At 38.5% G+C, this 249,413-nt stretch overlaps 5 protein-coding genes across 7 annotated transcripts; 3 read left to right on the top strand and 2 right to left on the bottom strand.

Moving 5' to 3' along the window:
- Positions 1 to 5,721: 5,721 nt before the first annotated feature.
- zgc:77151 (uncharacterized protein LOC337153 homolog) lies at positions 5,722 to 33,125 on the top strand. The gene is made up of 12 exons (XM_054625915.1): positions 5,722 to 5,850; positions 17,720 to 17,872; positions 20,292 to 20,399; positions 25,116 to 25,323; positions 25,761 to 25,988; positions 26,662 to 26,768; positions 27,459 to 27,606; positions 29,400 to 29,452; positions 30,503 to 30,600; positions 30,737 to 30,920; positions 31,942 to 32,145; positions 32,753 to 33,125. The coding sequence occupies exons 1-12, from the start codon at positions 5,830 to 5,832 to the stop codon at positions 33,026 to 33,028; spliced, it is 1,788 nt and encodes a 595-aa protein (XP_054481890.1). The 5' UTR covers positions 5,722 to 5,829; the 3' UTR covers positions 33,029 to 33,125.
- A 15,384-nt stretch (positions 33,126 to 48,509) lies between these two features.
- dbn1 (drebrin 1) lies at positions 48,510 to 149,691 on the top strand. Of its 3 annotated transcripts, none has more exons than XM_054625621.1 (15): positions 48,510 to 48,607; positions 50,371 to 50,481; positions 124,534 to 124,589; positions 127,568 to 127,680; positions 131,213 to 131,302; positions 133,256 to 133,396; positions 134,651 to 134,728; positions 135,697 to 135,848; positions 136,924 to 136,981; positions 137,816 to 137,872; positions 138,256 to 138,370; positions 145,644 to 145,778; positions 145,930 to 146,408; positions 146,516 to 146,615; positions 147,306 to 149,691. In XM_054625621.1, the coding sequence occupies exons 1-15, from the start codon at positions 48,558 to 48,560 to the stop codon at positions 147,359 to 147,361; spliced, it is 1,791 nt and encodes a 596-aa protein (XP_054481596.1). In that variant the 5' UTR covers positions 48,510 to 48,557; the 3' UTR covers positions 147,362 to 149,691. The 3 variants fall into 3 exon arrangements, with proteins under 3 accessions (XP_054481596.1, XP_054481597.1, XP_054481595.1); XM_054625622.1 differs by having other exon boundaries at positions 50,368 to 50,481; positions 131,213 to 131,287; XM_054625620.1 differs by having other exon boundaries at positions 50,368 to 50,481.
- Positions 149,692 to 160,740: 11,049 nt separating this feature from the next.
- On the bottom strand, positions 160,741 to 170,447 carry LOC129114081 (proline-rich protein 7). Its single transcript, XM_054626597.1, has 3 exons — positions 170,099 to 170,447; positions 160,992 to 161,414; positions 160,741 to 160,886 (listed from the first exon to the last, which is right to left on the bottom strand). The coding sequence occupies exons 1-3, from the start codon at positions 170,445 to 170,447 to the stop codon at positions 160,741 to 160,743; spliced, it is 918 nt and encodes a 305-aa protein (XP_054482572.1).
- Positions 170,448 to 193,092: 22,645 nt separating this feature from the next.
- Positions 193,093 to 239,201, bottom strand: grk6 (G protein-coupled receptor kinase 6). The gene is made up of 16 exons (XM_054625398.1): positions 238,999 to 239,201; positions 229,983 to 230,078; positions 216,650 to 216,762; positions 213,478 to 213,555; positions 212,419 to 212,519; positions 209,560 to 209,652; positions 205,348 to 205,411; positions 203,412 to 203,552; positions 201,737 to 201,927; positions 201,614 to 201,651; positions 200,216 to 200,305; positions 199,866 to 200,074; positions 198,779 to 198,916; positions 197,832 to 197,969; positions 197,208 to 197,342; positions 193,093 to 196,770 (listed from the first exon to the last, which is right to left on the bottom strand). The coding sequence occupies exons 1-16, from the start codon at positions 239,048 to 239,050 to the stop codon at positions 196,720 to 196,722; spliced, it is 1,728 nt and encodes a 575-aa protein (XP_054481373.1). The 5' UTR covers positions 239,051 to 239,201; the 3' UTR covers positions 193,093 to 196,719.
- Positions 239,202 to 243,083: 3,882 nt separating this feature from the next.
- Positions 243,084 to 248,889, top strand: nop16 (NOP16 nucleolar protein homolog (yeast)). Its single transcript, XM_054625981.1, has 5 exons — positions 243,084 to 243,324; positions 245,038 to 245,146; positions 246,057 to 246,123; positions 246,748 to 246,854; positions 248,448 to 248,889. Exons 1-5 carry the CDS (start codon positions 243,218 to 243,220, stop codon positions 248,589 to 248,591), a joined length of 534 nt encoding a protein of 177 aa, XP_054481956.1. The 5' UTR covers positions 243,084 to 243,217; the 3' UTR covers positions 248,592 to 248,889.
- Positions 248,890 to 249,413: the final 524 nt, after the last annotated feature.

Raw genomic sequence — 249,413 nt, 5'->3', positions numbered from 1 at the left:
TTGTGTTTCTGAATGTACTTTAACAGCAGCTTCAATATTTAAAAAACTCAAACGGAAATGTTTTTTTTTTTTGTACGTTTCTGAGCATGTTGTGCTTTGGCTTCGCAAACTATCCGACAGTGTTTTTGAAGGTAGTGGCAGATATCTGTCCACAACACTCTACTATACTATCAATGTCACTACCAGAAAATAAATGACAAAAAACAGGAACCGTCCCTTTAACACTTCTACCACTGTTCTAACTGTTTTTGTTTGTTCTTGCACAGCAGCAAATTGTACAATAGAGGATGATTAAGATTCGTATTAATAAAGTCTGATTCCACTGAACAAAGGTTTGAACAATACTATTTGATGACTTCAAAGACTTTTTTGGACATACGCTAAGACGTTTTTTGACATTATATGTACTATGACTTTTTTATTGCTTTTTTCCAAAATACTATGATTTTTTTTTTTACATACTATACTATGAAATTGTATTACTTTTTACAACATTATATGCTATTCTTACTTCACTATAATTTGTTCATTATTTACTTTATTACTTACTTATTTACTTACCGCTTTACTTACTTACTTACGTTGCTTATTACTTGTATTTACTTACTTACATTTATCCCTGGGGGGATATTTGCATGTCTTGCAGCAGCAGTACATGAACAAACCAAACAAATAATACTGCAAAAACAAATATTAAGCATTAAAGTAAAACAATATGCCCTTTAAAGCATGTGCATTGAATTGTGCAAATTGCAGTATATTTTGTGAAATGAATGCAATCATAATTTTCAAGTGAAAAAGATGTATGGCACTGTGCCCGTAGTTGGCATATGAAATCCACTGATTCCAGTGAGGCTTCTCAGTCCTCTGATGTCTGAATCAACTTTGTTATGTTTTGTCCCACCAGCAACTACATTATTAAATACCAAGAGCATGATTAAATAATAGGCTTTGAATCCATTTTCATCACTAAAACCCAGTAAAATATGTAAATATACAAGAAGCAATCCATTTATATTAATCTGAACTAAAGAAGATAAAGAATATTCATCAGACTGACATTTTACAACATCTACAGGGTTTCACGGTGCTTCCCAGCCTGATAATAATACTTTATTTTATTTCTGCGGGGGAAATTTCATCAGCATGCTTCACTGCAGAATAACTCATTTCATCAGCAGTGAAGCCTCCAGTACTGTGTTGCTGCAGCTCTTGCTGACATGCAGAGGACAAAGTGCTGCTGCATCCTGATGTGTTGATGCAGCAGCCTGTTCCTGCCACACGGGTGGTGATATGCGGATGAAATTAAAGGGTCACTCCAGCTGCTCGCCTCACTACTGCAGCTCCTTAGTCAAAGCTGCGGCATAGTATTAATTTATGCACACAAAACGTGGAATGCAGTAAAAGTTTGAGTCTTTCAACTTAAAATGTCTTCTGCAAACTAGTTTATACATTTAATTCCAGTGGTGGAAAGTAACTAGTTACTGTACCATGAATAATTGTGCATTCCATGTACTTTACTAGCAGTTATCCATTTTGTTCTATTTTCTCTTTGTACTCCATTACATCTCAGAGATACATTTTGTACTTTTTACTCTTACTACTATTTGTCTTCAGCTTTAGGAACTTATACTTATGATTATAGTTTGTCATCCCCTTCATGTCCAGTGAAAACCACGTGTCTCCAGATGTGTTGATGTTAAATGTTTGTGATGAACTGAAGCATTAAGTGGTCCTTTGAGTGTTGAGGAAATCATTCTACTTCTTAAGGTAAAGAAACTATTTAAAAAGCATCTTGGATCAGCTTGAAAATGCATCGTCACAACGCTGAAAACAGGGCTGTTTTTCTTTTTAGACATCCATGGTTCTCACGGACAGCAGCATTGGACAGCAACACTACAAACACATGATGCATTGGTGTAGATTAAACTAGCCAACAGTATATAAATGAGCTAAAATGCAATTTACACATTAATGCAGCCGTAACATTAATCCAGAAACATCATATATAATGGTGAAACACTTACAGAGACACATTTTACTGCACAATATGTACTTGAATACAGGACTTTGTATTGTAGTGGAGTATTTATAAAGTGTGGTTTTCATACTTTTACATGTTAAAGTAGTAAACTCCACACAGAAAATGGCAGGATGGAAAGTAACTAAGTACATTTATCAAGTACTGTACTTAAGTACTTTTACTTTACTTGAGTATTTACCATATAAATGGCAGTAATGGAAAGTAGCTAAATACATTTATCAAGTACTGTACTTAAGTACTTTTACTTTACTTGAGTATTTACCATATACATGGCAGGGATGGAAAGTAACTTAGTACTTTTAGTTTACCTGAGTATTTACCATAGACTGTGGTATTTAGTGTTTATGCTACATTGTGTAAATTACCTGAATACTTCTTCCACCACTGAAAATCAACCTGAAACTATAAAAAAAAAAATCTAATTTTGTTGACTCTATAATTCATACAGAGTGTGAGGGGAAACATAAATAACCAAGCCTGAAATCAACTTTAATAACAGCTCACTCATTATTGTTTCCCCAGGAGCCTCTGTTGAATTCTAACCTCCAGATTAAACACAATCATAAACATATTTAATCCTCTAAAACAAATTACAGCAGAGAGAACATGAGACTGGAATAATTATAGCTGATTTTTTTCCGTGAGCACAAAGCCTGATGTGAGTGTTTTATATGAGGCCTGCCTCTACATGAATATCATGCTGCAGCCTCATGGAGAGGAGGGGGGGGGGAGTTCAAAACAGAACACGTGCTTCCTCCCCCTACTGGAGACAAGGAGGAACTGCAGCTCAAATATGCTCACACCAGGAGAGGCCCTCCATGAGTGTGATCACGTTTCTCTACAAAAAAACATCAGACAACCAAGCTGTTAATCACATCAGCTGGAGAAGCTGCTCTCACATTTCACTCCAGGTCAAATGTCTGCACCGTGAAGGCTTGGTTTAACACATGATCATAGATGTATATTTTTTGTATTTATATAATTTCTCCTGTGGTGTAGTGAGCAAGAATCCTGATATCTTATCTGTTAAAGAAATCCAAGACTCAAGACTTTAGGGAGGAAACCCATGCGGACAGACAGGAGATTATGTAAAAGAGCTCCATCTGCAACATTAAAAATATGTATGCTTTAAAGGTGCTAAACCGGTGATTATGAGCAGTTCTATTGCCGATCAATGGCTGGTTTGCTGCTATATTAATTGCTCTGAATCCCATATATTGCACCTTTAAAGCATCAGTCACAATATTCAAATAATATCATAATACATCTCTGCTTTTTTTCTTAGCGGGTGTTAGAAAAGAAGACTAATATCATTGCGTCCAGGATGTGGTTAGCTTAGCTTAGCGCAAACACTGGAAGCAGGGGGAAACTGCTAGCCTGTGTGTGTCAAAGTTGCCTTCTAACAAAGCTGTAAGCTATATATGTACAATGGTGTTAAAATAAATAAAAAGAGACTTTGTGGTTTAACATTTGAACAGGAAACGTCTCGTGGTTAAAGTCATAGACTATGCAGACTTTCTGAACTGTGAACGAAAACCAAGCTCACTCTGGATTGTTGACTATAGCTATAACAGGATGCAACATATAAATAAAAGGTGTATTTTTCCCAGTTTTGGCTGCCAGATTTCCCCCCCCCTGCCTCCAACTAGGCTAAACCTATCAAAGGATTGGGTTGTTATTTGTTGCCATTTTTTTTTGTGGGATATAATCATGAGTTTGGACTTTTCAAACCTTATTTACTGCAACATTAGAATGCTTTTTACATGCTCAGTGGTGAAAAGTAACCCCACTGAAGTACTGTACTTGACGTACTTTAATGAATATATTTTATTTACACAATAGTTATGATGATTTCAGATATCTTTGAGCTGTTCCACTAAAGAGACACCTCACCATAAACGTCTTAGATGGTTTCATTTAAATAAATATTAGAGGCCCAGAGAGGTAAAATCATCCAATATTTCTCAAAATAATTTACTTGTGGTGGAGTATTTGTATTTTTACTTGAGTTACAGATCTTAATACTTCTCCCACCATTGCAAATAGCATAAATTACAGTATGATCTTCTGATTCATTGATCATTCTGTTGTCATGGTTATAGGTCTGATTATTATTGTTGTTATGAATATTCAAGCTTTATATTACCACAGGGACTTCTACTGTTTGTATACAATAATCTTAATTGTAATCCCACACATACACATATAGAGATATGTTGCGCATATAACCGCTTTCATTAGTGTCTAACAATAACTGTATAAAAAAGACTGCATATTTTTAGACCCAGTGTTTGGATGCTGTCATTACAGGCTGATGTGTATCTCTACAGTATTGTAACCCACGCTGTGCAGCACAAGCCTCAGATAATGATACTTATAATAATAGTACTAACAATAATAAAACACTAAATACATGCTGTGTGGGTAGCCAGCAGAGCAAAAGATCAGTAAGTGTGTGTCTGTGTATGTGTTTGTGTAAATATGAACAACTGCGTCAGAAAATGTCTGGTTCTTTGATAAAAAAAGTAGAAATTTGTGTACGTGACAATTAAAGAGAGGAAGTTAACTGCAACTCCAACAGTCAATTTTGGCAAGAAACATCCAATCAGAGATCTTAAAGCTCTGCCATGAGCGCAGTGATCAGCCTGTTGAGGAAATTTATAACAAAATCTGCAGAATAAATCAGAAAAAGTTTAATTTTGGGTTAAATTTTGGTTGATTTCAGCAACAGGTGCAAAAACAAAGCGTTTTGTAAGCGCTGCCGCTCTGACACACATCTCTGACTGGCTTTTTCTCCCCGGCAACTGCCATTTATTCCAGCACAAAGGATTTAATTGATTAGTAGATTGACAGAATAAATCTGAAACATTTCTTCTTGTAATTCGTATTTTTTTTTTTGTTGTTGCAAAAAACTAAAACAAATTCATCTGTTTTCAGCTTCTCATTTGTGAATATTTGCTGGTTATAAGTATAAATGTAATATCTTTGAAAAGCAGAACTGCCTATTGTTTGACCTCCTTTGTGAATACCAAGAATGAGTTATTTTTACTTTTTAAATGTGCAGTTATTGATAACAAATGCACCCCATAAAAAAAAAAAATGCTGCAGCCTACATATTATCAGCTGACTTAAAGAATTTAAATACAAATTTGCGTATTACTTGAATCTTTTCTTTGCATGTCACTTCCTACTTCTACTCGACTGCATCTCAGTGAGGAAAACCCATTTTTCATTTTATCTGTCTGTTGAAGCAAATTAAAAGTTATTCCAACAATCATTCACACATATTCAAACAGCTCCGTGCATCTCTATGGAAACTCTACACTTACGACCATCTATTTTATCGCACTTTAATGATTATTTTTTTTTTACACAATTTGATTTAAATCCCACCTCACACCTAAGCCCCGCCCACATGTGCGCAGCGTCACTCGGAAATACGTCACAGTGCTAAAGATGCTTCAACTGCCGCTTCACTGTGACTTTAACATTAAGTTGTAATGTACTCTGTGGCAAACTTTGGCCACACCTAGATCCTGTCCCATTTCCACCACCAAAAAAAAAAAAAAAAAAAAAAAAAAAAAAAAAAAAAAAAAAAATATATATATATATATATCACAAAAAAAACAGGCTTCTTTTTTTTTTTTTTTTTTTTTTTTTTTCTGGCTCCCCTTCTCCTCTCTTCTTCTTCTTCTTCTTCTTCTTTCTGGTGCGTTTGTTTGTGTGACGGCGAGTCCCGGCGGTGTAACCGGAGAGGGGCCTCAGAGAGGGAATGCAGGACTGCAATGGAGCACAATGCAATACAGGTAAAGCCGATATATGATTTACTAATAAATGATTTTCTCCCCTTCACACGCAGCCGGCTCTGCGGGGCTTTATTCCCACCGTGCGGGGCTGTGCGGTGAACGCATATTGGGGTGTTTGATTTCATTTAGTTTGAGCATGTCGTATTGATTGTTTTCCCGTATCAGACTAAGCCCAGCCACAGAGAGTTGCTCTGACTGCAATTGCAACTTTTATTCAACCGGGCGCAACTTTTTTTTTTTCTTTTCTCTCCTCTCTGTGTTCCCGCAGCAGATGTAGAGAAGAGAGCTGGTACATTGTATCTGTTTTGCGGTGAAACGGTCGGCTGTGACACCGAGCTGGAGCCTCGTTTTATAGCCGACAGTCCTCCGTTAAATTCCGCTGTAATATTTCTGATATTTCCTCCGTGTTAATGATTAATTTCTTTGTGTGTCGTGTCGACAGGCTCTGCTTCTCCTCTGGCTTCACGTTACCAACCCCCACTCACTAACAACACATTGGCTAAATACAATTTAATTTATATATATATATAAATATAAATATATATATATTATTTTTTTTGTAGTCGACAGGGACTAGGTGGAGCAGCAGCAGTGTTGGTTTATAATAGGAAGCATATTGATATTATTATCAAATCCCTCCCGACATTTTGTCTCCAGTGTAATTACCACAGTTTAAGGAGGAATGTTAATATTGTGTGTGTGTGTGAGTGAGAGGAGGGAAATGTTGAGTTTTTTGTACTTGAAATAGCGAAGATTAGTGTCTGCCTCCAACAAACCCAGGAAACATACAGAGGACACAGCTTGAGCAATGTGGCTTTTTTTTTTTTTTTTTTTTTTTTTTTTTTTTTTTTGTTGTCGAAATTAAAACGAAGTCATTTTCTTTTTTTTTTTTTTTTTTTTTTTGTGTGGACAAGAATCCTTCATGTAGTGACGTTGGTTATATTTCATATTCCAGCGATGGTTGTGTATATTTATTTTTTAAATAATATATTTGTATTTAAATATTAATTTATTGCAGTATTTAGAGTTTCCCTGTGGTGAACTTGTGTGTGTGTGTGTGTTTTTTTTTGTTTTGTTGGAATAACAGGATATAGTCAAGGTCAGTACTGTGTGTTAAGATAACATTTATTTATTTACGAGACATTTTTTTATTAATATTCGTCGGAAGGTTCCCCTCCTCCCTCCCTCCTCCTCCCTCTTCCTTCCCGTACTGAAAACTGTGTATTAAAAAAAAATATATATATATATATCTCACTGCATTATTACAGAAATATCACGAGAACTGACGTATGCAGGGGCAGATTAAGGGTTTCCATCTTAAATTCTTGTGAGTGTGTGTGTGTGTGTGTGTGTGTATTCACATTTTAGACAGAGGGCTGCCTCTCAGCTCAGATTATATTATGTGGTTTTTATTTTCCTGCCTGCTCAGCCCTGCCTCGTTTCCACCACTAGGCTGGAGCACTGTGTCAGCTGGCCCTCCCCAGGGCCACAGAAAAAAAAAGAAAAAAAAAAGATATTCATATAACACGCCTATAGTTCATAATAGTATGTTTATGATACATTATACTCACTTGATGGTGGTACTTATCATATGGTCTCACTATAATTTAAGTTAAATACATGTTTAATATTCATTCTGGGGCTAAAACTGTCTGCAAAGCTAATCTTTGATCTCACTTTGTTGTATTTTTACTTGCTCTTCCTGCTTTTATTTATATATATATATATATATATATATATATATATATATATAGATATATAGCACTGTGAACTTTCCTTGTTTGACGCGCTCGTATAACTACAAATAACCTCAAACTATTGATTATCTATTGAACTTATATATCAGTTCATGGACAGCTGCATTCATTTTTTTTGTCACTTAATTAATCATTTGTCAGGCAAACATTCCCCAAATGATCTGGTTCCAGCTTCTGAAATATTGATATTTGCCAGATATCTAAGTCTTATATGATAGTACATTGAATATTTTTGTGTTTTGGCCTGTTGTGTAGTCAAAACAAGGACATTTGAGATTTTTATATACAGTTACTCAGCCTAGTCAGGAATATAACCACTAGCTTTATCCATCATTAATATACAAAAGTTGCAGCTCTATTAAATAATTGTTTAGCTTTTTTTCTGACTGACTGGTATTCCGTATCTTGAAGTTATACTTTAATTTTATTTAAATATATTCTGTATCTATAATCTGGCATTAGTGGCCAATATTGTATTTTACTTAATTATTTTCTTCTATTTCCTGTTTAGTATTCTTCCATAATACTTAGTCTGTAGTACTCAATAGTCTCTTATCCTTCTTTGTTTTCCATTTCCTGTTCAAATGGAACTTACTTGGAGGGGTTCCCCCTTATCCGTAGAGACTTTGTCTTTATTTTAAGTTTTTCAAAGTATTATATTATGGTCATAATATGATAGTTCTACAGTGGCTGATACTCTGTAGAGCTCACCAGTTCATTTATTATCGTATTTCATTCTTTCCTTTTCTTGTTCCATCTCATATTCTTATAAGTAACTGTTTACTATTCCTTTTAATATTTGTCGTATAGTACTCAATATTGTCCTGATCATACATAACTATGCTTATTTACGTACCATATTGCGTATAATAATCTTAAAAATGAATTTGATTGGTTTGGCGTAGTCAATGAGTTGTTTGAAATTCATATAATACTCATTTATGGAGTATGATTGTGTCTTATCATACACCATAGTGTCTTTATCTTTATCATAATCTCCCTACCACAATTCTATTAAATCCTTTTTATAGTGGCTTACAGGAATCAGTGGTGGCTTTAACTGATTTAATGCTATTCTTAGACCTTGAATTTATCAATAATATAGGTTAGCCCTCATGGCGTATATTGTGTATGTAGAGCTAAGTAGTGATTTTATCTCATTTTATACCACTCATTCACGATTTTTGTCAAAGAAAATGATTTAATGCTCCTTTTTATTATACCTCTAATGTCTAATACGTTGTCCGTCTAATTCTCACTTAATTATATTCCATCTCATATTGAATCCAGTGTGATGGTCCAGAAATAAACCTATAATTCTCTCTAGAGGCTCACAGGAGCCAGTGGACACCTAATCTGACTTCATGGTGACTGAATCCTGTTAGACTATTACTATAATATTACGTAAAATATATTTTAAATACTAATAAGGGCTTATATTCTACCTGTGGAGCTAAATAGTGATTTTACCTTTCTTAATGTTATTCAGTCTCCTTTTGTGTTCCCTTAAATGCCTGTTAAATAATCCTGTAATACTCGTCAAGAGGCTAATACTGTCTATAGTACTCTGTTGTGTCTTGTATTATATTGTCCCTTGTATCATAATAAAAAGCCTTTATTACGATAATATTCCTTGAATACATGGCTACAATATTCATATAGTGGATCATATTAAGTTTGTAGAGATCACTTACTTTTAATCTATTATTTCTCCTTTTTTATTCAGCTCGTATACAAATATAAAATGATGCTGTTATTGTTAATGACACTGTTTAGTCTTTGTTGATTATACTACCTCATGTGACGTCCACAGTATAGTAATCCATAAAAACATTGATTATATTCACCTATGTGCTCGCAACACACAGCAGAGACTTAATGTCTTAATGTATTCAGAGTGACGTCTGCAGGACCCACAGGTGGTCATTTTAGTGGGTCTCCAATCAAATTTGTGTTTTTGACAAATCGTAACTAGTATTTGATGTAATATGGTTATAATTATGTTTCATTCATATATGTTTATTTACAAAACATTACACAAATAAATACAAATAAGCAGTGTGCGTCTTGGACGCGTAGATAATGAGTTTACTGCGGCCGCACACCTAGAAACATCTCTGATTTATATTTTCTATTTGTTTATATCATCGAAAACTGCCTTCAGGGAACTCGGTAGTGTTTTTTATCAAACTTAATGTTCATAATTTGTACATAAAAAGCTATTTGTATCCTAATGACTCAATATAACATTTTTAGAGCCTTACATTGTATCTGTGTTAAGCTGTAGTTTATTTTATTTAATCGCTCTTGTATCACTAAAGCACACATCTGTAACATCTTAATATTGACTTGAAATGTACCTGTGGGACTCAGTGCTGGCTTTACATTGAATATTTAACATTTATTTCATCCTATCGTGTCTTAATGATATTCCTATAGGCTCTTGCAGTTTGTTTAGATACTTTCTCTTCACTGTCTTCTTATATTCTTGCTTTATGGGCTTTGTATAGTATCTAAGACGCCCTGCAGTGATTTTAAATGTGCTCTTGTTGTATCTCTATAATAGTCCACAAGAACTCTGTTTGATTTAATCCTCCTGTGGTTCTTTTCAGTTTCACCTCATATAGCAGGGCATATAGAGTAAGTTTGACATTCAACAGTGACCTTGTCTGTTGCAGTCTTAGTCTCGCTTCGGGTGTAACCGTAATATTTATTTAAATACAAATATCAAGTTCATGTAGAGACTCAAAGTCTCCAAGTGATAGTGAGCTTGTCTCGTTTGACGTTGTTTTTCACAAGTGTTTTTTTTGGTATCTTACAGTTTTACCACAGGGTCCTTTTTTAAAGAGTCTGTTATATGCTATCATGACGTAATTAAACATCATGACTGCATTATGTTATGTGGCGATGTTTTTTTGGTATTAATATCCCTGTGTATGGCTGATGTATATTTTCTGCTGTGACATTTATTCCGTATCTTTCTAAAAATTGATCCTGGGCCTGCTGCAGCTGGTCTGCAGAGCTACAGCGGGTGGGGGAGGAGGTTCTGCCTGTGGTGGGGTATGAGTATTGGGTGGGGGAGGGTGTGCTGGGTAGGGGTGGGGATTGTGGATGATCAACACAGGAGTGAGGATTTGAGAAGATTCTGCATTTAGGCAGCAGGCAGGGAAACTCGATTGACTGGCTGGTTTAGAAACCGATCGAGGAGGAAATACAGTTTGTGCCTTTTTTATATTTTGCGAATCTTCATAATCCATTTATTAAAATAAATGAAAAGCAGCTGCACAGCCGGACACAGCCTGAGCTTATACCGTGTGCTAGGACTTTTATATCGTGTAGATATGGTGAATGTGACCTCTGTCCGCTTAATTTGATTCACTTAATATGAAAAATCTGTCACACATGTTAAATTGTTCAGCGATGCTTCATTCGAACATTAGAGCTGCAACAATTAATCATTTGATACATTTGTTAGAGTGAAAGAAAACCGAAAAGCAACTGTTTTTGATAATCAATTCATTATTCATTTTGAAAGAAAGAAAACTCCAAATATTCTCTGGTTAAAGCTTCTCAAATGTGAGAATGTTCTGCTTTTCTCTGTTTTGTATCATAGTAAGCTGAATATATTTGGGTTTTAGACTTTGTTCAGTCAGTACAAGACATTTAAAGATGTCACTTTGGGCTCTGGGAACTTCAGATGGACATTTTGGAGACATTTTTCAAGACTTGGTGATCAATTTACATTGAAAATAAGCTTTAGTGTCCGCTCTTAACACTCACCGCAAACTTTTGTTAAAAGCTTTCTTTAATTTTGTTAGTTAACTGAAATTCTATGAATTGCGTGTAACATTGAGATAAGACTAGATAGATCTCAAGGAATTAGTCGACTAATTGATTAGATCCACTCAAAATGTAAGCATGTGATGCATCAATTCAAACTTTCAGTTGTTTTGCTTTTTCATTCACAAATGCCAATTGCTTGATTAGTCAATTGATTGTTTTCACTAAAAAAATATGTATTTCACAATTTCAAAATCCATATTTAATGTCTTGTTTTGTCCAACCAACGGTCCAAAACCCAATGAAATGAAGAGTGTACTCTCACAGAGGACGTAAAAGCAAATATTCCCATTTGAGAAGCGAGAACCAGCTACATTTTGGCGTTTTTTTTCTCAAAAAATGTCTTGAAGGACAAATGTTTTATTTAGATAGTTGCCAATTCATTTCTCGCTCGATACATTTTTGACTAATTGCTGCAGCTCTTAACGGAATATCTTTGGGTTTTGGACTGCTCGTTGGAACAAAACAAGACATTTGAAGACGCCACATTGGGCTCTCGGAAATGAAAAGTCGAATAATTAATCAGCAGATCATTAGCTGATCATTCAGTAGTGAAAATAATCAACGGTTGCAGCCTCAAACCGGACAAAGGATAATAACTGCCTAGTGTGTCACTGAGTAATATTTGTTTGATGTTTCGGGTCATTTGCGGCTTGCACGTTGCAGCTGTGGGGTTGTATATTATGTTTCATGTAAAGCTGCTGTAATTCAGTCTTTTCTCGCCTCTAACTCCAAACAGGGGATTACAGAGACGCAGAGGCTGCGAGATGGGTTCAATATCAGAAAAAACAGCAGTATTTTCATGGCAGCGTTGTCTTGTTTTAGGGCTGTAAAAACATCATGTCTGCTGTGTTGTACATAAAACAGCTGGTTTGCTCACGTTTGAGTCGATCATCTTGAATACATTTTGATATTTTCATAAAGAAAGGAGGCATGATACATCTTTAATATCATTAAAGGATAAGTCTGGTGATAATTAATAACAATAATTCCATCTGATCTAAAGGAAAATATACAAAATGTATATGGAATTTATTGGCTTAGGTATTTTTTTTAAGGAAAAATGCCAAATCAACTGGTTCTAGCTTCTCCAATTTACAATATTTGCTGTGTTTTATGATAAACTGTACTCATCTATAGGTTTTAAAACCTAAAGGTGATCAAACAACAAATTCATTAATCAAGAAGGCATTTGGGAGATATTATATATAAATAAAATCTTTATTTGTACTTGTTTATACAAAAACAAAAGCCATGTTTTTGCTAAATCACACTCTAACCTTGACATAAAGTCCCCAAAAAACTGAATTGAAACTTTCGCCAGATGTGACCTTTTTATTTGGAGTCAAAAGTTTTTGAGTGAAACATAACCTGCTGTAATATATAAGCAAAAAAAAACCCTAGATAACTATTATGTTGTATCTCTGTTATTGTTTTCATATTTAAATGGCATTATTAAGAAAAAGAACTACACTCAGTTTCTGTTAAAACAAGTCAGATCGGCCTGTGGATTTACTGGTATGTGAATAAAAACACAGCTGACTGAAGCTTTGGCAAGATCCAAAATGGTAGCTCCCTGGCAGACACAGATAATCATCAAGGAGAAAGTATTTTCTGTTTAAAGGTCTGGTACTGATGTGTGAAACAAAGGCAACCAGTTTAATGACACGCCATCAGACCTCCAAGCCTCGAAACAGCTGTGGAATCAAGACAAACTGCCTCCATGTTTTGAAGGTGTGTTTTGGTTTTATGCTTTTCCACAAACCACTCTGGGTGTCGGAGGCCCGGGGCTCCTCACACTTCCTCTTACCAAACAGTGAAATCAAAACTGCAGGTTTATTCAGCCAGCAGCAGCGTTAAAGACAGTATTGGCTTTCAGATGTATGAACCCGCTCGAGGTGAGCTTGATTTATTGTTTCCAGCCGCGTTAACACCCACAAACAGCAAGCATTATCTGCTTGTGAGGTAAGACGGATCAAGTGCTCCTCATCTCTTACAGAGTGTCAACATACAGGAAGCTCCATGTAAACCGAGCTGTAGATTAAACAAAGACAAACTCCACATGAGATTCATTTTAGCCAAATGGCACATTCGCCATTTAGAGGACAAAAAGGGGAAGCTGCTGTTTATTGTTTGTGTATTATTGGTTTTTTTAACTGGATCCCCATTAGCTGACGCCAGTATGACTGCTGGAAAACATATTTTAGGTTATGAACACTCTATCAATACTTAATAAGTCTGTTTTAATATTAGCATTTTATATTTTTCAACATTTTAGTGCTGCAAAATACAATTATTTTCATCGTCATTAATGTTATTTTCTCTATTAATTCATTATACAGCTAGAAATTCAATGTATTGATTATGAAGTATGAGTCACCTATAGCAGCTTTATGAATACATTTCATTAATAATCAGGTTGAATGCTTCTGTAAGACCTGTTTGAGAAAACATGGTGGACGTGTCAGTGGTAACAACCAGTTCAACATCCAAAGATATTCAGTTTCAAAACAAAGACACAGAAAATATTCAAAGTTGAGAAGATGGAACCTTTTTGTATTTTTGCTTTAAAAAAATGGCTATTTATTATTGATTGAAAATGTTTTGCCAATAAATGATCTGTCTGTAGACTAATCGGCAACACGACTTGTCGTTTCAGCTCTAATATATTTTTGTTTTAAAGAAATATAAACAATGTTTATTTTGGTAAGGCTGCTTCTAATAATTCTTTTCAGTATCAAGTTATTAATCTATGAAAAAATATCTGTCCCAATTTCCCAGAGTCCAAGATGGCGTTCATCATCATCATTTTCAGTTTTTCAGTTTACAACAATATAAAGCAGATAAAAGAAGATGCTCGAACTAGAGAACCTTTGTTGTTTTTAAATTTCTTATGTTTCATATAAGAAAGCTTAACAAAACCTTTTGCAGACAATGTGATTTAAAAAAATTTCCTCATCGACTAATTGTTTTCAGCTCTTGATTGTAATTTATTCCTTCCGAATACATAAAGGGAAATTTCATTCAAAGCAGGTCTAACCCCTGAGAGAAACTGAGATGAATAATGTTCACAGTGCCTCGCCCAATTTGAGATTTAACAATAAGCCTCTGCTGAAGTGAAGCGTAATACAGGCGTTTTCTGAATTAGGTTCATTTAGTGCTTGTTAAAGGACCCATTATAAACCAGCATGCAGCTCAAAGCTTCCAATTTACAACAACGATCTGTTCTGTTGTTTTTTTCCGTTGTACCTCAACGTTAAAATGACAAACGGCGTCAAAACATCCACCTTTTTTGAGCCACATGAAATGAAGGTGTAATGAAAATTGAGGTTTAGTCACAGCAGCTGAACACTCCCACTGACTAGCAGATGAAGGAAGTCAAACTGCTGTGACAGAATCTGTCAAAACACTTCTATACAATAACTGTCAGCTCTGGGGAAAGAAATACGATTTTGTAATTTTTGTCAGATAAGAAAACGTGGAAGAAGAAACAAAAACACACTTCATAATAAAGAAGTAACGCATTTCTATGACGTTTAATTTAAAGCTTGTTGGACTTTAAGTTGCTTTAGTGTTGTGTTGATTTTGTTGATTGAGATTTTATAAAATTAGATTAATATAAGAAAGAAGCTACAATATATTCTTTTTAATTTCTCAAATTGTTAAAATCATTTATTAAGCACCAAATATTTGTTTTGTTATAAATAAAAAATCCATCAGTTTTGGACTTTTGATCCAGACAAAACACTTTGAACTTTTGGAACTTGTGGGGGACATTTCTCAGTATTTTCTCATCTTTTATTGACCAAAAAATTATCTACAGATCAATTTATTCTGAAAATAGTCGATAGGTGAGGCCCGACCTTTGAACCTCATAAATTATGCATAAATAACAACAATGTACAGCAAATACGTGAAACATTTTCTAACTGCCTAAATCTGAGCCCAAAACATCACATGACAAACTGAGCAGCAGAACACATTTGTCATGTTTCCAAAGTTGATGCAAATGCAACACTTCCTGTAGCTGTTTCAAAGTAAAAGCCATCTACCAAAGAGTAGGGCATTATGGCTTTTACTTTGAAGCACTTGCAGGAAAGTGGTTGGTTTGTGTCTCATTGGGTGCACATTAGCTGAAACCTTTATTTATACAAGGTTAACTCACTGAATTCTTGCTCTAATTTGCAGGAGTTCTCTGTTTTACAGGAACACACACACTTTATTTTGACTTACATAATTAAAATATGATAAATAAATGATAACAAGGATAAAGATGGCAATTAAAACAGTTGTTTACAGCTGGTGGTAATGTTTGAATGATTTTAGGTGAAGCGTACAATTTCACTAATAATTAATTCTTGGCAATTTCTAAAATAAGACAGCCCTTACTTTCAGCGTTTAATATCTTTAAAACACACAAAGGATGTGGTTTGATATCCAGTTGGTATTCATGTACGTACAAAGGGCACAGTGATGAGGAGTGGCGCTGCTTCAAGTCATAAAGAAGGAAATTGATGTGTGAAATGAAAGCAGTAGTGAGAGTAGTTACTTTCATTTGTTATGAGGTGATAACGGGGCTGCAGGACCCTCCGATGAGATGTGACCTGAGAAGGTCACATGACTTTATGCCATAGTGTGGACATTACCCAGCATACTCAAGCAATTTAATATTTGCCCTTTGTTAACAACATACACATAACATTTTAATCATTAAAAGGAGAGTTCAGAGAGGCATAATCACTCCAAATTGTTAATAAATTTAAACCTGTGAAAAATCTAAATCCTGTGAGATTTAGTTCTTGACAAAAAAGAAAACAACAAATTTACAAGATGGATCCTCTGCAATACATAACAGACACTGAATGATTAACTACAGCTGATGATTCACTGCTTTCCGGGAATCATGTGGCCTTCATACTTTGCATCAGGGTGAAAGTAAAATTTAAAAGGCTGAAATATTTCTAATAATGTAACCCTTTAACTGTGGATGTTTATTTTTATCCAACACGTGGATGCAAAGGCTTTTCAGATCAGTTAAACGGGTAGTGTGACCACTGTGTTGTAGTGTAGCTAATGATTACAGGAAGTAAGCTATCCTTTTGCAAAGTCAGCTGTTTGATATTTCATTTTTTTTTTTTCTAATGTCAAAAAGTTAAATGGATTTTATCTGGAAAAGAATTGTGACATACAGATGATTAAGATCATACAGGTCTATACATGTCTTAATATTCGTCATGTTTACTTTATTGGCAGTAGAACTGGCAGTAGTTATGTCACTGCAGGCTTCATTACATGTTGAACAAAAGGAAAGTGCATCACTGTCTTCAGCTTCACTGATATCTGAACATAATTTGAGTCACTATCAGGAGTTGCAGATATGTCTCTGGCATTCTCAACAGTCAGAGGAGTTAATTTTTAACATTTCCCCTTCGAGTGTTTTAATAGACTGTAATACAATATCCTGCTCTGAGTTGCTGTTTATACATCTTTAATACGCTGCTTCACTGCAAGCACACCTCTATTGTCAGAGGTGTTGACAGATTTGGATTTTCGTGGCTTGAATTTGTGGCTTGAACGCACCCTAGAAAACGTAGGGGAGACACCTTGGGCTCCATGTAGCACACAGGCATTTAAACTTTATATTCATTGTATTTATCTCTGGTGTTTTCCCCTTGTAATGCATGCAAATATATAATTGTAGAAAAGGCAGAATTTTATAACACTGAGAATGTACCAAGGCTGAGGGTTTCGAATCCTCCCCCTTTCCTGACGATCACTATTAAATAAAGGCAATAAATCATTGTAGAAAGATGTTTGGGGAGAGAATATACCTTTTTTAAAATTTGTTCTACAAAACGGCATTTACGTTAATTGTGAGAGAGACGTAACTGAATGTTGCTGGCTTGATTTGTAATAATTTATGTTTTTACAAATGTGATTTTTAAATAAGATTTTGTTACATATGACTTAACTCTTTAACGTTGACTCTCTGCAGTTTCTTTTCCTTTATTCCTGAACCTCTAGGTTTAGAGAATCTTAGTTTCCTCATCTCTAACGTATTTCCTTTTCTCAGTCTTATGTTGCTTCATCAGGAAGCTGAGATCACATTCAACTACAGATGGTATTTCTGTCTCTGGTGTTTAGTCTGGTCTACGATCGTTATTAAAATGCCAAACTCAAACCGTGAAAATGCCATGGGTGCCACAGCCTGTTGAGCCGCACGTGGGTCTTTAACTCTTCCTCATCAGTGCTGTCTTGTCTGTTACTTTCAGTGGTTGGGTGCCCCCTCCTGCCAGCGAGGCAGCTACGCCTTCTATAAGTCGGTTGGCAGCAGAGCTCAACCCGACGGGCCGGTCCAGGTGTGGAAGCTCGGGGAGTTCTACTTCATCCGCTGTGGCCCGCAGGATCCAGTATGCATCGCAGAGGTGAGATTACCTGCTCATATGTCAGATTAAAGCTGCTATCATCATAATTCTAATAACAACGACGGCTCACATGACTGTATAATGTTAAAGGGGGTCGCTCTTCTTAAGGAACCAAGAGAATTGTCAGCTGACTCTGCAGTTCCCCTCAGATTGACAGGTTACACTACCTGCTCAGCAGTAAACAGAAGACACACACAGTCAGAGAGCAGCTAGTGAACATAGTTGAGCATTAAGCAGATAAAGAGACAGATATTTCCCTCAGGAGATGGTGGAGACCAAAAGCGGCGCTAAAAGAGAGTGAACGTTAGACAGTGAATGTTCGTGTTGCTTCGGATCCACTGGTTGTGAATGATTTGAAGCTATTGTTATGCATTAGTAATATAAACTTTACAAGGTGATAATATTTCAAATGTTTTGCTCACAGCTTGTTTATTAACACATCAAAGGTAATACTATTGAATCATTACTAAAAAAAGCTTGCATTACAACAAATTTAATTGAGGCAGAGATATTCAGAATTCTAGTCCCGAGTAGCTCCATAAACACTGGATACAACAGTTCCCATAATGCAACTTGATATCATTCATTAGACCATCCCTGACTGATAAACAGCAGGTGTGATTTTACAAAGCTCCTGCAGAGCCACAGAAGACATTATTCAACTGTTTTCACCAAAATTGTAAATTTGCTTTGTAGTGCCCCTTTAACTGTTGTTAAACTTGCTGTCTAACCCAAACTAATTGTACTAATTGAATCCTAAATGGGTCACGCTGCTGCACTCCTGCCTGCTCACATGAGCTATAGTAGACTAATAGTATGTTTTATTGAGTCTACATCCCATGGCAAGGCTAAATTTAGTGGATTCAGGTCAGGAGCTGAAGAAGCGTTAATGAGCTTGTATTTAGGTTGACAGTTCTGTATTGACAGTACATGATTGTGATGACGGATGGGACGTCTTTTGTTCAAACACTAAACACTGGAAAGAGAGAAACAATGAGCTAAAACAAATGAGTCAAAGAAACTGAACTAACAAGTTTGTCTTCTTTACTAAATCAATACAAATCAGTAAGAATCAATGGGTCACTAACAAACAACAACAAATGGAGCCCCTTTTCAGACGCGCAGCCCGTTGCATAAATCTGCAATTCAACATGTCGGTCTCGTGTCAGAATAAACACCTCCGGTCACTTTGATGTAAAAGTCTTTCACAGTCAGACCTAAAACGCTTTCACCACTGAGTGTTGTCTGATTAACATACAGACTGCAGCAGCAACACACGGTGCAGTGGTTCCCACAGAGTACATTACATTACATTACAGTACAGTCATTTAGCAGACGCTTTTATCCAAAGCGACATACAGGAAGTGTATTCAACATAGTTATTCAAGATAACTACTAGTCTTAGAGTAAGATTGTATTTGTGGTGGGAGACCCGCTAGGGGGATTCCCTACACTGATTTTGATACAATGGCAAAAAGAATGTTCTTCAACATAAACTTTTACCAATTGCATATTTATTTTTGGATGGAAGTTAAAAAGTTCATAATTCCCTTTTTGATATCCATTTAAACATCTACTACCAACAACTGTATTTATTCAAGTTTAATTACATTTTAATACAGCTTGAAAACGTCTCCTTTTGATTCAGCCAAGAATCACATTTGACCTCCAAACCTGAACAATCTGGTCCACTTCAGTTCAGTTCACATAATGACGTCTTTAACACCCGACTTACCAGCCTGTAGTTGTTGTTTTTTAGGCTCAATATTCATCTTTCTGTCTGACACTCACCTGATTTCCTTTTCCGTATCCTCATCTCTGTATCCCGGTCTACACTTAAACCACAACAACATATTTATTTTAGCTCAAATCCCCACTGTATCTAAGTAAAGCCTTAGACTCTTAATCTGGTTTTATCTTAAATTCTTAAAGCAGTGAATGTCAAACATTGCGTATCTCCCTCTCGTTCAAGGTTACAAGACATTATAATATAACACAATAATATTTTTAAAAAACCATAATATTGCCTGAGGATATCTCTGGGTATCACAAATTATAAAGTACACAACTCTTTCCCAGCATTACCTATTTTTAACAGTGGTATAGGTTAACTAGAGTTTTGGTAACTCTAGAAACGTTCTGTTAAACTCTTTAATCTTTTGACAAATGTTGTCTGTCAAGTGTAACTGGCTGGTTTTCAGTTTGACTACTTTGCATTTCTGAGCTCAGTCAGATGTGTTTAATCAGCCTGAAGGTTGCAGAATGTTCTCAGCTCTCAGAAGAACATGTTCAAACTAAATATTATTATTGTATTTATAGTTAAATACACGAATAAAAAATGCTGTTTGGAAACCCCCAGTAATCAAAGGTTTTCAGACAACTGTGTTGACTTTGTGTTCTTCTTCTTCTTCATGTTTAGGTGACCTTACTGTGGGAGGACCAGACACGACGCCACCTTCTGGCCAGCGCCAGACTCTACTTCCTGCCTGAGGACACACCGAAGGGGCGGACCAGGGAGCACGGAGAGGTGGGTCAAAGGTCACGGGCGCCTTGCTCCAAGCGTTCATCTCCACATGGGAGGATATTTCAGTCACATGTTTATTCTTCCATTTATTTATGTAACTAATTCTGTAGAGCCCTGTTTATGTTTTTATTACACACTCTTGATTCAATTTTCCTTCAACTACACCAAGAAATAAACCACACGCATATAAAAACGTCTATATAAGGCCATATCCTCCACAGGATATGACACACTGGAGACAAAATAAAAGTTCCTAGAAGACCATATGTTTTTACTTTTATTTTGTCCATCACGTTTATATCATGAGGTTGACCTTAATAAGAAAAACACCTCTATTGTTAGCTTTTGAATTAACCCTTGGGGGTCAAATTATTTTGATCATACATCAGAATGTATTTGTGGTTGTAAAATGTTGTATTATTAATCTGACTCTGCCAAGTTATTAAATACATTTAGAGGAGTAAAAAGTACAATATTTGCTTTTGAAGTGGAGTGGAAGTATAAAGTACTTGAGTAAATGTACTGTCCACAATTAAAGCCAGATAAGTAAACATAATTAACCTTAAAAACTAGAGTACCACATACATTATGAGCATTTTTCAATATGAAGCATGAAAAATCAGAGTGATGTCATTCTGCAATTCCTGCAGTCTCTTAACGGGAGTGAACGTCTCCCTAATACAATCTGGGGAATGCATCTATTAATAATCTTGTCACAGGAACTCTCCCTCCTTTTCTTTTTTATCCAAACATCTTTGGCCAACAACCTAAACAGGATAAGTCAAAGATTTCTTGTTGATCAAAAACTGTCTTTACTATCTTTTCCTTTGTCCTCATGCAAAAATCTTAAATTAACCCTTAAGTAAAAAACATTATATACATCTAAACTCTCCGTGGTCTGCTATAATTTAATGATCTGCCTAATATAAATTTAACAAAAAAAGAGTAAAAATACTTTAAACACAACATGAATAGAGTAAGAAGTATCAGATGTGGATATCTTCTGCTGCTGGGTGTTTTTGATTAACACAGTTCACATTCAGGCTGCAGCTCAGCTTTCACATGAAAAGCTCCCTTTGGGAATGAGACTAATGTATTACCCAAATGTAAATCTTTGATAATGGCGTGTCTGAAACCAAATTTTCCACATTTCCAACCTAGATATTTCCACTGTTGATGTCTCTTTATGGATTTTCTGAATTTTCCTGGTTTGAAATTGAGCCTTTTGAAAGTTGTTTTTACAGGAATCATCTGAAAACATTTTCGGACTCAACAAACAAGATACATCGTGTTAATTATTGAGCTTTAGATGTGCTGGTCGCTGTTTTTATTTCAATTTCTGCACAGAGCCGGGCTAGCTGTTTCCCTCCGTTTCCAGTCTTTATGCTAAGCTACGCTAACTGACTTCTGAATAAGTACCATCTTCACCTCTACATTAAAGTCGTGACTGTAATCGTACAAGACTGAACCTGTAACATTTTAGCAGGACTCAAGTCTGAACAAAGGATGTTAGATTCATGTGAAGGTAACCAAAGCAAGTTAAATACACAAACGCACCTCCATTTTGCTGCATTTTTTGCTGTAGTGGTCACAGTAATATGTGTTCTTAATGTGCAAAGAAGTAGCCTATTTCATGACATGGTGAAGCTCTGTTTGAGTATGTCCAGGACTGAACAGGATCACACCTGACAAACTGGAATGGGAGGAGACGTCAGCTGTTACAGCTCCAATTTATACCACAGACGTAAATGAGCTACAATATAGTTGGTTTGTGCAAATATTATCGAAACAGGCTAACATTGTCAGCTCAACAAAAAAGATAAGAGATGGAATCAGTTATGAAAAATCACATGTAAAACATTTGAACTCGCTGGACCAGATATTTGCAGTAAATATTAGAAATTGCTTAACAGGCAGTGGTGGAGGAAGTATTCAGAGCTTTTAAAAGTAAAACCAAATGAGCAATACCACAGAGTATGAATACTCTGTTACAAATACAGTCCTGCATTCAAAATGCTACAAGGCAAAGTACAAAAATGTGGCTAGTTTTAACTACTCAATATCAGTTGTGGATTTTAACTTAGTACATTTACTCAAGTAAGATTTTGAGGTACTTGTCCTTGACTTGAGTATTTCAATTGTTCCCTACTTTTTACTTCTACACCAATACTTCTGAGAGGGAAAAATGATACCTTGTACTTCAGTAGATTTTGAATACAAAATATAATCAACTAAAGATTATGATGTGTTATTATACATTAATCAACCCAGCACTATATAAAGTTATTAAAATAAGCTGCACCTTTTACCAGCTGCAACAATAAAGTGATGCGTCACAGATTGTAATCCAGTGATATTTTTTGAAGCCAACTTATTTTTCATTCATATTAGCTCAGCAAAACCTCTGTGTGGTCTCTTTAGTAAATAAGGACAAATACAGTTTGACTGTTTAGCTTCTAACTACTTTGTAAATATCCCTCACTGGCTTGTTTGGTTTATACTGGAGCTCAGATTTCATTTTGCACAAATAAAAACAAAGACTAAATTCAGATAGAAAGGAGGAAAGAGGAGAAGAGAGGAAACCTGTGTTACAATGGAAAATGATTTACAGATGAATAAATAGTGACCAAGTCCAAAATGCATTTCTGTCTCATAAACTTCCTCTTTTATTTTTAAATGCTGTGTCACATGCAGTGGTGGGAAAGATACTCATACAATTTACTGAAGTATAAGTAGCAATACAACACTATAGAAGTACTCTATTTCAAACAAAGTCCTGTGTTCAAAATGTGACTTGTATATAGAAGTATTGGCACTTCTAAGTAAAAGTACTCAATCGGTGTTATATTATTGGATTATTATTATTATTATTATTATTATTGGTGTATTTCAATATATAAGCAATACTTTAATGTTGTAGTTGGTTGAGTTGGAGCTAATTTTACCTCATATACTGCAGGAGTATCTAATATATAAATAAACTGTATAATGAGATATAATATGATAATATATTTGAGAATAATGAGAAAGAAAATTAACAGAGAATTACATTTATGTACATAGAAATGCAGAGTGCCATTTTGTTAGATTGTCAGTTAATATGTGAACTAGTTTCTAATCATACTTGGAGACAAATTCACCGTATGGCCTTTTAAAAAAGTACTTTAATGGTTCGATATTTGTGTGGTAAGCTGTGAAAAGACGTTAAATCACTTGTTGTTTTTTTAATGGTGGAAAGAATGGAAGGTTTAGTTCAAGCTCATTTTGTGTTTTCAGCCACACAGCTGTTTACTTTTTATTATCAATCCTTATTTGGGAAGTTAAAGCCTGATCTGTCTCTGACTCAGCAGGTTCTTTTTGTGTTCTCACGTTAATGTCAAGACTTCACCAGCAAACCAATCAAGATTTATTTTATTTATTTTTGAGAGTTGGCACATGTTTTGACAGTTCTCCTTCACATGACTGACTATGAACGATCAGGTGAAAGTTGAACAGGTGGAGCTTGGGAGGAGCGGAGTGACAAGAATCTAACAATCTTGTAATAAACTTACAGTAACAGTGTTAAAAATACTTCTGGCCCACATCTAACGCCTGCACATGTGTATGAATCATCTTTTCCTTCTATTTGCTAACCAGCCAAAACCAGATTTTCTTTTCTTCATCGAGTTAAAAGTTAGTCCATTGTTGTCATTTCTCATTGTTTGTTTTCTGGCCTGTTCTCCTTCCTCATGCTTTGTCAAGAGTAGTGATAACAATCAATGCAGCGTTTCAAACTTAATTTAAAGATAAAACTTTATCAAGTGACTAGTGAGATAAATGAATGAATACAAAATGGAAATACTGTTTGAACGCCTGTGTTGTGTAATGCTCTTACAACTTAAATCATGTTTAGTTTCCTCAAGAGAAAAATTGAAGAGTGATCTGCATAGACATCTATTTAAATCAAATAAATATATATGATTTCTGATCTTATTACCCGTATCCAGTGGTTGATTGAGGCTCCCAGTCTGACTTTGAGCTCGGCTGTTTTGAGGTAGAGTCCCGTCACTCGCTAGGGTGGGTGGGGAGATGAAATGAATGAATATATACATATAAACAATGGTGATTTCTTCCCATGGAGCAGACTTGAAAATAATTTTGGCTCAGTCAATTTCAGCTGTCAGTCAGCCAAACTGCGGGAATACTTTGCTTCTCTGTAAATCCATACTTCCTTCGTTTTAATTAAAAAATCCACCTGAAAGTAGAACCTGTGGGAATGATGCCCCTGCCTTTGCCCGTGGTTGTTTAAATACCTACATCTGAAACACTTTCAGGAACCGTTGTTTTCTTGTCCAAACAACAGCTTTAGCATGCTGCAGAAAAAGAGAAGAAGCATTTGGGCGACACCAGAATAAAGAAACAAAGTAAATATGTACGCAGGCATTGCCATTTTACACACTGAGTAGTGTCAATCTGGTGGTGTTGGATTAAAATAATACTATTTACCAGAAGATGACTACTTCCCACAGTGACTAAGTGATTAAAGATGTCAAGTAGATGTTGAAGCCTTTATTTATTAATGTATTCATTTAGTTGGTCACATGGTTTAGTGTTTTTTTTACTATCTTTAGAATTTGATGCATGATATTTTTATTTAATAATCTTTTAAATCTCAAAAGAACAACAGCTCATCCAGAACAGAAGGCTAATAATGGAATGAACCTCTTCCGTGTGTTTCAGGATGAGGTTCTGGCGGTGTCCAGGAAGATGGTGGTGCGGGTGGAGGACCTGGTGCAATGGGCGTGTGCAGAGTCGGCAGGTTGGATCAGCAGCTTGAAGCCGGCGCCCTGCGGTACCAACGGCCTCCACAAGCCTCTACAGAGCAGCGACGGTAACATCAGCAGCGACAACAACAAGAGCAGCGAGCAGCTCCAAGTCAAAACTGAGAGTAAGTAAATCAAACGCACCCTTAGACCCCACAGTGATTGGGGGGGTTTGGTGGAGTTAGTGCATAAAGTAAATAAATGTTGTTCTTAGTCAATTAATAATATTAACAGTTTTTATTTTTCAAATCATGTGTTATGCTACCAACAAATAAATCTAACACTTCTTGTAGACGTTTCACAATAAAAGTCTACCAGAAAAGTCAAGAATTATGTCCTGACGACTTTTATTGTGAAACACCTCTGCAGGAAGTTTTAAGTTTCATTGACCAAAGCTTAACAGCCTTTCAAAGAACAGAGATGAGTACAGTGATGGAAAAATAATGAGTCAAAAATGTAAACTCTGAGCAGCAGAGTGGTGAGTGCTGTAATGATAGTATTAGTGCAGTGGAGATGGACATCATGCGGAATCTGTAACATGACTCATCACTTCTCCTCTCAGGCGACCTGGTGGAGCGTCAGGGCATCAGAGTGCTCAGCTACCCGCAGTACTGCCGCTTCCGCTCCCTGCAGAGACGCATCCAGGACGGAGCGAGGGGCCCGGGGCTGCAGGACCCCCACCTGCTGGCCCTGGGAGGCCTCAAGGCGCTGTCCAACATCCGGCTGATGTTCTGCAGGGACACCTTCAACCACCCGACGCTGGAGAGCGCCAGCTTCTCCTTGCAGTTCAGTGAGTGATACTTGACGATAATACAAATCTTTTTATTAACCTTTTTTCCTAAAATGCTTCTCAATAGGCGACAAAAGAAGGTTATTTGTCTGAAATACTCTGATACTGGATCAAACTGTTTCCAGGTTTTCTGTGTGTCAAGTTTGTAGCTTGGTTTAACACAAATTTATTTATGAATATGAAACAAAACAATCCAAAAGCTAACAAGCTCAGCAAGCATTGTGTTGGTGATTTGCAGATGAAAAGGCATAAAGACATTTGTTTCAAAAGTCTTAAAAGTTTTAAACTTTTAGAGCACATGTAACTACATATATGTCAATGAATATTAATGACCTAAGAAATATAATTGCAGTTCCAGTTTTTCCAAAATGGAAAACTTGTATTGACAAGTTGATATATTATATATAATCATCTTAATTGGTCATTTCTATATTTTGTGTTTCTTTGTTTCAGTGTACCAGAATGATTGTATTCTATAGCTCAGATAATACATGACACATTTTATAATTTATATTTGGTTAATGTGAACATTAACGTTTCAAAATAATACAAAGTGTAGCTGCTGCCTCTGTGTGTCACTCCGAACTCACTTATTAGAAGTCTGGAGCTCTCTGAAATAATTGGCAAGCACTTAAATTCCGTGCCTTTTTTTGTTGTGTTTCTTTTTCTGCAGGATGTCCGTCTCTCAGTCTTCGAGGGCGACCTCGCAAGAGGAGAGGCCGAGACGACAAAGACTCCCCGAACTCCGGCCAATCAGAGTCCTGGATCGAGAGGATGAAGGTTTGTTCTGTATATGTCATTTTCACGCTTCAGGTTTTCTTTTCAATCTCAGTTTTTTCACAGCTGTATCTTCTTTGTTTACTTTGTAATTGTTTTTTATAAAGGCTTAATTAAATGCACAAACTAGCAGGTTTTTACGAGTCTTAGAGCCAGTGTTGTACATTTTAATAGTTGCAATAAAACATGATGAATACCAAAAAAGGTGAGGAAAGCATCTTTCAAGAAGCAAAGAAATGCATAATAACACAATAAAATCAGCCACAGCTGTACTTTGTTTAGCGCTAATTAGAAAATGTTGGCATGCTAAAATGTAAACTTAACAAGGTAAACATTATACCTGCAAAATGCAGCATGTTCGCCTTGTCAATATGCTGATGTTGGCATTTAGCTCCAACCACTGTTGTGTTAAAGTACAGGCGCTATTGTAGATTGTTAGTCTTGTTCATGTAGATATGAAAAGTGGAGGCATATTTAAGATGATGAAGGAAACTGATAATTACTGTATTAACAAGGAGGAACATTCAGTACATATCTTCACTGACATTTTTACGAAACAAACCTCAAAACGACCTCAGCGTTGAATGAAAACGTCTGACAGCTTCTAGTTCCATTATATCTATGACTCTGCTAACTGGTTTGGTTTAAACTAGTTGTTCGTTAGTCTTTGTTGTAACGCTCCTCTCCTCTCAGGAGAACGTGATGGGCAGCGTGGAGGTCGGCTGTGAGGGCAGCTGGCTCCCCGACCCTGAAGAGCAGCTGTTCCTGGATCAGCTCTTCGCCCACATGGAACGCCTCGGCTCGCCCATCCACAAAGTCCCCAACCTCGGCTTCAAGAAGAGTGAGTCTATTCAGTCTTTTTTGTTTTTATTTTGTATTATTCCTTCTTCTGTCCGTCTTTCTTTTCAATCTTTCTTTCAGTCTTTTCCTTTTCTTGCAATTTTTTCTTCTTCTATGTCTTTAATATCTAACCTTGTTTCTTTCCTTAGCTTTTTGTCTCTTTCTTTTCTGTTTTTTCTTTCTGTCTTTTTTTCCTGTCTTCCCTTTCTTTCTATTCTATATGTCTTTACAGGTCTTTCTTTCCTATTTTGTTTCATCTTTCATTTTTGCTTTTCTTGATCATGTTGTCTGTCTTGTCTGTCCTTTCGCGGTTATTGTCTTTCTTTCTTTGTTACCTTTTCTTTCTTTCTTCTTTTCTGTTTCTCTTATGTTCTTTTTTTATTACTTTCTTTCTTTTTGCCTTTACTTGAACTCTGTCCTTTGCTTTCCTTCTGTATTTTGTTCTTTCTTTCTCTAAAAGGTGCTCTTTTGGCATTTGAGAAATTGATAGGTTCAGTTCATCCCCATCATGCTTGTGGCTAAATCTGTCCGAAAACATTTCTTTTCCACCTTTTCATTTAACCAGAATTTAACTCTTTTGAGATTAAAAATGTTTATCAAGAGGCCAAAAGTTACAGACTGGCACCCTAAATCAGAAACACTAAATATATCCCACAAAATAGCAGATTAATAAAATCATTTAAAAAATAAAGTAATTTAGAAAATCACATTCTAGAAACAACAGCAGTCTATAACAGTGCTGCGCCAGAACATGGACGCCCTGCAGCTGAAAACTCCTGCTCGACAGGTTTCACGATCACACTTGTTTCTGTGTGTTCAGGCTTTATTTCTTATCTCTGCTGTCGAACGCCCTTTCACACTTTACCAACTGCAGAAAATCCATTTTACTGCAATAACTGAGTTTTTTAAAGCAACTTGGAGGCAGAGTTTTTTTATTTTGGCTTTTATTTACAGTTCCTTGAGATTGGTCATTTGGAAAACAACATTTTATAACACAATCTGATCATATCACCACAATTCACTTTCACTATGAGTGTACAAATGATAATGTGGCATTATTTATAAGAATATGAACCTCAAAACTCTCTGCTCTCCTAAAAGAAAAGATATTTGACAACATTACATTTATCTCTATCTGCTTTTTAGTTGTATTTAGTCATATTTCAAGTTCAGTTCAAGTTTTTGTATGCCTTCAACATCAACTATTATGTTAGCTGATTGACAAAATATAACAATCCAAAAATACATTCAGCAGAATAATTCCACAACTCAAAATGTAAACACTTTTTCATTAAAAATATACAAATGTATTTATATATTTATATTGTATAAGTAATTAAATATTAATTCTGATAAAATACAATATATATATCAAGTTCAATTAAATATTAACTATAATTTGAATTTAGATAAACTGATTACAAAAGTTTTTAATAGTGTTTGATGTAAATATGTGGCAGCTGAATCCTGATGCGAGTCGGTGCTTCTGCGCTCTGTTTTGGCCTGAGGATCATTAACATTTCCTCGTACCTGATCTGTTACATCACATTGAAGCCGCAGACAAACCCTGATAATATAAAAGCAGGAGGGTTTGTTTCTGTATCTGGATCTTTACAGGCAGAATAGAATACAATTTGCATCGGTTTTTCATTTGTCATTTGTGTAGTGAAATTGAGTGTTTTTATTTCACAGTTACAACTTTTATCTGCAGTGTTTTTATATTTGTATTTCTCCAAAAAATTTCCACTTGCCATGCTGCTGATGTTACAACATGTCCACCTTCTCTCTCCTTAGTTGACCTCTTCCTCATGTACTCTGTGGTCAAGCGGCTTGGAGGCTACAAAAGGGTGAGTCACTTCAAGTTATTTCAGTTTCACTATTTAGCCCATTTAACCTTTTTATTTAAGGGAATAGTTTGATATTAAGGGAAATTCTTATTTGTTTCCTTGTGGAGAGATGTATGAGAAGATTGAAACCACTCTAAGCTACCATCAGCAGCCAGTTAGCTTAGCATAAAGACTGGGAGCAGGGGGAAACAGTTAGCCGTTTTGCTATTTTTTTTTTGTGCACTTGCAAGTAATTCAAATTGCCACCTTTTGAAATATGTATGTGTTTAAAAGAAGAACCTGTGTTTTGTTAAAATGGTGCCACATCTTGATCGTGGTTTTACTTTGTTTTTGGTGGTAAAAGTCAGCAGCAATCTATAGGAAAAGGATATACTTATTCTACATTAAATATGAAAATGTTACTAATCGCATTGTTGACCATTTATGAAATTCATGGCTTGGAGGTATTTTCAGTACAGAAAAATCCACCCTACCTTTTTTAATTCACTAACATTCAAGTCAATATTTGTCTCTGCAAAATGAAACAGTGGAGTTCTGGCTGAGACATTGAGTGACAATCAATCATTCCTCAGCAGTTTACAGTAAATATACACACAACAATCCCAGCTCTACAATCAATGTAAACAGGCAGAACGGGACAGAAACGGGCGGTGTAGTTTCAGCTCAGTGCTGCGCTGTTCACAACAAAAGGCCCGTTCAATCGTTCATCTCATCCTCTGTACTGAGCTGAGCCTTGTACTGAACAATCCTGCATTATACAACATAGTGTTACACCCCTAATGACACACTGTATAATGTATGTAATTGTTTCAACACACACCACTCCACTCACAGGCACAAAAAAAATTCATTTCTCATTCAAATGAATTTGCATTCAACCCACGCAGACTAATCCTAAAATACCTCCCAGCTGTGGGAACACTTGATTAAAAATCCTCATTCGTTTTTCATGATGAAGAAGGTGAACCCAGCAAACACGCGTTTCTTTTCTGCAGAATTTCAAAACTGATCATTTTCACATTTGTGTGCGTGTGTGTGTGTTTGTCACAGGTGACATTGGACCGTCTCTGGAAAATAGTCTATAACGAACTGGGAGGATGCCCCGGCAGCACCAGTGCTGCTACCTGCACCAGGAGACACTACGAGAGGTCAGACAGAAACACCAACCCCACCGACAAAATCCTGAAAATATGAATAAATCATTCAGGCTAAAACAAAAGGTCTAATTGTAAATGTCCATGCACTTAGCCTCCTGTAATGTGTGTGTTTATGTGTGTGTCTCAGGCTGATGCTTCCTTATGAAGAGCACCTCAGAGCAGGAGGAGCAGAATTCAAAATCCCAGAATCCCCCATGCCTCCGAAACCCAGAGGGATAAGAGGAAGGAAACCACTTCAGAGAGGCAGAAAACCAGGACCCAAATCCAAGGACAAGAAGATGACGACAACCCCTGCTGCTGTTTCTCGTACTGTGAGTGACAGACTGTACACAATAGTTTATTTAATATTTTTGATTCATTATGTAATGACTTTGCTGCTTATTCAAGCTCGTTTTGCCTCCTGTTCTGTTCTCTTTTGCTGCCATTTTGCACCGCAAGCATCTTTTAATCAGAAATGTGTTCTTGCCAACTTGGGCTCTTCATCCCAGGTCTTAAAGAAACACTGTGAAGTTTAGAAAACAACATCGGAACGAGTCTTTTTAAAAACCTTTTGGAAATAAGTGGCTCCTAAGTAGCAGAGTTATGAGAAACTCTTAAAATGAAGAGTGTGTCAGCCCTGTCTTTGGCTGTTTTTGAAGTTTTTGGTTAAATGTTTTGGATTAAAGTACATTTTAATGGTGGTGAGTTAACAAAGATCCAGTCGGCCCACGTCAAAACAATCCACAGCGGAGATGATGGTTAGCACAACTCTGCACCACCGTGACTGGAAATTAAAGTCAGTTTGCATCGCTGATTAACTTAGCTGTCCAAAATGCTCTTCAGTGTACAACAACACCGATTCAATTAAATAAATAAAGTTAGTTTCATAACCATTGCTGGATTTCCAGGTAAAATTTCTGCTACACTGTTAAAGTTTAAACATTTGTTATATCAGCTATGAAAAATATCACATGACTGACTTAAAGTTTTTATTCTGCTTCATGTATGAAATCTGTGAAATCGCCTTTTGTTAAAAAGTTGCTCTCAGCAACTTTGTGAAAACACTAAGAGGAAGCTGTTTTTTTAGGAACTTAGTAGAAAGCAAAGATCCTTTAATAGAGATGGCAAACAAGGGAAATGTATTGATATTTGAACATTTCAATGCTGGTAAACTCAATGAACTTTACATTATATGTACAACAGCAATAAGTAATATGTAAAAAAAATACAAGAAAGTGCAACTAGAGTAAAAGACCAAAAACAAAAACCCAACAACATCCTAAAGACATGAACACACCCAGCGGAGGCTTTAGGACCCTAGATGTGAGCGCTGATCTTCGTCTCTCTGAGCAGACCGTGAACCCGATCGGCGCCGTGATGATGAAGAGAGGCCGAGGCCGGCCGCCGGGCACACGCAACAAGGCCACGCTGATCGCTCAGGCCAAGATGATGGCTCAGCAGCAGGCCAAAGCCAAAACGGCGCCCGAGCCTCAGCAGCAGAGTCCTCCGCTTCCAGTCAGAGGGGAAGGTGGACCGACACCCAGCAGCACCCACAGGGTAACGAACTCTACGGTCATATACTAGATCTACAGTCATTGAAATGATGACTCATCCATGCTACATACTACCATTTATGAAATGATCACCACCTGTAGGCTTGATAGGACTTAAATGTAATATCGCAATATTGAAAGTTATTTCTTTTAACTTACTTAAACTATTCAGAGCTGCAATATAAATATGATAATAATAGTGCGAGTGCGATAATATAATTTCAGCTGGTGTAGTCAGATTTATACAGCCAGCTCCAGTATTCAGAGCGAGAGAGTGAAATCCACCAGTGGGATGAGACATTCAAGTTTTAAAGACCTTTTATGAATAAAAGTGATACGGAAGATAAATATCGTCATCATCACTATGTGTGTAATGTATGGAAAAGTCTGCTGGTCCTCACTAGCAACAAGAAGAGAGCTACATCCCATCACTTTTATTCATGAAGGTCTTTCCAAATGAAATGTTTCATCCCACATATACATATATTTAGTATTTCATTATCAATATTAGATGCGTGTTGAAGCCTTTTTAAAGGCTGACAACAGATACAAAATATTAATAAACACTTTCCATGACCTCCTTGTTCTTCTTCTCTCCTCCGTCCCTGCAGCCCATCCAGCCGGCTCTCCTCCCTGTCAACATGCCCCTCACCCCCGACCTCTCCCCCATGTCCGCCCCCTTCCTCCCCTTCCTGCACAAACCAAAGGAGCCGAAGCCGGACCGGGGGACTCTGCGGCTCCTGCTCCGGGCGTGCTCCTCTCCACGCTGCCTCGCCACTTCGTCGGAGGATCTCTGGGCGGCTTCAGCCCCATCAAAGGCGTCTGTCCTCTGGACGTCTTCAGGAAGCGCATCAGCCTCCAGAGAGGCCCGGAGAGCCCGGCGCTGACGCCCCAGGACCCGACCCAGCACCTCCCGACCATCTACACACTCCAGCCCAAAAGTGGGAGCCCGGATACGCCTCATCCGAGCGGGGACCAGCTTCAGCCTCAGCCCCACCCTCCCCACCCGCCCCACCAGCAGCACAACCGCTGCACGGGGTGTAACGTGGACGAGGCAGCCCAGAGAGGAGGCAGTCGGGACCCGAGGAGCCGGCCTGCCCTGCCTCCTCTCCGGGTCCTGCCTCTGAACCTGGACTGCAGCGTTCAGGTGTGCCAGCTGATGAGGACTCGTCTGGGCTCGTCTCAATTCCAGACCTTCACCCGCCGACTCTCTGAGGCCCTGTCCCAGGACCTGACCACCAAGCCCCCCTGCTCTCCCATCACCCCGCCCCCCGAGCAGGCGCTGCCTCTCAACCTCAGCAAACGCTTAACGGTTAAGAGGCCCAGCACGGAGGGATTGGAGGCGAGTCTGGCAACGATCAACGGGAACACGGATCAACCGCCATCCAAGAGACCCAGACCCGGCAGCCTGGAGCAGGGCGAGGGCTTCGGTCTGGGAGGCCGGTCGAGCTCTGGAGGGAGTGACGGAGGAGGAGAGCAGGATGTTGAGATGGAGAACCAGGAGGAACCCGCAGACCTGAGCTCCCCCAGCAGGATCAGGGCCTTCCTGCTGGGGCTGCCACCCTTTCAGGTGAAATTCGATGACGATCTGAACGGGACGAGGTTTGGGAAATTTCTTCCGCCGGTATCTATGGCCGAAACCCCGAGGACCGAGACAGTGACGGGAGAGGGAGGAGTGTCAGTAAAGAAAGAAGTAAAGAAGGAGGAGGAGGAGGAGGAGGTGGTTGAAATAGAGCGATGTGAAATTGAGAGAAGCAACAAACTACAAAAGTCAGAGCAGGAGGAGAAAGATCCCACACACCTCTCTGGTCCGGGTCCAGCAGAGCTGAAGAGAGCCGGGCCCTCAAACGCTGACACACACTGTTTTTAGCATTACTCCCTCTGTCCATATTAGCATTTTGTGATCAGAAAACTGTCGGGTAAATTGGGGATTTGTCGGTTCTGGAGTGTGGGAAGTTGTTTCCACAGCGGGGCTTGGGGTTGGTGTTTGGATGCCGGATGTTTCAGCGGTTGATCCGGCTCAGGTTAAAGCCTGAACATGTGGAGCAAGGATGTTTCTTTGCTTCAGATTTGAGAAAAACGACTGAACTCACGACTTCTCTTTGTTTCCCATTTTTTGTCTCCTTGTTATGTTTTTCCGGTTTTTAGATCACGACGTTGATTGAACTTTGCAGAGGAATGACGACACTGGGACTCATGACAATCACAAATCAGTTTCTCTTTCTTTCTCTGTTGGTTCCTGTCTCTTTTAAGGTAAAAAAAAAAAAAGAAAAAAAGGAGTGAGACTGTGACTCTTAAACAAACACTGCCATAAAGCTCCATAACACTATTAACTCCACTATTCAATGTTACAGTGAAATGTTGAATAAGATCCATATTACTTAAAATAAAGTCTATTCTATCTATGCGTGATGCTATGCATCAAGACTTCATAAATTAGCATCTAGAGTGTACTGTAGTTTGATAGTTTCATTTTTAAATTGCACTCTACTTCTGTAGAGAGATAGTTATTTTCTGATAAAGTGTCTAGATGTTATCTGGAGCTCCTCAGTCTTCACATTATAGCTCGTTAAGTGAAGCCTTTCTGTAATCCTGCTCGTTAGATGAAATTATATAAACTTACACATATGTGCCTTAAAGGGCCGGCGATCTGTTTTCATCGCTGGCTTCAAATACATTCAGTTAAAGAGATACCTTGATGTTGGACCTGCTAAGTTTCCCTTCACTCATCAGTAGGGCGGAGTATCTGTGAAATACTAGTAGAATACCTGAGATTCTGTTCAGCAAACTTTTAACAAAAGAAGCCAAAGTCATCAATTTATAAATGATGTGTTAATATTAGCAGCTGTACTTGTCTGAATAAAACAATGTGGTAAAAATGTAGGTTTTAATTCAAGAAGTGTAAACAATCTGACCAGGTGCTGCTAAAACGTCTCAGACAGAACTAATAAATAATGTAATGGTTCGACACCCAGCCCTGTTTTTTTTTTTTTTTTTGTTGTTAAGACCTCCGTTGTCTCGCCTTCATCACTACCACTTGTTCAGCCGATAACCGGAATCAGCACAGGTGGAAGAATTGTGTGTAGATATCAAACATGTAGCCCGAACATTCAGACTACCTCAGTTTTAGACCTTCTTGTGATTAGATATGAAACTAGAAGGGAGGCAGATGGCGGACTTAATCATTAGACTTATTGATATCAAGAAAAGATGGAAGTAGTTGACCTTTCAATTTGTCAGGGGATTTTTTTTTCTGTTATGTAAATAGTTTGACATTTTTTCCAGGAAGTATACTTATTTGCTTCCTGGCTGATTGTAACCCAGATATCTAAAGCTTCCTCTGTAATACTTTATAAGTTGTTTGTTTAATCTGTACAAAAATGTAAGTGTAAAAATGAAAGCTTGTGGTCGTTTTGGGAGGTTATATACCACAATATTTGTTTGCTGGGAGCAGTGAGTTCCTGGGGTCCCAGTCAAAACATTGTCTGACACATAACCCCTTCCAAATCTCTAAATAGCTTTTATATGAATAAAAAACTAAACAAGATTGACCATTTAAATCGGTGAGCTTTAGAGTTGTTTTTTGTGACTGTTGGACAGAGCCAGGCGAGCTGTTCCCCCCTCTTTCTTGTTTTTGTACTAAGCTAGGCTAATTCTATATTTAGGGTACAAGCATGAGAGTGGTATCCATCTTCTCATCTAAATCTGGGCAAGAAAGCAAAAAAAACAGCCGTTGCTTGAGATCCATCAAACCATAAGCATTCACCAAAGAACGTGTTAACCGTTTCCCACTTTAAACCAATCCACTGCTCCTCCCGACTTCTTCCTCCTCTTCATCTAAAGTGCCAACGAAAAAAACGCCGACACCATATTGTGAGAAAAACCCTGTGTAGCTGAAAAAAAACTGAAAACGTCAAGGTATCACTTTAACTACAGCCTTTCCCTTCCACTTGGTCTGTGTTGGTTTCAGATTTGCACACCTACTGTACCACCGTGCTTCATTTGATTTTCCATATTTATATTTGCCATGTTTTTTCTTTTTTTTTTTCTTTCTGCCAACGTTTTTTTGTTATTTTAGTAGTGGAATCAACTACGACACCGAACTTAACTGGTGCTGTTTATCTTTTAGTTATGTAGCCACAGTGTTGTAGTTTTCTTTTTTTTCTTTTTTTTTTTTTACGGTTAGAGCTGCAAATTCTTTTCATCTCAGCAAGTCATTAGATATTGACTTTGTTCTCAAACAGCTATTTCCCTGCTTTTTGAAACAAGTTTAAAATGTCTCACAGCAGATTTATTTGTCCAGAGAGATTTAAGGAAATATTTTTAAAGAACTAAATTAAAAGATAACATGACTTGCAATGAAAATATTTGCAGTTGTATTCTGATTTGTCGGACTGTTGGCTTTGTGTGAGACGGAGATGAATTGTTTGTGAATGAATGCATGAGTAGAGAAATGTACACTCAGTAGATCATAGCTGGGCCAAAGCACATGTAACTCCATCAGAAATCACCTGACCTCCATGACCTTTCTATATCTTTATCATAACGTTGAAGATAGAGTTCTCATTAATATTTCAGGACATTATTTTATACTACAAGAAGAATATACAATACTTCTTATCTGTGATTATTTCTTGAAAACAATCATCAATGCATAAGAGTTGATATATATATATATATCTCTCAATAAGTCTAATATTCTTACAGCAGGATAAATGAATACTGTGTCTCGCTCTGTTTCATCCCGTCTGTAAACCTTTATTTATTAAGGCGATGTGTCTGTTGTGCAGTGCTGCCCTGCAGTAAAAGGCCTCAGCGTGCTTTAAAGAAATCAGTTTGTACATCCACGGCTAAAGATAAGTGTTTGTATCCGCGCCGAGCTTTCACGCTCGATGGTTGGGTGAAAACGTACCACCAGCAAAGAAGAAGTTTCCTTTTTCTTTTTAGAACTGGATGTCTTTTGTGTGTCTTGGCACTGAATCCGTTAAAATGGGGAGGACGGCACATGCTTTTACTGCACTCGGTTGTATGTTAGAAAAGTGACGGATGAGAAGTGCTTCAGGTCAAACTTCATCTACTTTCACACCTCCGTACAAACCCTTCCTCGGCTGCAAAAAGAGGTTTTTTGACATTTTTCCACCATCAAAATTGTCCCCAAACTCCTTGAGTAACTGTTGCCACGCCTGTCCATTTAGAACTGGCTCCTTCACAATGGACACGCTGTCATAAAAATGAGAAATATTCTAGCTGGCTGATGAAATTCTTCTTGGCCTTGGAAACAACGCTGGGTTAGCTTACTTCTGTAGGTACAGTAGTAAGCTAGTTAGCCAGACATGCTAACGTTTGTAGCTTACAGTAAGCACAATGTTTAATGCATTCCTGACAGAGTTGCTCTTGCAATTATGGTTTTGTAAACGCTTAAACTCTTTAAACCCCAGCTGGCACATAGTCTTTAGTCATTAGATGGCTTTATTAATCCCAAGGAAAGTTTAATAAATATAAAATCTTAAGTCCTGTCAAGGTTTAACTTAATTAATGTCTTTTTGAGCTACAGGGGATTTTTTTTCTCCATTGCAGTGCCTCAAGTGACCACTGGGACAATTTGCCAGCACAGTCCAGCTATCCTAAAACAACCACAGGGCTCTCCCTGACAATATTTGTAACCTTCTGAAAACTGGCTTGAACATATTCTCCATATAATTACTTCTGCCACTTGTTTTGTGTGAATAACCGAGTGCAACACCTTGAATATCTTTTTGACAAACAGTCTGAAAGTGAACTCCGTTCTCCACATTTCAACGTTTCATCTCCACCTCCGCTATGTAGCGGCAGGCCTTTCGCCCTGCGAGTGTGGCGTTTACACCTTTTTCTTTTAGACGACACTTTGTACAAACTCGTTGATTTCATGTTTAACTCTCACATACACTGGGAGCTTCCCAGTGAAACCACAGCTCCACAGGACCAGCTTTTATGTCTCAGTTCGACTCTCTTGAACATTTTGTTGCCTTAGTTAGTTTAAACTTTTGTCCCTTCATGTACATTTTTTATGTTAATGACAACATGCCACCAACGCCTGGTGTCTCATTCAAAGTGGAGATCTTCTAGTTTAGAGTGAAACCAGTATGAGAGTCGATAGTTTTTCTTCTTCTTTGGTTATTTAAGCTTAAGTTTGTAAAGGTTTCTTTAGGTATACTTTCTTTTTTCCCTTTCTTTTGCTAATGTTAAAGATTTAAATGTTTACATTTTGTTATGCATGTTCAAACAGATTTGTTATATCCAGTGTTTTGCACACTACTTCAGCATCGGTCTTGAACGGCACTGCTCATTTATGTCAAAGTACTTAAGAAATGAAGTGCCTGATACTTAAAACGTGAACATTGGCATTGATGTTTGAAAGCAAATGAACGTTACATTTGCTCGTCAGCCTTCATGCCATTGACTTGAACAACGGCTCCTGTTGTCGTGTGATGTTTTCCCTTGTTTTAAAGCACGAGGGTGAGTTTTATCTCGTTAAAACAGCCACAGCAGGACGCTCGCTCGGCTCCGCAGCGTCTGCTGGAGCAAAACTGGACCTACAGGACTCGACACCTAGTGGCCATCAGGGCGCTCAGTGATGTGATGCATCCGGTGAGCAACATTCATGAAGATAAATGATCAAATTAAAGGTGCCACATGTGACATTTTAAACATCTGGGAATGATTACATAACAGGAAGAGGGAACTGTCTGTCTCTACGGGAAACAAGCAGACATTAAAAGAAGAGTAACGTTGTCATAAAAACAAACTGTGGAATGACAAGTAATTTTGTTGATTTAACATTTAATTGTTCAGTCTTTAAAAAGTTTAGTATTGAGAAAGAAGTCAAGATTTCTTCACTCCAAACCAGTGAATTTGACATTTTTGCGCAAAAGAATTACAAAAAGAAATTCATTTTCAATTAATTGTTTAATCTTTAAAACATGATAAAATGGGGAAAATGTCCATCTTACGGATCAAAGTGCTCTCTTTAAATGTCTTGTTTTGTCCGGCAAATGTTCCCAAACCCAAAGATATCCAGTTTATTTTTATAAAGCAAATATCTAATCTTAAAAAAAAAAATTGCTTAAAAATTACTTTTTTTGTGATTAATAAAAATTGGATCTACAAATTGAGTTGAGCTATTTAATCTCAATGAAAACCTGATGGAAATCTCTTACAATATATTAAGTGAGATGTAGAGGCAGCAGAAGGGTTCATGGGAAATGTAGTCTAAATTTGGGAAACCATCAGCGCTAAAATTAAAGTGATAAGTTGATGTTAAAAACGCTGCATGTGGCACCTTTTTTTATAAACTGTTGGATGTTCAGTACCAATGAATGTTTCAGTCACATCTTCTTGTGATCTCAGTTTTATCACTTGACACCATTTCCTCTCATTTTTTTCTGGGTTTTTTTTCTTCCTTGAAACAAAAGATGAACTTTAAAGAGTCAGTGACATGTTTTTTCTTTACAAACTGTGTTGAACTTTTGAAGAGAATGGACGCTTTTTGGGATAATCAGTCACCTGCCCGTGTGCACCTCAACTGTCTGCTGAGGCGTCTGACTTTGACTCCGTCTATTGACGCTCTGTGTTCCTGCTTATGTGTGATTTGATGATTGCAGATCTGCAGCACAAACTCCAGTTCCATATTTTAGTTTCTATAAGCGGTAAACGGCTGGCAGTGTCAGGTACCATTCCATTTTAACACTGTATATTTATAATAAAAGTAATCCGTTAATAAATCCTGAGTGTTTTGTTTTTTTTGTAAGTATCTTGCTAAAAAAAGTTGGGTTCATTACTTTAATTTTCATGGTCTGTTGTCATGGCAGATTTAGAAAATCAAGTAGAAACTTTTTAATTGTATAAAAAAATCTTAAGATTATGAGAAATGTCTTTTTTTAAGAGATAGTAGCACTTTTAAAACGTATTTTTAAAGAAAAAGTATAAATGTCGTAACATTGAGAGAATAAAGTCTTTATTTTAGAAAGAAGTTTTAATTTTAAAGGAAAAGTTTGACTTGAATTTGTAAATAAAAGTCATAAAATGAATATGAGATTAGGATTCTAAAATAAAAGTCAAGAAAACGTAATTTTGAGGCATAATTGTACGAGTAGTTGTAATATGAGAATAAAGGTTTAATTTTAAAAGTTGTAATTTTGTGAGGATTGGTAACGTATCAAGATTTTTTTTTTCATTTAATTGCAAAAGACAAGTCAGAATTTTTACAAAAGTCACAATATTCTGAGACGTTTTTATTTAATGAAAAAGTAATATTACAAGAATTAAGTTATAATATATTTAAAAGTCATTGTTCATTATTAGATAGGTATGAGATTATTGATTATAAATGTATTAAATACCTGAAATAATCTCACAGTTGGACTAAAGCTGTGATTCCTTAAAAGAACACAAGATGGAGGCAGAGATCTGTTCAAAATGAAAAGATGACGATGCACTACTCTCAGCTTTGAGCTTTTATTTTGGAGGGTTTATCCCAGCATCAACCCCAAATACACTTGTGGTCTCCAAAATGCAAGGTTCCCATGTATGAATTGAAATTAAGTTAAAATATTTGGGGCTCCGTTTCAATAAGAGAGTGATGAACTATTGCTAAAAATAATAACAATTTAAAATAGAAAAAGAAAATCTGTTAAACCAAAAAAAAGGCAGCTGAGGTAAACACATTCTTTATCACCAGACGTCTCAAAAACATATCACTGTCAAGCTTTTATGTTTTCTCAAACACACACACACACACACACACACACACACACACACACATACACACATATACACACATACACACTACATTCCTTCCCTCCAGGACTTTTATTCTCAGTGTGTTTTAAAAAAAAGTCCAGTGTGTAAACATTCACACCAAAGAGGAAATGAACACATTCCTCAGTCTGCAGCAGGAACACATTGTTACCTACACTGTGTGCGTGTGCGTGTGTGTTTTTGTGTGGACCCATAATTAGCAGGACTGGATCAATAAGGCGAGTTTATTTGTGTAGCACCCTTCAACAACAAGGCAGAGGCATAAAGACGGGATATAAAAGAAGCACAGATACGTTTTTTAAATAAAATACGAAGGAAACGATGTGTAGAAATAATTAAAGCATCTGTGTTTATTTTTCAATACTAAAACTATAAAATGACAATATGTTAGCTGTCTGCACCTCCAGAGAACGATCAGCTGTAGCTCATCTCTGCTTTACAGGGCTTTATTGTGAGTTTAATTGTTTATTTGTAGATTGTAGATTTGTTCGAAAAGATGCACAAAAATAGCCCCACTGTATTCCTGCTCAGCAACAAACAGCAGACAGACACATTTAGAGACTAGCTGGTGAACATTGCGGAGGATTTAGCTGCTAAAGAGACAGATATTTCCCTCAGGAGTGGGTGGAGACCAAACATGGAGCTAAAAGAAAGAGAATTATTGGACTTACATTCATCAGGGGACACAAACACAACGACTCCTAATGAATCATGATGCTCTGTAGCTGCTGAATGTGTAAACAAGGTTAAAATATCACCTTAAAAGGAGATGAGATGTAAATGTTGTGTTCACAACTGGGTTCTGCTGCAAAATCAGGTATGTATCTTTGTTTATTATATATTATATGATTTTGCATACTAAGACACATCATCTCAGGACTAAACAAAATACCTTGAAACAGATAAAAATATATATTAGTTGAGTTTTCTGGAGTTTGATGAAGGACACGGATGTGGCTACATACTTTTAACCTCGTTTGTTTTAGTTAGGTTCAGTATTTCATGTCATTCGGTGTCTCTCTCCGTCTCTGGTCCGGTTTCTGTTTTGTGGATTACAGAACCAGCACGGGGCTCTGTCTCACTGGTTTGGTATGTGAGTTGTGTTTTTCCTGCACAGCCCGACAGACTTTTAACCCTCTGAGACTCATAAATATTCTCTTTTGAAGCCTCTCTTCTTTGTCTGAGAGCTGAATAAAATACACATATATAGACAGACCTCTAATACTGTGAAGCTTTACAGCAGCAAAGAGACAAAAAAATCTGTAAATCTGTTTTCTAATGCGACAATATTGAGGTAAAGGTTTGGTTACGTTTAAGGAAATGCCGAGTTTGCTTACGAATAAATAATTTGTTAAGGTTAGATGACCTTCATCATCAAAGTAAGGAAAGCTGGTGGTTAAAAGTAGAGCCCACCTTAAATCTTAGTTTAACATCTGGACTCAACTAGTTTTGAGCCAATCAGAGTCAAGTATGAAACCTGCAGAGACGTTTCAGTGAAGTAGAAGACATCTTGCATCCAAACATGCGTCAAACATTTATAATGCATAATATTAGAATATTCTGGATTTTTTTTTTTAAATAATGGAGAAGAATTGGATGCTATTTTAAGCATTTAAGTGATTTTTTTTGTGTTAAACCTTATACAAAAAAAAAGCCGTGTGGAGGCAATCCCTCTGCTCTGATTATCAAATTTAGCACCTTTAAATGTATCATTGTCTTCAATAATATGTTATATTTGTCCATTCATTCGCAAAATATTATATTTCTTAAATGTGGAGGAGAGCTTTAATGTTTTCTATTAGCTTTTTATTATTGTTGGTTATAATAATAAATATCATCATCATTATTTTTTATTATATTGAGGTCATAAAAGCAGCCACTGGTCCAGCAGTTCTTCAGGTTTTAAGACCACAGAGACCTTCACAAACCAAACCAGATCCGCTCTGTCACACGATTCACTGAGAGAGATTTACAGCTCGACATCCACGGCATCAATCCTCGGTTTGTTTCACCCCTACAGAGTTTTTATTTCTCTAATCTGTTTTCCTCTCCACATCCGTCCATAACTCCCACCGCTCTTTGAGGAAACATTCGGAGCATAAAATCTCTAAATTTTCACGATCCGCATCGAGTTATTGTTTCCTTTCACTCAGACAGAATCAGACCGAGCAGTGTGTGTAGATGAGCCTCTTCTGCTAAACCAGGCTTAACTCTGAGACCATCTCTGAGGACATGAGCTTAGAAAGAGAGAATTCAAATGTTGGAGCTTTTATTTGATCTGTCGTCCATCGATTTATTGCTGAGAATGGATCAAGAAGAGAAATCAATCTGAAACAAAAAGAAACTGTGATGGCTATAAGACAGAGGACGATGGCAGATGGTAAATGAGCCTTTTTCTTTTTCCTTGTCTTTGTTTGCTTTCCATCTGTCCACCTGTCTGCCTCCTTATTTAGAAACATCCCAGAATAGAAGCTGATCAATAAAATCAATCAATACCCCTCTGCCACGGAGGAGCAGAATGGGTCTGTAGAACAAAGAGCGAGCAGTAAGAGGCAGTGAAAGCAACACGAGTTTAAAGCCTTTTGTCTGCCTCCCATTGTCCCAACTACAAATAACTCAAATTTAAACAATAAAACACCTCTAGAATTACATATGAAAGTGTTTTTTTCTGATCTGAAGTCACAATCCATCAATAAGATAGATACTTAGATAAATAAATAAAAGGTTGGCTTTCAGTTGGGAACAGGAAACAAACAGCAGTCTCTCAAGTTAAGATTCTGACGTTTAGTTGACCCATCCTTTACGGATTCTGTCACCTTTCTGTATAAAGACGTCACCTGACCTTTGATCCCATCACAAGTAACGCAACCACTAAAGGACTTTATCACCTGAACGTAAACAGATGCCAAAAGACAGTCCTCCCAAATAAACAAGTTGTTCAAATGTAAATAAAATAAAAATGAAAAGCTTGAAGCACAGATGTTTAATTCCTCGACAGTTAAGCTTCTAATGTTCTTCACGCGGAGGAGGAACTGAAAGAGAAACATTTTAGAATGTCTCATTCATTATTTTAAATGTTAATTAAAAGGTATTAATAGTAAAAAAAGAGTTAGAAAGACGTGAGCTTAGGCCTCATCCCTCATCTGAATTGTCTGCAATGGAGTTGCATTGTGGGTAACGTAGGCATCATGTTTTGACAAGAAAGAAGGATGTGTTGAGCTCTCTCGGCCACTATACATATACGTTATTTTTCATTTGGATCCCTGTTAGCTTCCACAGAGTGTTCACTACTATTTCTGTGAGTAACAGAAGAGAAAAACTCAAAACCTAGACGTCTTCAGGTTGGTAATTATAAGTCATTACATTTGAATGGAGCTCTTCCATTTTCTCAGCACACATGTTGGCAGAAAAGTGTCTTTCAAAAGCCTTCAAATTAAAAGTAATTTCTTGTTTCATACTCAGCACAGACTCTGGCCTAATTCTGAAGGACTTATGGCTGCTCTTCGTGGCCATTTGGTGGATTAAAAGTCACAGATTTTCTAAATGTTATTTATTCCTCCCTGGAGCCGGGAGCAGAGTCGCTGTAATCTCCAGCGTTCAGCCCTGACAGACTAATTTGTCCAGCCAGAGGGTCCATTAAGAGGAGGCAGTTTAGTGTCAGCTCACTCTGCAGCGCTGGAGCTCATTAAGGAAGCGTTTCCCCTGCAAGGTACGACACGGCTCCACTCAACTCCACCAACTCCACCCAACTCCACCCGCTCGTTTCTGCTTTTCCATTAGCCAAAAGTTGTGGATAATACCTGGCACTTTTTTTAAGGATTTAAGGACCTGGTACCAAAAGGGAGATTTGAGCAGATCAATAGAGTGAAAATGAAGCTCCGCTCACTTCCATCTGACAGGAGACATCTTCTTGATTATTAATTGGATTTCTGAGGCAACTTTCCAGATTGTGTTGAACGAGAATAATCAGTGCCGGGAAACAGTTATGGTAACTGCAGGCCACCGAACACACACACACACACACACACACACACACACACACACACACACACACACACACACACACACACACACACACACACACACACACACATTCACACTAACAAACAAAACAAACACAGCGTCTGCAGGAAACAACAAGGACCTGCAGGGTGAAGAGAATTAATTAATACTAACCCATTTAACAGGAGGGGGAGGAGCTGGTGTGTGTGTGTGTGTGTGTGTGTGTGTGTGTGTGTGTGTGTGTGTGTGTGTGTGTGTGTGTGTGTGTGTGTGTGTGTGTGTGTGTGTGTGTGTGTGTGTGTGTGTGTGTCTCGTAACTTCCCTTTGAGTTTACATGCGCTTTATTACGCAGTGAAGTCAATCATTTGTATTTATATAGTATATAGAGGGTATTGTATATGTTGTCTTTAGACTCCAGTAGCATTTGATTAGTAGTTTCATATTAAATTATTTTCATCGTCCTCTTGACTTAAACAAATAAATAATGTATTATGAGCGTTGTTGCTAAGGAACAATTATTTCTTTAAAAAAAAAAAAATGTACTTAAAATATCAAAAGTAAAAGTACTTCTTATGAGTGTTATATATTCTTAAGATATTGTTGGAATATTATTATTGATACATTTTTGTAAGTAGCATTTTAATGTTGTCAAGGTAGAGATTAATTTAAATAATTAGATATACTGTTACGTAACTAACTTAATAAAACTTAACAAAAACACTAGTAAAAAGTACAATATTTCTCTCTAAAATGTAGTGAAGCAGATGTATAAAGTATCAGAAAATGGAAATACTCAAGCAAAGTACCTAAATAATGTACAAGTACAGATATGTTTTAGTAACATTATGTTCCTCATCTGATTATCTGTTCATTTATCAGAAAAAAACCTCAACTGAAAAGGATGTTTTGTAAAAGTATAAAAGAGGGCAGAAGTGACCTCACATGTAAATAGATAAAACTGAACATGGATACAAGCAGTGAATACATCATGGTGGATACACTCAGATGAATGACACAAACTGAATGAGTTTCTGCAGGTTCACCTTGTGCTAAGTCTCTGTTTGTGCCAATTAAAGCGCCCACCAGCGTCACCGCCCCTCTGCTCCATTCTCCTCCGGCCTCAGTGTTCCAGCTCTGAGAGCGGAGGGGAAGGTATGTGGGCTCAGTGCCAACCGGGCCTGGGAGAAAAACACTGAGGCTGCCCGTGTGGGGTTCAACCCTGTGAGGCAAGGCAGGTTACCCTGGCAACCGACCACTGCCGCCACCAGACTGGGGGGGGACGGACAACCTCCTAAATGTCAACTTTTCCAGGAAACAAGAAGAAAAGAAGCTCATTTTCAGTCCATCGTCCATGAGGTCTTTTTTTCTTTTAAACACCACAAAGGAGCTTTGAGTGGAATTATTGGACCACCAGGTCACTGAAGTTTTGTTTATTTACTATTTTAACTTTTATTATTATAAAACTTTAACTTAATAAGTACAAATGTCAACCAAGTCACAATCACATTTGTAGAAACACTTAGCATTAAAAGTCCTGTATAAGTTTTACTTAAAAGTACAAAAGTATATCAAAATATAATTGGGCACCAAAATTAAATTATGCAGAATGGTCCATTTCAGAATGATATTATATCATTTGTTTATAATTATTGATGCATTAATGTGTTGGATGGGTGTTTCAGCCTGTAAAAGTGGAGCTCGTCTTAAATACTTTAAATACTTCTGGGTATCTTGTGCATTTCACAAAGGGATCTATAAAGTGTTATCATAATTCATAATAATAGTGTTTATTTTATTCTATATTATTAAGCTGAACCTGCTAAGAAACTAAAGTTATCATATAATGTAGTGGCGTAAAAAGTACAATCTTCGTCACCGAGATGTGAAGTAGAAGTATAAAGCAGCAGAAAATGGAAGTACTCGATTAAAGTACAAGTGTCTCAAAAATATACTTAAATGCATTTATTCTACTGGGGCAGAGAAAATCCAGATTCGACTGATGAAAGTTGATGTAAGTCTACCAAAAAAAGAGCATAGCCTGCTAAACTGAGTCTGAAATGTCCCGAAATGGCCACCATACAGAGGATAATATCTTCTTCTATGTACCAGGCTACCCCACTGAGAATGAACTATTTTTATTCAAGTGACACAATCTTTCCTCTGACTCCACCCTCAGGACAAACTTAACTTTTTTTGCAAGGTAAGGATTGTAAAAATAGCAAATGTCTCTTAGATGTTTCCTACTTTGTGATGATCCCTACAGATTCATGTCATACGCACACATATACAAAGTGTTGTAAACTTAGTATCTGTGACTGTTTGTACTCATTAGTGCTGATGTTCAGCCTCCTGCACAGCACCATCTGTGAATCGCTCGCTGCTTGGACATCATGAGGATCTGAAGCTGCAGCCAGAAGCTACACGCTGTACTGTTCGGCTCAGAGGCTGCAGGGAAACAAACGCAACAGGAGACACACTGATACATTTCTGCATTAAGGGAGAGTCTGTCTGCTGGAGAGAGATTCCTAATTTGTGTGAAAGAGAAGAAACAAGTAACATAAGAGTTTTAATTGTAGCCTGATCCCTGTTCATTCATGGTGTAAAGAAATAATCAAATATAGCATATGAATTTTCTTACTGCATGAGTATGGATCTCTGATAATCGATATCACGTTGCTCAGGGTAGTAGTGGAATATATATATACATTTACTTAAGTACTGTGTTGAAGTACAATTTTTTACACACTTGTACTTTCACTCAACAACATCTCAGAGTGACATAATGTACTTTTTACTCCACCACACACTTATAGTTACTTTATTTTTTAGTTACTAGTTGCTTTTTACACAATAATGAAGTACTATACCAATCATGCAGTACTACACTGATAATACTCCAATATATAAAGGATATGAAATTGACTCCACATCGACGAAACACATTAAAATACTCTTACATGTATTCATTAGTGATGAAAGCAGAATAATATATTTGATAATAATATAACAGTGTGAAAGGAGCCATTATGCAAAATGCATACTTTTACTTTACTGTACTATTATTTTTCATACTTGAAGTTCATTTTGCTGATAATACTTTCACATAACATGCAACATTTTGACTTCAGGACTTTAACTTGTAATTGGGTGTCTTTAGGTATTAATACTTTTACTTAAGTAAACGATCTGAGTACTCAACGTGCTCAGAGTAGAATTTCTTGGTCCAGGAAAACACTTATCTGTACTATTGGACTAAACTCAGTCTGATGATGAGACTAAATTGCTGTTTTCTTTCACTTCATTCATTCACTCATTGTGTTCATGTTGGAGGATTTCCTCCGTTTCTCCGTCCGTCCGTTCTGCCCACTTCCTCCAGGCCTGCATGCATTTCTAAGGAACTCTCCAGGACTTGCCGTTATCCATCCACCAGATGCCCTCAGACTTTCACACCAGTCTAGGTCACCTGACTCACACATCCATGTGCTCACCTGTTTCTCATTCCCCAATTACCCCCCAACAGTATTTATACCAGCCCATCTCCACCTGCTGTTTGTTAAATAAAATGTTTCTTTAGGCCTTTGCTCCCCAACCACCTGAACCCGTGTTTGTATTTGCCTCATGGTTCTTTTTTTCCTCTCCCAGTCTGTTTGGACTTGTGAACCACGCCAGTAAGCTCATATATCTTTATTATTTCAGTACATCACTTAACTGTTATTTTCTGCATTTGGGTCCTATGCCTTGTGGCAAAGGAATGAGCCCTGAAACCCAAAAATGAGTTAGCATTTTTGCACTTTAAGTTCCCTTGTCTCAAAATCAATCACTGCTTTTCAAATTGGATACTTTTCTATACTTTTATACTGCAGCTGCTTACAAAGTATGTACAGTTACATGCGGCATGCGTTTAATTCGCACATAGCACTTTATCATAATAATGGATCTTGAACTTTGACCCTCTTGTACTATATCCAATGGGCAGAGGATTGTGGGTTAGAAAGCCAGAAAAGCATGCCGGCTTGCATCCTGCAAAATGACACCATCCTGATATGTTTAGCATACTGCATTTGACATACTATGTATCTGCACATGCGAACCCACATAATGGGTTTTTAGTTAGATGCCTGAAATAAAGTCTGTGGTTAGCTGTTAGATAGATCAGTATATATAGGCCTACCCCACTTGAGAATGTTGAAGCTGTTACGTTACGATATGAGACTACAGAGGATAACAGTCCCAACAAACATTGAGTTATGAAATCTAGTGGTGCTACTGCTAGAAACTAACTAATGTTAGCTCACACAAAGTAGGCTAAGTATCAGTAAAAGATAAATGTGAATGGTCCATCCATATTTCATGGTTGTTGTAAAATATTAACCTGAAACAGGTCAGTTTGCATTATCTTTAAAACTATTTGGTTAGATAACAGCATCGGCCTTATTCTCTCGTTTTACTGCCACAAAGTCAACATTGGCTTAAAAACATTAGTTTAACAACAGCTATAAGCTAACGTTATAGTAGCTCTGAAAGTGAGCTTGCAATAATTGGAAGATTAATTGGCAACAATTGTTGATAATTGAGTTTTCTTTTTCATCTCAGATGTGAGGATTTGGGATTTTTCTCTGTCTGTTGGATTGTAAACTAAATACAGACCTCACATTTTTTTGACATTATACAGACAAAATAATGAATCCATAATAACCATAATCATTAGGTGCATTCCTGTTGAGTTTCTTTTTCTGTAAATTTAGCTCTAAAATGACATATTTATTTCCATGTTTAGGTAGTTATACCCCTATGTGAAAGCATTATCCACATAAATACTTTAAGATAAGATAAGATAAGATAAGATAATCCTTTATTAGTCCCGCAGCGGGGAAATTTGCAGGCTTACAGCAGCATAGAGTTAAAGTGCACACAAGAGACATAGTAAAGAAAGACAAGATAAAAATAAAAAATGAAAAATAAAAAATAAAAAATAAAAAAAAAAAACAAGTATTATAAATAAGCAATAAAAAACAGTAGAAAAACACAATAACTGAAATATAATATTTACAGACAGAAAAAAAACTATTTTAACTATTATTGCACAGTGTTTTTATTGTCATGTGTCATGTGGTCTGCTGGGAGCAGAGCTGGTTGTGCAATTGAAATTGAATTTATCTGACATAAAATGTATGTTTTTGGGTCTTTTTTTAAATTTTATTTTATTCTGTCAACCTGACATCAGTTTATGTTTTTGTAAAGTCATAAGTAGTTGGACCCACCAGTTTACACCCCGGCGCTAGGACCCCTCGGACACCTTGTGCTCGTCTCTTTGTCTCCACCACTCCTCCTGCTGCTCCTCCTCCTCCTCCTGCTGCTGCTCCTCCTCCTCCTCCTCCTCCTCCTCGCTGTCTTCTCTCCAGTCTCACTCCGTGTCTCTCTCCATCAGCAGCGGTCTGGATGCTTGCAGGGACGGAAACATGGCTGTGAATCTCGGCAAGAACAGACTGGACCTGCTGACCGCCTACCAGGACGTCATCGACGAGACCTCGGACACCGACTGGTGAGTCCTGCAGCCTCTCTCTCTCTCTCTCTCTCTCTCTCTCTCTCTCTCTCTCTCTCTCTCTCTCATCTCTTTAATGCAATGCATTGCTGCGCTCTTGGCTTCCTCTGTTCTTGGTGCACGTTTTTTGGATGCGCATCTCCATCATCTGTCAACTCAGTTTATCTGCAGATGAGATTCTCTGCAGCTTTTTGGTCATGCATCAGCTTTAAAGGAGTGAAAGTGAGAGTTTTTGGGTTTTTTTTTAGGGGGTCATTTAAATGAGGAGAGCTGCAGGTTTGTGTGTGTGAACACTGCAGAGTCGGGCCAATGTGCGCAATGGACACAATCATTGTGCAAGCGCACCGCTTTGTTTCTGCTCTCAGTCGGTACCAGCTTTACGCAAAGCCAGCTGGAAGCGATTTCAGGCTTTTATATATATATGTGTGTGTGTGTGTGTGTGTGTGTGTGTGTGTGTGTGTGTGTGTGTGTGTGTGTGTGTGTGTGTGTGTGAGGCTTCAGCAGGGGTAAACGGGCCTGGTCCAGAGATACTGATGAGCCCCTGCATCCCCATGAGGGGTGGAGAGGAGAGGAAAGGGGCGAGGCCAGGAGGAGGAGGAGGAGGAGGAGGAGGAAGGAGGAAGAGGAGAGAGAGTGTGTGTGGGGGGGGGCTCCATCATCACTCTTTGTGGCCTTTTCCTCACTTCTTGGAAATAGTGCAAGAGGTGGCAAGAAAAAAAAAAAAAAAGCATGCTGGAAACTCTGGAATATGGAAGTGAAATCACTGCTCAAAGCACGTAGTTTTAGGCTTTTTAGTTCTCACTGAGCAACGTTTCGACAAAGGCCAACAAGTAGGAGACGTGTGGAAATGCACATGTGGGAATTTTCGATGAAGTCTTCAAATGTGGAATTCCAACTCACTTTTTTGCATAAATTGGTACAAAACACAAAAAAGCACTTTAGGATTTGTAATAAATCATTATAAGTGATATTTACATTCGGTATATGAATACATTCTGAACCACGAGGTATAGTGTTTTGACCACAGACACAACAACACTTGAATGCAGCGCCAACCAGGAATATTCTGCCCAAATGAAAGACTTTCCCAAAAGCATGTGATGCCATAATAGGAATGGTATTGGTGAGTGCCATTAGCTGAAGGAATGTTACTGGACCATTAACGTGGATTGTTGCTGCTGTCGTCATGTCCCTCTAGTTGCTCTATTAGGAGGTAATGAACCAGTTAAAAGCCATTTGATGAGGTAATATTTGACTTTGAGCGGGACTGTAGGTTTAGAGTTAAACTGTAACATGTTGTCCTTGATCACGATACGCCAGCAGCCCCGACTGTAGCAGGTTAAATACAGAAATGTCAGCAATGCCAAAGTCAGAACATTTGGTAAACACTTTTCCACCTTTAGCGTGCATCCGTTGTTTTTGGCCACCTGGTGGCAGCAGAAACAAGTCGTGAACCAAACGGTGACATATCGTCACCTTTTTTAAGTTGATGTGGTGAACTGCAGAGCAACAGGCGTTGGTCTGGAGTCCTCTTATTGGCCACCTGGTGAATATAAGTCCAATATTCTCTCTCTTTTAGCTCTGTTTTTGGTCTCCACCAGCTCCTGAGGGAAATATATTTCTCTTAAGCTGCTAAATGCTCCACTATGTTCACCAGCTACTGTGTCCGCCCACTGTTTGCTGCTGAGCAGGTTGTGTACAAAGGCTTTCTTTTTCATTTTACAACCTTTTCTCTGAAAGCGGTGAGAGTCAATCAGGACAGTAAGGTTTTGGGCCCGACAGATAAACCATGAGCAGAATTGTTTTCGTACTTTCTCCTATGAAAGCCATCAATACCTGTCAATTTCTGCTTATTACATGCATATGGCCTTTTCAAAATGAATGTCCTGCTTCATAGGAAACGACCATGTCAGTAGGCAACAAATGTACTTGGTTAGGTTTATCAATAGGGTAGGCCCATCAACCTCCCTCTCTGCTGTCTTTATACTTCTTCGTTCATGATTACTTGCATAACAAACCAAATAATTTTTGTGGGATGTCTAAAAATTGCACACCTTTTTTTTTCCCTCATAGGTATAGCTTTAAATGCTGGGTGAGACCAGCATGAGTTCCATAAAGCCGAATGGAGATATAGCTGTTTATTATCTTCTAGGTTCTCTTTCACATTGTGAGTTGATTGCACATTGTCATCTCTCTCATTTATTTTTAAAAGGATGCACTTGCTTTAAGTGGTGTCATTGAATTCACAGTCCGTACACAATAGCAACCACTAATTTCCAAATCACAGCAGGTTGAGCAGTGTTTCAGCTCAGATTACAGATCCTGTTTTGAGTCATCGGGAGGCATCATCTTAACTACGAAATGAGAACCTGTGCCATCTGTTGCCGGCCATTAGTCTAAATGAGGTCAGATTGAAAACGCATGCAGCGGTTCTGCTTTCAGTTTGTAGTTTGTGGTTTTTGGGGAGGTTTTGGTTCCACATTTTGTTCCTGGTTTTGGAACAGTTTTGATGTTCCTGTTTAAATACGTGATAAAGAAAATAATCTTCTGTTGCAACCCTTCAAATACAATGTTTTGACAATACACAATGCTTTTTGAGCTCTGGGGATTTGAACATATAGAATATTATTGCACTCTGCTGTAGTTGGAGATTGGGAGTGTAATATAACACTTTTTTGATACCTCTGTATTGAGGAATATTAACATTGTATTTCATAAAATGGGGCGATTGCTGTTGCAACACTAAGCAGCAAAAATCTTTAAGAAATTTGAGAAAATTGACCAAATATACAATTTTACATGAGGCAAAATCTGATCAAGGAATAAGTAAACTTTTACACTTTTTGCTCAGTACTTGAAGGTGGATTCCTGGCCTTCTGGAGAAACACTTCTATATCACTTTTAAGACTTCTTTTTTTATTTTTTTTTTTTATTGACTAGAGTCAAACATGTGAGAATTAAGTCACACTGACTACTGATGAAGTCTAATTTCTGTCTCTTCCTGAGATTGTTTGTGTCACAACAGTCTGCCACGGAGCTCTCCAGAGACGCCATTGTTAATTGCTTGTCAAGTTGTTGATCCAGACAGGAAATTATACTCTCTGGCCTTCCCTTTTAAGCTCTGGCATCATAATGTTTGCGTGTCACCAGGTCCTGTTAACGTGAGTGACAGCTGCCAACAATCAACCCAAAGGTTAATGTTTTTTCCTCTCAAATCTTTGCGTGTTCTGTCGGATGATCTGGTGGAGCAGAGAGGCGATGCAGAGGGCCTCAGGCCTGCCCCCGTTTTTCACACTTGAGGAGATTTGAACAAAGGCAGAGACTTCCAAACGCCGCTGACCCCAAACAACACGGGACACCCTCCACCCCCCCCTCTGTCCTCATAATGATACACCCATAAGATCCTTTAAAGCTGAATAAGGACAGTAGTAGTCTGGCTCCATGCTCTCTGGTTTGTTCAGCGGTTTAAATAGGTCTGGTGTTGTGCCCATTAACGTAAGAAACAATCAACCAATCAGAGCTTTTTAAGGTTGCATTGAGAATTATCTTCCTGAATAGCCTAGCTTGGTTTATAAAGAATAATGACTGTTAATAGGCAGCAACAAAAACTTCTATAGTCTACGTAAAACACGTTAAAGGCCCCTAGCAGCTTCCATGACTCCTTTTAAAATGACTGTGATGGAAATGGATGGAGGGCAAGAAAAAAACCAAAATACTTTTCACTATTTTATTGACCAAACAATTCATGGCGAAAATAATCGAGGAAGATTAATTGAAAATGAAAATAGACATCCGTTTCAGCCTAAAACAAAATGTAATTTCTATCATCAGGCTACTGCAGTAGTAACTGAAACAATTAGTCGTTTTTTTTTAAAATATGAAAAAAAAATGGCAAATATGTCATAGTTCTAGCTTCAAAATGTTTGAATTTTGCTGATTGCTTTTATCCAATTATAGTAAACCAAATCTTTCTGGGGTTTTGACTATTGTTTGGACAAAACAAGCACTTTGGGAAATTGAAAATGAAGATTTTGCGCTATTTTTATTTAAAGACTATGATGGAACAGAACCTTAAATTGTTGGCCTGAACTGGATTAAAAACAGAGCCTACATGTTTTGGGACAAACAGAGGTCCACAGATAATCGTTATAATACCCCACAAATTTGAGTGGCCTTTTATCTTACACATGTTCTTCGGCGTCCTCTTCGTCTTCATTTCCTGCTACGTCATCTTTATCTTGTAATGTTTGATTTGTTTCTCCTGCTCTCTTTGTGACAGCAGAGGAATCAATCAGGAAGGTGTTTTTTTTCCCACCCCGAAACACAAAGCTGTAGAGTTTTATTCATTAATTACCTCCTCACATAGTGTGTGTCCCTGTGAACGGGCCTTATCTCCGCCTCGCTCACTCACACATCCACAGTCCTGCCGTCCTGCAGCTTCTGTCTCAGCTCCCAGGGGAGGACGATCCAGAGAAGGACTCCATTAAAACAAGCTTGTTCTAAAGGCTGGGAGATAATCCCATATGAAAATGGATCGTCTTTCAATGATATCATATCTTGACGATATCATTTATCACGATATCCTGGTACACAATTACATCGTCTGCAGTGATGATAACAAGCATACTAACTCAAATATCTTAGATAATGTGATTATTTTGCTCTAAAGTTCTTAATTGAATGAGAAAATACTCAGTACTTTTCATTCGTCACTTAAGAGCGCACATAACCATGCCCAACCTGCTCTACTCATGGCAGCGTTGGTTGGTCCAGACTGATATATCTCAACAATTATGGGATGGATTATCATGACATTTTGTAAAGAAATTCATGGTTCCTAGAGAAGTAATCATCTAGCGGTTCATCTAGCGCCATCATCAGAAACTTTGGTTTAAGACCAAATACCTGCAAAAGAAAATACATTTCCAGCCGCTAGCATGGCTGTAGACTCTTGGTCTTCAACGAGGGACAGTCAGTAGATCATTTGCACATCCTCCCCATTTTCCTTTTCCATTCTAAAGTGCATATCATATTGCACATTCCACATCTGCATAGCTGTGAGGGTCTGTGTGGACTGTCCACATGCAGGCCAAAACTCAGTTCAGCATTAACAGAACCACCTTTGCATAATGTAAATTTGAAGAGCTTTTTCCGCGCTTAAGCTATATGCTGTTTGCAAGAGGAGCCTGTTTACCCTTTTTGACCTCATGTCATCTTTTGACAATGTCCTGTAGCAACAAGAAGCATTTGAACATTAGCATTTGGTTGCATAAGGACTTCAAATCAGCATAAAAAAGGACTTTACACAAACCAATTTGCTAAAAACCTGAAAAATAAAAACTATTGTTACTGGACAGTGATGTGCATACAATGGTGTATTGTTGCTAACCTGCTTTGTAATGCTGTTGTATTCAAAGTCAGAATGTCAGCTTGGAGATCTAAGAGCTGTAACAAGATGGGATTGACTTTTACAGTCTCATTATTTCATCCAGTGCCTGAAGGACAAAGAAATGACCCTCTGCTTTCTAACCACAAATGTCAGACTGTAGTGAAGGTGACGTTGTGAAAAAAGGCCAGGGAGCGAATCAGGGTTATCCAATATCAAACAAACCGCAGACGTTCAGGAATGCTGAGCACTCTGTGGCTGCTGATTGCACCCGAGGCTGCTGTCATATGACCCTTTGACCCCCTCCAGCTGTTTGAGGAGGCTATTACCTGACGAGTCACCTCTGGCAGCCTGACAAAAGAAGAAACTGCTGGTAAGAGGAGCCGAGCAGGAGGGTCGGCGAACTCTGAGTCATGTTTCATTAATTGAAGCTCTCAGAGAAAGAACCGTCAGGTCTGTCGCAGTTGTTCGTTTTATGAGATTTTTCTCCTTGCTCACATTTTTCTACTTAGCTAGTCATTAATTCATTTCTTTATTTACCACTGGAAGGCTTTTTATTCACACTGACGGCTGGGTTCAAGGTTGGTCATTCAACAAAGCATCCATCAGCTGTGGGGTCAAATGAAAAACAAAACGCTGCTGGAAAATAACAGCTACAGACCATGTACCTTGACACTCTGTGCTCTTGGTGTACTTTGGTGGTGGATTTACTTAGATGGGTAACAAATGAAAAGGAAAAACCTGAATATGTGAGTGTAGAAATCTTCCAAACAAGCGCTGATGATTTGATGATAAAATATTATTTTAATCATTCAAGTTATGGCCTTGAAGGTCCCCAGATCTCAACCGAAAACCTTCGGGGATAATTTAAGTCAGCACTATCAAAACACCAGTAGAGACTTGGAGAATCAATGACGAGGAAAACTGTAATACATTTGCTGAAGGACATGATTTAATTTGCAGATGTTCTTGATTAATGTCAGAATACATGGAAAACTAGGCCGCACTGGGGAGGTTTGCAGCCGAGTGTGAAGCGATCGAGATTGAGAGTCAGTAGCTCCAAGTCTGAGACCGTGGTTCTCCATTGGAATAAGGTGGATGCGGCCCTTTAATTGGGAGTGAGACACTGCCCCAAGCGAGGGAGTTCAAGTATCTTGGGGTCCTGTTCACGATTGAGGGTAAAATGAAGCAGGAGATGGACGGGCGTTGGCGCGATGCGGGCGTTGTATTGGATCGGATTTTGAAGGGAAAGCTGAGCCAGAAGGCAAAGCTCTGGATTTACAAGTCCACACGTTCCAACTATTACCGATGGTCATGAGCTTTGGGTTGTGACCAATAGAATGAGATCGCAGAACCAAGCAGCTGAAATGAGCTTCCTATGTTGAATGGCTAGGCTCTGACTTGGCCGTAAGGGCTTGAGACATCTGGAGGGAGCTCGAAGTAGAGATGGGGCCAGCTGTGGTGGTTTTGGCATCTGATCAGGATGCCTTCTGGACGCCTCCCCCTAGAGGTTTTCAGGGCATACCCAACTGGTGAGAGACCCGGTGGTGGACCTAGAACACACTTGAGAGATCATACATCTCATCTGGCCTTGGAACAGCTTATGGTCCCCCAGGAAGAGCTGGAAAACGTTGCTGTTGAGAGGGGCGTCTGAAATACCCTGCTAAGCCTGTTGCCAAAGATAAGTGGAAGATAATGGATGGATGAAAATTGGATGTCATAAGCCAAGATAGCGTATTTTATTTCGACCAACAGTACAAAAGCGTACCAATACTCATACAAGTGATGCTCCTTTGAGAACTGAGACTAGGGAATATTTTCTATTAATTTAACATTGATTCATCCGCAAATAGTAACAGCGCTACTATCAAATGATGAGTATATATATCTATATAATATAGATATATATATATATATATATATATGAATGACCCTTTGGCCTCTTGAATGTGTTGCGGACATCAGCCAGAAGCTTCCGACTTATTTAACTTACTTAACTTCTCTTTTCTTTCTGCTCTTAGCAGATATTAAAGCCATATGAAGTATTAAACCGTCTTGGATGCAGCATGTTTTCTGCTCTCTCTGCACAGACTGAACTCTCCTCAGATTAATATAGAACCGGGTCAGTAGTACAACATGCAAAGCAGGCTCTTCATCTGGGCTGCTTTAGTCAAACACAGTTGGACATCATCTCCCTGGACAATTAATCTTCAATCCTTTTTGACATTTATAGCTCCTTCACCTGCTTGAGCAAAAATACATTCAGTCAGGAAATGGCTGGTTTATGGCCTTTATTTCCTTATTTTCTTTTTTACAGTGTAAGTCTAGAAAGAGTTCAGTTTTTTTGTTTAAACAATTGATTGAGAATTCACTCTGTCCAGTCTTGTATAGACTCCTGTCTAAATTCAAGTTAGAGAGCCTACAATAGTGCGTAAAGTAACACACAAAAAACACAACTATCCCTTTATAATTCTGTGATTTGTGAAAAAAGAAAACCACCTTTTTGTTTTGCTCCATGTCTAACTCTTTTTTTCCCCCTGCTTTTTCTTGAAGCCTCCTCTCTTTCTTTTTGTCCCCCTGTACCATTACGTTCCCTCCATCTTATCTTTCTCCATCACCTCCTTCTTCTCTTCTTGCTGGCGACTCGCCACAGCTCCATAATGGGGTCGTAACCTTCCGTAAATGTCTCGGAGAAATGTGAGATTGCGGTTCGGGCGGCGTGTCAGGCCGAGGTCAGCGTCGCGATGAGGAATGAGGAGGGTGAAGTGACGCTGCAGTCCAGACGATGAGGCCAGCAAATCAAAGCCAGACACGCCTCAGGCCTTACATACTTTTAAAGGCTCATTCTTGTATTTCCCTCAGCAGACACTGTTGTATTCCTAGCTTTCAATACTGAAACCAGTGGGCCACACCGAGCTGTAAACTGGCATTGTTTTAAGGATAAATTGAAAAGATAGTGTATTTAGGATGTTCTTTTTTTCATTCTTTTCATTGTAATATAGTCTAAATGTCTCGATACATCCTTTTTTTTATTAATTTAACATGCTCTTGCCACTTGGAGACCTTCAGAACAAACTGGTCCTGGTGTTCGGTCTTCTCCTGGATCTGCAGAATTCTGAAAGTGTCCTCTTGCTGCTGTTTTCAGTACGGAGACACACGCACTTAGCCGAGATGATGAATTCAGTGTCAGGATGACTCGCCCCAGGTGGACTCTGTGGTTACTCCCCATGAGGCAACACGTCATCTGTTTTTATTGTACTATGTGGAGCTCTGTACAGATGCAGCTGCTGGGTGGTGCAGAAAAACTGGAGTGAAGATACATTCTTAAATCCAAAGCTCGTTAATCTTCCAAACTGTTCTGAGTCTCTTATATCAGTTTTACATCTGGAAATAAAAAGGGAGTGTCTCCACTCAGAACAAACTCTGCTCTGATTTAAGGGGAATGGATTTGGATGCTTTTAAAGGGCTGTTGCTCCAAGGAGATAAATTAATTATTCATTGAGTCTGTTTTGGTGGGACTGAAGGTCAGTATCAGTACCTCCCTGCTGAGCTGCTCGTCTCACTGCCTACAAACTCCCTTTTGCTATTTTCCAATGTACCTCCCTTCTCATCGCATTACATTGATATGATCTGTGTATTTCTGAGGCCTTACAAACATACATTTCTTCTGCTTTAAACCTTTTTTCATGGCCATGTTTTTAACTAGCAGTCTTCCTCATTATCTTTGCTGGTTTATTGCTATAATGCTTCTATGTTACTTCACCAGCTGTCTGATATTCACTCAATAGCGCTAATGGTGAAAGAAAACTGCATCTTGTGCTACAAATTATGATTTGTTTCATTAGCAATTAATATATTGGTCTTTCCTTTAATTCATGCATATAGAAAATAAAAAAAAGTTCCCTAGAGCTCAAAATACTGTCTTTTAAATTGTTTGTTTTACCTGACCAACAGTCCAAACCCAAAAGAGATTTAAGAGATACAAAACAAAGGAATGTAGCATATCCACTTATTTTAGAATCTGGAATATGTGAATTTGAGGGCTGAGGGGGTAAAGGTACAACCTTTAGTTGAAGTGATTGTAAGAAAATATCTATAACATCCAGTTGAACCAAAAGCCAAAGTATTTGTTAAATGGACGGTGCACTTAAAGTGCACATTTAGTCAGTGAAAAGGAATGAAACACTGTCAGGCCGAGTGTCAGGCTGTCATTTCGCTGCTGCTGTCCAAGGTTTTGAGGTCAGTTGCAGTTTGAAACCTAGAATCTTTAAAAAAAAAAAATCCCTCTCTGTGTGTGAATCATTTGCACTCTGCCCTCACAGTTTCATAGCAGGAGGGAGAGAAGAAGAAGAGAGAAATTAAATTGGCCATAAAAGAAAAGTCAGGCAGCTCTTATTTTTAGCTTCGCTTTCACTCATGGAACACATTGGAATTTACAACCAGAGTCACAGAACTCATCCCTTTTTGCAGAGAGTAAGCAGTGAGAAAGTGATTTATTCATTTCATTTTTTACATGTTGATGCTCCTCAAAGAACATACAGCAGGTATCCCAAAGACCACATTTAGCCCAGTTTTAAACAAGACTCCTATTCGCAATAATGTAAATGTTACCGAGACTAAATAGAGGCTCAAATTAAACCTCAAATGTGCCCCAATTGCGGTTTAACTGCCCGACAACGCTGTCTGTATGTGGAGTGTTTGAACTATCTCAATGAAGTATAAGAAGCAGCATCCCAAATACTGACGTAATCCTAATCCGAGACCGTTTTCACATCTAAAAAGACAGAGGCTTCAGTCAGTGTTGCTGTGGTTTCTGCCTCCCACGGACAACGAGAGACTCTCTTTTATCGCTGTTCGTGACAAGGAGCCAACAATTTTCCTTAATGTAATAAAATACGTCCACGGGAGGCAGAAACCACAGAGACGACTGTGAAATCATTTCTCCTGTCACAAGAGCTCGAAAATCTTCATTTGAGGTCCAGCGGGCAACTTTGATTGGAATGAATGTGACGCCATCTTGGAACACAGTTCAGCTCTTGTGACAAAACAGCTAAAAGAATGTGTTTTTATACTGGAAAGTTGGCAAATATAAGTGTATGATTGGACACTGTTCTTGTATACTAACTGCAAACACATTGTACTGTGACAATGTGAACGTGGCACCTTTGCACAATATAGTACTGCTTGTAATGTGTAAATGGGACACAGCTACAGACTATTATTACATAGTTTATGTATTTACCTGAGCCTGACATCAACACTACATTTTCTCTGTGAAGATAACCTTTCTGTTTGCAGGATTCATAGTTTAATATTTCCCCATATACACAAGTCATGTATTCAAACTTTACTTAAGTAATAATATAAAAGTGCCTGCTGTGTCGCTTCATCTATAATAATGTATCAAATTTTTATTTCTTAATATTTTGTATAAAGAATCTGTTGATTGTTCCTGATTGCTGTAGTCTGTTCTCAGTGAAAAAATAAATCAGCTCAGTCTGATTTAAATTAACAGATTTTTCAAGTAAGTTGAGACATCTGCCACGTGTAGTACAAATACATGTTCATACACACTGTGTGTACACACTGCAGTCAAACTTGATGCTAGCAAGACTGCAAAATGAATTCTCCCAAACTCAGTTTTAGCTATGAAATTTAAAAACACCTGATGCAGATACTGACTGTGCAGACCAACCAACAAATGTTTATATAATTACCTGACCTTTGTACCTGTTCAACCTCCCAAAACTCATAAGCATTTTGTTATATAACAAAGTGTTGCAGATGATCAAGCCAGATGTGATTCTGCAGCCGTTTCACTGGTTAGAAACAGATTTTAGTGTTCAGTTTTTCAGTTTTGTTTTCCAGTCTGAACATCAGAAGCAGTGTCAATCAAAATATATTGTAGAAACGATGAGCGTCTGATTCATCCACGGCCCCGACGGTCCACAGCGAGAAAAGAGAAAATTGATGGATGACTTTGCGAGGTGAAGGAAAGCAGTAATTTAAAAGGTTGTTTAAATGATTCTGAAGTATTTGACTCTCTTTGATTGTCAGCCTCGCTGTTTGACGAGACTCAAGGCTGTCGGTGATTAAAGCACTGAAACAAGCTGTAAAAGACTAAACGCTTGTGTGTGAGGGGTTCAGTTCTCTGCTGTTGATCTTTTTCAGTTTTCTCAGGTCAAAAGCAAACAAAAGTGTTTGTACTGCCACATGTAGGTGGCTGTGTCCTCTGGTCTCTTTAGGACTGAATGTGGCTGCTTTATGTTCAAATACACACCAACTATGGTCACAATGGGATCAAAGCATTAAGACGGAGCCCATAAAACACAAGTATTTAATACTTACTGTATTCCCATCGAGTTACATAATCAGTGTTCAGACCTTCTACCCAAGTAAAAGTAGTAATACCAAGGTCCTCAGAAGGTAGGGTATCTGACACTGACTGACCCACATTGAAACGTTTCCTTATCAGTGTTTATTCTGTAATGTTGGCTAGCTGACTACAGCAAACTCTGGCCTAAGTGAACTTAAAAAAATGATTTAATTTGCAGTTTTCCTATTCACATATTTTTATGTTCATAAATACAATAACTCAAAATGTGATAGCACCTTCTGGGTTGCAAATTTTTTTTTTGGCCTTCGACAAATAGGAGTAAATGTGCTTAATGGGCTCTGGGAACTCTTGTCAAATATATTCTGACGTAGTGAACATTTAACTCACATGACTGATCAGCTGTTTCTGCTGTCAGCGTCTTCTTCGGCTTTTCCATTTTGTGCTTGTCTTTATCTCCAGACAGCATCAAACACAGACAATACAATCTGACATGAAAGAACAATTAAAACAAATTCCTGAAGATTTTCTCCATTTTTTTGTAATCTTTTAAATGGTTAAGATGGCCAAGCCGACTTGTTTTGCTTCCTTCACAACCTCTACGTCTTGATGGAAATGCGCCTACTTTGCATTTATTTTTATGTGACATTCCAAATGTTCCCGTGAATTTTTCTTAACAATTGAATAGAAACACATCTAATGACATCCAAACAGATTTGAATCATGAATCTTGTATCTGAATTGTGCCATCAGATTTGGGGGGAGAAAATGGCGGATGCCACGCTGTGTGACTGGCATGTGTTGTTCTTGATGTATCTGGTTTCCATTTTTAGTCGACATTGAGGCTGCTAGTCTCTAGCTCAAGGAGACTCAGTTTTGCATTTTGCAGTTAGTGATAAAGCAGGATGACATGGACAAATAGTAAATATTATATGGATAATAATATCCTTTTAGCAAACAGAGCTAACAGGCTAGTGTTTGTAAGCAAAGTTAGCAAAAGTCTTTACTAACTTTACAGTCCCGGGCCTTCCTTCATTTAGCTATTTTCTATCATGTTTCTAGTATATAGTGTATAGAAGTAGGATTGTAACTGAAGCTTAGCTCGTCCTATGTTGAAATACTGGTGGCAGTTTTGACTCTGTGACACTAAATACCACTTTGTCTGTTTTATTGAATAAAAAGTCCATCAGAACTGAAGCGGCCGCTGCCAGTCGGAGCTCTGACTGGATTCCGATTGGAAGTCAATGTAGTCGAGTCTGTTTTGCCTGTGAGCGGGCCTCTTATCTGACCTCTGGACTGGAACGTAATGGCTTTTAAAGCCAGTTAACCTTTGTACAAAGTAGACTTTTGCCATAACTGTATTTAGCGATGTTCACCTCCGTGGTAACTCCTGTTTGATGAGGAAAATGATGTTAAATGACTGCAGCCATCAAAGGTCAATTTATGACTTAATCTTGCACCACAAAGTTTAAGGTAAACAAAACATCTTTCTTGTATACTTGTTGGGGAGAGTAGGCTCTCATTTTGATGCTTGCACTTCTTCCACCTCTTCTTCATCAATCCTCATCATTTCCTCGTCCGTTTTCCCTCGTTCATCTCACAATTTCTACTTTCATTTGACTCAAGATTTTTCTTTTCAAACCCTCCCCTCTCTGTACTTATTTTTTTGTCCACACCCCTCCACCCCTTCCATTTCTGCCTTTTAAGAGAACAAACTATCATTATTTTTGGAAACATTTCTTCTGTTACTCCCTCTCTTTCTCTATCCCTGTCAACGGCAACAAAAAGCCTCTGGAGCTCCCATCATGCAGCTCTGTACCATACAAACAGAACCTTTTTGGTGTTAAAGCAGCGGAGACGCACAGTTCATCCCCCTCTATCTCTTTGTAAACAATGGACAGAGAGACGGAGGTCAGTGTCTGTCCTCTGTGGACCTCTGAGTCACTCTGACACTGCCTGGGATTGTGAGAGGGAGAGAGACATAGAGACAGACAGAGAGAGAGAGAGACAACATCACTCTTATCTCTGTGTTTGATTGTTCAGTTTTTTGTGTGAGAGCTTATGAGTGGGTACGATGAACAAATGTACTTCAGCTCAAGCCGATGGTGTATTTCTATTTGCAGATGAATGTACAATCCAGCAGTGTTGGAATGTAACAAAGTACATTTACTAGAAACTCAATGGCCTTGTACTTAAAGTGAGTTCTACTTCATACTTGTACTCTACTACATCTTAGTGGTAAAAATTATACTTTATAAAGGACTACATGATGATATTATATAACATGATGCATTGCTGTGAATTAAACTATCCAACAGTATAAAAATCTGTTAAAATTAGCACAACTTTAAACATCTACAGCTGTAAAATGAAACGTACTAAATCAGCAGAAATATTAATCCAGAAACAAATAAAATGGTAAAACAATGCATATCACTTTGTAAGCTGATTGAGGTTTTGCTTACTTAGCATCCACTGATATGAAGAATTAAAAAAACCTGATTTTAAAGGTCAAGAATTTAATTCCACGCACAACTTTTTCTGCCCTGTTGCTCTACATTGAAGATAGTGATTGATTCTTGTAATCAATGAAAGTAACAGCCAATAATGCAAAAAAGCTCAAGTTTCTCTAACATCTTGGTTAAACCGGATTAAATTTGGATGAATGGTGAACGAATGGTTCTTTTTAGATGTCTAGATTGACATAGAACCCCTGTTTTAACAGCACATCAATGAGTATGTCTCAGTGTGAAGTGGCTCAAATCAAAGGAGAAAAGAACCGAAAGCAGACAGCGACAGCAGTCAGAGGAGGTGGGGGATGGGTGAGGGGAGATTTAGAGGGAGCTGATGAGGATTTGGAATGGGATAGAAACTGAAACTAGTAGCTAAAGAGGTCAATGAAGGGGGGGGTGGGGGGTGTAAATACTGAAGCACTGCTGACACGAGGCCAAACCAGACTTAGTGTGTGTGTGTGTGTTTGATCCTATTAAGGTCATCTACGTTACAAAAAAAATATTTTGGTTTTAAATGCCAATATTTAACCTAAGACTTAACACTTTGAAATTTTCAGCATTTTATCGTATTAGCTTGTTTCTGAATTCTGCAGCAAAAGCTAGTTTTTCTTTTCATCTGCTATTAGTTCACTGAATGACACATGGACACAATAGCTGCACACACACACACACACACACACACACACACACACACACACACACACACACACACACACACACACACACACACACACACACACACACACACACAACATCATTACATCATTAACTGATGAGCTGAAACATGTTGGATTTGCACGAGCACGGTCGTCTCCACCCAGACGATTACAAAACGTTGGTCAGCCGGAGACAAAAGTCAAACACGTGAAATAAATAGCCGCCTGGAGGCTGGAGGCTCGACACTCCGTGAATGATCCACAGCTGGGACTTGTTCCTCCACTTCCACACGCTGATTTAAGAGTTTCAACAACTCGCCGAGGCCACTTAGCAGCCGGCAGCTGGGATAGCTCGACACTGAAGGTCAGGGCGGGTCATACATCACCACACACACACACACACACACACACACACACACACACACACACACACACACACACACACACACACACACACACACACACACACACACACACACACACACACACACACACACACACACACATACAAGGTCTCCACAGCTGTACAATTTGACCCCAAAAAATTTAAATTAAGTACATTCAGAGTAGAAATACAAAGCCACCATTCAAGCCAACTGTATCACTTTAAATCAGAGGTATAAGGACTCCTTCTGGTTTTAATCCAACTCATGCAGCAGAAGAAGAAGCTGCAGGTTAAATGAAGTCTGCCTGTTCCGTACAGTCAGTAACTATAACAATAGGGCTTTACTGTAAACCCTCAGCCTTCACTCTGAACCCCCAGCGGAGCTGAAGCAGGTCAAATTACTCTAAACTCTTCCAGCTCCATGTGAGACAGACAGCCGGATAACATTTCTCATGTACAGACAATAAATTCCTCTCATCCGTCCTGCAGCTTCCAGACTTTCCAGAGCTGCAGACTGAACGGTTCTCATTGTCTTCCCGTCAAAAGGAAAATTAGTTCAGTCTAAGACTCTCAGAGGACAGAGAAGTGAACATCACCCCAAGATACAGTCCTTGAGCCAGACTAGAAGATCCCAGTCTAATCTTCACAGCCAGGGGTGAAGGGTTTTAGAAGATTTTCAGTGCGAGCCTGGCAGAGATATTTGGCTGTTAAACCCTCCAAACCAAATCAACCAGTCCCCGAACACCTCACCAAAGACTAGTGAGTTGGTAGACTTTCAGTTAGTATCTTATTGGCATTTTAAAGACCCAAAAATACTGGGGATAAGGATCCTTATGGACTCTGCAATAAAAGCTAAACCAAATATTTAACCAGAGATTCGATGAATTTATGTATTTAATGACCCGAAATGGATGGATGGAATTTAAAACCTGTTAAATCTGCTTATATGTGATGCCCTGTGTGCGTTGTATCTACAGTGAAGGTGGTGGTTATTGCTGATTGCTGTAATCAATAGGAACGATGACTCTGTACTTTATGTCAGCAAATGTTCCTTTTTGATAAATGAGGAATGATCAGAATCTGGTTTTCACATACAAATGAATTGATATTTTAATAAGTGCGTAATGGTCACAAACAAACAAACGATAAATAACAAGAGAAACAATTGACATGAGAAAAGAAAAAGAAATACAGAGTACTGCAAAAGTCAAGAATCATAAATATAAAAAAAATATTAGAATATATGTAAAAATATGGTTGTTTTTTTATGAAAAGAGCTGTGCAGTGTTGAATATGAAGAGGATATAATATGCAAATGTTCACACTATAAAGAATATGTGCAAAATAATAATCCAAATATCAATCTGGTCTCTCTCTTCCTCCAATGAGGAGGTTATCTCTCTCTCCCTCAGCTCGTGTTCGCTTGCTTTGAGCACAAATGGCTGCTGCATGTATCATCAGGCAGGAAGAGGAGAAATGGCCTTACATGGACGTAGTTTACTGACACACTCGCACTGTCCACCTGCTGTATCATTGTCTGCTGGGGCTCTTTCCTGGAGGAGCAGTGCGTGTGCAGCAGCCTGCCGAGTGAACGGGCCGGCCTCCCTGTTACCCCGTGTTCACCATCACTACAGAGCTGTTCACTTTCCAGAACCGACTCTCAACATCTGATTCTTCTTTCGCTGCGGCGATAAGAACACATGAGGAGGTCCAGCTCAATGTGAATCAGGAGTACAACCAGTGGTGGAAGAAGTATTGCAATCTGAACCTAATAACACACAATAGAAATATTCCATTACTAGTTTTGGAATGTATTTAATTACATTTATTCATGTACTGTAGGCATACTTAAGTAAATTACAAATACGTCATTTCTTTTATTTTCATGCCACTTTCTACTTCTACTCTACTTTACACGGGAAGATATTGCACTTTTTACTGCACTCAATTTATCAGATTGTTATTTTTGTTTTTTGTTTTTCTAGAAGTCCTTTCACCTTTAAATATGCACTGTGTTAGTGCCAAGAGACTCACATGGCAGCAGGTGTTTGTCAAACTCAATGAAAAGGGGGGCACTCCATCCACACCGTACTGTCACTCCTCAAAACCAGTGGGAATAATCCAGTATGGCACTCTGGGCAGCACTGGGAGCTGGATGGCTGCCGTTCTGCATTTACATCACAGCTCCGGCATCAGGCTGCAGCTGACAGTCCAGAGCCACTTACTGCAAGATATTTACAGCTCACACAGCAGATGGGACAAAATATTTGTCTCTGTCTTTAACATCCTCCCTAACAAGTCATTTCAACTTCTTTCACACCTCCCTTGTTTGGTTCGGTTAAAAGGATCTCTGGTGCGTTTTCCTGTTTGGTTTGTTTGGGCTTGTGTTAAAGCTGTCGATCAAACTGGTTGGGACTAAACAACTGGGCAGACTGGTCGACTGGTCTTTTGTGGTGTGAAAGCAAAACAGAGCAAATTATGATAAAATATATTTTTACTGTAAATTAAAAACGCTAAACTACTGTTAAACCCATTTGCAACGTGAACTGTTAGGTAAACAGTCTGTATAAGAGTACAGAATACATGGACCGCTGTTGTATATTTAGGATATTAAAAAAAAGATAACCTTTTTCTGTTACAGATATAGAAAAAATATTACTTTATGTATCATATTGCTAATACATTTAGTAAAAATGAACATTATTGGCAAGATTACAAATTTTAAAATGCATTTTTCAAATATAGTAAGATATAGAACAATGCACATACATTACTACACAAGTCTCACACAATGGCCTCTAACATTATTGAAAAAATGCTTTAAATAGGCAAAAGTTTCATTATAATTTGTATGTTAAGCAGAAAAAAGGGAACAACATCACAGTACAGTGCAAGTTATCGCAGAACAGGATGGTTTACACACTTTCCAAGTTCAGCAACATTGTTCTCTTTTCAGAGAGGCGTCCCAGTGTGGAGAGTGAGAGTTTGTCGTAAATCACCAATTGTCTTAAACACAGTTGGTTGTACTTAACTCCACCGTCTTGTGATAAATTCTGGTTCCAAAGAAACAAAATGGCGACGGCCAAAATGCCGAATTCAGGGCTTCAGAAACAAAGTCCACAAACGTTGTTATTACTACGGTGACTTCTTATTATCTTATAGTCAATGCCGTCAGGTCTAAGGTCTAGGTTACCTTTCCTTTTCTATAGGTGGTGCAGGTGTAAAACTTCCAAAACGACTGTAAAGCTCCCCCTTTAGGAGAAAAATGTAGCTTGCAAATATTAATTAGTTCCACGAGGTGCCTGGTGTCTAAAAAGCTGCCAGTGGTGTGAAATAACAAACCTATTTTAAAACCCTTTTCTCACACGATGCAGGAACAGTTTCAACACTCCTGGTGATGTGTCGCTGCGTTTCCAGGTCGACTGAAACAGCTGAAACACCAGCTCTGTGGGTGTGAACGCCGTCTGACTCAACGGCAGAGCATGAAAGCAGGCCGTTGCTTTATTTAGAACATTGACGTTTTGATGTAACGCTGAACACAGAGAGCTTTCTTCACGGGAGTCTAAAAATATTCCTCACCTGTCTATCCAATTCTTTAATGTTTTAGTTTAATACCTTTTATCACTCACATTCCATCTTTCTGTATGACATGACAGGGTTTTTATCATACTGTATTGATATTGTACTCAGGAGTGGGGCCACTGTACATAGATGTGAGATGGTTGGTACATTCATAGGTCAAACATTTTGAATTAAATCGGCACAAAATCTTTAGTCTGAAAACATCACTGTGTTTAAAGACCGTAGCGTCACAACAAATTGGATGTAACCACATGTGTGCACAGAAACTCTTACACTTCTGATGATGAAATGTTTGTCACCCACATACTTGCGGTTTCCGAAAGTCTAATTTCAACTCAACGACAAGGAAGAAGAATGTGTGGAATAAAAAAGGCGAAGTCTCTGGTTCTGCAGCATTTGAAGGAGTTGTGTTGGTGTTAAGTGCATAGTTTCAAGTACCGGTGAGGAGAATAAATATGATCCAGTTTGAAACCAACAAAAGTTGTGTTCAAGGCTCGGGGGAGTGGCCAAAATGTTCGGTTACTCATTATTCATGATTATTCATAACGATATTTATCACGATATAGCATGTTTTCTGGTAATTCAATCAATAGTCTATTAAATAACATGTTTTGAATTAAATACATGACGAAAGTGCTGAGTATTTTCTCATTTAATTAAGAACTTTAGTGCAAAATAATCAGATTTTCTAACAAAATTTGATTAGCTAAGTGCATCTTGTCAATTTAGATGAACCCAAACGTGAATCACGATAACTCGATATATGATTTCATCAGGGTATGATTCCATTATTAGACGATAAAATGTCATGTTGAATTATTTACCAACTAATACATTTTGTCTTGTTACGCACATTTTCACAACTAATAGAATAATAAAACCCATCAGACCCAGTGTTCAAGGTTTCTGTGCGTATACATTTTTATCATATGATCGATTTTAAGAAAATGCATACAAAAAATGAGTACTTGGTAAGACCGGTCTTATGCGCTTACTGTTGCTGTGAATACGAACGTGAAACCTGCAGCAGTATAAAGGTGATGATTACAAAGCAAGCCTTCTGCAGGTTACAGGTTGTTTTGTTTGAAAATGAAAACCGTGGTGGATGAAGCGTTTCCATCGACTCTCCTCTCGGCTCCGTCAGATAGGAATCGCTCTCCGTATGATTAAGCGGCGGCTCCATTACGCTCTGGGACTATTGCTTCCCGTTTCTCTGCTCTGCCGTGCGGTGAGCAGCACACAGAAATGTTCTGGTAGCCGAGCTCCTCTTTATTTCCATCCACTTTTCTCCCTCCTCTCTTTTATCATTATCCATCTGTTTCTTCCTCTCGCCTGGCTTAATTTTCACCATAATTAAATTCAGTTTGCTCCATTTCCGTCTCTCCTAGAATATCGTGTTTTAGCAGAGGAAGCCTCCCTCCATTTGACATGTCTATAAATGAACTCCAGGTGGAAAAAATGTGCTATAATCCTCTGAAATAAACCCGTTTTCAAGCTGCCATCCCCCCCCCCACCCCCACCACTGAATAGCTCACTTCTGCTGAGGCCTCTCTCTGTCTCCTATATCATATGTTCGCTGGATGACGGCTGAGTCTCAGGGATTTACACGAGATATCAAGTCATTTATAGAACTAAGCACGACTTACAGCCTCTGCAGAGGCACAGGATGCTTCATAAAGTGCCTGACTTTTTTTCTTTTTTCCTTAAAGAAAAGGCGTTTTAATGAGTTTAACAGGTAATTATTGTGGGGTAAATGAAAGCAGACGCTGAGTTTGTAGGAGGAGAGCCTGTAATTGACAGATTTTTGAGAAGGTTTCAGTGAAGAAACAGACAGGAAGCTATTTTTGAGCAGAATACATTTTATTTCAGCATATTTAAAATGAATATTTTGTGGTAGTTGTAGCAGAGAAGCATTGATTTGGGATTCAGTGGGAAGAGGTGGCAGTGGGCTGTTATTGCAAAGCATGATTCAGTTCAGTGTGCTGTCTGACACACAGCTAGCAGAGTACGGGCCTGGTGAGTGGGAGCGCTGATGGGAAACAGATCTATTTTGTTGTAACCATGTATGAGCTCATACAGTGCTCCCTCTCTCCATTCAAACAAAAGTCCTTGTTTTTCCCCATTTAAATACCCACACGAGTAATTTCTTAACAGTGCTATTGTTAAGGTTCAGTTAAGTTTAGGCACAGAAACTACTTGTTCAACAAACAAAAACGGAGGGTCAGAAAGCCAAAAGAAACAAACTACAATCTCATAAGACTCATAAGCATTTTTTGTTTTAACAAGTCAATAGAACAACCAGTTCCTGCTCCCGACTCTTCAAATACTGCCTCATGGCCAGTGCCCCTCGACGTCGAATACCGACGCACTGGGCTTTCAGCGTACTGTCGAATAACTACGCACTGGGCTTTCAGCGTACTCCAATGTAAACCCATCTGCATCAGTACAGCTGACGTAGTAGTAAAAGAGAGTCTGTTTAGGGCTGGCAGGTCAAACAAACGCATGACCTTCACCCAGGAGACTGCTGTTTGTGTCCCTTTAAAAACCATTTCAACTTATTTTTTGTCACATGACTTACGTACTTTACTAACGCGAGTTACGTAACAAACGTAGGCCAGGATATTTCACCCAAACAACATACTTAATGTAGCAACAATATTTTCCTGAACCTAACCAAATACACAAGTACACCTTAAAATTAAGAAATCCTACGTTGGAAGATTATTTTGAGACTGTATGCAATGTAATAAGTGGAAACTACATTTCCTGTGAAACACGTAAATTATTTTTGACAGCATGTTTTGAGCGGGGAGAGGTTGATAGTTTGAAGCTTAAGGCCACTGATCAAGCGTTTGGTATTTGTCGTGATGGGAATAACAATGTGGTAATGATAAATAAAAGAATGAAAGTGAGTAAGAAAGCCCTCTAGTGGTCGTCAGAGGAAGTCGGGCGACGTTATAGTGCAGAAAGTCTCTTTGGCTTAAAGGCCAAAGTGGATGAATGAATCAACAAAACTACGATCAAATGTTTTTATGTGTCGTTCTAGACAGCTTGGACGATATAACATTTTGTATATTTTATTTGGAGGACTTGTTTGTCTCTCGTGTCAGAGTCACCCACTTTGTTGACGTAACCATCCTCCCTGAATTTCTCCCAAACATAAATGCAAACATATTTCTGTTGAGTCTCTGAGATAACTGAGTATCCACTGCAGCGCCAGAACTCATGGATTATGTCAGACTGACATGTAGAGCGTCTCGGCTCATAATCTTATCAGTAGTTTCTTGCTGTCAAAGTACAGTAGCACCAATTGGCACCACCGACAGGCAGCACCACACTGGGTCCTCATCCACTTTTACCTGAATGATGATTGAGAAAATCTCCTCATCCCAATTTAAAACCCAAATGTATGAAACAATCAGCACAGAGTGATGAACTTAAGGACGAAAATAAACCAAAACAAGCTCCTTTCATCCCCTCGCGCTAAAGATAAAGAGCATGTTTCATCAGCTCGGCTAAATATGGTCGTGAATTCTTATTTATTTCTGCTGCATCATACACTTGGTGGTTGGTGTGTGTGTGTGTGTGTGTGTGTGTGTGTGGGGGGGGGGGGGGCTGAGGCCCACTTACAGTGAGGAGACGGAGGCAGTGGTTTGAAAGCACTCGTTCTCTGCTATCTGCCCTCCTTTCTTTGTGCGTCAAACGTCTCTCTTTCCCATTTTTACTCATACATATTCATCTCTCACTCTCCTCCATCCCTCTCTCTCTCTCTCTCTCTCTCTCTCTCTCTCTCCATGTGTGGTAATACTATTAAAATGTCCGTCAATGATTAATTCATACAGCCTGGATGAGGAGAGTGAGACTCAACAGAGCTGCAATGTTAACTCGGCATCCGTGTTATATTTTATTTCATAAAAAAAGAGAATACACAGCATTTTGAGGAGGTTTGCTGAATGCAGCTATTAAGCTATTGTTGTGCAGTTTTCTTTGGTATCCCTTTAATCATCTTGTGACTCCTCAGATTTATCTAGAGACCTCACAGAGTCCCGATCCCCAGGTTGGGAAACACTTCTGTATGCTAGTGTTAGTCAGTGATTCAAATGAACATCTTTAATTGAGCACATATTTACATTTTATGGAGTCTTTAATATTAACCCATCAACACTGAGTTGACATTTTGGGATAAATGAATTAAGTTTTTCTTATTGTACCATGTCCTGACTCCAGCTTTGTACATACCACAATCAGGTTTACCTGATGTTGCATCGTATGAGATGACAGATAATTATTTACAGAACAACGTGAGCTGCTTTTGGGCCTCTTAAGCAACGCAAACCGCTCTTTTGAGAGACGCTCTCCTGTAGTTTGACTGCACTCAGAGTGAAGCAGCTTTTCAAATGCGTTCACTGTCGATGTAAATGTCCGTGTCATAAACTCTCTCGCTGTCTCCGTCTGTCTCTCTCCATCCAATCCCATAAGCCCCGAGCCGACGGGCCTGCTGGCACACATGCAGCTGAGCACAGCTTGATTTATCAAACTTTGAGTGCTGTCCATAAAGAGTCAGCACTCCTCTGGGTAACGGCTACAGTTCAGTGAGAGCACTGATGTTCTGACTCCACTCAATCAATACATGATATAATTCTGAGGAGATAATCACTTCATTTTTTAATATGGGAAATCCTGCAGAGACACCATTACATCCACCGATTCTTGTGTTTTTACTAAATCAGGCCGCTGAAAATAATCTGCAACTTCATTTTTGTATATTTCACACACATTTTTAACTTGCATATGCTGCAACGTGTTCTTACAGTAGATCCTGGCTGTCTTAAAGATGAGACAATCATGCTAAGGTAAACAAAACACAGAAAAGGGTCTGCATTTGTTTTTGGCGATACCGATCTAGTAAAGAGAGCCTGGATTGGCTTGGGACATCTTTACTAATTTGCACCAGCAAAATATTTGCTGAGAAATGTTATGCTCAATGCAGCTACAGTTTGATTAACATCTGCCAAGTTGGCAAATGCTCTTCCTTATCGTTTCTGCAAAATGTTCCATGAAAACAGATTTAGTTTTCCCAGAACATCTCATTTAGAAATATTATCTGTTCAGAGCAACTAAAGCATTTTCAAAAAAATGTTAATGGTTGTGTTGAGCGCCCGCTGCACTTCGTTAAGGCTTTGAGAAAGATGATGTTTTTTTATGATATTGAACGAGACATGACATGTTTGATTTATTAACATTAAATCAAAACTACAATCTTGCCCTTAACTCAAATTTCCTACAAGCAGGACTCACGATGTTAATCTTTGGTGTTATTGTCCTTCTCTTTGCCCACCATCCAACCCCGACCTCCTTCGTACAGTTTACATGCAGACAATCATAGCACCTCCTTCACTCAACAAAAAAGTGTTGCCAATCCAAGCAGCAATTATATTTTCCACAGAGTAATTGTGGCAAAACAAACAGACGGGAGGTTGTTCAGTTTGCTATGTGGAACACACAAGTGCCAGTTTGCCCTCCAGTTTGTTGACGGACTAAATCTGCATGATTTAGCTTATGCTGTCTCTTGGAGAGGAAACATGGCCCTGATTTGTTTTTGCCTCTATGTGCACCCAGACAGCTGATCCCCTGCCTGTCCTCAGGTCCGTCTCTTTCTGCTGTAAAAACAACAAAAAAAAGATGACCTGAAGGAAGTCAGTGTAGATCAGATTTGGTGATTGATAAGATGGAACTTCATAATATTCAATAAACTGCATTGTCAATATCCTTAAAAAAGGTAAAATGATTCCTTACATGTTGAAATGTTGATTTCTTGCTGAATTCAAGCTACAGCTCATAAAAGCCTGTAAACAGGAGAAAAATCTTTTTTTCCTCGTGACCTGTTATTTTGTGCTTGCAGGGTGATCATTGTCTCTCCCTGTAGATTAAAGAGAATGTTTTCCCGAAGCCTCAGGTGGACAAAATCACACAGGAGGATGGAAAAAAGGGTAATGCTATGCGTTTTAGTTTGAACACGAACATTCACCAGTTGAAATGCACCTGGATGCATGCATGTGCAGCTGTGAGTGTGGTTTTGATTTGCTGTTTGATGGTCGGCTTGATTGCTTCGAGCCTTTGAAGGCCCCCTCTTTCCCTCTCAGTGGATAAAGCTGCAGGCAGGTTGCTCAGACCATCACATTTGTAGTTTCACCGGAAACACAAACTGTGATGCATTTAAGATCATTTTCTAAGATTAATGCAGAGGCAGAAGAACATAAGAGCTTCATTCTAAAATTCATTTGAATTATGTGAACCACCAAATAAACATTTTCCCATAGTTCTAAATATATTCTAAATTCAATTAGTATGGATTAGTAAATGTCATATAGTTAAATGTGACCGGGGAAAACATGTATGTAATAAACATAAAAGCACCTGAGCAGTTTCCCTCAAAAATTATGGCAGAGAAACAAAAGAATGTCATCTGCAAAAAGTTAGACCAAAAAAAGGACAACCCAAAATCCTGAACTATGTAGTTTTAAGATGTGTTCAAAAACAGTTTAGCATTATGGCATTATCTATTTAAATGGTTAAAAAAAACTAGTGCTAGTTAAATTATTCAATTAATAGTTAAGGTGATTGTCAGAAAATGTTTGGAACCAGTTAGGTAGGACATAATGAATAACTAAATACATTGCACATTAATAAAACATTTCTGTAAATGCGCCAGAGTTAGGCAAGAGGCTATTTTTCATCTTCTAAATGTCCATCCATCTACCAATCTATTAGCTACACCGGCTGATGCTTTAGAAGGTTGTGGAACCGATCTGCATGGCACAGACTATACATCTAAAATCATAGACTACAAAATGCCAGAAAGACGTGTTCAACCAATTCCCGAAAGCAGTTTCAGTTTGACTGTTCTACTATAGTAATGGTTAATAGTACACACGTTCACATTTAGGAATCTGAGATTGGCATATCCCACTGGAGAGAGACAGCTATCTCAAAAAGGTACAATGAAAACCATCCGTCACAGCAAGTCTAATAAAATGTAAAATATCATGAAGACTCAAAAATATATTTCTACTTTAAAAATACATCAATAAGGAATTTTCACTAATAGTGTCCTCAAAAAGATGATTTGATGCAGCTGTGATCCTCGTAGCTTTGTCTTTCCCATTTGATGTGATTGTTCAGGTGTCCTGCCAAAGGCTCAGTGTGTTGGGGGGGGGGAAATTGTGCCTCTCCCTCCTCACCCCTCTCCATTAGTCTGTCATGTCCTGGTATTAAACAGGGATTTGGGAAGGCAGGAGTGTGTCTGCAGAGCAAGATTTGGCTGCACATGCTCACTCTCAGCGGGGGTGAAAGCTTCGGCTCTGAGTCCCAGAAGACAGGAACGACAGAGAGGAGCTTTATTTACCAGACTGCTATTCTCTACTAGTCACTCTTCACAGCTAAGAAGACTTATGTTAATTATGATCTCTTTGGTTATTGTCAGATAATTAGCATTTTCAAATAAATGATAAAATAAACAACATTAAAAGTTTGGAAAATTAGCTCGAAACACAAAACTAATCATGTTTTGTTTCAACAAAGCCGAATTTGTCATTAATAACGGGATAATTAGACAACGATACAAGCCTAGAAACAGAGTATGTGTTTTCTTTGTTTAAAGTTTAGTTTATTTGATAAGGACATCACAGTAGCATTAGAATTGTAGCATTTATTTATTCAAAAAGACCAGATGCACTGTGTTTAGTTGTTGGCAAAACACTAATTTACAACACCTGTCCGCAGGAGGCTTGACAGATGCCGCAAAGCTTTGTTCTTAAGTGATATCAAACAGCAGTTTTGGCACCATGTTGACATGTGAATCATTTGCTTTAGTCAAGTATCAGCAGAAAACACATGCAGTTTTTGCAAAAAAGATTAAAACCAGATTTTTAAATGGTTTTGACAGATAAATTGTATTACCCTGTATCAATACAATCAGAACCGGACCTTGCTCCTGTGGTTTCACATAAACAGCTGCATATTTCTGAAATAATGGATTTTTTTCTTTCAATTCTTAGTATTAGCTCGAATAACAACTTCAGATCAAATGAGAAATAGAAAAATGCTGCTATTGTTAATATTGTTTCAGCATATCTCTGGATCTGTTTTTAATAAAGAGGATTACCTCCAGTCCTGCAGTACAAACCAACCACCTCTGGCTGTCTGGATTTTATCTCAGCGTTATTCAGCAGCACATTCAGACATCACCCCACAGTTTGTACTGGAAACTCCAAACCTCCCTCCATTTTCTTCCTCGCTCTGTCTTCCTATTCATACTGTTCTGTATTTTATGAGATGGTTTGCTCCCTGTGGCCCAGTTTTGTTCCGCTGTGGTTTTCAGTCGTGCGGAGCAGAGAACAGTTTGTCTATCTGATAGCAAGGATCATTTTAACTACCTTTTTAAAATCAACATTTTGGTCTGGCAGCAGCATTATCGCTTGGAGCAGCAAAGACAATACAAGCTGACACGATACCACAGGTATCTGACCAACAAATGGGTCTGGAAGAAACGGAAAGTCCCGCCAAGGACAAAACCACAACAGGTGTTCAGCATTAGTAACCACTTTGAGGGTTTGATGCGCTGCATTGGTTATAAGTGTAGCTCACGCAAATAAAAAGCACAGGACATTGAGTCTGAAGTCACCAGTGAATCCAGGTGAACAACCGTGGGTGATACGTAGGTCAGGTAGGTCAATTATCTAACATTTGGTTCATCAAAGTCAGTCACCTAAGCCATTTCTGGGTTGCCAAAGTCAAGTACAAGTTCACAAAGTCATGGCAAGTCATTAATGTTTTGGTCATCAAAGTCATGTGTATGACACCAAAGCCATGTATGAGTCGCCAAAGTGAAGTCTGAGACCGTCATGTGCGAGTTCACAAAGTCCTGTTTGAGTCACTTTTTTTTTCTAGCATTCTAGTCACCAAAGCCTTTTCCGAATCCCCAAAGCCATGTGCGAGTCACCCAAGTCATGGACAAATCATTAAAAATCACGTTAGAAAATTGTGAAGGTATTGCTCAAGTCACTGAGCTAAGCTATGAGTCACCAAATTTAGTCGTGCCAAAGTCATGTTCAAGTCTCTAATCTAATGTTTGGTTCATCAAATTCATGTCCGATTCACTCAAGTTGTGTAAGTTCCAAAAGTCATGAACGAATCACTAAGCTTTGTCTCTAAGACCCAAACTCATGACCTGAGTTACTAAAGTCAAATCTCTTATCTAATGTTCTATTCTACATCACCAAGTCTCAAGATGCTGAAGTCGCGTCAGAGTTAAATGTCAAGTTCTTAGTATTTGATTTAGAGTTTTCATTTTGATCTTTCAAATAATCCAAGCTTAATGGCTTTAAAATTATAAATGAACATGATCATCAGTTGCAGGAAAATCTTGTTATTGCATTCGAATCATGACTCTGGTCATTTCTGTTTCTGTGCCCACCTCTGTCTACATATAGTTCCAAAGGACAACAAACATGGCCTGCAAGAGGGTTTGCTCCATCACCAGAAAGCCCTGACAATATTAACAATGGAAAGCACAGAATACATAGTGTTGATAATATTTATTCAACCTGTGTCTCTAATGCGTGAATCGAACAAAAATCAAAAAGTACAACATAGCCATTTAAAATTGAATGCTCACTATGCTCATAATGTGAAGTTACATAAACAGAAGGAGCAGAAATGTTGATAGGAAGTACTGGATAAAATCAGAGGGCGAGCCAGGAGACTAACATGAGTGATGGGAGCTTGGCCTGCAGTTTGCTGAGATAAGCACTCTGCTTTATTGAGGTGTGTGTGTGTGTGTGTGTGTGTGTGTGTGTGTGTGTGTGTGTGTGTGTGTGTGTGTGTGTGTGTGTGTGTGTGTGTGTGTGTGTGTGTGTGTGTGTGTGTGTGTGTGTGGGGAAAGTGGCGGATTACGCGAGACCACAGGGGCATTGTGGGTAGTTCTCGCACAGGTTTACTCTCTCTGCCTGGATACAAGCAGTGCATCACTTCTTTCTGTTTCATTCTTTTAGTCCAACCCTCTTCTTTCTTCTTGCACACTTTTTTTTTTTTCTCATCTCCATATTTCCATCCAGCTGTGCAAACTCCAAATGTATCAAACTGTTGATGGTCTTTAGTGTCCGCCATATTCGCTGTATTTGTTGGTGTTATCTGAAAACAAAGAAATTGCACTTAAATGCATCAACTACAGACTCTAGTTTACTCATTTATTAATTAGTGGTAAGGGCAGCGGTACAATCAATAATGAGACAAGGTGTAACTGAAATGACCATTTTTAAAGTAGAAAATGGACGTCATGCTAGAGTTCATAACATTAACACTGACCTTGCGGCATTTATATAAGGTACATCTGCTTTTTTAACCCTGACATCTCTGTTTCTTTAAATTCCAATCCTTAAAATCTTAATTTCTACTACTTGTTGGTGTTATTTTATCATTTTTAATCATTCAATGTATGGTAGTTTTCATAATTACCAATCTACTTATGCATCCAATGAATTCAGATAACAAACCAACGCACAAAGGATTACACAAGATGCATGAATTGGATGTGATAAGGAAGACAATGCACAAAATGTTGGTTAGTTTGTCTAATGATTTACATTCAGTCTAGCTTGCAGAAGATGCAGTTTGGTTAAATCTGTAGCTGATGTAATGCAGCCGACAGCACTGCAGCGTGGACTGTGATAATGTGATGGCCCTCCAGTCTGAAGGCCATGAGACGGCATGTCAGCTTTCATAAACACCAGTCAAAGATGTTCATGCACTCAAGCGCAGCTATTATCTGGCCACTGGTGCAGAACTAGTTTAAACACATTAATACTTGACATCAATATGTGTCTGACAAGCCTAATTTCCCCTGATTCATCCCATCATATCTTCAGCAAGAAAGATGTTTCAGCTTCAAGCAAGCTTAATATTTTTTGGGGCAAAAAACTGCATTGATTTCCTTTCGGTGTTTCTGCTACAACAGTTCAATTAATGTGTTTTGCACATTACAATTCAACAAAAAAAACTAGGAAACAGCTGGGTGGAAACCCTGCTCATGTTTCCTCTTCCTTCATACTGTGAAGAGGAAGATGTCATCTGCCTGCAGCTCCTCGCAGTCGGCGGATTTCTCTCTCCGGCTGTTTGCTTCCGATAAATCAGACCCTGACGCTCGATGCCTCGCAGCTATTTGAGCACGATAGCGGCCCAATGTACATCGCTTTGTCCGAGAAATCCTGTCCAAGCCATAGGAGAAAGATCTGCAGCTCTCTGTGCACATCCACAATCTCTCTTATCCCCTTGCTTTTCAATTATTTAAACAGTATCAATCTTTTATTTGAGTTCTGGTAAATTAAGTTGCCTTTCGTGAGCAGAAAAGCATGACAATATTGTATTTTTTGGGGGGGGTATCAAAGGCTTTTTGATGTATTCCGAACAAACACTTACCAGGAAATCAGAGAGAGACGGATATTATTCTCCTACTGTACTTCTTTCATCCTCCTTCCTTCTCTCAGGCCTCACACTTCCTTCTCAGACCATCTGGGTGCTGGTGGGGTACAGCTAACCCTGCTGCCTCTCTACCCTTATGCCTGACAGCATTATACAGCCACAAAACACTTTGCAGTCTTCTAACATTAGAGGCAAACATTGTATGGAAGCTGGAATGCTTCAAGCGAAGCTAACTGGAACAAGACAGCCAGGGAACTTTGCTTTACAGGAGCTCAAACACTTTTCAGAAAATACAAAGAGGGCTATAGGGATGACGCACGCCAACCTGGAAGTTACCACGGCACTGGTGTACTCGAACAAAAAGCCAATGTGTAAGTAAAAAGCTAATATTAGGCTATAAACAATCAACACCACGGTCGTATACCTTCACGACATTACCACAAAGCTTAAGGCAAAGCTTCACAATTCAAGAGGGTTTTTACAAACTCAATTGTGTGCAGTCAAATGAGAGACACAATCTCATTGCATTATGGGAAGTGTAGGATCAAGTGTTTCTTGCTAACATCATGGCTCAACAAATGGCAATGTTGTCCGGTTAGCCGGTCCTTCACTTTGATCCAGACTTAAATATCTCACCAAATATGGAAGGATTGCCACTAAATATTGTACACATGTTCATGTTCGCCAGAGGATGAAACTTGGTGGCTTTGGTGGTCCCATGACTTTTCTTTTAGCGCCACCATTTAGTTGCTATACATGGTTTTGAGTGAACTATCTCAGCAACTATCAGATAAATTGTCATAGCATTATGTTTTTATTAAAGCTGATTTTCTGTCGCTAATCAGAGGTATAAACACACAATTTCTTTTTCTCTGTTTGTTTTTTCTCCCATTAAAAGAGATGCTTAGTTGCTGACAAAAACTGGACATATCCTGAACAATTTGGTTTTCATAGTCGTCCAGCGTTGTGTCAAAACATTGGTTGCCTAATAGCTAGGAAATCAATCCACAAATGTAAGCTCTATGGTGAAATGTCTTGACCAGAAGAACTGTGGTCAAAATTTAGGATTTGTATCAGCATCTTCTCCTGTGTCTCCTAACCCACCATTTACAGTTTCCATTAACCACCATTACCATCCAGCAGAGTAATAAATAATGAATAGTTCAAGTAACATAAAAAAACGAGTGACTCAGGAGTCTGGCTCTCTTCCTGCAGCTTTGTGAAATACTGAATAAAGAATGTAGAGAAAATTAGAGGATAAGGACATAAATAAAAGATCTGTTTCAGTTTCAAATCCATTAGGAGACTCCTCAATGTTCATTTTTAATAGTTTTTTATTGAGATGTGTTTTGTTGCTTTGCCTCTCCCCCTCTCTGTCATTTAAGGTGGTTTCATCTCCTCTGTTTTTTGGAACACAAGCTCCCACTCCACCAAAAAGGATTATGTTTTTTTATTATTTCTATTTTTTTATGGCAAAGCATGGAGCTGGAGCGCAATGCAGGAAAATGCTATTATGTAAAATATAGAGCTTACTCCGCACTCTGGGACAGTTTGTGCCTGATTTCCAGCACACACACACACACACACACACACACACACACACACACACACACACACACACACACACACACACACACACACACACACACACACACACACACACACTGCATGAATGGATATCTGCAGCATTTTAAAGGTCATTCCAAACATTTTGCACATCTACGCTGGAGTAAAACTGTTATCTGACAGCTCATTACGACCTTCAGAATACTTACAAACCCTAAAACTTTCAGATACAAGTCGGGTATCATCAGTGTCATGAGTTTAACCTCATTGTTGAGAGTTGTTCTGGGGAACAAGAGCATCATTCATTTAAAATACATTTAACAGCCATTTCACAATGAAACATTAAATTGGTTTCCATTTAATTTTAGATGAAGGAAAAGTCTGCAAGCTGCCAATTGACTGCAAAACAAAAAGGGAAGATGCACATTTTGGTGTTGGATATCCCACAGAGAGGAGACTAACATAAGCTACAAGTATTGATTCTAAAATCTGATACCACGTCCCGCTGAGTAATGTGAAGGACTTTGCCAAACACAGAGAGATGACAGGTCCCTTATCTGAAATGATCCAAGTTTCTGCTTGTCACTTAAGTAATATTTGTAACTACTAGATGTTCTCATAGAAACCCTTCTGAACAAACAATGAAACACAGTAAAAAGTTCTCTTTAATAGCTTCAGTCATTACTGAAGTAAGAAACAGCCAATCAGAGAGCTCCAGACAGAAAGTATCTGAAGAGCTCATCGGATAAATTGAGATATTTAAATCAGATTTTGGATCAATATTGGATCAGTTAGATAGATGTGGTGCAGTGATTTGTTTGTGATGCTTTATCCCGCGAGGAATTTCTCAAACTCAAGCATCACAATCATGTTTTGTCCTCCTGCCCTCATCTTGAATATTGATTTCCCTCAAATTGAGTTTATATTCACTCGATTCTTTTATCCTTCAAAGGATTTTTGATTGATGGTGCCTCTCGAACACAGTCGCTCTTCAATATAATGTTTGTCAAAACCTGACATTCATGGTTTGCCTCGCTAAAAAAAATTCTGCTTCCACTGTGTTTACAGTTAACCAGCTTTCCACAAGATTTTCGAACATCACTGCAGGGATTTGCTCCCACTCAGTTCCTAGATATTCAGTGAGGCCCAATACTGAATACACTTTTAGCTATATAGTTTAGAAGAAGAATACACCAAACAGGATCACCACTTGTTGAAGGTGATGTTGAGTAAAATGTGTAATATTTTACAAACATCTGAATGTTTTTACCACAATATTTCATAGTTTCCTCACCTTTTTCTTACCTTTTTTATATAACCACTTAACACTCATCTTTTCACAAATTACCTCACCTTTTGCCCACTGATTCCCTCCTACTTCATCTCCCGGCTTTACATGCTGTAATAACCTCCTATCTTGTTGTAAAAGAACTCTCCGCCTGAGCTCTAATTTCTCTCATTTCCCTTACTTCTGCACGGACACCTCTTCACTCCCACGTAGCCACTCAGATATCACAGGAGTGGAGCCGCTTTAGTGCAGCTCTGCTCCTGCTCAAACCATTTAAAATGCCTGCTCTTCATCTACAATCAAAATTGAAGATTATTTTGCCTTGGCAGTGGTGAAATACTCGGCATCACATTGTCCGTGAAATAGCTTGAATTTAAATGTGGGTGTAAATAATAGAAAAGGTGAAAGACCAGCAGCAGCCTCTGTGACAGATGCTTCAGAAACCAGTCTATAGATATCCAGTGCAGACTAAAAATAACCCGGCAGGATTTTAACCTGTAATTGAAAACGGATGTGGTGGAACAGAAAAGAACAGAGGGTTCTTTTTGTGTCTTTTCTTCTTTTCTTTCACTACTCCTGTCTATAGAGGGACAAAGACTGATGAGACGGTTGAAGAGACAAACACAAGTAGTCATACATAACATTTTTTGTATTAATTAGGGTTGTCCCAGGATACCGGTATTGACGATGTTTGAATAACGAAGCGCCTCTTAAATCACACTTTTGTACAGTTAATGTCAAAGTTAAATATTGATTTGACTGATGTTTATTATAACTCTTTTTATTTTTTATAGATATCTCAGCCAATTTGTTATCATGTATTCTTTTGGACACAATAATCATGTAGTGAAAATCTGATATTGTGACAGCCCTAGTCTGAATTTTGAGCTGTGGCTGATCGTGAGAGGCCAAAAATATCGTTCGGTAGGATTTTTGGATCGGTTCCTCTTTCAGACTTTCTTTAATTTTTATACTGAACGATTCGCCTCGCTGAAACATTCTCTGCTTCAACTGTGTTTACATTTAACTAGCTTTCAACAAGATTTTGGGACGTTGCTGCAGAGATTTGCTCCCACTCACTTACCAGATCTTTATGTAAGGCCCAAAACTGAAGATACTTTCAGCCAAATATAATAATATCGTGTTAATAATCCAGCGCCTCTTTAATCACGCTTTTGTACAGTTATGGTCACAGATTCTGTCTCCACCTACCTGCACTCATATTGCACATTAAACAAAGTTAAAAAGGAATTTGAATTACTTATTTTTAAGCAATTTGTTATCAAGAATTATTTTGGCCACAATAATCGTGTAGGGAAGATTTGACATTGATTATATGACAGCCATAGTCTGAATCTTGAGCTGTGGCTGATCGTGAAAGCAAAAAATGCCTTTAGATACAGATCCTCTAATGGCCTCTAGATTGCATTGAGGTCATTTTAAAACCTCTAACTTCTCTCTAGAAGTACACAAAGAATCTGAGTCAACATAAGTCCCTTACTACCCATAAACCCTTGAGTTGTGAAGAAAATGCCCTGCATTTATTCAGTTTTTCCCCTTAGTCATTGGCGTAAATATTTGGGATAGGTAAGGGGGGCACATCACCCTAAATACTATATTTAGAAAATGTTTATTTGTCCCCTCCAATAAAATCACGAAAAAATTAGAGACCTTTTATTGTGAATGACAATGAATCTGGTAACGTAGTGTGCAGTATGCAACCTCAAAAGCAATGGTTGCAGTAAGAAGAAGAAGAAGAAGAAGAAGGAGCAATGTTGAGGCTCCGCTTTGATTGATAGAACGGTGCAGAAAGATGGCTACTGCTAGCGAGATAAATGAGATGCACCATAAGGCAGAATTCTAGTCTGTCAACACATCCCGCTGAGCCTCACAGTTCCTCTGTGTGAAAGGAATGAATAGATTTCCTACATTTGTAAAGGGGGGAGAGAGGAGACGCCGAGCCAGAATCCAGGAAATGAAGAAATTTGAGGCTCAACATCTTTTCGTGGGGAAGATCCCCGTACAACGTCTGACGTAGAGTTGGTGTGGTGTCATCCTCACCTGGACATAAGAACAGTGCAGAGCTCCAATAAATCTGCCACAAACAGGTTCCGGTGTGACCGCCAGGCAGGTAAACAAAGAATCGGGCTGCAGGAGGCTGGCTGCCACGCTTCACTCTTCTATTTCTGTCAGACTCCCACTGAGAGCATAAGGTGCTAAGCCAGGTTATAACAGTGTGTGTGTGTGTGTGTGTGTGTGTGTGTGTGTGAGAGAGTGTGAGACGACATGGAAACACATTCTATTGGAAACGAAAAGGAAATTTATCCTCCATCTGTCTGAAATATAACATTCATAAATAAGTAAATATGTAAAAAAAAAAACATCAAAGAAATGCATTTAAAATCCCATTGGAGATGTAACTTGGAGCCAAAATTTGAATTTGTACGTTTTTAAGGGTGCAAGGCTGATTGTAAAAAAAAAAAAAAAAAAAAAAAAAAAAAAAAAAAAAAAAAAAAAAAAAAAGCACTGTGTTATAAACATTGGGGGTGTGTTGGTTTGGGTTTGTTGCCACAGGTACAGGTGAGAAGATTGCGAACGGTTCAGGACTCTGCTCATTGTAAAGTCATCTGCTAGAAATGTGCAGTTACATGTGTTTGACTGGCCGATGCATTGTGTTGCCTGGATGTCGTTTCATTGTGTAATACGTTGACACAAGCAATGGACTCCCTTTCCCTTTATTGTTCTGCAGAGTCCAGAGCTCCAGCACACCTGTGCAAACACAGAGCTGTGAGGTTTCAATGGAAAATGTGTGAAATCAGCAGTGGTGGAGAAAGTGTTGACACATTTTACTTACTTTTTCCATCCCATATTTCAGTCTTTGTTTTATTTGTTACACGTAATTAAATAGTTCCGTATAACTCCATGGCTGGGGAAAAAAGTATGGAGAGTTTGATAGTGAGAAAGAACTCCTGTACTTAGAATTCATTAGGTTGTTGTTGTTGTTGTTGTTGTTGTAACAGATATGAGATACTTGTCCAGAATTCCTATCCATCCCATACTACCGGCTCTGATGTTGGATCAATCCAGGCATGTCTCTGACCACTGTTGGCCTTTTTTCTTCAAATAGTATAAATTTTGTGTTGTGTGTCCAAATTGCACTAAATATGACTTAGTTAATGACATTACCCAGCTAGCTAAATACGTTTACATAGTTCTGTATTATGTAATAATGCATCATATTTAAAAACATTGTTTTTATATAAAAGACAAATGAAGTTAAGTTGAAGTATAAAGTAGCATACTTGCGTCATTGTATGTAATACTTGTACTGTAATACTTGTACTGTAGTTGCGTTCATCAGGCTGTGGTTGTGTTTCTCTGTCAGTGGTTTCGTTGCTAGCAGCCTGAAGGTGCAGAGCGTCGGCCCATTAATCTAATTATCAGAGTAGTGGAATCACAGATTGGAGGGATTAGCGGACAGGAGCTCTCTGCTGAACCATCTGATGTGAAGATGTCTGTTAATCTCATTGTCGCTCATTACTGTTAGAAATTGACGTTTTGCTTAGTCCCTGTGTTTTATGAGTGAGATAACGTCAGCGGCAAAGCCTGCAGTGAGCGTCTGCCTCGCTCGGGGGCACTTCAGCTGATTCTGTTTTCAAGGACAAACACGAGGTCATCCTGCTCCCCTCCAATGCAGTTTTATCTCCATCCTTTTATTTGATTCTGTAATGGCTCCATTTTCCCCCTCAGGGATTAATAACGTTCAAACTATTCAGTGAAAGTTATTGATTGGATCTGAGAGGACTGGAGGTAGACGAAGAGTGGAAGAGCGAGTGAAGAGGTTAAGTGTTCCACTTTACTGTCGAACAAAAGCTTTTCCGTTCACGTAACACAAATTATTTTGGTCCTACTTGTTGTTTTCAGCAGCAGTGAACATATTTGTGTTTCAACAGTTCATTTTTTAGGGCTGTTATTTACTTATTCTTTGATCAAATTCTTCTTTATTTAAATCAAAGTTTCATTTTATTCAGGGTAAAGTTCTTGTACAGCTGATTTATGTTTAAACCGTTAAAACACAGTGGACAGTTTGAGCAGCAGTAAACACCCAACCTGTTTTAAATGTCTGACCTATTTCCTTATCAATACTTTTTATAATACTTACTCACAATAGAAAGTTTACATAAAAATACATGGTCTGACTCTTATTCTTGTTTACTTATTATTTGAACTGATAGTATCTGATTCAAATGACATTTTCATGAGGATACTTATTTTTTTCCAGCGTCTTTCAACTTTGTCTTGTATTGTTAAATGAAAAAAATTGTTTTGTAGAAAAGCATGGTCTCTGCATAGCACCAAAACACAGCGTAATATTCAAACGCCCTAATATTTAGATGCCATTGTTGGCTGAATTTATGATTTTCAGCCCCTTTAAAAAGGACACTTTTTACAAGAAAGAATTTACAGAATATCCAATAGCTGTATCTGTCATATACCTGTTGGTAGAACTTAAATCGGAGCTTTGGGATGTAATGTGTTTGAATAGGGCCACAGGCTGCAGGGTTTCTCCTGGCCTACTTCTCTGTGCTCTGACCCTTGCTGTTCCACTATAAACTGAGAAGATGATGAGCACATGTCGGAGTTCATGCAGCAGTGAGCATCAAAGGAGCTTCCAGATCGGGGAGATATCTGAGGTCTGGAGCAGAGCGATAAGGCGGCATGAGAGCTTGGTGTCTTCACGCTCCGCTAGCTGACGGAGAATTCAATTTGAGCTGTTTTTGATTTCCTCTGTTGGTCTTTTCTTACATTTTCTTCCCCTCTCTTTTGCCTCTTTCTTTAGCCAAACGCTTTCCCTGCTGGGCGATGTGAAATATACAACATAGTGTAACTAACATGATGGTAGATTGGGTTATAGTTGACAGTGTAATGCGTTTGAGACAGGAGGATATGGATGGATAGATTATTCCGTCGACTGCTCAACTCAGTGACACTAATATCCAGCCTTTTACTCATAAATGTGTCACACTGACTCAATGGAAAAGACATGCATTACACACATGTAAATAACCAAAAGCTCATTCCACTATCATTTTACAACAATAAATTAGCTTGGGAACCAATGCCCACCAATTTGGGAGTAATTATTTATTTTAACCTGAACAAGTACAAGGGGTTTATTCACTGTTATTTTATTCAGAAAGAAAAAAATCTAATCATTTCCGTCTTCTGCTGACTCGGTGAAAGTCATTCATGTCTTCATCTCATCCCGTCTAGATTATTGTAACTCTTTTTATTCAGGACAAAAAAAATCACTAAATCAACTTAAATTGAAATGGAACGTGAACTATGAGAAGAAAACGCATTACCCCAATTTTTAAGAAACTACTAATTTGCTTCCCATTTCTTCCAGAATACCTCTTATGAGGCGTTAAATGGATTGGCTCTGAGGTATATTTCTGACCTACTAAGCCCGTATAAGGACACACATTTCCGCACCATCACATCAAACACATATTTCCTAAACTGGCTTCTGGAAAAATCAAAGTTATGGTTGCAATAAAGGCTGGTCAATAAAAGTACATTATGTTATCACTCTTACAGTAACATACCAGGTCAGTGAAGTCACATCTGTACAGCTGGAAACACATCTGAGGAAATTCAAGATATCCTAAACGAGAAGCAAAAGAGAGTGAGAGTGAGAGGAAGGGAAACTATTTTTGGCCTCCAGACAGACCTGCAAACACAAGAAAAATGCAGTCTTTACAATTCACTTGAGTTTTTATTGAGCTCAAATCCCGCCTATGTTCATAGACCGCTATAAATAGCATTAGTTAAAGACTTGTCTTTATGTCTTCAGGAAAAAATCCACCCAAAAACAGCTGGTGATGTACATTAAATTCTGTGCTGTTTTATCATTTACTGGTGAAAAGTTTTATATTCTCCTATTCTCTATTTCCAGAAGGCTGAATGTTTTTTTATTTGTATCTATAACTGACACTTTGCACCAATATTTGATAATATTCCAACAACAAATTCACTGTAGAAGCGCTTTCGACCTACATACAAACAATTGAAGTTGTGCATGCAGCCAGGGAATAGAGAGAAATACAGATTTATTGTCATGTCAGTTTATAAATGAACACTCTCAGCATTTAGAAATAATCCAAGTTGTTGGAAAAACAAAGGTGAATTTATATCGTATTTGCAGCGTCGATTCAGAAGCGTAGCACCCGACCTTCCGGTTACTCCTTAGTTAAACACTGTTAGCTCTGTTAGCACAGTGAGCTATGATGTTAAGAGCCTTTGCCTTAATGTGCCTTGCTCAAAAACTGAAAATTAAAATTGTGTTTTGATGGATGATACAGGTGTTCCACAAGGTTCAATATTAGGGCCATGGCAATTCACTCCATGCATTAATACTAATACTAATACTAGTATTTCCAAGTGAACATTGTAGTGTCCATTCTTATGCTGATGATACCTTCTTTTACCAGACTTTTTTTAATAATTCAAAGCTCTTTCTAAAGGCCAATCAGTTATATGAAACTCCTGCTGTTTCTTATTAAATTATGGCAGACACTTAATGTAGTCCAGATGACCAAAAATGTAAGATGCTTATTTGATGTTTCATTCATTTTTAAATGTTAACAAAGGATATACTAAGAAAACATGAAAAGCGACTGCATCCTGAATCACTACGTATCTTAACATCTGTTTCTAATTCAAATCATTTTTCCTCTGACAAATCATAATAAAGTGATGGTTTTTTTTTAATCCAAAATCATCAGTCTGCCTCCCTGATTAAACTTGAACAACAACTGCATTGTAAACCTCACCAACACCCACCTCACTGTCATGTCCTGGTTCCTGCAGCATTGCATCACATACTCTGTGCGTCTTAATAGAAAACAGCTGTAATGTAATGTGGCCGGAAAGGTCGGTTAATCCCCTCCGGAGGAAACCAAATCTTCCAGACAACTTTACTTGTATTCTTGAATTACTGCAGCTTCAGAGCTTGTTTTATAGAGGTGTTCACTATCATAAAGCATCTTTAATTTAATCTGTCACAAAATGTTTATTTAGATTGCTCCAAAACTGTGACTCTCAGTGAGGAATGTAATTACTCATCCACTTAAGCCAGACATTATTTCCAATGTGCCTCACACCATGTGACCTCAGCATATTGCTTTTAAACACTGCAGCTCTGGATGCACTTTATTTTATTAAGTGATGCTCTTTATGTGATGTAAATTTGACATGATGATTGCAGTTAGTGTTTTTCCGTTTGTTTTTGTATGGTTTTAAAATGTATTCTCTTACATAAAGTGATATTAGAGTTGATTGAAGGTTTGTCATCGGGTAAACGGTGTCTGAGTAAACTATGGGGCTTGTAGAAAGTGATTAGTCACATACATAAGGACTAATTTTATAATGTCATGGTGACACAGTCTGTTCAACAGAAGACTTAGGCTTTCATTTTGCTGCAACACTTTTACTACCAGAATTACTTTTACTTCTACAATACTACTCAAGTACTACTACAGTGCAAATAATTGCAAAGTGATTAAACTGCAGAAAATTATACTACTGTCATTCTACTACAAAACCACTCCTGCTGTCATTGCTACTGCCACTACTACAATAGTACCCCTGCTACTGCTGCTACTACTACTGTACTTCCACTGCCACTACACAATACCACCACTACTGCTGGTACCAGAGCTTAGACCTGCAGTGAGGTCAGACTAAAGTTACAAAAATGAGAAATTGAGACTTGACTTGGATCTGACTGTCAGAGACATCAGGGTCATTAGAGAAAAGAGAATTTAAATACTAAGTAGGAAAGTAGATTGGTGAACGCCAGTCAGTTTGCAATTTGATCCGTTTATTGTGGCTTTTGTACTGTTACCTTTCCAGACCTGCTGTTTTGAGCTGTGATTGTGTACAGCTGGTTCTAAGCTTATTTAGTCTGGTACATAATGGTAATGCAAGCTTTCACGGATGCCAGTTGACAGATGTTGTCCTACATGAACAAAACATATATTCCTCCTCTGTGGCAGTGATTGCGACACATGCCCACCGACAACTGATGTGTCCTGAGCTTCTCTAGATGTTTCCTGCTGACATAGATGTGCTTCTATTGACTCCTCACTCAGTTGACCTTGTTTTAGTCCATTACTAGCTGCTCATGGCTACGACTACCAGCAATTATGTGAATGCAAATTGCTATCCATGCAATGTGCACTCACTGTCATGTAGTCACAAAACCACAACTCCACTCCTTTGTTGCTTTTTTAAAATGTGCTGGAAGCGAGGGTCCTAGCAGAATGAGAGGGTGTACTTACTGCAGTGTCAGGTTCTGACCTGCTGCATAAAAAATGAATAAGATGGCGACGGGCAGGCCATGTAGAGCCACACAGCTTGAATATTTCATTCTTAGTCCTCTGCAATAAAAGGACTTGGTCTGAGTTATGTAAAAACTCAATAAACCACTTCGAAAGAACAGTGTAATCTTAATAATCAGCCGTCAACACTCAAGTGTGCTAATGGAGACTTGTTGCAAAGTGTTCCTGTCTGTTACCACAGTTTATACTGCTGCCTTGGTTAGTACTCATGCTGCTTAAAGGAACAAGGAGGACAGAAGAAGGTATGTAAACATGAGGAAGAAAAACATGTTGGTGCTCTTAAGTAGCAGCAGCGTGTCCTGATCTTAGCAGTGCCGAAGCAGACCATGCAGGATCTTGTCACATTAGACTCTTGCTAGCAGCTGCCCTTCCTCTTCGTCACTGTCAACAATTACAGACGTAAAGACAGAAAACAAACAGGATCCAGCCCTCTGTCCTCTGCAACGAGCAGAGAGCTCGGCCATCTGTCTGGAGGGAAAACAGCATGTCGGGGACCCCATGTGGCATCCTGGCATGGAGCACCGCAACACTGTCTGATGACAGCCTCTAATCTACGATAAGAAAAAAATACTTATTTTCCCATTAGATGGTGATGCTGAGGGCTGAAATATAAAATAATAATTGATTTTGTGGAGGTTGACATTGAGAGGAAAAACTTAAAGCGGCCCTATCATGCTTTTCCACTTTTTCCCTCTTCTTTAGTGTGTTATATATATATTTGTACATGTAAAAGGTCCGTAGAGTGTAAAACCTGAAGTCCACCCCTAAAAGGAGTTACCCTCCCCCTCAGAAGCTCCTGAGCTGCCTGAAACTGCTCCATTGAATTCTCTCCTTCACTTCTGTAACTTTATGAGGTCATAATGTTACAGAAGTGACGTAAAACTCCTTCCGGTTAGTTTGGCCCTCAAACAACAAAAGAGAGAGACGGAGCTGAAGCTCCGGAGGAAGAGTTTTTTTGAAATGTGAAACGTTGACCAATCACAACAGAGCGGGCTAGCTGACCAATCAGGGCAGACTTTGCTTTCTGGAGGGAGGAGCAAGAGCTACAACGGAGCATTTCAGAGAGAGGGTGAGAAGAGGTGCTGCAGGACAGCCAGGATGAGAAAAACAAGGAGGATTATGAGCATTAACGCATGTAAACATGTTGCAACTGTAACTTGAGATGAAAAATATGCACCCGGAAAATAGCATAATAGGGCCTGTTTAAATCCAAGCTGCAAGAATACTTACAAGCCCTCCATCCAGTAAAAACCGACCTATCCTTCATTCAGCCTCCTCCTTCCATCCCTCTATCCTTGTATCTGTGTCTGCAGACGTAATATCCCAGCAGGCCGAGGTGTGTCTGACTCACTCTTTGTGTTCCAGCTAAAAACATCTCGACACACATTCTCCTTTTCTGGTCACCGACTCTCTCTGCTCTAATCTACTGTGCTCTGCCCTGCTTGGGGAATATCCGGGGTTTTCCATCCCTCGGCAGAGATGAATTATTTCTGCTTACAGTGTAACTGAAGCTAAAGCCGTCTTGTAGAATATTTTGGCTGATTTGATCGGTTATAAGTAGGAGTATCACAGTCTTCTGTCCTTGTATTTTATTTTATTTTACTGAAACTGACATGATGCAGCAATATCTCCGTAGCCATGATCTGAAAACGAATGGTTAAGTGAAGACAGCTGGCCATGAGTCTGTCCGTATTGGCTCATTGGGGCCACATATGGCAGCTCAGAGGTGTGAATGGATGTGGCTGTGAATGTGGAACAGGATGTTGTTGATCCGCTGCCAACGTCACAATCACGGTGTGTATTAGAAGTATTAAGATCAGTGTAGATATACTTGCAACTAAAACTACATTTGAAATATTACTTTAAAATACACATCAACCAAATGTACCTTCAGTCTTAAAAACAGTTCAATTAAAACAAAGTTCACCATGTTAGCAAGCATGCTAGCATTTGCTAATTATCACCTAACTCAAGGTACGTTTGAGGCTCATGGAAAAGTCTTTACTTTCGCTTGTGGTTTTATTACTTTTTCTGTTAAACCAGCTTTCCAAAATCCAAATAAATGTAATGAACAATGACGTAAAACGGAGAAAAGCATTTGAGAAGCTCATCAGAACATTTTTGACATTTTTCACTTCACTAGCGGCTCTTAGGAACTCAGGGGCCAAGACTGAAAGAGCTCAACAACTTCCATTGACATCCACCAAATAAGTTAAGCTTAAAAAGTCATGCAAGCTGTGTGCAGACACATAAATGCCCATGATGAGTTTCTCTAACTCTTAAACAAAGAATAATTTCCAAAGAACAATCCGCTTGAGGGGTTAAACTGGTGTTTATGATACATATGACATTATTTATGTGATTTAACTTCACTTATCTGAGAAAGATGTGACATTATAATGTGGTTTGGGGTCTTTTATGTGTCCACAAAGTAATAAGGTAATATTTTTGAGATGAAGCGGGTTAATACGGGCTTCCAGTAAGTCCCCTATTGTGGATGAATAAGCAGAACAGGCTGATTTAAGACAGATATTGTAATCTTTGAGCGGTTCCTCCCACTCATCAGGCCTCTCTGTTGCTAAATGATCCATCCACATTAACTCTGGGAGTCAGAGCAGCTTGTTTCCAGATTTCCTTTAGGGCCGTGCCAGTGCTGTTGCTGTATTTCTGATGTGCACAATAATGCTTGCTGGCTGCTCGACAAAAGGGGAGGCAGAATGAAACGAGAGTCACCGTGATGACTGTGTTCTTCTCTCTTTTTTTCTGTAGCTGCTGTTTACTCAGGACAAATTCATATACACACTTTTCTCTCGTAAATCTTTCCACTATCATACTGTTTAATCCACAGTTCAGTTTTCTCTGTGTGTGTTCAGCCTGTGCAGCTCTGTAACCCTCAACCCCAATTTAAGTCAATTAAATGCACTGAAATCACTGTTTTGCAATCTTGTGTGTCCACAAACGTTTAAGTAATTTATGCATTCATTTAGATTTGTTATGAGACAAATGTTGACGATACAAAATTTACTGAGCAAATTATCAGGTTAAAAAAAAAAATCTTTCTCGGAATTCAAATCAGTACAATCCATGTTTATTTTAAGATTCTGAAGATTTTTTTTCCCGGTGATAGACATCAAGACTGAACAACCCTGTCTCTAAAAATAAACTTCTAAGTGGCTTTACCAGATTAGGGTTTTTCGTAAACATTAAGAAAATAAACACGTCCTTGTACCTTCACTACAAGACAGGACCACAATCTCTCCCCCGATCTTGACCGGGTGCTTTAGTGTCTAAAGAGACCAATAAAGATAATTAACATATTTTAGTTGCTATGGGTGGATATTGTAGGAATACAAATAAACATTATGTCAGAGAACCTTTTGAAGATGCTTTCAGTATTTGCAGGAGCTTTCCTCTTTATGTTGATAAAACAACTAAATTACTAGTTTAAATGTAGTTTTCTGGAGACAGGTCTGATTGTTAACAGGCAGCCCTAACAGACTTTTACACAATGAGAAGTCCTGCTAACGTTAGCATTAGCTTGCCCGGTGACATCATACAATCCCATTAAAAACATGCCAGTCGCTATGCAGTCCAACACTTCTCATTCATCAACCAGCTCTCAACCTCCTGAATAAATGTGATTGGTCAGAAATGACAGAGGCAACCCTCTCTGAATGATTAGGCTGTTATTTAGCTCTGAGGCAGCCTCTCTGTCAAAAACAAGAGTGACGGAAAAGGAAAGACAGACTGCAGCATCCTCGAGGCCCCGCAGGCTTCAGCCTCTCTAAATGAATTGATAAGATTTATAAAGAAAAACTGCTTGTTCACTGTAAAAGGATGCCAAGTGGACTCAATGCTGACACAACCATACTGAGTCTCTTAATGAGAGTAAAGACCATCCATCACTGCCTCATCAGATAATGTATTTCAAATCTCCGTCATGGGCTTTAATGATACTGCATTTTCTCTTTAAATCCTGAATAAATAAAACTTGCATAAATTAAGACCACACAACCAAATCAGTAAATATGATGGACTTTCAAGCTGTGTTAACAAATATATATGAAATGTCTTTGCAATGGCGGAGCCTTATAATGGTTTTGGTAATGTTTATTCTGGCGTCATGTTGACTAAAATGTTTGGAAAATAAACATATGTAAACACAACTGTTCAATAGCGTGGTCGAAACCCCTTGAATTACTTTAATATCATTAATCAATACACTTTGGGTAGTTATTAACTAAAAGTCAGCTGTGTAATATACACATTTCCTTCTAAAGATAAGTCAAATATTTGTTTGGTAAAAGTACAATATTCTTGTATCATTACATTGACCGATCTTCCTTCTCTTTCTTTTCTTCCATGTCTGCTCTCCTCCTGTGATGCTGTCTGGTCCAATCAGGTAAGACATTTTTTATGATATTGAACAGAAACTCACATAAACATCCACAGTAGGTGCAGATGGGAGAGGCTGACCTTCCTGTTTGTGTTTGGAGTGGAGCCTTATCGCTCTCACAGCTGAAGATTACATCTGAGGGTCTTTTGAAGTTTCACTGAAATCCTGGAAACTACAGGGTGTGGAAGTTGTTTGGAAATGTTTGGACAGACCGATTTCAGTTTGGCGTAATCAGGTTTTTTGCATGAGCTGCTGCTGCAAGAAATATGAAACACACAGGGAATGATTTCACCCTGAGCTAATCAATGAAATATGATTGTAATAAATAATAAGAAGGACGTGTGCAGTACATCCATAGTTCAAGCAAATAAGAGACTGATAAGGGGAGGAAGTACAAAGATGGATTATCTGGGAGCGAAATGGTTGAGATTCACTTTCTTCTGCAGCTCAGGTCTTATTTTTAAGGTTCTTATTACAGGTTGTGAACGGTAATTAAGTTGTCATTCAATCTTATTGTGTCTCGCTTTCTCTGCCCACATGTTGAGAACAGATCTCAAGTTATAACTTTTGTAACTGAAACATTTTTGAAGCTTAACAGTAATGAGGGATTTTAAAGCAGCCACGTTGTAGGGTCCACCAGTGTTGGAGTACTTGAGATTGGTACTGTTGCATGCTGGGATCTTTTCAAGTGACTATGAGCCTTTGACCTTTTTAATTTAAAGTTTCCATCTGCTCCATTTTCTATTATTAGTTTCCTTCACATTAAGTTTAAGCTCCAAACAGGGACTGTAGAAGTATTAGAAATGGTTCTGCTGCTATTCTCTCTGCAGTCTCAGAGTTCCTGCTGTTTTCTGAGCCGTTATATTTACAGACTCTGTGTCCGGCCTGCAGTATCTTTAAGCATCCGTTTCTTCCGCCTTGCTGGTTATTAAACCACAGCACCGTTCGATGGTATCGACCAGAAGACAAACCTCCAGTCGTTTACAGATTCTGTGGCTTTAGAAGCAGCACGGGTGTCCATTATCCCTGCTAGGAGCCGGTACTTAAAGGTCCAGTCTGAAGCCCTGCTGGGAACACTGGGAGACACATTTCTATATAATGGATCAGACGAAGACATCGAGAGGCTGAATGTCACTGCAAAGTTCAGCTGGCGACTCAATGATGTGGAGGAGGAACTGAACAAACGCAACGCATAGTTCAAGGAGGTTGAAATGCTCGAAGTCCAAGCAAATACATACAAACTTAGCTGCAACTCATTGTTTTTATCATCAGTTCATCTGGCGATATATGTATTTTTTTTAATTCATTGCGATATATGTATTTTTTTTAATTCATTGTTTAATAGTCTAGTTCATAAGATCTCAGAAAATGAAAAATGACCTTACAGTCTTCCACAGCTGACAAAAAGCGTCTTTAAATATCTTGTTTTGTCAAAAAATGCAACAGATAATCAGTTTATAATAATATCATAGATCAGAGAAAAGCAGCAAATCCTTACAATCCTTAGTGTTTTTACTTGATGAATGATTTTTAATAGTTAATTGAGGAAAATAAAGTTTACTAGTTTGCCCCATAAAATAATATAATCATAATCGTTTACGATTATTTTCATGGCGGACAAGAATTTGTTGTGTTAAACACATGAGCCACAATTGATGATCTTATGTTTTATATCAATCAATCAAGCATTTATAAATAATCTTTCATACAGGTTAGCACACCTCAAAATGCTTTACAAGTAAATGTAAAAGTAACACAATAAACAACACAATAATAAAATAAGAATTATTTAAATCATAATTTAATATAACAAAATAAAGATCCGGCTTTTCTGTGAACATCTTTAAACAAAAAGGCAATTCAAAGAGCTTTGTGCAAGACATAAAAAGTAATTTTAGACAAACACGGCTAATAAAAGTCTTAAATCGGCTTTTAAAGAAGTAAAATAACATAAGAACAAATGGATAGATAACAGATTAAAGACCAAAATCCAATTCAAGGCTAAAAAGAAAATATTTGCTATAAAAATAGTTAATCTGTTATTTGTATATCTCTATCTATAGAATTTAAATGTATTTTACAGCTCAGCGTTCGTCCAGCAGGCTTTTAAATCAAATGACGGCTTCTGTTCCATAGAACCGAGCGGACACAGATGTCCTCTGTTGTTCTGCTCCTCTCCCCTGCAGCAGCAGTACCAGGCGTTTAAGTCGAGCCATAAACAAAGATAAGTGAGTTAAAAGGGAGGCCTGTATTGACGGAACAATCAATAACCTGCACTCAGCCGTAGAGGGAGGGAACCAGGGAGAGAAACGTTACTGCTGCTTTAATACGAGTGGATTTCAGCTGTTGAGAGAAGAAAATGGAGGACTGGAACGGCTCTTTTAAAATCGGGATCAAACTAGTCAAAACATATTAAACTTGATCTAATTAACATAAATGAAAAGATACAGTAAATCATTGGAAAATAATTATAACCGCTCTGTTTTTTTATTTGTGTGTGTTAATCATCACAATTAAATTTGTGTATCGAAGTGTAATTTTAGAGAAATCCATTGTTGTCCAAAATATTTAAAAACACATCAATGAGCCAGTCTATTGCACTGGCAGTTTCTCCATAATTTCCAACTTTGAGAACCATATTAGTCCCCATTTTCCTTAAAACAACACCGACCTGCTGATTTAGGAAATTATTCAGCCTTTTTCAAAAATGTAACTATATGTTTTATGAGCAGTTTTGAAAGATTGATGTCTTAAGTGGGAACCAATGAGCTTGGGAGTGAGAGTATTCATCTATATCTGTTCAGTGGGATCGCTCTTCAGTTGCTTTTCCTGAGGTTTCTTCCATTTTTCCCCATTTAAGGGATGTTTGAGGAGTTTTTCGTTATCTATATCAAGGGTCTAAGGACATATGCTGTCGTACTGGATGCCAACATGTTCTACAACTCAAATACTGACTCTTGATCATGACCCTTGGCGTCCCTTTCTAATGCACTGGGTAGCTCTGCGTGTCAAATTATGACGCTCCACTACGGTTGCATTAAACAAGTGCTTAACATTTGGAAATCCAAAACAAATGCACTTGCCTAGGTTTAGGTAGTTGGGTTTAAGAAAAACATCATGGTTGAGCTTAAAATGAGTATTAAAACGAAGTAAAACTCAAACAATGTAACATAAGTACGTAACTTAAAAACACCACACTGGTGGACAGTACTGTTTTTGTTTGACCCATCCACTTCCTGTCCCACTCTGTGTGGGTTTTCTTGGTCTAAATACTACGTAATCACTCACGGATCATTTCCTCTGATTGTCTAATAATGACACGGATGGGTGTATGTTGTAATTACTTGGAAGCGTCTCATACAGACTCTAAAGAGTGCATTGTGCATCAGTATTAGGCGGTGAGGGCAGTGTTCTGTATTCGACCTCCTTGGAAGTTGAAAGAAAATTAATAGGAGGAGAAACTGAAAAATGAGCTGGTATTAAGACAAAGGAAACAGAAAAGGTGAAGCAACAAAAACGAATGAAGAGAGAATGAAGGCAAGTATACAGTGATGGAAGAGGGAGTAGGGATAACAGTGGTGATGGAGGAGGAGGAGGAGGAAACAAATGGCAGCTCGTGGATGTAAAAGCTCTCCACCTGTGCAAAAGCTTTTAACTCCAGCTGAATGTGTTGACCGCGGGGGTCTGTGTGTCTCTGTGTTCGGTCCGGTCCACTGTGCTGCTCAGCAGAGGGAATGGACGGCAACACCAGCGGCAGCTTTCACCAAACATAACTACAACAAAAAAAACACCAGCAGCGTCTTTTTCTTCATCTGTCAACCTGCGTCATAGAAACCGGACTGCAGTCCGACAGAGAGGCAAATGGAGCCTCTGTTGGTTAAGTCTGGTCCACACTAAAGGCCCCATGAGGCTGTTTACCCACCAGAAAACAAAACTGGTCTATAAGACACTGCATTAAACCCAGTGGTAATTGGGCTCAACTGTAGCCAGAAGTCTGAAATAGAAGTCTGGTTGTATAGAGGTCTATGAGAAAATGACCATTCTTCTCACTTGATTTATTACCTGAGTAAACTTGAAAACACAAGTTTATGGTGTAAATTCTTGATCAATACAGCATGATTTTTTTTATTTAGAAAACTATGGTCCCATTTAGAATGAAATTGACCGTAAAGCAGGGTATGCTTTAGGGCGTGGCCAGCTTGTGATTGACAGGTTGCTACCACGTGTTGTCCAGCCTGGGATTGTCATTTTTTTTGTGTTGCAACTTCAAATGTTTAACAGTGTGTTAAGTTCGCGAAAGTAAATTTTAACCTTTTTGGTCACGTAAAAAGATCTTATTCAGCGTTCGGTTATACTTACCACCCTCTGGTGTTAGTTTTGTGTGAAAGAACAAGATGGTGATGGCCAAAATAATGAACTCAAGGCTTCCAAACAGCAGTCCACGAACCAGTGATAGAAGTCACAGGGACTACGTCCACTTCTTGTTTAAAAAAAAAAAGCACATATTGCTTAAATATGTAACAGAGAAGAAGAGATACTGCAGAGTAAAGTAGCTTACAAACCAGATACTTCAGTGTTAGATGAGTAAATCAGAAAAAATAGTGTTTAAAATCCTATTTGAAAAGACAGTATACATTAAAGGGCTTCAAATCAAATAAATTCACTTCACGGGTAAATGTGGATGAGCAGGAGAGGGAAGGAATGTGCGTCACCAAGATGTTCTAGTAAATATTCTCAAGCAGAATAAGCTGCCGTCATGTTTTACAGAAAACAGCAGGCGGTCCAGTATCTGCCTGTAAACCTTCTCCCCGACTGTTTACTCCCGAGGTTTTTCATTTCCTTTGTGGAAGTTTACTATCGGAGATATGTTTCTTGATCGTCTGCAGGTAATCCCAAATGCTGCAACCAGACTACTCACCAGGTCAAATATACATTACCCAGCATGCTTAGATCTCTTCACCGGCTCCCTGTAGGGTTTAAGATCCAACTTAAAACTCTCACTCTTACTTTTTACATACATTTTTTCAGTCTGTTCCACACACTCCCTTTAAGACCTGAGTTAATTGAGCTTTTGAAGCCAAAGCACCGGAAATAAACTTTAAGAGTCAGACGTTTTGAGTGTTTAAGCTGTGTCACCACAACCAGGGAGAAATCCTGACTGCTCGTTTAAAGGCACAGTTTCTGAACAGGGTCTGTTTGTATTTCTCACGGCTCTATACTTTCACAATGTTAATGTTGAAATAATCTTAATTTATACACTATGGGACCTTGAAGCACTTTGTGACATATGTCTGTAAAAAATGCTCTATAAATACATTCTACTTACTTATTTCATATGTGAAGATCTATCTGTGACTTTCTGCTTCTGTACCTGTCCGTATTTTAAAAAGAGAAATATGATGCAGCAGGAAACCTTCAATGAATTATTCCGATGCTTATGTAACATAGAATATGTCTTTTTGACGAACTCCATTTTTAGCTCCCGGTGGCTCCATCCCTGTCCTCCTCTCTAACGTTTCTCCTGAGCGATGACTTTCGTGTCAGGTTGAATATTGAAACAGGCTCACCATCCCCCATCATCGTTACCAGGCGGCCAGGAGGGTGTCAGCAGCAGGATGAGTCATCTATTTCAAGTTAGGATCATCCTGAACAAGAAGATGATCTGTCTTGAATTTTTTTAAAGTTTATTTTTTATTTTTTTAGTGATTGCAGTTTTTTGGCCATGCTAGCTGCTTTTAGTAGAAACACTAAAGTGCTGGACTTGCAAAGCAAAACTTCCAGAGCAATGTCAACATGTGTGGTTGTTGTTACATGCTACATTAATCCCTCAATAGAGATTTTAGTTATTTAATATATGTTATCTGCTGGGATCGATCCAGTATATTTCCATTTCATATAATATTTAAGTAATTTAGAGTGGTTTAATAGCTCTGCATGACAGAGATATCGTGCATCGTACCTTTATGATTATTTATAGTTTGTATGACATGTGAGGAAGTGCTTTAGACACAGCCTCCCTTCATCTCCAGAAGGAACAAAATAATAATGCAGCTTTTAAGTGACAGTAGCACTCAGGTGCAGTCAGCTGAGGTAATCACAGATGTAGCACATTGGCGTATATGTCAACTGTAAGTAACAAGAAATGCAGCACAGAAATGCCAAAGATTCAGTTTGCGTTTGGGTTCATTTAGTAACACAAGATTATTTTCCACCTGTGAAAAGTCTTTCTTGGTGCACAGACCTTTTATTTGATTTTTGATTTTATATAACATTACAAATCTGAACCTCTACCAGGTCTCTCTGGAGGAGACACGGCACAAGTTACACGGGTCATTAATTCAGGTCCAGATAACATTTTGAATAAGACGAGCATATGTGGTATCACACCTGAAGGCGGAGTAGCTGAACCCCCTGCTGAGATCAGTAATTGGAGAGTGGGTGAAGCAGGTGGCACTGCGTGTGTGTGTGTGTGTGTGGTGTGTGTGTGTGTGTGGTGTGTGTGTCAGCCTCTCCGGTGGGCAGAATGTCATTCTCCGGCCATTAATTACAGCTCTTTACCGTCTGCGTCACTTCGGGACAACAACCCAGCGAGAACACAGCCTACAGCAGCTCGCTGTAGCAGTCTCTTCCTGCTGTCTGAGAGGTGGAGAAAGTGATCTTTTTTTAAATAGACATAATTGTCTTGTTGCTATCTTACATGGTTTTGCAGTCTTGCTGACATTTCCATAAGAAATAATAGACTGAAGAAAGACGTGTTTTGAAGTCAGGATTTGAGTTCATCACATGCAGGCATTTGGTTAATAACCTGAAGAAAAACAGGTTTAGGATAAGATATTGATCCTTAGAGGGGAAATGCAGGTGTTGCAGCAGCACAAGTACATCTAAGTAACAATGAGTATAGATATATAGAAAATTAAATCGATAACAATAGTTTTTTTAGGTGTTTATAAAATCAAAAGAAGAACAAAAATCGAAATTAAAACTATACTACAAGTATGTAAAAGTGACATATAGTTCTGTGGTTAGTTGCAGTAAAGTATAGTAAAGTATAGCATACAGTTATGTATGTAGTTATATATCATATACAGAATAATAAGATGAATATTAATATAGAAATAATATATAGTATTGTATTACATAGAATAGGATATATAATATAAGGGGAAATATAGTAATAGAGTTTAACATAATACATTATGTAGTACCTCTATATAAAATAAATTGAAAGTGATAAGTGAAAAATAAAAGTGAGTATGATATATAATGAAAAATAATAACCTGAGAATCGTCATTTTCAAAATCAACAAGATGCTTAAGAAGAAGTGAAGGTAGCTCCTGATAGGTGGTTTTGCAGAAACAAACCTTATAGCTGCGTCTTGATATTTGTTGCTTAGCGATATTAGCTTGGTTAGCTTGACTCCTGCTAGCCCAAAAACTCACTGCAGCTCTTGTTGTTTGTTCTAAACCCCAGTTTCCAGCTGTGTTGGGGAATTATTGAACCTTTCCCCTGGTTTTTTGAACCTACCCATTAGTGCACCAAGGCCTAGAATTTCCTCCAAGCTCCCTGCTGGGATCTGTGTTGAGTTTTCAAAACAATGGAACTATCATATTATTATACTATAATATGACAAACACCAAACTGACCTCCATTAACACCACTACATTTGTTCAGATGGATCCAAATATATATATATATATACATTTGTTCATAGCAATGATAATAATGAAAAGAATAAAGCTCATACAAATCTCCAAACCTAGACAGAATAGGAGCACAGAGAATGAAAGAAAAAGGTGTTACAACACCAGAAAACTCTCTTATTCATTCCACCTCCTCTCTTTCCTTATGTAGCTGCCTCCCACACACTCACACAGAAACACATATTCGTCATCCATGCATTAGCAGCCGTATTCATCCTGCAGACACACAAACGTAGGTTCACTTTGGACAGATCTCTGAGCCACTCACACCAGAACATCATTGTTTTATTATAAACCAGCTGCAGGAGGTTTATATTTAGAAAATATCAGATTTATCGGCAGCTCTACAGGCTCTGGACTGATGGTAGCTCATAGAAATGAGGGGAGATTGTCATTAGTGGAAAACAATGCTCATTTGTTTTCATTTAGCAAATTAAGCGATAGTTCTCAAATAATAACTGATAACTTTACCAAAATAAAAAGTTTTAGCTATAGTTGTGTACATCCCAAAGACGGGCCGTAAACAGGCAAGACGTGCGTGTGCTGTGAATATTTTCATATTCTGAATAATAGTGGAATATTAGTGTCCATGTAAACACTGAGTTTATATTTTTTTGCTTTAAGGGTATGGGAAAGGAGACAAGGTTGAAGTCTGTTGGATGAATTTAGAAACTTGCATCACTTTACATTTGTGTTTTGTATCAATTCAGAAACATTAGTGCGTTTGAATGTACTGTGACCTCTTTTATGTGTGCGTTTCAGGCAACTGGGCTCGTGGGTGATGCAGTATTTAATGCCTTTCAGCGCAACAAACTCTTGATTGTTCAGGAGAATTAAACATTTATAACTGATTGCTATAACATTATAAATTATTAGGAGAGTCCTGTGTTGCGGAAAATTTACATTTTCAAACAAGACTAAGAGTCTCCAGCCATGCTATGAGGCACTGTGAGGCTGGGCTTGAGCTAAATACTAACATCGGAAGCTAACATGATGTTCATCAGGTTCACCATCTTATTTGGGTTTGTAAGAATGTTACATTAGCACTAAACACAAAAAAACGGTCGAGGTTGATTTGAATCTATAGAATTTTTATGTGTAGATGGTGCAAAAATGAAAAACCAGGGGATCCTCAGTTCTTGCAATTTGTCTTGAGGGGGAATATTAATATCGGTTCTGAATTTGATGAATATCTATTCAGTAGTTGTAGAGATATTTCAATAAAACCCCAAAATGTCAACCCTCATGGAGGTGCTAGATGAAATGTCATCGCAGTCAGAATGATTCTTCCTCTGGGAACCAGGAATGCCTCTACAAAATGTCATAGTAGTCCAGATAAGAGTTGTTGAGATTTTTCAATGTGGACCAGAGTTTATTGAGCAACGTACAGTCATTGTAATCCCTTAGAGCCATGTCGCTAGCTTACAAAAAAAAAGGAATGGAAGGGGGAAAAAAAGAAATAGAAACCTTTGGTGTGTGAAGTGATGCTTCTGGTTCTGCTTTGCTATAAATAATATCGTCCTCAGTGGAGCATTTTTTGGTGTCACAAGACATAATCATGTTTTTCAGCAGTTTATCCATTAGACCAAGAAATCCATTTTAGGGCGGAAACTCTGGGGAATCAGATGTCCTAAATGTCTTTTTTTTTTTCCCAGCCGCTCGCTCCTGTTAAAGCTTTGTAACATCCATAATATGTTAAATATGTGTATTCAAATGTATTTTAATTTGCCCCTCCTGCAAAAGTGCGTGAATGTGTTCAGCCACATGTCATCTGACCTACTTCACATTCAGCATCAGCGCACTGTGTGTTTGTGTGATGTTGTGATGTGTCGGTCACTTTGGCACGTCGCCCTCCGTCCTTGCATTCACACCGGAAATTAGAAGGAGAGAGAGGAGAGAAGACGAGGGGGAGGTGGAGTGAGCAGGAGATGGTGGCAGGAAAATGGAGTGTGTGTGTGTTTTAAATAGACAGAGAATGAAAGAGAGGCAGAGAGACATAGGGTGTGTATTAAAGAGAGAGGGAGTCAGGATGAAAGGCTTTGCTGGCCGACAGCCCACACCGACTCGCCACCAGAGACTGTTCGATCACAACTCACAAGGTGTGTGTGTGTGTGTGTGTGTGTGTGTGTGTGTGTGTGTGTGTGTGTGTGTGTGTGTGTGTGTGTGTGTGTGTGTGTGTGTGTGTGTGTGTGTGTGTGTGTGTGTGTGTGTGTGTGTGTGTGTAGCCCTTTGAAATGCTCTTGTCCTGTTTTAAGTCCAGCCTCCACCACACAGATGTCTCTGTTCGAGGCTACTGACACACAGCTTTGTGACCCTTCTGCATCTGAATGAACGGAGACACGGTTATAAGATTAGAAATCCTCGAAGTTGAGAAGTTAAACGTGAACAATAAATATTCCTCTGTGCCACAGAGCTCTACCGCTGTTCAAAAACACAGTAATGTGTCATTTTCTTTCATTCCTGTCAACATACACACTAGTTTATTTTGACTCAATCCCTCATACATAGTCCTTCTACCAAATGCATTATTTCTTCATGTTTTTTTATATGAATACTACAGTGACCAGCTGTTTTAGTTAAATACTGAACTTATCAACCTTTAGCTGTCTTTTTTTACCTACTCCATCCATGTCTTTATTAAAAATCAGACCATCAGACCAACTGAGGAAGTATTAAGAGCGAGAATGTCCACTAAGAGCAGGTGGAAGTGGAGGTTGGATGGGTCAAACAAACACAGGCCTTTCCTCCAGGACACCACTGTTTTTGTCCTGTGTGAAACCAAGTCAACACAGACTGATTTTACTGTAGATTTGTTGTGTAACTTCCGTACTTTACTAACAACTGTAACAAAAAAACGTAATACTTTTACGTAAGAAACCTGCATATTATAACCAGTATCTTTAGCCTAATCGAGTCCTGTTGTTGAAACCTAACCTGGTACTTTTGTTGTGTAGGTAAACCTTAAAAACAAAGTAAACCTGAGTCCAAAACTGACGCTAGAGAGGTTCATAGAGCGTTATAGTTTGAAGTGAAGGGTGAATATTTGACGTTGAGAAATGTATAGAATAACACCAGTCTTTACACAGGATAATGTAAGTTTAGGGTAGACATTCAAATGACATTAAGAAATAACATTTTGAATTCTCACAATTAAAAAGTACAGTGAAGTGTAGACTCAAAGTAACTGAAAGATATGAATCCGCATTATGTACATGACAACTCATTGAAGGGGAAATTAGTAGGGCTGTACATAATAGTTTGAAGCTTCACTCATAACGTTGACATTTAAATTGTTGTTATTATAAATGACATAAAGAAACATTGCATGCAATAGTCCACCCTCTGTCTCTCTCACAGACACATACAGCCAGCAAAACAGCAATCAGTCCTCGTCTCCATAAATGGTTGTCTCAGTCAAAATTTGTTGAAAAAAGATAGGTGTTATCTTCCCCAAAAAAATGTATTCAACAAAATATTCTGTGTCTATCCATATTTGCTGGTATGTAGCCTTTGGAAAACAACTTTTTCATCGTTATCAAAAAACATTTCACTCTCAGGCTTTCTACCCGCAAAGGAAGGCAGGTATTAAAGGGGCCGTATATTATATTTGTATAACCACAAGAACACAATTCGAAAACCTCAATAGAAGCTTAAAATGGAAACAAATGGTACATTCAGTGCAGCCCTAAAAATGTGCAGGGTCTCTCACAATAATAATCTTGAGAACAATAGCAACAACAACAACAACAACAACAGTACAATTAATGATAATGATGATAATCACATCCCACGTCCCTAATAAGATGCTAAAAAGTGAGCAGCTATAAACCGCAATCCCCTCTACCTTATGATTTGTAAATTCATTTAAATATTGATAGGTGTTTTGAATACTTTAGCAAGTACTTTCCCCTATTTCATTATTCTTACAGTCTCAACATTAAAACTAAATATGATACTCTTCCTCCATGCCTATGCAATTCTGTCACTGAGCTGTATTTTACAATGGGAGTAGTGTCAGTTTTGTTCGATGTGGAAACTATTTCCATGGCTTATCTGAGTAAACGGGACAGTTTAAATGGCGACGCTGATGGGTGACATCACTGAAACAGAGGGGGAGGTCTGAAAGACATTAACTGACCAGGAAAACTCAGCCGGAATGTCAGGAATGATGTTTGACATTTTGCTGCTGTACTTTGGGTCACGAGCTGTCAGTCTCCTGCCTTAGCACCGTGGGGATCTTATGTCATAGTGGTTGTTTTTCTTCAGGTATTAGAAGTGAAGACAGGTAACAGCAGAGGTCATTGGTCACCTGAAGGAAAGAAAGACATCTTCAATAATTGAAAACGGAAAATGCTCAAAAGTAGCATTTACAATACAAGTATTTAAGTTGTGGTAGAGTCAGGGCAGGAAGAAGTAGGCAAGAGAAAATGTCTTCGAAATGAAAAAGCTTGTGGGTTTGTTTTTCAGAGGCCTGCCCTATCTCTGCAGACCATCGGGTCCGTCCAAACATTCTCTGTTTTCCCCTCCTGTTTACACTTGTCCGCCGCTCACATGGCAACAGCCCAACATTTTGCTGGATGCTGTGTTGTTCAGTGCTGAGATCCAATTGGTTTAGAGTAGACGGCGGCTCCGCAGCCACAGGAAGTCCATTGTAACCCAGTTCAGCACACAAAGCAGGGCTGTGAATGCTGCTGTTGCCTCCATGCAGAGTCCAGACAGGAACGACCTGCCAATGCTAAATAACATAAAAAAAAAACATTCTAGGGATGTAAACGTATGCGTTGTAAATATGAGAAAACACGTTCAAATCTGTCTGAAAATCTTTCCAAAAATACAGAAAGTTCTTATATAAAATGAGCCTGCTGTTAACTGTTCTACACAAAGATTTTAAGGCTTGAACAAATTAATTATAACTCATTATTAACTCATTATTTCATCCTTTAATCTCGAAAGCATGATAGCAGCACACTGTCTTCCAGGATGGGCTGCTTATTTAAAAAAAGTGTTGATCTTTAATAGTTGTGGTGAAGTGAATGTAAGATTTGGCCAGAGGGTTGGTGTCTTTAATAACCTGCATCAGAAGGGATTATCATGTTGTGAGCATCAAAGTGTTATGTGTGTATGTGTGTGGCAGTAGTACATAGTTAATTTGCATGAGGGAGTTTGAGTTCAAAGATCAACATGTGAAGTTATTTGTGAGATATGAGATGGTATGTGGTGTGGGCAGATCAAAGATGTGTAAATGAGCTAGAGAGATGCAAGAAATACAATCTATATTTTTGTCTTTGAAGATTTAAGCATGCATTTTATTACTGTTTATTGTAGTGTTTGTCATGATGTAGAGTTTAAATATTGTAGATGTTGCCATAAGTGCAAAGGGGTGCTACTGCACAGTTGAGGCTGATGTGAAAGCAATTTGTTTTGAAGGTATGTTGATGATGAAGTTAGGATCTCACCAAAGTCAATAGGAGATATCCACCATGGATACCTGCACAAAGCTGCATTGCCATCTTAGCCAAAAGTTATCACGATAATTTAGTCAAACTTTTCCGCGTGAAATCCGTCCTTTCAGCTGTTTTTCATTAGTTCCTCTGCAGCAACTTTGCCTCAAGCATCTTTTCAGCATACCTGCATCCAAACTGCTGCACCAATTACACATATTGAATTACCTTTCTGCACTGTATTTAAAGAGACAGGGCCGAAAGGTCTCAGTAGGATTTTAAAAAACAGAGAATTTGAAGACATCCATCAGGGTATGTTGACTATTTCTGGGATAATGGACTGGTGTCATCACTTCTCCCTGAGGCACTTTTGCATTTGTTCAGTGTAAAGGAGAGAATGAATAGACTGATGAGGGAGGAATACTGAATGCTCAGTGAAACAGTGCAGTAGGGCTGTCACATAGTCAGAGAAAATGTGAGTTTGTGTGTGTCTGTGTTGTATAAGTCTGTCACCACTTTCTCTCTTGCCTAGTCAGTGTTCAACCAAACCTGGAACACACACACACACACACACACACACACACACACACACACACACACACACACACACACACACACACACACACACACACACACACACACACACACAACCCTAAACCATCATTCTGGTCCCTAGAGAGCTGATTAGGGTGAGTCGAGTGTGCAAAGACCTGGGGATGGATGGTGATATGTGTGTATGTGACATGTCTTAAGGGCCCAGAACAAAACAAAAAAATAAAAAAAATCCAATTCTGCTGACTAAGTCACTCTGACAGACTTTGGTCCGCAGCCCACGCTGTCGTCACTGTCCTGTCCTTCTGCAAAACTCACTGCACAAAGGCAGCGTTTTGACTTCTAGGACAAACAAAATGTACTTCTGTCTGGAATAACAGGCACATTTCAGTGAAATCTGGAAAACTAACATTATAGACGTTGTCTGAATATGTCTTTGGCACGTAAATATGAGATTCTAGACCTATTAGAGGTCAAAAACACTCAAAACCTCTTTGGAAGGTAAATATCTCTGGTAGTAAAATCTAGCCTATAGATGTTTGAGGATTAAGGGAATCTAAGGAGTCCTAGGTTGTGGTTCCTGCCTCTGTCATCTGATCCAGTTATTTAATGTTCTACATCACTCTACTTTTAGTTGAATTAGGGTTTTATCATTGATGCCTAAAATCATTTAAGCCCGGGGCCCAAAAGAGAAATGAAACCTATCGTCTAGGGATTAAAGCTAATTTCCTTTTTTGTTGATTTTCAAATATTGTTTGTAAAAGTCACAACTCACTTCTGTTTTATTTGCGAGAGTTTCATTTCAGCTTAGAGTGGAGACCTCTGAACATTTTCACTTGAGGTTAGGTCATGAGAAGTATTTCTCTCCGACTCCGAAACCAAACTTTCAACTTCCTTATGCAGGAAACTCAGTTTTATTTATCCTTAATCTCCTGTTAGTTCACAAAAAGCTGACGTCAAGCTTTTGTCTTGTCTTTCTTGTCATTGCGCTTTCATCACTGTTGCCAAGAAGAAAGCTTACCAGTACTGACGTGTAACTAATTTTGGTTTCAGATAAGTATTTTCAAAAATCCTAATTCTTTTAATGACCAACTTTTTCATTTATGTCCTGTCTCTCAGGCCTTTAGGGAAGTTCTGCTATTGTTCTAGTTCTCTCAGCTTTTCAAACGACACAAAACAATTGCTGATCTCGGCAGTAATCCTTTTTAAAAAAATCAAACGCAAGTCAGCCTTTTCCCTCAATCTCAACACTACAAAGAACCCACAGCCAAACATGGAGACATTTAGGCGAGCGGTGAGCCTGATGGTTTGCTCACCAAATTCTTGAGTACTGATGGAAAATGTTCCCCTCAGTAATTTTGCTGCCTCAGCAGCTTCTGGTTTGGCAAGATAACTACACTTTCCATGTGGCGAATCCATTATTTGCCATTAGCGTGTAGTGATGAAGGCAATGGGAGACATCTGAAACAGAAATTACGTTGATGATGTCAGTAAACTTGTGACTCAAGCAATTGGGGGCCAAGTTTGGAAAATGCTTCACCCTCTTTCCTGACATTGAACAAGAGTTTCAGGCTATTTACTTGTTTTCACATTAGGACAATTGGATAATATATATATATATAGTAGAAGCTTGTGTCAGTTTTTGGACCTTTTACGTTTTCAAAGTAGGAGGCAGATTTGTCTAAAGCTATGTGAACTGCTGCCCTCTGTCTTTTCTGAGGGCCAGCATGTGTGTCAAACTGCTAACGTTGATTCTGTTTGAGATGTGACCGCTGCATAACCTCACAGAGAGTCAGGTCCTCATGTCTGTGTGATGAATGGAAAGAAAGAGTGGAAAGGAATGGTTTTTTTTATGTATTTATATGTCTTGCCCACAGTATTTAAAATTGATTTCCAATTCAGTATTTGTATGAAATGGAATGCGTATCAAAAACTGGAAAGTACCAAAAGCTACCATTAGACCGCATCAGATTCTTACTTGTTCTTTGCTCAGATAATTACAGTTTTAGACTCCATTGGATATGGGTATAGTTTTTGCATTTGCTGCTTGTGTTCAGAAAACAATTAACATTTTAAATGCTTGGCTTCTTTTGTTAAATGACGAATGATATTCTAAATGAATCAAGGTAAATGCTCAATTTTGGTATTTTAAAAGCTTCAAACAAAACCCACCTCTCCTCTACTGTGAAAACCCTGTAAAAATACTTTTTTTGCAATGTTTATGTTCGGTAATGATTAAGTTTAAGATTATCTACAGAATATGAACCGTGACCAAGACTGTGACGAAAATTTCTTATTTTAGGTCCCAAAATAGATAAAAAAAAATTGCCATCTCCATTCACAGTACTGCAAAATACGATACTGCAAAGTCTAAAGTGGATTATTTGAGGCTGCATGCTGAACCGAAAATGGCTGTTGTATCTCGTTCATGTTCGCCCTTCCCTCCACCTCTTCACCTCCCCATGCACCACACACCAGTGCAATCATAATATACTCAAGGGAAGCCATTACTGGAGGCTTGTTCTTCCCCTCATTATAATTTAATGCAGACCCCGACAGATGCTCATGTTCAAGCCATCCTTTTGCCCTTTAGTTTCTCCTCTTCACTTGCTGAGCAGAAATACTCCTCTCGTCTTTATTTCAAGATCTTCCACTGTCTTTCTTTTTTTTCTGTTACTTGTGTTAAAATGTCCATATCTTCTTTGATTCTGAGTATTTATGGTTATTTTTAAGGAGGCATTGTGAGTCTGGCTCTCAACATCTGCCAAATAAAACATGACTTTGGTGATTATATAATCTTTCTTCTGTACCACATGCAGGTGAACATTTCCACAGTCAATTTCCTGTAAACCCTAAGTGGACTTTTATGGTAAATGTTGTCAGCGACTGTGGCTCAAGAGAAAGAGCCGGACGTCCACTAATCATAGAATCGGTAGTTTGATCTCCTGAAGGCTGTGCCATTGTCTGGTGTTATTGAGCATTAGATGAAATCCTGATGAGCAGGCTTGTATGGAAGCCTCTGCCATCTCTCTCTGTCTGTCTGTCTGTCTGTCTGTCTGTCTGTGTGTGTGTGTGTGTGTGTCTGTGTGTGTGTGTGTGTGTGTGTGTGTGTGTGTGTGTGTGTGTGTGTGTGTGTGTGTGTGTGTGTGTGTGTGTGTGTGTGTGTGTGTGTGTGTGTGTGTGTGTGTGCGCTCGAATGAAGTCAATGTTGGCATGGAGGCTAAAGCACTTTAAGTGGTCAGATGACTAGAAAGGCGCTTTGTAAATGCAAGTCCATTTACCAAAATTGCCATGTTAACTTTATGCATGTTGACATGCTGAATGTTAAATAGTTAATGTTAGCATGCGCAAGCTTGCATGTTAACAGAAATTATTTTATTTACAGCATAATGTATCTCATCTTATTTATGTAGTTTTACATTCATAAAGAAACGATAGCAAAAAGCTAAAGCTTGCCAAATTAACATGCCAACATTAGCTTGTTATGACGCAAGTAAGCTAATATGCTAAATGTCAAGAAGTCAGAGTGCTTTTCTCTTGCATTTTTAGACTGTTTTTTTAGGTATGTATCAGTATCTGTGATACCGTTAATTCTTGGAAACTTGACAGATGATATATTTAAAAATATATAATTACGAAAATTCTGACAGAGTGGAAAAGAGCCTGACAAGCTGAGCCTGAGACGTCCTCAAATGACCCCCGTCAGGCTGTTCTCATACATGGGTCGTAGCTATACCTATGAAAATCAATGCACTGTAATTCGTAGATTTTCATGTAATCCACATAAACATGAACCAATAGGTATAAGGTTTTTGCAAAAACCCACAGAGGACTTGTGGGATGGGCAGTGGTGGGGTTCAACAAAAAATGGTCTTTCACCCGAGAGGTCACTGTTCGTTCGTCTTGTAAAATGTGAAGTCAGTGGTTATTTTTGTCACATAACTTCTGTACTTAAGTAACGCCGCTTCCATGGTTATTTTAACCCAAACCCCTACCTTTTTCTAAACCCGTAGTTGTTTTGTAGCCTTAACATAACTGAGTTGTTTCCTGTGAAGACAGTAGTTTATTTTGAAAAGACCGTTTGCATGTAACAAGCAGAAATGGACACATGTTGCTGGACCTCGCTCCAAAAACGAAGAGTATCTTTTTCGTAAGATATCATATGACCTGTCTATTGAGATGTATTTTGAACTGTTGGATTTAGATAACAATCCACAGACATACTTTACATTTTTGCCCCAGTACTAATAAATAATGGTTAAGCTGCTTCTTCGGGTTTTCTCCATCCAACACTCTGTTCCCTGGTCTGTAATGAGCATTGCAGCCTAGCATGGGCACAGCTTATTGGTCTTCCCATCTCTGCCTTTCACACCACTAAAACACGCATGTCTTACTCATCGGATCGGCGTGCAGATTTCCTGCATTCCCAGACCGACAGGAACAGGACTCACGGCTGTTCCTTAATGCCCTCATTTCACTCCCCCTCTGAAACATTACCCATGATTCCCATCCTCGTCTGCCTCATTTCTTTTGCATTAAGTCACCATGTAGGTTTTTCGCTCAATAAATCAGGCTACGATATCCGACCACAGGAATAACAGTCATTGCCAGCATACTTAATCATCCCCCATAGTTCTCTCTGTCCGATCCCACAATGCTCTCTGCCTGCCTGCCTGCTTCTGCCTTCACAGCTCTTTGTCTGTATTTACGGTCTCTCCGTTCTGCGTATCTCCTCAACCGCACATATTTGTTATTTTCCTTCTCGCCATAAAAAAACCCAAGAGAGATCTCCAACCCCGGAGGATAAATATTGGATTTGTTTTGAGGGGAACAAAGGATGCCTCGCTTTTGAAATTGGACAAATACCAGAAAGAAACACTGCACATGCTACTGTTGTGTCTGTATTTGATCATACATTGCCCTTACTCATTTTATGCTATGAGATGAAGCTTCTTTGACTTAATTACACAACATAAATTCAATGCTCGATGTCTCTTTTATACAGAGAATGTTCGGTTTTCTGCAACAACATAAAGGAAAATTATTTTTGCACCACTTTAGCTTCATCTGTTATAATTAAATTGCATGATATAGTTGCAAAACTGACATCTTTACTAACAGCAGTAACCTTCTTCTCTCTTTCATTCACTTTGGTAATGCCTCTTCATTCACTTTGGCAATGTCTCTGTCTCATCGGTAACTGCTGAGTCCGCTTTATCTTTTTCTAAATGAGCCTCTGCAGTCGGCTTCACTGAGTCAGTACAAAAGCTGACAGCAGCTGGTGACGCGTGGCCAAGAGGCCTGAAAGTAGCCTTGGGGGGGTTCAAACCTTTAACGCAGCTTTTATTGCCCTGTTCTCTACTAAGACTGTGGTGCTCTCAATATTACTAATTTCCATCGGGTTTCCATGGCAACTAGTGCTTGTTCATACACGCTTGAAGCTTTTAGGGTGTAAAACTGATTTAATAAACTCAAATGACTGGGTCTTTTAATGTCATTAAGATGGTAAAATCCACGGCACTCCTTGAGCTATCATTTTAAAAAGCCTGCAAGTGTTAATCATGTTATTTTCAAAGATCGACTCAGTGCTCCAAAAAGTCATTCATTTTTGTTATATTTCACTACATTTAGTAACTCTGACCTTACCTTCAAAATTCTCCAAGTCGCTAATATGATGATAAATCCAAAAGCAACTGCATTAAATGTATATAAAATATCCTGTATGTCTTTTTTGTCGTAATAGAAAAGTCACCACAGTGAGTGCACACAGTCAGTCACCACCTGCACTGCTTAAAAAACAAGCCAACTATTGTCGCACAGCAACGACTGAGTTTGTACACCCATTTTGAATCCAGTAAGATTGGTAGCGTATAAATGAAGCAGAGACTCTGTCTTTGTCGCAGATTGCAAGGCTGTGGCTATTTCCTGGAGTCTGCTCAGGTATACTAATCAACTGACAACTGCGAAAGTCTGTATGTGAGTCTGTATTCTACAGCATTAGCAGCGCCATCTGCAGCCTGCTACTCAGGCACATGATCTGCCTAAGACAGGCAGATAAAAACATTTAAATGCACATTTTGGTTCAATTGTTGAGCTAAAATTTGAGTTTCATGAAGACACGTTATGGTTATGGAACATATGGTTTAGTAGATACTGCAATATTTTTTTTTTATTTGTATTACTTGCTGTTTCCTGCACACGGAGCTCCATACATCAGGTCTGCAGATCCTTTTGAAGTTGTGAAGTGAGTCCAGCTGGATCATCATACAACACACACGTACACACTGCATGCTGTGTGCTCACCTGGGGTGGGGGGGGGTGTGTGTGTGTGAGTGTGCGCGTGTGTGCGCGTGTTTTGCCCTTCGCCCTTCAGCTGTCCTACAGCCTCCTCCTTCCCGCAATCACTATCTTTCCACGTCGCTCCCCTCAGGTCACAAACTGCTGTTGCCAGGATAACGATGGGGGATGCTGCCCGGTTGCCATGGCTACGCTCCCTGCGGTGTGTGTTTTGAGGGGCTGGTTATCTTGGCAACCTCTTTTTATTGTTTTTAACAGCTATTGCCAAGCACTGCTGATGCTACATACAGGAGAAGGACAAAATAACTGAAACAGCAGAAATTAGAAAAAGGGAGTTTTTTCCTTCAATGCAGCTGAAGAGAATTATCATACAAAACATGTTGCCACACGGTTTGAGGTCTTTTCTGTCTGCAGACATTGCCTTTTCTCATTAGACCTCTAAGTATTTGACTACTGACTCCAGGTTGGGCATCTTTTTGCCTTTAAAACATTTCTAAAAGGAGGTTCTGTTGTAAAAAATCTGTTTTGTTAATCCTAACAAACATCGTCCTGTGTTTGTTGAGACTGTCGTAGAGGTGTTTATTCAGTCCGTCCTGTTCCTGTAAGTGAGATTCAACATGTCGCCACAGTTCCTCCTCCCCTGCGTCTGTTTATTCATCCTCTGAGATATTCTAAAATCATCTCCATCGGTTGCCTCTCGGTCCTGAGAATTTGTGTCTGACACAGTGCGAATCAGATTTCAGCTTAAAATACACTGAGGCTCTGCAGCCTCTTCCTGTTGAGACTCCACTTGTTTTAATGGAAAAAGATCCAGTCTGCTTCATGTGTTTGTGTGATGCATTGTGTGCAACAGTATTAAATATGATTTATGTTTTGTGAGCGTGTGATAGGAATCATAGAAGGGAGAAAAACTGAGGAGGAAGTGGTGGAAAATAAAAGTACAAAAGATTTGTTCAAACTGTTAGGTTCCATTCAAATATACAATGCAAGTGGTTAATTTGGGTAATTACAGCTGCAATGAGTCGTCAATGAGCTGGATTTAGTCCAGACAGTGAACACATTTAATGACACAAAATTAGCTCTTTTTCTCTGAGTGTTGCAGCGATTATATTATCATTTCCTCTCCAAGCTTTTCTCCGTCACTCTCAGGCTGCATGTGAGTGCTGCTGAACTTTACTTATTACACCATGTACCGTAGGTGAAGGCGTATGTTATCACACTCTGATATATGAAAAAGAAATGTTAACACCACGTTACATCTTTGTGTTTGACACGGCTACACAGAAACTTGGATAATAAAATCAGTTATATGAAAGTCACTGTTCGTTAGGTACAAACACACACAACCACACAACCTCCCACAGTAAAGAGCAGATTAGAGATGCTGTTGTACCGCCTCCAGTTTAAAGCACTACAGTGATTCTACTGCACATCAAAGGCTGCGTGGGCACACACACACACACACACACACACACACACACACACACACACACACACACACACACACACACACACACACACACACACACACACACACACACACACTGTGTATAGTATATTTCCCATAGGTGTTCAGTTGGTTCGACAGCCACGGCTTATGATTCGTATCATTTCCACACTCACTGAGCCATTCAGTGAGACCTTGTGACCTGCATTTATAGATGTATATACTATATGTGTGTATGCTTCAGGGCTGCCTCTTTTTGTTGGAGATTAGAGCTTCTGTTTGAACATGGGAAAATGTATTATTCTATTTGTAATGATCTGTTCAATACAATATTGCCTTAATCGTTGATTCAAAAATAGAGAAAACGTGGCCAAACAAAAGTAATGTGAGGAAGCATTTTGGATTTGATTCCATAGATTTCTCTCTACTGCAGAAGTCCTAGAAGCATTTTCTGATCCGATTCCAAAATTCTGTGTCTTTCAAAACTGTTCTGTGTCTTTCAAAACTGTTTCCTGTTGGAAAATAAATGTAATTAAACACAACAACTTGATTTGGTTCAGGGAAAGATCCTGGGTTTGGGTAAAAATATGTACTTTTTTTATGATCATGGTTTAAATCTTGGTTTGAAACAGGAAATGAACAGTGGCTTCCTTTCTGTTGACCAATCAAACCACCACAACACCCTATGACCGTCTTAGAACTCTAACAGCCTCATAGTGTGTTTTCAGTTCATGAAAGTTATTTGCAACATTTTGGTCAACTTTAAATAAGTATTTGCTCGACCAACTAGTTTTTCTTCTGGTTGCATAAAAACCAAGATGGCGACGGCCTAAATGGCAAACTTAATGCTTTAAAACCGTATAAGCATTACCCTGAATTTGTCGCTCTATATTATTTTTCCCATGGTTTTTTTCTGTTTTTTTTTTTTTATAACCTGAACATACATTTGGAGAACTTGAACAAACCACTAATTCTGTTGTTTTTCTTGCTTCTCTAAAATGCAACCGTCTTGCAGTATCATTAGCTTGTTACGCAAGTGTGTCGAGTAGTTAATGACTGTGTGGGTTGTGTTCAAACTCCAATGAGCTCAAACTTGATCACGACAAAAAAAACATTTGTTCTAGATGTTATAAAATATTTAAGAACAGCCTGATCTCTCACACTTATTTGTTTGAACAGATGAAGCAAATATTGTTGAAGCAAAGGTCGGGGTGATACCCAGAAGAGCTAACTTGACGATGACCTCCACACGTCTGATTATCTGATTAATCGAGTCCTCTTCATTCTTCATTATTGTTCTAATCTTTCATCCTGCTGCTGGCTGTGTTTTTCTTCCTCTCTCCCTCCTCCTCCTCCCCCTCTTACTCATTCTCTCTACTTTTAACCTCCCTGCTTCTTCTCTCCTCCCTTTCCTTCCTCCTCGTATCCTTCTTTCCTTCTCCTTCTCCATCATTTTGCCTTTGTGCCTTTCTCATCTCCATCTACTTCATCATCCTCTTTCTATTCTATTTCCTCTCCTTCTTCTGTTCATATTCTCTCTCCTTTTCCTCCTTTTGTATTTTTTATCTTTTATTCTCCTCGTCTTCCTTCCTCTTACATGCCCAGCTGCATGCACACTCGCACTCTACGGGGCTGTTTCTAGGTCACAGGGCTTTATATGAATAATAAACAGCTGTCTGCTTTAAAGGGAATTATTTATAGAGCACCGAGTGAGTGAGTGAGACTCACATCTTTCTCCCTCTCAGTCTTAAACGCTTGCTCTTTTTCTTTCTCATCCGTCCTTTTTACACCCTGTTGTCTTTGTTATCTGTCAGCTTTTTATTTCCTGACTGATGCTCTCTTTGTGTCTCGTCGATCATTCGTCCTTAAACCTTTCCTTTCCTACCCTGCCACCAGGAATTTGCTTCTCTACTGGTTGGTTGTGATGCTGCTAGTGCTGTAACTGGGACTATAGTAGTAGTAGTAGTAGTAGTAGTAGTAGTAGTAGTAGTAGTAGTACTAGTAGTAGGCACTGTCGACAGGGTAGACTTAGATATTTTTCATTGTGTGATGCTCAAAGCCCAGAATCCTTAAAAGATAAATGCATTTTAGATGATTTAGTAACGTGACATGTCTCAATCCTCATTCTTATCATGCTTTTGTTCTCACTGACTTCATCGTCATCAATCACAGTTCAAATAATCTTCCAATTTAAAATCTATGTAGAAACTAGTATGGTCAAAAATGACCTTTTAGAGCTGACTACGGCCCTGAAAAGACAGAGCGCGTTTTCCTCACCACATTCACCTTTCTGTTACCCAATCCGACAGTGTTTTTCTTTTTTTTTGCGGTTTGCTACATCTTTTTTTTTTATTATTGTTGCGAGGCAACTACCGATTGAGTGCTAACGTTAGCTTAACCCAAACCAGAAACAGTGCGCTGCATAAGAGCTAATAGTACAGGTAAAATTTATGAAAACAATTTACCTGAAATATCAAGTACAACACTGATTTGCCTCCTGCTGTTTTCTGTTCAGATTGTGGTTACTATAGGTAATTAATTCATATAGCTTTCAACACTATATGAGAAGAAATGTTAATTATGTCGGGTGCTTTTCCTCTTTAGGTTGAATTTGTTTTGTGGCTTCTGCAAAAATGTGAGCCGCACAGCAACATAGAAGCAGCTCACAAAACAATTTCACTTGAAAACTTAGAAAAAGCCGCCCTAGGCTGCTAAAACAACTTCTGTGTGATCAGGGCCTTAGACAAATGTCCCAGCATGCCTTTTTTATCAATCAGAGGCGTTCACAGACACCTCATCATTTTCTCATAAAAAAAACTGTGTCAACAATTTTAATTTTTTTTAGATTTCAAATATGTTGGCAATTTATCAAAATACCAACTTGAACATTTTCTCTGACTTTTTAGGAGATGTGAGGGCCGTCTAGAAGGCCAGCTCATGAGATAGTCCATTGTTACACATTGTAATTTTGGACTTTAGCTGCTACATGCTCCACCTTGTTTGCCAGCTAGTCGCTAACTGCCACTTGGTGCTGAGCAGATAGTGGACAGCAGGTTTTTTGCTGATATCAGCTGCATGTGGCTGAAAATGATCTGACATTGAAAAAGAGAATAGATAAATGGAGCCGTTTGGAGAAGATGAGATTTATGTGATGAAATACGCAGGCTGGCATGGACACACAGCGAGAGGGGGAGGGGGGGAGAGGGTTTTGGAAGCAGAGTGTGACTAGGCAGAAACAGACAGGATGGAGGGAGGTGAGGTCAGCAGAAAGTCAGACTGTGGCCAGACTAAAGCTTCGGGCTGAAAGAGCATGAGGTCATCTGGACGGGTAATACCCGCCACACACAGAGGCACAGTTATGTTGGTCGGATGGTTCAAGCATCCCTGAAAAAAAACCATTTAACAAGCAGCGTCCAGTTAAAGGGGGAGCTTATTAAGGGTATCTAAGAAACCAAAATGAAGCCAAAACTCTTCATCCAAACATCATGACCTGATCTAATGTCAGCAGTTATTTTGTTAATGATTATTTTGTAGTTGTTCAGGTCGTGGTTGGTTAGTTTCCGGAGCTTAGTTCCAGGATGTTTTGTTGTTCAGTTAAAGGGAATTTCCAGAGTTTTACAACCTTGTGCATTTCACATATAGATGACCATTGTGACTCCACTGTATGCATCGTGCTGACTTTGCACTCACTTGCTCTTTTGTAGAGATTTGGGGGGAACGAGAACTCAATAATAAAATGCTGCATTTTGTAATAAACAGTCTGAAATAAATGCCCTGAGCCGTAGTTTATCTGATTATCAGATTTTTGTGGAAATATAAAGATCACTCACACTTAAATGTTACGTAGAAACTCTAAACCAATATGCAATCTTTGAGCTTTTGTGCTGATTGAGAGTTTGGTGAAGAGTATATTCCAGTTTTTTATATATAATCTTTAATAATCGACAGTGCAGCGCTCTCCAGTTTATAATCTCCTGTTTAAACCCTGATAGATGAAAGGGTAATTTCTCTAACCTCAATCCCTGCATTCATTTAATATGTTGGTTTTCAGTTCCCATAACTTCTCCTGATTTGATGGTGAGTCAGTCTGCTTTACAGTGAATACCATGAATACCTTTTATTCATCCGGATCCAATATTTAATAGCTGGAAGCGTCGACATGGTCAAATCCTCTTTAACTCCACCTGACCCACCAGATGGTCCATCATTCAAACACATGCTAAGTCAAATTATTGAATCAAACCCACAGAAATGTATCCAAAGACACTTCCAATGGGGGAAAAATACATAATAATTCTTTACTTTCTTTCTTTACTTGAGTGCAATTTTGAGGTACTTCTACTTCTATTTTCCTTCTTTTCACCCTACATTTCAGAGGGAAATATTGTACATTATGCTCCACTACATTAATATGAAAACTGTAGTTTTTTTCAGATGTATAAGGAATTATTCATTGCAACTAGCCTCATGACTATATGTTAACATGCATCATGCATCTTTTATAGTGATCCTGTAATGTCACTATACAAAGAGTTGTTTTTACTTTAACTGTACATTTATTTTTAATGGCATATTTATTGGTGTGGTATTGCTAAAAGCAAATAATGTGACTATTTTTGAACAGTGGCTGTTGGTGTGTGTATAAAATGATGCACAGGACATCTTGGATATGGAGGAAAAGTGAGTGTTTAGAGGGAGATATGGGATAGATGACATTAAAAAAACATACTTTTACATTTTTACCCCACTAGTGGTAAAGATAACAATCCTCAGACAGCTTCACAAGACATACGGCAGATAGTATATTTACAGCCTTATTGTGTTGTTGTAATAAATTAATTCTGACCTGGAGGTTAATGGATTTGACGACGGGGTCATAAGAGGAGGTCAAACTGTATTAATCTGGAGATCTCGGCTAAACTGTAATCCCTGTCACCTTCACTGAACCTCAGCCAAAGAGGTCAGAGGTGTACGAGTGTGTGAATGCATGAGGATATGTGTGGGCATGCTTAAAATTGATTTTATATAATGCAGTGAGTATAGAGTGGTGTGCTTGCATATGTACGGTGGGTGTGAAAGTAATTATGTCTGTTATGCAGGAAAAAAAGACATTTGTGGAGAGGGCAACAAAGGTCAAACTGGGTGTTCGGTTTTGTTCTTTTATATTTGTGCAGACAAAAGTTTTAGACCGGAAGGTGAGGACATTTGTCACAGGGCTGTCTGAGGATGTAGATTTGGTTAATAGGGTTAGAACTTGTATTATGTCAAGGCTAAGGGAGCAACTAGGAAGTGTGTTATGTCGATGAATGTCCTAAGTGAGAAAAATTAAGTGTTTGTTAAGGATGTGTGAACTTTTCTAATCTAGGCAGACAAGAGTTTTCACAGCCATTCATCAAACCAAGTAATCGGCTTTCCACACTCACGCACGCACACACACACGCACACACACACACACACACACACACACACACACACACACACACACACACACACACACACACACACTTGACCGGCTAAAGCAGCTCTGTCCTGGAGAAGCTTGTAACACTTTGGTCTAGTTACAACAGGAATTGTTCCGTCAACCTCGGTTACGTTTCTCAGCCGTCTTCATCAGGAAGCAGCTGGTTTGTTACTCATGTTAATTAGTTGATATGCAATTGCAGCATTGTGTACCAGCACCGCAGGGTTCACACACAACAAACTGAACCAGGATCAGCCTGAAGTAATGTGTGAGCACAGAGAGTTGATGTAGAGAAGATGTTCTCTTTAGAACAGTAGAGCACTATACACTCTTGTTTTGTAGCACTGAGAGGGATGCACTTACAATTTTTGATAACGTCTACCCCTTGTTCATGTACAGAAGTGGTTGAATGCACTTACTGTATGTCAATTTTGGTAAAGCTGTCTGCCAAGTATATAATGCATTGTGAAAACAAGGAGAAGCTACAGTCATGCTAGCACTTCTGTGAGAATATCCTTGGCTAAATGCTAATATCAGCATACAAACATGCTCACAATGACATTGTTAACATGCCAATGTTTACCAGTTTCATCATCTAAGTTAAGAACGTTAGCATGCCAGCATTGAGCTTTTTAGCATGCTAGCATTCTGGCATGGCTATACGGATGGAAAAATGTCTGTGGGTCCACATCTTTGCTTCAGACTGAAATATCTTAACGCCTATTAGACATATTGTCATGATGTTTTGTGCAGACATTTGTGGTTCCTAAAGGATGAATCCTACTGTCTTTGGTGCACCCTTGATTTTTCCTTTAAGGCCACCATCAGGTCAAAGTTTCAATGTGACCAATGCGTTGGTGTATGATCAGATACCTTTGTGCTATGTCCATATTTGTGCTAATTTGCTCAGATTAGCATTCTAACACGCTGCTATGGCTGTCGAATCCAAGTCTTGCTGCTTGAAACATCTCTCAAATTATAAATTCTTTGGCTATTTGTTTCAGGCCTATTTAAAGTACATACAGAATCTGGAACGTTTTGTTGCATAGTCTACAGTCATCAGATGACTTGATTTGAGTCCATTCTGCAAACACAAGCCACATGAATCTGTAACGTTCATAAAGGTGTAACTTTGTCTTATTTCCTCTTCTCTCTTTCTAACAGGGCCTTGTACACATATGACGATGACAGCAATGATTTGAAACTGGCATCATCAGGAGGTAAGTTTGTCCTTTATGTGTTGTCAGCCCTCCAGTGCATGAATTGTAATCTCTCCCAAAATGTGTTGTCATGCTGTTCTCATTCGTTTTTATGTCATAACGAACATGGCTACATGTTCACATTATGTGTGGAGATGGTTGTAATTTGCTGCTGCCGACCAACTTTGATGAGCTCTGCAGGTTTCTGATGTTGCTTTGGGGGGGGGAAATTATAATGTTCTTTGTCTCCTGATTGTTTCTGAGCTGGATTCATTATTACCACAGTTAATGACGCACTGCATGATCATTACAGTTTAATGAGTCTCCTCAGTATTTGATACACACACATGCAGTAGAAAATGGTCGTCCCACTTTACTCCCTTTAATGACATCAATGCACCATGATAAGTGTGAATCTGCAAATACAAATATTGACATTACCCATATACACGTTAAGGACTGTAGATTCCTCTAAATTTCATCCACAAATGTAATTGTTTATCTTGAGTTGGACACATATTCGTATACCTTATGTAGTAACTGAGACTCACATGATGATCATTTCTCTTTGTATTACAAAAATGGCTTTGGTCTGAGTGTTAATTGTTACCCCGGAGCACACACACAGTGGAAGGAAATCTAATAAAGATATTTATCGGAGCAGTTGGAGTGTAAAACTGTGAGCAATATATTTGAAAGGACAATAAACTGACACATATAACCAATGGAGGGGTGTGTAATTGGATACATTCTGAGCAAAGTGTATGATTTATGCACAAACTAGAAACCTAATAGGTAATAATCAACATGTTCCAATAGCTTTTTTAATATACTTTACTTAACCTTACTTTGGGATGAAAATGGTGAAGGAGCTGCTGGTTTTCTGCACCAGTATGTTTCCTCATGTGAGTAGTTTTATTTGAATGATCTCATTAAATAAGCATCCTGGAAAACAGTTGACCAATATTGCTGGCATGGAAAAAACATGGAAGATGAGAAAAAAAGTCAAACGTTTTTTGAAAATCGTTTGATGTCCTTGAAAATGATCCTATTCTCCTATTTTCCAATGAACTACTAATGTTTCTATCAGAGCTCCGCAAAACTGATCATATTGCCATCTGAAGGACCAAGTTATGTTCAGAATCATATTATTTTGCAAAAGGTAGTCTATGGATGAAAGTATTTTGAAAAGGCTGTTGTGATGTTAAAAGCTGTGCCCCAAATCACGTCACATGGTAGCACAGGCAGGTTACAACTGAAAAACACTCAAATGGAAATATTAGTCCCTGCTGGCTGGTAGTTTTTATTATTATATTATTAATGTTTCATAGTTTTTAAGCATTTAAGAGATGATTTAAAGTTATAGCCTGCATGTCTTTCAAATCCGACTTCCACAGAGTGCAAAACAATTGTGAATGGCACCATCCATATCTGTCATATCAGCGAGATCATCACTAAAAATATCCTGTAAAAGTCCTGTTAAAGGATCTCTTGAAAAAAAGCTGGAAATGTTAATGTTTCTCAACATTATTTCCCTGGATAATTGAACCATATTCTAGGTTTGTGTTGGTATAAACATCCTTTGAATTTATTTTCTCTCACTACGACACACATTAGCCTTAGCTGCTGTTGCTATCGAGAAAAAAGCCAGTCAGAGGCGCACATTCTTTTTTAAATTATTGCAGCTAAAAACACAACATGTTGCCATGGTAACTGAGTTCATCCAAAACGCACTAAGCATCTGAAAGTGAGCTGATTTTAAATTGTTTAACATTTTTATCAGCTTTGTAATTTTTCTGTCTTCTCTGACAGTCAGAAAGTACTGAGAGACAAACTAACACATGAGTTAGTTTGAGTTTCCATAGTAACACCGGCCTCAGACATATTCTTCAGAAATGTGTTGTTCAAGACGTGTCTCGCGGTTTTACTTTGATGTACTTTTGATTAGAACCGCGGCTTATTCTGTGAGTCTAATGTAATCATCAGCGCAAAATTCCTGAATATATAAAAATGCTGATCATCACATGAGAGCAGTAAACTGGAGCTACTACAGAGAAGTGTCTACATCACTAATGTTGGAGAGCCGCAGGATAAAGAGCCACTTCTGCCAGCAGTGGTCTTATTTTCCTTCATGTCGACAGCTTGTCCTAAGAGAGACGTGAATATTTCAGCAGCGACGGAGAGGAGACGCAGTTTGTTCATCCGCACTGTAAACCTCGGAGGGATGTCTCTGCCTGCTCAGATCTCAGAACCAGTAGAGCACGGTCATGTTTGTGTGTTTGCATGTGAGGTGTTTACAAATGCGTGCGTAGACATTCTCTGGATACAGAAAGCAGGATCATGATCTGAGGCATGAAAACTAGCAGCCTGGAACAGAACGCTACTGATCCTTTCCTTAAGTATAAGTAATACAAATATGTCAGTCACTCCATTGCAAATAAAGGTCATGCATTCAAAACACTATTCAAAGGTGCTAAATTCAACATTAATATAGCAGAAAACCCCATTATTCATTCTTTAATGTGTAAGGCAACATCAGCTTGACTTAAACTTAACTATGTGAATACAAAATATAAAAAAAACAGTACATAGATATAAATGTATTGAATTGCTATTTATTATTAAATTCATACATTGTACATCAGCAGATTTTCAAAATTAACAGGATTTACAATTCAGGTGTCAACCTTTTTAATGCATCTACAAATTGGTCAAAACTTAAAGAATAATTCAATTCCAAACATGAAATGTTTCAAGCATATACATATAAAATTGCATTGAATCGGCATTATGATTTATCTATCGCTTTTAGATTGTTGTGCATTACTGGCAGAGTTGCAGTATATGATCTCTGATTGCTTCATTTCAATAATTCATTCATTCATTTGTTAATATTCTACCAGTTTGTTTATTTTTCAATAACATCTTCTTCCTGATAGAGGACAGTGTTACAGAAACATTACCGTTGGAGTAATGCAGCCTCTTCTTCTGTGGTGCAGGAGGCGGTCTGGCAGAGATCACGCTGACCTTTGACAATGCCAAAGTGATGTACGGCTTCTGCAGCCTGAAGGAGCCCACCGTCACTCTGCCACGATACATCCTCATCAACTGGGTGAGTCGTCTGGGTCAGCGGGGGGGCATGACGCTACACCAAACACTGAAGGCAACACACACACACAGTGAAATGTCCTCAAAGGAATTAAAAGAGAGTATTGGAGTTATTAAGGGTCAGAGCACATTTTTTATTTAACCGTTTATTTCAAAAGGACACGTCGTGTCACCGATGGGCACGACCTGAATTAAGGTTCTCTCAGTTCTGTGCTGAGGCTGCAGCTCTCTGATTGGATGATATACATTTTTTCACTTGGAGTCGCTGCAGCAGTTTAGAGCTGCATACGTGAAGTACTAGTGTTCACTTTATTAGGTATTAGGATAAATAATCTTGTTCTGCTGTTGAGTCTCTTTTATGATGCCTTTTTTGTTCTTTTTGACCCTGTGATAGAGGCTTTAATAAATGATATGTTTTAGCATTGAGGTCATGTGGTACAATTCTTTGTTAAGGTATAATTTATGACAAAACTTTATTAAATTGCATTAAATTGCACAGGTGTACCTTTTATAGTGGCCACTTAGTGTAAGATGCTGATGTCGCCACAAACTAGCAAAGACAATATTAGCTCCTTCAATTTGGACACTGGCTCCACTTGCAGGCCATGAAGGTTACAACATCCTTTTTTTTTTACTTCCTGTTTTTCAGGTTTGACATTTAACCCGTACAACATCCTTTTGTATGTCCATATTTTTAAAAAGGATCCCTCTGTTGCTTCTTCTTACGTTTATCAAATTTTAGATTTTAAAGTTTTAAATGGACGGATGTTACTGTAAAAAAACAGCAAAGAAAAGTAGAGTCTCACTGTTCATTTTGAGACACATTTTTGAGGCTTTATTTCCTAGTGGTGTTTGTTTTCTTCTTATGGGTGTATGAATCAGACTACCGGATGTGTCTCAGATGATTCAAATGGACTAATAATCATGATGGCTTTAAGTATTCACATAAACCACCCCCACGTACTCTCCCTTTGTAACACACTTTAACCACCAATTCTAAACTATTATCCACTGATCTGTGTTTGCATGTAGTGGCGAGACATTTTGGTGCAGACCTGAATCAACCCTGAAAAATAGATACTGACAGCCTTGATTTGATTTCTTAAGTTTGACAACTTTAAATCTTGTGACGGGAAGTATTTTTTTTCCTAGTAGTATACATATAGAAACAGGAAAGTTTGCAGATTAAACTATATTTTCTAAATGCTTACTTCAACAGTGGAAATATTTATGAATATTTTGCTGCTCGTTGTGTTTAATTTAAATTATCAGCAATGTTGAAGTCAGTTTTAACAAATCAGATTGATATTTGTATGTCAAAGAGAAGATAGCAGCTCCATCTGACACCAATAAGGAGCGTGTTCGCACCAAGACTTCTCATCCAACGACAAAAAGTGTTGGACTTGTTCATAATCTGGCTCAGGTTTATCAGGTGTTCCTGGCAGTCTCGTGGATTTGTGTTTGGAGAGCGAAGATGGCGTCTTTACGGTGTATTATGTGGGGATTTTACTAAGAGAGCAGATGTGGCTGTGAAGAACTTTACAGGGACTGAATTGCCACACATGTAACAGAGCTGGAGAAGTTTTTCCAACAGTGAATTCACATTTTCAAGTAAATGTAACCTGAAGAAACTAATCACTTGTGATGTTGGAGCTCATTTTACCGCACTGAGAGTGTGTTAATAGCATTTAAACACATTCTGAGTTCATCCGCCGTCCGTAAGATGAATGTTTTACTCCCTCAACCTGACAACAGCAGGAGCGCCCTGAGCGAGTTCATCTGCATAATGAGAGAGCGCCGAGAGAAGGAGAAAGAGATGTAGAAAGAGAGAGTGGAGAGAAGTGAAAAGAGAAGGAGAGAGGTGAAATTAAACATCGAGCTCTTCTTGAAAATATGTTTATATGAAACTAGTTTTTGTTTTGCCAGTTATGTTTTGAGGGAAATGTAATTGCTGTGTGGATTATGTTCACAAGGAGGGATATTTCAAGAAAACATATCCTTTAAATCATGTTTATATAGTATACATTTTCAGTAACAAGTACATTTTAAAAGAAATGTAATCAAAATGTTGTTATTAACATATCTGGCAAGTCTCAAAACGATTTGCTGTATTTGCTGATGTTGTTTACTGATTAAATATTTGCTTTCCTTTCCTACACTGTTGTTACGTCTATTGCCTAATTTGTTCTGGATTTATTTCTCTAGAGGGAGGTGGGTGTGAATTACCTCTCGTTTTTAATCAGCTGGAGTGTGAAATTTTACTTTTGTGTGAAAATAGAGGATGTGAAAATGTTTTGGGATTATCTGATTGATGACTGACTGAAAAAACATTAACACCAACAAATAGATCTGTTGGGGAAAGAATACGAAGATAAGAAATGCTTTTTATGTTAAACCTCTTAGCACACGCAGGAGTCAAGATGTGAACCCCGGTTCCTCTGGTGTCGCTTTCTGCTTGTAACATGCATAGTGTATTTTAAAAATAAAGTTCCAATGTAGATTTACCTGGTTTAAGGTTTACTTGCTTAGGTTTTCTTTGAAAAAATGTTGCCTCTGAACATAATCCCAGCAGAAATTACATTTCCCACCCCAAAATATGTCAAAACAAGATTAACAAGAAAATGTCCCTGTGGACATTTTTAAATATTAAATCAAGACCTTGATATGTCCCTTTCCTTAACGATGTGCTACTATATATTGCCTTAGCATAACAAAAAAGGGTGTAGTCATGCAATCATGAAAAATTAAGGAAATATGAAACATTTTTGTCAGATATGTTCACTAAAAACAATTCATCGTGTTGATAAAACAATATGATGAAACTGTTTCAATTACATAGAATACATGTATATAGAATTACCAGGATACAGGGTTGAATAAAAGTGATAGAGAGACCCGGTAATTGCAGTAAATGGAGACAAAAGGAGAAATAAAGAGGCAGAGGAGACCATCATTATGTAACACAGCATCACTAACAGCCCAAAGAGCACCAGACCAAAGTAAACCGGGCTGAAAAGAGCCAGAAATTGACACAAAAATGTATAGAAAATGAACAGAAATACACCATAAAATGCATGCAAAATGTATCTCATCGCTTAAATATACTGCAAAAACATTCTAGTTATCTCTCTTACTTTCTCTTTTTTCAATCAGACACACGGATAAATAAAGTGGATAATTACTGATATTGAGAGATAAATTGCCATGAGTTTCTTTCTGTCTGTAATTGCAGCTTATTGAGTTCGTATTGTGCTGCTTTGAATGAGCCGTGATTACTGAATGACATCCGGCCTGTTGTAGTACTTAAAGCTGTTTTCAATAAGCCAACGTGACCACAGCTGAACAAAAGGCCCTGATGAGACCAGAACGAGGGGAAAACTCTCCTCCTGAATCTGATCTCAGGCAGCGACAAAGAAAGACATGATGTTAATGGTGCTGTTGAGCTTCTTCTGCTGCTTGCTTGAAAGTAATCATCTCTCCTCTCTTTTCTCCTCTCTCCCCTTCTTCCTCCCTCCCTCCTTCTGTCTCCCGCTCAGGTCGGAGAAGACGTGCCGGATGCCAGGAAGTGTGCCTGTGCCAGCCACGTCGCCACAATCGCAGACTTCTTACAGGTCAGACCAACCATGGTATTTAAAACATATTCCTAAATCTCTTGCAACATTTTGTACAAATAATTTTTTATGTGTTTAAATGTGTTTTTTATTTTTCTTGTTTGTTGATTTGGAAATAATGGATTTCAGATTAAGTGACTTGTTGTGTCTGAAAGGGCCTTAAGAGTGCGAAGGGAAAGAAATACTCAAGCATGAACAATAAAAAGAATGACAGATTATGCCAGATATTCACACAAGTTCACGCAAGAGGGGCAAATTATTCTGTCTTGAGAATTAAAAACATAATTCAAAGTATTTATGTCAAAAGCGCTGATGCTGTGCTTATAATTTAGCTATTTTCCTTCTTTAATACTCACCAGAATGTAAGAGCAAAGTCTCTGAAACTCACATTTTTCAGAATCCTCCTTGTTTTTCTGATGTCTCAAGTTTAGCAAGTATGACAGGCTTAACCTCATTTTCATTGAGAGTATAAAATCTCTTTACCAAGAGGTGTTTCAAACGAGATTTGCACAAATGTTTAAAAGACGTAAAACAAACATGCAGTATATTATGAAGGCACCGCTGCCATAAGTGTCACATTCAAACTCCACATGCTCGACTCCAGAAAGAGGATTATTATTATATATGATCTAATGCAGCAGATCAGAAGTAATTCTGTTTGTTTCATAATCTGCTTTGGTTCTGTGTCACATACAGCATGTCTGAATATTAATCTGTTTTCAATCAACTCTCTGTGGGAAAAGAAGCTACTGCACATTAAACCTGTAGGAGGATTGTGTGTGTGTGTGTGTGTGTGTGTGTGTGTGTGTGTGTGTGTGTGTGTGTGTGTGTGTGTGTGTGTGTGTGTGTGTGTGTGTGTGTGTGTGTGTGTGTGTGTGTGTGTGTGTGTGTGTGTGTGTGTGTGTGTGTGCATGACTAATACCATCTTTTTAAGTTAAGCTCTCTGTGCTGAGTTCTGAGCTGAATGACGATCCTCTCACCCTCTGAGTGTTTGAGAGAGAGAGAGAGAGTGTGTGTGTGTGTGTGTGTGTGTGTGTGTGTGTGTGTGTGTGTGTGTGTGTGTGTGTGTGTGTGTGTGTGTGTGTGTGTGTGTGTGTGTGTGTGTGTGTGTCAGACCGTGAATTCACACGTGTACACCTGGCTGAGTGAGTGTGTAGTTTTGACTTTGAAGAGTACACAAAAAGATCTCGATAAAAATAGAGGTGACGCTTTATTTATTTATATGTATTACGTGTATGTGTGTGAGTGTGAGAGAGTGTGAGAGTGTGAGTGTGTGAGAGTGTGAGTGTGTGAGAGTGTGTGTGTGTGTGTGAGAGTGTGTTGAAGTGTCATTATTTTAAGTGGCAGTTCTCGCTCCCACACAGCATTGACTTCATCACACCGACGAGGCTTTCAATGGCCCTTTTTGCGATACACACACACACACACACACACCCAAAAAAGTCTTTACTGAAACTAGTATACACTATTATATTGATTTACAAAATACATGTATATTGTAAATCACTGTACAATACACTAAACAAGACATTCTATCATTTGAGATAAATTGTTAAAAATCCAGTAACACTCTTGTATTGAATAGATTTAGATTTGATTAATCAATGAAATGGATTTATTGTCACGACTATAATCTGATACAGTATTGCCAAAGCACTGTATTAATAAAGATGAATTTGTTAACATACTGTATATTGAAAAAATGTTTAGAAAAACTAAAAAAAGAATGTTCTGTATGATTAATCTAACCATTCAGAAGACTGAAGTGCCAATGAAACATTAATACAGCTGCAGATTTAGCATATTTTTGGGGAAACTTTAGCAAAAAGTTAGATAAGAAAGAATAAATAAACAAAGCAGAAGATCATTGTTTTGATGATTACCAACGAACAATATTGATAATGATAAAGTAATAAGAACAGGAGTCACACTGATAATCATAAATAAAATGTCCCTCTCTTTCTTTAGGGGGTGGAGGTCACCATCAACGCCAGCAGTCTGGAGGACATTGACCCGTCAGCCATCGGGCAGCGGCTGACCAACGGGACGGCGGTGGTGGCGAGTCCGGTCCTGAGCCGCCTGAGAACCCGAGAGGACGACGTAGACGTGGTACGAAGAGAGACGGAGTGGACTCGTAGACATGTGCATTTTAAGTTTAATTTAAAAGGGCTGCCCACTCTTAGTCGACTAAGAGGGGGATCTTATAAGTCAGAATAGAAAGTTTGATCATATACTAAGGTTGTGATGAAGAACTAATAGAGCTAGGTTGATTTGTTTTACTTTATACATCTTTTAATACACGCAAACCTCTCTCTGTCATTGTTTCACCTCTAAAGTTCCCTTTAGGGGCAAACATATATTTAAAAAAAATAGTAATTTGTAAGAGGATGATTTTCCAAAACTGAGAGCAGAATAATTTAGTAAACTGTAAAAATCTGAAAGTGTATTTGACAACTGTCATCTCTTCACCTGTAAAGTCACTTGTTGTCAGCTATCTATATGACTCTGCTTTTGGTGATTGAAAAATGTATACAGTCTAATGTGTCATTACACTCTTCATTATCTGCATAAAAGACAAAGGTGACCGCTTTATGTCATTTCCGACTGTATTTGAATAGTGAACAGTATGTGAGTTAAACTTCTAAACTTCTAATGCCGTTTGTTTTAAGTTTGTCCGGTCAGTCTGTCATTATTACCATAACTGGACTTTAATTTACTTTTTTCCTACTTGTGACTTGTAAACTGACTTTTTATTCCAACCGACTCTTTGGTTTGACATAAACAAAAATTAACACATTTTTACCTGATTTTTTTCTAGAAATAAGTTTATGCTTATACCTGGTGCAAAGTCACTGTAATTTGTTAAATAGAAAATAATTGCAATGTTAATGACAATATCAATGTCGGAATGAGATATGTTTGTTCATTTTACTGCATTATAATATCTCATGTATAATGAGCTTTTTCCCACCATCTTTGTGAAACCAAAGACTCCATTTCTCTATTGCTGCATCATTAAATCAAATGGAAATATCTAAAAACATATTTTAGAGACATTTTATAAAAAATGTAACCTGACATATTAAGTGTATTGAATACTTCCACTAGTTTTCCTCTAGAATATTAAATATAAAGATGATGGGCTGCTGTCACACATGGAGTTTATAGAGAGTTCACACTGAGCGTTTCACAGGTCAGATAGATGACGGTGTGTCTCTGTAGGGAGCAGTGATGGCGCCTCTCACATAAACACAGAAAGTCATTGATATTCAAAAACACACTCTGCTCTGCCGGCTTTTCTTCTGACTAAAGAAATTCACTCATTGCCTCTCTCTCTCTTTTTGTCTCTCTCCCCTGCTGCAGGGAACGGTGTACGAAAAGACCAACGCAGAGGTGGAGATGAAGAAAATCAATAGAGAGGAGTTTTGGGAGCAGGCCAAGGTAGGTGGGAAGGAAAGAGAAGAAGAGGAGGAAATGATGGAGGGAAGGAAAGAAACCGTTTAATCTCGATTCATTAGTACAAAAAAAAGCAAAGCTAAAGGATAATTATAACTGGGGTTTTATCAAAGTATCATTTCTATCAGTGGTGATAACATTGTACTCAGCGGCACTTTATTTGGAGGTCAAACTAAAAGTGACATAAAGTTGATGAGGAAAAACTCTGTGTTTACAACTGCAGTGAAAAACAGTCAACGTTGAACCAGAAGTTGGTCTGTAAACTGTGATTTATTATTCATTTTTTCCTCCAAATCATTTTGAACAACCTGGATGTTTGTTTAACTGGTCAGGTTGGTATTTTGCTGACAGATCTCAGCTACTAACTTGTTGTTTTTACTGAATAAAATATAATATAAATGAAAACCAAAAGCGAAAAAAAAATGGATTCTAGTTGAACTAAGTCCCAGGATACATTCACATAAGTTCATTTCTACAGATGAATATAAATACTACAGTTTATTCTCAATAGCTGAGTTTAAAAAGGAATAGTTTCATTTATGGAGAAAAGCTTATTTGCTTTCTTGCAGAAACTTGTATGAGAAGATTGATATCACTCTCAGACATGAGTCTGTATCAAAATGTCGAAGTACCTGAGTAGTGTTGAATAAATAAAGCTAATGTGAATCCCAGTTGTATTTGGAGGAGCAGAGTGGAAGTAAAGAATAAAGTCAAACATTGCTGCGTCCTCCAGCTGTGCTGCCTTCAGCGTGCTTCAAACTAAACGTATAATGACAGCGTGCTTCATGGAGCTGCAGGCTGTTTACTGGATCTGCCCTTCACAGCTTCAGAGACTGTAGAAAACAAACTGAACGGCAAGGTTGAACTAAAATAATCACTTTGTGGACCGACAGACAATGACGTGACAATACCTTTCTGAATGTCTTTTTTCTTTTTCTGTGTTTGCTCTCCAGCGTGAAGAGGAGGTGAGGAAGGAGGAAGAGAAGAAGAAGGTAGCAGAGGAGCGGCAGCGCTTCGAGGAGGAGCGAATGGAGCTGGAGAGGAAAGAGCAGGAGAGCCGGGAGCAGAGGTACCGCGAGAGGGAGAGGCAGATCGAGGAGCACAGGTGAGGAGCAGTCAGCAGCGAGCTCTAGATTCAAATAAATCTATTTCAGGAAAAACATCTGCAGAGGAGTCCTCTACCAAACTGGGGCCAGCTAGATTGTAATTTGCATATAAATGTGTTGCATGCTCATGCACGCTCTGCAAGTTATGTTTTGTTAATTGAAATCCGTCCAAACGAGCAAGTGAAGAAATGATCACATGGTGCATATTAAGTAAAACAGGACTTTGACTGTTAAACTAAACTTCATTAAATATATAATGGAATAACACTGAATATGTATTATTTTAACAAGGGGCGGATGTTCATTAGTTGTTTTATTTCATAAAATAATAAATATTCTTGGTCGAGTATGGGTTTAGACAGTAAGAAATAATACTTACAAAATGATTTCAACATAAATATAATAGTGGAATAACACTAACACATCATACTAACAACTATGAATGATCTGAATATTTTAATTTTGTAACACATAGTCAATTTTAATTCATTATCAGCTTTACGACCTTTACCATGAAAGGACAATTCCTCTGTTTTGTAGTGCATTTAAAATAAATAAAAGATTAGCCCTTTATTAGACTTTCTTTGTGCCAAGTGTTTGTGTATGTTCAGTAAGGCCACTTAAACTATGATACGTTTAAAATGAGACCAAACTGGATCCTGACAGAGGGATTTTTGTTGTTGCTCACTTCCTGTAAGTAGGCGGAGTGAAAAGAGCTGCTTTTAAAGACTATCTGAAAGTGTTGAGACTGTTCTTCAGGTTGAGTTTAGTTCAACACATTTTTTAATAAGATATAGTGACTAAAAATGTGTTCTACCAAACAGTTAGGAGGTTTGAACCAACAATTACAAGTTTTATTGTTTTTATTTGTTTTAAAATGTTTACTTTTATCGCAAGTACTGAAGTTCAAATGAGTTATCAATTTTATATCACAAAATAAAACTTAATGTCAACGTCATGCTTCTTAATGTCTTATACCTTCATCTCCTCTGGCTAAAAAGACACTTGTCTATCTTGTTTGATAAAGTGTGTAAAGTGTTTTTCTAATCTGAGTGTTTATGTGTGTGAGAACAGGAAGAAGTTGCTGGAGGAGGAAGAGGCCAAAGAGAGGTTGCGGAACCAGACCTCCATGGTAAGTTTCTGTTATTTTAAATCTGAAATGATGTCTCTGCTGCTGATCTTTATTATCAAATCACAAGATTCTACTTCTACTTGAAACGTCTTCCTCCTGGAAAAGCATCACTTTCCTCACCAAAATACAGTGAAGACTTAGTTTGAACGCCTCTGGTTTTTGTCACGCAGTGAGACCAAAATAATATAAATTTGTCTGACAGTGGGGTTTATATGTGAAGGGAGTGATAATACACTGTGTGATTTACAAAAATGTCAAGACTACCAGTGAGTGTATTAATTCTGTCAATGTGTGTGTGTGTGTGTTGGTGTGTGTGGGTGTGAGATTTATTTTTCTCGTCTTGCAATCAGCCGCCTGCCGCGTTGCAGCACAGCTGTGATATTTCAGCTAATCTTCTGAACATCTTGATCTCTGTCCTCATGGCGAGTTCACACATGCAGAGCGGTTCCGTTGCCTTGCTCAAGGAACTTTAGGCATCGTTTGTTAATGATGGAAGTGGTGAAGACATCAGCAGGTTGTCGATGACTGGGCTGTGTCAAACTGATACTGGGCAGTGTTTGATAATATGGAACTGTTTGTCCAAAGATTTAGAATCATAAGCAACTATTTTTTCGGTAAAAGTTTGTGGTCTTGAAAAGTCTAGAAAGCATTGAATTAAGTTTCCTCAACTTTATTTTTAGCAAATGGTAAAAAACAAAAGACTTCAGAACAATCCTGGACAATACGGTTGATTATTATTTTCCCTGCTTTAGGCTTAAATCCTTGAATTACTGTTGAATTACAGCTAGTTTATTTTTTCTTTTGCATCTTCATTTGTATTCTTTCTCTCTGCAGGCAGCAGAGCCGAGCCTCGATGACCTCAACCTGGACAAGAAGGAGACTGAGGTGGAGGTGAGTTTGGTTACTCTTATAGAGCAGAAGTTCTCCATCTTTCTTTCAGCCAATGATCCTTTACAAGATAGAGAATAACCGGGGACACCATCAGATATTAGACATGTATGAAACATATTTGTAGATTTTAAGAGTTATAGATTTGTTGGATTAGAATGTAATCTATGAATTGAAGATTTTATATCATGATAGTTTAATTGTTGAGGATAATATCTACTCTCTTTTGAACGTATTTCTCAGTGAACATATGGAGCTTTCCATGCTGAATTAAGCTCAATTTATCATTTATGAATCTTTCTTTATAAGCTTTATTTGCCAAACATAAACTCTGAACGACAGGATCCAGACTGCTGTACAGTCTATATGTATCTGTCTGTTTCCAGGAGGCGAAGGCCATCATCGCTCAGCGGTCAGAAAACCCCCGAGAGTTTTTCAAGCTGAAGGAGAGAGCCATGACCATCAGCGTCGACACCTCACCCGTCTCCATCCACAGGACCGGTAAACACTTTAAAACTCATCTAACGGTTGTCTTCTACGTGGGTCCACTTTATGCTCATGTGAAGCTGGAACAGCTCTGAACCACAAAGAGCAATAAAAACAACAAAATACACAGCGTTTTAGAGACCAGACAACAAGGGAGAAAGAGTAGAGAGGAGTTATGTAAAATAAGTCTGAAGTCTGAGGCTGTTATCCATTAAAGGGTTTATTCTAAACAAGCACCATTAACTACGCTAAATAACGTAATTTAAATAAATAAGGAAAGCTGTGCTCATCTTTCTATCTATAGTTTTAATCCACAACAGTAAACAAACATGAGTCTTAACATTTTATTCTACCCAAAATATATTTGCTGCAGAGGTTCTACTCCTATATTCAAGTTGTGATACAAACAAGTCTTTTAACAGACTGCATCCAACACTTACATTTAGTCAAGTACTGTGCTTCAGTTAAGTATAGGTATGTCAAAATTGCACTGCAGTATTTCCATTTTACTATATTTTTTATTTTACTTATTTTTAACATAAAAAAGAACATATGATTATACATTATGCAGCACTAAACTCCTCGGCTACACATTGACAAAGTACATTTTAAAGTGAACTCTTACTCATATTCGTTAGTGATAAAAACAGAATAATACAATATTCTAGAATATGAATACTTTTCTTTTTATACATTTTGCTGATAATACGTTGATAGTACTCATAGTAACATTTTGAATCAGGACTTTTACTTGTGAAGGAGTATTTCCAGGCTGTGATAATTCTACTGAGGATCTGAGTACTTCTTCCACCACAGAGTACAACTTCCTTAAAATTGTACTGGTGGGTGTGAGGGTTCGTGGCATCTGAATCATCATGTGTCAAGATCAACTTGTCATTTAACACGTTCGACATTTCCTCTGCTGCTGTTTCCTTCAAACCAGACCTTGAAACCACTGTTTTCAGAGATGCCCATTTATTGCAAAAAAAGGTTTTTGAAGAAGAAAGAGGAAAACGCTTTAAGTTCACATCTTGAACCGCAACACAAAGGAGCCGACACTGTCAAAAAACACCCGACAATCTCTCTCCTATCACTGTTGGATGGCTGCTGTTGAGCCTCGGGGCAGATTTGGACCGTTGAGCTTTTGTTTTTATGTCATTTTAATTTCAATTTGCATTGCTGTATGTTGTTTGTGTGCAGCGTTCGTGTTCTGTCATGACCCTGCTTCAAACACAGAGTCAAAATATCAGTGGCAAGGATGTAATATCCACTGGGGAACATGTCCCCTTCACTTTTCTTATATATTTGATCCCTACTTTTATAGTTTCACGTTGATTTTCTCACTAAAGTCCCTCCGGTGTGTCTTCTAAAAAGAGAGGAGTTACTCAAGTTATTTATACTCATTCATGTCAACTTTATTTAACTGTTCAGTAAGCCCTAACCAGACTTTTAGCGCCCCTCAGGCTTTGATAATCAGGTTGCACATACATTCTATACTCTACAAGTGTTGCTAGACTTTGCTTATTCACGCACCTTTGAAGTAGGTTGTTCCAGAAATCCTTACTCTACCTATAAGCCTCTGGCTGTGTTTGGAACGAGTGAAATGTGTGGAAAAACTGAAACCCTCTCATTCATTTCAATGAGGCCACTGCTTACACAGAGAGCTCTTGAAAGAAATTGCAATAAAAGGTGTACCAGGCTCAAATCTTTATGCAACACAATTTGATTTGGTAGCAAGGCGCTACGCTGGACAATGAAATATGTGCAAAGCTATACTCCTGGTAGATTCCTTTTGAATGTGATCAAAATAAATACTAGTGGTCATAATAACATGTTTTGATAAAAGGTTTGGGTCTGAGAGGAAGGTCTGCTGAGATTACTCAGGGGTGAAATACTTTTTTTGCATGTTTTTTTGGGTAATAAATTAAAGTTTTGTATTTTAATTTGAATATTATTATAATAATGATATTTTTAAAAAAAAGTTAGTATTGAAAGCACAATAACCAAGTTCATCATAATGTTTTATTTTTCAACAAGCAGATATTCAGGATATTCATGTCGTTATTGTTATTCAGTTTTCAGCGACTTAAAGATGAACCTTTTCTTTTCTGGGTTTCATTATTGTGAAACATGAATCAGCACAAATGGAAATTTGACACCTGAGGATAAAAAGCAATAAAGGCCGTCAGCATTTCATTTCTGCCTAACTGCATGCTTGCTACTGCCACTTTGTTTAAAGCAACACTAACTACTTTTCTTTCTTTCTCTCTTTCTTTCTTTTTTTTCCCGACGGTTTTCCTTCTTCCACCTCTGCACTCATTTGACATCACATTTGTGTTCACCATCCTCATTCCTTCTTTCTCATTTCACTCACTTCTTAATTTATTTATCCACCCACTCCATGATTTCTCCATTTTGTGATATTTTGTGGAACGATTCATTTCATCCTTTCGCCCCTTAATCTTTCTTCTTGGGTTTTCATGGGACTCTCTGCCTTTTCCCCCACAATCCTCTCTGCTTCTTCCTTTTTCCTCTGGGGTTGAACTTCTTGTTTCTTGACTCTGACTTCTACTGTCTTCCTTTTACTCTCCCTCCCTCTCCTATTTTTCTGTCTGTCTTGTCTTACTTTCTCGTCCGTCTTCCCCACATCTCTCTGTCCTGGTGCGTCGTTTTCGTGTCCATGTTACATGTTTGTGTGTGTGTGAATCTTCGTGTGTGTGTGGCTTTGTGTCGTCTCGACCGCCAGGCCGCTTGGACAGCCCGTTCTTGAAGCAGCAGCACAGCCCCAGTCCGACTCCCCCACTACGGGGCCCGTCGCCCCTCCGCACCCCGCCACACGCACGGACGCAGCCCGCCGCTGCAGCCGGTAGGTACAGCACATAACCGATAAACAGCAGAAGAAGAAAAAAACCCCTAGATCCCTTTCCCAGACCCAAATCCCCTCAACTAAAGTGAAACTGCATGTGAATTAAAAATGTGAGCCCATTAAGAAGACATATTTACATGCACACTAATGTTCAGTTATTAGTCTTATTGTTGACATCAGAAAAACTCCAAAAACCTGCCCAAATCTGGACACTAGTGTGCAGGTAAACCTCCAAATATTCCACAGTCTGTAACATTTCCATTTTAGATTTGGGAAAGAAAGATTTCCTGAAAAGCCCTTTAGAAGTAAAACCTGTTTTGATTAATGCAGCAGGGTGTTTTCACCCAGAAATGAGTTAAAGGAAACCAAACTAGACGTTATTCTTGAGGTTAGCTGCTAGTAAGGATCAGCTGAGGCTTAATGGTTTATATTATCAAAAGTATTTTTTTCACTTAGTAATAAAAAGACGTCGGTTAGATGATGCCTCTCAGACCAACACAGTTTATCACGTTTTTAAGTCCACATGTATTTTCATCTTTGTACTCCACTTAGCACATACACACTTTCACATCCCACACATCTACACACCAACCCTTAAAACCGCCTAAACCTAAACCCTGCCCTCCGTTCCACAACCCTGAATCAACACTTTCATCTCAAAATAACTTCTTTACGTTACAGTTTAAAGTAGCTAATTCTCATATTTGAATTGAGTACAGTCTGTTGATATTTTATGCTTTCTTCTTGTCAACAAATCCCATAAAAGAGCAGATATATCAGCATCTATAGATTTCACTTTTTGTAAGTAGAATAACAGTCATAAAATTAGTAGCTTATAACTTTATCAAACACAAATAGAGCAAGAATTATGCTTAAAAAAAAGACAGAAAAGCAACTAAAGTGGCTGTTTTGCATGTTTTTTATTTTCAGATGTAATAATTAGCTAATAATAAAACAAGCAATTCACTAACTGCTAGTACATGATAAAATATCCTTTATACTTAAACTTAATCTTTATGGCCGTAACCCATAAAGCTGTTTGTCGGTTTGTGTTATAGATGTTCAGTCTGTCGTCTTCATTCTTCCGATGTCGTCCAGTCAGCTGCTGATGTTAAATTATTTTTGGAAATGTTTCTGTTTTTTTCTAATGTTTTTATGATTCTAAATCCGCAACAAGGTCATTTTCACTTCTCACAGGGAGAAAGTGCTGTTACTTTAACTACAGAATCTCACTGGTTTTCTATCACCTCCCTCCTCTTCTGATCCTCAATCTCATGCCTCTTCTGATCCTGGATCTGCATCACCTCTCTGCACGCACACACTTAAATCCACACTCCTGCTGCGGCTTTAAATCCTGACCGACTGACCAAACTGTGAGTGTTTGTGTGTGAATGTGACGTCGTCCAGCCGCCCGCCGGTCGCCACCGTTGTTTGTTGGCCTTTGACTGAATATGGATCTTTTGCCCTTTGACCTCTGTGGAGTCGATCTAGTTGTCATTCTGTTTAATGACCCTAATGGTGATGTATCTATGATGAAGCCCATTAACTACAAGCACCAAACACCTGCCAATGTATTTAGATGTTTTTCTTTGAGAAACCTTTGACATCGAAGACTTACATTTACAAATGATGCTGTTGAAAGTCAAAGCTACCAGACAATCAAAAAGCTGTTTCTTTCATTAAAGTTTCAGCTGTTTAGCAGCTGTTTAGTGCTAATTAACAATACGTTTTCTAAATTCCCCAAATGCATCAACCAAGAAGAGTTTCCAATCTGTTTCTCACAACTGCCGCACTGAACAAATATACTTTAAGGTTCGGTTCACAAAATAAATGATATATTCTCTCTGACCTTTAATGGTATCCAACTGTGAAAATGGTTTGGGTTTTTTTGTCCAGGTTTTGAGATATCTTCTAAGATTTCTGCCTCCACACTCGTACAATGGAAAGATGTAGCATTTTTCCTGGACAGAAAATAAATAAACTATCTGCATTTTTCTAAAGTTAAGTTGGAAAATGTGGTGTTTTGGGTGAATCAACACTCCAAAATGCTCTGGAACATGAAAAGCAATAATGTAGCTACTGGGCAAAATCATGCAGACCACCTTTGCCATCTGCAGTGTTTGTCATTGCATGTGCGTAAATGCCGTAATGGCAGATATCATGCTGGGTGGGCAAAGAACCGGTTCATCCCTGTCCCTCGTGACAGCTGACAACAAACAAAGTTCTCTGTAATTAATCCTTATTTTAATATGAAAGGGTTTGGCAATCTTTAAGTAAAAGATACATTATTTTCACCAGAACATCCAGCAATTAGACTGGAACCCTCAGAGCCTTCAGAGGCTTTTTAACCATGAGATGAACTGGAGAACCCACCAAGCTGGTCCTCTCTGAGCTGGATGTGTTTTGACATTTTTAACACGACCACACATCTCAGTCAGCCGTTTGTGTCCAGTCAAAGTGACACCGTTGTTTCTCATCTGTGGCTCATTGTGTTCATGTCCTCTGGGAAATCTTGTTCTGGGTTCTGAAGAGGACGTCTGACTCCAACAAGCATGAAATCATCGAGGAAAAAAACCATCTGAGAGAAAGTGACATTTTCATCATGGAAGTGATTCTCTAGGCCCTCGCTGTGTTGATGTTTGTCATAATTGAGTTGTGTATTCCTGGATGTGTCGTCAGCATTGTGACTGTGACTCACCCACAATGTGTCCGTATGAATCCAAGGCTTAACAATGAATGTTAAGATGATAGCTGATGGCTGTTTAATGACTTGCTGGATTGTAATGATTGTGTCTTGGGTTTTGGTGACAACTTACCTGGAATAGGCCACAGTCCTAATTGCTCGTATGGATTTATGATACTTCTGTCTGCATGACATATCCAGTGTGTGCTACAGGCGTCAATTGACAAGTATCACATGGTAATGCACCTGTGGCTGTTGAACTTGTCTTACACGGCAATTCTGCTTAAGACGGGTTTGCCAAGTCTCAAACTGTTGGCATGAGATGTTTGCTTTCTGGCACAAATAAGACAAAACAACAAAGCCATTTCTTGATGAGCAAGACTAAAAGTTTATTTTTTTGTTTGTTGTTTTGTCTTATTTGCGAGACTGTCCCTGGCACAGTGGTACTTTGTGGTAATTATGTTGCTGTATAGCAGGTATAATGTCAGCATTTACTAATGAGAACTACACAGAAAATACAGATGGTAATGTCTTTAGTTTTACAGATATTTTTGTTTTCCAAAACATTGTATTGGAAAAGTTATAATTGTGCTAGATGAAAAGTCAGAGGATCACCAAAGTCATTAGGATATATCCTGAGGGGAACATGCATTTCTGAACCAGAGGTCATCGCAATCCATCCAATGGTTCTCGAGACATTATACTCAAGTCCTTAAATGATGTGCAGCTCATAGTGGCGCTAAAAGAAAAGTCAGGATCACCAAAGTTTTCAGGAAACATCCTCTGAGGACCATGAGTGTCTCTACCAAAATGTGTCCCAATCCATTTTCTAGATTATGAAATATTTAAGTGTTTATTAAAAATAAAACATGTCCTGTTGGTGGCACAATTGAAAAGTCAGTGGGTCAACCAAGTCATTAGGATTCAACCTCTGGTCACCATTCATTTCTGAACCAAGTTTCATGGCATCCCTATTTGACAGTTTCAGATATATTTCAGTCTGGAGCAAAGACTTGAACCAGCCGACTGATCTACAGACTGACCTTGTCATCTCTAGAGCCAAGCTGCTAGAATAAAATGCTGAGAATAAAAATTTGTTCCAGGAGTCCTTCAGACAGCTTGGTAATGTCACCGCCTCGAGTCCCACCGAGTCAGATTAGCTCAGTGACTGTGTCTGTTTGCTGGTCTTGTGATGGAGAAAGTGATGATGATTGATGTCATTGTTGTGCGCTGCTGGATGTGTTGAAGTAACACAGGAAGTTATTAGTGGTCAGATTATCAGATATCTGCCTCTGATCTTATTTTATCTGATTAAAGATAAATAAAAAAGAAACCCCCCTTATCTTAAAGGCAGAATTTGTTGGTTGTGATTTGTAAACACAACTTTCAACCCCAGATTCCCACAGGCAGATGGTGAGGTCAGACACCGCCACACACTTCTAGCAGGTGATAAGTGATGATTTGGAATATGAGTCTATACATTTATGAAAATCCTACTCATTCTGCCTTTAAGTTAACTTTCTAAAAACAGATGGATGTTCATTATTTCTTAAATTCTGCATATTTTGACAAAACAAACAGCAAAAACACCAGTTGTGTCATTCCAGTTAAGCATTCTGTGTTACAGTAAATCAACACATCTTGTTTATGAGTGTAATTATGTTGCGAAAGGACCATTTTGGTGAATATATTTTTGCTATGTGCCTTTTCGATGTTGTTTTGCCATTCTATCCCTCTAGGGGACGATGATGATGACGATGATGAAGCAAGCACAGAGCGCAACATGGCCGCCGTGTCGCCTATTCCTAAAATAGTCACCCCGTCCATCAAAGAGGACTTGTGCAGGGAAGACGAGGACTGCAGAGACGAGTGGGGTAAGTGGCAAAATGTTGAAAGAAAGTTGCATGCATCCTTCAACTAAATTTCCCGTTAAGGTAGATCTTTACACATATATTGATCTGCAAAATCAACTTTTTTTAAGACAAAATATAGAAATTAAATTGGTTCGGCTTCTTTCTCCACCAGATTCGGTGCCAAAACAGGAGCAGAAACCTCCGGTGCAGGAGTCGGTACCCACTAAGCCCGTACAGAGCGTCGCCCCGCAGGCCCGAGACTCCTCCGGCTTCTCCGTGTGGGAGTCCGGGACAGACAGCCTGGTCACCCTGTGGGACAGCAGCTCCGACGCTGACCCCAACCAATCCCAGACCTCCCAGTCCTCCAATCTGGTGGACCTGATGGGTGACGTTGGTGTTCCGCCCGGCACAGCCGCCACCAGCGGCAAGCCCCAGCCCCTCCTCAGCTTCGACGAGATGATGGACGGGACCTTCTGCTCGGCAACCGTCCCCGAGGACGACCCCGCCAGCCTTGTGGACGTGATGGGCCCTGACCAGATGACCCTCAGCTACCAGCATGCACTGCAGCATGCAGCCGGGGAAAAGAAGGAGCTGGAGGATGGACAGCGGCTGATGACCAACGGGGAGACGCTGCTGAAAGAAGGGACTCAGGTCGGAAAGTCTAATAAGGATCATGAGTCTATTTGAAAATATGTTTTCTGTCTTTTTCTTTATTAATAGATTTCTTTCTCCTTTTATTTCTCTGACGGTTCTTATAGGCGAGTGAGGGCTACTTCAGCCAATCACAGGAGGAAGAGTTTGGCCAATCAGAAGAGTCCTCAGCTAAACCTGCGCCTGTCTTTTATAACAAGCCACCAGGTGAGAAAAATAAATATTATTATGTAATAATCAACACTTGAGTTTTTTATTTGGAGCAAATTTATCAGTTTACTTGTAATATACATTTTTCAACAGCACTAATTCCACCAGTACAACAGTCATGTCATATTCACCACTCTGCTGCTCTCACTTTGGATCGATGTTAAGCAACCATCCATACTCAACACTTCCTGCACAGATGTGTCAAATTAAAAGCTTTAGCAGCTCAATTGGCCATAGTCTCTCACTATTGTTGCAGGCTTTTATTGTGGAAAATCTGCAAGAAAAGCCAGAGATTGTCCACGATAAGTGAAATGAAAACAGTATTTGTGTTAAAAAGAGAAAGTGTTGAGTATTTCATGAATCTCTTGTTGTAATGGAAGTAGTGCTGCAGAAATGTATATTAATCTGAATTCGCCAAGATATACAGTAAAGACGTCCTGTGATAAATCCTCGTTTTATGAAAGTTAAAATGTTCAGTTCTTTAAGAAATTGAGAGGTGTTGATTCAACTGTATGATCCTTTTGGATGATCTAGTTTGTGGTGCAGTTAAAATGTATTGTGATATACTGTTGTGGCTTTCCAAATATTGCGTCCACTCCTCTTTTTTCTGTGAGGGTTGGTTAAGTTTAAGAACCTCAGTATAATCTTTTAAGAGAATAAATCAATAAAACCGGTTTGTGTGTTCAGAGATTGACATTACGTGCTGGGACACGGACCCCGTGGGCGACGAGGATGACGACTAACCAGCCAATCAGACACCACCACAGGACCAAGAGGAAGTAGGAAGTGCGCTTCATGAAGAAACAGATTTTTTTTGTAAAAAACAAAAACACAAACAAACAAAAAAAAAGTAACAATAATAACGAATCTTGCATCAAAAGTACTTCTGTATTATCTTTTAGAGGAAAACAAAACAGTAGCCAACAGGAAAATAAAAAAGACGGGGTTTGAGTTATCTTTAAAGATGGTTTGAAGGCTCAGTTATGGGCGTTTTCTTCTGTGTTTGTTATTTTATTTATTTGTTTTTCTTTTTTTCTTTGCTATGCAGACATAATAGCTGGGAGTGGGGGGGATTTCGTTTGTGTAAATGATTTATTACACATTAACGTAGCGCACTGCTGCATATTAGAGACAATGAAGCCCCGTGTGTGGCAGGCAGCGGACACACCTAGTCTGTAGTGCTTTAATAACACCCTATACAACTAATACAGTGGATCATTACAGCCGCCATGTATATCTGCACTCTCTGATTCTTTTCTTACCTCTTTTTCACCTCCCTCCTTCCTTCTGCCTTCCTCCAAAAATATCCAGAAATATTCACATCTGCAAGTCAGTTAATCTTGTAAAGTCAGCCCTCACTTTATTGGAAAAAGGTGAAATATTTTATTTATTCTGATGGGACCCTGAAGAAATCTATTCAGCCAAATTGTGGTTCATTTTTTTTTCTTTTTTTTTTGTTGCTTCTTTTGTATGATTTTAAGACTGAATTCAAGATTAAATGGCTTGTAAATCTGGTTGCTTTTTTCAGTGCACTTTTTATTTCTTCTTCCGCCTCCTTGTAGATCAAACCCTCCCCTCTGGTTCTATAGAATTCATCATTTTTATCCCACTTCTATATTTACACAACAAAATAAAAAAGCTCTTCATCTAATCTAGATGAATATACTGTAGATATTTTTCCAAGTGTTTTGTAGGAAAGTTTGGCTTTAAGATAATGAACATAAAGCCACATTCAGCTTGTGCACAGTAGGAAAAAAAAATCAATGAATTCTTTGTATAATTCCTATTAACTTTCTCCAAAAGCTAAAAATAACACTTTTTCACTAGGCCCATCATAATGTGGGCATTTTTGGACCCCAGAGAGAACGGCTCCGGTTTTAGAGTCGTGGAGGTTTGTGAGGCAGGACGACCTGCTTTTTCCTCATTTAAAAAAAATTAAAATGTTTTGTTTTCTTTTGGCAGTTAGGCCTTATTGTTCCACTCAGACTGAGGCTGAGGTAGATCCTGGATGACAGAGGGAGGGAGGGATGAGCCTGCTGGAAGCAAACTTGGGCCACACGGTGTTTGCAAATATTATTTTTACCACTTTGTTTTAATCTGCATGGAGAACCAGATGTTCATAATTTATCACAACACTACTGTACGGATTTGATCGTGTCAAAAAAGCTGTCAAATCAAGCCAATCGTATTTATAGATAGCAGTTTATCTAGGGATCTGTTCACAGCCAGAATCGACAGGAGGAACAATTACAGCAGTCAATTTAAATCTGCATAAGGGCATGTAAGTAATGTATGACAATATAAAAGGGTCTGAACCTTCCTCGGGACTAAAGTTAACATAACTCAGCCTCTTCTGCTTCCTCAATTTTATCGAAAGTGCAATACGTAATCACCTGAACACCCTTTAAGGCTTCGGTAAAGTTGGTAGGAATGTCACCATCAAAGGGTGACTTTATCGTTTTTACATGACATGTAGCACCTAAACAGGCTGAAGTGTTCAGTGAAAGTATTTCTGCAGAGTGAAGTTACGTTAGGTAGATATGCAGAGATCCAGAGGGCAGAGAGGACCGAACTGATAAACAGAAACTGAAGTATAAGAAGGCAATACATTTGGAAAAAAGTCATCAAATGGGACAAGAAAACAGGAATATTTCTAGTTATTGTGCGACAATAATTGAAGATTTGAAAACTTTTCGGACATCTGTTACTCCAAGCAGCTTAATAGTGATTCTTAATTCCTCTCTGACCCACTTCTGCTGCCTAACTGCTTTTGTTCTGTGCCATGCAATACAAAAAGTACCATATGTATTTTATTTTTATTTTTTATTGATGCAATATTTAGTTGCCCTGGAAACTGGAGTGAGAGGCTGGGCGGGCTGAGACGGGAGGAGGTGTGTGTGTTTTTAATACCTGTCAAAAAGTGTGCTAGAATTGATTTTCAGGACCTTTTTGAATATTAGCAACAACAGTGTTAGTCTTTTTTTGCTGTAAATTCCTGTAGAAAATAAAAAACTCCTAGGCAATAATAACACGTGTGTGTGTATGTATGTATGTGTGTGTGTGTGTGTGTGTGTGTGTGTGTGTGTGTGTGTGTGTGTGTGTGTGTAGAGCACCCTGGATACTGTGTGTGTGTGTATGTGTGTGTTTACTAGACAGGAAGAGTTCATCTGCAGATTATTTGGGTCGTTCGCTCGGGTGTTAAGATACGTTTGGTGACCTGGTTTGATTTATACCTCTGAATCCCAAATGATAAGGTGACAGCAGGACGACATGCTCACAGCCAACATCTGCTTCCTTTGATGAAATCCTGTAATATTAAACTCAATTAGTAAATAAATACGCAACTCTTGAATTAATTTCTATACCGTCATTTATACCTGTGTTGCCCAGTAAGCATTTATTTGTTTGTTTGCAGATTAAAAGAAATCTAGAAATAGTAAAAAAAAAAAACAGCCTGCACTCTATATAGACAATAGGCCATTATTGTAGCATATAATGAAATATCCAAGAAATAAATAATAAAATAAAATATTATCAAAAATAGGAGAAATAATGACAATACAAATCGTATCACATAGGATGATGCAGTCCCATACATAGGTACAAGGTTGGAAGGTTGTTTCTATTAACAGCAAGTATTTTAACTAATTAATGAATACTTTTTTCCCAGATTTAACCTAGACTTCTAAATGGACTTAATGGACTCATGAATGTGGAGAGACAGAAAAGGTCAAATAAAAACAGGAAGCATGGACAGAGCTTGAGCTCCTTGAAATTGACAATTGTGAGAGTTGCATTTGTGTTCCAATTAGAAAAGGAGAGACAGCTGAACAAAGGAACCCAAATTGTTGTTTAATTAATAAGATGAGCGAAAAAATCCACTTCTGAGACATTTCATTAAAAGTAAATATGCTGCAAAACACGTAAAACAATACTTGTTTTGCTCAATATTCACTTCAATGCAATTAGTCCTCCTCTTTTTTCGGGCTGCTGGGAAGTGACAGAGAGGAGCAAGCAGCAGTCTACTGGTGTGAGCTCTGGATGTTTGTGGCCACCTGGTGGCTGTTACAGACTGTGAACCAAAGCGTTATCCAAATATCTGCCTGTATAGCATGGAACTCTGCAGTCATATGAATATTGATCAATACTAATTGTGTATTATAACTATCTCAAAGTTTTTGGGGCGCTTTGTGTTATTTGTAATGGCTATATGGAAATAAATCCCAGTTAACAGTCGATATGTAAACTATAGACGTGGTCAAAACAGGGAAACTGCTTCTATCCTATAATAGTAATATTGCTTTTGAAATTTAGATTAGAATGGAATGGTAATATGAATAGGTTTACCTGCAATGTATTTATATTGCCAAGCTTCTTACCTTCAAAAGAAGACCAGACATATAAATATAAGCCTTTTGGTTCATGATTCACTTTTGGGATAAGACTTAACAGGTTTAGGGTTTTGTCACAAGAAAAGGAGCAGCATGAGATGTCAGTAAATGCACCACGTTTACTTTAAAGTGACAAAGCCCTCTACTGGATGTAGGAAGTATGACTCTTGTCCATCAGGAACAGAGGAAGGAAGTCAGGTCATGTTGTTATAGAGCCAAAAAAGCCTTCTTTGAACATGAGGGTCTCTTAACCTTAACAAAGTAGTCATTTATAACCACAATTCCCCCTAATCATGTTTTTTGTGTGTCTAATTCTGATCAAACCTTATCCATAGTCGTCAAAGATGAGAAAACTGTTTATTTTTGCAGCTGACATTTGTAACCATTGTCCTTTCGATGAGTACTTCAGATGAGAAAATACTTGTGTGTGTCATTCTGAAGGGCAAATACTAATGATGAGTTTTGTCGTTTCCTTTGGAGGACTTGTTTTGGAGGACACTCTTTTTGGAAACATCACGACTCCATGAAGAATTCTGGCTGCACTGCCGGAACAGATTTCCAGTTCGGATCCAAAAACGTGTTCTCATTACATCACATTACATTACAGTCATTTAGCAGACGCTTTTATCCAAAGCGACTTACAATAAGTGTATTCAACATAGGTATTCAAGAGAACTACTAGTCACCAGAAGTCATAAGTGCATCTCCTTTCTTAAACAAGCATCTAAAAGCATAAACCAGAGCAAAAGTATAGTGCAGAGGCAAATTACTACGAAAACAATAAGTGCAACAAACTGATATGAATACAATAAGTGCAACGAACTGATACGAATACAATAAGTGCAACAAACTGATGCGAATACAATAAGTGCATTAAAGGGTATCATTACTCAAAGAAGAGTGAGCTCATTTAAAGTCACACATGTTCACTGCAACCAAAATGCAGCAGTTTGGATCAGAGGTATAAGTCAAACTACAGTGACATGCACAGCAACACTTCCTCGCTAAAATTACAGTAGAAATACATTAAAAGTTAAATATTTTGAATTGTTCTTGTAGTTCATATGTCCACCACTCGATGTCCCCATTGTATTTCCTTTCCACTGCTGGACTACCTCTGTGCTATAGCTCTCTGAGAGGATGTTTGTCCGTTTCCTGTCCTACTTTTCTGCTGTTTCATTCTTGTCTTCATAAACAATTAACAGTTTTGTCATGATCTATAATCTCTGTAGCACTTTTCCTTCTGTTGATGTTCGGAATAGATTTTTTCTGGGTGCAATTCTCCCAAACATGACTTCAGACAGTCAGTTTTTTTCTGTCTTACCTGCCAGGTAGGTGAAAATCCGAGCAGATGGAGGGGAAATAACTTTTTAAGTAGGATCATTTCCTGAAGAATATAGCTACAGCACTTATGTTTCCCAATTTTTGCATGAGGACAGTAGTCTTTAAATAACTTTAGTTAGCCAAACTCTCCCTCCGTTCACCAAGGCACCATGACAACGGCCGTGAGGTCTATTAAATATGAACATTTTTATTTGTCATTCATCATTATGAAACGATTAACAGGTTTAGGAGCAGCCTGATTCACAGATACAGCTTTAAGGACCTACATTATCCATTTTTCATGATTGTGTTTTTAAACCACCACAGCTCAGAACGTATTTCTTAAATTTAATGACTTAACTCATTATAGCTGCTGACGTCTTATCCCTTTTTGTGCAGAAAGGTTGTATTTTTTGAGGCAAACTAATTATTTTAGATAGATATTGTGTGAATCTTGCAGAGCCAGTGTACAGCAGCATGTTGCTGTCACCATGACAACATAAATATGTGTTCAATTCTTGTCAGGAAAAGAACATGATCTCGTTTTAAGATAATGATATAAAAAATATGTTTTTATTATGACGTATTTTACCTGTTTTTGCATGCTTTATTGCTCTGGACAAGAAAAACAAGAAATGTTAGTGTTGTCTGTTGTGTTGTATTGACAAACAAAAAATATGTATTTTTATCATGGTGTCAGCAGTAACCATGGAGTCCTGAAAGATCAAAAATCCTCTTTGGGGACTTGTAAGAAGGTAAACCTGCTGATTGGAGGTTTTCTAGGACAGACGCTCTAAACTGGGCTGATTGGAGGTAATAAGGAACCAGTAGATCTTTGTCACAGAAGACATTTTGACTCGTCATAGTAGAAAAAGCACATGTGTTACTAGTAACACATAGTGTTCCAGTGAGTGTGACAGTGACCCCGCATGCACAAATCAACCCTGGATGCAAAGCAGCTGGATAGAATTCAGCCAACATTCATTTGATTATTAACGCCTGTGCTTTTCCAACTGTGACAAATTGAAATGTCTTCTGTGAAAAAGGCCTGCAACGGCTGCAGTTTATCTGAAAACACCTGCACTGATTTAACAAATCTGATCAGGAATTAGCACTTGGTTTCAACATTTCTTTCTCACGTGTCTGCTTGGAGCAAAATACAGGAGCAATGAAGGTCAAAATCTGTGTAGTATTTTCTTGTAAAAAGCGTATTCTGTTCATCCTTGTACTGAGCTAAAGGGCTTTTGTCCCTGTGTATTTTGCATTTGAATCAGGCAGTTTAACAGTGATGCAGTGATGTGGTGGTTGAGAGGGAAGACAGGTTGGATTAACTGTAATTTGGCTGATGGATGGGAATACTCCAGAGGAAGTCTAATCAATTGGTTCAGCCACTTGGTGAGCAGCCTCGATCACTTATTAATCAGTGGAAATGAGCTATGATTACACTCTGTGACGGCGTCTCTCAACCAAGCTGCATCGAGGCTGCAAGTTTTCTTCTGCCTCACTTACCTCGGTACGTCTTCAGAAAAAACAAGCTGCTGTGGGGTTGGACAGGAAAACCAGGACTGTGGAAAAACATGGATGTGGGTTCTGACCTGCAGGTTCCTGAGCAGACTACCATTTAATTCCACATTAAATGTTTGTTTCAAGGAAGGATAAGCCTGAACATGCGGCTCGCTGATAACGGTGCTAGCAGCGATAACAGCGCTTACACTGTTTACCTGAGGGGGAATCTGAGACTGGGTGCTACGCTTATATCCCGAGCATGAGTGTAGTGCAGATTTGCAGCCAGGAGCTAGTCAGTGGGGCATGTTCACAAGACAAACAAATTAAATCTAAAAAGATCATTTGCACCAGAATTGAATCAGGTATCTAGATTATTTTCAGTTCTCTAGTGGACCTGCTGCATGTTTGCATCAGACTCGGCTGTGATGAGATTTGTGATGCAGCTGGCATGAGAAAAGACCCCCACTTCAGCTCACTTCCTGCTGTGAAGCTGTGATGTAACAGTGTCAGAGGGACGTGGTCATGGTCGCCAGCCAACGCTCACGATGTGACAGAGAGGGGTGGGCTGATGTTCTCCCTTTACTACGTGTAAACATGGCTGAGCTGGTTGCCAGGCAACACGTCCTCTCACATTGCCGTCCTCTCACAGATGCGGTCCCAGGCCTCGATATTTGACGAATGAGTCGGGAGAAAATCTCAGCGGGCTGTCGTTTTTGTTTTGATTTTTTTCTGATAAAATATTATTCAGTGCCAACAGAAAGGGAGTCACGCTGGGTGTCAACGTCTCGGATTGTTGCCAAGGAAACTTCATCAGTGTTTGTCATCAATGTCGTGACCTTTTTGAATCAATAAATTACCCTCTGTCAGCTATGAGGACAAGACTTCACACCTCAGACTTCATATTTCTTTAACTCCCACAGGCATGAGTATACACTTTTGCTAAAAAACAAAACACTGCATGTGATTTACTGTTTTCATGTCACGTTCATAAGACTGCTGCTCAGTAGAAAAGGTAACATATATAAATGCACTTCTGCAGGACAAACTCTTGTGACAAATAGGACAGATTTAACAGTAAAATATATTACTCTGCATAACAAATGAATAGATAAAGTAAATGTAAGCATCAAAACTCTGCCTACAAACCAGTTTACCTCCTGCTGGAAAAGGTCAAATTCAAACCCAACCTGTCAGTGTGGGCAGTCCAGGTGTAGACAGATGGACAACCTCTATATATCAGTTGAGTTAGAGGTGATGTTGCAAGTAATTTTGTTTCCAGCATGTGTTTACATGAGAGTTGTTTGGTATACGCAAACTGTGTGCTTGCTGCTTGTTAAAACCACAATTTATTTTTCTACACATTAAATACAGAAGATGTGACGTCTGAGCTTTCGTAGGCTTTCGAGTTGTTTAAAGGCATAATTGACACACGTGGACAGAAATTAACAATTATAAGTTACTGAAAAAGTAACTTTTTGCAAAACTGTGGGTTTCATTTAGGCTAAATTCATGCCCTGCAGCAGTAATAGGCAGACATTTCACAGCAGCCATTTTGACATGTCATAGCAGAGTAAACATATAATTGAAAACATTGATTATGGTCTGTTGTGTTCAGTCAGAGCCGTTCCAGTGAGTCACCATGCACTACACCAGGGCCATAATTAATGTGATTGATTACACCTGTGTTTACCCCGCAACGACATGTCAAAATGGCTGCTGTGAAAAGAGATCTATTAATCTATTTATTTGACATCTTTCATCAGAATTTTGAGTCCTTTTAACAGCATGAAAATGGAATCATGTTAGAAACAAGCCTCATTTGGATACTATTTTTGTTAATCTGAGTTGTAGAATAAATAACAAATGTGACACCCAGGCTCGACTAGGGAAGTTTTTTTTATCAATCATGGTTTTGTAAGAATCCAGGGATCCAGGGACAAAAATGTCACCCACAAAATGAACGACAAGATGAAGACGTCACTCTGTGTTACTGAAAAGCGTCGAGGAGTTTGTCTCTTTCTCTCTGCACGGATCTTTTATTACTGGAGAGCACATCTGTAGCTGTGGAAATAGTATTGGATGGCCTCTCTCTCTCTTTCTCTCTTCATATAACCTTGCAGGCTGAATTATCATCATCATCATCAAGCTGTTTGTCTCGGTGATGGAATGCACGTCTTAAAGATGAGACGCTCATCTTCAGTTGCGCAATCCGTTTCTCAGTTTTCTCAAGGCCAAGAAATATTTAGTCTGAAGTTGTGAAGATGTAATTCTTGGTCATCTGTGAATCATCAGCCTGGAGGGAACAGGTTTGATGACGGAGATTATTGACAGCTTCGTGCAGCTCCTGTCATGTATATTATATATTTTTATACATCAGGCAGATCTGAGTACACAACTCATTCTAGACTCTGGGTCTCTGTTATTCCATATAAATGGGAGTGAACTAAACAGGACACAGAACAGGACAGAATTGTCTGACATTGTGACCCTAAATAACAGAGGCGTGAGTTTGCAGCCCAGTATCTATAGGATTTATGTTCGCATTGGACGCCAAATGCAAAAAAATAGCACCTCCATTTTGCACTATTACCTTGATTCTGCTCTTTTAATTGTTGTGTTTTTATGTTCATATACGTACTTTTGTGTATATATATTTATACTTATACTTGTATATATAAGTGAAATGTTTATGCCTCCCTTTCCTACTTTGCTGTCCTTGTTTTCTGTTTTTTATTAGTCTATTTCTATGTATGATTCTGAAACATTCATTGCCAGTGCAAGAAGTGGTGTGGCCTCTTTGCAGCAAAGTGAAAAATAAAACCTTACTTTTTGCTTTGCTGCAAAAGGGCCTAAACTAGAGGGAGGTTGTGGTGTTGGACAAGAGTTTGTCTCCATCACAAAGCTGCAACATTCATCTTTTTATTAACAGTAACCCTTACAATCTCTCTCAAATCCTGGTTGCCATTTAGAGAATGTGAATTTCTTAAAAGGTGATATTCAATAAACGGATACATCAAAACAAACATAATACCAGAGAAAATATGTGCCTCCGAAAGGTAATTGAGAATGCAGTTTTCAAAATTTCTTTGAGACCAGGCTGCTTTTCTCTGTTTTTTCGGAGGTAAAAATAATCATTCGTATATGCTTTAAATTACCATGAACCAAATACTAAAGCAAATAAACACACAAAATAGAAGCTAGATGGATAAAAATGCTAAAAAAGAACAACAAATGCTTTAGAAAATGTCATTCTTTGAGCTAAAGTATATTATACTTTAACCTACTGCCATCCTGACCCCATTTCACTTTTTATTTTATAATGATAATGGGCTGCAGCATTATTATTGCTGCTCTCCAACATGATGGAAGCCAGAGTTGGAAATGATTAAGATCATTTAAAAACCATTATTGACATTATTTTGTGGCAGCAGGGAATGAGAATGTCTGAGAGGATGTAGACATTCAAACAAAGTGCTGCATTTGTCTCTCTCTGACTCTCGCTCTCTGTCAAACATGGCTTTGGATTTGAAAAATGTGTTGATCGTAATTGGAGATCTGTTGAAAGGGTGAATCAACACTGATTAAACCTAGTGTATATGTTTAAAAAAAAGGCTGCTGCACCACTCGTTGCTTCACCTCAGACCACAGGATTAATGATGTGAAGCAGGTGTTTAACTTTGCACAGCTGATGCGACATCACTGATTCAGTCCTCTGAAGTGCATGTGTGAAATTTTCAAACAACTTTGCTCTTTAAACAAGGCGATAGGAAGAAGTCACAGCCACATGATCAGCTTTTAAGCCAAGAAAGTTCTGTACTTTGAAGGTGAGCCAGAAGGAGGCATTGACGGGCTTAACGGATTTGACTAATTAACTGATTCATATCTGATAGAGATTGTGAGAGCCAAGCACAAAAACCTACAACTCCACAATGTTAGATGCAAAACTAGCATGGTGCCTGATATTATGGCATGGTAAAAATGTAGAACTGTAAATACAAAAATCTGACCAGAGTGACTTCAAACAGCAGGGAGATGTTAGTATTTGATTTTCCACTAAACATTAACTGCATGGTTCCTTTGTGAGGCATTACTGCAGGAATCCCCCACTGTGAAGTACTTTTGAGAGGTTTAATGAATGTGTTAATAGGATTTATTTGAAATAATGTTCTGAGAACTTAAATCTTCTGGAACCAAATACACTTTTTCTGTGTTATGCATAGCTGTTTTGCTTCCTAGTGCTAATATTCATTGCCACCTGACGCATTGTAATACTTCAAAACGTCTGATCTCGATTCGTCTTCACTTCTATCACGTCAAGTGTTTCTGGAAAGTCTGTTTTAAGTTTGATTTGTTTTGCGCACAGAAAGAGGAAGAGAAACTGTGAAAACATGGAAGAGATGAGTGGCAGCGATGACGACTTTGCCATTACTTTGTCACCCAGTTATGCGTCTTGCATCACTGTAGCAGCAGCATTAGAACAAATGAGGTAAACACCACAGACGACGATAAAGGGGGAATAAAAAAGAAAAGGAATGAGCACAACAGAACTGCATTCAAAAAACGAAAATGAGGATGTAAAGGAGATAATCTCAGGAGGTGAAGGAGGGTAAGAGTGGCCCACAGGTTAACTGAGGAAGCCAGAGAGATACTAAAATTCACAGTTCCCATTAAAAACCTTCCTGATTGGCAAATGCAGACGTTCTGAATCAATTAATAGCTGAGAGAAGCATCGGAAAAAGAACAGATACATCTGATGAATAATGTAAGTGTAATGTTCAGAGGTCAGAGGAGGCGGTCCACAGTAGCAGAAGGCTGCAGAACATCTCCTCTGTCTTGTTTGATAAAAAAAAAAAGAAGCAAATTACAATATGAAGAGAAAGGCTTCAGATGAAGATGCAGAGATTGCTTTTGCAACCCAGTCGCAAATACATTTAATTTAAATATCTCAACATTTTATATCAACATTTCAACATTTATGTACATCAACGTTAATTGTTTTAACCACTCATGGTGCTTCTGCCGTATCCTATCAATTAAGTTTAGGTTGAGACAATAAGTCTACTTGGTTAGCTTTAGTAAAACATCATCTTTGGGTTAAAATAAGTATTTTTCATTTCACACAAACACAAGTGTCTTTGTCACATGTTTGACCAATCCATTCAGCCCGCCCTTCTCCCTATGTGGAATACTGCAGACTTTGATTAAACGTATTTGTGAAACATCAGATATAAACGTCATCCGGTAGAAAATACGTTCTCTCCAACTTTTATTGACAATACAGTTTCGTTGAGACCAGGCTAGGTTTTTGTTTGGTGATAATTGCAACCCTGTTGATTGTCACAAGCTTCTAAACTCTAAAGCAAACCAATGTCTTTATTTTCAGTTTTTTTGTACTGTTAGGAATAATGGTTAAAGACAAAGAGTCATAAAACAAACACCAAATATCCCTCCTGGCGATCAATAAAGTGATAATCTATCTTGTATGTGCAGGGGAGCAAGGATGCCTCCTGTACACTACATCACTTGTACCTAACTTTATTGACTTCATCTCTGAACTTAGACCTGCAGGAATATTTATTGTCTTTCCAATCCAAGAGTTATGGTTTCTGTGTTTCTGCACACCTGGTCCATGAATTTGTGCAGAACCATCATGGTGCTAGGATCATCCCTCAAAAGAAAAAATGTGAGGTTAAAATATGTATGGTATTATTCAACACAATAAAGTATGATGTTACTGCAAATAAATCCAGAACACATGTAGTGATGTTAATGGCTTTAATTTCAATTTAAAAATGATCCAGAGAGGGGGATCCAATATTTAATGGCATTTTGCGGTGAACATTTTTTCTTTTTTGTACTCCATAAATTATTGGAAGAAGCTGATGAAGATTTTTTTTTTCACAAGAGAAAAGGCATTTGTCAGAAAGCTTCAAAGAATGATGATAAAGTTGTACATGAAAAAATGTTTTTCTGCGCCATTGACCCAGCTGAGACCATCCTGTGAACTCCAAAACCCGAACTTCCATGTTGAAAACAAACTGCAACAGTTTGTAGTAAAGACATTGCAAACAACGAAGCAGCATGTTCCGAAATGCGATCCGAGTACACTTTGTTCTCTGGAGAGCTGCTTGTACTCTACCTTTTTGTATTTGCTGTCAAGTGTGAAAAAAAACTGGCCACTAACATCACAAACACGCTGGCCGAGTCCAACCGAAGAGTCACCACGTGGTCTTTTGTAAGTGTAAATACTCAGACAGACAAGCTGTGAGCAGAGCCTCCGAAAAAAATCAGAGCAGATAAAAGAGGATAGGTCGTCGTGGGCAACAGACAGTTCCCGGGAGCCATGGCAACGGCAGACTGGTACAATAGGTTGCTCAGGCACAGAGAGAGAGACGAGAGGGATGAACAGAATGAGAGGGCGACAGGAGAGAGAGAGGGGGGGTAGAGATGGAAATGAACGGAGTCTGGATGAAAGGTAGAGAAGCAGCTGTGCCTGTTGATTGTCATTTTACCACGTTACAGGTCCTTTTCTCTTCTCCTTGACTCAATTAGTGTCAATATGACACCGGGATGCCTCTGTTACTCAACAACAACAGCGTTGAGCGGTGTGTCATTCCCTCCTTTTACTCACACAGCTGAAAGCCACGATCCCAGGAGAGTATAGTGGCGCCCTTCGCCTACAGAGCTTGAACTCCTGACGATGATTTAGCAGCTCTTTAACCCTCCTTAGCCCTTTATAGGGAATTCAATCTCTACTACTAGCGTTGTTAGTGCTGTAAACACGGAGCCGCAAAAGGAGGCATTCAGACAGGAAGTCTGTCTTTGTAGATATCCTCCTTGAAGGCTCCTAAGAGATGGACCAACTTATTAGTTAGTTAGACTCCTCCAGTAAGGGTCCAGGTCTAGACAGCGGTGCTACGACCCAGCAGGGGGAAGGCTGTTGGCAGGCCACAGCTGGGCTCCAATCCCCTCAGACCATGGACCCCCTGAAGCTCCTGTAACCCTCCTTGGAACCCCTGGATCCCCCCTTGGAGTCCTTGTATCCCTCCTCGAAGTCCTTGTATGCCTCCTTGGAGTCCTTGTATGCCTCCTTGCAGTCCTTGTATGCTTCCTTGGAGTCCTTGTATGCTTCCTTGGAGTCCTTGTATTCCACCTCTTAGCCCCAGTCCATCACGGTGAGTCCTGGGCTCTCGGCGGGGCATGGTGGCCATGGCGGCGGCAGCCTGGATGGAGCGGGCCCCCGGCGGCGTGAGGTTGTTGTGGTTCAGGTCCATGTTGGACAGAAGATGACCCAGGGAGTCCCAGCGCTGTGACGACGGCAGGCGTATCAGGGAGGAGTAGGCTCGCTCGGGGAACATGGCCGCCACGGGAGGCTTGCTGATCTCGGACGTGAACACCGGACAAGGATCCTGGTGTTCCCTCGGAAGCGGAGGCTGAGGTGGTGGGGCTCGGAGCGGGGCAGGTTTCAGGTAGGTGCCTCCCCGCGGGTCAGCCAAGACCTCGCTGTAGGGCGGAGGAGGATCTTCCATCAGAACTGCCTCCTCATAGCAGGGGGGTTTCCCAAATAGTTCTGTGTCTGGAAAAAAAAAAGAAGACCGGGATTAATCACAACGGTTTGGGACACAAAACCACTTAGTTTGATTTAGGTGCGATGCATGTGACAGCGTGTTCAGCTTAGGAAAAGGCTTAAAATAACCATGAAAGTGCCTTAACTACATTATGCAAGTTACGTGAGAAATAAATCAAAGTAGCCTTTCTTGTTACACATGGGGGACGGACACCAGCAATAAATATATAAATTCATAAATATACTTGTGTGTCAATTTGCAACACAAACGCACTTCAATTTTAGGTCACAAACAGAATGCTTGTAATAGACAATGTCCTGCTGCGATGCATGTGACAGCGTGTTCAGCTGTGGGAACAAAACCCATTACAGCACATTTGGTCTGAACTCTGTCTCTCTCTCTCGCACATATTTTACTTCATCACTCGCTCCTATTTCAGGCGCACTTGTTTCCCATCTTTATTCCTCTCGCTGAAGACTGAAGCATCGTTTCTAATGGAGGAACTGCAATGCAGCACAATGTGCAAAAAAGATACATAATCACATTATGAACAGGTTGCCATTCTCCGTTTTTAGTGAGCCTTGTTCCCAAACATTAAAAGAGGGGTTGTGTCTGCTTAATTGATCAGTCAATTCGATAGATTATCAATTGAGGGGTATAAGCTTGTTTAGTTTGTTTGTATTATGGGTTAATAGGATTTTATATTGTCTTTGTGCCTGGAATGTTGTGGTAGATGAGCAGCTCAATCAAGGAGAGTGTGAACAGGTTACCCTAAGTATGTCCTTTTAGCAGGGAGGGGCTGGGATCTGATAAAATGAAGGAAGATAGGGGACATAGTTCTGCACTTATTGACTTTCTGTTATATTTTGTTGAAGTCAGCCATGAAGTAACCATGAAGTCAGCAGTTGTTTTGAGACCTTGTCTTAATGGTGATTTAATTATTTTTGCATGATTAGGATTCCTGCTCGATTTCCCTCACCCTGTGCTACCTGGGAAGGTGGTACGTTCCAGTTAGAGGAGAAGCTGAGAAGTTATAAATGTCATTCAGAGAAGTGGGCAGCTTGCTGTGAGGCTCAATACTTATTTTGTTTGCTGTTCCGTTTCTTCAGTTTAGTTTAGCTTTATTGAAATTCCCAGGTTTAATTTTCATCTTTTGTTTTAGTTAACTTTTTGTTAATAATACCACTTTTTTCGCAGTACTGCATATCGGTACCGGGTTCTTCAACAGCCCTTTTTTAAAGCTTTCCAGTGCCACACTATCTGCCCTTTATATGGTGTGGTGGATAAAAAAAACACCATCATATTTATTTCTTGTTTGTTCAGACAATAAACAAGACAGTTTAAATCTATGTTTAAGTCTCAATGGATCTGACATGCAACATCATACGTGTCATTACGACACAAAAACGTTGATGATTCATGGCTGTCTCAATCTACGTCTGGAGTAGTGATTGAGTGGATGATTGAAGAGACTGTGTTTTTTTTGGTTTGACATTATCAGAAACATAGTTTTCACTGAAATGTGTATTGCGCAGTTTTTGGAGTGTTTATCTGCTCTGTGTTGTACAATAGGAGTACAGAATAGTCAAATAAAAGCTATAAAGATATTTTTTCTGCAGTATTTTGTTCACAAGCAGCTACATATTCCTTACTTGTTCTCCACTAATTGGAGTATTCTCACCTGCTGCTAATTAATCCACTTAAAGACTCAACAGTGAACTGTTCAGACTGCAATGCCAACACAAGTTCAGTGTATTCAGCAGAAACACCTGCACAGGTTTTTCAGTTGTCATGGTGCATTTAAGAAGTGCTGTGACATGAATCATAGTCAACAGACTCCCTGTGTAATGCTGAGAGCATTTCAGCGGCTACATCTGACATCAGTAATGGAGGGATGTTTTTATTTGTATGCTACTGTAACGATACAATTTACCATCATGTGGTTCGAACAACAGAAAACAAACGGCTACATTTTTTATTTCTTTGTTTGTAGAATTGTGGCTTCTTAGCGACACGTCTCTGACTTGAAACAAATTAGTTTGACATTTTCTTTTGGCTGATATTAAAGAAGGAAAAAAAAAACTGAATGTCAGATTTACTGTGGAGAAATGCAAAAAAATACGCAAGCACAGAAATAAGATCTTTCAAGGAAATGGCATCTATGCTGCAAAAGAAAGTTCACAATTTTATCATTTCTAAAATACCTCCGACCTTTCAGAGAGCCTGTTGGCATACTGTTAGACGGAGTTTATATTCTAACGTATTGTCAGTGTAAAGGAAAATATTTTGGGCCTTGGGAAACACACATCAGTCTTACAGCTTTTCTTTTTGGAACAACTGAAGGCAGTTTCTGTGTCCAGGCTGATGGTTCTGCACAGATCCTGATCAATATTTGTCGAAATGTTGCACAAGCTCTCTGCTTCTGCTTCAACAGGAACTCGGCTTGTGAATTTCTTGCAGAGGCTCTTTGAAAAAAAAAAGGTTTGCACCCTATAATGCACCTTTTTTTTAATCCACACAACAACAATATGTTAATGTCTATTTTTCAAAGTGACAAACATCTAAACTAATTTCTTGATGCTGTAAAAATAGCAAAAGTTTTTTGCGCAAGGGTAACTATAGTTCAGTACATCCGAAAAGATATACACCACTGTTTTACTCACACAAAGTTTGTTAAATGACAGTACACGTTCTGAGTATGAAGTGCATAGTATGCAATTTATGGTTGCAGAGCTGGAGCTCTTCTCTTCGGCATCACAGCTAATTGCATTAGCATACTGATACGTCAGAAAGACCTTATAAATAAGTGCTGAATTCAGACACGTTGTGCATTGTTTACGTTTTTATATTGGGTTAGGTGATAATGAGTGGGACATAACATGATAAACCTCTATTTAAGGGGTTGGGGATTTTTTTTTTTTTTACAATATTGTTGATATGCTAATTTGGCGGATAACGCTGAAAACCAGAACATTTTAGTGTTTTAGTGCTTTACAGATATATTACCAGCTTGAAAGCTGGGACAACCCTGCACAAAAGTTCAAGTTTGCTGTCTGTTGTAGTAGATAGGGGGGAAAATATGAATAACTATTTGATGTAAATGATCCTGAGTTCCAGTGTTTCTGACAATCATAACCAAACCACAGCTTGAACCTGTTTCCTTCCTCAACAGCAAACATCACAGTGCTGAATCGGCAGCTGTTTTGTTGTGCTGTTGCCATGGAGCCGTATGTATTTATAGATGCAAATGTGTATGTGTGCGTGTACCTGCCCAAAGTCCATCACTCCTACAGGATCAGACTTCCATTGTTAACTCCCCCGTCCATCTCTCTCTGCTGTCAGAAATACGACCAGCTGCCAGGACGGCTTTATATAAACATCAGCAGAAACACATGGGACTGATGTTCTGAGGATCGGGGGGGAGATAAAGTATGCCAGTGTGTGATACAGTGATCTGTGACAGCTACTGTATAAAGCACGGTTATCGTATTGGTCATGGTGAGTGGATTACACTGAAACATTATTTACAGTACGTTTGGTTGAATCTGCACTGCGTCTTTTTGTTCATTTAAGGTGGGCAACAGTTTTATTTCTGTATGGGCCCTGTTTCAGAAAGCAGGTTTAACAAACTCTGAGCCTAAACCTGAACTCTGAGTTCACTGAACTCTGACTTTGTTAAGTTAACACTTAAGTTTTATTGATGATCTTTTTCCTAACCTTAACCAAGTACTTTTGTTGCCTATACCAAAGCAATCGTTCACAGACATATTGTGTTTCTGCAAGCGTGATACCAGGCTGATATAAAATGTATTTGATAGATTAGCTTTGTTCATGTCTGACAGCCACAGATACGTTGAATGTCACTTATTTTCTCCTCATGTCGTCCTTTCTTGCATCGTCTCTTAAATATCTTCATCTCATCCAACCTTTCACGCCTTATTTCATTAAAACCCTATTACGTCCCTTCTTATCTCCTCATTTAATCTCATCTCATTTCTTTTCTCACATCTAATCTTCTTTGCATAAACACTTAACAACAAGATCAGGGTGTTTTCATACACTGTTTGTCACTGTTTGTAGCGTAAACAGTTTCCCACACATTAAATATGTGTATGTAATCCACGTAATCACGAACCAGGAAACCAGGAAACACAGAGCGACAAGGTTCGTGTAAAAGTAAGGCTGGACTCTGGACTTTCACCCAAATGACCTCTGTTCATGTCCCATTTGAAACCTGTTGTCAACGTTGGTTTATTTGCTACATAAATTCAGTGCTTCAGTAATGCCATCCATAGTTATTTTTACCCAAACCTGGATCGGTTTCATGATTTTTCCAGTTCAAAGCTCTGTGTCTGCAGACGGCTGCAGAGGAGGAATCATCACCCACCACTGGTCTGAACTGAGCATCTTATGAGAGCTGCTCCCAGTGTGAACATCCTGTCAGAGCAAAACATGCTGGCTGTGTGGGATGACAGCTGAGTGATGCATGAAATCTGTGTTTCTGGAGCCAAACCTGCACGTTGCTTTTACCGTTTCTTTACCGTCTTTTAGATGCATGCGAGTATATTGTGTTTGCCGTAAGCATGCAACGCTCTCCTGTGAGCAATACTGGACTTCAGCCAGCCGTAGGTTTTGTTTCAGATTCAACTGTATGATCATTTTTGGAGAATTTAATTACGTTTAATTACGCTTCTATAATTTTGTGCATTTATATCCATGAGCGTACGCTAAATAATAAACTGCAGCCTCTATAAAACTGTCTCAGTAAAAGCTTTACATTCTTCATGAACCTTTGATTTAATGCAGGATTGTTGTTTTATTTGCATAGTGTTAATTTTATAAACTGGCACCTGAATGGTATCGGGTTAAACAAAAAAGATACAGAGTGTTCATTTGTGATCTTTGATGATCAAATTTCATTCCGTGTCTAATGCCTCTTGGTTGCATTTCCACTTTGATTTTTTGATACTGCATAGCAATCTGAAGAAGTGTTAATGGAGTAGAAGTCAAATGAGTGTGAGAGCTGATATGATTCTGCTTGTGATCCCACCACTCTCACCATCTCCACATCCCTCTCTCCCCTCTGGTAAATACGAGTGAAGCAGCTCCTGGCTTCTCTCTCCCTCCGTCCTCTGTTCTGCTCAGCTCAGCTGGTCGGCACCTGCTTCTCTTTTAGCTCTGCTGCTGCCTGGATACTGAGCCTCTTCATCAGTCTGCTTTGTGACAGAGACTCCAGAAACCTTTTGTTTTATCGGTTGCTGTCTGTCTGTGCTCATTAACCATCTTTGACAGCAGCTGATGCTCTTTTACTCACTCCAGCTTCACTTCTACTCTCCGATAATCCCTCTTTCCTATACTCTCTATACTCTCTACAGAATGTTAGAGGTTCATGCTGTTCCTCCTCCTTCATTGCTTTCTAATGCTTCTTTTATTGCTTTTTGATTTGTTGTTTATCATTTAAGGAATCATTCTCTCTCTCCATATTCTTATGTAAGAGACAACAGCATGTTTTAATTGCAAAGTTAGTACTTGATGAAACTATGTTGCACATAGCACACCTGCTGTACATGTTAATGCTCTAATGTCACTTAGAGATTGTGGGATTTTCATTGGGTCCTTCTCTTCCGTTATGACATACCTGTGCTTTTAACAAATGCTAATGTTCTTCCTGGCTGACAATTATTTTCACTGCAGTTGCATTTCTTTTCTCTTTTCAGACGTCTTTACAATGCAGCATTTTTTTCTAGCTTTCTAGGTCAGAGCTTGAATTCCTGAAAAAGAACATTGCTTTGTTTTTTTTGTCTGCCAGAACAACATGTTCTCACTCCCAAGCTCATCAAATACCAACGCTTGGGCAGTGCCCCCTTGCCGTCTGTAGCGACACACCGGGGAAACCTTTAACGCCTGAGTGAGACGCTCCAACTAACGCCATTGTAAACCCATCCACATCATCATAAAACAGGCTGAGCAACAGATGTAGTATAAAGAGTGAGGAATTCACAGGACATTCACTCAGGAGGCTGCTGTTTGTGTACCGTGTATAATTTTTACTGACTTCGCCGTAGTTTGGAACGTAAATTCCATACTTTACTAACAACAGTAACGTGACAAATTAAAATATTATTTTACTTAAGAAGTATATTTATTTTAACCCCCACCAAGATCTTTTCCAAAGCCAAAGCCTAAAGACTTTTGCTGTGTAAGTAAATCGAAAAAACTAATTAAACCTACTTTTTGAAGCGTAGGGCAGCTGACCAAGAGTCAGTATTTGAAGGGTTGGGAGTGAGAATGTGTTGGCCAGGATGGTGTAGCAGATTGTTTGCAAAATTCATTACTGAATTTCCATAAAAATTGTTTCACACCGATTGGCAAGTTTTGGGTGGAGAAAGGAAGGAAGGCTCATGGCTGCAAACTCCCTCTCTGTATTTGAAGAGTTGAGGTGCCCTTGAGTAAAACAGTTAACTGCCAACTGCACAAGTGGAGCAGCTCAGTTACCTGCAGTGCCAGGCTGTGTTTGAAGGTGGCAGCGGGGAACTGTGTGAACGAGGCAGGGTGTTGATTATAGAGAGTTTTATACCCTGATGGAACTGGTTCCAGGTGTCATCATTACCAAAATATTGTTGATTGATGGATCAAGATCAACAACTGCAGCAGTTATTGCCTTTGCAGGTGGGAACGTCATCTATCGGGTGGCAGTGACTCAGGAGGAAGAGGGAGTCATACACTAATTAGAACAGCAGCGGTTTGATCTTCCTCCAGGGCGGAGGTCAAAGTGTCCTTGGGCAAGATACTGAACTCAAACCAATTACAGTGTTGACGTTTCCCCCCCCCCAGTGTTTATGACATATTTTAGCCATGTTGGCAGCGTGGCTCTAGGACTAGCAAAGTTGGTTTGAATAGATTAAAATATCTCAAAAACTATGCGATTAATTGCCATTACATTTTTAAACATTCAATCTAAATATTTGCTGTCCTGAGAAGGTGAATCCTAACAACTTAAGTGAACCCCTGACTTTTCCTTATTTCCTTCAATTAGATTGATCGAAATGAAATTTGAACCCCTCACTTTGTTCTGAGTTATTTTGATCAATACCTTTAAAGGTATTGAGTAACAATACCAAGCCCTAGTTAAAGCGCCAAATATGAAGCAATGTCTACTTGTGACTGATAATTGCAGGTTGCATCACAGTGACCCCTTTTAGTTGTCTTCATGACCCCTTGTGGGGGTCCTGACCCCCAGGTTGAGAACCTCTGAAGTAAAAGAAGAGTATCTCAGACTGCTGTAGCCTCACATTAGCTTTGGCTGAACTTGAGAATGCATTCTAAAACAGAACAAGGACATTTCTTAGAAGCTAATTACGAAAGGGAACACTTTGTGGACGAATGATTACAGTGATCAATAAATCTTTCTACCGACATACTTTTCCTTTAAGATGGCGATCTCTCTCTCTCTCTCTCTCTCTCTCTCTCTCTCTCTCTCTCTCTTCTCTCTCTCGCCCAGCGGTGCTCCTGCTAGCTCTACACTTTCCCTCTGATTTTCTATTTCTTCTCGTCGTTTTTTTGTTCTCCGAGTTTAGCCCGGTCGTGTTGTTGCTCGCTCCGTCACCACTGGGCCTCCACAGTCACAACCCACGCCTCAGCGGCAGCTGTCACCATGACGCCCTGCGGGGGAACGCTGCCCGGCAGGAAGGGAGGTGGAAACTGGGATGTGAAGTGTCTAAAATAAAAAATCTGACAGTGAAAAATGAAATCCCCCTCCAGTCCTCTGCCTCTATGTCTGCATCTGAATTCCTCATATGGATGTTGTGAATTTATTCCATGTTTCTCAGTCTTTGTAGTATTATTTTTTTTTGTTCAAGAGTACAAATTATGAGTCATATGAATAAAATATGGATTTGGTTAGTAAATAAAAGGAAAGAGGTTTTTAAAATCTATGCTCAGCAGTAGAGAAGAGATTAACGTTCTGCCTGAGGAGAGACCTGCAGTGAGTTTATTGTTGAGGCTAATGGATGCAGTAGTTAATATTTTGACTGCTAGCGTTGAAATACAGCTTTAGAGAGATGAGGAAAGAAAAACGCTCCCCTGTGTGCTGGTCCCCTTTTGTTTCATACACTATTTAGGGCTGAGTATATTGAAGTATAAGCAGCTGGAATTGCTGGTGAGCAGCTCCGAACAATTAGATTTTGGGGGAGTTCACATGTTTATCTGGAGGTTGTTGGAAGGAAATTGTATTAGAGTTTGTAGCTCTTTGGTCTCATGTGAGTTTAACTGCAGATTGAAAAAGACACAGTACATAATCATTGTCAACCGGCAGCACATGACTTTCACTCAATACAAGTTCTTCCTGTTAGCTTTTGTATGCTTTGTGCTTTTGACGTCTGAAAGGTGCATAATGCAAAATATTAAAATATGTGATATATATTGAAGTCTGATATTTTGAATATTTAGGCAGCACTTGAACTAAAATACACTATGTGACACATTTTAAAATCTTCCTCCTCACATACAAATCCACACCTTGAATTTGCCCAAAGTTCCTCGATTACATCCTTCCCCACTTCACCTTCCCTCCACTTTTTCATAGTAAAATGGTTCAAAACTTTTAAAAGAACTGTTGAGCAACAGCATAAAAACAAACTACAAAAACATAGTACTATAAAATCACAACAGAATAACAATTCCTTTGCGTTACCTGGCATGCTGACCCAGTTTGCTTGAGGCATGGGATGAGGGACCTGCAGAGGAAGAGGCGGCGACAGGGTTTGAGGAGGGCCAAACTGCGGTGGCTCCCTGGGCAGCTGTAAAGGTGGTGGTGGAGGCGGAGGAGGAGGAGGTTGAGACGGGTATCCCCCGGGGTGACAGTTGAGTGGCTCCATCTCTACGGTCCGCAGACATTGCTCCCTCAGCCGCTCCTCGTGGTGCCGCTTCAGTCTGCGCTGCAGGAAGCTGCAGAAACAGCAGAGCATGACGACGAGGGCCCAGACCAACCAGAAGCCGGCGAAACAGGCCAGGAAGGTGTAGGTGCCATGTGACATCACCATGGCGGTGGCGGGACGGGCTGAGAGTTCCCCCCGAGGCAGGGAGAGGCAATTTCAGACGCACAGGATGAACACGAGGTCCTGTTTTCCTCTGGACGCTGTTAAACTTGACAAACTTATGGCTCGTCCCTCTGGAGTCAATAAGACAAATTCTGGCACTGTTATCACATTCTGTGATTTAAAAAAAGATATTGCAGATTCAAATGCTGCTATCCTTTGGGGCTGTAATCCAAGGTGGAAACTAACAAAATAGAAGCAGGTGATAAAAGCTGTTAACAGCAGCTTGCTTCTCTGGCGATGACAGTTCAGCCGCTTTTCTGGAAATCTGATGCAATGCAGTCAAATGAGCTTAAAACATACTTCAAAATCATCACAAAAACTGAGCTCAATGACTTGGTTTGTTTCAAGATTATTTCCTAGATTCTTAGAATTGCCAAGAGAAGTAAAAAAAATGATGATAATGAATTGAAACTGTTCAAAATCCAGTTAAATTGAGTCAATAAGACAGCCTGCAGTTCCGGTCTTTGTAGTGTTTATGAAAGGACGTCCATCATTTAAAAGCAGCCCCCTCAAAAAAATGTGTTATCATGTGTATTAGCATTTTAATTAAATTAAATTCCATTAAAGAGTTTTCCTAGAAGAAGTTGCATCAAGGCACTGGATGCTTAAAGTTGATGATGAGGTTAATTAGCTTTAAAACACATCGAAGGGGTTATTCTCACAACAAAGTAGAAACTATTTGTACAAGATATGTGTCTGGAAAAGAGGAACTTCCTGCTCCACCACCAAATTCACTAAAATACTTTTTTTGCTTTTTTGAAACATTATAATCTCTCTATATTTTCTTAAACCACTAAAAGGTCTCGAATCTCATAAGTGGATCAGAAAACTGCATGAAATCTAAAGAAAATCCTTTCTTTCTGTTAGTAAGTCTTGCTGTTAGTAAATCTGTATCTGTCCAGATGTTTTAGGAATCAGCTCCTCTGCAGCACTCCTCATTTACATGGAAATGTGTCTGAGTCCCAGGATAAACACGCACACAGACGGACTGTTATTCCACAAGATTACAGATGAACTCTGCAGCTTCACAGGTGTTTCAATAGCAGCAAACATCCATTTAGTTTCTCCAAAAAGCTCCACCAGGCTCCTTTCAATAATCAGTGGTGGTGGCTGAAAACTTTAAAGTTGCAAAGGCATCATCACCTGTTTTTTGAGGCAGAACTTTAAGTCCAAGTTACAAGAGAGAAAAAAGAAACAAAAATAAGTTGAAGTTGGGAAAAATAAAGCCTGTGGGCCGGATTAACTGAGGCAACGTCCAATCAGAAACGCCAAAAAGCCCTGATGTAATGTGTGTGAATTCCTGTCGGACACTCTCGTCCACGTGAAGTCAAAAAGCCGGTCCCTTCAGAGCTGTAGGGGTTTGGAGTCTGGGGTGCCGAATTCCTCGTTCTCAGATCCCAGCAGGACTCCTCAGCCTCACGCTGCTCTACAAAGACACACAGGGAGGAGACGAGACCATCGTCAGTGATTATCAGAGGACAAATTCAGACAATATTTTCAACACAGTGAGAACTCAGAGCAAAGTAAAAACAGCGCAGCGTAGAGGCCGTGAGTTTAGAAATCTCAGCTGTTTGGGCAGGATTATGAAGACGCCAACCTCGGGGGGTCAGTATCAGTTTCACAATTCAGAGAAACGCTTGCTGAGAAAATATTCACAGTGATGTAGTGAAAGTTCCTGTGAAACAAAAACTTACAAACACATTATTCCTTGTTTTTGTTAAAACTAATTAATTACTTTAGTTAATTCTTCCACACTGCGATGCCAATTACAAGCTCTGTGAATTGAAAAGTAATCGATGGTTAAGAACTATGTCCTCTAAATTAAGTCCTCATTAATGGAGAAATTGCTTTGTTAAGTAACAGTGACCTTTGACTAAAAACTTATCAGTTCATCTTTGAGTCCAAGTGGACATTTGTGGCGAATTTTAAGAAATTCCCTTTCAACAAAGAGAATTAAATATTAGAACCAGCCAAAGAAGATGGAGTAGAGAGATGACAAAGAAAAAAGTATTAGTGATAGGAGGAGAAAACACAAGAAGAAAATGACAAAAAGGCCACTTTAACTCCATATGGCTGTTGTTGTATAATTATTTGCTTTAACAACAGAAAAAAAGTTAGTAATTTATTCTGGCAAAGATAGATGTTGTTTCCTTTTTCAAACACACCACCGTGTTTATATTTCTGATAAATGTGTGTTTTGCTCAAAAGGTGGCCTCTAAATGGTAGAAAACAGAATACATGAATAGCTTTGTGTTAAAACCCCAGAGGAAGAATCACAAACAGCAGCTGCTTTTTGCTTCTTAATTTACTCCAATCTGAAAAGCATTTCTGCATCTTGATGAGCAGCTGATGTCTGCAAAATGTAAGCTGGACCAAAACTGAACACTTGTATTTTTGCGTTTTTCATTCCTAATGATGGTGCAGACAGTCTAAGATGTTTTGTTCCTTCAGAGTTTCAGTAAATCAGACCAAAGCTCAATAACTGAAGGTCCTGCAGGTTTCCATGTCAGAGACCCTAAACAGACGGGCTGCAGACCTCCATCTGGTGAGATCTGACACCCAGAAGGACTTCTGCAGACAGATCATTTTAAACTGAACTGTCTGGTGTTGAGGAGTTTAACAAAAATGTTTCAGTGCAGCCTTGTCCAGTGTCCAAGGGAAACTTTACCAGACTTTATGATAAGTTTTAGTTTAAATGAGACTAGGAGTCTATATAGTCATAGCTCTGTCAGTTTGTGGTGCTTTGAGCTAAATGCTAACATGCGGATGACAAGCAGGATATTAATGATGTTGGACATTAGGATTCTATTTGCTGACTTGATTCCCTTTTGTTTAAATTGAGTTAAAATACACCTTGTCAGTAGTTTAACTGACAAGTGAATTTAAGGCAAGTAAGTTATTTGCAGTCTCCATGAAGCTTTTTTAATGCCATACTTAAAAATATGGCAGCAGCATGGGACACACAACCTGAGCTTAATGCTATTATGAATGAAAACGCACACACTATGACAATATTGAGATTTCGATTTTTAGCTGGTATAATGTTCTCGGTGTCAATCGTCTTATTTTAGTGTGTTTATGACTAAACACAAAGTCCAGCTGAGGCGATGGGAATGTCTTTAGTTTTGCAGGTATTTGACCATAAATCTAAAGTATTGAACTCATTGATATTTTGACCTGATGATCAGCCTTTTTATGCTATTCATTTGTGCATTCTTTCAATCAAGCTGACAAACTGCTTAACTTACTCTTTATGCTGATGTGACTGATTTATTATCCGGGTCTTTGTCTTTGTTTTCCTGTACAGCTGATGAGGGATCGTGGGTGTAGGTGGGAGAGGGTGAGCGAGCTTGTAGTATATGTTATTCTATGTTATGTAATGCTGTTTTTGTCTGTAGGTGTTTTATAATTTTGTATTTATGTCCATAGGAAAACTAGACGCTATACGTCTCAAGGGGCTATCCTGTAAATAAATTAAAATGTTGTTTATCGCCTGTGTTTGGATGGTAAATCATCAGCTGCTGACAGACTGTAACCCTCTAGATGCTCTATTGATGATTTGTTTTCAAGACAAGAGACATAAAAATAAAAGTCCCTGTTCATTATGCAATTTATAGATCATCTCCATATCAACTCTGGGAGTCACCCTCAGTGACATATTTTTTCTAGTCGTGGTTCCTCCAGTTGTCAGCTTAAATGACAAGGAAAGAGAAGGAATTCTGTTTTTGAAGATTGCTTACGAGTTTATGAAAGTAATATTTCTTCCGTCCTGTCTGAACAGAGCCTCAGGGAATCATTATCACCATGAAAATACTCTCCAGAGCCTTGACTCATCCCATCAGCGGCAACTTCATTTCATGCCGCCACAACTCAAATTAAGCTGAAAATGTTCAAAGATTTCAAATTCCTGTCTCTATCTATCCTCTAAGAAATAGACACCTTTTATCCAGAGTTGAAACAAGTTGGGAGATTTGGATTTTCTATTGTATTTCTCAAACGCTAAGTGAAGATCTATGATGATTTTTGTACATAATTAACACTTTGGCCAACATGGCAGAATGTCGTATCACGATTTTCTTCAGGTTGGGTTTTGAGACTATTTTGCAAGTTATTGAACAGTGCAACCAAACAAATTTTCATAAAAAAAAAAAGCTATAGAAGGTAACAAACCAACACATTCACAAATTTAACACTAAATATTTATCTGTTGCTTTTCCAAATGCACATGAATCACTCTTCACATCGGCATAAACTGCACAGCACTAAATACATCACTCATAAAGTTGGTTTGCATCTGCACATTAGCATGTCGTCCATACCAAGCCTGTTGGTGCACCTGTCTCTCCTCCACTCCAGGTGTAGAGAGCCTAAGCCCTGCACTTGGTGAAGGGCCACCAAACCAAGTTCAAACCACCAATAACAGACTGCTAAATGTTGGCAATATCTGATGATGTTTAATCTATAATCCTCGCTCATCTGCGGCTCTGGCTGCTCAAAGTAAAGATTTATTGCATTCGGGGGATATTTCAACATGTTCTCATTCCACCCCATCACAAACTTACATGACATGGTTAACATTGTGATTTCAACAAAAAGACGTAGGTTTAAGACAACAAAACCACTAGGTTTAGGAATAACATCATAAAATAACTACATAAGCTAAGTAAAACACAACGCAATTACAAGAAGCACTTCTACAACACTTTGGGACAAGATAACGAATCTCCTGGTTTTAAAAGGCCTGTTTGTTTGATGCATTTCTTTTCAGTCTTCATACCATGTCCAGAACTTTTTTTTTCAGAGCGTCTAATAAACATGCGGATGGGTTTACATTGTAGTTACTCGAAAGCCTGGTGCCTCTCATATATATGCTCAAGGGTTGCCTTTGTGTCTGTATTAGACGATGAAGGGGGTGACGAAGACTCGGTATTTGACGCCCTGGGAATTAGAACAGACTGGATTTTTGGATACAGCAGGCATTTCTTATTTATCGTAGGAATTGTGGAGCCGTGGAACTGAGAGCACCATACTAACGATCTCTGTAAAGGCAGGTTGTGGAAACATTTCAATCACTCACAATCTAATATCACCATATCGCACACCCATAACTTGTACTGTATTACAGTTACTTAAGCTTGGGAATCACATTTCTGTGTCTATTTTAATTTGAAATAGTTCAGCAGAGGTGATTCATCAGGAGAGGGCCTTCACGAGCTCGCACAGCCGCAGATATTTAAATCTTTGAGCGCTGATATGGCACAGAGCTTTTGTTTATCTCCCCACGCTTCCTGCCCGTCCGATTCCAGTCATCATAGAGGAGCGTTATATACTCAGGCCTCAACCCGCGCACCCACACTTGTACGACGACACACATGTACAGTACACACTCACACTATTTATATCCCTCTTTTGGCCTTCCCACTCATACAGAGTACAATCTGCAATAAAAGTGATCTCACTTTGATTTAAAGGACTGGATGATTCAGACTGAATGTGAAGAGGCAAAATACAAAGGCAATAATAGTGGAGGAGGCTACATGATTAACCATTTAATGCAACATAATACAAGCCCCTTTAATCCATGCAGACTGCCACAACTTTAAAGGGCACGACAAGTCCTTATTCGGAAAGGAGAAGTTGCTCAAAGGGCTTTAACAGTATGTAGTGATAAATCAGGTATAAAAGTTCATCATTAGCAGATGATTTTCACATTTAAGAAGCTGGAACCATTAAATGTTTGGCCTTTTTTGCGACAAAGATAACTTGAAAACTGAATCTATTATCATAATAGTTGTTAATGAATTTTCTCTGAATCGACTAATTGTTTGCTCAGCTCTGAAAATCATCGTACGCAATACATTTGTAAGAAGAGAAGTTACAGAGTATGAAAATCTAATCTTGGTGTAATCGTTGGACCTGGTACATTTTGTGCTGCACAGTTTGCATGATTAGTAATCAAAACAGTAAACTTGAAAAGCTGAATCTTCCGATATCCTGTAAAAATGTAAGTTTCCTCCTTGCTAGGGACATAAAACCTGCGACTCTCCAGTTTCAGGCGGATCTCTTCATTCAGCCTTTGAACATGTGAGGATGCAGTGTTTTGCTTCAAGGACACCCTCCAGGCCTCAGCTGGCCACTTCATCTCCTCTGCGGTTTCAGAACGTCTGTCGTCACTTTTCACTCAAAAACCCACATGACCGCCGGTTCCACGTGAGGTTGTTGTTGCGTGGAATCATAAGATCACAACCTTTTTTCCTTCAGTAATGAGTTCTCCTACTTTTGTCCTTACATTCCTCTTGTTTTATAAAGATCACTGAGCTTTCACACAATAAAGGAGCACAACTGAAAACAGTAACAATAAGGTTAAACTTCTGACTTTTCAGCAACAGTATTCTTAATAAGCTTTTTACATTCATGTTTGATAAAGAGTGTTTTTATACATTATCCCCCAATTTTAGAGCTATGTTACAGGATGCAACCTGTATGTACGAATAAATTTACAATTTTCGGAGGATTCTTGAATGATTTCTTAATAACAAAATGTTTCGACGGGACATAAACTGATATTCAGACTTTTATTATGGTTTGTTTTGTAGTGAGTTCTAGGACACGAAACAGTAAATACTACTTCTGATGAATAAAAATATTCCAACAAAGTTAAAAACAAGGTTTTACAAACAAATTCAAGACAGGAAAAATAAAACATTTGTAAATGACGCTCATTGATCCTAAATGGGCGTGACAGTCCAATTTATTATACGTTTCACTACTGAGGATTAAACTGAAGGTAAAAAACACCCAAAATGACCAGAAAGTCAGCTACTTCCTGTCCCCCTGCTGGTCCTGTGTAGCATTTCTTCTAACCTCGTTGTCACTTCAGGTGTTTCTAATCTTACCTTAGTGTGCATGTCTCTATAAAGTGGGCAGGAATGCAACAGACTCTGCACATTGATGCAACTCAGTTGACTGTTGTGTCTCTTTGCAGCTTCCTAGTTTTGAGAAAAACTAGGAAGCTGTCATGTTGTCATGTTTTGTTATGTTTGTTTCCTTGTTTTTGGGGGAAGGACTGTATATGTGGCTTGATTCAGTTCCATCCCTTTTTGTTTGTTGTTTTCCATGCTTCTCTTTTTCTGTTTGTACTTACATCAGCTATCAAAGACACTGCTAATATGTTTATGTTCATGTTTACCATGTTCAACAACTTAGTCTAGCTTGTTAGCATGCTAACATTTGCTAATAAACACCTACAGCTGAGGGTGATTATTTGATTGCAGAACGCAGGTCATGAACCAAATTATTGGACAAATTAAAAATTTGACTTGATGGTAGCGCAAAATGAAAAGTTGGGAATCAGCAAAATGAGCAGGATTTATCCTCTGGGGACCATGAACGCCTGCACAAAATGTCCTGTCGATCCATAAATAGTTGAGATATTTCAGTCCGGACCAAAGTGGGTCCTTGTTTTGTTTGTGTTTTATTCATCGTTGTTAGAGTTAACTGCATGCTAGGCTAACATCGCTAACACATCAAGCCTGAAGCGCCATCTCAACACCACCAAACGCCATCTGTTGCGTTGACTGTGCAGCTTTCAGTGTCGTGTCATAGCTAGTCCTTGAAGGACACCTGTGTCGTGCTGCTGAATGTCCACTTCTCTGCTCACACAATAAGTCACATTAGCAAAATATCTCAATTGCAAAATGTGCAAATATGGAGCAATGTCATTGTCCTTTTTCTTTTTTTTTTGTTAAATATCTAAATACTAAAAAAATGAATGAATGAAATGAATGAAAAAATGGGCATAAGCACATTAAGTTGGTGCTTGTACTTAATACCTAGTATGTAAGTTTTATGTTTTTAATATAATCTATAAACTGATTTCTCTCAGACACAAAATAAAGTTAATTTATATTCTCACAGAATTAAGGTGTATTTTATTATAATGGGAACTTCTTTATGTCCCCTGGGGGCCCCAGCATGTCCTCTACCAGGGTGCTTTGCTACAGAGAATTAAACATCTCACTGCAGCCAACAAAACCAAAAAGTCTTCACTGTGTATAACATCAACTCTAAATTAACCTCAATCATGTCTGTGTCAAGTCATCCCAAACACAGGCTGCTGCTGATTCCCACATTACGCAACAGACGCACTGCTGTGTTTTTTTATTTATTTCTAAATGTCGCTCTTTAATTTCCTCCATTAGGGAAACAGCAGGAGGGTTTGTCCTCCTGAGACTGAGGATATAGATTATCATGAAGAAAGGCGACAATAAGCCAATAAACGCATGTTTGAAGAGCAAGACATCCTCTCTGCATCAGATCATGAGGTGAGGTGACAGCGCAGGTAAAATACCTTAAACAGCAACAACAACAACACTGCTGTAAACACACACACACACACACACACACACACACACACACACACACACACACACACACACACACACACACACACACACACACTACAGGACACCACAGGTCCCTGTTTGAATCCCATTTAGTCTTTAACACAAAACTCACCTTTATTTCTTTTGACGCACTCAGCTCGCTCCTTGCCATTTAAGTTTGGTGTCCAACATTGAGCAGAAAAGGAGAATACAAACGATGGTTAAAGAAACAAACACTTTACTAGTCCGGTCCCTGTCGGTGTGAGGTGGCTGTCCATGATGTGGGCTCCTTCTCCTCCTCTGCCTCTCTGCCGGGAGAAGCGCGTCGTGTTTTGGACGTTTAGGGTAAGAAAGAGAGCAGCTCAGCAGTTCACCTTGACAGCCTGGCTCCTCCCTCCCTCTCTCTCTCTCTCTCTCTCCCTCTCTCTCTCTCCTCTCCTCTCCTTCATTCATTCCCTCCCTCCCTCATGACTGGAACAGCAGAAGGAGCGGTTCGTGACACTCAGCCTGTCTGCCTGTCTGGATGATGGGAATACAAATCACACAGACTGCAGGGGGTTTCCAAGGACGCACGACTTGCCAAAGATGGAGAGTTGAAAGTGCTATTCACATGTGTGTGCAAAGTATGTAGATTATAGACTACTGCATTGTGCTGTTATGGTTTCTCTATTCACATCTGCGTTCAAACCTGTTGTACTGCTGAAATTGTACATAGGGATATTTATTAAAGAGTCTCTACCACCATTACATTACATTACATTACAGTCATTTAGCAGACGCTTTTATCCAAAGCGACTTACAATCAGTAGTATATTACATATCATTCACCCATTCACACACTGATGACAGGCTACCATGCAAGGTGCCACCATCAGACTCTAACTAACATTCATGCAACATCCAGTCCACACCGATGGCAAGCCTTCAGGAGCAACTTGGGGTTAAGTGTCTTGCCCAAGGACACATCGACTGCCGAAGCCGGGTATTGAACCACCGACCCTCTAATTGGAGAACTACCTTGCTCTCCACTACGCCACAGCCGCCCCGCCACCAAGCAGCAGTGTGAGGTTGTTCCTAGTAGAGGTGATGGGTCATTTGGGGTAAGATGGGGCAAAGCTGGCAGCAGAATGAAGTGTGATTGTAATGGTACTATAGGTCATTTAGACATTAATATAATTCTGTACTAATGCATGTCTGAAAAAAATCCTCAATTGCTGTTGTTTTTTTCTCTTCGTTATTCTACAATTTAAGGTTATTGGCAAGTGTGCTTTGCTTGAGAGGTCGCTATGTGGTAAAATCAGATGGACATGCCCCAAGTCTTTGGCAATGACAGTGGATGAAACATATCTGATGCTATTTGGGGATGATTGTCTGTTGCCCCGCTACCATTTGATTGGCTATTTTCCGAGTACTGTTGTCGTCATCAGTTCATATATGGCAAAACGTTCATCTACAAAACGAAGGAAAACTTGCGATATCTGTCCAAAGCACTTGTTGCGTCACCATTTTTTCCACCTAAAGACGCAATTTAAGGCCAGTTCCATTCCGACTGCACATGCACTGCAAAAGTAAAAACCGGTCTCTTGATTTGTGGACAATATGTTCTGTATTCCCCATCCTTGACCCTCTTATCGTCACACACACTACATTCGTTCATCCAAATACAACAATCAAAGGAGCTCTTCTTCTCGATCTCTTCCTCATTTAGCCATAAACCGAAGTATTGGATAGCAACACCAACAGCTCGAAATGTACTCCTAGTGAACAGGATATCTTTAAAACTAATGACAGACTTCCTGTTAGCCTCAGCAGTACTCTGACATTGATGATAACTGTAACAATAAACATTGCCAACAAGCTTGCATGCTAAACTTTGAACCTGTTGGCATGCTAACATTAGCATTCAGTTATAAAGCCTATCTCAGACTGATAAATGATGAATCACATCTTATGTAGAGGCGAGTTTTACATGTTGATTCTGAAATGTCCTTAAATGGCCACCGTACAGAGATTAAACTGATTTAAGTGACACTGGGACCTTCTCTTCTGAAGCCACCCTCAGCACGAAGCATGGCCAGATTTTTAATTTCTCTGCAGCACATATTAAGCTCTGGGACACAGAGTCCTGCTGGGTTTCTCGTTCTTGCCGTCTGTTTATCAGGGACTGAATTTTACGCCGCGGAAAGAAATTAAAAGCAGCAGGACTGTTCGGAGCACTTCAGGAGAGTGCATTGATGCCTGAGATCAAAGGAACACTCAGGAAAGGACAAACAACCCAAATCCTCCATGTGTCTCTGGTAGATCAGGGGATCATGTTCTATTGGTTTTTTAGTCCTCAGGGCTCTAAGTCTTTTTGTTTCTCTACTCTTTCACCTGGCTGTAATCATAGTTATTACATTTCACCTGCCGCCTGAGGTGTAAAATCATTCCTGAGTAGGTGTATGGATTAGGGGATGAGGAGCAGCAGGGACCCGAGATCTATGGAAGACCATTTATGTCACTATGGTGGAAAAAAAAGATCCTGTGAGTCAAGAAACTATCTAAAAATAATGACTTAGCATCTTCAAATAATGATTTAACATGTCAAAATAATGACTTTTTATCCCAAAATAATGACTTTTTATCTCAAATTATGGCTTGGTATCTCAAAATAATGACTTAGTATCTAAAAATAAGGACTTAGTATCTCAAAAAAGTATGACGTAGTATCTCAAAATAATAAGATAAGATAAGATAAGATAAGATAAAATAAGATAATCCTTTATTAGTCCTGCAGCGGGGAAATTAACAGGATTACAGCAGCATAGGGTATAGTGCAAACATATAATGACTTATTATCACAAAATAATGAAGTTGTATCTCAAAATAATGACAAAATGTTTAAAATAATGACTTATAATCTCCAAATAATTAGTTATTATCTCAAAATAATAAGATACTCTCAATGTTTTGATAACTGTGGTAGCCGAGCAGTTTAGGGAGTTCTTGATTTGATGCACCAGAGCAGGTAGTCTGATCACAAAGCATCAATATGGCACTTGATCAGGTTCTAGTTATTGATAAGGCCAAGACCTGTGGGAATTAATGGCACAAGTATCTCAAATCTGTATGCATTAGTTCTAAGGCCAAAGCAAGCTCAATTCACTAGATTTAGATTCAGACTTAAGGTCAGGATATCTCAGTCTCTGCTACTGTGATTTATACCTTTTATTTCTTTTTTTTTTATATGTCTTTTGTGAGGCACCCAACTTTAGGGAAGTGTAATACTACTGTAAATAGCCGCATTACCCCTTTAAAAGAATCACAGTAGTGAATAAATAAGCTGTGTTTGAAGGTAACATGACTCTGCATCGGTCATGTGCGTTACACGAGAGATAGATGGTGGTTTCCTTAACAACCGTCAGAGTTCAGGGTCTGAGCTCATCCTGGCTGCAGCTGATTTGACTGACAAACAGTGTCGCTTCTGCAGTAGATGGAATTCAAATCACTGTCAGCAGACGGACTCTGGAAACAGAGAGAACGTCCCTGATCTCAGACATCACAGTGTGTGTGTGTGTGTGTGTGTGTGTGTGTGTGTGTGTGTGTGTGTGTGTGTGTGTGTGTGTGTGTGTGTGTGTGTGTGTGTGTGTGTGTGTGTGTGTGTGTGTGTGTGTGTGTGTGTGTGTGTGTGAATTAAACTACACAGGTTTAATTTAATTTCTGTACAATCTGCAAAGAAAATGTGTTGAAAATATGATAAGTCTGGCACAGTTATTTAGATTTAACTTTACCCCAGACATACGGGTTGAAATATACTTAGCAATTGTAGATATATTTAAAAAACTGTCTGAAAGGTACTTTCTTCTCAAACATGTAATAATTACTTGCACAGGTTGTTCTTATAAAGCAGGATCCAAGTTCTAATGAAATCTGCACTAGTGGTGATGATGATGATGATGATGATGATGATGATGATGATGATGATGATGATGATGATGATGATGATGATGATGATGATGATGATGAAACATCTTGTGACCTGTCTGCAGGTTTAGTATGAGTCCTTGTTGAAACATACTGCTGTCAGTTCACACAGCGTTTGATCAGTTACTATCCAGTCTGTTGATATGAACACTGAGTCTGTTGTCCTTATGAGTTCCTCCGTCATAGAGATCAGTCTCTTCATCACTCACACACACACACACACACACACACACACACACACACACACACACACACACACACACACACACACACACACACACACACACACACACACACACACACACACACACACACACACACACACACACACACACACACACACACACACACACACACACACACACACACACACACACACACACACACACACACAGAGAAAAGGTCTTAGCCTTTTGTCCCGTTATTGCCTCTTAGTCACCAGCAGCAAGGTCCCTTGGTGTCACACAGCTGAATGATCCGTTGACTTCTCCTGTAGGAGTCTTGGAAATGAATGGAAGTTTCCTGAAAATGTGATAACACATTTGCACTTAACCTGATTGAAAATGTAATAAATCCCGATTATTCAATAACTTCACCAATAATGTAATAAAATGTCCTGACTGATATTGTAATAACATTTTTACCAATAATTGTAAACATAATAATTTTGATGGATAATGTAGTAATGCAAATTATTATTTAACAAATGGCAAGTGGTGCAGTATGATGTTATCAGGCAAAGCTTAATAAATAAAATCCCCTATCAATGGGAAATAAACCTGCCCACACCCATGCTGATGAAGCATGTTCCAATACCCTATTAAAAATGTATTTTGTTGTTAATTTAAAACGACTGGCAGAATGATTTGTCTCTCTTTATAATGATAACTGGGGAATTTGTTAAAATGTATGCATGAAGGTCTGAGTAGTAATAACTGATGGATAACTTCCAGCAACCTTCACCACTGAGTGGCTAAACAAACACATGAATAAAGCTGTGATATGAGATGTTGAAAAGTGTTTCGAAATTGAGAAGGAGTGTTACACACTAAGGAAACTGTGAGACATTTTTCAATGTGTGCCTGAAACATTTGCTCGTTTATTTTTAAATATGATTTGACAAAAGGAGCTGAGATGTTGGGATGTGTTTATGTTTTGATATTTTGATCTCCAGCTCAGAAGTTTGTCACCCAGCAGTGATGAGAAGAAAGAGACGTTGTACGGTTCAACCTGGCATCCTCCTGCAACATGAAGGCAAAATAACAATACAGCTATGAGCCGGGGACTATAGCATCGCCATGACAACAGCTCTCTGTGGGGGTAAAGGAATTAAAAAAATATATTACATAAAGAGAGCCGTGAACTGTGTTGTCTTTGCGCAGAGAACAGTTTAATTAAAAGCCTTTCCACCGTGTTATTACCTTACTTTTGTGGTTCATATGTGCTTGAAATTCTTCAGCAGGGTCATTGAAACACCCTGTGAATGTTCACTCAGACTGTATATAAGAAGTGTCACCGTTTGTTTATGGACTATGATTCCGAAGCCTCGAGATCGGCATTTTGACCGTCGCCATCTTGTTTTTTTGCAACCAAAGGTGACACAAGAGGGTGGAGCTATTCAGACATTCAGAAATTTTTTGGCGACCAAAATGTTACGAATAACTTTCATCAACTGAAAACAAACTGTGCAACCTGTCAATCAAGGTGGCCACGCCCTAAAGCATATCCTGCTTTATGGTCTTTTCTACTCTAAATGGAACCACCATTTAATAAACGAACATCCTGCTGTATTGAAGAAGACTTGAAACAAGTGATTGAGACCATTAACTAATGTTTACAATGTTTATGGAGGTAATAAATCAAGTGAAAAGTAGGTTAATTTGCCCCCTGATGGCCAGTAGAGAGAATGAAAGTTTAAGGCACTTCACTTTTCAGAACCGACCTGCTGCCTGATATTCCCCTATTTTCATTAATAAAGAAAAATGTATTCATCCAATCTATATTCCACATACAACACACATTTTAGATCTGTGCTGTTTTTCAAGCAAAAGATGGTGGGAAGGCAGGACCACCACCAGCTGCTGGAGGACTGCCAGGAGATGGTAACAAAGCACCCTCACTGAAGAAGAAGCTCACTGCGGAGCAAAACCTGGACCAAGGGGAGCCTGAGCACCTTCTCTACACTGGTAATGAACTAAAACAAAGACTGTCCTCCCAAGAAGAATGAAAGCAGCACCAGTGTTTTGTTTTTGGGCCTTTTAACTGTGGAAATAAGAAACCTTTGTCTTACTTATTCCTGCTTCTTGAAAGTTTACTTTTTATAAATATGATCATGTCTCATTGGGATGCTGATTAGATACTAAAGTGCTAATTGCTTGGTTTTTTTCAAGTCTCTTTCCTGTTACCTGCCCTCAGCAGGGAAACCTGACTTCTTGGTATGGAGGGGAAAAGAAGCATTTTAAGGTCAGGAGTGTCCTTCAAGTTCTTTTCACAACTCTCAAACAAAAGCTTGATTCTTCTCCGTCGTCACAGCTTTTGGTAAAGGAATTAGTGGGCATATCAAAGTTTAACAAAAGCCCTTTAGGCGGTACTGAAGTCTTAGGAAGGATGTGCTGTGGATGCACTAACAGGATTCATATGTCGTCAAACAATAACCAAACATCAGATAAAGACATCACACCTTTCTTAAACATTTTAAAAAAGCTGAATATTATGAAGTGAGGATTTATTGCAGGGTTGTTGTTTTAGATGGTATTAACTAATAAACTGGCTGTGCATGACCTTTTTCTTTTTGTTAAACACACAAGGAAAAATACAACAAAAATAACAACTTTCTTTTTTGAATCTCACTTTTGTTTTTAGGGCTCAAGGCCTTTACACACTGTGTGAATAATTCACGTGTTAATATATTTTTTTCTTACTGTTGTATTTGTTATGAGTACTTTCACACAGAACGGGAATATTATGACGGGTAAAAAATCTGCATAATTTTCTGCTGGAAATAAATAAATATATTAATGCAGCCGGTCAGAATTATCATGGCTTTAACAACAGGCTTTTTACACTTCCCATGAGGCTTTGCTGCAGCTGCTGGTGGTGGTTGGTCATTAGTGACGGCACCAGGGGAGAATATGTGTTAAACAAATCCCTCTCTTAAAAACACAAAAACATACTCATCTCATCACAATTCTATATTTAGTATTCTGGCTTTAATAGATGTTTGACTGAACAGCTGGCAGCCTTTTCAACAAATTTGTCACATTTTGGCAACACAAACAAAGAGCTGAGCATCATGGGAGACACTGTTTTGAATGAACTTTATTCCATGGATTCTTCATGGTCCAGATCTAGATGATCTAGATGATCTGGTGTAACAGCTGTTAGAAATCGAAGGAAACATTTTATGTTAAATGTTTAAACGTCCGTTTGTTTTTTTAATGATGTCTTAAATCTAATGACACATTTTAATTTTACAGTTTAGAATCTTCAAAGCTGCAAACACAGGTTTTGTACTGGGTTTTTTTTCTGTTATATTTTCTTTCGCCAACTTGGGGCAGCAGTACAAGCCATAAACAAAACACCAAAGGTTATTGTAGTGAACACTGTTATTAATTTTCAGCGTGTTTTTCTTAATATTTATTTCCTTTTCATTGTCTTTCAAATAATGACAAAAGAGGCAATCAAATTTAGTCCCTGTTCAGAAAACAGCAGTGCATGAAAATACGCAGGCCGCTCTTTATTTCCAATGTATGAATTCGGCAGGTGTCATTGAGAGTAAAAAATAGAGCTACACCTCCTGGCTCCGTATAAATGACACCATCACAGCGAAAATCCCTTTTCCGACTGAAATAGGTACATTCTAAAAGAAGCCTAAAAACTTCAATTTGTTGTTCATGAAGAGCCAGAGTTTTGGCATCAAAACAACACAAATGTTTTGTCTCTCGATGTCAATCCCCCAACAGACACAGAATAGCTGTTTCCCCTCCTGCTGAGATGGGAAACGATGTAGTAACAGATTATTTTTAGATTGATTGAGGATCTAAAAATGGAGCTGTTACTGAGCTGTTTCTGGATCCCAGTGGGTGGAAACTCCTCTAAAAGTGATTTACAGCTGACTGTTGGAGTCCACCCACTGTCGAGTGTGAGCGAGTGCGAGTTGTGGGTTATATGTGATGATAAGAAATGGAAGGAATCATATTACAAACTGTTTGACTCACCCGCTGTCTGACCAGAGTAGCCTCAAAAGCCATGAAAGCACCATGTCCGTCAGCCGGTCCGCCACTTTGGTCCGTACTGAAATATCTCAGCAAGGATTGGATTGATTGACCTGATTTTTCTTCAGACATTTATATCCCAAGACAGATGAACCCTACTGACTTTGGTGATCCACTGACTTTTTCTCTTGCGCCCCCATGATCCTGACATTTATGGTTATTATTGAAATCTATTGACAGTTTTGAATTCCATGAAATATGGTACAGATATCCATTATGCCCAGAGTATAAATCTACAAAGTCTATATACATGCTAGTGGTTCTGTGAGTTGAGCTTTGAGCTCGAATGCTATGCCAGTGTGTTCAATACTAACTTTCTGATGCTGATCAGGTTTAAGTTTTAAGAACCAATCCTAAGGACGACATGAATGTGCAACCTATTCTGCCTCCCAACTCGTCAAAATACTGCAGCTTTGTCAGTGCTCCTCGGCGTTGCATACCGATTCACGGTGTCACCCTTTAGGGCTTTCAACTTACTCAAATGCAAAACCCAGACTCATTTGTATTAGATGGTTTGCACGATTGCACGATAGTCCACTTAAGGTTAGTGTAAGGGTTGGCGGATGGGTCAAACAAACACAGGACTTTCACCCAGGAGAACACTGTTTGTGTCTTGTGTGAAACATCAGTATTGATGTATTTTGTCACGTGAGTTATTAGCCAAGTGACTATTTAGTACTGTTAGTCACTTGAGTCTTTAGTCAGTCTTGTTAACATGAAACACGTTAACCCGAAGTAGGTTTGTTGATTATACCTAACTTCCTGTGAAGACGGAAGTTTATTTTGAAAAGACACGCCGTCCCTGACAGGTGCAAAACCGACGCTAGAGGTAAAGGTAGAGCGTCATAGTTTGAGGCTTAGGAACACTGACCAAGCCTTGGTATTTAATAAGTTTGGATTGAGAAAGTGTGGACCAAATGTCATAGCAATCCATCAAATAGTTGTTGATATTTCATTAAAAAAACACAAATGTCAACGTCATGATAGGTTCAAATTGTCAGCCTCAGTTCTGTGCATTTTTGCCCATTCTGCCTCTCTGCCTCTCCTTTCAGCCACAGTCCCAACTTCCCCAGTCATTCTCCACCTGTCCACCAGATGCTCTCAGACTTTCTCCACCAATCCCAGTCACCTTAGTGTCTCAGTTAACTGCTCACCTGTTTCCACTTCCCCCTCATCAGCCTTGCAGTATATAACTGGCCCCTTTTCCACTCAACAACAATGCCCATGCCTTTGCGTTCTAAATGTCTGAACCCTAGCCATAACCTTTACCTGAGCTGCTCATTTACTTTTCACCTGTTGCTTGTTTCCGACCTGCTCACCAGTTTATTTTTGTGTTTGTTGGTCTGTGGACTGCTTTTCCATTGCCAACTTGTAAGCCCATTTCCTCTAGTACTTTGCCTTTCATTATATCTGCTGGTGTTGTTGTTTGTTGCTCTCTCTGCCAACATGACAAATGTCAGGAGATCACCAAAGTCATTAGAATACATAATTTTGGAAACGTGAATTAGGTGCCAATCTGTCAAGCACATGTTTCGATATTCCACAGCATAATTTAAAACTTTAGGAATGCCAAAGTAAGTAGAATACATCCCATGTGGATAATAAAGGTGGGTACAAAATGTCACTGCAATCAATAAGATATTTCAGTCTGGGCCAAAGCGATGAAATCACCAACACCACAGCTGTGCTAAATAAAAAGGGGCATTTACTGAGAGGAAAATGGTTGCTTTAAATCACACAAAGCTGAAATTGATCCCAAGGTGAATAGCCGAAATCTAAATCGGTCGACTCATCGGGTCAGATGTGAGTGACTCAGTGAAACGTGAACAAAATACCAGAACACTAATACAACAATCAGCCAGAGTTGGAGCTGAGCGTGGGATATGGCACAGAGGAAGAGATGGTGTGAGGGAGAGAGAGAGAGAAGACAATGAAATGAAAAGAGGATTTAAAAAAAAAACGATGGTCTGAGTGGGATCAGAGTGATGTCACAGTCTGTGAGAGTGTGTGTGTGTGTGTGTGTGTGTGTGTGTGTGTTTAATTTGACATCTAGTGACACAGAATGGTGACGAATGTGTGTGTGTGTGTGTGTGTGTGGGCGAGCCCTGTGTGAGAGAAAGAAAGTGTGACTGCATGACGTCTGATCCAGAAGTGACACAGAACCACACACACACACACACACACACACACACACACACACACACACACACACACACACTGTACACACATACTGTACACACAGTGGAGGTCTTTGTGCTGGGACGTCGGTTCAAAACGGTCACCAGGGACAAGTTTTTTTCTCAAATTCAAATCACAATAAAGTACAGTATTTGGAAAGCAGACTGTACGAGGTTTACGATGTATAAACATTTCAGAAACTAGGGAAAAATCAGGGATTCCACATACACTATTTACACTATCCAACTACATTCATGTACTATACTACAATGAAAGAAAAACAAGTTGCTGCAAAGAAATCAGAGCCCATTCTGCCTCTGTGACCCTCCTTTCAGCCACATTCCCCCGGGCCCCTTCATTTCATTACCTGCTCCAAGTTACAAAACCAGCCAGTGCCTCCTTCCAGGCAGTTACCTATTTTTTTTCATGTGGTATGGAATCGTATGTCAATTAATTTTTTCCCAAATTTTTGGTTTTGTCATGATTACTTTCACAGAGAAGACGTTCGCTTTTTGTGAAAAGAATTTATGAATTTTTCTGGAGCAGGGATGATATTTCTGTGCTTTCTCACAAATAATAACAGTATTGACTGATTATGTTGTGCGGAACAGTTTGTGCCCTTACTTACTACTAATTGTACACATGTAATTAGTTTCATAACGACAAAAGAGATATGCTAATTATTACGTTATGCTATCGAGCAACATCTAGCGATTTCGTGGAGGCTTTAGCTGCTTTCCATTGAAAATAGTTGGCAACGATCTGACAGCGACAGTTGCCATTTAAATTGAAAAGCTGCTTTTCTCTACCTACTAAAATAAAGTAACAATTGTAAAAAAAAAAGATTCTTTTTATGTGCTAAATCTGCCACTGTTTCGTAAGATTTGGTGGATATCAGCAGGGTTATTTAAAAACAGCAGGTTGGGAATAAATGTAACAATGTTGACCTTTTTTAAGCTTGAGAACCTGTTTTTCTTTTGTTTTGTGATGAGCCAAAAGGACCAGGGTCAGATCAAATAAATGGGTATTGTTTTAAATATTAATCCACAAAATGATGGATGCACTAGTGTTGAGAGCCTTTTAATAATTTTGGCTCTAAATTTATACAGCTTGTCAGCATTGGAACAGGCTGTCCCAGTAAAATTAATCGTGACTTTTTTTGTTTGGAAAGGATAAAAAAAAAGGTGTGAAGTAGAGGAGAGATGAGTAGTTCACAGAGAAAAAGGGCTCTGTATACAATAAAAAATACTAATTACAGAAAGGAGAAGAGCAAAGAATCATGAGGGATTAAATGCTAGAAAGACCATGAAAGCAACAGGATATTGGACTGACACAAAAGCACAGATGAGCTTGAAATAAAAGTGACTCCTCTGCTTCCTTTTTTTAAGTTTCTATTCACTCTCTGGCACATCGACACACAGTAAGTGCAGAGGGCCTGTTCCCAATACAATCAGTTGATTAGTACTTCATGAAGTACTACCCTGAGCCTTCCTCGTAGCACTTATTGTATTCGTATTAGTTTGTTGCACTTATTGTTCTCGTAGTAATTTGCCTCTGCACTATACTTTTGCTCTGGTTTATGCTTTTAGATGCTTGTTTAAGAAAGGAGATGCACTTATGACTTCTGGTGACTAGTAGTTCTCTTGAATACCTATGTTGAATACACTTCCTGTAAGTCGCTTTGGATAAAAGCGTCTGCTAAATGACTGTAATGTAAATGTAATGTAATTACAGTTAATTCCATTCACCTGGTGTCAGGCTGTCCTTGATTAAAGGGTGACATGAAACCCAGCAAGACTCCTTGTCCCAACCAGAAATCTAAAATTAATCACAGTCATTATTTCCAAAGGACAAGATGTTTGTATGTAGGCTAGTTGTCCTGTTTGGCAGATATAAGAGTGTTTTTTTTAGTGCCGCATGGACGTCACAGAAGCTAAATAACAACTATGAATCATGAGGTAAGGTGGCTGCTGTTTAAGGCTGCCTGATTTCTGACATCTAGGCTTGATTTTATCCAAAGTCAGTCCAACCTGGACAGAAATTCTCAGGTGGATGCTTTTTGTTGTCCTAATTGTAAGTCTCTGCATTAAATCATTTTATCAACTTCCTGAACTTAAGAAATGCTTCCTCTCTCTGCTGATATATAGGAGAAATGTAGATTAGTGAGAAACCCAACAAGACATCTAAATTGAAAGACAACATGCATTGTTTTACCATGCACTCCAGCAAAAACACATTTGTCTGCGCCTCCCCAAAATGTCACAAATCACTGCTTTCTTAATTTGCATGTCTATTGTTGAAGCCTTGTTGGGTTAAGGCACAAAAACAAGCTAGTAAAAAAACGACTTTGTGTAAGGGGAAAATAATAGTTTCAGAAAGGGTATTCAGTAGTCCAACGCTTTGTTGATCCATCCAACCTGGATGTGGGATTAAATCGCACCATTCACAATAAAACACATGCTTTCTTTGCAAAAACTAATGTCCTCACCACCTTACATTTTTCGGCAACAGGGAAGATGTTGTTTTGCAACAGTCACGATTTGAGTCTGTCACACTCTGCAGTTTTGGCAATAATAGATCAAACTTGTGTTGCACCTATAGGACAATGCACAGATTCATTAACTCTCCCACCACTCAGCATGAGAGTTCAAAGTGTGGACACCACTCGCACTAAGTGTTGCATTTCCCAAGACTGGGTGAGATTACCTAATTGAATTCAACATACATGAAAGTGACAGAACAAAGTTCAGACTGATAACATCAACATAACCACATTTATCAGGAAACTCTAGTGTTTTTAAGTTGAGAAATATGAATGGCAGCTGGATTCTCATGAATGAAGCCTTTTCTCAATGAAAAACAATTTCCAACGATTGCTTCTCAGATTGTTCTGCGTAACAAACCATCTAGTGCGTCAGGTTTATATCTAATCTTCCTGAGAAGCATAATAAACTGGATATATTGGAGTAGAATGAAGCAGTGTTTTGACAAAGCCTCTTCCAAATGGAGCTATAAAAACATGTGAATGCGTTTGTCCCACTGAGAACTAAAACTGAAGGCTGTCTCAAAAAATATGCAACAGCAGAGGACACAGGTTATATCCCATCTGATGTTACTGTTAATCAAATTTATTGTTCAGGCCGGTATGACTCAGCTGCATGCTCGAGTATCATCAAAGAGCCATTTAGTTTGGGCCAAAATACATACGAGATTAGAAAGGTGCACTCAGTGGAGAGCAGATCTCCGCCAGGTGAAGTAGCGGCTGTATTATCAGCACAGAATGTATGAAACAAGTACTAAGTCTCTGTGACATCACTTTCTAAAGAGCCGTTTTAAGGCTCAAAGTGGGAGAGTAGTGGGAGTGGAGTCAGCAGGCGGTCAATGGCAATAAAAAATGTTTCTACAAAGTGTGAGTCACCTCAACCACGAGGGGTCCTTGAACATGCAGCCATACCTGGCCCCCTTTGGACAGACACACAGGTGCACAAACGTCAGAGTGACACGAATGCTATTTACATCACATTTCATGAAAAGCACTACAAGGAATCTCAGCCCATGTTTCTTGGAAAAGAGCTATTATAACTTGTTTGAGAAATAATCAGAAATCTGTGAACGTCACAAATTCACACTTTGAATCAAGTGGACTGAAAATGAATGACAGCAGTTTTATTTAATATAATAGGTTATTTAAGGCTTTTAGGAATAATGCATGAATGGTCATTAACGAGACAGATAGGCAACAAAGTTGATTTAGAGTTGTCCAAAACTTTATATATCCAGAGCTGCACTCCTCAAATCCTTCAACCATTCCAAGAAAAAACAGAAGCAGGCATTAAAAAAGAAAAACATTTTATGCAAAAGCAAGTTGAACACAAAATTACGCGTCTTTCTTGTGGTATTTCTTTCATCCATTCATGTCAATAACTTAAACCCTTTTATTTTAGAGTTTTGCAACAACCAACATAAATGGGTTATTTTTAGGATTTAGGATGATTTTTCACTTTGGTTGACAATGTTTTTATGGACAGATACGTCTGTAGAATATAAGTTTGAGTAGGATTGTGTCAAATATTTGTTGAAGTCGAACATTAAAGAGCTTCCATTTTAAGACTTGGTGGTCCTGTAAAAGATTGGAAGTATCAAAACTATATGAGCACAACATGCCATTAAATGAAAGTGTTATTGATACTGTTTTATTTTGGTAATTTAACGGTTTGGTATTTTCTGTTTGAGTAATATGCATGGCAGTACGTCAAACTAAACATTTTGGACGAAGGTATAAGCAGACATGACCTTCACTATGCAGCCTGGTCTCCTAAGTAGTTTTAAAGTTCACATACAAAAAAAGAGACTGCTTGTGTTTCTTGATTTTAGACCAGCGTTAACTTGCTGAATTCAGTGTTACTACTACTGATAAGAACAATGAGACCCGACAAACAAAAATGAGACCCAAGTTGTAATGAAGTGGAATCATCCTTTAAGGCAGATTACAGTGCATCCTCAACACAAAGGACAGAGACCATCAGACAGCAGAGAGACACACAGAACAGCAGTTGAGTCCTGATTTAAACGTCCATGGAGGATGTTAGCGAGGCTCTTCAGACTCTCAAAGTTCACCTTTGACCTCTCAGTCTTTTATTAAATCTCATCAGAGACTCCAGTGTTCAGAGAGTCGGTGACAGGAGAGTCGACTGCAGTCTTTCAGTACAGGGACTCTTTCAGTCTCATCGTCCTCATTTTCACAAAGAGACTCCACGTCCAGAAACGGCGAACACACGAGGTACCACAGACAGGAAGCTGACTGGAGCTGACGCAGCAGCAGTTTGCATGAGCACATGGATGGACACATACAGTGTTTATAAAAAGGAAGGGGACTACAGGCTGCAGGAGTACCTTCAGAAAAGGCACGTTGGATGGGAAGGACTTCATCTTTGATCTTCTATGCATAACTGGTTTGGTTTCAATTGAATGGTGCTTCTATAAAATAAAAAAACAAGTAGAGCTCTGTGGCTGAACACATAAGCAGATAGCAGGAGGGAATTTTGACAAAAATTTATAAAAAAAAAACTTGAACAATGAATCCATCTCTGCATCAAAAGACCATTTTTGTCACCAGAATTCATAATAAAACAGTTGATTATCCTAAAAAACAAACCTATAAAGGTAGGTCCTGTTTATCAAAGAGATGCAACGAAATATTCATTAATCAATTAATAATTGATCTTGAATAATTCATTGCGTAATTAATCTTGTTTGTATCTTTTTTATAATTTTTTTTAAAGCAAAAGGCCAAACTTTAAGAATTTCTTGCATTTATTTTTCTTTGTCACACATGACAGTAAACTAAATTCTGGGAATGCATTTTTACCTCAAGTTCACACATAAGTCAGCTCCAGGATAAATAGACACCAATTTTCACACTCGCTTATATTTCAAAACCTGAGCAAATGAAATAATCTGCAAGGCTAGATAACACGAGACGCAAGTGAGAAAATATGTAGTCATTTTGTAAAATGGTTGAACTGACCCTTTAAAATGGTATTCCCATCATTCATGATACATAACATAACCTCACTGATAGATGTAGCTGAAACTAGACTATTTGGTTCATTTTGGAGAGCAGAGAGATGTTGACATTCATGAATTGATGGTTGTGTGATTCAATATCATATTCAATAGCAAAAAAAAAAAGTCAAGTAATCTGGTTTCTGTCGTCCGTCTTCTCAAATATCAGAAATAACATAACAGCCGTTTGTACATTCAGAGGTATTTCATTTTAATAGCTTAAAATCAGAAGCCATTTTCTTTGAGGAAGCCATTGACTGCAACAGTACCAGCTGAGGCATTTCACTGCAGCGAGGCTTCAGTTACTCTTGTCGTTGCAAAAATGTAACTTTTTTTATGGCGTGATCAGCTCAGAATGCAGGCCAAGACAGATCTGGATGGATCAAACTTTGGACTTTTTCTCTCTCGTTTGTACGACCACACATGAAGTGGTCTACCAGCAGGGTAAACATGCGTAAACCTGCAGAGTCTGAAAAACATCCCACCACCATCCGCTCATGGAGGGAAGAAAAAGAGAGGAAGAGCAGGTAATGAACTCCCAAAAAAGGAATAAATTCTAATGAAACCCTGAGAGACAAGTAGAAAAACAAACCTGTGTGATTCAGCTACAAACTTTATCAAATGGTGTCTAATAAGTAAGCATTAATTAACGCAAGTTGCTACTGAATACACAGATTCTTATGTCTTGTTTACTAAACTTCTGATTTAAACATTGAGTGAATTAAGTTTTGCAGGTCATCTAAACATGCAAAGATTTAACGTGTTCCAGACAAGCCTACAATTTGATATAAAGGACAAATGTCTCATTGGTTTAAAATTTTCTCAAGAATTAGTACCAAGTTATAATTTTTTTCTGAGGAAAATTCCAAAGAAATTGTTAGGAAATTACATCCCCTTTAAATAAATGTTACCATCATTTTTGCTGAATTTTATTCCAGTTCAAGCTCTGCAGCATTAACATAATTTATGAGTTGTTTATTGTGGATCAAAAATAGGAAAGCTTTTTAAAATGTTTTAGCATGTTGGAAAAGCAACTTGTATAATCAGAGAGTGTTTCATCAACAACAACAGGATCTTTACAGAACTGACAAGAGTAACTGGAGCCGCACTGACAACGAGTCGATTGTCTCAAGAAATTGAAAAAATAAAAATAAAAATACAATTGATATAAAAATATCTGCAGATGTAGACAACGTCATGGCTCTAGAATCACTGTTTAAAAACCATAATGTCCAAGCAAAAATTAAAATCACACTTTTAAAATAATTAAATAGAAGGAAAAGGAGAGCTAAGAGGAGCAGTGAGGTTGGTCACAGGAGAACGGAGGGCGGAAGAAGAAAAGTGGTCACAGTTCATGAGCTGAAAGTCACCGGTTTGATTCCCTGGACAAACTGGGGAAAAAGTAAAGACATCGAGGAATGCTCATTCCTCCCTTAGTAACCACTGTCACAGTGCCCTCCAGCAAGGCACTTTTACAGCAGGCAATTGTTCCAGTGGAGCTGCTCAGTGGTCAGCAGCAGCTCCCTTGATCAGTCACATGGTCATGTGTTAAGTGGATGAATGGATGAGAAAGCAAAGCCTTCCCTGGGAATTATTATTTTTATTTTTTTTTACAAAGCTCCCGTCTACACGTTTGGAACGCGTCGGCTGCCGATATTTCACAACTTTTTAAATAACATGAAACTTTATGGCTATGCTGAAAATATACATTCTGACATTTAGAGATAGTACTATGTTAAAAATACATATGTGCAAAAGTTGTAAACAAATGAGATTGTGTGTGTGTGTGTGTGTGTGTGTGTGTGTGTGTGTGTGTGTGTGTGTGTGTGTGTGTGTGTGTGTGTGTGTGTGTCACAGCCTGGTGGGCTCCTCGTCACTGTCACTGCAGTTACCACAGCAGTCCTGCAGAGGGAAGCAGAGAGCAGAGAGTCACCTTGAGATGCATTTGAACTGAATGTTTTAAGACATGTATGAATATTCTTTGTTGAATAATAACAAAATATGAATAATATTAATAAAAAAACACTAAAAATGTTCAATTACTTTGTTGAAAATGTTTTAAATTACATCTACTCCTTCTACCTCATTGAAAAATACAGAATAATACAATATTATTCATTTCAAAAGTTTAACTGCTGGACACAAAATGAAATTTTGTACATTACACAAATTGCCTACTGGACACTGATTGGCCAGATAAGTTGTGATGTCACAAAATCCTCTGGCTCGTCCAGATTTTAAAATGAGATTTTAGTGGAGGCAGAGAAACTTTTCGCTTGAAAACAAACATTCTGCACAGTGAACCTCAAACACTCAAAGTGAATAAAAAGTCCCCTGACCTGTCGGCCGAACAGCCGCTGCAGGAGTCCCTGTTTGGGTTGAGGAGACGGCTGTCCTCTCCAGTCCAGGTCGGGAGGGACGGTCCCGTCCTGGTGGAAAACATTCAGCTCTGTGAAACACTCCGTCTCGATCATCTGCAGGAGAAAAGACCAAAGTTCATTCTTTGTATCAAAAGCACAGAGAGACATACACTGTATTTACATATTTGTAAAGAGGTAACAGACAATACAGTCAGGACACATTTTTGTCTGCTTAAACTTTAAAGCATCACCTGCTCAGATATCAGCCAAAAAACGTACCACTTAATTGAAATTTCAATTAACTTAATTATTTCAATGTTGGTCTTTGTCCCGTTTTGGGTGGCATAAAAGTTTATGGAAGATGAAAACGAAGCCAAACTAAGCAAATCAATTAACCAGTGATGAAAAACAGAACTCAAGATTATAGAGCAGGATTTGACAGCAATAAGATATTAAAATCTGATATTGCATCAGGGTAAATATACACTATTTGTACAAAAAACAGACGGATAAAAAGATAAAATATATCTTAATCATACGTCTGTTGGTTGAAATGGATGACAGCGTAGGTGTTTGTGTTGTTTATGAACGCATGTCTCTCACCTCGTCCTGCCAGGGTATAGAAACGCAGCCTGTGGACACTTTGCTGTAGAAAGACTCGTCTTTCGGCTCCAGCTCCACTCCCTTCACTGTGGAGAACTGCTCGATGTCCAGCACGTCTTTGCAGTAGATGGCCTGCGGCTGCAAACACACAAAACAGTAACTTCAACACATTTTCATCTCAGCTGCTGAGATACTAATCAGCTAGGACTGAAGAAGAGGAGAACCATAAGAACCACAGCTGACGACTTCCTCAAGTCTTTGCTGTAAATCAACAGCGTGCTCACTTTGTGGAATCCTTCCTGTTACAGACGCTGTGCAGGTTAATTATGCATGCTCCATATAATAAGGCCCAGTGATATTCTTATTAATCAGATTGATTAATTCCACTTCCTGTGGTGTAAATTCTAGATTGTATTTCCAGCTCTCTATAATTTTCTCATTATGAAAGATATTAGCTTGTTACTGGAAGTTAAATGAGACATGCTTTCATTAATGTTATTAACACCTACGCTGTTAATGATTTAACACCTATATAAACAATCATATAATTAGTTACACCTTTACCTGCCCATGATTAATGTTACTAGTTATACCTGTGACCTCACACGGCCTATGCTGTAGTTGATGTTATTAGTTAAAACTGTTTTATCATAATTAATGCTTCCAACGACACCTTTTATCATTCATTTTACAAGTTACACCTGTACTATCATTAATGCTACACGCTACACCTGTGCTATCATTAATGCTACACGCTACACCTGTGCTATCATTAATGCTGCTAGCTGAAAACTTAAAAATCACACTTAAAGCAGATCAGATATATCAAAATATAAATGTTAAATATATTAAATAATAAATATGTTTCTGCGTTTAGTGTATATTTAGCACAAACCCTCCTGAGGTTCATTGAACTTGATGTGTGATATGATATACTGCGAACTTACATCAGGAATGAAGGGCGCCTGCAGCATGCCGGCCTCCAGGCGTTTGAAGTTGATGGAGCGGAAGATGGTATGGACTTTAACCTCAGAGGCTCCGCCTCCTTGGCAGCCCGTCCTCTCTGCGGGATCTTTGACTAGAAGCTACGAGATTAAAAAAACGGTCACAAACAAGAAGAAAAGACAGAAGAATTGCAGAAACACTGAGGAAAATGTAGGTGTTGAGACCCAAAATGGAACTGCATATAAATTACACCTGGGGCTGATTTGTAGGGAGTTGTTGCCTCATGTTCAAGAGAAATACAATCCAGGAAGTCAGGTTTGAGTAACAGATCTATGATATTGAATGCCAAAACACTGCCCAGTGGTTAACAATACTATATTAGAGTTCTCACGTCGACGGTCATTTTATCCAATGATGGCCAAGTGAACAGTAGTTACACATTACAAAGTCATCCCCTAGGAATGTGAGCTTGCATGCATTTGATTGGAGAAAAAAAATGTGTTGCCAGTTGACAAGGCATCTTGTGCAAAAGTTGAGCTAGGTTTAACCATTTTGATTGACAACCTTATGTGTTTTTCAAGGAAGCTCTGTGTTGGGACCCTCACAGTGTCGTATTCTTATTAATGAGCAGACTGCGTTTGTTGGTTTGAACACAGCCTTGCTCACCAACTAGTAATAAACTTGTACTGTGACAACATTTTACTTGATGATGCAACTGACTGAAAACCAAACCAAAACAGTGCTTTTTCTACAGTGTGACCGAGCCGTCAAAGATCAGATTTGTGATTGGTCAACGGCAGAAAGGTATGCATCTCAAAACTCACCAAAATTTTACCTGAGGAGAGAGCTCTGCATGTTTTGATGTACATTATGTGACTGAAACCACTGATTCTGAGCCAGACAGACAGAGACATCGTCTAACTAGGCAGAGATATGTGTCACAATTTAGTAAACAAGCATTTCTTCTTCTTTTATAAACAGCGAGGTTAACCACCAGAAAATAGTAAAATATGGAGCTTGAGCAGATGGGAGCTGCAGAACGGATCAAATAAGAGACAAGTGTGTTTGGCCGCTAGAACATCCACCCACCATTCTACATAGGGACTTGGCGTCCTCGGAGAACTTGCTTGAATATTCCTCCTCCACTTCCCTCACCAGCCGCTCCACTTCCTCCCTCTTGATCTTCTTCTTCCTCTGCTGGAAGGGAGACTGGCCCTCGATCATCTCGTACAGCAGGCAGCCCAACGCCCACCAGTCGGGGCTGAAGGTGTAGCGCTCGTTTTTCACCACCTCCGGAGCTGGAGGAGAGAATAAAACGCAGCAGAGTGGGCATTTATTTGAGCTGAATGTGATTAAAAAACACTACATTGCAAATGTTGTTCATTATTTAGTTTCTATTGGTCACTAGTGGAGATGGTTAAAGGTCAAAGGTTACTTACCCATGTATCCTACGGTTCCTACGCGTCCCTTGATACTCTGTCCTTCTGGTACATGAACCGCTAAACCAAGGTCTGATATCCTGATGTGGCCTAAGGACATAAACACAAACACAATCATACAGTTCAGATTTTTGCAACATTATCCGAGGAAATTCTGTCTCTTCATGGTTATAAGTCACAGTAGTTTGTCTAAATAAGCTTAGGGGCAACACACCTGAGTGTTGCCGCAACTGTATCTGCCACGGTTCAGTTATAAGTAATCTAGTTTTTTGTAGTATTTTTGCAGCACTTTTTTTAGCCTAGAATTTTAAAAAAACGTGTTCGAACTAAACTCAAGTGGGTTTATTGGCTGTTTTTGAGGATGGATGTTTGTCTCTGGACTCTTTTTCTTGTTATCACACCAGCTCAAAATAGTCTTTATTGCAATCTTGCATCTTTTTGGGTGATTTTTAATTCATAATTAGATCTAACTTTTGTGATTAAACTCTTTATCAGAGATTTCTCTGACAGGTTTCAGGAACAGGCTGTGTTGCTGGAGTCAGAGCGCCCTCTAGTGATTCACAGCGAAAAATGATCTCAAAAACACCTGACTCGTTTACAGCCATAACTATCTCATTGTTCTGTATCTATATTACAATCTGCCATTCTGCATAATAGCATACAAAGACATAATGTTCTTTTTGAGTAAACAATGCTTTTCAAATAAATAGTAAATGAAATGCACATTATCATCAGAACAGGAAAGAAGCTTTAATCATATAATGTATGCAGTGTGCCACATAAGTATATGCTTTGTCAGTGACTTATTGTAATGAATGAAATAATAAAGTGCTAAATGTCAATAAAAAACTATTTCAGGCTTCTGTCTATAAATAGGAATAGTTTTTTTTATTAGAAACACCAGTTGACAAACAATCAAGGTCCATTCACTTTCTTGTTTCAGAGCTTTGAAGTGTATAGCATGATTAACAGAAGAGTCAAACATCTATAGTTCCATGACAACTGAGAAAACTTCATCTGATGATGAAGACCATGTGATACGTTGAAAAGCTCCGGAACAAAAGAAGAAGTGGACTTGTGTTGTAAAAGGGCTTTTAAATATGTATTTCTTCCAAATGCCCTAATCAGTTTGTCTCCTACTTTAACATTTGCATGCAGATTTATGGAAGTTTAATCCCAATGAACAGGGATGATTACACCCTTTGTCTTGAAGTACCTTTGCTGCTGGGAAAATAAGAAGGAAAAACATCACTAATTTACATAAATAAACCAGCATGCTCCTGTCTCTTACTCAAATGAGCCAACAACCCACAGTGTAACAGTGGTAACAGAAGTTTTCATCGGTCGAATTATTGACCTATGACCTCTGATTACTTTTCCTTTAAGGCTGCTACTCACCGGCATCGTCCAGCAGGATGTTCTCTGGTTTTAGGTCTCTGTGGGACGGAGAACGGGAGAGCAGAGTGAGAACAAAGACGAGAGACAATGAGTTAATCGTCTTTGAGGTTAGGAGATGCTGACCTGTAGACGATGCGTTCTTGGTGCAGGTCCTCCAGCCCGCAGCAGATCTCTGCAGAGTAGAAGATGGCTCTCTTCTCGTCGAAACCCGCCTCTCCCATGTGATAGATGTGAAACTTCAGGTCTCCTCCGTTCATGAGCGTCAACACGAGGCACAGAGCGTCCTTCGTCTCGTAGGCGTACGCTAAACTGACCTGGAGTCAGAGGAGTGTCATGTGTTAATGATGCTGTATGGTAATGGTTTAGGTGATCAGGGGTCACTGTTTCTTATCAGCTGATGGGATGTTTAAATTACAGTGATGCATTTTAATTAAGGAACTCTATAAGTTTCTGACTGCAGCCATCAGTAGTGCTGAGAAATTAAGTAATTTTTTTAATAAGAAAATGAATTATGAAGAATAAATTGTTTTGATAAATCAAGCAAAAATATTAAACCGTCAGTCAGACAAAATAAGACATTGACAGACATCATATGGTGTTGTGAAGAAAAGTGATGGATGATTTTTATTTTTATAGATTTTATACAACAATTGACCCATTCATTGGATTTACAATCAACAGAATAATTGTTTTGAATATAGTCCTCAATTGCAGCTCAAGCTTTCCTCTAAATAAAGTGCAGTCCGAAGTCTAATTTGAGTCAAACTTAAACTTTCTTTAGACTTGTTTCCACATGGAGGCTGCCTTTTTTGCAGGTGTATAGTGTAGACAGGAGATAATTAAACCTGCATCAACAAGCTGTATAAACAATTTTTACATATCAAGTTAAACGTCGATATTATTTACACATCAAACAGATACAGAGCAACATTATCATTCATTTGGAGTCGTGTATCTGGCCATTTGAACAATGCAAGTCCAATGCTCTCTCTCTTTAAGCTCTGGTTTGTTCTCAACCAACTCCTCACCTGACAGAAGCTAAAACACTCGATATGCCGATAACATACATGGGTGATAATTATTTGTAGTTTCCTCACTTTGAGCGATCCATCGTTGATATAAAACATTGATTAGAGCATTACATCATTACATCTTCATCCAGCTAAAATAAGTAAAAAAAATGATTAAAAGTGATTTTCTATCTGTAATAGGATTCGGGGTGAATTTTTTCCTTTAATGTGAGATAGTCAGGAAGCTGACAATGCCGTTGCCTGCACGTCCTCACAACAGGAAACACAATCCGCTGCCAAACTTCTTTAATTAAGTTGTTTGTGTATTTATACATTGACGCCATGGTGAACCCTGAGGGACTCCTCAGCCCTGGGAGACCAAACCAGCCAACTGACTGGAGTCCAAATCAAATAAGCTGAACGGAGGTCGTCTGGCAGAAAATCAAACCAGAGAGAGATCAAACCTTAGTGTTGTCTTTTAATTACTGCACTTGTTAATGTTGCAGACATGTCGTACCATTGACGCACACAGAGAGTGAACTCAGGAGGAAATATGTGCACAGTTCCGCTCTATAAATGTCTCATTTTGGAAGAAAGAAATGTCAACCGATGGTTACCGATGAGTGTGTTAAAGGGCACACTCTGAAACGTTTTGTTAAAGGATAAGTTTGTTAATATTTTTATGGTATATTTCTCTTTAGTTTAGTTTTCAATTTGCTAAATCTGCATAAAAACAGGTGAATGAAAAAATCTAAGGAGACGAACTGCAGATAAGATGAGATACTTACTACAAATCTGCTGTTGACTTTCTCCAGGATCTGTTTCTCATTGAGCGCCATGGACTCTCCTTTTCTTTTCTTTATCCTCTTCTTCTCCAGTTTCTTACAGGCGTACATTTTCCCTGTGGCCCGTACCTGACACGCACACACCTGCAGGGTAAAGGAAAGGGAGGAGGGGGGGAAGACAAGATCATTATATTCCCATTCAAACATGTAAAAAGCTGCACCAAATAATGATACTATTAATCTCTATTAAACAGAGAAGACTGCATCGCTGTCCATCATGTGACTTCAAATACCAAGGACACCAAACAAGACTGTGTTTGTAAAAAATCTAATCATAAGGTATCACAGGATGGCAGCTAAGGCCATAAAAAAGAAGCTTACACATAGAGAGCTGTGTTCGAAGGAAAACTCCTTTGTTTTCTGACTGTGGAGGATTTTCTATTCTACTTCTGCTCCATCGGGGTGTAAAAATGTAGCTGTACATGAACGTGATAAGTGATGTATAAACCAAAAAAGTATCCCATATAATTTGTGTTATTTGTCACGAAACCATTTTTACAAACCACCAAATTTCCAAAAATGATTGATGCTTGAAGCCAAGTTCCACTGTTGTAAACTGTTCTCATAACATCTTGCACACAATGACATTTAAAGGGGCATTCCACCTAGATGATTAAAAAACATATACTTTGGCCGCGGTTCAACTCTACCTGAGAAAACTCTTACCACTGCTCTAAATATTACTCCTAAGATTGGATATGTTGTTGATTTGGATGTTAATACTGAGGTAAATGCAGCCAAACGTGCACTTAAATGTTCCAACAAAAGAAAGACGTTTAGTTGCAGCCTGTAGTGATTTTGAAGGTAATTAATGATCAAAAGTCAAGTTTGATGTCCACTATTTTACTACAAAGGGCAGATATTGTGTTAATTAATAAAAGCCTTATTGCTAGTTTTTATAATAGCTTTTTAATTTCTAATAAAACTATATTTAATGCACATTTACTGTCATCAACACAACCTTCCTTATACGCTCCTAAATTGAATAGAGAGAAGTTGTTTACCAAGTCTCCTGATTTAATGAAATTAACCTTTTTGTTTTATCTCCTCACCTGGTCAACTTCACCCTTTAATAATAAAAACTTCTCTCTACCTTTCTGTCGGTTTCTATTTCTCTGTCCAGTGTGAGGTGCTATAAACCAAGCTAAACATGGAAACTATGTCAGACTATATCAGTCCCTTTTCTTAAAAGGTCAGGATAGTGGCTCTTATTGGCCATAATGAGTCTATCATGCAACTTGTTACAGACTGGACTGGTGGGAGCCTTCATCATTAACTGAGGATGAAATGTTTAGGTTTTCTGCTTTTACACTTACTATGAATCGTGTCGACGAACATGTAAAATACTAAAAGTAGTCTCATTAGAAAAGCTTTTTAAAGTATTCAACTGGCCTACCAAAGACTCATACTTTTTAGGAGAGTAGGAGTGCATGTGTTAAGATATCATTTGAACTACAGAATACCGTATAGTGAGTACAAGAAGGTATTATATCAAAGCTTTCCTACAACATGAGTCCCCTGACAACAGTTTGGTCATTTTTCTAATGATGTCCAGATGATTATTTTAATTATCTGTCAATTATTTTGCTTTTAAGAGCAGTGGGCCTCATTCACCAATATCTTTCCTTTTTTTTTTATTCCTCAAAGCAGAATTGTTCGTACCTTTGTTCACATAATGATGAATCTCATTGCAGGCGTGTGACAGTTGATCTTAATCAGCAAAGGTAAACACCCTGCCAATCCCCGTTCTTCAATATCTATCATTATTTATTTAACTTGTCAATTAGATAATTTCTTCTGGGTTTGTGAGTTGTGTTGGACAGTTGTATGCTGAGTAATTTGAAAAAGAGTTAAAAAAAAAAAAACTTGATGTACTCACCTCTCCAAAGCCTCCTTTCCCTAAAACTCTGTACTGTCGGAATGTATTTTTCGTCACCGGTTGCCTGTTGGACACAAAGAGAAACACATTTAGAACTCATGAAAAGGTAAAATGAACATGATGTTAATAACACTATCTTGCTGTCCTGAAGATTGATCTAAAAAATATATATATAAATATATACAGTTAGATAGAACACCTTCAAAGGAGCATCATTAATGGAGCATCATTCATTTCATACTTGGTTTTACAGGAAGTTATGGTGAGAAAGATGCCTGCTGATGATGTTACCAATTTACATCAAACTTTGCATGTCAGCTGCCATGAAAGCTCACAGTGTTTCAACAGTGCAACAATCTTCAAAACAGTTTCTGAGTCCACAGTCATCAGTGGAAAGATTTATGACGACCACAGAGCTCCTATAATGACCAAACGCACCAATTAACTGCTCCCTCTTGGTTTCAGCACTCCCGTCTCATCTCCCTTTGGACAGTCTGGTCATTCAAGCAGGTAAATTAAATAGACTCATTAAACAAGGATGAGTCATTTGCTGCTTAATTAACAGTGTGATGATGAGACTCTTGCTTGTTTTCTACCAATAGTTGTTATTGGTTTTGTGTGTTCTTGCATTTGGGCCCATATTGATCCACGTACCTCATCAGTGGTCTTCTCAAGAGACACTAAACTCAAGACTGTAGCTTTACCAGCAGCTTTAAAGGCTCTAATGCTTGTTACAAAAAAACATTTAATCTTTGGGTTAATATGCTATTCCACAAACTTTGAAGCTGACCAGTACTTTTTACAGAAATTTGGTCAATAACACAAAAGTATTGAGGTTTGACACCAAGCTGTTTTTTTCAGTTGAGTTCTCCTTACCTGTCATAGACAGATTTAAACAAAGCAGCCTGGAATCAAAGAGAGTATACAATTTTTTTGTTTTTGTGTGCATTAGATAAGATTTTTCTAGCAGTACACTGATGGCATTACAGAGCAAAAAGCTACTAACAGCATAGAAATGATAGAAATTGCAAAGTTCAGAGCTGCAGTGATTTAAAACATTCCCAATAACGATTGTGATCACATGACTGAGCCTTGTTTTTGCCTGTTGGACACACACAGTTAAACTGATTGAGATTAAATCAACAAAACAATGAAGTTGGACAGGAAGCTAACGTAATGAAAAAAAGTCTTATTTAATTCTAACCCTAACACTTCCTACTCTTTCAGATCCTGTGATGCCCTGTTCTGGCCTCCAGAGGTCCCGAACTCTGGCTGTGCTCCGACATGTGCAGCTGCCTCTCATCAGCCGTCACCCAGCCCTGTTCAATCAGCCCATTAGTCTGTGGGTATATAAATCCCTTCAGATGGTCAGTCGATGCTGTAGTGTAGAGACTATACTTGTGCTGAGCTCCCAGCCTTAATGTGTTTTGTCCCTGTCTGCCAAAAGCTTTCAGTGATGTGCTGAAGTGTCAGTCCTGTCTGGTTATTGTAGAAGTGTCTCATTCTCTGCTCACTTCGAACTTAAATAAAAGGGTTTCTTTTTCTAGATATATGATGAAAGGACATACTTTTGTCAGTTAAGCTTTTTTTTGTATCCTCAGTCTCTGCGTTACAATATCTATTATAAGCCCAAATGCAGCTACGTTTTACTGACAATTGTATTCACAATAATGCCCTTGCATTTTGGAAGATACAGTTGTTATCCATGAACAACTTGAAAGCTTAATGTGTCCAAAGAATCTGCTGCTTCTCTGCAAAACCACCAGTTGACCTGAGACCAGGGTCAGAACAGGACAGAGTTCTCCTTTTACATGTTTCATAATGTTGTGCCGTGACCAAAGGCAGCAAGACAATGTCTTGTGTCTAGGTAAAAAACAGAAGGGAATTAATAGTTTATTTTATACAAGCTACATGTTTATATGCGTCTCTTGCCACAACAGTCTTAGGTTTCCTACTAGCTGCTTGATAACTGCCAAACACGCCAGAAGAAGAATTTGTGAACTTAAGCAGTGAAGTTACAACAAGTAACAGCTTGCATTGGCAACTAGCTAGCTGACAGCTAATCATAAACACATGAATGAATCTGAATTCATGAAGTATGGGCAACAAAAAAAAATACTGGTAGGCAGAAACCTAAAACTTTTGTGTTAATAATAAAATGCATCAGATTCAGTGTGAAAGACAAATGTTTGCATCCTCTCTGTCCACTTGTCTTGTTTCTTTTAAACTAATTAACTTTTTTAAGCTAATGATACTAATTGTTGCTAGGTAACAACAGAAGTTTTGGACTCTCCTAGCAACTGTAGACTTCTTGAAGGACTGCTGGCGATACAGCTGTTTGCATAGCTAAGTCCTACTGTGCACAAAAAATAAAAAAAATGATTATTTCACTTAGTTGTTTGTTGGTTTATTTGTTTTAATTGTGATGAAGTAAGCAGCTCACGGCTCTACTCTGCAGTCATTTCCTCTTCTTCCTCACATGTCTTGCAACATCTTTTGACCCTAAATGACTGCTGCAAGAATAAACATTTTCACTCCAATTATGGTGGTGTTTTATGTGGGTTCACATCAGTTGAAGGATTATAAACTCTCCTCCGTGGAGCTGAATTCAATGACCCTGTGGTTTTTGAAAACTTTAACACTAAGCCCCAATGGGCGAACAGAAAGATTCAAGGTCATCCACCTTACACAGTTCCTGGAAAGCATAGATGCCAGACACACAGGGTTTTTCTTATCTGATAAGCAGCTTGTGAGGCTGGAATAAACAGTCCTCATTCTGCTGTAAATAATGAAGAAAGGAGCCAACACAGACAAAGCATCTGTCTGCACCTTCTCTCTGTTTTTGTTTTGTCTCCATCGTGTTCTTAATTTTCTCTTGTCTTTAGGTTTCTTTGAATCTTCCTCTCTGCTTCAGGCCTGATGTTTTGTCTTTATACGTCACTAAAACGAGGAGGCCTGGGGATGGATTGGCCTCCTGTGTGGGTTGTTTCAGCTGATCCTTAAAGAACACCAGTTAGTCCACTGTGGGATACACAGGCTGTTTACAGCATCACTGAAGTTTTCAAATGAAAGTCTGGAAACCATCAGTACTCTGTGATGGGACACAGACCCAGACAAGACTTTCTCTGTCTGTAAACATACCTGACAAAACTCATAAGGACTGTTATTGTGATGACAGATGTATTTATCCAACAGCAAATTAACACTTTTGTGATTCTGTACTGAATGACGTCAGACAAAAGCATGAGTGTGGTTGAATACCAGGAATTGAGTTCTCAGTATTTCCCGTGTGCCGGTGATGTAGATGGATTAACTTTTCGGCTGCTGCAGTTTCATATGTTTAATTCTCACGCTAAATCGTCAGTCCAACTTTTTGACAACATACTGTAGTTTTAGAGTAAAGAAAGTCAATATCATATTCCATTCCCTTCTATTGATTCTACATGAGAAACTATTTTGAGTGTGTTTGCTGCATTGTCAGCATTCTGGCGAGTTTCATTAGTAAATTATCACACAACCAGACAACAAACTGTAGTGCGTTCATGTACGCTGTTTATAGTCTGTGATGGCTGTGATCAATTTAATGTAACTCGACTGTGCCTATATATCCATATTTATGCGCGATGCATGAGGTTAATAGGATTTATTGATATCACCACCGCAAACTACACTCATATATACATAAATAAATGTATATATTTAATATTATAATGAAATATATATACTGCTCTACCTCCTGCACCACTCTTCCAATAATTACAATCAACAAAACCTTCTCAGGTCTGATCTGTAACAGTACACTCAGGTACATCTAACCTTTACAACAACAGCCTGATCTGGAAGTCTACTCCCTGCTGAAACTGAACTGTAAAACTTTGCAGTTGGGCAATTTCAAAATCCCTTCTTGAAATTTGTAATGGTGATATCACTGTAATATTGCATTGTTCTCATCCCCGTAACCGTGAGGACATAAGGACACCGGGGGAGGAAGGGATGAGGCAACTCGCTAAGCATGTTGTTACTGGTTCTGTGGTGGAGCTTAAGGCTAATGTAGCCTCTAAATGAGCCCGAGTGAGCTACTAAGTGGTATGTGTGTAATGACAGTATGCATTATGCTCATGTATATAATAGGGATAAACAGCAGTAGAAAGACCAACACGACAAAGAAGGAAAGTTCGAGAAAGAAAACAGAGATGAGACGTGGAGGTTTACCTCTCCAGCCATTTCCATTGGAGGAACCTGTTGTAGTACATGCTGTCGAGGTAGTCAGCGAAGGGCGCCACGCTCAGGTAGTCGTGGATCAATCTGGGTAGAAAACAAAAAACACAACAGAGCATCTGCAGGTCATTTCCAGTCCAGTCCAAGTGATTTGGAAGTTTTCTAACAGTAGATAACATTAGCCACCATAAGCTACGGGTCATACAAGGCCAAGTGAGAGTGTACTGGCTGAAATCAAGCAAGGATGCATTTCTTTTTGCTTATGAATTCATCTGGATAATGTGTTTTTTCTTCTTTCAAAAGCAAACACTTGGATTAATTTCAGATTTAATAACTTTCTGAGAGAGAAGCTTAACTCAGGCAATATGCTGCCTTTAGGAGCTACTGCAATGAGCTGCTACAGGAAGGATTATGCTTTTAGTGATATGAAAAAGTTCTGTTCCAGGTCACTGACTGAAACACTGACACAAAAAAAAAGAAAAGAGTGAAAAGTGTAAGGGAACTAACTGTCGGAGAACTATAGTGGCAAATAAAACAATAACTAGTTTCAGATGATTACACACAGTAATGAAAAATAGTTATGTATATCATATTCCATGTCTGCCAATAAATCCCCCTTTATCCGACACTCTGGTCCTTTTAGATTTTTAAGTTACTGTCAGAAAAGTTGCCACAATGTGAACAACCCTGAGCAGAATAGTTATATTTCTACATATAAAATAAAAACATTTTTCTTATGCATTATGATTCAGTCACACTTATTTTGAATCAAATCATGACCATTCTTTGAGTCATGTTTTTGTGCTTAAAAGGGTACATTTTTATTGGGTTGATTTGAAATGAGACTCTTGAAGTCACACGATAAGAGTTGTGACAGATTTCAAAGGAGATGTTGAAAATAAGGTTAATGTAGAATATCACCGGACTTCTCCTTTTACCTTCTTACCATACGTGCAGAGTGCAGAGTTTGTAGTGTTAATATTGTGTACAGCACCATAGTTAATTAGTCATGTCTTGTACTTGATGTAGCTTGAAAAACAAATTGGCCTCTGCGCTGCCTCACACCTACGCAACAAGCATGAACAGAGCCGTTAGAGGATGTTACACAATGTGTGAGTGTTTATGGAATGAACAAATAACTCTTCCTCATTAAAAAATAAGTTTTTATTGTAATGTTTTCCTTTCCATGTATTTCCATGTAGTCTTTATTTGTTTCAAATATTCTAATGTCTTATTCCGTACTCTTCTGAGTCCTGACTGCACCATGAATCATTTCATTTTCTTCTTCTTTCTTGACTGGATTTTTCTCTGCATCACAGCTATATTTTCCAACCTTGATAAACTGCCGACATGCTCAGTGTCAGTCTCATCTGTTATGAACCCAACTTCCTCATTTGGGAAATACTGGAGTTACAAATCCAGGGTTACAAAAGCAAGATCTGATGTTAGAGGCCTGGAGCTGCTCAGTCATGAGCTTTGAGTTCTGTATTTGTGTATTTTTATGTGACTTTTTTCCACTCTGAGTAATGTCTGCAGGTACAACAGTCCACGCATACAACCCCAACAACCTTCACCAATAAGATAAGACAGCATGTATCTATCCTGAAAGGCGAAACCCAGGGTATCCAACTCTTGGTGTCAGCTTTGTTAATGGGGACATATTGCTAAAATGCATGCTGGGATATCCTCATTAACATCTATGGAGGAAGAACACTTCCAGGACTGTGCAGGCAAGTTGCTCTTTAAACACATTGCCTCCTCACTACCTAATGCGGTCCTCCTCTGGGCCAATCAGAACCCAACACACATGGAGACTGGAGTCATGTGAAATCAGACTCAAGTCATAAATCTGACAACTTATAACTCGTTATCAAACAACAGGACAACAGATGCGACTCAGTCGAGTTTAACACCACAGTGACTTGAGCCTTGTGACTTCAAAGACTTGAGACTTTGCCAGAAACCCAAAGCAGAGAGACAGAGCCGACATTCAGGTCAGTGTTCGGGCTGTCAGCTGTCTGTGGGGCCAGCAGCACTTGTTTTGATGTGCTTTTGCATGATTGTAGCCGCAGCACAGGATTTTATTTTTTAATGCCTAGAGAACAGAAACCTCACAGAGAGAGAGAGATGAGGGTGAGTCTGTTTAGTGATGAGCCAGCACTGATCAATTTCACCCTTTGTGCGAGGGGATGTTTTATTTAATGCTAAATAGATCATATCTGTTTTTAGGCAAGGTTAAATTCAGTTAAACTCGTTTTGGTTTTCATATATATTTTACTGTATCATGTATTTTTTCAAATATGCAATATATATAAATAGTACATTAATACCACAGTACAATTTATTATCAACTTAGTCAAATACACAACTTTTATATCTGTGATTATAGTTTAAAAAGCTTAAGGGTCATTTTCACACCTCAATTAGATTGATTTGGTCCAGACCAAGGAAACTTCACACTGACTCTTATTTATTTGTTATAAGTTGTGTGTAAATTGGACCCTCCTGGGGAAAATCAAACCCTAATGCCTTAAAAGATATATGACGTAATTCCCGATTCTATCTGTTTTATTTAACAGCTGAACAAATTTTCTGTGCATTTTGACCTCTTTTCTTAATGGTCTGTGGTTTCTCTACTCTGACAGGTGTGATATTTGGGTTGAATTAAAAATACTATAAATCACCCAACAGGTCATAATGTGTGTGTACTTCTCTTTTCATGCCATTTAACGCAATTTTCCAGAAATAAGATGCTTCTGACTGAGCAAATGCATCCCATTACTTATGTTATAGGGGCTAAACAAAATAATGGGCCAAAATAAACAAGCCCAGATGGGACCCCTGTGATCTTACTTGGTACAGTCCTTGAAGAGCTCTTTGCAGGCGTCCTGCTGCAGCCTCTCTGCGCACTGAGCCATCATGGCCTCCTCCACCTCAGGCACATGTTCCTCCGACTGCACGGCAACAAAAAACCCATTAGGTGCATGTAAACACTGTGACTCAACTCTGTCAGTAAGCGCACAGAAGAAAGCCGGATGAACAGGGTTTGAGAGGTGCAGATAGATCATTATCCTGCTCTCACTGCATCACTCCTGCATGTTTAGACTTGCATGCACACAGATACAAACAGATGCTGGTGAAAAAACTGAAGCACACAGAGAGACAGATTTATCAGGAAAAACAGATGTTTTTTCCTCAACCTGCCAAGGATTGCAGACATGATAAGCAACTTTACCACATTTATCTAATAATAATCTAAATTACTGTTCATTGTCAGCCTTCGCTTAAGGTGTTAAAATGGGCAAAATTATTATGTGCAGATTCTTCAGATGCTTTTAAAGAAGCAACATGATCTCATCTCTACATGTCATATCTGGTCTCATATGTTACTATAAGGATTCCAGCCATCTTTCGCAAAGTATCTGGAGGCAGTGGCTTCATTGTGAAACTGTTGCAAATACCGTTGGTACGTGGTTAACGTGAAACAGTGGCGGTTAGGTTTAGGCAACAGACCTAACCTTCCTTTCAATAAGTACACTTGTAACATAACATAAGCTACGGATGTAATGTCATGTGATTAAGTGGCGTAGCGTCACTTGACATTACTTTGTTAGTAAAAAAAAGTCATCTTTGGGTTTCACTTGGGACACCAACGCTGGTCCCCTGACTGAAAGTCCTGTGTTTGTCACATCCATTAACCCCTTAGTGGATTTCTCGCTCTTTACACGCCTGGGAGTGAGAGCTGGCTGATAGAAGACAGCGTCTCCCCAGGAGGTTAGACAACAATCTAAATTAGTGTTGACTGATTTACAAAATCACACCAACAATTCTCAAAGAATACCCAGTAGGTAGTGAAGAGCTACCTGCAGGGAAACATAGAAAGTGACAGAGGTCCATGAAAGCAGCAGCTACCTTTGTGTTTAAGTATTTGTCGATGAGTTCCTGACCACACTCCTTCCTCTTCTCATCTGGAGTCACCTCGTACTCCGCCTGCAAGAAAACACATCAAGACTGAATGAGTGGGAGGAGCCAGAGGTGATCGTCAGTCGCTTCAGGAGCTCGGTCTTAATCGTTACCCAGATTTGGCAGCTATCGCCTGTCGATGTTGTCCAAATGGATAAACGGCATGTACAGCTAGAGCTTAGCGTTATGGTTAGAACCTGCTTCACCTTATGAATCTGAATTTTTGCCCTGTATCCATTTGTACAAGTGCATGCAAATTCCTGAAACAACAATTAGCAAGGAAGCGTGTTCATAACAGATTATGCATTACATCAGTAAAAGTTCTTATGTGCAGAGCAATCAGAACAAACAATGTAAAACCCTCATTAAGACTATTTGACATTTTGTACAGAGATGACAGAATCTAATCACCTCATGATGCAAGTCAATAAACAATAATAATGAATGACATCATCTGTGCTATCGACTCTGTGTTTCCACTGAAGACCTCTGATTACTAAAAAACCCAATTTGATACTTAATTGAAGAGATTTGGGTGGCCTGTTCCACACCCTGCAGCACATGAGATGATTGTATCCTCTCCCACTGACATCAAACATCCCTTCTGAATGACTTGCAGTAAACTGAGCCTGACTGGAAATACTCCGAAGTGCTTCCTCTCCCCCCTCTCACAGCGAGAGAGCCGGTAAAGTAACGCTAAGTGACAGCGGAGACGGTTCAAATCTCATTTTCCCCTTTCCATCTCGTTCTCTCGCAGAGTTCTCTGAGAAGAGACGGGAAGCGGTTGTGGGGGTAAAAGAGAACATAATTGCTTCGCATGTGAGTTGTATCCGCTGGACGACTGAAAGCTGCAAAGCAGTTTGGCTGAGCTGGTCAGTCAGACTGGAGCCTCGCTCTCTAGCGATGGCATCGTCAGTCTGGGAATAGGACACTACACTATCTGGATATTATGTTTGAAAAAGAAGGAAAGTATTATATTTGACAACAGTAGATTATTATAAAATGGAGAGAGCACCATTATAACATCGGTACCAACAGAGAGTGTTGCATTATGGTCTTTTTTTGTAGCAATAAAGATTTGTTTTTTTGGGGTACTATCCACAACCTTTTTGGGGTATAACCTTGGTATCAGCCTCTAACCAAGCTGAGCAGACACTAAAAGTTGGAGTGGAATCGTCACTTTAAATGGAATGATTTTACAAAAGTTTGTATCTAGCTTTTTTTCCCCATTTGTAATCCTTAGACGACCAGGCTTTATAATTGGATTGTAAAGCCAGCCCTCGGAAAACTTGCATTTACCCATTAAGGCCCCTCAGACCACGCTCCAATGTCATCTTGCATCTTGCTGTTTTTTTTAATCTGGAAAGTAACTAAAAAACAATTTTGGCAAATAAAGTAGTGGAGTAGAAGTATAGAGTAATATGGAATGGAAATGCTCAAGTAGAGTACATGTACCTCAACTTTGTACAGTACTTGAATAAATGTACATATACTGTATTTACAGTCCACCACTAGTGAGTGCCCGTAAGAGTTAAGCAGGAAACCATGGTTTATCATTTGTTGACTGCACAGCCAAACAAGGCAAAACAGCATCAATGGGACACACACACACACACACACACACACACACACACACACACACACACACACACACACACACACACACACACACACACACACACACACACACACACACACACACACACACAAAAATAAAAGGAGAGTGCGTCTGAAACATTCCTGTAGTGAGCAGAGCGAGCAGCGAGCAGTTTACTGTGACAGATGAGGTCAACCGAAAATGTGTGTGTGTGTGTGTGTGTGTGTGTGTGTGTGTGTGTGTGTGTGTGTGTGTGTGTGTGTGTGTGTGTGTGTGTGTGACGTTTACAACATGGGAGGTAGAAGTGACGCAGTTTTCCCTCCAGAAGTCAAAAGTTCATGTTTTTCATTAAACAGATATTAAACTCCACTTCCTCCTCTTCCTCACTCTCAACGTCAAGTGTTGGAGGCATTTCAGGATAATTAAACATCCTGCATCAAAGGTCCCACATGAGGACCAACTCACCATGTCACAGTTGTTTAAAGGGACAGTTCACGCAAATCACAGAAAAACATATTTCCCTATTCTCCTGCGGTGTAATCTATTTTACCATGCAGATGATATTGGTTTTCAATGTGCAGGTTTTCAGATATCTGTATTTAAAGCTACTACAAGGAACATTTATTTTGTGTTGATTTTGGAAGACCCTATGGACAAAAGCGTTATTGTTTCCAGGAGTCTTGAGCTGAAGGAGCATGATTTTGTCTGCCAGGCATTAAGAATAATTTAAGATTTCAATTTCAAGAAATAGCCAATGTTCTTGCTGATGGTCTCGTTATCTTATGTATTTCATATAGAGGCATTAATTAATATACATTGAGACTGTCTCATATTCAGTTCAAAGTTCCTTGTAGTAACTTTAAGATTAACTGAAATTAAATGTTTGAAAATTATATTTAAAAACCTTTAGTAGCAGAAAAAAGTGTCCTTGTTACTCTGGATAATCCACAGATGAAACTAAAACAACCTCTATGGACAAAATGATAAAATGTGTATCCTTCTCATGACAGCAGCAGCAGCTGAGGATGATTTTGAGTCGGGAAGAAACAAGAAAACACCCACATACCTCCCTCTCTTCATTAACAGGAATTGAGCAGCCTTTCGAGGAATAAAGAAAGTCCTTGAGACCCCCACCGCTCTCCCTCATTCCCACAGACACACACACACACACACACACACACACACACACACACACACACACACACACACACACACACACACACACACACACACACACACACACACACACACACACACACACACACCATCCTTTTGTCTTCCCACACTAGTAGTCATGGAAAAGGGCATTTGAGACAAAACTTTCAATCTCTTCAACACAAACGCACACACTTCCAGGAACAAGAGAGACATCCAAAAGGCCACACACACATCACACCACACACACACACACACACACACACACACACACACACACACACACACACACACACACACACACACACACACACACACACACACACACACACACACACACACACACACACACACACACACACTTCTTACCACAGCGTCTAGGAACTTGACGCAGCGTCTCAGTTCGGGTCGAGTCTCACAGAACTGTCTGAACAGTAACCGTCCGATGGGCTGCCGCTCACAGAGGCTGCTGTAGTCCTTTTCTATGGAGACAAGGAGAGACCATGTTGTTTAATGAACTACGACAAAACAGTAATGTTTCAATCTAAATGTGTCAAACTAATGTCAGCAAACTAAGACGTGAATGAGTGAAGGTAGAAGGGAATACAATCTAAATCTAAAATACAATATGTGGCTTATTAACCCTCCAGGTAAAAAGGCAGTGGCACTAAATCACAACCTAAAATAACATAAAAATAACATTTATTTTTACAATCAACATTTGAAATGATCAAGACATTTGCAAATGACAAGGTACTACAAATTCTAATCCATACTTAAGATTTCATTAAACCTTTTTTTTTTCTTTTTACAAAATGGACCAAAACACTGGCAACAAGAAAGATCTTGGGTAACAATGAGAATAAATATGAAAACATTACTAAATCATACCCACTAAACTAAGAAGAGATTTGTTTTTTTATTGGCATCAAACATAATCACTCAATATATTTATCTATAGAGGGAACCATAAAGTGCATCTCTGGATGGATGGGGAAAAAAACACACTGAATGGAAATGCTATGTCAGCCCATAAAGAATTCATACAGTTACTGATTGGTTTGTGATACTCTCATATAACAAATTGCTCCCAAATTTAAACCATTGACTGGACTGAAAATGTATTTATTTAGTTGTTTTAATATTCAGTATTTGTTTAATTTATACATTTGCAGGGATGACGGAACATAAAAAGCGTCTTCCATTAAAGGGTTACGGTGGTAACAGGTCTCACAATAGCAGCCCACAATTAAGGTTAATTGACCTTTTAAATATTACTGTTTATTTGTTATGTTTAGATTTTATTTATTTACTTTAATACTTGTCATGTTTCAGTTTATTGACATACTTGTAAACACAATGGAATCTTTCAATTTGTTCACAATGTTCAATAAAGAGATGAAAAAAAAAAAGGAAAAGAGGTGAGAACATGTGAGAAATGATAACCAAGGCTTTAAGACAACTCTCATCATCATTCAAGGACATTAATTAATGCCATGCTGAGGGTGCAACCACACTGTGTTGTGTTGGCCATCTGATGTACATTCTCTTATAATGGATTTATCTTTCTTTTGGTCTTTTTCTTCTTAAATGTGCTGTATAAAATGTCAGAAAATTGTAAATGATCAAAATTCTTGTCGGTATATTTGTCTGTTGATAGGTTATCAACTAATTGTTTCAGCTCTAATTAAATTCTTGTTTAATTTTCTTGATCTTTTCCTTGCACTGTTTCCTGTGTGATGGAAACATTTATCAGTCCAGTTTAACAAATGTTTAAGCGTGGCCTGGACTAGCTCAGTCCGACCAGGGATTTGAACCATTATACTTTTAGTAATACACATATAATCCATAGAGTTGTAAACAGTGTAATGCGTCAGGGATTTGACTATGAGAAGTGTAACACAATACAACAGAGAGTGACTAGGACACATTTAATAGTCAAATATCAGCATACACAGCTGCGGGTGTTAACCCCCACTCAATGATAACATTTGCATAGTTCTGCAATCTCATTCACAGGAACATTTGTATTAAAGGAGCAGTGGAAAACAGATAAGAATAACAGTCCAATAAGCTTTCATTTTTGATCATGGTACACCTCATTAAAACATAATAGATAAAGAGTGACATTTATAGCATTTTTTTTATAAAAAATAGAGGAAATAAACAATTAGTGTCCAGAATAATCCTCTTAAAAAGTTACAGCTACAGCTTAAGAGTGACGGATGTCATGATTAGTCAACACGATTTTCCAGCTGCACAGCAGTTGAGGAAGCAATGGAAATAATATTGTATAGCTGAAAATGTTGTCTTTTTTTAAAGCAAAAATTGCAAAACTTGACTGATTCCAGCTCCTCGAATGTGGATATTTTCTAAATTGTCTTACTTTTCTGTGCAGGAACTTGTAATTGACATATTTTACTGTTTGCTGATAATTTGTAGACGATTATTTTATCTCAAAAGATTAAATTAAATGAACTAGTTAAAGCGTTAAAAAAAGGTCTCATTGTAAGTAATGTTCAAAGACAGCCTACGTGATGCATGAGCTTATGAGTTTGGTCTAGTTTACATGAACAATGATTATATATAAAGCCAACTATACATGCTGGGGAGGTTTTTAGATTCATATCTTGGGTTTTTTGAGTTCATCTGCCCAGCTGAGCTTCAGGACCAAAAAAAGAAACAACAAGAACATTTTAATTTGCATCTTTGACTCATGTGGATGCAAAGCAACTCATGATGCTTCATGAACAAACAAATGTGACTCAGGGAGGAGAAGGAAGGTCACGGTGATGAATGTCAGAAGGGAAGAAAAAAAGCAATCTGCAAGTCAAACGATTCCAATCTGCGTAAACCAATATCACCCACAGAATCTCTAAAGGCATGACTCGAAGACGACAACGGAAACTCCCTCAACATAATGAAATAATACAACTTTCTGTGTTGCTGCTTTCTGTTTATGTCTCTATAAACAACCAGGCCTAGCTTAACAAAACGCCAATGTAAGGAAAACAGGTTTTGTTTGGTTTGATCTGTGCAGCGATGGTGGCCTGCTTGGCAATTGCTTTGGGATGTTGCATGTAATACACAAGGCGAAAATGCCCGAAAAAAATCTTAAATATTTAGAAGGTAATCTTTGGAGTTTACTTTTTTTTTTTTAAACAAAGCTGTTTACAATCACTATCTCACACCAAGATACATCACATGTGTACTTCAGGCCAAACAAATGTGTTGGTTTCATTTGTAACATGCACGTTTGCATTTTCAACCCAACTTTTTGAATATTATTAAGCCCACTTTGTTCTCATTCACGTCATCTTCCTCTATCAACATCCTTGGTTAATTTTTATCTGCTTGTATCACACTACACCTTCAGCATTACACCTTCTGCAGTTTGAATGGCATTACAGCACCCTGAGTGCTTGTGCACCTACAAAAACATCATCACGCTATGACACTCCTCATCAAAAGATTGCTCCATGATAATGGATGCTCCTATGGTAGACAAAACATGATAAGGTGCCCTGAAGAAAGCCGTTCCAGTTGAGAAAACGTGATGAAGTGCCCTCAAGAATGCTCTTCCAGTGGAGAAAACAGGATGAAGTGCTCTAGGATTGCCCTCTATTACAGAAAATGTGATGAGGTGCCCTTCCAGTGGAGAAAACGTGATGAAGTGCCCTCAAGAATGCTCTTCCGGTGGAGAAAACGGGATGAGGTGCTCTAGGATTGCCCTCTATTAGAGAAAACGTGATGAGGTGCCCTTCCACTGGAGAAAATGTGATGAAGTGCCCTCTAGGATGCCCCTCTAGTGAAGGAAATTTGATGAGTTGCCCTTCCAGTGGAGAATATGAAGTGTCCTATATGATTCCCTTATAGTGGAGAAAACGTTTGAAGGGCCTATAGTATTCCTTTCCAGTGGAGAAAACGTGATCATGTGCACTCTAGGATGCCCTTCTAGTGGAGAAAATTAGCTAAAGTGTCCCCTTGGTTTCCTTCTGCAAGCTGCTACCCTTTTTATATTTTCGGAGCCCACCCCTCAGACAGCCTGAGTTCGCCACTGCCTTCAATTTTGTTCTAATTTGTTTTCTTGTCACTTTACTGAGTAATCTTTTATCAATGATACAGTGACAGATGGTAACTGATGCTCTGTTTTATGCCACTTAGTTTTTTCTGCTCTACTTATCTCTCTTCCTTTGCTCTCTGCCACACTGCTTCATCCTCTGTTCTACTCTAATTTTCCTCTTTGCTCTATCACACTTCCTATTTCCTGCTGCAAAGTGAACAGAGAAGGATCCATGCGAGGTTAATGAAAGCCGAAGGCAAAAAGAAAAATGTAGAATTTGGCTGTGAAAGAAGAGAGGAGAAGTCAAAGGAAAGCTGAACAGAGTGGGATATCTAGAGGCCAAACATAAGAAAAACTTCCGGTTGTTCCATGGCTAAACAGACCAAATAATTAACATCTCTAATTGACAGTCTATAGTGCCTGTTTAGGTTTAATCCAAACCCATTACTCTCCTATCAGAAACACCACAAATTAGCTTCATTACAGTTCATGAAACTGCTTGGCCAATCCCACAACCTGACTACTCATGCGTAAAACGGAACATATTTTCATTGTGGTTGTGGATCACTGGACTTTCTCAATAGATCACTGGAGGTGTGATGTAAATGAAAATAGCTCCAGGACTGTACAGAACATGCTGTACATCATCACACAGAGAGCCTACACAAGGAGGCCTCTGTCGGTCCTCCTGCTGCCTCCAGAGGCCTCCGGGTCCCTGCTCCAAACAGAGAATTTATGATGCCACAGGTTTTGGGTTCTCACTTATAGCTCTGTTCAGTATAGTATGTAAAAGTTTTTTTTTCGTTCAGCCATGTTAGCGGTCCAACAGCTATTGAACTGGATGTATTACCATAAAATTGTATACAGTGAACAGTGTACACAGATGAATCATACTGACTTAAGTATTTAGCTTAAAGCACTGCATTACTGAAGTACAGCTTCACAGAGCCACTAGCATGGCTGCAAACCCAAGAAAAAAATTCCTGATGATGAACAAGTCACTACATGTTGACACGGTTTTATACCCTTTTACAGCCGACGTCATCAATAATATGCATGCGCATGTTGGCAACGGAAGAGGAGCTTTCTCGCCATCAAGACGAGTTGGCAGGCTTTGAGTACCAAATTCAAATTGTCAACGGCATCAAATGTCTGGTTGTTGCATGTTTGGTTGTCAGAGTCGACATTTCCACATAAGACTCAAGTTTTTTCAAGAGAATTTCAATAGGATCACGACTGTTTCAGAGCAACAGGTCTTTACTTTTAATGGGTGGCCTTGTTAACTGGTGACTTTCAGCCTAATGCTACTCGTAGTAACTAAAAGTAAATAGTTGGCAAAGATAATAAACACGGATGAGTCTGTATTTAAAATTGATTGAAAGTGTCTAAGATGACACCTACATGTTCTGTATGTCTTTTCAACAGCTGCCATCAGCACAAGCAGACTTTTCGGCTGAAAGTCACCAGTTAACCCGGTCACTCGTTGCTAATGTACCTGCTCACTAATAGCTAAACGATCTGGAAAGTCACTGTTTACGATTGTGTTTTTGGGTGGTTAATGCCTTTGCCTAGCTTGTCAAGCTATTGCACTCTGTCGTACTACCGTTCCCAAACTGCTTGTGCACACGTGCATAGGCCTTAATTGCTAACAAACAGTAGAAGGATTATTGAAAAGCACTTGGAACAGAATTCATATGTATGCTAGATGTCTGAAACATACTTTTCAACCCAAATTTTGTTTTATAGATGCCTTATAGATGTATTTTCACCTGCTAAACACCAAAACCAAACCAAGACTACTGGGTTCTGCTGTTTTAGTAGCTTCAAAATGAAATACAAATGTATTATATATCAAAGTTAACCTCTTGACATATACTACGATCTTTTCGACGGGGTCCCAAGTTGGTGTTTGGAATTTTAATTAAACCGTGTGCTTCATTGGCTAACATTGCAAGAATCCATGGGTTGCAACATGTTTGATCAATAATTATATGGAAATTTGGAAAATTTAAAGTTCACTGATCAACTTTGACAGAAACAATTTAAAAAATCCGCAGCTGAACTTTAAAGCCAGTGTTACCTTGTTTAACTGTAAAACGAGTTTCTCTAATGGTTTGTAGATCCAGGAGGACAACATGCTTGCTTTTGCTATTTGCAGAGAGAACGAGCACATGTGAACTGAATTTCCTGCATGTGTCACTCAGAAAGCAGAACATACACGTAGACAAAAGCAGCAAAAACCACAAGGGTAGCTGACATCCACAGTGAAACACAATAGAAATTATGGGAAATCATTAAGCAATAGTAACAAATAAAAGTTTAGTTTTGAGAACAGCTGACACAACACCAAAACTTCCACTTGCTTCAACAGGTGTGACAAATCGAACCCTGGCATCGCTGAAAGGCCAAATCACGCCCAGAACATGAGATTTCCCCACTTTTCATTCACATACTTCTCAATCACCACTGCCTCCACCCTACCCTGTTTCCTTTTTAATTGGCAAACACCAGCTGACTAATCTGATGTGCCCCTTCACACATGACTTGGGGAATCACAAATGTTGTATTTGTGTGGTCTGAGCCAACACAGCCGAAACAAATGTCCCTTTATTGTCAACAAGATGAAAATAATGGGAGTAGAAGACTCACGGGGAAATGGAGGCACATTTACTCAAGAAGTGTACTTAGATTATGACATACTAATATTTTCCAATTTTACGCTGCTTTGCACTTCGTCTCCACTACATTTCAGAGGAATACACTGTAGTACTACTCCTTGTATTGGATACTTCTTGTTACTGGTTAACTAGTCATAAAAATAAAAAAATCTGATATGCTTATATAGTATAATTCAGTACTCTACCCAATAGTATACAAAATAAACTGATATTAAAACATTTAAATCCTCCTACATGTATTTGGTAGAGATGAAACCCCCCAAAAATGTATATTCTATAACACTGAGACAGTTGACATCCTGCATACTACTATACTGTACTTTTACTTTGACTTTTGACATAGCCGGTCCGGCTGCATATGTTTTTGGTGCATGTTAATTCAAGTTAGCGTGCCCCACTGGCTAGCTCATGGCCACCACTCTGCTCTGATTAATGGAGTATCTATAGACCATGTTATTTCTCCTTTTACATGTCAAAGTGTACTTTTGTCAGCAATACTGGAAATTTGCACTCAGTGTTCACAATTGTGTTCTGATTTGAATGACATAGTAAAGTGAAAAGTAAAGAAAACTGTGTGCAGAGAACTGGAAGTAATCAAAAGTTATATAAATGTGAAGTTTTGATTACTGCATTCATTTTTTTAGAACAAAACTATAAGATCACCATGATAAAACTTTGCTGTGCACGTCAGTAAAGTTGCATTTTGCCTGCATGGTGTGTAATAATATTCAAGAGAGGAGTAGATAGAAGAGAATAGAAAACAAAAAGAAGTGAGAAGAGAAGAGACAACCTGTTTCTAACAAACAAGGAAGTTGACAGTTTCCTGAATGTCTTTCTGGAGACTCACTCCCACTCATCTCTTTTTTCTGGTTTCATAAAGACGTCACAAAGTTTTTAAGAATTGAATCATTACTGAGCTGATCTCTTTTATGATTGTCTTATTTAAATTTCTAACGCTCACATTTTCTAATCCTTACTAATAAATGTTGAGAAAAGTAAACAAGTTTCATATCCTCGTCTAATAAGCTTTTCACAACATTTTTGTTTTTGTGCAGCGCCTTGCTGAACTTCCTGCCTTCTTGTTTCAGACAGTCTGTGAGACATGTGTGACAAGGCTCATTCAAATCTAAGCTAATTTGCATAGCACCTTTCAGGAAAGAAGCAGCTCTGTTGTGAAGGTTTCCTGAAGAAAAAAGCATCTGCTGCCGATCAAGTGTGCATGCACTGCTTCAACCAAACTTCATTTAATATACGGTATATTTAATCATCAGCAGGAACAGTCATTGCTCTGCATGACCAAAGAATCCCAGTAGTTAGATAAGGAACTAAATCACAATATAAAAGTCTCTTTTTAAAGTCTTATTCCAATTCCACCACATCTGAAGAGCTGTAAAAAAAATAGGCAACAGACAACTGAATAAAACCGAATTTCAGCAGATGATGACGTAAAAAAACAGAGTCATAGTGCACTTTTTCCACATTTGCTGTTGCGTGACTTTGTGATATTTGAATACACGTTGGAAACGAGACGTGCAGAGGCAAACACAGAGAATGAAAACTCCATGAATCCAAAACACCATGTATGCAAAGTAGAAGTATCTGCATTTAGACAGTTTTATCAAATAAAGTTTGTTCATCTTGCTTGCTCTTACCCTCAATAGATTTCTCTCTTTTTTTAGACTATTTTGTAAGTTGGATACGTAACTTTGTTTAAATGCTAATAACATTACAAGTCCTGACAAGGTTACAAGGTAAACTCATTTGTCATTAACAACACAAGGTTGCACAGTGACATGTGAGTTGTTGCCCTTTAGCACTACACACAAACAACATATACACAAATATTTAAATTAGAATATGACAAAATGAAATAACATAAAATATATACAACTACTTGCAAATCCTTATAAACATGTATTTCTAGGGAGAATTTGACTGGAATAAGAATAGTGCAAAATGTTTCCAGCCCTGCCTCACAATACATTTGAGGCTTTTTATGTCAGATTCAACACTATGCATGATGCGCCAACACAAACATCTTAGCTATACTCATTATGCAGATTTTGCCCTTTTTCACAGGGTTATATAACTTTAGAGTTTTACTGAATAAGTAATCCTGTTGCATTAAAATGTCAGAAGCATTGTATTGTTGTAGTTGGTTGAGGGGGAGCTGACTTTAAGTACTGCTTGGTAAAAGTTTTATTGCTAACAATCAATCATATGATAATGTTAAACTTTAATCCAAAAAATAACCAGAAACTGTAACTGTCAAATGAATGTTGTACTGCCATGTTCTGAGGCAGTTTTTGAGGCTGCTATCACACTCACACTCACCCATGTTGACATGCTTATATTTGTTTATAAGCACAAAGAAAATAGTAAATACGAAGTTATGGGAACGCGATTAGTTTTTTCTGGTATTTGGGTGTATACTAAACTATTAGATAATGTTTTGGGTCATACATTCTCAGGGGGGCATGAATGTCTGAATCCAATTTCATCTTAAACCATCCAGAATACTTCAAAATCGTTATTCAGTATGGTACACATCTGCTTTAAGGCAGCAGGATTCGAAATAAAAGTAAAAAGATAACCAGGTTCAAAATGAAAGAAGAAGAATTTCTTTCTTCTTTTGTTGCTAGATAAGTTTCTGCAGAGAAAAAGTGCACTTACTTCATTGGACCTATTGAAAAGCCCCAACCAACACCTACTGTGCATAAATTCATGCTTGTGGCTGCTAGTTTTAATCCTCATCCGCCAGGCTGTCGCCACACCTCGAGGCAGTATATGTTTTATCATAAGTTGCCATCAGCTGGGGCTCAATGATTCTTCTTAAATGGATGTCTACATAACAATGTGGCCTGTGTGTTTACTCTACAACGCCTGGATGCCATGTATGGATGTATCCTACGAACAGGCGGTGTGCAGTGACAGGGCCTCCAAACACAAACACGCTGCCAATGGAGGGGAACTTGACCGTAAACATCTTCATAAAGGTCATTTTTCACATCACATGTTACTATAGTCGACCTTTTGGGGGGGGGGGGATTTCTCTGACTTATTTGGGTATTTCAATTGTTAATATTTCTAGAAATAGGACTATATTTTTGGTTTACAGGCAGACAAACCCAAACCCAAAGTGTGTGGACAAGGTTGTTGTGTACTGTAGTTCACAAAGTTATCATCAGAAATGTTCTCAGCACTCCGGGCCAGAGAAGGGAATTTTTGGTAGTTCTTTGTACTGGTAAATAAATAAAAGACTTGTTTGATTTATTACTCATATCACATGTATTGTGGTACACTCTGCAGCTCATAGACCCAGGTGTGATGTAGGGAAAGTTCAGAACTGTTGGAGGCCAGCTGGGGTATCACCAATCACCATCTCAGCCACCTTAACCAAAGCAACAGCATTATTTGCTGATCATGATCCCTCACTGGCTTCCCCAAAAACTTTACTTTTCTCATGCTTTCTGTCCTCTGTCTTTCTCTGAAATGTCTTTTTCACTTCCTGGCTGTGGTGAGATTAATCAAATGTTGTACCATTGAGATAGAATAGGAGTAGAGTTGACATTGTTTTCTGTGGTCATTTGACTTGTACAAAAGAAAATTGTTATTTGTCGTTATGGCAACAACACACTGTGGCAAAGCTCGCCGGGAAGAGGGTGGACGCAGGTCTGAAAACGGATGTCTGGATAGTTAGCGAGGTAGCTTGCTAATTCTATTCAAATTATTTTTTTTTATTTTAAAGTTCAATGCATCAATCTTCTGCACTTTGAGAGCAAATTAAGAACTTTGCATTCTTATAAATAATTAATTTGTTCTGTCAGTGGTGGAAATTTACTAAGTACATTTTAGCTACCCAACTTTTTTGATTTAAAAAATTGATTGATTATCAAAATAGTTGCAGATTATTCCACTAATTATTTCAGCTCAAATTATAATGTAGCATGACTTCCTTGTTAAAAACCACCCCCTCCAAAATGTATCATCATCAGGGGCATTTGCTCAATATCACATAAATACTTGATATTCTTGGACCGTTTCATTCATCACGAAACTAAGCTACATGTTAAACATAATCTGTTCTAGGTTTTCCTCCATGTTGTTTTGGTTCTTCCACCCAATTCCATCAAGCAAAAGGGCTCCATTTACATGAGCTGAAACATTCCTCCAAAATAAAGTGTAAAGTTGTTGTTTGTTTTCCCACATTATCTTTCGTTTGGGCAAAATACCAAACCAAGGATAAGGATAAGGATAAGCACTTTCTATGAACTCAAAGTTAAGAACTTTTGTGCTGCTCAAACCAAAAAAATGTTACAGTATTTAATGACTTAAGACTTAATGCTTGATAACAAATTAAAAATCTACAGTAAACTTTTTCCATATTTTTTAATTTTTCCTTATATCTGAGTTCTTCTGTCTGGTCTGGTATCATTAACTCTGGGCTCTGTCTCCAACCTGACACCTGCTAAAATGAAAGTATGTATATTGCCGGTTGAAACAGAAAAAACATCAGTCTGCTTCCTCTCTCTCCCCAGGCCACAGTTTCCTCTGTGGTACCACTTGTGCAACATTCTGTTTTTCTTTTTGGGTGCATGCATTCAGAGTTCTCATGCGCTTGACTTTTGTGAACAGGATCAGTGATCTGCTTGTTATGAAAGGAGTCAAGTTAGGACAGATTTAAGCTGCTTGACTGTCATGACTCTGACAATATCTTTAGGCCAAACAGAAATTGAAGGAATAAGTAAAGAAAATAAAAAAAAACCCAAAAAAACAGAAGTTACCACAACGCACAATGCTTTCGTGCACGTGTTGGACAGGAAGCCTCACGATTACATAAGACAACACTAAATGTATTGATACATTGATGGATACATTTTAACTTTCAACAGATGAACCAACGTTATCAACAGAATGTGAGGAGTTTACTTAGCGTCCAGTCCATCCTTAGGACAAGAAGTAGAGCTTGTCAATCATGTTGACGGTACAGGGTCCGTGTATGTTTTTGATCGTTTGTTTATTGGATGAAATAAAAAGTGGCAGAAATGAGAAAACGACTCTTACTTATGACTGTAAATTTAGATTGTATGAACCCAGTAGTACCTGCCCCCTAATTGCTTGAAGAATGTGGCCAGATCTAACACATTGCACCTTTTAAAACATATAAATATTAAGTTAAATTGTTGGTTTGGGTATGCCGGAGTTGTGTTGTACACGGCCTTGGGACCTTTGTTGGCATGTCATATTTCAAAAAATTTGCCCAAAAGAGATTATCATAATAAAAAATCATAGTTAGATCCTGAGGGGCTGCACATGTTTTTTACTGCCTATATTTTCCCCCTTCAGGTTTCCTGCTTGGTTCTGCTTTCACATGGAAGATCAGTTTTGGGGACAATTCGCAATTTATTTATTTCCCATATGTAATCTGTTTAAAGGAATAGCTTGACATTTTGGTAAATCTTTTTATTTGTTTTCTTGAGTTAAATGCGAGGATCGACCCCACTTTAATGTCTGAACACTGCTTATGAAGCTAGAGCCAGTCGAGTGTGTAAGACTGCACCATCCATTTTTTTCCTTTCTCTATAAGTAACCTGAGGTTTGCTGCTGACAGCATGGATATCTAGCATGTGGATGAATGGATGTCTATTTTTGTACATTAATATTAGGCCACTACTGCTAAACAGAGGAAATGAAAAATCAACATTGATCATATAAACTCAGTGCAACGTAATACACTAATAAATACTGAAATATTAAAGTCTGATTAGATCATGTTTCAGTTTATCTGTGTATCCAATGTGTAACCAAAAATAGCCATCTAATCTGACTTAAGTGTTCGGCACACTGTGTGTTGTGTGCCTTGATTTGTTTTCTCAAGTGTTTTGAGCCTCAGGGCCACTGAACCACAGCTCAAATCATGACTTTTACTGCTGATTTGCTCTTGAAATTACAGATGCATGCTGTGTATGCAGAGACACCAGTATAAACGCAGCGTTTTCTGCAAAACCTGGTGAAATATTGATGATCAATGCATAAAATGAGCCATAACATTGCACTATACATAGAGCCTTAGATGTGAATTATAGTAGTAGTAAATGTTGCATTTATATCCCAGCCTGGAGGCCTTGATGGGATTTTCCCCTATACATAGAAGAAAAAGGGAAAATCCATCTTGAAATAGAATTCACATGTCCTCCCTATAATACTGTAAAGTTGAGATTTCATTAGTGAATTTGATACTATTCTCTCCATAAAGTGGCACAACACTGTCATGCATTCAAGTGAACTTTTGCTATTAATGCAATAACAGAACAGGACTAGGTGGAAACCTTGTGTATGGCTGAACCTTGTTTGGTCAATGTGCTAAATTGTGGCCAAATTGTTAGGGGGATAGTCAGCGATGTCTATAATGTGAACTCAGATGTCATCTGCAATCTTCTGTAGTGGTCCGAGTAATATTTGCTCTCAAAGTGTACTGAAGTAGCATATCATATGACCAGTGTTGGGAAAGTTACAGTATCTCTGTTACTATTGGCAACAACTTCTTTTTTAAATGAAGTAGCTGAATTATGGTTACTGAAAGGCTTGCGGCTTCGTCATTTTTTATATAGCTAATAGTGATCACACACACAGACACTGTATAAGATTGAAAAAACATGTGTAAAACATATACAAAAATACGCTCTGGCCAACAAGCCATTTCCAAAGGGACTGTCACAGGATTTCAGAGGGTCTTTTCACCTTAACAATATGTAGGTCTGGTTATTAATACTTAATACTTGTTTAACTGAGGGGCTTTTAAGACAGAGCAACAACCAAGTAGCCATGGACACAACAGGTCTGAATCTGTTTCAAAGGCGTCAGACTCACTCGACGCATAAGAGAACTCGAAGACTTTCATGTCCAAACGAGATAAGAGCACTTCCCTGTGAGAACTGTGAAAGAGACGCCGTTATCTTACCTGTGGTTTGTCGCAGTTCTTCACACAAACTTATGTGGGGAAACTGCAGCAGCTGCTTCCATTTCTTGCTTTTTCCTTTTCTGTTCCCACCACCTCCTGTAAAACAAACAGATTTGGATTAAAACTCAAGTCCAAGAAGGATGCACTCTGAAAAGATGTGTAAAAGACCTTGCAATACCACAGACTCAAGTTTGATTTCCACATGCTGGGCCTCAATGCATCATTAACAACACGTGTCTTATTTCCTAGAATCACACCATGGATGTATAAATAGAACTGGAACAGGCCCTGTTCATTCATTTTTCTGCTCAGTAGCGCCCGAGGCCAAACAAGTTCAACTAGCGGGTACAAAATGACCTCGATCTTTCCCATTCCCATAGAGCGAGCGCGCTGGTGTTTCCTTTAACCCCGCCTCCAAGCTGCTCGGTCTAATTTAGTGTTTTTACTGGGAAATTAATTTACCCTAAAATAAAATTATCTGCAGAATTACACGTCTCTTTCCCAAATGTAAGCCTATGTATTACTGCCCAAAAAGTCTTCTTGGTCCCAATGACATCATGTGAGAAACCCAGGAATTGTAATTCCACGGTTTGTCCACTAAGAAAATTGGCTTCAAAGCCCGAAGCTGCTCCTGGGGTCTTGATCCACACTTGTCAACTCTACATAAAAGAAACCATTTCTTCGCTATAAACTCCAACCGTGTATCTTGTGACTTCTTCTTCTTTCTGCAAGAGTAAGAGGATTGTCCAGTGTTTGCAAAGCTACGTCGCCCGGGGCGCACTGTTGCATTTTAATGTTTAAGGTCCTCTATTAAGTGCATCTTGCCACCTGGTTGGTAAAGTACTGTTTGTATGATAGCATTATGGGGACAGCAACCTGTTTATACAGTCAATTTGTGAGGACCTAAATCCAATCAGGTCCCCTAAAGGGTTAATCATTTGCTTTGGGGTAAAGACTTAATATGAGGTTTAGAGTTTCGTCTTTGGTAATTCAAAGAAAAAATCAACAAAATGTCCTCACACAAGTATGGTAGATCATGTCTGAGTGTTTGAATGGGGGCAGCTATATGCACAGTTTCTTTAGAAAACTGCAGCGGAGCAAACACAAAGAGCGAACGTCACTCGAGCAATCAGAACAAAGCAAAAAAGAAAAACCCAGAGGAAGTTCCTGTCCTCTCTGCGTTATTACTCTCCGGCTTTCAAAAGCCTGTGCTGCTTGCGATACGCTCCACAGAGATGCAGTTTCTATAAGCCATAAGGTGTCGCGAAAATGAAAAAATAAATAAATAAATCAACATTTTTGACAATCCTTTTATCACTGGCTTTAGACAAAAAATGGAACACATTCTCTGGTTTCTCAAGACATCTGAAAACATTGTCTTGAACTTGTGTGACACCTTTTCCCATATTCTGGCATTTTATAAACTAAGCAATAGATCCATTAATCAAAATCATAATTGACAGACTATTTGATAATGACAATATTTGCATTCAGTGTCTGTAATTTGGTTTTAGTAGAAGAAAGGGACACAAAAAGGTCAAACACATAACTCTAACCGATAAACTCTATATTGATTGTTTTTTTACACGTACACTGAAACTACTTTGAATCTCAGTTTCATGCTTAGTCAAAAAAAAAAAGGTGACATCTCTAAATGTCTTGTTTTGTCAGAGCAACAGTACAAAACTCTACAGTGGAAAAACAAATTTTCACAGTAGAAACACTGAGGACAGAAAATGTTTGGACCTTTTGCTTGAATATTAACTCAGTTCTGCTCTAATTAATTGCAAATGTTTTTTTTAACATGAAAAACATAGAATGTGACTTAACAACAGCAGCTGTTACAGTGGGTTTTTATCAATGATTTCAAGACAGAAATTCTGAAAGTTACTTGAACAACTTGTACAGCTGTGTGCACAGCTCGATCTCGTCCATGCTTGTCTCCATTTTCACAATTTTTTTGTTGTGATAAGCTCTGATTGGTCAATTGTTTCTCTAACCGAGGGAAACAGCCTTCAATAAGCACAGCACAAAGTGTATTTGAGCCACTGAACGAATCTGAGATATGGGCGCCGATTCAGGGTCCTCGAACTTCACTGTTTTACTATTTTTTCCCATCCTATGGATCTCAGCAGCTGGACCGCCAGAAGTCAGCGTTAAGAGAGATTTTAAGGGAGTAAATCAAAATGTAAGAGGGACAATGGAAGACAAAAGTGGGGTTATGAAAAAGTGAAGGGGACGTGTCCTCCCAAGTCCAGTGGAAATGACTCCCTCGCTCTCTGTCAACCTCTTGCTGGGCGTCCTTCAGATCTCGTCCAAAGGCAACATCAGTTTTTGACAACTTAAAATTTGGCTTGGGGACTGGTGGCCCTCAGCAATGCTCCGGGATCAAACACAGTCACAGTATTTACTGATAACAGAGTGATGTTGTGGATATAGCAGCAGCCTCGCTGTGTGTTGTGACGAGGAGAAACTCAAAAACCACGCTTCAGGATTTGCTATTCAAATACTGCGAGGCAGCTGCTAAAAAAAAACAATTATTAATTGTCATAGTTCCAATGCAAACGAGATGTTTTGTTCGTGCCCGGAAAAACAGCCGATAACATCAGCCCCCCGAATTAGCACTAAGCTGATTGATAACAGAGAAAACGAGATCCCTGATGTCCGTCGTGTGCATTAGCGTAAATGTAAATCAAGACAAACAGTCAGTGAGTCAGGAAGGCAGTGAAACACAGATTCTCCACAAAATGATAAATATGCGTGATTAGAAAAGATGAAAGCTGCACGATTAGCTTTGAGTCAGAGAGGAAGGAATCATCCCACACTGGCACAGGGAGAGACGGAGCTCTGTGATGATACACAGGTCAAAGGTGACTTCTGAAGGACATTAACCAACATGGTACAGTATCTGACCCTGAAATTCAGCCTGACATGAGATAACGAAATTGCAATATCAACTTAATAAAAACACATTGATTTCTTTTTTCAAACCGTCCTTTTATTACCAGTAAATCCCTTGAACATCTCTGATTCACTGACTTCTCATTAATATTAATAGCCTTATTAAAGATGCCCTGTAGCGATTTCTTAAACAAACTAGTTTTATTTACATCCAGTGATACTAAAGCACATGGTGTATGTATGCGTGTCCCTGAGGCCTGACAAAAAGTGAATGTATGGTCTGTAGCACATCGTAAACAGGCAAATAAAGCAACACTATAATTGTCAAGACTCAAAGAGTTTCTTGTCTTAGTGTGACCAACAGTCCAAAACCCAAAGATATTCAGTGTGTTCACCGTGTAAATGACCCCTCCGCTGTTTGAACCCGGTCTGGGAGATCTATCACATGTCCCCCTTCAGACCGCCTCCACTTTCAAGGCTTCAGTAAGCAGAAAATCAAATGTTCTATGAATAGTAATATCTTTTTTTCCTGAAGCATAAGAAGACACATCAGCTGATTGTTGAGTGTTAAAGAGTCACACAGGCAGCCACTTGTGATTTTCACTGCTGATGGATCTATTGACATTTTGAACAATTAGTTAATTAACTGTTAAGTCTTAAACAAATAATTGTGAAAATGTCAAGACTAGTAATGACAATGGGGATGTCTTCAAATGTCTTGTTTTGTCTGACAAACAGAGAACTTTTCAGTAGCTTTTCAGTATGAAAATGATGGAATTACAGAAGTTGGCTAGGAGTAAAAAAAGGTATTAAACATCAGTTGTTTTTGGTAATGAAAGAAATGTGTCGAGCACAGAGGATCAAAACCAGAAAAAAAAAATAAGGTAAGTAGGTAAGTAGGCACAGTGTTTTGGGTCATATTTATAATCTTGTTGACATGATCAGATTGATCTGATTAAAATGATAGCTATCTCATTTTAGTCTGTATTTAGGCTAGGTTTTTGTACAGCTGCGAGTTCTTCGATAACATTTAAAGTGAGACAATTTGACTTTCAAAGAAGAAATAACACATTCTTCCTCTTACAAATCAAAGGATTCCTTCATAACAGAGTCTCACTCTATTCATTACACTCTTCTGTATCAGCATTAGTATCAAACAACAATACCCAGCACTATAAATAAGGGGCAGGATGTCATGCTTTATTACTTTCTTGTCTTTAATCAGCAAGTTTACACCGCTGCCTGTCCTGAACTCTTGTAAACTTTCCCAATCAATAAATGAATTTACAGTACAGTATAGAAGAACAGTCATACACCCGCAATCTACATCAATCATAACAGTCAGCAGTTATACATTTGCTCAGACAAACAGAATTAGTCAAGAAGGAGAGATGGACGTTCATTGGACAGCTGCCTCGTTGTTCCCCGCATGATTGAAAGAAGCGGAAAAAAGAAATACGTTAAGAGACAATTACAAACTAATAGATTTACCGGTTGGTATTTATAGGTCAGCATTAAGCAGTTTTGTACTTAATGTCTGCCCGTCATGACGGCTGTCACATTCCCTTAAACGTACCCGACTTCCTGAATATACTTACAGCTGGGATTTTTCAACAAAACTTTCAAGGGTGTCGGTTTCATCATATATATTTAGACTAGACTAGGCTATTAACATTTTTAGTAAATGCTGTCCTTTGCTGCAATTTGTTTTGACTGATTGTCAACTTCAGCATCGTTTTAGAAATTTTTGATTTAATCCTGTCATCCCCAAAAATCTGTGTACACTTGTTTTTTCTGCCCTGAGTAGTGTGTGCAAGGTTTAGGTACAACACACATAACGTAATTGGCGCAATGCTGCATATGCTCATACAGCTTAATTGTGAGTGCATGGCAACAACTGACCCTTTGCTAAGCCCCGCCCCATCTCTCCGTCAGGCTGTCAGCGCTACCGTGGAGCCCACACTGTCACTAACTGCACTCCCTGAATAAATATTAGCTCATTTTTTAAAAAACTATTTTAGAGAAAAGCAGTGAGAAGCATTTACAATATGCGTTGGGAGAATATATCCAGAATGTAAAACTGATTCAGCAGAGAAAACCGGTTAAAAAGATAAAGATAGAAGCTAGAGTAGATAGCATAGTTAGCTCCATAGGTTCTAACGTATAAACGTAAAGTTTTAGAAACGTATATCTCCTTCCAACCTCTCCATGTAAAGAGTATAACTAGACATGTTGGTCTTCTCTCTTCTGGATTTCGGAAGCTGGACAGTGAAGAGGAAACTGTTTTCATAAAGTTTAGTGAGGAAATCAAAGTGGAGTTGACCAAAATAAGAAACTCTGTCGGGTATGAACATTTCTCTGCACACAGGAAGTCAGGTCTGAATTTATGATTCCTAAACAGTCGAGTGAGCACTCTCTCCAAAGAAAGATGGATTCTACAAAATGACACCTGTTGCACTCTTCTCTCTCCATGCTTTCCTTCACATTAGTGCACACTCTGGCGTCTTAGTGCATGCTTTTTTTTTTTTTTGCCATTTAAGTTCTGTTTCCTCTCTTCCTGCCATTTGCAGCCATAAATGGGAAGTTGCCTTATGTTGCAGGCTTTAAAGGAAAACTCCACCCTAAAACTTTGACAAACATCCAAAACGCCTTTGTTCAAATTCTATAGGACCATTTTTCTTTTTTGCACTCTTCCTTTCCTTCCTTCCACGAATAACTGTGTGAGGTACAGTACCAGTCAAAAGTGTGGACACACCTTCTCATTCAACTACTTTGAAGAATCTAAAATATAAAACATATTCTGGTTTGTTGAGCATTTGTTTGTTTACCACATAATTCCATATGTGTTCCTTCATAGTTTGGATGTCTTCAATATTAATCTACAATGTAGAACAAAAATAAAAATAAAGAAAAACCATTGAATGAGAAGGTGTGTCCAAACTTTTGTTTGGTACTGTACATGTAGCTACTTTCTTAGGAGTCAGGTCATTAGATCCAAAAAGAGTAAGGGCTTCTTTTTTTTTCAAACGATTTGCACACCCAAAAAAATTAAATTTCAGAGGGAAAAGCCATGAAGAAGAAGAGAAAAAGGTCTTCGTTTTGTGACGAAGTATATTCAATTCTAGTACAGAATAGCTAAGCAGGTGGCATATTTCCAAGGCCCACTGAAATTTGCTGGCTTTGTTTGGAAAATGTCCACCGGTAATGTGAAGTATAAGCAAATTGCCTTTGAAGGGGGGCTCAAGCAAGTTAGTATTGCATTTTCATTATGTTGTCGGACTCACAGGAGATAAATTATAAAAGAACGGTCCAAACAGGAGTTGCGATACAGATAAAGTACAGTTTAAGTCTAAAAATACAGTATAGTCATTTGAATTGAATTGAATCCCCTCGTTGTCTGAAGACTTCATGTGGTTGCGTTTACACGTCTGGCTGCATAATTCCCTTCATTGCTCTTGCATGTTGTTTGACTTCCTTGGAAGTTATATATATCTTTGCATACTGGCAGGTGTGTATTTCTATACCTGAATAAACAAGGTGTAGTCAGTCTGAACATTTGCATATAAGGCAAAACAGTTATGATAATATAACTCTATTTTGTTCCCCAATGATAAAAAAATAAATAAACATCTTATAGGCTCCTGATAAGTAAGAGTTCATGCTTTGCTCATGGGCACTTCAGCTGGGCAGAGTGGTGCCAACACAGAGGCTCGACTCCCGGTACCTCTACAAGCACAGCAGATAAACTGAATTGAGGAGATGAGCAGTGAGGGATGGTGACACTCATCTTTTCATGTCTCTCTGCTGATGGCATTAGGATTATGTTAAGGAGTCGCCTCCTGTTTAGATTAACATGAACAATGGGCGCTGATGATGTTTCCATTGTTCGCAAGAAGATGTCTGTTTGAAGCGTACACTGTCTCAAGAGTGTTGTCATGCACGAGAGCCGTAGAAGGAACTGCATCAGCGTTTGAAAGATGTAATCTTTGTTATGTGCATTTTAGACATTTAACTGACTTTGAAACCTGCAGTGACAGTCAAAAGTGTGGACACACCTTCTCATTCAACTACTTTGAAGAATCTAAAATATAAAACATATTCTGGTTTGTTTACCACATAATTCCAGGCAAAAGAGATCATTTAAGACCTAAAACAACATTATTAAACTTTTGCAGATGTATAATGTTCTCACTATGTTGTGAATGGTAAAGTCTTTAATACTCACATGCTGAATACCTGTACTGAATATACAAAATAAATAGAAGAAAAAAATGATAATTCCTGAGTATTTCGTATAGAGATGTTGAGATAAATCTTATAAACTTTATATATACAGTACCAGTCAAAAGTTCTTCTCATTCAACTACTTAGAAGAATCTGAAATATAAAACATATTCTGGTTTGTTGAGCATTTGTTTGTTTACCACATAATTCCATATGTGTTCCTTCATAGTTTGGATGTCTTCAATATTAATCTACAATGTAGAATTTGTTTTTTAAAAAATAAAGAAAAACCATTGAATGAGAAGGTGGTCTTCAATATTAATCTAGTAGTAAGGTGTAATATGTGTTATGTGCATTTTAGACATTTAACTGACTTTGAAACCTGCAGTGACAGTCATAAGTGTGGACACACCTTCTCATTCAACTACTTTGTAGTAATTTGCCTCTGCACTATACTTTTGCTCTGGTTTATGCTTTAAGATGCTTGTTTAAGAAAGGAGATGCACTTATGACTTCTGGTGACTAGTAGTTCTCTTGAATACCTATGTTGAATACACTTCCTGTAAGTCGCTTTGGATAAAAGCGTCTGCTAAATGACTGTAATGTAATGTAATGTAATGTACTTTGAAGAATCTAAAATATAAAACATATTCTGGTTTGTTGAGCATTTGTTTGTTTACCACATAATTCCATATGTGTTCCTTCATAGTTTGGATGTCTTCAATATTAATCTGTGGGGCGGCTGTGGCATAGTGGAGAGCAAGGTAGTTCTCCATTCAGAGGATCGGTTCTCCATTCAGAGGGTCGGTGGTTCGATACCCGGCTTTGGCAGTCGATGTGTCCTTGGGCAAGACACTTAACCCCAAGTTGCTCCTGAAGGCTTGCCATCGGTGTGGACTGGATGTTGCATGAATGTTAGTTAGAGTCTGATGGTGGCACCTTGCATGGTAGCCTGTCATCAGTGTGTGAATGGGTGAATGATATGTAATATACTACTGATTGTAAGTCGCTTTGGATAAAAGCGTCTGCTAAATGACTGTAATGTAATGTAATGTAATCTACAATGTAGAAAAAAATAAAAATATAAATAAAGAAAAACCATTGAATGAGAAGGTGGTCTTCAATATTAATCTAGTAGTAAGGTGTGTCCAAACTTTTGACTGGTACTGTACACCCTTTCAAAACACAACCTCCAAAATCTAGCCTGCAAATCAGATAAAGTCATTTTAACAGAAGGGTTAAAACCCTTAAAACCATAACATACAATAATGTGCCCCAAAGTGAAAACCTCTGCACAAGCACATCTGCTTTTGCAGAAAACATCCTGTTTCGCAAACGACAGGACGATGCTGCAACATCAGAGGAAGGGAAGCCCCGATGTGTCGCTGCAGCCTCGTTTCACAGCTTCTCCTCTTCCGGACCTCTTGCACTTCCACGGCCATAAACATCAAGGAACCAGGACATTATATGCGATCTTTGATAACAACTGTCCCATGCACTGTGCAAGAACAAGACGTCTTTACAAGTCCCAAAGACGCACTGTGCAACCCAGGATACAGTTATAAACACTGCCGAAGTTTAGTTAATATTAAACTATGCATGTCTAGCATGACCCCCCCTGCTGTCTACTCTAACCCAGCCTTGAATGGGGTTAAAAGGAAGATATTATGTTGCAATAAAGTCATTAAATTTACAATTCCCCATGCCGAAATGGACAATGTTTTCTGGAGAGTCAGCCACAGTCTTCACATGGTGCAAAAACGTGTGTTTAAGTCCACCAATAAGCCTTTACACTTTAAATTGAGAAATTGAAAATGAAGTCTGGTGTGTCAAAATATACGATCTCAGCTTAGAGGAAGTGCAGGATCAGTGTTTGAGTCTCCATCCTCACCTTCCCGAGCCTTCAGCAGCACCGTGTTGGCCACGATGTTCTCCAGCTCCATGACGCCGGTGTCGGTGCTCCGTCTGTCGGGTAACGAGCCTGGTCCCCCCCCTCCCCTCCGCCCAGACAAAGGAGGAAAAATCAAACCCTCTCTGGTTCTGCCCTCAGCAGCTCTGCACGGCAACTCACCGACCTGCACACCTCCTCTGTCCTCCTCCTCCTCCTCCTCTTTCCTCCTCTTCCTCCTCCTCCCTCCGCCTCCACGCCCCAGAGCCGCTGTCAGAGACGGGCGAGAGAAACAGACGTCTCACTCTGTTGTAAAATTGATGTTTGATTAAAAAAAAAAATGATGCAAAAACAGACAGACGTCTCACTCTGTTGTAAAATTGAAGTTTGACAGACGTCTCACTCTGTTGTAAAATTGATGTTTGATAAAAAAATGTAAAAAAAAACATAAAAAAACATGATGCAAAAAAAAAAGATGCAGACAGACGTCTCACTCTGTTGTAAAATTGATGTTTGATAAAAAAATAAAAAATAAAGCATGATGCAAAAAAAGACAGACATCTCACTCTGTTGTAAAATTGATGTTTGATAAAAAAGATGCAAAAACAGACAGACAGACGTCTCAAAAATTGATGTTTGATAAACAAAAAAAATAATTATGATGCAAAAAAACAGACAGACGTCTCACTCTGTTGTAAAATTGAAGTTTGACAGACGTCTCACTCTGTTGTAAAATTGATGTTTGATAAAAAAATGGTAAAAAATAAAACATGATGCAAAAAACAGACAGACATCTCACTCTGTTGTAAATTTGATGTTTGATTAAAAAAGATGCAAAAACAGACAGACATCTCACTCTGTTGTAAAATTGATGTTTGATAAAAAAAAAATAAAAAATGATGCAAAAAAACAGACAGACGTCTCACTCTGTTGTAAAATTGATGTTTGATAAAAAAAATGTAAAAATGATAAAAATGATGCAAAAAACAGACAGACGTCTCACTCTGTTGTAAATTTGATGTTTGATTAAAAAAAGATGCAAAAACAGACAGACGTCTCACTCTGTTGTAAAATTGATGTTTGATAAAAAATAAAAAAATAAAACATGATGCCGATAACAGACAGACGTCTCACTCTGTTGTAAAATTGATGTTTGATTAAAACATTTTTTTAAAATGATGCAAAAAAAACAGACAGACGTCTCACTCTGTTGTAAAATTGATGTTTGATTAAAAAAAGATGCAAAAACAGACAGACGTCTCACTCTGTTGTAAAATTGATGCTTGATAAAAAATAAAAAAATAAAACATGATGCAGACAGACGTCTCACTCTGTTGTAAAATTGATGTTTGATTAAAAAAAGATGCAAAAACAGACAGACGTAAAAATGTTTGATAAAAAAAATAAAAAAATAAAACATGATGCAGATAACAGACAGACCTCTCACTCTGATAATTTTTCCCATCTCGTTTTAAAGCTAACTAGTGAGTTTGGGCTAAAGGATTTCTTTCATCTTAAAAAGCTAAAAAACATAATGGCTAAAAGCCTAATTATGGTCGGTTCAGTATTTCAACTAAGATTAAACTATTTTAGCATTAAAAAACTACAGCTCCCATGACATTTTGGGTCATGAGAGGCTATGGATAGCTGTAGCTTCTGAATGCTAATGGGGCTAGAGCCCTTCTTGCAATGGGACCACACCTGTTGCAACCCCAATTTGGGCCAATTTTGTGTGTGGGGCAATGGCCCTTTCCATACTTCCTACCCGTCTACTTCCTGCACCCTTGCTCAAACTACACCCATCTTCGCACTCAACCTTCATGTTTCATCTCTACACACCAGTAAAGTTTGGTGACTTCATTTTGCAGGGTTGTGATGTCATCGGGTTGACAAAATCTGTCCACAGACAGACAAATAAACATTTGGCGAAGTACTTGAAACACAATTCAGGAGCAATTTTGGGTCCAGTATCTTGCCCAAGGTCACTCAGACATGCAGACTGGAGGAGCTAGTGATCCAAAAAGTGACAGCAGCCACTATTACTAAAGTATGTTGGCATTAGACATCATACAGGGTTGAATCTGTGTACTGTGACTTTAATGTTTGTTTGATTTACTACATCTCTATTCTTGTTTGATCAACTGCTAATTATCCAGCCAATAAAACCACTTACCACAATAAGATAGGACACAATATTTGAATCAAGACTCGACTCAAAAAAAAGGCCTTCCCTGGATGTATTAATCAAAATTGATGCACTGTTACAAATCCAGAAATCAATACTATACTGGCTCCAGAGCTGCTGCTCTTTGTGGCTCATCTCAGTCTGCAGAAGTGGATTTCCCTGCACAGATCGATGAAAGCTCAGCAGTGCATTAAAGGCGCATTAAGAAAGACTCACTGTTTTTGTTGCGCAGATCGACGACAGCAGCTCATATCAGGCAGAGAGGTGAATGAGTTCGTAACTCGTGATTGCCTGTCCTGGATCTGGCTTTTAAAAGGCACCCTCTGGACCAAACTTCCACTTGGGTCTTTGGCTGCTCATTGATGAGGAGGAGGAATGTGTGACCTGAAGAGTTCAGAGGCTATAAGGTATCCTACTCAAGAACAAAACAACAGAACATTATGATCCATAGGGAATGAGAATATGCAAGTAAACAGCACCTAACATGACATTAACAGTCTTAACAAAATGTATATAATGTTATTACTAAAGTATCTAAACTTACCTAATTTAGATGCATTTATGGACTATGATAGATGTGAATCACAGGAGCATTAAAAGCTTGTAGCTTTGACGCTTATGTGGAAAAAGGTTTAATACATGAGACAAATTGTTGTGTAAAGATGGAGAATTATCAGATCTGTCTGAGCTGCAGCAGGAAATTAAATAATAATGTTGAGAAGAATCATGATAATCATGCATTAAGTGAGGAAGGTTTAACTTTTCCAGATGTAAGATGGAATCCAGCAGTCTATATATATATATATATATATATATATATATATATATATATATATATATATATATATATGAGCTTTATTTGTTCAATTATTTGGGAACAGTTTGCTGGCAGTAGAACAAAACAAAGTACAACAAAGAAAACATATGAATAATATATGTTTGCGGGGCATTTAGTGCCAAAAGTGCAGACAATTCACACATTCATTGACCGAAACAGAGACCTCTTAAATTAAAGTCCAAAGAAATGTAATGAATAGTTTTTATTCATGAATTTCTACGCAAGAGTAAAAGTGAAGGATTTATACTGTTATCTTTCAGGTAAGTCTCCTTTCAGAGATCCGGGCCTTGTGTTCAGTTGACCCTTCTGCGTTCTGACTGAAAAATATCAAAACTAAGGTGAACATTTGTCTGCAGCTTGTGAGTTTTTTTATGACCAAGACTGCCATCTGGAGGATAAGAGCAGCAGCTGTTTTCAACCCACTTAGGATTGCCATCTTAAAGGGGAATATATATTGATAAAGATATGTTTGTTTTTCGCTGTTGTTTTTAATTATTTTATAGGATGTAGGATAATAATACGCTTGATCAATGATAATGTTATTGTCAAATCACCCTCCTTTTTAATATATTTTTGTGGTTTATGTATTGAAAATGTCAGTGATAATAGTTATTTTGTCAATTTTATTATAGTTGTTATAAATTATCTGTTTATAGTTTGAGTGAATAATTGTATATGCTCAATGTGTTTCTTCTGTCCATGTTAACTTTGTGTACATTTGTATTCATCTCTGTCAGGTACACATAGTGACTGCTTAGGAGTTTCAATTAAAAAATAAAAAATAAACTTATGGAAATCCAAATGAATTAATCACCTGTTGTACATTTCAGTAGTGACTTTATTTACACAATTATTTTATGATTACATGTTTGATTTATGAATTAAGAAATATTTCCCTTAATATATATTATTTTGTATATGTCCATATTGACTCAGTGTTTATTTGTATTCATTTGTGCACTCAAGGAAAACTTTATTAAATTAAAAATATATCTTTTAAACAACCGAAAGGTTCAAAGGGAAAATGTGACCGGAACCAAACAAGCAGGCACATCCTGTTTCTGCACGGAACCAAAAAAAAGCAGGCACATCCTGTTTCTGCACGGAACCAAACAAGCAGGCACATCCTGTTTCTGCACGCTGCCTCCTCCATCACCAACAAACCTCCGCTCTGCTGTAAAACCAGCAAAACCATCAAAATGCCGAAAGCTAAGAAGTCAGGGAAGAGAAAGAAGTTCAACTACAGCCAGAACCGGAAGAAGCTGAAGAAACAGGCCATCAAGAAATGCAACCCGAGGATAGAGAAGTAAGCCTGGAACGGAACGGCACGTTAGCATGGTGGCTAACGGTGGCTAACAGTGAGCATGTTGACACATGTGAGAGTAGAGAAGAGTTCATATCCTTTAGTTAGACATAGAATACTATAGTATAAAGTGATCCTTTACATGTAAAAGTCCTGATTCAAAGTATTAAGTAGTAATAATAATAATAATAACTTTATTTATATAGCACCTTTTAAAAACTGTGCATGTGCACAGATTGTAAAGCCCTCTGAGGCTAATTTGTGATTTGTGATTCTGGGCTATACAAAATAAACTGAATTGAATTGAATTGAATTAAAAACAAGTTTTACAAAGTGCTTTGACAGACCAGCCAGCAAGAGAGTGCATAAGAAACAAAATGACAAATCAAATAAACAAATGAAATAATGAAATAAATAAAATCAAGTGATAATGGTAAAATATAGTAAACAAATATAAGATAAAATACCAAGACCAAATGAAAATGAACCAATAAAACGACGACATCACATAAAAGCCAATCTATAAAAATGTGTTTTAAGAAGTGATTTAAAAGAGTACACAAGTAATAGAAGTATTAATTAAGCAGAATGACTCCTTTCACTGTGAATGTTATAATATTCTATTTTTAAACCCATGTATGTACTTATAAAATATAAAATTAAATATATAAAATATTTTTTGAGTTAATCAATTAATTCCTTAGCCTATAACAATTTGAAATAATAAGTGCAATAGGTACAATATAGTAAATGAATATAGGATAAAATACTAAAACCAAATGAAAACGAAACATTAAAACGACGACATCACATAAAAGCCATTCTGTAAAAAATGTGCTTTAAGAAGTGATTTAAAAGAGATTACTGATTCTGCAAGCCTTATCTCTAAAAAGAAGAACTAAAATATGCCCAGACATGATGATTTCCTGCAGCCAGAGAAGTCCTCTATGATTTTCCCGTTTTAATTTGATCCATCACACCTTAACACAAAGATATTCAGATGAGATCAAACACAACAAATCTCGATATAGAGAAAAAATGAGATATAGTTTTACCTTTCAATGGTTTTATTATTTTCTGTAATTGATTTAATATTTTATTGTTTCAGCAAATCATAGTGAAGCCCCGACTGTTGCTTAATATCCTCAGTCTGCTCTCACATTAATGATTAAAGAAGGGTTTTGTTAATATGATTTAAGGCTTTTTTTGGCAGTCATTTGTCCCCTCATTGCTACCAATCCTTGAGATTTTAAGCTTTAGATTGAGAGATTTTAGGAGGTTTGGTATTTGACTACAGATATATAGGATGTTGTATTCTACACTAAACTTAAAATGCCTATATTATCACAGTTCTGTACTTGGGGAAAATGTGTTGTTCTTAACCATAGTCAGAATATACCAAGACTTCTAAAGGTTTTTGTCATTGTATACAAACCAACATTCTTTTCACTGGAAAAATAGTAAATATTTCTCATTGCTTGTTCATTTTTGTATACTATGATTATGAGATTAAATCACTGACAAACACTTTAACTGATCCATTTAGATTTACAATCACAGAACTGGGGCTTTTTTATTTTTTGTCATATATTTACGGCACCAAAAGGGCATTTTCTGTCTCACTTGAACTTCACATTTGTTTTGGCCTGCTCCTACAGAAGCACTGTTGTGTGTTAGTTTGATGTCATTATGTGTCTAACATTTCCTCTCACTCAGTTCACAGATTCGAAATGCGTGGGACGACAAGAAGACCATCGCCAGGAACCTGCAGGAGATGGGTCTGGCTTTAGATCCGAACCGCACGCTGCCCATAATGAAAAAGAGCGTAAGTAGCTGCTGTGGTTCTGTTGTAAGCTGTGGTTTTATTTACCGAGGAGTAAACATCATGTCACGATTATAGCAGTTTAATTGGATGTAGCTTACGTTCAATTTAAAAACATGTCAGGGATGTTAAATACATTTGTAGAGAGTCCTGTCATGGTTTGAAGTTACTGCCGATCACTTAAATCTGCGTTTGCAGCTAACTTTATCAAAGTTAAAGCAGATATAAAGCAGCTAACTTTATCAAAGTTAGCTGCCAATGAATCATTCATATCAGAAACATTCAATATCTGTTTGAAATTTGATCATCCAAGATGTATTTTTTAGGCGAATCAGTAGCTGAATGATTGTGTTCCTCAAGAGTCCCCCGGCAGCAGCTGGATTTAGATTTGTGGAAGTGTGTAAAATAAGGTTCTTATTATTTAAATAATAATAAATAAATCCATCCTACATTTCAAGATTTAAAAACATCTGTTCATGTTCTGTAGTTTTCATTTGTGCCAGAAGGGAGCAACCAAGTGTTGGTCATGAAAATAAAACGCCAGCAGGAATGTCCTCAATCTTAAATCTCTCACTTCATGATTTTTTTGGTGATCTTTCACCGACCGTCTCTGCTGCCGTGACAGTTTCACCCTCCGGGTAATTAAATCTAATATTGTCCTCTGGGCTGCAGCTGGTTTTCCACCGGCCTGAGACAGCTTTTCATTTAGTTAACTTAAGACTGCGAGCAACCCATAAATTATAAAAACCTGTTGGGTTCTGGAGGAAAGACAGTAACTGTATTGTTTTTCTTAAAAACGGCATTCCTGATGGAGGGGAAAAAACCCACATATCATACCTGTCATACCAAATTAGAGAAGAAAACGCTAACGTCCATTGTTTCCTTCATGCTGTGTTTGTGTTCACACGTTTAGCTCCTCGGTGCAGATAAAGTGACTAAAGGTCCCTCCGGCATCGTGACCAAACCCTACGTCATCAACCGTAAGTCATCTCTATGATAGCTTCTTCTATTTTGTGGCGCAAATTAGCGTCTCAAAATTTAGCTCCATGTGAACTTGTTCTGCCTCCGTGGTGATTCTGTTGAAATGAAAACGTTCATGCTGGCTGAACCCAGCGCAGCTCTGTACTGCTTTTCTATATGACTTCCAATAATCTTTTCATTTTATTCAACTGGACACTCAATGTGATTTCACCCTAATTAGACCAATAGAACGGGAGCTTCACTTCACTTCACTCACAGCATGTTTTTGTTATTCTGCTCTGTGGCATAGACGCTCACAGGAGTCGGCCTTCAGCAGCAGCTGCTCTGTATTTCAGCGCTGAATGACTTTTATTTCTCCAGTAACACCGTCTGTGCTTTTAACACCGTGTTGAACATTTTATTTTATGAAGACTGACAGAGATGATTAGCATATTTGTTTTTAAATGTAGCAGATAAATATGTATTTTTATGACCTTGTCTTCGCACCAAAATGAAGAAGTAAAAGGGGGAAAAAAATCAGATTTATCATTTAATGCTAACAAGATAAAAAAAAATTACAATGTTTCTGCCTCTAAGATGTGTTTTTACGTCCTAATTTGTGTTTGTTTGTTTGTGTGGCACAGAGCTGCAAGAGGAGGCCGACCGTCCAGAGAAAGACGTGAAGACGTTGTCCACGGATCTGATCGAGTACGCTCAGTACATGATCCGAGAGCACACTGACGACTTCAAGGTGAGAGCAGCAACTGAAGCCTGAACACCTGAACGTGTCCTGGACCTTTCTGCCACATTAACAGAGTTTGGAGATTAAGTGATGGTTCTGCAGGATTTAGCCCAGTATTTATATCAAGTACAATTATCTGTCAAACTATTTCCAATTCAAAAGAAAAACTGTGAATCCCACACTCATTTATAACTTCTTGCATACACGTTTTGGGGAAATTTATTATTTTTACCAAAAACAAAATGTAACAATGACATTTGAACATGAAAAAATTGCAATTGTTACATTCAAACTAGGGTAATTTTCTCATAGACTTCTATGCATCAGACTTCTTTTTATAATGAGAGAAGTCGCCCCCTGATGGCCAGTAGAGATAATTCAAGTTTAAGGCACTTAAGCCATGGCTTCACTTTTCAAAACCAGAGGTTGCTGGCTGGTTTAGTTTAGTATTAAGTTTAATATGACCGGCTGCACTAGGCATCAAGTTTTGATATTAACTGGCTGAACTTGGGCTGCATGATGATGCGTTTGAGGACTCTCTGCGAAATGAGGACTGGCCACCAAGGTCTAGGATGTTTTCTTTGTACCTTCCTGGACGTGCTGAGTCGCTGCAGAGGAAACATAATTTGTCAGTTGATATTTTTCTCTTGATGATAAGAGTGTCCTTTGTTTGGTTTCCTTGAACAGTTTTGAAGGACAAATACATTCTTTCATTGCTGCTGACTTTTGTTTTTCTCATCACTTTGGATTGAAATGGACACGCTGGAGCACATTTTGGATGGTGCTGAGAGGAGCTCAGTGTTTTTATTTTTAATTTTTATTACTCGGCAGAAGTTAAAATTGCCTGAGCGTTTATCAGTAAAGTGCCTCATTCAAATGGATTTTCAACAGTTGCTACAAAAGGGACTGAGTCATCACTGGGAGTCCTGCCAAGTCACAATCAGTCAATAACAGAGGGGATTGTGTGTGTAGTTTTCTCTGCAATCAAATATCCTTCAATAGGAAATATTTCTCCCTGGACTTTAAAATTCAGAAAAGCTGAATTAGTCACCTGCATATTTCTGCTGCAATTAATTATATAACGGCCCTCTGAAAATGTATTTTAGTATGCTTCGTGTGCAAATTTAAGGTTTTTACTTTTCAGCCACAGCACCAGCACTTTGGTCCAGAGGGAAATGTTTCATCCTTGCACAGACACTCGTGATAAAAGGGATTCATTGGAATAAATTATTTTTTAATTAAAAATCAATCAACTTTCTTTAAGTTATATAACTCGTCACTGTGTACCCACTTTGTGTGCGGCAGGCCTAACAGCAACATTTTTTTTGACCACAGAGAAAATGTTGGATTGATGGCAGAATATTTCAGTATTTTAGCTCTGGAGTTATTGTTAATGTTTGGCTCATACAAGTCAGAAACAATCGTACTCAGCAACTACCAAAATCAAATTCTAAATACCACGTAGACCATGAGCATTGAAAACCTCACTGGGGCGCCAGCGTTGTTATAGATTTTAAATCTTTTTTATAATCTTATAAAATATACTTCGGTCGAATACTTTTTTAACTAAAACTACTGTCCTGTTCTTTATTCTGCCTGCAGGCGATGGCCAGGGATGAGAAGAACTACTACCAGGACACACCCAAACAGATCCAGAGGAAAATAAACGAGTACAAGCGGTGCCACCCGGAGCACTACAGCGCCTTCATCAACTCGCTAGCTGCTCCACAGCCGATGGTCCAGTAAAGGGACTGTCAACCCTAATGTGGACTTTATATCTCATTGTCTGTATCAGGAGCTCATTCTGGAGAGACGTAGTGCAAAGAGGACAGAAGTCCAGTGTGAGGACTGCAGATGCACAGGAAGTGCAGATGTTCAGAAGCTGTTTTGATCCTTCCGGATCTTTCTGTTACTTTCCTCCCTGTAAAGATTTCCTGTTTTAATCATTTCCACTTTTTTTCAGGTGTTTGTTTGTGTTCTGAAGGTCAAACGTGATCGACTGAGATGTGTTTATTATGTAATCATTTAAATACCTTGAAGATCATTTCGCAGATGTGTTTTTTTCCTTCTCCGGGATGAAACGTTTCCTTGCATACACACTGGAGATTTCTCAGATGTTTCTCATCTTCTTCGTGTTTTCTTGATCATCCCTCTGCTTCAGTTAGAGCGTCAAGTGTTGATGTCTGAAAGGAAGCTCTCTGCAGCATCATGTTTTGAACTGCACTAGAGCTGCGTGCGGGTTTAACTTCACGCCTACAGGCCTCTGGCTCCTTTTTTAAATAACAAATTCCATTCATGACACAGTTAACCAATTGACTTGAATTCGTAACAGTTTGGTTAGAACAACAGGTTTTAGGTCATGCTCTAAGAGTGTGAAAGTTGTCCATTTTGATGCTATAAACAAAAATGAACTGGCTGGAGGAAAAATCCATAAAAAAAAATGCAAAATATTATTATTTTCTCCTATCTAAAGCAGATATAATTTAAACTTTATTGCAGGTTAAATGAAGCCTTTGTGGAAGAATTTGACTCTTGTCACATAGTTCTCCCAAAAAGGTAGTCATTTTT

The sequence above is a fragment of the Anoplopoma fimbria genome, chromosome 24 (genome assembly GCF_027596085.1).
Source record: "Anoplopoma fimbria isolate UVic2021 breed Golden Eagle Sablefish chromosome 24, Afim_UVic_2022, whole genome shotgun sequence".
Lineage (NCBI taxonomy): Eukaryota > Metazoa > Chordata > Actinopteri > Perciformes > Anoplopomatidae > Anoplopoma > Anoplopoma fimbria.
The sequence above is the reverse complement of the archived record's forward strand: the minus strand, read 5'-3'. Positions and strand labels throughout refer to the sequence as shown.

What these genes read in the sequence shown, in the direction of transcription:
- dbn1 (XM_054625620.1), top strand. Translation starts at nt 48,558, where the DNA reads ATGGTTCTTTTTTTCCTCTCCCAGTCTGTTTGGACTTGTGAACCACGC. An exon ending in GATACATCCTCATCAACTGG is followed by an intron (nt 127,681 to 131,212) that starts GTGAGTCGTCTG and finishes TCTCCCGCTCAG; the next exon opens with GTCGGAGAAGACGTGCCGGA. An exon ending in CTTTTATAACAAGCCACCAG is followed by an intron (nt 146,616 to 147,305) that starts GTGAGAAAAATA and finishes TTGTGTGTTCAG; the next exon opens with AGATTGACATTACGTGCTGG.
- zgc:77151 (XM_054625915.1), top strand. Translation starts at nt 5,830, where the DNA reads ATGGAGCACAATGCAATACAG. An exon ending in TGGAGCACAATGCAATACAG is followed by an intron (nt 5,851 to 17,719) that starts GTAAAGCCGATA and finishes TGTTACTTTCAG; the next exon opens with TGGTTGGGTGCCCCCTCCTG. An exon ending in CTGCTGCTGTTTCTCGTACT is followed by an intron (nt 30,921 to 31,941) that starts GTGAGTGACAGA and finishes CTCTCTGAGCAG; the next exon opens with ACCGTGAACCCGATCGGCGC.
- grk6 (XM_054625398.1), bottom strand. Translation starts at nt 239,050, where the DNA reads ATGGAGCTGGAGAACATCGTGGCCAACACGGTGCTGCTGAAGGCTCGG. An exon ending in GGAAAGGAGGCTTTGGAGAG is followed by an intron (nt 203,553 to 205,347) that starts GTGAGTACATCA and finishes TTTACCCTGCAG; the next exon opens with GTGTGTGCGTGTCAGGTACG. An exon ending in AGGAACCGTAGGATACATGG is followed by an intron (nt 200,075 to 200,215) that starts GTAAGTAACCTT and finishes TCTCTCCTCCAG; the next exon opens with CTCCGGAGGTGGTGAAAAAC.
- LOC129114081 (XM_054626597.1), bottom strand. Translation starts at nt 170,447, where the DNA reads ATGGTGATGTCACATGGCACCTACACCTTCCTGGCCTGTTTCGCCGGC. An exon ending in AAACTGGGTCAGCATGCCAG is followed by an intron (nt 161,415 to 170,098) that starts GTAACGCAAAGG and finishes TTTTTTTTCCAG; the next exon opens with ACACAGAACTATTTGGGAAA. An exon ending in TGATGGACTGGGGCTAAGAG is followed by an intron (nt 160,887 to 160,991) that starts GTGGAATACAAG and finishes AAGGACTTCGAG; the next exon opens with GAGGGATACAAGGACTCCAA.
- nop16 (XM_054625981.1), top strand. Translation starts at nt 243,218, where the DNA reads ATGCCGAAAGCTAAGAAGTCAGGGAAGAGAAAGAAGTTCAACTACAGC. An exon ending in TGCAACCCGAGGATAGAGAA is followed by an intron (nt 243,325 to 245,037) that starts GTAAGCCTGGAA and finishes CCTCTCACTCAG; the next exon opens with TTCACAGATTCGAAATGCGT. An exon ending in AGCACACTGACGACTTCAAG is followed by an intron (nt 246,855 to 248,447) that starts GTGAGAGCAGCA and finishes TTCTGCCTGCAG; the next exon opens with GCGATGGCCAGGGATGAGAA.